At 48.0% G+C, this 208,077-nt stretch overlaps 2 protein-coding genes across 2 annotated transcripts; both read left to right on the forward strand.

Moving 5' to 3' along the window:
* Window positions 1–23,743: 23,743 nt before the first annotated feature.
* On the forward strand, window positions 23,744–140,326 carry LOC129712471 (suppressor of tumorigenicity 14 protein homolog). The gene is made up of 19 exons (XM_055660940.1): window positions 23,744–23,875; window positions 73,358–73,517; window positions 75,025–75,155; window positions 84,917–84,987; window positions 88,885–89,042; window positions 101,692–101,727; window positions 101,952–102,186; window positions 102,951–103,090; window positions 106,050–106,144; window positions 109,218–109,321; window positions 113,963–114,093; window positions 119,374–119,478; window positions 120,429–120,536; window positions 121,026–121,139; window positions 121,654–121,779; window positions 122,272–122,455; window positions 123,693–123,961; window positions 129,012–129,148; window positions 138,162–140,326. The coding sequence occupies exons 1-19, from the start codon at window positions 23,834–23,836 to the stop codon at window positions 138,321–138,323; spliced, it is 2,508 nt and encodes an 835-aa protein (XP_055516915.1). The 5' UTR covers window positions 23,744–23,833; the 3' UTR covers window positions 138,324–140,326.
* Window positions 140,327–149,298: 8,972 nt separating this feature from the next.
* On the forward strand, window positions 149,299–194,565 carry panx3 (pannexin 3). The gene is made up of 5 exons (XM_055660942.1): window positions 149,299–149,788; window positions 155,978–156,117; window positions 172,640–172,857; window positions 180,060–180,730; window positions 194,143–194,565. Exons 1-5 carry the CDS (start codon window positions 149,608–149,610, stop codon window positions 194,202–194,204), a joined length of 1,272 nt encoding a protein of 423 aa, XP_055516917.1. The 5' UTR covers window positions 149,299–149,607; the 3' UTR covers window positions 194,205–194,565.
* The last annotated feature ends 13,512 nt before the right edge of the window (window positions 194,566–208,077 follow it).

Genomic DNA, 208,077 nt, shown 5'->3' on the forward strand with positions numbered 1-208,077 from the left:
GGGTGCTGAGGAAGAGGATTTCTTGGAATGTATTCGGGATAGTTATCTAAATCAACATGTAGAGGAACCAACGAGAGAGCAGGCTATTTTAGACTGGGTATTGAGTAATGAGGAAGGGTTAGTTAGCAGTCTTGTTGTACGTGCCCCCTTGGGCAAGAGTGACCATAATATGGTTGAGTTCTTCATTAGGATGGAGAGTGACATTGTTAATTCAGAAACAATGGTTCTGAACTTAAAGAAAGGTAACTTTGAGGGTATGAGACGTGAATTGGCCAAGATTGACTGGCAATTAATTCTAAAAGGGTTGACGGTGGATATGCAATGGAAGACATTTAAAGACTGCATGGATGAACTACAAAAATTGTTCATCCCATTTTTGGCAAAAGAATAAATCAGGGAAGGTAGTGCATCCGTGGATAACAAGGGAAATCAGGGATAGTATCAAATCGAAGGATGATGCGTACAAATTAGCCAGAAAAAGCAGCATACCGGAGGACTGGGAGAAATTCAGAGACCAGCAGAGGTGGACAAAGGGCTTAATTAGGAAAGGAAAATAGATTATGAAAGAAAACTGGCAGGGAACATAAAAACTGACTGCAAAAGTTTTTATAGATATGTGAAAAGAAAGAGATTAGTTAAAACAAATGTAGGTCCCTTGCAGTCAGAAACAGGTGAGTTGATCATGGGGAACAAGGATATGGCGGACCAATTGAATAACTACTTTGGTTCCGTCTTCACTAAGGAAGACATAAATAATCTGCCGGAAATAGCAGGGGACCGCGGGTCAAAGGAGTTGGAGGAATTGAGTGAAATCCAGGTTAGTCGGGAAGTGGTGTTGGGTAAATTGAATGGATTAAAGGCCGATAAATCCCCAGGGCCAGATAGGCTGCATCCCAGAGTACTTAAGGAAGTAGCTCCAGAAATAGTGGGTGCATTAGTAATAATCTTTCAAAACTCTTTAGATTCTGGAGTAGTTCCTGAGGATTGGCGGGTAGAAAACGTAACCCCACTTTTTAAGAAGGGAGGGAGAGAGAAAACGGGGAATTACAGACCAGTTAGTCTAACATCGGTAGTGGGGAAACTGCTAGAGTCGGTTATTAAAGATGGGATAGCAGCACATTTGGAAAGTGGTGAAATCATTGGACAAAGTCAGCATGGATTTACGAAAGATAAATCATGTCTGACAAATCTTATAGAATTTTTCGAGGATGTAACTGGTAGCGTGGATAGGGGAGAACCAGTGGATGTGGTGTATCTGGACTTCCAGAAGGCTTTCGACAAGGTCCCACATAAGAGATTAGTATACAAACTTAAAGCACACGGCATTGGGGGTTCAGTATTGATGTGGATAGAGAACTGGCTGGCAAACAGGAAGCAAAGAGTAGGAGTAAGCGGGTCCTTTTCACAATGGCAGGCTGTGACTAGTGGGGTACCGCAAGGCTCAGTGCTGGGACCCCAGCTATTTACAATATATATTAATGATCTGGATGAGGGAATTGAAGGCAATATCTCCAAGTTTGCGGATGACACTAAGCTGGGGGGCAGTGTTAGCTGTGAGGAGGATGCTAGGAGACTGCAAGGTGACTTGGATAGGCTGGGTGAGTGGGCAAATGTTTGGCGGATGCAGTATAATGTGGACAAATGTGAGGTTATCCATTTTGGTGGCAAAAACAGGAAAGCAGACTATTATCTAAATGGTGGCGGACTAGGAAAAGGGGAGATGCAGCGAGACCTGGGTGTCATGGTACACCAGTCATTGAAAGTAGGCATGCAGGTGTAGCAGGCAGTGAAGAAAGCGAATGGCATGTTAGCTTTCATAGCAAAGATATTTGAGTATAGGAGCAGGGAGTCTTCTACTGCAGTTGTACAGGGTCTTGGTGAGACCACACCTGGAGTATTGCGTACAGTTTTGGTCTCCAAATCTGAGGAAGGACATTATTGCCATAGAGGGAGTGCAGAGAAGGTTCACCAGACTGATTCCTGGGATGTCAGGACTGTCTTATGAAGAAAGACTGGATAGACTTGGGTTTATACTCTCTAGAATTTAGGAGATGGTGAGGGGATCTTATAGAAACTTGCAAGATTTTTAAAGTGTGGGACAGGCTAGAGGCAGGAAGAATGCTCCCGATGTTGGGGAAGACCAGGACAAGGGGTCACAGAAGGGTAAGGGGGAAATCCTTTAAAACCGAGATGAGAAGAACTTTTTTCACACAGACAGTGGTGAATCTCTGGAACTCTTTGCCACAGAGGGTAGTCGAGGCCAGTTCATTGGCTATATTTAAGAGGGAGTTAGATGTGGCCCTTGTAGCTGATAATTGGAATTTTGTAGATAGTATATTATTAGTTAATATTCTAACCGTAGGTTTGTTATATAATAATTTTATCCATGCGATGAAAGAACAAACTTTCTTCACGCAGAGAGTTGTGAATCTGTGGAATTCTCTGCCACAGAATGCAGTGCAGGCCAATTCACTGGATGTTTTCAAGAGAGAGTTACTTTTAGTTCTTGGGGCTAACGACATCAAGGGATATGGGGAAAAAACAGGAAAGAGGTACTGATTTTAGATGAATAGCCATGATGATTTTGAATGGCAGTGCTGGCTCGAAAGGCCGATGGCCTACTCCTGCACCTATTTTCTATGTTTCTATGCTTGAGTATATGGCAATAAAACTTGATCACTTGATTTTGAAGCATTCATGCATGGTGGAGGTATAATGTAGTCATAGAGTGATAAAGTGTGAAAACAGGCCCTTCGGCGTAACTTGCCCACACCAGCCAACATGTCCCAGCTACACTACCTGCTTTTGGTCCATACCTCCAAACCTGTCCTATCCATGTATCAGTCTCACTTTTTCTAAAATGTTGGGATGGTCCCTGCCTCAGCTACCTCCTCTGGCAGCTTGTTCCATACACCCATCACTCTTTGTGTGGATAAAGTTACCCCTTAAAAAGTTACCTCTTAAAAATACTTCATACAAAAAACATTGAAATCATACTTCTACATTGCACTAAAACATGATTTTAATACATCAAATTTCAAAAAGTTCCTACCCTGGGACGGGGGACATCCTTCTTCCACACCCTCTACCCACTCGGTTGCTCCACTCCCTCACCGGGTACCCCCAAGGCCAGTGATCAGTGATCGCACAACCTCCCCCCTTTCAAAAATGCTCCAAATCAATTTAAAGCATATATATTGCATTTAAGTGTAAGTTAAAAGACTCGCTACAGTATGCACCATATTGCACAATTTCTGGCTGTCCTTGTACATCAGTCATTGAAAGTAAGCATTCAGGCGCAGCAGGCAGTGAAGAAAGCTAATGGCATTTTGGCCTTCATAATGAGAGGAGTTGAGTATGGGAGGAAAGAGGCCCTTTCCTCTGCAGTTGTACAGGGTTCTGGTGAGACCACACCTGGAGTATTGTGTGCAGTTTTGTTTTCCTAATTTGAGGAAGGACATTCTTACTATTGAGGGAATGCTGCGGAGGTTCATGAGGTTATTTCCCAGGATGGCAGGACTGTCATATGATTGAAAGAATAAAGCCACTGGACTTATATTCACTGGAATTTAGAAGGATGAGAGGGTATCTTATAGAAACAAATAAAATTATTAAGGGATCGGACACGCTAGCTGCAGGAAACATTTTCCCGATGTTGTGGGAGTCCAGAACCCGGGGCCACAGTTTAAGAATAAGGGATGGACAATAGACAATAGGTGCAGGAGTAGGCCATTCGGCCCTTCAAGCCAGCACAGCCATTCATTGTGATCATGGCTGATCATCCATAATCAGTACCCCGTTCCTGCCTACTCTCCATATCCGCTATCTTTAAGAGCTCTATCTAACTCTCTCTAGAAAGCATCCAGAGAATAGACCTCCACTGCCTTCCGAGGCAGAGAATTCCACAGATTCACAACTCTCTGTGTGAAAAAGGTTCAAGAGGTATGCGGAGAAGTCAGGAACCATATAACCATATAACAATTACAGCACGGAAACAGGCCATCTCGGCCCTACAAATCCGTGCTGAACACTTATGTTCCTCTAGTCCCATCTACCTGCACTCAGACCATAACCCTCCATTCCTTTCCCGTCCATATACCTATCCAATTTATTTTTAAATGATAAAATCGAACCTGCCTTCACCACTTCCACTGGAAGCTCATTCCACACCGCTACCACTCTCTGAGTAAAGAAGTTCCCCCTCATGTTACCCCTAAACTTCTGTTCCTTAATTCTCAATCCATGTCCTCTTGTTTGAATCTTCCCTATTCTCAATGGGAAAAGCTTATCCACGTCAACTCTGTCTATCCCTCTCATCATTTTAAAGATCTCTATCAAGTCCCCCCTTAACCTTTGCGCTCCAAAGAATAAAGACCTAACTTGTTCAACCTTTCTCTGTAACTTAGTTGCTGAAACCCAGGCAACATTCTAATAAATCTCCTCTGTACTCTCTCTATTTTGTTGACATCCTTCCTATAATTAGGCGACCAAAATTGTACACCATACTCCAGAATTGGCCTCACCAATGCCTTGTACAATTTTAACATTACATGGGGTACTGATTTGTGGATGATCAGCCATGATCACATTGAATGGCGGTACTAGCTTGAAAGCCGAATGGCCTACTCCTGCACCTATTGTCTATGTATCTATGTATATTCTGACTGAAGGCCAATGTGCTGAAAGCCTTTTTGACCACTCTATCTACCTGTGATTCCACTGCATCACTATCGATAATACCACTCACTTTTGCATCATAGTCATATAGTGTGGAAACAGGCCCTTCGACCCAACGCCCACACCGGCCAACAATGTCCCAGCTACACTAGTCCCACCTGCCTGCATTTGATCCATATCCCTCCAACCCTGTCTTATTCATATAACTGCCTAACTGTTTCTTAAATGTTGGGATCGTCCCAGCCTCAACTACCTCCTCTGCAGCTTGTTCCATACAACCTATTAAATCTTTACACCTTAAACCTATGTTCTCTGGTCTTCGATTCACCTACTCTGGGCAAGAGAGTCTGTGCATCTACCCAATCTATTCCTCTCATGATTCTGTAAGATCACCCCTCATTCTCTTGTGCTCCAGGTAATAGAGTCCCAGCCTACTCAACCTCTCCCTATAGCTCAGACTCTCTAGTCCTGGCAACATCCTTGTAAATTTTCTCTGTATCCTTTCAAACTTGACATCGTTTTTCCTATAACACGGTGCCCAGAAGTGAACACAATACTCTAAATGCGGCCTCACCAACGTCTTATACAACTGAAACATAACCTTCTATACTCAATACTCTGATGAAGGCCAATGTGCCAAAAGCCTTTTTGACCACCATATCTACCTGTGACTTGACCTTCAAGGAACCATGCACCTGCACTCCTAGATTCCTCTGCTCTACAAACACTCCACAGAGGTCTACCATTCACTGTGTAGGTCCTGCCCTTGTTGGACTTCCCAAAATGCAACATATCACAATTCTCTATATTAAATTCCATCAACCATTCCTCTGCCCACCTGGCCAATCGATCCAGATCCTGCTGCAATCTTTCACAACCATCTTCACTATCTGCAAAACCATCCACTTTTGTGTCATCTGCAAACTTGTTAATCTCTCCCTGAATGTTCTCATCCAAATCATTGATGTAGAAGACAAACAGTAACAGGCCCAGCACCAAACCCTGAGGCAAACCACTAGTCACAGACCTCCAGTCTGAGAAGCAACCTTCCACCATCACCCTCTGCTTCCTTCCAAGGAGACAACTTTCTATCCATTCAGCTATCTTTCCTTGGAGAGTAAAGGGCACTGCACTGTGCTAGTGAAGTTAGTTGGGGGAGTTGAGGGTGCTGCAGATGTGAGTTACTTCAGCATTTTGTGTCTATCTCTGGTAGTGGAGTTAGTTTGTAGAGATGTCCAGGTGAGGGCAGCTGCAGTGGCACAGAGCGCCCAGCAGGTGGCAGAAGGCGCTGCAGTTATCAATGAGCCCGGCGAGCCCATACAGCGACACCTGGAGGTGGCTGGCTGGAACTGCACCCCTACTGCCCACAAATGGGTGGGTGCAGGGCCGGATTTAAGCAGATTGCATCGAAGCTCCCAATCTGGCCCCGCGCCTAAGGGGGGCCCCGCACTAATGTTCCATATTTCTTACGGAAATACAAATTTGCTTTGTTAAATAAAGATTTTTTTTAAAAACATTCGCCATCCGGATTTTTTTTAAAAACGAACATGGATAACAACCGCTGCACGGCCATCAGACACAAACGATTTGTTAACTACTACTGTTAGCACTTGTTAACAGCCAGTTAACAAGTTAAGAAGTGAAAAAAAAGCGTAGATACCCTTCCCTACGCTCGCTTACCCGACCCTAGCGTCGGTTTTGAATTTGTGTTCAACCGTTCTGTTGTGAAGAAATTCAATGAAAGGAGACCATATTTTGGAAAATTGATCTGATTTGTCAGACAAAACAAGCCTTATTTTTTCTAAATGTAGTGTCTCGGTCATTTCTGTAATCCACTGTGGGGACTATTATCTTTTTCCAGAATTTAAGTATAAGTTTTTTCGCAGTTATTAAACCGTAGTCAAGGAAACGTCTTTGGAATATCGTTAACTTAGGGCAGCCCGCTGACTCCAATTGAATTTTGAGTGTTTTAGAAATGGTATTGAATATTCCCATCCAGAAGTTTTTTTTGTTTTTACAGGATACAAAAGAATGGTTTAGGGTAGCTTCTTGGAGGTGACATTTATCACAGAGAGGGGAGACAGTTGGGGAACCAGTAATTAACAAGTTGTTATACAATGTGTCATCAATGCATCGATCTACATTCCTCAGTAAATGTAATTGTGTTTTGAACAAGTATTAATGACGCCGTGTTCCTTTGAATAAAATTCATGTGGCATCATTAATACTTGTTCAAAACACAATTACATTTACTGAGGAATGTAGATCGATGCATTGATGACACATTGAGAATTTCTTAAAACTCTCCATCATGATTGAGGGCTCCGGATCATGAGAAGGAGCTTCTTCTTGGTGTGCAGGTTAGGCATTTATCCTACCAACCCACGTTGTGTCTCTCTGTCTTTCACTCTCTCCCTCCCTCTCTCTCTCTCTCGCGCTCTCTCTCTCCCACTCCCCATCTCGTCTCTCTAGCTCTCTCACTTCCTCTCTCTCACCCTGTCGCCTCGGCATTCCCGGAATCATTGACGTTTTGCGGTAGACAAAAATGCTGGAGAAATTCAGTGGGTGAGGCAGCATCTATGGAGCGAAGGAAATAGGCAACGTTTCAGGCCAAAACCCTTCTTCAGACCCGGCCCGAAATATTGGCTATTTCCTTTGCTCCATAGATGCTGCCTCACCCGCTGAAATTCTCCAGCATTTTTGTCTACCTTCGATTTTCCAGCATCTTCTTAGACATTTTGCGGTGACAGCTTCATCTGCGGTTCCTTTCTGTTGGTGGGTGGGGGAGGGGGTTGAGAGAGAGTTCTGGCCCATGGCGGCTCCTGGTCCATTCCCTCCGCGGGTGCCGCCTTGTCCGCTGAATTCCTCCAGCACTCTGTGTTTTTTGTTTGACTCTGAAGTTGAAGGTGGCTCAGCAGGACGGGTATGGGCTCTGGGGAGAGGGTTACATTTCTGGTCGAGACCCTTCTTCAGACAATCACAAGTGCTGGGGGAGGTGGGACCAGTACAAACAGGACGGTCTGCACCTGGGCTGGAATGGAACCAATGTCCTTGGGGGAGTGTTTGTTAGTGCTGTCGGGGAGGATTTAAACTAATGTGGCAGGGGGATGGGTGCAAGAGCAGAGAGACAGAGGGGTGTAAAATGAGGGTAGAAGCAATAGGTAGCAAGGTGAAAAGTAAAAGTGGCAGGCAGATAAATCCAGGGCAAAAATCAAAAAGGGCCACTTTTCAACATAATTGTATAAGGGGTAAGAGCGTTGTAAAAACAAGCCTGAAGGCTTTGTGTCTCAATGCAAGGAGTATTCGTAATAAGGTGGATGAGTTGAATGTGCAGATAGTTATTAATGAATATGATATAGTTGGGATCACGGAGACATGGCTCCAGGGTGACCAAGGCTGGGAGCTGAACATCCAGGGATATTCAATATTCAGGAGGGATAAACAGAAAGGAAAAGGGGGTGGGGTAGCGTTGCTGGTTAGAGAGGAGATTAACGCAATAGAAAGGAAGGACTAACTTGGAGGATGTTCAATTCAATTCAATTCAACTTTAATGTCATTGCACAAATACGAGTATGGGTACAACGAAATGCAGTTTAGCGTCAGTCCATAGTATAGTGCAATATAGAAATAAAAATAAAAATACAGAATAATCAAACAATAATCGAACAATGTGGACGGAGAGACTGGAGCAGTCTATCGGCGGGACTCCGAGTTCAGCAATGTGATGGTATTATTGTAGAAGCTGTTCCTCATCCTACTAGTACGTGACCTGAGGCTCCTGTGCCGCCTCCCTGATGGGAGGAGGGCAAACAGTCCATGGTTGGGGTGTGAGGGGTCTTTGATGATCTTCCCGGCCCGTCTCAGACACCGTTTTCAGTGGAGGGCATCCATGGCAGGGAGCGGGGCACCGATGATGTACTGCGCGGTTTTCACCACCCGTTGTAGTGCCTTCCTGTCAGCTGCGGTACAGCTGCTGTACCATACCGTGAAGCAGGTGGTCAGGATGCTTTCGATGGTACAGCGGTAAAAGTTGGTCAGGATCTGGGGGCACAGGTGAGCTTTCTTGAGCCTCTTCAGGAAGTAAAGGCGCTGCTGTGCCTTTTTGATCAGCTTGGAGGTGTTGAGGGACCAGGACAGATCCTCCGAGATGTGTACCCCGAGGAATTTGTAGTTGGAGACGCGCTCCACCTCAGTCCCGTTTATATGGATGGGGGTATGTCTGCCCCCTCTGATCTTCCTGAAGTCAACAATAATTTCCTTCGTCTTCTTGGAGTTGAGGACGAGGTTATTGTTGGCACACCAGGTTGTCAGGTGCTGGACCTCATCCCTGTAGGCTGATTCGTCGTTGTCACTGATCAGTCCTACCACCGTGGTGTCGTCGGCAAACTTAATGATGGCGTTGGAGCCATTCTTAGGGATGCAGTCATGGGTGAAGAGGGAGTAGAGGAGAGGGCTGAGCACACAGCCCTGAGGCACGCCGGTGTTCAGTGTTATAGTGGAGGAGGTGAGGTTGTTGACCCTAACAGACTGCGGTCTGTTGGTGAGGAAATCCAGTGTCCAATTGCAGAGGGAGGTGGAGATGCCAAGTCCACTGAGTTTGGTGATCAAGCTGGCAGGGATGACAGTGTTAAAGGCAGAGCTGAAGTCAATGAACAGCAGCCTGATGTAGGAGTTGTTGTTTTCCAGGTGGGTAAGGGCAGAGTGTAGGGCCGCCGATATGGCGTCCTCTGTAGACCTGTTGGTCCGGTAGGCAAACTGATGGGGGTCCAGTGTGGGGGGGAGGCTGGCTTTGAGGTGAGCCAAGATCAGCCGCTCAAAGCACTTAGCAATGACAGGGGTGAGTGCCACTGGGCGGAAATCGTTGAGACTCCCTGTGGCTGATTGTTTGGGCACTGGCACGATGGTTGGTGTCTTGAGGCAAGTAGGGACAACACCCTGGGCCAGTGAGAGATTGAAAATGTCAGTGAAAACCAGGGATAGTTGTCCAGCACATGCCCTGAGCACCCGCCCAGGGATGCCATCGGGGCCGGCAGCTTTGTGCTCATTCACCTTGCTCAGTGCGTCTTGTACAGCAGAGGTGGAGAGACTGAGGGGTTGTTCATTCGGGGGTGGAGCAACTTTGGTGGTGGAATCGATATGGGTAGAGCTGCAAAACACTAAGGCGCATAAAACGCTAGTGGGAGTTGTGTACAGGCCACCTAACAGTAGTAGGGGATGGCATCAAACAGGAAATTAGAAATGCGTGCAACAAAGGTAAAACAGTTATAATGGGTGAATTCAATCTACATATAGATTGGGTGAATCAAATTGGCAGGGGTGCTGAGGAAGAGGATTTCTTGGAATGTATGCGGGATAGTTTTCTAAACCAATATGTAGAGGAATCAACGAGAAAGCAGGCTATTCTAGACTGGGTATTGAGTAATGTGGAACGGTTAGTTAGCAGTTTTGTTGTGTGTGGCCCCTTGGGCAAGAGTGACCATAATATAGTTGAGTTCTTCATTAGGATGGAGAGTGACATTGTTAAATCAGAAACAAGGGTCCTGAACTTAAAGAAAGGTGACTTTGAGGGTATGAGACGTGAATTGGCCAAGATAGATTGACAATTGATTCTTAAAGGGTTGACGGTGGATATGCAATGGAAGGCATTTAAAGACTGCATGGACGAACTACAACAATTGTTCATCCCAGTTTTGCAAAAGAATAAATCAGGGAAGGTAGTGCATCCGTGGATAACAAGGAAAATCAGGGATAGTATCAAAACAAAAGATGAAGCATACAAATTAGCCAGAAAAAGTAGCCTACCAGGGGACTGGGAGAAATTCAGAGTCCAGCAGAGGAGAAAGGGCTTAATTAGGAAAGGGAAAATAGATTATGAAAGAAAACTGGCAGGGAGCAGAAAAACTGACTGCAAACGTATTTATAAATGTGTGAAGAGGAAAAGATTAGTTAAAACAAAAGGTCCCTTGCAGTCAGAAACAGGCGAATGGATCATGGGGAACAAGGACATGGAAGACCAATTGAATAACTACTTTGGTTCCGTCTTCACTAAGGAAGACATAAATAATCTGCTGGAAATAGCAAGGGACCAGGGGTTAAATGAGATGGAGGAACTGAGTGAAAACTAGGTTAGCCGGGAAGTGGTGTTAGATAAATTGAATGGATTAAAGGCCGATAAATCCCCAGGGCCAGATAAGTTGCACCCCAGAGTACTCAAGGAAGTAGCTGTAGAAACAGTGGATGCATTAGTGATAATTTTTCAAAACTCTTTAGATTCTGGAGTAGTTCCTGAGGATTGGAGGGTAGCTAATGTAGCCGCACTTTTTAAAAAGGGAGGGAGAGAGACAATGGGGAATTACAGACCAGTTAGTCTAACATCGGTAGTGGGGAAAATGCTGGAGTCAGTTATTAAAGATGGGATAGCAGCACATTTGGAAAGTGGTGAAATCATTGGACAAAGTCAGCATGGATTTACGAAAGGCAAATCATGTCTGACGAATCTTATAGAATTTTTTGAGGATGTAACTACTAGAGTGGATAAGGGAGAACCAGTGGATGTGTTAAATCTGGACTTTCAGAAGGCTTTCGACAAGGTCCCACATAAGAGATTAGTATACAAACTTAAAGCACACGGTATTGGGGGTTCAGTATTGATGTGGATAGAGAACTGTCTGGCAAACAGGAAGCAAAGAGTAGGAGTAAACGGGTCCTTTTCACAATGGCAGGCAGTGACTAGTGGGGTACCGCACGGTTCAGTTCTGGGACCCCAGCTATTTACAATATATATTAATGATTGGATGAGGGAATTGAAGGCAATATCTCCAAGTTTGCGGATGACACTAAGCTGGGGGGCAGTGTTAGCTGTGAGGATGATGCTAGGAGGCTGCAAGGTGACTTGGATAGGTTGGGTGAGTGGGAAAATGCATGGCAGATGCAGTATAATGTGGATAAATGTGAGGTTATCCACTTTGGTGGCAAAAACTGGAAAGTAGACTATTATCTGAATGGTGGCCGATTAGGAAAAGGGGAGATGCAGCGAGACCTGGATGTCATGGTACACCAGTCATTGAAGGTAGGCATGCAGGTGCAGCAGGCAGTAAAGAAAGTGAATGGTATGTTAGCATTCATAGCAAAAGGGATGTCAGGACTTTCATATGAAGAAAGACTGGATAGACTCGGCTTGTACTCGCTAGAATTTAGAAGATTGAGGGGGGATCTTATAGAAACTTTCAAAATTCTTAAGGGGTTGGACAGGCTAGATGCAGGAAGATTGTTCCCGATGTTGGGGAAGTCCAGAACAAGGGGTCACAGTTTAAGGATAAGGGGGAAGTCCTTGATGACCGAGATAAGAAAAACATTTTTCACATAGAGAGTGGTGAATCTCTGGAACTCTCTGCCACAGAAGGTAGTTGAGGTCAATCTATGACTATATTTAAGAGGGAGTTAGATGTGGCCCTTGTGGTTAAAGGGATGGAGAATAGGGGGGTATGGAGAGAAGAAGGTACTGAGTTGAATGATCAGCCATGATCATATTGAATGGCGGTGCAGGCTCGAAGGGCAGAATGGCCTACTCCTGCACATATTTTCTATGTTTCTATGTTACTCTCACCTCGACGAGAGTTCAGTTCAGTCTGAAGAAGGGTCTTCCCTCCAGAGTCACTGCACTGCCTGTCCTGCTGAGTTACTCCAGCTTTAAGTCTATCTTCAATTTCAGAGAAATAAAATGTTGCACCTCTCACTCAAACCCCCCCCCCCCCCTTCCCAACCTCAGCCTCACGGACCTTAGCGTACCCCTAGTTCCTAAAACCCATTTCCATCGCTGTTCATGTTGCACTTATAATGCAGAGACCGGGCTTGAAGTGATTCTGTGAAACAAAAAGATAAAGAGCTGGTTCCAGTCCAACAGCAGCCTGAAGCATTCCAGCCTCTTAGCCCTGTGACCAGCTGTTTCAAGTTTTATACTGCTGTCCGACTGAAACCAGCTCTTTATCTTTTTGTTTCATCCCCTGTCCATCCACATTCATCTCCCTCTCCGCCACCTTCCTCCCACGGTGCCCGCTGTTTTGGTGGCAGGCACACCATCACGTTTACATTGCCAGTTAACCACTGATTATTTTCAAGTGGTCAGTGCAAAGTCTGCCTTCTTTAAAAACTGGTTTCGTTGCCAAAAGTGGCTTGCTTCGTGAAAATGGGCATTTGTTAGTGTTCAGTGTCCTCTGAACCAAAGATCTTATAGCGAAGATGTTGACATATATGAAAATATGCTCTCAATTGTAAAGAAGTTAATCTTAATGTTGTATTGTTACTCAGACAATCTTGGTGCAGGTAGTGAATGACTGACAATGATAGCAGCCAATAGTAACTGACAATGATAACAGCCAAAGAGGTGCTGTTATTGACAGCCAATGAGAGGTACTGTAATTGATGTGTGAGCAAGTGTGAAAATAAAGTTTCTCTTCCAGTTTGAACAAGATGGATGCCCCACTGTGTTTTTTACTGCTCTGAATTATCTTTGGTCTAGCACTGGGTAGGCTGCAAGAATCGCTGCACAATGCACCTCTGCCAACAGAAGATTATAAACATTTTATTCTTTAACAAGAATTAACAGAATTATGAACTAACAGAATTATGAATCTAACCCTATATCACACACAAAAAGTTCCCCCGCAATGTCAATTACCCTGCGAGTCGGGTCGGTTCCGGTTACTACAAAATCCTCAAACACTGCTTGTGAGCCATTTAAAAAGAAATGATTTAAAAAACATTAAAAAAGACAATTACCAGAGTCAAATTTTATTCTTGACAAGAAGTATGAACTGACAGATTTATGAATCTAACCCACACAAACTGTTGCCCCGCAACATTGATTACACTGCGAGTCGGGTCGGGTCAGGTAGGCTCAGGTTACTAAAATGGGCGGGGAAAAATGCCCAGGATCCCCTCCATAGCGTACTACACGTCAGCCCGTTGCATTTAGCAGGAGTAGCCTATCTTGCTCCGCTATAAGATCTTTGCTCTGAACTATGTGTTACTGTATTGTTCAATATTCTTGCTAATTGTCGTATTAGCATTTCAATGCTGCGTGTGCTTCAACATGGGCCATCCATTTGTTAGATCGCAGCGGAACATAGAATTAAATTGCAAGCGACTGCAGATGCTGCAGATCTTGAGCAAAAAAAACAAACTGCTGGAGGAATATTGAGTCACAACATTTAGTGAAGCCAACTAACAAAGGGTTGCTCTTTGGAGTCACTTTCTGACTAACTGCTGACTCTTTTTAACTTGGTACAATGATTACCCGTTTTCTATTGCACAAACGCATGAGTGAAGAGTCGAGTCAAGAATGTATAATTGTCATGTGTACCCACAACAGAACAATGACATTCTTATTTGCAGCTGTATAACAGGCGTGTAAACATGATACTCATAGATTGTATGAGAACGTATGAGAAACGACTAAATTCAATAACTTAACCCTAATACTAGTGCAAAAAAGCTCAGGGTGCCCCATCAAATCTTATCAATCGCTAGCTAATCGCATGACTGTGTCCAACTGCTGTCTGGTTCATTGATCGTATTGCTATAGATATGAACTGTTTTGGGAGAAAAAAATGCTCAAGGCAGACCAAACGTGTTAAACAGAAATTGATCAGATACTGAGCTTTACACAGTGAGAAATCATGTGAAATAATCACTGAATTTTATTTTAAATGAATGTACCTGCTTGTTATACTGTTTAGTTTGGAGATACAGCCAGATAGTCCACTGAGTTCACACCGACTGGCGATTCTTGTTTTCCTATTTGTCAATTTTTTTGTGCCTGATTATTTGGCGGCCAATCAGTCACTGTTTCTAAGGGGGTTGCGTCCAATCACAAACCAGCTTGCCTTAAGATTCCAGTCCAATCAACAAATAGGTCTCCTCCTGTCCAATCAGCCGCTGTCTCCAAGGGCATTGTGTCCAATCACATAATGCAGTTGAATGGTAATTAGCTGCTACTGTAAAGGTTGGAAGCCAGTGGAGCTACTGACAGTCAAATGGGAGCAGGAAAGATTCACACAGTGTATAATCCATAGCACCTTAGTGTACAATTTCATAATATATACTAAATAACTGGGCTGACAGACCTTGGCTGGGAACCTGGGGCTCAACAAATTTGTTCCCAATTGGACCCCGCAACCCCTTAGGCCGGCCCTGGGTGGGTGGAAAGGGATGAGTTAACCAGGGAGTCGCGGAGGGAACGTGATCTGCAGAAGGTGGAAGGGGTGGGGATGGGAAAATACGGCTAGGGGTGGAATCCTGTTGGAGGTGGGGAAATTTCAATAAACAATCGACAATAGGTGCAGGAGTCGGCCATTCGGCCCTTCGAGCCAGCACCGCCATTCAATATGATCATGGCTAATCATCCCTAATCAGTACCCCATTCCTGCCTTCTCCCCATATCCCCTGACACCGCTATCTTTAAGAGACCTATCTAACTCTCTCTTGAAAGTATTCAGAGGACCAGCCTCCACCGCCCTGAGGCAGAGAATTCCACAGATTCACAACTCTATGTGAAAAAATGTTTTCTCGTCTCCGTTCTAAATGGCTTACTCCTTATTCTTAAGCTGTTTTTTGCCCCTGACTCACCTTCCTTCCCACTGGTTTGGGCCAATAAGCTCTTCGCCCTGCTTCTCCGAGCTCCAAGTAAGATGATGTGTTGTATAATCGTCAGGAATAGAACCATTCGTAAAAGAAAATGTAAAAGAAAGTGTAGATTGGCTATAGCATGTTAGCCAATTAGAATGCTTAGTAATTATAACCCGACTAGTTATAACATTCATAGTGTAAGATCCTACCCACTGTCTAGTGTTTGATTCTGATATCGCCAAGCGATGGCGAATGTTTGAGAAGGACTGCTCTCATTATATCCGCATCGTTCACTGAAACGATCCCGATGATTTGAAGGGTTCGCTGCTGTTGAATTTAGCGGGTCCGGAGGCTATGATCTGCGCTGAAACACATCAGCTCTCGATGCAGATTTGGTGAGTTAACAAATGAGTTAGTTTGCGATAAAATTGTGGGAGGAATGAGCGACCGCAAGCTGCGAGCCAAACTGCTGCGGAATGCAGAACTGACTTTAGAGCAAGCAATTCATGCTTGTAGGATGGCTGAGACTGTGGCACCACTGGCTGATTTTGATAGCACGAATGCTAATCAACAGTTGAATGTGAATTTGGCTAGTTACCCTCCGCAAAGAGTTCTCAATGCGTCCAGCAAAGCTCAGAACATGCCTAACACGAGATGCACAAACTGTAACTATTTCCACTTCAGGAGGCGGCAATTTTGCGTAGCCCATGGGAAAGTATGTCATAATTGCAAAAATCTCAACCACTTTGCTGATTGTTGTCGATCCAGTGGGAGTACAGCTCCAAGGACAAAGCTGCACCTGATTCAACAAGACCCGTCCGATTCTGATTCCCATGAACAAGACGAATCTTCTCACGGGAACGACTCTGATACCATAGACACTGAGTCGTCCGTACTTTCCCTAAACCTGCGTACCCCATGCAAAGTAACTGATCCTGCTGTGACCATGATGGTCAACAACAAACCCCTGATCACCAAAGTCGATACTGGCGCCCGTGTGAACGTCATGTCACTCAAAGTGTTCAACAAGATAAGAACCACTGAGCTCATGAAAAAAGACTCCTCCACTCTACATGCTTATGGAGGAGAAATTCTTCACCCGCTGGGTAAAGCTGACTTTAAATGTACCATCAATGAACAGACCAAGGACTTACTATTTTACATCATTCAGCCAAGTTCTGAAACCCTGCTAGGCATTGATGTGTGCCATGACCTGGGTCTGGTCTATTTTGGGCATGATGTTCACAAACTCTGTTTGACAGAGGAACCAACCAGACAGATGTTATCCAACTACAAAGATTTGTTTGACAACAAACTCGGCAAACTACCCACAACATACAAGATCATTGTTGAACATACAGTCACCCCAATCGTGCGTGCCCCTCACTGCGTCCCGCACGGTATGTGTGAGCAAATACACGATGGTTGTCACCACAAAGAAAGACAAGAAGGAGTTACGCATCTACATCAATCCTAAAGATTTGAACACAGCAATCAAACGGCAACTCTCTGAAGTGCAAGTTCAGGGTTCCCGGTCACTTATGTAGGCCACGTGTTCACCAGCAATGGGCTAAAACCTAATCCGCTGAAGACTGCTGAAATCAACGAGCTGCCGGTTACTGACGTCACCAGCCGACAATGATTTCTAGGCATGGTCAACTACATGGGAAAATTTATTCCCAATCTCAGCGAATTGTCAGCCCCCCTGCATTAACTAACCCTCAAGGACAACACCTGGTCTTGGTACCCAAACCACCAGCGAGCTTTCGAAACTTTAAAGCTACAGCTCGCCAGTGCTCCCACTCTGTCCTACTTCAATATCAACCTGTCAGTTACAATTACCTGTGATGCATCCCAGTATGGACTAGGTGCAGCATGTCTGCAGACCTCTTTCAACGGCGATGTCATGCCGGTATCCTACGCTTCCCAAACCCTGACGGACACCAAACAGCGCTACGCACAGATAGAGAAAGAACTGCTCGCCGTAGTTTTTGCCTGCTTCAAATATAAAGACTTTACTTTCGGCAAAACTTTCATGGTAGAAACCAGCTTTTGGTTACCATCCTGAGCAATCCGATCCACGCTGCTCCAGCCAGGCTTCAACGCATGATGATGCAGCTACAACGGTTTGATTTTTGAATCGTCTACAAAAAAGGTAACGACGTGTACATCGCAGACACTCTAACTCGAGCACCACGCACCACCAGCGAACAACACCCATTCGAACATGAAGAATTCTCTGTTCTAAAAGTTTCCTTCGTTGCAACTGACCGCCTGTACCGCCTTGCCGAACACACTGCCGCAGAAAAAACCTCCCAGCTGCGAACCTCCATCATTAAAGGCGGCTGGCTAAACAAGTAGTCCAACACTCCCACTGAACTACGACCTTACTTTTTGGTCCGTGACGAACTGGTGCTACAGGACGGTCATCCCCCCCCTCTCTGTGGAACAAATATCACGAGGAGGTCCACGGTGGCCACCCTACATCACGCTAAATAAATGATCTATTGGCCTGGAATGACCAAGTACATTCGGGAGAAAACAGAAAGCAAAAACAACCGCTGCTGTCCCAACAGGCACCCTTCTTACCTTGGTCATCCGTGGCTGCCGATATCTTCGACAGGCACGGGAAGCACTATCTCGTGTTAGTGGACTTGTACTCAAGTTGGTTCAAGATTGATTTTCTGCCAACCATCTCCTCATAAATAGTGGTCCAGAAACTCTGACAACACTTCTCCGTACATGGCATTCCAGCCCGCCTTCAGACTGACAACGAACGGGACACAATTCAACAGCCACAAGTTCAGAGACTTTGCCAAACGGTGGAACTTTCAACATGTTACCAGCAGCCCAGAATACCCACAGTCCAATGGACTTGTTGAACGCGCTGTTCGTAGTGCTAAACAACTCATGGAACGCTGCTATCTGGCTAAATCTGACATCTACCTGGACATGTTGAACTTGAGAAATGTCGCCAGAGACAATGTTCTAGGCTCTCCAGCCCAGCGACTGATGTCCCGCCAGACAAGACCTCCACTGCCAGTGACACAGGATCACTTAAAGCTGAAAGTTTTCAGCCCTGCTGTAGTTCAAAAACGTGTGCAATCCAACCGAGCCGCACAGAAACGTGCCGACGACAAATCCAGTAAGCCTCTAATCCAAGGCCAAGTGGTCCGTCTACAGACAGACAAAGGACATACCCTGTAATAAACTGGGGTTCATCCATGGCCCCGCAAAGGAGCCACGCTCCTACCTTGTCGATGTCAACACCTCCTTCCAGTGAAGCAACGACGTCTGGCCCTCTAGGGTCCTGACGCGCCTCCACTGATCTTTAAAGCGATCGCTGTTCCATCCGTTCCTGTACCTCCTGCTGCTGCTCCCCATCACTCCCCACGTCGGTCTGCTTCCCCCTTCCCCTTTTGTAACCGGTTGACCGGTACTCCCGCGTCCGTCTTCCCCTGCGGTTTCACCACAGAGCCCCTCGGCCTCACCCAAACGCGCCCTAAAGTTTGCGGAAGAAAAGGTTAATGAGGCAACTCCTTACCGTACAGGGACCGGGCGGGTTAGCAAGCTGCCTCTTAGATATGGCGACTATGTTTAATCAATGTTTAACCGATTATGTTTAGCCGATATTATTAGATATGGTATCTTGTATTTAACAATTTATTTACTCATTGTAGCGATAACGCTCCGTCTACTTGTCATTTATAGAAGAGATGTAGATTGGCTATAGCATGTTAGCCAATTAGAATGCTTAGTAATTATAACCCCGCCTAGTTATAACATTCATAGTGTGAGATCCCACCCACTGTCTACCAGTCACAGTAGCAGTGTGAATGTGTGATGACCTGCATAGTAGTTAATGACCTGGACAATCAAGATGCTTGTGCTTCAACCTGTGTGAGTTTGGACTCTTTACAGAAAGTAAAGGAAATGGACAGAGCTACCTGTTGCTGGACGCTTCAACTGGAACATAACATTTGACTAGTTGAAGCGTTGCTTCGTGCTGAGGTAGAAGGGGAAGTGTTTGCGGTTGGCTGGGTATGAGCGGCAGTGTGGGCCATACTTACCTGGCAGGGGCGGGTCAGTGATCAGAGACCACTTACCCAGGGTGAGGCTCCCCATTAGACTGCAAAGCTGCTGACGCCTGCCATGTCCCCAAATGTGGGATCCTCCACTGCACAGTTTGTGGTGGTGGCGACTGCATTCACACTCTCCCCTCACTTTCAATTTAAAGACAGAACTGTTCATTAAACTTCTGGTGTTTATTTGCTTGTTATTGTTTCAACTAACGAACGACACCCAGCGTGGAACAGGCTTTTGGCCCAATTAGTCGACATAGTGGGGACTGCCGACCAATGCTCACCCTGTACACTAGTTCTACCCAACACACTGGGGACAATTTACAGAAGCCAATTCATCTACAAACCTGTATGTCTTTGGAATGTGGGAAGAAACCGGAGCACCCAGAAAAATCCCAGGTGATTACTGGGAGAAAGTACAAACTCCATACAGACAGCGCTCGGAGTTAGTACACTGCACAATTCATATCTGTCAATAACACACACTCTCTCTCTCTCGCTCTCTTTCTCACTGGCACTCAACTGCACCTCTGTGAGCTATATGGAGAGGTTAGACACAAAATGCTGGAGTAACTCAGCGAGACAGGCAGCATCTCTGGAGAGAAGGAATGTGTGACTTTTCAGGTCGAGACCCTTCTTCTGACTGGTTAGGGATAAGGGAAAGGAGAGATATAGACGATAATGTAGAGAGATAAAGAACAATGAATGAAAGATATGCAAAACAGTAGCGATGATAACGGATGGGATCATAGTGCCAGGCTGTAGTCGATGACCAGCAAGCAGCCTGATCTATGTGTCCCTGTTATCCTATGGTGCAGGGCAGCGTGGAGAGTCAGTGTATGTACCACTGACCTGTTGTGACCATAGGCAGTCTGAATTGGATCCAGGTCGTTTCTGAAGCATTATCGTCCTCTGGAAGCTCTTGATTACAGTGGAGGTGCTCCCAGATGCTCCCAGTCATTGAGGCAGCTCCCCATGTCCAAGGGTAGATGGGAACCTTCCACCATGTAAACGAGAGCTTGAAGATGCCCTGGAATACATCAGCTGTTGGTCTGCACAGGTATCCATCCCGCAGCCAAGTGACCGGTCTGGCCAGGTAGTCCGTCTGGCCCGGTACACTGTCCGTCCTGGTACACCGTCTGGGACGGGTACACTGTCTGGCCCGGTACACTGTCCGTCCTGGTACACCGTCTGGGACGGGTACACTGTCTGGGACGGGTACACCATCTGGGATGGGTACACTGTCTGGCCCATTGTGGTCTCACCGTGTGGGAGGTGTACACCCTACCACAGCAATCAGAGCCTCTCTGGCACTCCAGCACAGTCAGCAATCATCTCAAGTGGCAAGTGATTTATTGTCATACTGGACTAAGTGGGACTGGTGGAGGGGAGAAATGTCCTGCAGCTGGGGACAGGGGCGGCTTCAGACGGGGCCTGTCGGTGACCGGATGTGGGGTTAGGGGGGTGGGGGAAGGATGGGGGGGTTGGGGCGAGGGTGTTACGGGAGAGGGGTTGTGGGGGGAGGGGGTTGTGGGGGAAGGGGGTGTGGGGGAGGGCCGGTTGGGGTGGGGGTTGGGGAGGGGGTACGGGGGGAGAGCGTGGGGGGGGCATGGGGGGAGGCCCGCATCTGCAGCCGACAGCCCCTGCCTGAAGCCATCCCCTTCCCCCGGCTACAGGATGCTCCACTGAACCCCCCCCCCCCCCCCCCCCCAAGTTACTGTGAGGATGGGTGAGAGGAGTTTGTGAGTGAGGCGGGACGGGCTGCAACAGCGCAGGATGAGGTGTCGCCATCTCGGCCGTGGCATTGACGGACAGGAGAAGAGACCAATCTGCCTGGCGCTGACTGCGTGTGGCACACACGTTTTTTAAGATTTTTAAACCTCGATAACTTCTACAATATACCACTGATCGGAATGAAACTTATTGCACTAGCAGCACAGAAGAATGGCGAGTAACCTGGTGAAAAAAATCGTAACGCTATCGCATACCGTTTTTGCGCAAATAGAAAAAATCCGCAAACCGGAAGAGCACAAGATCAGAGTTTTAGTTATGTATAGATATAGATAGATTCACATGTTAAGCTTTAATAAATCTCTTTTCCACTAGCCTTGCCTGTCAGCTGTGCCTGCGCAGTAATATCTGCAAGTTCTACGTCTCAATGGAAACCTGTCAGCCGTGCCTGCACAGTTGGGGGCTGTGCGTGAGTGGTGGAATATTGCGTTGGGGGACCAGGCCTCCCATGTGAGAATGAGACCCAACGGGTCCTACTTAGTCTAGTCATATTTTATTCGCCAAGTATGGTTTGCAACATACGAGGAATTTGATTTGCCATCCAGTCATACCAATAAAAAGCAACAGAACACATACAATCCATTTTAGCATAAACATCCACCACAGTGACTCCTCCACATTCCTCACTGTGATGGAAGGCGAAAAAAAAATCAATCTCTTCCCTTCTTTATTCTCCCGCAGTCGGAAGCCTCCAGCCTTCCGTTGACGGGATGATCATAGCTCCCGTAGCTGGCGACGTTTGGGCCCTCACGTCGGGGCAATCAAGCTCTTGCATCACGGGGGAATCTCAGCTCCCCCGCACTGGGCGATCTGACCCCAGGTCGGGGCTGGTCGAACCTTCTGCGTCGTTTGGAGCTTCCCGACATCGGTCTCTACCCAAGACTGCGAACTCCTCAATGGTGAAATCTGCAGGCATCGATCCCAGGCAAGGGATCGCAGGCTCCGATGGTAATTCCACGTCCCGCGATGTGGCTCAAAGTCAGTCCCGAGCATGGCCTCCAGCTCCACAATGTTAGTCCGCAGAGCGACTGGAGATACGATCTGGAAAACAATCCCATCTCCGGCAAGGTAAGAGATTGAAAACAAGTTTTCCCCCTGACCCCCTCCCCCACATTCAACAGAACATTCACACACACTTTTAAAATACACTGAAAATAACAAAAAAAAGACAAAAAGACAGATAGACTGTTGGTGAGGCTGCCATCGTGTGGCACCCCCTGGTGTACTCTATAGGGAGAGCATCCAGAAATCGGAGGTTCAAAGGGACTTGGGAGTGCTGGTGCAGGATTCCCAAAAAGTTAATCTGCACGTCGAATCAGTAGTAAAGAAAGCAAACAAAATACTAACATTTATTTCAAGAGGGCTTGTACACAAAAACAGGGATGTAATGCTGAGGCTCTCTAAGGTGCTGGTCAGGCCGTATTTGGAATATTGTGGACAATTTGGGGCACCATAACTGAGGAAGGATGTGATGGCTCTGGAGAGGTTTACAAGAATAATACCAGGAATAAGTAGGTTAACCTATAATGAGCGTTTGTCGGCACTGGGCCTGTACCCGCTTAAGTTTAGAAGAATGAGGGGATCTCATTGAAACATACAGAACAGCGAAAGGCTTGGATAGAGTGGATGTGGAGAGGATGTTTCCATTAGTGGGAGAGTCAAGGAGTAAAGGTCATAGTCTCAGAATTAAAGGACGTTCTTTTAGGAAGGAGATGAGGAGAAATTTCTTTAGTCAGAGAGCGGTGAAAAGTAAAGGAATTATTTGCCACAGAAGGCTTTCGAGGCCGTCAGTGGATATTTTTAAGGCACAGATAGATAGATTTTTGATTAGTTTGGGTGCAGGAGTTATGGGGAGAAGGCAGAATGGGTTTAGAAGGGATAGATAGATCAGCCATGAGTGAATGGCAGAGTTGGCTTGATGGGCCGAATGTCCTTATTCTACTCCTATCACTTATGACCTTCTGTGTTTGCAAATCTGTTATGCTGCTGCAAATAAGAATTTCATTATTGTGTTTTGGTACAGATGACAATTAAACATTTGACTCTCCGAAATCTCGAACCGATTCATCTCTCTTTCCCCACTCCATGTCTTACCATCCTACCCCCTCTTCCTCCAACTTACTCCACACCCTCTCCATCTCCCAGACATCTCCTGTATCTGTCCCTCTCTCACCAACCCACGTTCCACCCACCCTCCTAGTTTCCTTCCACTGACCACCACCCTGTCTTCCCTCTCTCTCCTTTATCCGCGCAGTTTCATCCTCTCTCCCCTGTGCTTGTTCTCTCACTCCCCTCTCCTAGTCTCACGAACACTATCCCCACCCCATTTCTCCCTCTCCTCCACCCTCTCTCCTCCCACCTCACCCTCCTCCCTCTCTATACCTCTTTTCCCTTCCCCACACCTGTCCCGTCTTCCCTCCCCTCATTCTTCTCTCGTCTCCTCTCTGCCCCTCGCCCACTCTGCCCTCCCCTCCTGCTTCCCTCCCCCTATCGCTCCTCCCTCTCTCTCTCTCTCCGCCCTCCCTCTTTCTCTCTCCGCCCTCTTTCTCTCCACACTGCCTCCTCTATTCCTACCTGTCCACTACCTGTCTGCAGGTGAGGCGGGGCAGTTCTTCCTGTCAGGTGACGCGGTCCTGGCCGGGAGCAGTGGAGTCGCCATGAAGAGGGAGTCCGGCTTGTCCTTCGACCCCAAGAAGGACGTGAGTACCCCCCCCCCCCCCCCCCGTCCCCTCTCCCCTCCTTTCCCCTCTCCCCCCCCCCCCTGTCCCCACTCCCCCCCCTCCCCCTCCCCCTCTCCCCCTCTCCCCTCCATTCCTTCCCCCGCCCCCACCGTCAGTGATTTCCTGGTTTGCATTGTTTCGGGTCAATCATCCACTAACTTTAATTCCCCCTGAGAGCGGCGCCGGGAGGGGAGGGGTGCGGGGTTGCGGCGCCTCCAGGTGTCCCACCCAACACACGGCAATGTCCCTGATCTGTCACCCCTCCTCCTCCTTGTCTCTGATCTCAGTTACCTTGTGGGGTGCGGTGACAACTCAGTCCCAAACACTTGCTCATGTGGTGAAAGAGAGATTTACCCAGGAGAGGTTGACCATCTTGGCAGTGGGTGAGAGAGGGGCAGGGTGGGGGTGGGGAGGTCAGGGGTACCAGGGGTGAGAGAGGGGTGGAGGGCCAGGGAGTGGGTGACAGATCAACAGTACCAGGTGGATGTAGGGTGGGAGGCTGGTACTTGGAGCAGGTCTGGCAGCAGATAGAGACACATCCAAGAAGGGTCGTGAGCAGAACCATGTTCTCCACAGATGCTACCTCACCGACTCTCTCCACAACTTTGTATCTATTTTTATAAACCAGCGTCTGCAGTTGCTGGTATTTCCAGCTATGGAGGAGGTTGTTTTTGGCAGCTTCCCAACTCAGCCCAGGGATTCGATAACAGGAAGTTGTTAGTGTCTGAGGTCAGAGAAGCTGCTGCCACAGGGATTTGAGTCGTTAGTGCCTGGGTATAGTTGGAGGCATAGCTGGTTGGAGAGGCCTGTCTGGCATTTAGAGATGGTAGAGGCAGCTGTCTCATCCAGAGGGGGCAGTGGGGAGATGCAGGGGGAGACGGGGGGGGGGGGGAGACGGGGCGGGGGGGAGACGGTGCGGGGGGAGACAGGGTGCGGGGGGGGAGACGATTTGGGGGGGGGGGGCGAGACCGTGCGGGGGAGACGGTGCGGGGTAGACTGGGTGGGGGGGGAGACGATGCGGGGGAGACGGTGCGGGGTAGACTGGGTGGGGGGGAGACGATGCGGGGGAGACGGTGCGGGGTAGACTGGGTGTGGGGGGAGACGAGGCGGAGCAGAAGGGGTGGGGGGACACAAGGTGGGGGAGATTGGTTGGGGAAAGACGGTGGGGGAGAGACTGGGTGAAGAGATGGGGTGTGATGACGATGAAGAGATTGATGGAGATAGTGGAGGCAGCCGCTCACATCTAGATGACCACTGGAATTGTCACAGTATATTGCTATGGACCACACGTGGGTGCTTGGGACACATAGCTAGATATGTTGGTGGGTTGCAGGACCTGTCACTGTGTTTTATGACCCGACTGGATTATTCAGTGTGTATTGAGTCTCATAAGATCATAAAGTAATACGTGGCCTGGCTAAACTTTGTTGCCTTCCATCACAGTGAAGAATACTGTGGTGGATGTTTGTGTTAAATTCTATTGTGTATTGTGTGTTCTTTTTTTAAAGTATATCACTGCTGGCAAATTCATTTCACTGCACCTTCCGGTCGGTGCATGTGACGAATAACTTTGACTTTGACTGTGATAGGAGCAGAATTAAACCATTCGGCCCATCAAGTCTCTCTGCCATTCAATCATGGCTGATCTATCTCTCCCTCTTCACCCTATTTTCCTGACCTCTCCCCATAACCCCTGACACCCACTAATCAAGATGAGAGTGTTTCCCAATGAGGGCCCAGAAGCCACGCACCCTGGGATTAAGAGTGTGGTGCTGTACTGACTGAGTTAGCCAGGCTGTTCTGTGCTCAGGAAGGGAGGGTCACTCATCAGACGGTGCAGCAGAGATTGCATTATTTGATTGTTGGGGTGCAGAGGAAAAGAAAACACAGGCTATATTGGGCTGTACAAAACAAGGCAGTGTGCATGCTAGTGTACAATAAGGGACACATAGTGCTGGAGTAACTCAGCGGGTCAGGCAGCATACCTGGAGAACATGGATAGGCAACGCTTTGGGTAGTGACCAGACTAATTGTAGTGTGGGGGACTGGTCACCCACTGCAGAAAAGCAGTAGGCAATGATGAAGGGTTTTGACCTGAAACGTCACCTGTAGTGGTGGCTGTAGGACACCAGTGTCCCTGGAGACATAGCAGTCATGCCTACTATGTTCTGTTGTGCTGAAGCAAAGCAGAACATTTCATTGTCCTATCAGGGACACATGACAATAAACTCTCTTGAATCTTGAATCTTGAACAGGTGACGTTTCAGGCTGAGACGCTTCATTTGCCTACTCCATTTCTGCAGAGATGCTGCCTGACCTGCTGAGTTACTCCAGCATTCTGTGTTTATCTTCAGTTCTGTGTTTATCTTCATCTGCAGTTCCTTAAGTTGTCTCTGCCATGATGTCAGGATGGAATTATGATCCAACTTGACACACCAGTCTTGGACTAACTCACGCTGCACAACAATGATGAAATTCCATCAAAGTAATTAGCAAATTATCCGGCTTCCCTTGTTGTTCTGTGGAGTGATTGCCAAATACCGGGCGGCCTCTGAATGTGGAAACATCTCCTGACATAGCATGTGTGGCACGGGTGTTGTGAGGGCTGGAGAGAGAGAGAGAGAGAGAGAGAGGGAGAGAGAGAGAGAGAGAGAGAGGGAGGGTGGGAGGCAGCAGAGATGTGAAGGACCAAAATCAGCTCGGTGGCTTTTTGAAGCAGAAAAACAGTGGTGCAATGGGTAGAGGCGCTGCCTCACAGCACCAGAGACCCAGGTTGGATCCTGATGTCAGGTGCTGTCTGTGTGGAGATTGTCCGTTCTCTCTGCGATTGTGTGGGTTTCCTCCGGGTGCTCCGGTTTCCTCCCACATCACAAAGTTGTGCGGGTTTGTTGGTTAATTAGTCTCTGCAAATTTCCCCATGTGTGTCGGGAGTGGATGAGAGACTGGGATAACATGGAACTAGTGGGAACGGGCGATCATTTGTCGGGATAGACTTGGTGGGCCGAAGGGCCTGTTTCCACGCTGTATCTCTGAAACTGCAAGGAATGTTTTATTTGAATTGTGATGTTGCTTACAATAAAGAAATTAAACAAACGTGGATAAAATATAAGATAACATATTTGTATTTAGGAAGCAAACATATTTATGAACTAGAACAAAAGAACTGCAGACGCTGGTAAATACATAAAAGGACACAGAGTGACCTAAAATGTCACCCACTGATGTTCTCCAGAGATGCTGTCTGACTCGCTGAGTTACTCCAGCACGTATATTGAAGAATTATTTGGATGAACACCTGAATCAAGGCATTGGAGGGAGTGGACTAGCAGCCAGTAAATGTGCCAGCACTTGCCCCTCTCTGTACTGCTTTTCTCCACTCATTATGTCCAGAGGAAGGGTCTTGCCCGAGGAGTCACCTGTCCATTCCCTCCACAGATGCCGCTTGACTCACTGAGTTCCTCCAGCACTTTGTTTTTTGCTTCAGATTCCACCATCTGCAGTTCCTTGTGTCTCAAGATAGTTTCATAAAGGTCAGCATGGACATGGTGGGCTGAAGGGCCTGTTTCTATGCTGTACATTTGGATTCTGATATTCTGTTTCTTTGGGACTCTATTGGGATACTTCCTGAATCCTACAGTGACAGGAATTTTGTTGCTGTTTTCGAAATATTCACCTTTTTCATTGACATCTGTGGGGATCCACGATCTATGTTGTTTCGAGGCAGGATGGATTGTTAGCTGAGGGCCGCAGTATCTGAATGTCGTCATGAACAAAGATCCGTACTTCACACATTTACTCAGATTGACTCATTCTGATTTTGGGTGATCCCTACAATGTTCTGTAGTTGATAGAACAGCCTGTTTCTTCAGACTTCAGAGTCCAGAACTCTGGCTGAGAAGAGAGTGTTTACTGTTTGGGTCAGAGACGTGTTCCCTTACTTTGATGGTTGGGAATCTGTTCCACCAAGAATGAAGTGTAACCTGGCAGGGAGTGTGGTGAGGGGAGGGGAGGGGGGGGTTGCTCATGCCACATGCGGTGACAGGTTGTAGATAGGAGTGTTCGGTAAACTTTTGTAACTGTGTTGGTGCCAAATACATGACGACACTTGTGAACTGCTAAGGTGAGGTCTGCTACATGATTTTACTGTGTTGTATACAAATCAAAGCATAGGTACATGTGACAATGAAGTATTATAATATCATTGACCACCAGACATGGCTAATTACCCAATACTTGTGTATGTTCCAAAATGACCGACAGATTTCTGAACATTAGGGGAATCGAAAGGAAATGGTAATTGGGTGACAGCCTAGACTTGAGTTAGACAAGCATTTGTAATCTTATGGAATGGCAGAACATATATGAATAAGGAACTGAATGTTCTGTAGTTAAAGAACTATCAATGTTTATCAGTGCTTTGGGATGGCAGCCAACATAATCAAGGATCACTCACACCCTGGCTGTTCCTTCTCCCCTCTCCTGTCGGGCAAAAGGTGCAAAAGCATGAAGTTGCCACCAGATTCGAGAGAAGTTTCTTCCCCACTGTGATCAGACTCGTGAATGGACCTCTCATGTGGCAGCATGTATCTTAATCTCCCAATCTACCTCATTGCATCCTTGTGCTTCTTTCATCTCTCTGCAGCCGTGACATAACATTCTGCACCCTATTCCACTTTCTCTCTGCACTATGTTGTCTTGTGTGTGGTTTGATTTATCAGGATAACGTAAAACAATGTTTTTCAGTTCATGTGAGAATAATAAAGCAACAAATGGCTCGCACCTACTACATGTTCATGTTGTATGTTTTGATGCTTGGAGCCCAGTGCCAGGTCGTGAAGTTGCTGAGGCCCAGGGCACTGTAGGTGCTGGAGTCCGGAACAAAACACAAAGTGCTGGAGGAACTCAGCGGGTCAGTGTAGCGGGAAATGGACAGACGATGATTCGGATCGGGACCCATCATCTGTTGCCTGTTCATTCCCTCCACAGATGCTGCCTGGCCTGCTGAGTTCCTCCAGCACTTTGTATTTTGCTCCATGCTCCTGATAGTTGTCTTGTCCAAATAACAAGCTCCTGTACTTCAGAAGAGCACAATTAATTTTGGGGATTATGTTCTAGGTTAGACCTATTGTATAACTGGTTTATTGACATGAAATTCAAAGACAGGATTTGCCATCTGTCCTGGGTTGAGCTTGTGGACATGCTGGTGAAGTTGAACCAGGGGCATTGCTGAGGTGTTGGTGTAAAGTGTTAACCCAGTGGGAATGGACGGATGGGCTATGTGTCCACATCAGGAGAGTGTGTAAATGTGTAGGTGGTGGCAGCTACTGGTGGAGGAAGTGGAAGCTCGCTGATGTGTAATTTAGCCGTTACAATGCTGGAAATGTGCTGCAGGTCAGGCCACAGCTGTGGAGGAGGAACAGAAGTAGCGTTTCATGTGCAAAAGACTTGTGGTCAGAACCTGACTTCTGTATCTCGTGCTTGATGGGAGTGTGGTGAGAGTTGATTATGCTGCTGCCTTGGTGAAACTGCGAGAGGTGTAGATGGAGTCTATGGAACCAATGGTTGGTTTGTGTGATGGTCTGGGCTGTGTCCACAACTCTTTACAATTTCTTGTGGTCTTGGATGGAGCTGTTCCCAAACCAAGCGGTGATACATCCTGACAAATCTGTAGGAGTTAGTGAGGGTTGTTGTGGACATAGATGTACGTAATGGCAGAGGAGTGTTGTTGTTGACCAGCAGGCAGAGCTACAGCGAGTACAACCCTCACCGCCAGGCCTTCCTGTGACCACAGCGATTCACAATGCCCCCGTTACCTCCCACATCCCAAAGATGGGCCAACTGGGCACTATAAAGTGCCCCTGGGATTGAGGAATGACTGGGGAGGGGGTGTTTAGTGGGCATGTGATCATGACATTAGAGGGAGAGTGGCACTGGTGGGTAACTTGCATTTTGTAATTTGGACAAATCAAATGAATTAATAATCATGAACTGTGCGCATATGTAGAGCAGGTCCCAGAACCTGCAATGTTCAGATTGGGTATTGTGGAATACGGTTTGCTATCTGCGATGAAGGGTCATTGGTGAAGAGTGATCATCAGTTGCTCGATTAGCATATCAGGATAAAAATAAGACTGTGTGCACTCGGAAAGCAGCTCTACCAGCTGTGAAGGACAATGTCCCAGTGACTCCACCATCTCCCTCGAGCTTTTGTTTAGCCAATTGTCGAGTGTGGAAATGTCATCCCGGTCATGCAGTGGAGATTAGTTTAACTTGGCATCCTGTCAGGTACGGACATTGTGGGCTGAAGGGCCTGTTCCTGTGCTGTTCTGTGTTCTGAGTGTAGACAGTGTTGAGGCCCAGGTGTTAGTTCCCAGTCGGTTACTCCTGGTTTTGCTCATCTTCTCCTCCAGCAGTGAGTGTGGATGGGCTGGAATGAGACTGGGACTGGGACCGTGACTCACGGCTGATGCCGCTAGATTTGGGCACAGCGGGGGTGGATCAGTTTCCATGAAATTAACCATCCATGTCTTCGAAACTAAATGAGATGAGTAATAGTGAACCGTGATGCAAGGATAAACGGCTTTCTGCAGGAGTGCTGAGTCACCTGAAGTTTACAACCTGGCAAGTTTCTTTACGTAATTAAAAACAAAATGCTGGAAATACTCAGCGAATCAACTGAGCATTGTGGAGAGAAGTTTCACTTCTGGTTGATAACCTTTGTAACGAAAGTTGAAATATGAAACCATGGCCCTTCCTGCTCAAGCGCTTGCTGACTATCTCCAGCACTTTGTCTTCTTTGTTAGTTTAGATTAGTTTAGAGATACAGCGCGGAAACAGGCCCTTCGGCCCACCGAGTCCGGACTGACCAGCAATCCCTGCACACTGACAGTATCCCACACACAAGCGACAATTTACATTTATACCAAGCCAATTAACGAACAAACCTGCACGTCTGTGGAGTGTGGGAGGAAACAGGAGCACGGGGCAAAAACCCACGCGGTCACAGGGAGAACATACAAACTCTTTACAGCCGTAGTCAGGATCAAACCCGGGTCTCTGCCGCTGCACCACCGTTCCACCCTTTAGGCAGCTGCAGTTGTTTGCTTCTCTCTCGTCACTCGAGTCGGGTGGGTTGGGGGTCCACTGTTTGTGCTGTGGTCATTCCAGGACCAATGAAGGGATGAGTAGAGACCCCCGCATGTAATCCCTACCCCACACGGCTGCTGCCACAGGGACAGAGCTGACAAACTAATTTAGAAACAAGGAATTGCAGGTGCTGGTTAATACATAAGAAGGCACAAAGTGCTGGAGTAACTCAGCGGGTCAGACAGCATCGCTGGGAACATGGATGAGTGACTTTTTGGATCGAGACAATACAATCAGTCTGGAGAAGGATCCCGACCCAAAACGTCACTTATCCGTGTTCTCAGAGATGCTGCCGGACCCACTGAATTACTCCAGCACTATGTCACTTTCTGACAGATGAATGCCAGGGTGAAACATGTAGATGTCCAGATCCCAGGAGTATGTAGCATAACCATGGTACTGTTTCCAGCCAGTGTTCGTTCAGCTGTCTGCCAGTGCTGGTGAAATAGATTCTCTGGCAAGTTCAGAAGTTACAGGAGTAGAGTTAGGCCATTTGGCCCATCAAGTCTACTCTGCCATTCAATCACGGCTGATAGAAACATAGAAAATAGGTGCAGGAGTAGGCCATTCGGCCCTTCGAACCTGCAGAGCCATTCAATATGATCATGACTGATCATCCAACTCAGTATCCCGTACCTGCCTTCTCTCCATACCCCCTGATCCCTTTAGCCACAAGGGCCACATCTAACTCCTTCAGCCAATGAACTGGCCTCAACTACCTTATGCGGCAGAGAATTCCAGAGATTCACCACTCTGTGTGAAAAAAGTTTTCCTCATCTCAGTCCTAAAAGATTGTCCCCTTACCGTTAAACTGTGACCCCTTGTCCTGGACTTCCCCAACATCGGGAACAATCTTCCTGCATCTAGCCTGTCCAACCCCTTAAGAATTTTGTAAGTTTCTACAAGATCCCCCCTCAATCTTCTAAATTCTAGTGAGTACAAACCGAGTCTATCTCTGTCCGAAAAGACTGCCCCCTTATCCTTAAACTGTGACCCCTTGTCCAGTCTTTCTTCATATGAAAGTCCTGACATCCCAGGAATCAGTCTGGTGAACCTTCTCTGTACTCCCTCTATGGCAAGAATGTCTTTCCTCAGATTAGGAGACCAAAACTGTACGCAATACTCCAGGTGTGATCTCACCAAGACCCTGTACAACTGCAGTAGAACTTCCCTGCTCCTATACTCAAATCCTTTTGCTATGAATGCTAACATACCATTCGCCTTCTTCACTGCCTGCTGCACCTGCATGCCTACTTTTAATGACTGGTGTACCATGACACCCAGGTCTCGTTGCATCTCCCCCTTCCCTAATCGGCCACCATTCAGATAATAATCTACTTTCCTGTTTCTGCCACCAAAGTGGATAACCTCACATTTATCCACATTATACTGCATCTGCCATGCATTTGCCCACTCACCCAGCCTATCCAAGTCACCTTGCAGCCTCCTAGCATCCTCCTCACAGCTAACACTGCCCCCCAGCTTCGTGTCATCCGCAAACTTGGAGATGTTGCATTCAATTCCCTTGTCCAAATCATTAATATATATCGTAAATAGCTGGGGTCCCAGAACTGAGCCTTGCGGTACCCCACTGCCTGCCATTGTGAAAAGGACCCGTTTACTCCTATTCTTTGCTTCCTGTCTGCCAGCCAGTTCTCTATCCACATCAATACTGAACCCCCAATACCATGTGCTTTAAGTTTGTATACTAATCTCTTATGTGGGACCTTGTCGAAAGCCCAGATATAATACATCCACTGGTTCTCCCTTATCCACTCTACTAGTTACATCCACAAAAAATTCTATAAGATTCGTCAGACATGATTTACCCTTCATAAATCCATGCTGACTTTGTCCAATGATTTCACTACTTTCCAAATGTGCTGCTATCCCATCTTTAATAACTGATTCTAGCAGTTTCCCCGCTACCGACGTTAGACTAACTGGTCTGTAATTCCCCATTTTCTCTCTCCCTCCCTTTTTAAAAAGTGGTGTTACATTAGCTACCCTCCAAACCTCAGGAACTACTCCAGAATCTAAAGAGTTTTGAAAAATTATCACTAATGCATCAACTATTTCAGGGACTACTTCCTTAAGTACTCTGGGATGTAGCCTATCTGGCCCTGGAGATTTATCGGCCTTTAATCCATTCAATTTACCGAACACCACTTCCCGGCTAACCTGGATTTCACTCAGTTCCTCCATCTCATTTGACCCCCGATCCCCTGCTATTTTCGGCAGATTATTTATGTCTTCCTTAGTGAAGACAGAACCAAAGTAGTTATTCAATTGGTCTGCCATGTCCATGTTCCCCATGATCAATTCACCCGTTTCTGACTGCAAGGGACCTACATTTGTTTTAACTAATCTTTTTCTCTTCACATATCTATAAAAGCTTTTGCAGTCAGTCTTTATGTTCCCTGCCAGTTTACTTTCATAATCTATGTTTCCTTTCCTAATTAAGCCCTTTGTCCTCCTCTGCTGGTCTCTGAATTTCTCCCAGTCCACTGGTAGGCTGCTTTTTCTGGCTAATTTGTACGCTTCATCTTTTGTTATGATACTATCCCTGATTTCCCTTGTTATCCACGGAGGCACTACCCTCCCTGATTTATTTTTTTGCAAAACTGGGATGAACAATTGTTGTAGTTCATCCATGCAGTCTTTAAATGCCTTCCATTGCATATCCACCGTCAACCCATTAATAATCAATCGCCAGTCTATCTTGGCCAATTCATGTCTCATACCCTCAAAGTTACCTTTCTTTAAGTTCAGGACCCTTGTTTCTGAATTAACGATGTTACTCTCCATCCTAATGAAGAACTCAACCATATTATGGTCACTCTTGCCCAAGGGGCCACGTACAACAAGACTGCTAACTAACCCTTCCTCATTACTCAATACCCAGTCTACAATAGCCTGCTCTCTCGTTGGACCCTCTACATATTGGTTTAGAAAACTATCCCGCATACATTCCAAGAAATCCTCTTCCTCAGCACCCTTGCCAATTTGATTCACCCAATCTATATGTAGATTGAAGTCACCCATTATAACTGTTTTACCTTTGTTGCATGCATTTCTAATTTCCTGTTTGATACCATCCCCAACTCCACTACTACTATTAGGTGGCCTGTACACAACTCCCACTAGCGGTTTCTGCCCCTTAGTGTTTCGCAGCTCTACCCATATCGATTCCACATCCTCAAAGCTAATGTCCTTCCTTTCTATTGTGTTAATCTGCTCTCTAACCAGCAACGCTACCCCACCTCCTTTCCCTTTCTGTCTATCCCTCCTGAATATTGAATATCCCTGGATGTTCAGCTCCCAGCCTTGATCACCCTGGAGCCATGTCTCCGTGATCCCAACTATATCATAGTCATTAATAGCTATCTGCACATTCAACTCATCCACCTTATTACGAATGCTCCTTGCATTGAGACACAAAGCCTTCAGGCTTGTTTTTACATCACTCTTACCCCTTATACTATTATGCTGAAAAGTGGCCCTTTTTGATTTTTGCCCAAGATTTGCCAGCCTGCCACTTTTACTTTTCACCTTGCTACCTATTGCTTCTCCCCTTATTTTACACCCCTCTGTCTCTACGCTCACACATTTAAGAAACCCTTTCCCTTTAACTCCATCCTCCACTATCCCATTCGACACCACAACCACCTTATTCATTTTAAAACCACCCGTGTAGCAGTGGCAAACCTGCCTGCCAGAATGCTGGTCCCACACCTGTTAAGATGCAATCCGTCCCTTTTGTACAGTTCCCCCTTACCCCAAAACAGATCCCAGTGATCTAAGAATCTAAATCCCTGCCCCTTGCACCAGTTCCTCACCCACATGTTCAGGTCCCGTATCTCCCTGTTCCTGCTCTCGCCAGCACGAGGAACTGGAAGCAAACCGGAGATAACAACCCTGGAGGTCCTGCTTTTCAGCATTTTTCCGAGCTCTCTAAAGTCACGCTGCAGAATATTCATCCCCTTTTTTCCCAACATCGTTTGTGCCGACATGCACTACCACTTCCGGATGTTCACCTTCGCCCTCGAGGATTTTCTGCACTGTGTCCGTGACATCCTGGATCCTGGCACCGGGAAGGCAGCACACCATCCTCGCATCCCGTCTGTTGCCGCAGAAACCCCTGTCCGTACCTCTCACATTGGAGTCTCCCACTACAATGGCGTTGCCTGCCTTAGGCCTTTTTGGTCTATCTCTCCCTCCTCTGACATCTGTACTAATCAAGAATCTATCTATCTATGCCTTATCCATTGATGACCTCCACAGTCTTTTGTGGCAATGAATTCCACAGATTCACAATGGGCTCACTTGGTGGTGATGCATCGATGCGTAGCTGTGGCTGGGGTTCAGAGTCTAGGGAAGTCCTGATGCTGCCGCACTAGTCATTCTCTCAGCTCCACTGCCCCCTCACTCATCTTCAGTCTGAAGAAAGGTCCCGGTCTGAAACGTCATCTGTCCATTCCCTCCACGGATGCTGCCTGACCCGCTGAATTCCTCCAGCACTTCGTGCTTTGTTCAGGATTCCAGCATCTGCAGTTCCTTGTGCTCAGTCTTTAAGGTGACTAGAGGTTTGACAAGTTTCCCTGTTGAACTTGTTCTCCAGCTTTGCCAGTGTTGTTTTGACACCACGTTTCCAGGGCAGATGAAGTGACTGTTGTGAAATGTTACAGTGCGTTTGTTTTATTGCAGACCGTTCCCCTGGCGTTTCCCCATTGACAGCGGAACGTTCCTGCACTAGCAACCCTCGCCCAAGGTCCATCAACCCAGAGACCAGAATTTACAGCATTCGCAAACACACCTGACCCAGTCAGTCTCACAAAGTCCTCATGGGCACCTGGGGACTAGGGTCAGAGTAGCGGGAGCTGTTGGCGGACTCTGTGGGAAGGTCCTGGCCTGTGGTGGGCTGTGCCCATGCCCTCGTGTACCGGTCAGTGTTGGCACTGCTGAACATTGAGTGCCAACAGCCTCGGGTCACGTGTGGGCAATAATCCTCCTCATTGCCATCTGGAGTCACAAGTTCAGGTGATAAAAGCAGAATTAGGCCATTCAGCCCATAAAGCCCATTCAATCATGGCTGATCCATCTCTCCCTCCTAACCCCATTCTCCTGCTTTCTCCCAATAACCTCTGACACCATCACTAATCAAGAATCTATCTATCTCTGCCTTAAAAATATCCATTGACTTGGCCTCCACATCCTTCTGTGGCAAAGAATTCCACAGATTCACCACCATCTGAAGAAAGAAATTCCACATCATCTCCTTGCTAAAACAACATCCTTTTATTCTGAGGCTGACCTCTATCCCTAGGCACTCCCACTAGTGGAAACATCCTCTCCACATCCACTCTATCCAAGCCTCTCACTATTCGGTAATGGTGGGTTGTCCCTCAATATTCAGACCTCCCTCAGCTGATGAATCCGTGTCCAGCAAGTTCACGATGTGATCTAGATGGGGCTTGTGGTGGCCACTGCACCACCATTGACCCAAGCCATGAAGGACAAGGCTGCTAAACTGGGTCCCCACCAAGAGATAAACCCCTTGACCCGACCACAGCAGGATTGCTAAATGTGATCAGTACACAGTCGCAAGGCAGCAACACCCTCTTCCCCAGCAGACTGACCACACCCTCCATGCAGTGTTGTCTACACGTACACAAAACACACTCTGAATGGGTGTAGGTGCTCAGAGCTGGCCACTGAAGAGCTGCTGTAGACCATCAGAAGCAGCTGGAATGTCCACCTCCACTGTGTCGCTGGTGACCCAGCGTCCACTTGCCATTATCTGGGTATAGGTGGAATTAGCTGCAATCATTGTTTGAGGCTTTGAGATAGGCACAAACAAGCAAGGCATGGGAGGATATTGTCCTAACGCAGGCAAATGGTGTTGGTGTAGATGGGTAAACATTGGCATGGACATGGTGGGCCGAAGGGCCTGTTTCTGTGCTGTATGGCACTATGATTGGTTAAAGGCAGAAGGAAGAATGACTCAATGCTGGAAAGCATTAATGCAGATCCAGAGATGTTTGAGATTAAAGATCCTTTACTTTTCAAGGGGATTTGTTGGAAATGTTGGGGAATAGTTTGTTGAATGTGAAGGCTGGTGGAGTGGAAGACAAGAACCAGGGGCCTCGAGTTCTGTGTCGGGGGAAGGAGATTGAGAGAAAATGGATGAAATGCAGTCAAGGGCTCTGTTATCAGTGATGTCAGGGCAGGAGCAAGGAACCTGTACTGAAAGTCTCACCATTGCAGTTCAGACACAGCCAGCTGATGGTCCCAACATGCTCATCATTGCCAATGGTTACACAACCTGTGTCCCTCACTGGGCTGGTCCAGAGCTTCTTCCTTCAGCAGAGGCACAGCCTCTCCTCCCTCGCACGTTCAACGATACATTATTGTCACATGTACCTGGTACAGTGAATGTGTTTCTTTTTGCCTACAATCTGGTGCATCCTCCAGCAGGCCTGACCTCACCTCGACAGTACACAAACAGTCACCATGTTTCTGGCACCGACAAAGCTACAAAAGGTTTATTGAATGGATGTATCTTCTGGCAGCGGTGGAGCAGGCCTGACTCCGCATGAGGCAGCTGGCAGCCCCCCCTCACCGCCGGCGGGTTTGACAGGGGGCTTCAGAAGACACACGAGACAGGTGTGGATTGATCAATGGGGAAAGGGAAGAAATGGAGGAGGGAAATCTACGTTCTGTGGGACGGGAACAAGGGAAGTGCCAGGGCAGTCGTGCTGGGGATTGTGGGCAGGTGATGGGTGGCCTGTGGGCATCGGGGGCAGTTGTAGAGAAAGGTCCCGAGGTTGAGGGCCATGGTTGTGTGGGTGGTCAGGCCTGATGCTGGATGTTCTCTGAAAACATGGGGAGCTGTTGATCTGTCTGGTGTATTCTCACAAAGTCATACAGTGGCAGCCCCAGCCAGCATGTTGGACGGGATGTGTGAGGAGACAAGCAGGTAATGGTGAAGGCTGATCCTTCATCAGAATACAGATGCTGGAAGGAGCGTCTCCACGGACACTGCCTGGCCTGTTGAGTGTTTCCAGCACTTTCTGTTTTTGTTTCAGATTTCCAGCGATTGAGGTTTAGATTTACATTCATGATGTTTTGCAATTGTGATTACACCAGTCCACATTAACAACTACACCTTCTTGTGACATATAAATACCAACACACCTTGCCCTCAGGCAGGTCAACAGCAGCATCTGCACTGTGCAAACATAGCAGGAAGCGCAACATAAAATCAGGTTAGAAACTTGAAGAAGGATCCCGACCCGAAACATCATCCATCCTTTTTCTCCAGAGATGGTACTGACCCGCTGAGTTACTCTAGCCCTGTGTTCCTATCTTTGTTATAAAGCAGCATCTGCAGTTCTTGGTTTCTATGCCACAAACCCTTTTCCAGAGCTTGTTTGAATCTAAATTTGTGTTGACATGGAGTTCAGTTTAGAGATACAGTGTGGAAACAGGCCCTTTGGCCCACTGAGTCCATACCGACCAGTGATCCCCACACACTAACACTATCCTACACACACTAGGGACTATTTACAATTATACCGAGCTAATGAATGTACAAACCTGAACGTCTTTGGGATATGGGAGGAAACCGGAGCACCTGGACAAAACCCACGCGGTCACGGGGAGAGAATACAAACTCCGTACAGACAGCGCCCATAGTCAGGATCGAACACGGGACTCTGGTGCAGTGAGGCAGCAACTCTACCGCTGGACCACTGTGCCACCCAAGTTATTGTAGGGCAGCACAATGGCACAGCTGTAAAAACGCACCAGAGATCCCCGTTCAATTCTGACCTCGGAGACGGTCTGTGTGGAGTTTGCACGTTCTCCTTCTGACTGTGGATTTCCTCCGGGTGCTCCGTTTCCTCCCACAAGCCATGTTAGACAGACACAAAATCTTCAGTAACCCAATGGGTCAGGCAACATCTCTGGAGAAAAGGAATAGGTGAAGTTTTGGGTCGAGACCCTACGTGATAGGTTGCTACGTCAGTGGGAGAATCTGAAGGGCCGTCCCACTTGGTCATCATTCGCGCGCCATTTACGTGACCTGCTAGCGTGTGGGTAGCTCGTGACAGGCGCATGGAGTGGTGTGGAGGAGCGTGGAGTGGCGTGGAGGAGTGCGGACTTTGTCCTGTACGAACTCTTCGCGCGCTACTGGCCTGTCGTGTAACTGATGGCCAAAGTGGGACAGGCCCAAGACCCTAGCGTGGCGCAACGTCTCGCCTCCAACAGCAGCACAAGCAGGCAAACGATCGCCGAGCTCGGCCTGGGGCTCATGGCCATTGCGGATCCGGATCCACCCCCACTCCTACTCCAAGAGCGGGGTCAAGACGATTGGAAATACACACAAAATGCTGGAGTAACTCAGCGGACGCATCTCTGGAGAGAAGCAATGGGTGACTGAAGAAGAGTCTTGACCTGAAACATCACCTATTCCTTCTTTCCAGAGATGCTGCCGGTCCTGCTGAGTTACTCCTGCATTTTGTGTCGATCTTCAAATGACGTCACACGCTCCAGACCAACGGTTGTGCGGACGCATGATGACGTGCACTACCCGTCACGTGTCAGTCACTACCAGTCTGTCGAGTAATTGACGGTCAAGTGGGACAGGCCCTTTAAGGTAGTTGATGAGAACGTGGGAGAGCAAAATATGGGATAAATGGATAGTTAATGGTCAGCACAAACGCGGAGGGCTGAAGGGCCTGTTGACCTGGTGGATTTCTCTAAGCCTATCAGATCCAGTCAAATCCTATATTTTTGCATGTTCCTTTCTTACATTTGTTTGATTCACTGTAACAGCTGTTGACAATAATAATAATAATACATTTTGATGGTGGAGGGCTTTGTAGGGGAGGACCAGGATTTTGTAGGTGATCCGGTGGGAGATGGGAAGCCAGTGAAGTTGTTCGAGGACTGGAGTGATGTGATGCCAGGATTTGGTATGGTTGATGAGTCGGGCAGCTGCGTTCTGGACCAGTTGGAGTCGGTTGATGTAGGTGGAGCTGATGCCAAGGAGAAGTGAGTTGCAGTAGTCCAGTCTGGCAGTCTGGCTCACTTACTGCTTCCTCAGTCCAGTACTGGCTTGTGACAGAAACAAAGAACTGCAGATGCTGCTTTATACCAAAGGTAGACTGGTAAAGTGCCTGAGTAACTCAGCGGGTCTGCACCATCTCCGGAGAAAAAGGATGGATGATGTTTGGGTCAGAAAATAGAATTTAATAGACTTGTTATCAATGTAATGTTGGCAGAGTACTTAATGAAGATATGAGATTCAGATTAGTGTATTGTAGTACACACCAGGGTTCAATGAAATTCCTTATCTGCTCATAGAGTAAACACTACACGTAGTAATGATAAGTACAAAGATAAGTAAAAAACAGAGGAAAGGTGCAAAGATTGTCGTGCAATGTGAGGTAGTGCTAAAGATTACTAAAGTGTAATGATGGAATAACTGAAAGAGGTAAGAGTTCAGATAACAGAGCAGTACTTCTGGGAAGGGGGTTATGAAAGAGGCGACTGGTTCAGGAGACTGATAGCAGTGCCCAAGGCCTCAAGATATTGCAGAGAGTTGTGGATGTAGCCCAGTCCATCACACAGACCAGCCTCCCCTCCGTTGGCTCTATCTACACTACATGCTGCCTCAGAAAATCAACCAACATCACCAAAGACACCCCATCCTGTCATTCCTCCTTCTCCCCAATCTGTCCGGCAGAAGGTACAGAAACTTGAAAGCACAACCACACTCAGGAACAGCTTCTTCAACTGTCGTTGGGCTTCTGAACAGCCCATCCATAAACCAGGGTACTGTCCCGTTCACCACTACCCCATGGCGGACATTGGACTTTGTGTTGGCAAATGGAACCATGTGGAACCATTTGCCCAAGTTCCACATGGTAGGCTGCTCTGGAAAGTTGGATCAATGGGATTCTGGGAGAGATAGCCGACTGGATAGAAAATTGGCTTCATGCAAGGGAGCAGAGGGTGATGGTGGGTTGCTTTTCAGACTGGAGGCCCGTGACCAGTGATGTGCCCGTGCATTGGTGTTTGTGGTTACTATCAATGATGTGGACGAAGATGTACAAGGCATGATTAGTAAGTTTGCAGATGACACTAAAGTGGGTAGTATAGTAGACAGAGAAGATGGTTATCAAAAATTACAACAGGATCTTGATCAGTTGAGCAAGTGGACTGAGGAATAGTCCATTAAGCCGAGTTAGAGCGCAGAGAAGATTTACAAGGATATTGCCAGGACTTGATGGCCTGAGCTATAGGCAGACATTGAACAGGCTAAGACTTTATTCCTTGGAACACAGGAGGCTGAGGGGTGATCTTATAGAGGTGTATAAGAAAGATCATGAGAGGAATAGATTGGGTAAATTCATAGTCTTTTACCCAGAGTAAGGGAATCAAGAATCAGAGCTCATAGGTTCAAGGTGAGAGGGGAAAGCTTTAATAGGAACCCGAGGGGGCAATATTTTCACACTGGTGGGTATATGGAACCAACAGCCAGAGCAGGTAGTTGAGGCAGATACTACATTTAGAAGACATTCTAAAGACGTGCAGGTTAATTGGCTTGTGTAAATTGTCCCTTGTGGGAGGGGGAGGGGGCAGGATGGCATGCATCTTTGATGATTCCTCCACCCTTCTTGATGCAAGCACCATGAAGATGGACTGGATGGGAGGATGTGCTGAGCCTATGATGGACTGGGCATGTTCACCACACTCTACAGGTTGAGGCGGTGAAGAGTGGAGCAGCCACCAGAGATGCTGCCTGTCCCACTGAGTTACTCCAGCATTTGGTGTCTTTGGTGTAAACCAGTATCTGCAGTTCCTTCCTGCGCAGAGCAGCCACATCAGGCTGAGATGCATCCCGTCAGTATACATTTCAGAGCGTGTCTGCAGATGTTTCAGAGAATCTCGTGGGCATACCCCATCTCAGATGCCTAATAAGCTCGGAAATAAAGAGAGAAATAGATTGGGTAATCGCAAAGAGTCTCTCGCCCAGAGTAGGGGAATCAAGAACCAGAGGACATGGGTTTAAGGTGAGGGGGGGGGGGAAAGATTGAATAAGAAAATGAGGAGTAACCTTTTCACACAAAGGGTGGTGGATGTATGGAACAAACTGCTGGAGGAGGTAGGGACTATTACAATGTTTATGAAACATTTGGACAGGTACATGGATACGATAGGTTTAGAGGGATATGGGCCAAATGCAGGCAGGTTGGTCTGGTGTAGATGAGACATGTTGATGATGGAGGTTTGCGAGAAGCTGATGGAGATGTAGACTATGGAAGTGAGAGGATGGAGAAGTGGACTGTGGGTGGGATGTTGGTGATGACTGTGGCCATTTGATTTGTGCACAGTTTTGGAACCCAGGGACTGCATCTGTGCCAGTCACTTGCTGAGAGCTTGCCCTGATGAAAGTAGATCCAACTTGTGCCACTGAGATGGCTGGGTCAGTGGGGGACAGGGAGGGAGTGTGTCTGGAACTCAGTCTGTTCAAAATAGTGTAAAAGGAATTGAGATTGTCTGGTAGAGATGCGTTTGTCAGTCACCCCTGACTTCAGCTTGTAGCCCGTGATGGTATTCGGGACCCACCATGTCACTCAGCAACTGTTGGACTGAATTGCCTCAAGCTTGTTTAGCCATTGTCTCTCGGCATCTCGGGCGGCTTGTGGAGATCACACTTGTTCAGTGTGAATTCATCCACCATGAACACCTTGGATCTGGACTTTAGCAGAGAGTGAATCTCCCTGCTCAGCCCTAGTTTCTGGTGAGGATAGACCCTCATTGATTTCATCGGAATACAGTCATCAATGCATCTCTTGATGAAACCAGTGATGACTGACGTCTAGTCAATGGGCTGGAACATGCCCCAGTCCATTGATTTTAGGCAGTGCTGAGCTAGACTCAAAGATTCCCGAGACCATTCGTTTCCTTGGTGCCGTGTGCTGCAGTCTCTGTCCAACTTGGCCAACATGTCCCAGCTACACTAGTCCCACCTGCCCACATTTGGATCATATCCCTCCAAACCTGTCCTATCTAACCGTTTCTTAAACGTCGGGATAGTCCCAGCCTCAACTACCTACTCTGGCTGCTTGTTCCATACACCCACCACCATTGTGTGAAAAAGTTACCTCTCGGATTCCTATGAAATCTTTTCCCCTTCACCTTAAACCTATGTTCTCTGGCCCTCGATTCACCTGCTCTGGGCAACAGACTGTGCATCTACCTGATCTATTTCTCCCACGATTTTATATGCCTCAATAAGATCAGCCCTCATCATCCTGCGCTACAAGGAATAAGGTCCCAGCATGCTCACCCTCTCCCTTTAGCTCAGACCCTCAAGTCCTGGCAACATCCTCGTAAAGATGACATTTACGAGGTGTTGTCAGGAGCAACACTTTGCAGGAGTTAGGAAAATGGTCAAGGAAGAGCCAGTGGATGTAGTGTACCTGAACTTTCAGAAAGCATAGAAACATAGATAATAGGTGCAGGAGGAGGCCATTCGGCCCTTCGAGCCAGCACCGCCATTCATTGTAATCATGGCTGATCGTCCCCTATCAATAACCCGTACCTGCCTTCTCCCCATATCCCTCGACTCCACTACCCCCTAGACCTCTATCTAACTCTCTCTTAAATCCATCCAGTGACTTGGCCTCCACTGCCCTCTGTGGCAGGGAATTCCATAAATTCACAACTCTCTGGGTGAAAAAGTTTTTTCTCACCTCAGTCTTAAATGACCTCCCCTTTATTCTAAGACTGTGCCCCCCTGGTTCTGGACTCCCCCAACATTGGGAACATTTTTCCTGCATACAGCTTGTCCAGTCCTTTTATAATTTTATATGTTTCTATAAGATCCCTCCTCATCCTTCTAAACTCCAGTGAGGACAAGCCTAGTCTTTTCAATCTTTCCTCATATGACAGTCCCACTATCCCAGGGATCAATCTTGTGAACCTACGCTGCATTGCCTCAATCACAAGGATGTCCTTCCTCAAATTAGGAGACCAAAACTGTACACAATACTCCAGATGTGGTCTTACCAGAGCCCTATACAACTGCAGAAGAACCTCTTTACTTCTATACTGAAATCCTCTTGTTATGAAGGCCAACATACCATTAGCTTTCTTCACTGCCTGCTGTACCTGCACGCCAACTTTCAGTGACCAGTGTACAAGGACGCCCAGGTCTCGCTGCACCTCCCCCTTACCTAACCTAACCCCATTGAGATAATAATCTGCCCCCTTGTTTTTGCCACCAAAGTGGATAACCTCACATTTATCTATATTATACTGCATCTGCCACGCATCTGCCCACTCACTCAACCTGTCCAGGTCACCCTGCAACCTCCTAACATCCTCTTCACAGTTCACACTGCCACACAGCTTTGTTTCATCCATAAACTTGCTAGTGTTGCTCCTAATTCCCTCTTCAAAATCATTAATATATATGGTAAACAGTTGCGGCTCCAACACCGAGCCTTGCGGCATTCCATTCCCCACTGCCTGCCATTCTGAAAAGGACCCGTTCACTCCTACTCTTTGCTTCTGGTCTGCCAACCAATTTTCTATCCATGTCAACGCCCTACCCCCAATGCCATGTGCTCTAATTTTAGTCACCAGTCTCCCATGCGGGACCTTATCAAAGGCTTCTTGAAAGTCCAGATACACTACATCCCCTTCATCCATTTTACTTGTCACATCCTCAAAAAATTCCAGAAGATTAGTCAAGCATGATTTTCCTTTCATAAATCCATGCTGACTTGGACTAATCCTTTTACTGCTATCCAAATGCCCCATTATTACCTCGTTAATAATTGACTCCAGTATCTTTCCCACCACCAAAGTCAGGCTAACTGGTCTGTAATTCCCCGCAGGGCCGGATTTACATATAAACTAGACAAGCTTAAGTTTAGGGCCTCGAGATCTAGGGAGGGGCCTCGGCCCACTCCACCAAGGTGTATAATGTAGTTTGACAAGGTGTTTGACATAGTGGCGTTGTTACAAACCTTACCATCGGTGGCGCTGTTTCCACGCTGCAGACTCCAACTCCCCCGAGTTCGACTGCGCTGGGTCCTAGTGCTAGCCCCCCCCCCCCCCCCCCCCCCCCCCCCCCCCCCCCCCCCCCCCCTACCCTGGTAACGTCAGTGGCTGTTCCACTGGGTCTTCCCCATTCCCTCAAACCATGTGAACCCAGCTCTTCCCCACCCACACTACAGTCCTCATACCCCCTGACCACCCACTACCTGCACCAGCCATATTGAAGCAATGGTGAAGAAAGCAGCCCAACACTGCTACTTCCTTAGAAGGCTTAGGAAGTTCAGCATAACCCCAACAACTCTCACCAACTTCTACAGATGTGCCGTAGAAAGTATCTTATCGGGATACATTACAATATGGTTTGGGAACAGCTCCATCCAAGATCGCAAGAAATTACAGAGTGGACGTAGCCCAGACCATCAATCTCCCTTCCATTGCTGCCTCAGTAAGGCCAGCAGCATAATCAAGGACCAGCCAGTCACTCCACCTCTCCCATCAGGCAGGAGGTACAGAAGTGTGAAAACACACACCTCATCCACAGTTCCTTCCTACACATTTCATCTCCTCCAAATTCAGGGACAGTTTCTTCCCAGCTGTTATCAGGCAGTTGAACCATCCTATCACCAGCTAGAGAGCAGTCCTGACCTACCATCTACCTCATTGGAGACCCCCAGACTATCTTTAATCGGATTTTATCATACACTAAACATTATTCTCTTTATCCTGTAACTGTACACTGCGAACGGCTCGATTGTAATCATGTATAGTCTTTGTGATGACTGGATAGCACGCAACAAAAACACTTTTCACTGTCCCTCGGTACACATGACAATAAACTAAACGTGGGAAAATGGAACGTGACCAGTGTGCCAACTTGGGCCAGTTGCCCTGCTTTGTGACCATGACTTCCTCAGCTCGATGCCTGGACAGAGGGCATTGAGGGGGTGAATGACTGCCCCAGGGAGGGGGTCTGGCAGCAGTGTAGGGGTGCCCATCGATGTCCTCCCCCCCCCACCCACCACCACCACACATAGTGCACACGTACACACAGGCAAGGTTTCCCCTTTATTGTGGTGACAGGGCGCGGCCAGCCCTACTTGGCGCTGGTATACTTGGTGACGGCTTTGGTGCCCTCAGACACAGCGTGTTTGGCCAGCTCCCCGGGCAGCAGCAGGCGCACGGCCGTCTGTACCTCACGGGACGTGATTGTGGAGCGGTGGTTATACTGCGTCAGGCGCGATGCCTCTCCTGCTATCCGGTCAAACACATCGTTCACAAACGAGTTCATGATGCTCATGGCCTTGCTGGAGATGCCAGTGTCAGGGTGAACCTGGGTGGAGAGGGGAGGGAGGGGGATCATCAGAGCACAGGTCTCCTCCCCCACCCCACACCATCCCACCACCATAGACAAACGCCCCCTCCAGCCATCACCCAGAGCCCATGTCTGGGTGAACCTGGGATACAGAAGAGGCAGGGGGGCAGGAACCTTCAGATCACAGACCCTCCTCACCCAGTCCCCCCGCCCCCCTCCCAGCCATGCCATCTCCCACCAACCCCTCCCTGTCCAACCACCTAGCCCTCAATACCCGTGTCAGGGTGTATCTGGGGCAAGAGAGGGGTCAGAGCACTAATCTCCTCCCCACATCATCCCACCACCCCAGATGGCGGTGTCAGGGTGGACCAGGGGGGGGGGGGGGGGGGGGGGGGGGGGGGGTGACCCTGTGCCTAGACATTCCTCCCCTACCCCCACTCAGGCATGTCCCAACCCATCTCCCCACATGGGGGGGGGGGACTGCCTCTCCCTACCCCATCAATCCACAGATACCTCCCCAGGTAGACACAACCAGCCCACACCCCATGGTCCCATGGGTGGGGGCAGCATCAGACCACCAGGCTCCTCCCCCACCCTTCAAAGTCCCTGATACTCCGGGAGACCCCTGGTTCCAACCTCAACCATCAGAAGATGCAGCGACTCACACCAGCCTTGACAATGGTCTCAACTTTGATCTGTCAGGGGTTATGCAGAGCAGGCAGAAAAGGGGTTGAGAGGGAGATAGATCAGCCCTGATCAGCAGCATAGACACCATGTGTCAAATAGCCTAATTCTGCTCCTATGACTTATGAACTTATGGGTGATCCAGGTCAAATCTCTGAAGGATTCCAACCTGAAAGATCACATGCCCATTCCTTCCACAGATGCTGCCTGACCCACAGAGTTCCTGCAACACTGTTTTGCTTAGGTTAAACCTCTCTGTCCTGGGATGGGGTAGCGAGGAGGCAAATGTTACCCCGTTACCTGTTTGAGGACCTTGTAGATGTAGATAGAGTAGCTCTCCTTCCTCCTGGGCTTGCGTTTGGTCACCTTCTTGTCTCCTTTGGGAGCACCTGCCTTCTTCTGTTGCTGCTTCTCGGGTTCATCGACCATGATGTTCAGCCCCAGAGCAGTGAATAACCAAGAACTTCTCACTCCAACAACAACAACAAACACACTGCCCAACCCACACCTTTAAATACATCCACTCCTCTCCCTGCTTGTTTAGCTAATTGCCTCCATCTCCATCCAATCACACACCCAACAGGGCCCAACTGATTGCTTATCAATTGTAATTGGTCAATCACTAATCTGGCCCATGGAGTTCTTTGAGCTAGATAGAGATTAGATGTGGACACACTGGTTGGAACAGTACACTTTTTATAATAGGCAAGCATAATACAGGCAGATGTGAATACTGTGGGCAAGAAGAGACAATAGAGCATGTCATTGTACATTGTGAGAGGTATGAGGAGGAGAGAGGACGGATGAGTGAGCAGTTCAGAAAAGAAAGAGTACAATTTGATTTGATAGATACTTTGCAAGGGAGTTCATATAAGTGCTGTCAAATCCTGTTGCTTTTTCTTAGGGTAGCCAATTTGTTCAGAAGGATATAGCTTATTAGTATATGTAATGGTGTTGTGTGATCCACACTCCATGCCAGTTGCTGGCGGTAATGCACCAAAAAAGTTGTTTGCAAACCGCCAAAAAACACTACATAGAAGAAGAAGAAGGAGAAGAGCTAGATAGAGTTGGTCAGGGCAGGAGCCTCGTGGAGAGCAGAGTTGGTGAAGCAAGAAACATAACTCAGGTGACTGCATGAGGAATGGGTCCCTCCACACGTGATGTGACCTGGCATGAGTCGTGTCGGCATGATCAATATCGCGTGTACTGAGGTATGGTTCAATGGTCCTTTATTGTCACGTGTACTGATGTACAGTGAAATTTGATTCACCATACAGTCACATCAATAAAGCACCAAGACACAAAACTACATAAAGATTAAACATAAACAGCTACTACAGCGGCGTGTGAGAATCCCCAGGGCACACAGCATAAGCAGAGACCCACAGCCATCAGTTGAATGTCCGGGCCACACACACACGCTCCTTCACTGTGATGTGACCACAGTTGTACCGACCCCTGTCACTCTCTCTGCAGTCCCTGTCTGCCCGAACATGCAGAAAGACGTCCACACTCGCACCAGATACCAGGATGTCCTCATGGAGCCATGTCCCCGCAAACACTGAGATCACTGCACTCGCGGCACTCCCTCCGAGTCCTCACCAGTGCAGGCAGCACGTCCATCTTGTTTTTCGGCAACCTCACATTCCCCACTGTGATGGAAGGCGAATAACTTTCACCTTCTTTCCTCCTTTTCTCCCACGGTCAGGGCAATCAAACCTCCTGCAGTTGGAGCTCCAGAAGTCAACCCCTAACAAAGGGACTGCCAGCTCCACGATGTTAAGGCCGCAGTGCGGACAGAGATACGATACAGAAAAAGTCACATCTCTGTCGATCGAGGGAAGAGATGAAACATGTTTCCCCCCAACCCCCACCCCCCACATAAAACAAAAACTAAAGATACATTAAAACATACAAATAAAACTGACTAAAACCAAGAAAAGAAGAAAGGGACGAGACAGGCTGTTGGTGAGGCTGCCACTTACGGCACCAGCTGGCAGTGAAAAGCAGGGCCGGATTTACGTATAAGCTTCGTGTCTCGAGATCAAGGGGGGCCTTGCAGAGCTGGATTTACCATTAGGCTTCATAGGCTGAAGCCGAGGGCCTCGAAATCTAGGGGGCCTCCGGCCAAGGCAGGGCACCTGCCATTCAACTCTGGGCGGGCCCCCCTCTCTATCTCTCTCCGTCAATCTCCATCTCCGCCTGCCTCGCCACGACCGCTGAAAACCAATGCAGAATCACTGCCTGACCCTGGATCTGGAGTAACTCCCTGGAGTAACTCTTGATTCTGGTTTCCTGGTCCTCCATAAATATTCTAAACGGAATTTAAACGGAAGGTGGCGGAGGGCTGAACAATAACAACCTATTGCATTTTATCTGTTTATTTATTGTGTGTATATTGTGGCGTCAGCTGATACACAGACCACTTATGGTCGAACCCTCGTCAGTAGCTACGAGGGCTGGAATGTGACGTCATGGGCTAGGGGGACGTCTGGCCTTTTCCCGACCACGTTTGGTGCCGCTACAATATATGGTCCATGGTATATAGACACACTGAACTTTTTATCTCCTGTTCTGTATTATGTTTACATATTCTGTTGTGCTGCAGCAAGCAAGAATTTCATTGTCCTATCTGGGACATGACAATAAACCTCTCTTGAATCTTGACTTGGACTGAAGCAAAAAAGGGTTCTTGGGGGAAAAAAGAGGTACCTTAAATTTAGTTGCATCTGGTTGGGTAACTATGGTAGGGTAAATACTATTCCATGCTTTAATTGTGCGGGGGAACTACATGGAGCAGCCAGCAACTCTGGATAGAAGAAATTGGGTGACGTTTCGGGTAGAGACCCTTCTTTAGACTCCCTCTGGTTTTAGTGTTTTTAGTTTAATTTAAAGATACAGCGTGGAAACAGGCCCTTCGGCCCACCGATTCCACGCCGACCACAGATCACCCGTACACTAGTTCTATTCCACACATTAGCGACGTAAGTCAAGAGTCAAGAGTGTTTTATTCTCTCACGTCCCAGTTAGAACAATGAAATCCTTACTTGCAGCAGCACAACAGAATATGTAAACGTAGTACTCTGCAAACAATGTTATAAACAAGAAAGCAAAACGGTGTATGTTTATATATGAATATATAGAAGTGTGTGTGTGTGTGTGTGTGTGTGTGTGTGTGTGTGTGTGTGTGTGTGTGTGTGTGTGTGTGTGTGTGTGTGTGTGTGTGTGTGTGTGTGTGTGTGTGTGTGTGTGTGTGTGTATAATATATATAACCACACACACAATTTCCCTCCTGGTATTAATAAAATTCTATCGTATAGTATCGTGTGTGTAGGAAGGAAGTGCAGATGCTGGTTTAAACTGAAGATAGACACAAAAAGCTGGAGTAACTCAACAGGTCAGACAGAATCTCTGGACAAAAGGAAAATGTTATGTTTTGGGTTGGCTCTGAAATAGGTTCCTGCACACCTTTGGAATGTGGAAGGAAACAAGAGCACCCGGAGAAAACCCAGGCGATCAATGGGAAAAGTAGCAAACTCCATATAGACAGCACCCATATTCAGGATCAATTCCTGGCACTTTTAGGCGGCAACTTTATGGCAATGTACTGCCCAATAGTCTTGAACAGAATTAAAACATACAGTAGCTGTAAAGGGGGACATTGGACTTATATGACTGAAATGGATATTTTCATTTTTTTAGTAACCAAAGTTATCAACGTATAATTTTTTGTGTGTTGGAAAACAAAATATAGTGGCACAGCTGGTAGACTTGCTGCCTCAAACACCAGAGATCTGAGTTGGATCCTGTCCTCGGGCACAGTCTGTGTTGAATTTGCACATTCTCCCTGCAAGTGTGTGGGTTTCCTCCCACATCCCAAAGACGCATTGGCTTTGTAGGTTAACTTGTCTCTGTAAAATTGCCCCTAATGTGTAGGGAGTGGGTGAGGAAAGTGGGATAACAGAACTTGTGTGAATGGGCAGACAAAAAATGCTGGAGAAACTTAGCGGGTGAGGCAGCATCTATGGAGCAAAGGAAATAGGCGATGTTTTGGGTCGAGACCCTTCTTCAGACTGATGTGAGGGTGGGGGGGCCGGGAAGAAGCAAGAAAGAGGCAGAGACAGTGAGCTGAGGGAGAGATGGGAAGGGGAGGAGAAAGCAGGGACTACCTGAAATTGAAGAAGTGAGTGTTCATAACGCTGGCGTGTAAACTGCCCAAGCGAAATATGTTAATGCTCCTCTAATTTACGGTGGGCCTCACTTTGGCCATGGAGGAGGCCCAGGACAGAAAGGTCGGATTCGGAATGTGAGGGGGAGTTGAAGTGCTGAGCCACCAGGAGATCAGCTTGGTTATTGCGGACCGAGCGGAGGTGTTCGGCGAAGCGATCGCCAAGCCTATGCTTGGTCTCACCGATGTAGAGCAGCTGACACCTAGAGCAGCGGATGCAATAGATGAGGTTGGAGGAGGTGCAGGTGAACCTCTGCTGCACCTGGAAAGACTGCTTAGGCCCTTGGATGGAATCAAGGGGGGAGGTAAAGCGACAAGTGTAGCATTTTCTGCGGTTGTAAGGGAAAGTGCCAGGAGAGGGGGTGGTTTGGGTGAGAAGGGCCAAATTGACCAGGGAGTTACGGAGGGAGCGGTCTCTGCGGAAAGCCAACAGGGGAGGAGATGGGAAGATGTGGCCAGTGATAGGATCCCATTGGTAGACAAAAAAGCTGGAGAAAATCAGCGGGTAAGGCAGCATCTATGGAGCGAAGGAATAGACGACGTTTTCGGTCGAGACCCTTCTTCAGATTGATTTCGGTAGGGATCACGAAAAAGAAAGGAAGAGGCGGAGACAGTAGGCTATGGGAGAGCTGGGAATGGGAGGGGAAGGAAGGAGAAAGCAAGGACTACCTGAAATTAGAGAAGCCAATGTTCATACCACTGGGGTACCCAAGCAAATATGAGGTGCTGTTCCTCCAATATGCGTTGGGCCTCACTCTGGCCATGGAGGAGCCCAGGGCAGAAAGGTCGGATTCGGAATGGGAGGGGGAGTTGAAGTGCTGATCCACCGGGAGATCAGGTTGGTTATTGCGAACCGAGCGGAGGTGTTGGGCGAAGCGATCGCCAAGCCTGCACTTGGTCTCACCGAGGTTGATCGTACGCTGAATAATCCAACCACATTTTTGTTTGGAAGTGGAAAGAAATAATAGAAATTGCATTCATTACAACGTGTAAAAAGAGTTGAGATACTGTATTATAATTTTGCTGCATGTCATTGTGGTATATATCATGTTTGATTGGTGAATATGTTTAGTTTGTGATTTTATTTGAAGCAGATATAACATGTGAATACTTCATTGAGCATAATTCCGACTGGTAACTACGCACTTCGTCCGAGTACATTATCCCACGCGTCATGCAAGCTGCCTTAAATGACCAACTAAACTGTCATTTGGCAACTTAAAAAGCTGCCAAGGTTGCCCGGCTGACAACAGAGAAAAAAACTTATGTGAGAGCCCTGCAAGGTGTATAATATTGCTGACACTGTCATAGGCCTTTCTTACATATGCTGTCACAATGCACTGTAGTCTCTAAACAACCCTTCAGTAATTTTCCTTACCCTTCATTCAGAATAATAGTGTTTTAAGCCAACAACTCAACACTAGCATTGGCAATAAATAAATAAAAAGCGTGGCTTTCCAGCTCCTTATCTCATTGGCCACGCTCAGCTGCAAATCGGTGTCAATCTGGTGGACCATCTTCCTCTAGGCGTGGGGGTGGGGGATTGGGAGGGAGCCTCACAAGTGGAACAGCTTAGGGCCTCTCTTCATCTAAATCTGGCCCTGATTCCCCGTTTTCTCTCTCGCTCCTTTCTTGAAAAGTGGGATAACATTAGCTATCCACCAATCCACAGTTGGTACTTCCAAGGCAAGTCATTTCAAAGGCATCGGTCATTGTCTCAATATACATTAACCTGAGACAAGCCTGGGCTTGTCTCTCTCTCTCTTGGAATACAAGCTACAACCTACTATGTATCATTTATATATTTAAAAGCATTTCAACCGCCCTGATGCGGGAATTTTCGATCATCCCGACGGGGGCTTCGATCATCGGCTGCGGGGCTTTGATTGCCCCGAATGCAGATGGTTTGACCGCCCCGACCACGGGAGAACAAAGAGGAAGAAGATTGAACTCTATCGCCTTCCATCACAATGAGGAATGTGGAATCCACTGTGGTGGATGTTTATGTTAACGTGTGTATGGTGTGTGTCTTGTTGCTTTCCTTGAGTTATGGCTGTACAATAACTCATATACCACACAGTACCGTACATTTGACAATAAATTGACCTTGAAACCTTGAACTTGGATTGTGTAGGGAGGAACTGCAGATGCCAAAGATAGACATAATACTGGAGTAACTCAGCAGGACAGGCAGCATCTATGGAGAGAAGGAATGGGTGACATTTTGGGTCGAGACACTTCTGAAGAGGAGTCAGCCATTCCTTCTCTCTATGTGAAACTTGGATTGTTCACCTTGAAGCAGAATGGGTTATAGAGCAATTTAATAAAGATGATTAAAACGAAAGCTTATTGATAGGAGGCAGGGGAGTGGAACAGGACACTGGAGGAGGTACCTGCAAGGCGATTGACACCAGTGCCAGAGGAAGATGTGACCTGGGACAGAGGGACCGAGAACCATGTGTAGCCCACCACACAAGGAGCATTCACAGGAGCATTCATACTTACTGGGAATATTGCAGGTCTGTAGTGATAGACATGGGGAACGCCACCAATTGGAGGGAGAGCTGGCAGCAAATGAGTCAGACTGGGGACTCCTGCAAAATATCGTCTTCTGTCCAGCATATTCCCATCATACCATCATCCATCATACCAAATACCATCAGCAGGGGGCCTGTTCAATAAGATCCCATCCCATCCTCCTAAATTCCAGAGTGTACAAGCCCAGCCGCTCCATTCTCTCAGCATATGTCAGTCCCGCCATCCCGGGAATTAACCTTGTGAACCTATTCTGCGCTCCCTCAATAGCACGAATGTCCCTCAAATTTGGAAACCAAAACTGCACACAATACTCCAGGTATAGTCTCACTGGGGCCCTGTACAACTGCAGAAGGACCTCTTTGCTCCTGTACTCAACTCCTCTTGTTATGAAGGCCAACATGCCATTCGCTTTCTTCACTGCCTGCTGTACCTGCATGCTTACTTTCATTGACTGATGAACAAGGACCACAGATCCCATTGTACTTCCCCTCTTCCCAACTTGACACCATTTAGATAATAATAATCTTTCTTCCTCTTTTTCCTACCAAAGTGGATAACCTCACATTTATCCACATTAAACTGCATCTGCCATGCATCTGCCCACTCACCCAACCTGTCCAAGTTACCCTACATTCTCATAGCATCCTCCTCACAGTTCACACTGCCACCCAGCTTTGTTTCATCTGCAAATTTGCTAATGTTACTTGTAATCCCTTCATCTAAATCATTTATATTGTAAATAATTGCAGTCCCAGCACCGAGCCTTGCGGAACCTCACTAGTTACCAAAGATCATAGAGCGGAGCAAGGTAGACCACTCCTGCAAAATCCAATGGACTGATGTGTAGTACACAACGGGGCGGAACCTCCAACGTTTTGGGAAACTCGACTCGACTTCTGTTATGCCTCTCGCAGTGTAATCAGCGTTGCGGGGGAACAGTGTGTGTGTGTGATATAGCTCATCTACCAAATACATAAGTTTGTTAATTTTCTTTTTAAATGTTTTCCTCCCTGCTTAATCTATCTGTTCCTGTTCATTTCCCTCCCATCCTTCCTCCTCATCCCCCTCTTTTTCTGTTTCCCTTGTATTGCTCTAACACACTATGCACAAATATAACTTATTATATACATATATAGTATGTGTGTATATAATATAATATATATGAGAGAGAGAGAGAGAGACAGACACCCAGGCTTGTCTCAGGTTGATGTATATTGAGACAATGACCGATGCCTTGGAAATGTCTTGTCCTGGAAGTACCAACTGATAAGATGCCTTTCAAATTGATATCTAATTGATAATAGACAAACTCAGGATGGTCCTGTGGTGATGGATACATCTTGTGACCATGACGAACATCTTTGGTATGTGACACAGTATAAAACACTGGGAAAATCTTTGTTCATTGTGGGGAAGTAAAGTGGTGTATCCCCGTCACTTCTGCCGGCTGATGATCAGTAAAGCTTGAGTTGGCTTACCTAACATTTTTGAGAGTTGTCTGTTTTTAAAGTAGTGAACCGTATTACGGTTGAAACTCTCGAGTTCCGAGTCGGCCTCTTCTTACCAGAGTCCGCGGGCTTTACAATGTTAAAGTCCACAGGCTCTGCGGTTAGAGCTTCGATCCCCGGCAAAGGGTCTGCAAGCTCAGCGATGTTAAAACCCCGCAGACTCCTGCGGCTTGGAGTGCCAGGTCGGTCTCCACGAAAGGCCGGCAACTCCACGAACACGGAAACATCCTTGTTACCACATACTAATAATAACAGAAAGAAGAAAGGACAGACAGACTGTTGGCAAGGCAGCCACTTTCTCCTGAGAACTGAAGTCTTCAGGACCTGGCGATTCGCCTGCCCGCCTTTCTGATGTGTGGCACTAACCCTTCACCTCCGCACTTTGGTAGGAGAGGAACCTTCCTGCTGTGTTTCGGCCTCAGTGGATGAGCTCTCCAGTCTCTGCATTGTTTTCTGACTCATTTCATTCTCCATTCATGTAGGCCTCGTGTCATTCACCACCCCACTCCCGCACCACTCCCACCGCTCTCTCGCCCCCTCTCGCCAACCTCTCTCCCCCTCCCACCCCTCAACCCCCCCTCAACCCCCCCTCTACCAGGTGTATAAAATCATGAGAGGAATAGATCGGGTAGATGCACAGAATCTTGCCCAGAGTAGGGGAATCGAGGACCAGAGGGCATATGTTTAAGCTGAAGGGGAAAGATTTAATGGGAATCTGAGGGGTTACAAGGTATGGTGGGTGTATGGAACAAGCTGCCAGAGGAGGTAATTGAGGCAGGGACTATCCTAACATTTGAGAATGTTGGACAGGTACAGAGACAGGACAGGTTTGGAGGGATATGGATCAAATGCAGGCAGGTGGGACTAGTGCAGCTGGGACATGTTGGCCGGTGTGGGCACGTTGGGTCAAAGGGCCTGTCCCCTTTATGACTCTATGACTCTAGTTACACTAGTCCCAGCTGGCTACATTTGACTCATATCCCTCTAAACATGTCCTATCCATGTACCTGTCCAAATGTTTCTTAAACCTTGGCCCTTATCTATTCTGTTGGCCATAAACTCAGGTTGTGATCTGTTTATTAATGTTGGTGTATATCGACCTGGCCCATCACTGTTTCCAATTTCCCTGATACTACATCATTAATGATGGATTCCAGCACTGTCTGTTCCAATGATGGCACATTAACTCATCTGTAGATCGATATTTTGCTTTATTTCCCTCGTTCTGAAATGATGGACGTACATTTCTAACTTCCACTCTGTCTGCCCCTTCACTCTGCTCCATAAGTTGCTGGGAGCTGTGGTCATGTTCTGCTGGGCACCATCTCTCCTGCTCTCCATCGTAAGATCTGGCTGGTGCTCAAAGATCATCCAGAACCGCAAAGACAAGTCCTCCCCCTCCATCAGAGCCCCCTGTGTCCCCACAACAAATGTGTGCAGCTGATGGACCTTGTTGGACGTGACCGGCCTGTCTATACAGCTGGGCAAGTGGGACTGGTGTAGCTGGTGTCTGCTAACTAGTATTTGCTGCCCATCTCCATCCATCCACTTCCCCACTGCCTCTGGGCTGAACTTCATCCCCACAAGATTAGACAAGTTGGGAGGTCATGCTGCAGATGTGCAAGGCATTGGTCAGGCCTCATTTAGAGTATTGCATTCAGTTTTGCACATCATGTTATAGGAAAGATGTTTTCAAACTGAAAAGGGTGCAGAGAAGATTTACAAGGTTTTGACAGGACTCAAGGGCCTGAACTATAGGGAGAGGTTGGGCAGGCTGGGACTCTATTCCTTGGAGCGCAGGAGGATGAGGGGTGATCTTACAGAGGTGATCACGCTTTAGGGCGGCACAGTGGTGCAGCAGTAGAGTTGCTGCCTTGCGAGGCTTACAGCGCTAGAGACCCAGGTTCGATCCTGGCTACAGGTGCTTGTTGTACGGAGTTTGTACATTCTCTCCGCGACCTGTGTGGGTTTTCCCGGAGTAGTACGGCTTCCTCCCACACTCCAAAGATGTACAGGTATTATACCAATTATACCATTAATTGGTATAAATGTAAAAAATTCTCCTTGGTGTGTGTAGGATAGTGTTAATGAGCGGGGATCACTGGTCGGTGGGCCGAGGAGCCTGTTCCCGTGCTGTACCTCCAAAACAAACCAGAGCAAAGGTGTGCAAAATCATGAGAGCTATAGATCGGGTAGACACACAGAGTCTCTTGCCCAGTGTGGGGGAATTGAGAACAAGAGGACATAAATTGAAGGAGAGGGGGAAAAGATTTAATAGCAGTAACATTTTCACGCCAAGGGTGGTGTGTGTATTAATGAGCTGCTGGAGGAGGTAGTTGAGGCAAGGTCTATAGCAATGTTCATGAAACAATGGATAGGACAGATTTAGAGGGATTTGAACCAAATGCAGGCAGGTGGGATTAGTGTAGATGGGACATGTTGGCCGGTGTTAGCAAGCTGGGCTGAAGGGCCTGTTGCCATTCCTCATGCTCACCATGAAACTCACGTCCTCTTCCCACAATGCTATTTTGCCCAAACCATGGACTGTTTTAATTTCTGGGTGGAAGGTTAGCTGATGATGTTCACTACTCCTCTCCTCAGATATTTTTCCCCTCCACCCAGAAGGAAGTGTAACTTGCATTTCCCACCTGAAGGTTGTATGAATTACTTAACACAAATTAAACCTTGTTCGCCTTATTGCTTGGTCCCTGCTGACCAAGATATCTAACCAGGCGCCAGTCTCCGTGTGTGTACATACTACCTAGCAATTGCTCTTCCTGCTGCCCACACCATTGTGCTGGGAATTCCCCTCAGCCACAAGAAGTGATCATTCATCCAGTCCCACCTCTGTCTCTAGTCTCCCAGGCAGCCAACTCTGGTTTATTTGTGGTTGCTGATCCCAGCCTCTGTTGCGAGGAATCCACCCTCGACTCCTCTCCCCGCAAGGTCCAGTCTGATCTCCAGTCGCCCTCTCCTATCCAAAGCTTTGTTGCCATTTTTCTCATTGGTCTATAGTTCTTACACATTACTAAAGCATACCTTGTCATGCCTTATCGTGACATGCCCCAGAGTACATTCCTGTTGATGTAGACTAGAGATGATTATACTCAACCTGCCTGCAGTTTTGTTTAGACAGGCACGTGGATATTCAGCGAATAGACGGATATGGATGACGTGCAGGCAGTGGAGATTTGTGTAATGTGGCTTCATGTTCAGCATGGACATTGTGGGACCAAGAGCCAGTTTAGTTTGGTTTAGATTGGAGACACAGCATGGAAACTTGGCGCTGTAAGGCAGCAACTCTACCACTGCGCCACTGTGCCGCCCCATAGTTTTAGCCGCCGGTTGATACTGTCCCGGTTGCACCTGTACCCTTGCATCAGATCCTTCATCACGGCCGCAGACACCTGCATTGCCCGATGTTGGTCACATGGTAGATGTAGACACAAGGAACTGCAGATGCCGGTCTATAAAGTAAGATACAAACTGCTGGAGTGCCTCAGCAGGTCAAGCAGTACTCTGGAAAGCATGGACAGGTGATGTTTTGGGTCGGGACCCTTCATCAGACTGAATGGGATTTGTTGCGTTTTGTCCTATATTGGATGAACCACGACCTCCTGCAACAGAGTAAGTGCTATCTCTGCTCTGATTCTTGTCAAAACAACTCTCACACCCCCATTCACATTCCTGGAAACTGTGGTGAAATTAGTGAGAAAGGGGTCACATTCGTCACAGAGCTGTGATTGGGACAGATATCTTGTGTTACCAAAGGAATTTATTTCTGCAGCTGTAACTTGACCCAACCCTTTGATACGTAGATTTACCATACCTGTGCTATCTCCCCTACCCCTATCTCCCCTACCCCACTCTGCTACCAATATTTCAACATTGTTTTTAATGCCTCACTGAAATCAGAGCTCTTCTAATTCTGGCATCAGAGTGTCGACACCTTGCCTCCGGTGGTGCAGCGGTAGAGTTGCTGCCTTACAGCGCCAGACACCCGGGTTCGATCCTGAAGGCAGGTGCTGTCTGTACGAAGTTTATATGTTCTTCCTGTGACCGCATGGGTTTTCTCTGAATGCTCAGGTTTCTTATTCCACTCCAATGACGTACAGGTTTGTAAGTTCATTTGATTTTGATAAAAATTGAACCTGGTGTCCCTAGTGTGTTGGATAGTGCTAGTGTACGGGGTGATTGCTGGTCACCCTGGGCTTGGTGGGCTGAAGGGCCTGTTTCCGCGCTGTATCTCTAATCTAAACTAAACTAAATTGTAAACAATTCTTCACCACAAGTTGCACCTGTACCTACCTTGATTCCAAGCTGTGGTCTTCCCCCTACAAAGATTTGCGCTTCCAACTCATGTACAATAGATAAAGCAAAGAGGAAGATACAGAGTGTATGATATAGTTCTCAGCATTGCAGCGCACCAGATTGATGGATATCATTATGTAGCGGTGATTGATCATACCTAAGCTTGGAGAACAACCGGGGCGAATGTTTTGTGAAACATGACCTCATGGCAAACTTCCAGTAACTGGTCCATGCTATCCACGATGGCCATTTATTCTCGACCCTGACCGTAAAACCTGGCCCCAACACCCCCCTGCCCCCCGGCATGGCACGGCAATGTCAAACAGCCCCGGCCTCCCTGCCCCCAGGCATGTCCTGACCTCAGCTTGTACATATAACATATAACCATATAACAATTACAGCACGGAAACAGGCCATCTCGGCCCTACAAGTCCGTGCCGACACAACTTTTTTTCCCTTAGTCCCACCTGCCTGCACTCATACCATAACCCTCCATTCCCTTCTCATCCATATGCCTATCCAATTTATTTTTAAATGATACCAACGAACCTGCCTCCACCACTTCCACTGGAAGCTCATTCCACACCGCTACCACTCTCTGAGTAAAGAAGTTCCCCCTCATATTACCCCTAAACTTCTGTCCCTTAATTCTGAAGTCATGTCCTCTTGTTTGAATCTTCCCTATTCTCAAAGGGAAAAGCTGATCCACATCAACTCTGTCTATCCCTCTCATCATTTTAAAGACCTCTATCAAGTCCCCCCTTAACCTTCTGCGCTCCAGAGAATAAAGACCTAACTTATTCAACCTTTCTCTGTAACTTAGTTGTTGAAACCCAGGCAACATTCTAGTAAATCTCCTCTGTACTCTCTCTATTTTGTTGACATCCTTCCTATAATTGGGCGACCAAAATTGTACACCATACTCCAGATTTGGTCTCACCAATGCCTTGTACAATTTTAACATTACATCCCAGCTTCTATACTCAATGCTCTGATTTATAAAGGCTAGCATACCAAAAGCTTTCTTTACCACCCTATCTACATGAGATTCCACTTTCAGGGAACTGTGCACGGTTATTCCCAGATCCCTCTGTTCAACTGTATTCTTCAATTCCCTACCATTTACCATGTACGTCCTATTTTGATTTGTCCTGCCAAGGTGTAGCACCTCACATTTATCAGCATTAAACTCCATCTGCCATCTTTCAGCCCATTTTTCCAAATGACCTAAATCACTCTGTAGACTTTGGAAATCCTCTTCATTACCACAACACCCCCTATCTTGGTATCATCTGCATACTTACTAATCCAATTTACCACCCCTTCATCCAGATCATTGATGTACATGACAAACAACAGTGGACCCAACACAGATCCCTGAGGCTTCTATTTTGTCACTTGTGACCACTACCCTGCTTCTCTCACCAACCGCCTCCAGACGGACCACTGCCCCCTTGGCTGCCCTCCCTCACACATTTTATCATTTACCTTCCACAGCAGCACAAGCCGTCCTTCCATCCATGCCTCTTCCTCTGCAAATTGGTTTATCTATAACTTTTCCTAAAGATCATTAACCAGAATAACAATGCCTTCTCTCTCCATGGCAACTTCAGTTTTATTTCTTGTTTTAATTGTACAAGTTGCGGCTGCCACCAGCAGGCCTGTGGCAAGCTCTGGCACTGGGCCCCTCCAGCTCACTCCCACAAGACTCCATCTTCACCTGACCTCCACCTCCTGGCCCCTGTGTTGGTGCCTCATCATGGTGGGAGCTCTTTACTAACACACGGGGAGCGACTCAACTCCACACAGCCCCTCTGGCTTCCCCCCCCCCCCCCCCCCCCCCCCCCCAATGTCCATCATCTCTCCCCAGACTCCATCAGCCATTGATATGCTCGGGATAATTTACAGCCACCAATTAACCAATCTGCAGGTCTGTGGAGTGTGAGAGGAAACGAGAGCAACTGGAGGAAACTCTCAGTTACAGGGAGAACGTGCAAACAACGGATCAAACCCGGGTCGCTGGAGCAGTGAGGCAGCAGCTCTACAGAAGCCTGGCAATGGTACGGGTAGTGATTAGCATGGGTGTCGGATTATGGGGAGAATGCAGGAGAAAGGGGTTGAGAGGGAAAGATAGATCAGCCATGATTGAATGGTGGAGTAGACTTGATGGGCCGAATGTGATACACAAACATGAATGATATCAGCTCAGGGAATTGAGATTTTGTGATTTAGCTCTTATGCCAGACACTATTACTTGTTGCCTTGGTTTAGCAGATCACCAGAACAACTTGGTCATTGTGTCGTCAAGTCAAGTCAAGTCATGTTTATTTGTCACATACACATACGAGATGTGCAGTGAAATGAAAGTGGCAATGCTCGCGGACTTTTGTGCAAAAAGACAAACAACCAAACAACCAAACAAACTATAAACACAATCATAACACACATATACTTTTACATAATAAATAATGGAAGGAAAAACGTTCAGTAGAGTTAGTCCCTGGTGAGATAGGCATTTACAGTCCGAATGGCCTCTGGGGAGAAACTCCTTCTCATCCTCTCCGTTCTCACCGCATGGCAACGGAGGCGTTTGCCTGACCGTAGCAGCTGGAACAGTCCGTTGCAGGGGTGGAAGGGGTCTCTCATGATATTGTTGGCTCTAGAGTTGCATCTCCTGATGTATAGTTCCTGCAGGGGGGCGAGTGAAGTTCCCATAGTGCGTTCGGCCGAACGCACTACTCTCTGCAGAGCCTTCTTGTCCTTGGCAGAGCAATTCCCAAACCAGATGGTAATGTTCCTGGACAAGATGCTTTCCACCGCCGCTGCGTAGAAGTACTGGAGGATCCTCAGAGACACTCTGAATTTCCTCAACTGCCTGAGGTGATAAAGGCGCTGCCTTGCCGTACTCACCAGTGCCATAGCTTCTCCACAGCTATGATTAGACAACTCAGGGCGGCAACTCGGAACATGAACTTACGAAACTCTGATTTTACAAGTGTTTGATTTAGTATTGTTAATTTCTGAGTATTCGTTGTGTGACATTAGTGACACAGTATCTACGAGCTGTGTACTTGTCTCAGCAGGTCTGCGTGTCTGTGTGTGTGTAGTGATGTGGGTGCGGACACACCACGGGACACGACTTCTGTCTGACCTGTTGATGCAAAGCATTGAGCACAGTTTCATTGGCCTCACTACGTATTGCTTTCATATTAATTTAGGGAAATATTTAATCATCAGAAAGGATTGAGATGGGAATAATGTGAATGGAAGAGAGTTGGTGAAAAAACTCAACAGGGCCAGTGTGCACTGTGGGAAGAGAAACAGTCGAGTTTAATTTATTGGCACATATACAGTCAAAAGATAGTGAAAAGCTTTTGTTGCATGCTAGTCAGCGGAAAGACAAGACATGAGTACAATCGAGCCATCCACAGTGTACAGATACATTATATAGGGAATAACGTTTAGTGCAAGATAAAGCCAGTAAAGTCTGATCAAAGTTGGCACGTTTCCCGTTTCCGACACTTCCCCACCATTTCTTGACCTCACTATCTCCATCACAGGTGATAGACTTCTGATCGACATCCACTATAAACCCACTGACTCCCATGGCTATCTAGACTACACTTCTTCATAGAATCATAGATCATAGAATCATAGAAAGTAGGTGCGAGAGTAGACCACCAGGTCCATCGAGCCCGCACCGCCATTCGCTCATGGCTGAACACTAAACAGACACACTTACCCACAAACAGTAGACACAAGACACAGAACACAAGACACTACCCTCCCCTTTATACCGCTATCACCCCTCTCCACCCCAAGAACCTCGTGATCTCCTGGGGGAGGCAAAAAAATGGATAAAAACCCAGGTTCAATTCGGGAAAAAAAATCCGGGAAATTCCTCTCCGACCCCAATCCAGGCGATCGACACTTGTCCAGGAGATCACTCAGGTCTTACTATACTAACCATACCTAGGTCCATATCCCTGCCCTCTCCCCGTAGCCCCTTATCCCCTTGGTAGCTAAAAAGCCATCTATTTTAGTCTTAAATATATTTAAAGTTTCTGCTTCCACTGCTCCCTGGGGCAGTGAATTCCATAAATTAACCACCCTCTGGGTGAAGAAGTTCTTCCTCATCTCAGTTTTAAAAGAGCCCCCCCTTATTCTGCAACTATGTCCCCTAGTTCTAGTTTCCCCGATCATTGGGAACATCCTCGGTGCATCCACCCGATCAAGGCCCCTCACGATCTTATATGTTTCAATGAGATCGCCTCTCATTCTTCTAAACTCCAAAGAGTAGAGTTCCAGCCTACCTTTCCTCATATGTCAATCCCCTCATTGCAGGAATTAATCTTGTAAACCTTCGCTGCACTGCCTCCAGGGCTAGTACATCCTTTCTTAAGTATGGACCCCAGAACTGTACACAGTATTCCAAATGTGGTCTCACTAATACTGTGTACAGCTGCAGCAAGACCTCCGTGTTTTTATACTCAATCCCCCTAGCAATAAAGGCCAAAACTCCATTGGCCTTCCTGATTGCTTGCTGCACCTGCATACTAACTTTCAGTGATTCATGTACTAATACCCCTAGATCCCTTTGCGTTGCATTACAACGCAGCTCCTCCTCATTTAGAAAATAACTTGCCCTATCATTTTTTTCCCCAAAGTGAATGACTTCACATTTATTAGTATTAAATTTCATCTGCCAAGTTGTTGCCCACTCACCTAGCTTATCTATATCCTTTTGCAGACTCTTCCTATCCTCCTCATCCCCTACTTTTCCTCCCATTTTTGTATCGTCCGCAAATTTTGATATATTACACTTGGTTCCCTCCTCCAAATCATTTATATAAATTGTGAACAACTGGGGTCCCAGCACCGACCCTTGCGGAACCCCGCTAGTTACCGGTTGCCATCCCGAGTATGAACCATTTATCCCCACTCTCTGCTTCCTATTTGTTAGCCAATCCTCTACCCATGCTAATATATTACCCCCAATCCCATAATTTTTTATTTTTAGCAATAGTCTCTTATGTGGCACCTTGTCAAAAGCCTTTTGGAAGTCCAAGTATACCACATCCACCGGTTCCCCTTTATCCACCCGGGTTGTTACTTCCTCAAAGAATTCGAGCAGATTCGTTAAACAGGACTTCCCCTTCACAAAACCATGCTGGTTCTGTCCGATGAAGTCATGTTTATCCAAGTGCCCCGTTAGTGTTTCTTTAATAATTGTCTCTAACATTTTACCCACCACCGATGTTAGACTAACCGGTCTATAGTTACCCGCCTTCTGTTTACTTCTTCCCACCCTGCTTCCTGTAAGGACTCAATCCCCTACTCCCAATTCCTCCATCTACATCGCATCTGCTCCCAGGATGAGGTGTTCCACACCAGGGCATCGCAAATGTCCTCATTCTTCAGGGAACGGGGATTCCCCTCCCATACTATAGATGAGGCTCTCACCAGGGTCTCTTCAATACCCTGTGACTCTGCTCTCACTCCCCATCCCCCCCACTCGTAACAAGGGCAGAGTCCCCCTCGTCCTCACCTTTCACCCCACTAGCCGTCACATACAACACATAGTCCTCCGTCATGTTCGCCATCTCCAACGTGACCCCACCACTCGCCACATCTTCCCATCTCCCCATCTCCACCCGTCTGCTTTCCGCAAAGACCGCTCCCTCCGTAACTCCCTGGTCAATTCTTCGCTTCCCTCCCGCACCACCCCCGCCGCGGGCACTTACCCTTGCAACAGCAAGAGATGTTACATTTGTCGCTTTACCTCCCCCCTCGACTCCATTCAAGGACCCAAGCAGTCGTTCCAGGTGTGACAGAGGTTCACCTGCATCTCCTCCAACCTCATCTATTGCATCCACTGCTCTAGATGTCAGCTGATCTACATCGGTGAGACGAAATAGAGGCTTGGTGATTGTTTCGCCGAACATCTCTGCTCGGTCCGCAATAACCAATCTGATCTCCCGGTGGCTCAGCACTTCAACTCCCCCTCCCATTCCGAATCCGACCTTTCTGTCCTGGGCCTCCTCCATGGCCAGAGTGAACAACACCGGAAATTGGAGGAGCAGCACCTCATTTCCGCTTGGGCAGTTTACACCCAGCGGCATAAACATTGACTTCTCCAATTTCCGGTAGCCCTTATTGTCTTCTCCCTTTCTCAGCTCTCCCTCTACCCTCTGGCTCCTCCTCTACCTTCATTCTTTCCCCCCCCCCCCCCCCCCCCCCCCCCCCTACATCAGTCTGAAGAAGGGTTTCGGCCCGAAACATTGCCTATTTCCTTTGCTCCATAGATGCTGCCGCACCCGCTGAGTTTCTCCAGCACTCTTGTCTACCAAAGTCCAATCAAAGATAGTCTGAGGGTCTCCAATGAAGTTGACAGTCGTTCACGGCTGCTCTCTAGTTGTGGCAAGATGGTTCAGTTGCCTGATAACAGATATGAAGAAACTGTCGCTGAATCTGGAGGTGTACCTTTTCTATACCTTTTGCCAGATGTGAAGAGCCAATGTTAAACAGAGCCAAGGAGCATACATCAGAACTTCTGCAGACCTGCCCTGCTGTTCCATTGAAACCTCTCTAACTGGAAACATTCGCTCAGTTTCCCTTCCCACAGATGCAGCCTGTTTGAAGAATAATCTTGTCTCAAGAAGGGTCTCCACCCAAAACATTGCCTATTCCTTTTCTCCAGCATTTTGTGTCTGTCATGAGTGTTTCCAGTCTCAGCACTTTGTTGGATCATCAGGTGAGAGTTGGTGTTGGTCTGGGTGATCACACACAGGAGAGAGGCTGGTCAAATTGTGGCATGCAATAAGCTAAGCATGGACATGGAGAGAAGGTAGGCACAAAAAGCTGGAGTAACTCAGCAGGTCAGACAGCATCTCTGGGGAAAAGGAATAGGTGACGTTTCAGGTTAAAACCCTTCTTCAGACTCACTAGCTCAACCTGCTAGCTCAGTCCCATAGAGCAAGAGACTCCCGTTCCTTTTTTCCAGAGATGCTGCCTGTCCTGCTGAGTTACTTCAGCTTTTTGTGTCTATCTTTGGTTTAAACCAGCATCTGCAGTTCCTTCACACACAGGGACATAGTGAGATTTCTGGAGATGTTGAAAAATCAAGGTTATCCAAGTTGTTCCTTTAGAAAACAATTAATACCAGAATATAAGTAGATATCAGTTGATTTGAGCAGGTATTTTGCCTTGGACTTCACTGTAGATGCTCCAGAACTTTCTGGAAATTAGAAATGGGAAGGGACAGAGGTACTGGGGTGCGTTGGGGGGGTTTGGACTCACTAGGACTGGGGTATGGAGCTAATTGTTGGAGTTTCAGGCTGACACTCTCTGGGTCTTGATGAAATTCAAACCATAGTTTTAGAATTCATAGTGAGATTGGGGATGTGTTGGTTTACCTCGTCAAAATGGCTCCACATAAATTTGAAAATAGCAAATGTAACTCCTTTCTCCAAAAATGGAGGGAGGCAGGAACTAGGAGAGTTGCTCGACCAATTTACCGTAGTCCATTGAAGAAGCAACATTTCAGGTGGAGACACATGAGACTGCAGCTGTTGCGAGCTTGAGTGATAAACAAGGAGCTGGAGGAACTCAGCGGGTCAGGCAGCATCTGGGGAGTTCCTTTACGGAGCAATGTGTCCTGGGACTCCTCCATTGCCAGATCGAGTCATCACACTGTCTCGGGAGAACAGCCAGCATAATCAAGGATTGCTCACTCTCCCGATCACTCTCGACTCCACTCTCCATCGGCAGCAGATGCAACAGCCTGTAAGCATGTGCCACCAGTTCCAGTGATAACTTTTCCCCCACTGTCGTCAGACTAAGAACGGACCTCCTATATGGGAAGGAGGAATTCCAGATCTTCCAGTCTACCTTGTTGTGGCCTTTCCACTTAAAACAAAATCTGCACTTTCTCTGTAGCTCTAATATTATTTTGCTTGTGCGTTACCTGGTGTGTTCATGATTTAACTGGATAATATACAGAACAGTACTTTGCTGTATCTCTGTACACGTTACAATAATAAACCAACCACGGTGGCGCAACGGTCGAGTTGCTGCCTCACAGCGCTTGCAGCGCCAGAGACCCGGGTTCAATCCCGACTATGGCTGCTGTCTGTATGGAGTTTATGTGTTCTTCCCGTGACTGTGTGGGTTTTCTCCGAGATCTTTGGTTTCCTCCCACACTCCAAAGACGTGCAGGTTTGTAGGTTAATTGGCTTGGTATAAATGTAAAATGTCACTTGTGTGTGTAGGATAGTGTTAATGTGCGGGGATCAGTGGGCCAAAGGGCCTGTTTCCGTGCTGTATCTCTAAGCTGTTTCTGCACGTTACAAGCCTGCCCTATCTGAATCACAGCCGTCACCTCACTTGTCAGTAATGGTGCAGTGAGCATGAACTCTCCAAAGTTCAAGAGAATCTTTCCATATAACCATATAACCATATAACAAATACAGCACGGAAACAGGCCATCTCGGTCCTACAAGTCCGTGCCAAACAACTTTTGTCCCTTAGTCCCACCTGCCTGCACTCATACCATAACCCTCCATTCCCTTCTCATCCATATGCCTATCCAATTTATTTTTAAATGATACCAATGAACCTGCCTCCACCACTTCCACTGGAAGCTCATTCCACACCGCTACCACTCTCTGAGTAAAGACGTTCCCCCTCATGTTACCCCTAAACTTCTGTCCCTTCATTCTGAAGTCATGTCCTCTTGTTTGAATCTTCCCTATTCTCAAAGGGAAAAGCTGATCCACATCAACTCTGTCTATCCCTCTCATCATTTTAAAGACCTCTATCAAGTCCCCCCTTAACCTTCTGCGCTCCAGAGAATAAAGATCTAACTTATTCAACCTTTCTCTGTAACTTAGTTGTTGAAACCCAGGCAACGTTCTAGTAAATCTCCTCTGTACTCTCTCTATTTTGTTGACATCCTTCCTATAATTGGGCGACCAAAATTGTACACCATACTCCAGATTTGGTCTCACCAATGCCTTGTACAATTTTAACATTACATCCCAGCTTCTATACTCAATGCTCTGATTTATAAAGGCTAGCATACCAAAAGCTTTCTTTACCACCCTATCTATATGAGATTCCACCTTCAAGGAACTATGCACGGTTATTCCCAGATCCCTCTGTGCAACTGTATTCTTCAATTCCCTACCATTTACCATGTACGTCCTATTTTGATTTGTCCTGCCAAGGTGCAGCACCTCACATTTATCAGCATTAAACTCCATCTGCCATCTTTCAGCCCATTTTTCCAAATGGCCCAAATCACTCTGTAGACTTTGGAAATCCTCTTCATTATCCACAACACCCCCTATCTTGGTATCATCTGCATACTTACTAATCCAATTTACCACCCCTTCATCCAGATCATTGATGTACATGACAAACAACAAAGGACCCAACACAGATCCCTGAGGCACCTCACTAGTCACCTGCCTCCAACCCGACAAACAGCCATCCACCATTACCCTCTGGCTTCTCCCATTCAGCCACTGTTGAATCCATCTTGCTATTCCTGCATTTATACCCAACAGTTTAACCTTCTTAACCAACCTTCCATGAGGAACCTTGTCAAAGGCCTTACTAAAGTCCATATAGACAAGATCCACTACTTTACCCTCGTCAATTTCCCTAGTAACCTCTTCAAAAAATTCAAGAAGATTAGTCAAACATGACCTTCCAGGCACAAATCCACGTTGACTGTTCCTAATCAGACCATGTTTATCCAGATGCTTATATATATTATCTCTAATTATCTTTTCCATTAATTTGCCCACCACTGAAGTCAAACTAACAGGTCTGTAATTGCTTGGTTTACTCTTAGAACCCTTTCCTCAGGGACTATTCCCGTTTCTAATGACATTTGAAATATGTCTGTCATAGCCCCGGCTATTTCTACACTAACTTCCCTCAATGTCCTAGGGAATATCCTGTCAGGACCTGGAGACTTATCCACTTTTATATTTTTCAAAAGTGTCAGTACTTCTTTTACTTTGAACCTCATAGTATCCCTATCTACTCTACTAGTTTCCCTTACCTCACATAATTCAATATCCTTCTCCTTGTTGAATACTGAAGAAAAAATATTGTTCAATATCTCCCCCATCTCTTTTGGCTCTGCAGATAGCTGTCCACTCTCTCTCTCTCCAATGGACCAATTTTATCCCTCGTTATCCTTTTGCTATTAATATAGCTTAAGAAACCCTTTGGATTTACTTTCACCTTACTTGCCAAAGCAACCTCATATCTTCTTTTAGCTTTTCTAATTTCTTTCTTAAGATTCTTTTTACATTCCTTATACTCCTCAAGCACCTCACTTCATGCTGCCTATAATTATTGTAGATCTCCCTCTTTTTCCGAACAAGATGTCCAATTTCCCTTGAAAACCAGGGCTCTTTCCAATTTTTACTGTTTCCTTTCAACCGAACAGGAACATAAAGATTCTGTACTCTTAAAATTTCCCCTTTAAATGTCCTCCATTTCTCTTCTACATCCTTCCCATAAAACAAAATGTCCCAGTTCACTCCTTTTAAATCAACTCGCATCGCATCAAAGTTAGCCTTTCTTCAATCAAAAATCTCAACCCTTGGTCCAGTTCTGACCTTCTACATAATTATATTGAAACTAATGGTATTGTGATCACTGGACCCGAAGTGCTCCCCAACGCATACCTCTGCCACCTGACCCAACTAATTTCCTAACAGGAGGTCCAGCACTGCCCCTCCTCTAGTAGGTACCTCTATGTATTGCTGCAAAAAACTATCCTGCACACATTTTACAAACTCCAACCCATCCAACCCATTTACCGAATGTGTTTCCCAGTCTTTGTGTGGAAAGTTAAAATCTCCCACAATCACTACCTTGTGCTTACTACTAATATCTGCTATCTCCTTACATATTTGCTCTTCCAATTCTCGATCCCCATTTGGTGGTCTATAATACACCCCTATAAGTGTTGCTACACCTTTCCCACTTCTCAGTTCCACCCAAATAGCCTCCCTAGATGAGCCCTCCAATCTATCCTGCCAAAGCACTGCTGTAATATCTTCCCTGACTAGCAATGCAACACCTCCACCTCTTGCCCCTCCAATTCTATCACACCTGAAGCAACGAAATCCTGGAATATTTAGTTTCCAATCACAGCCCTCCTGCAACCATGTTTCACTGATCCCCACAACATCATACTTCCAGGTGTCTATCCAGACTCTAAGCTCATTCACCTTTCTTACAATGCTCCTAGCATTAAAATATGCACATTTAAGAAACTTCTTCTTCTCTGTTTATTTCCTTTTTTTTCTTTCTCCTCTTGTGTCCGAGTGCTTCCCTTTTCTGCTTCCTGCCTCCCATTCTGTCTACTAGCTTTCTCTATTTGAGTCCCTCGCCCCAACCATTCTAGTTTAAAGTCTCCCCAGTTGCCTTTGCAAATTTCCCCGCCAGGATATTGGTCCCCCTCGGGTTCAAGTGCAACCCATCCTTTCTGTACAGGTCCCACCTTCCCCAAAAGAAGTCCCAATGATCCAGAAATTTGAATCCCTGCCCTCTGCACCAGTCTTTCAGCCACGCATTTATCCTCCACCTCGCTCCATTCCTACTCTCACTGTCGCGTGGCACAGGCAGTAATCCTGAGATTGTTACCTTTTTGGTCCTTTTCCTTAACTCTCCTCCCAACTCCCTAAGTCCTCCCTTCAGGACCTCTTCCCTTTTTTTACCTATGTCATTGGTACCTATATGTACCACAACCTCCGGCTCCTCTCCCTCTGATTTCAGGATATCTTGGATGTGTTGAGACACGTCTGAGACCTTGGCACCAGGGAGGCAGACCACCATCCTGGTCTCCCGACTGCGTCCACAGAATCGCCTATCTGACCCCCTAACAATATGGTCCCCAATTACTATTGCCCTCTTCTTTTTTCCCTACCTTTCGGAGCAACAGGGCCGGTCTCTGTGCTGGAGGCCCGTCCGCTGTCGCTACCCCCGGGTAGGCTGTCACCCCCATCCGTACTCAAACAGGAGTACTTATTTGCGAGGTGTACCGACATTGGAGTACTCACTCGTTCCTGCCTCTGCCCCTTGCCCTTCCTTAGCGTGACCCACATGTCTCTCTCCCGTGGTTTTGGAGTGACCACCTCCCTATAACTCCCCTCTATGACCTCCTCACTCTCCCTGATCAGAGCGAGGTCATCGAGCTGCTGCTCCAGGATCCTAATACGGTCCCTTAGGAGCCCCATCTCGCTGCACCTGGTGCAGATGTGGACGTCTGGAGGGCCATCCGACACCATGACCTCCCACATCTGACATCCAGAACAGTACACTGCTCTGACTGTCATTCTCCCGCCTTACCCTGGATCTGATACCAGTATAATACACTAGAAACTGCTGGGAGAAATCAGCAGGTATCTGACTCACAACAGCTGCTCCCTCGTGACCTTTAAACTGCACCTTTATTATATAAACAAAAAGCACTGTACCTTTAGCCCACTGTACCTTTAACCCACTGTACCTTTACTATAGCACTGTACCTTTAACCAGAAAGCACAAATGCTAACCTGAGGTTGCACCCAATCAGCTGCTTCCTCTAGTCTGCTTCCACCAATCAGCGGCTTCCACCAGAACCCTCCCTATGGCGTGTGGAACGTTACGGATTTCTCTCCAACGGTCCCGGGCCTCTGTGAAAGCCAGCCCCGCATCCATAATTTCTGTTTTTAATTATTTTCTACAGAGGCTAGCCAGAGTACTCTCGGGTTTTGTACAACCTTATTAATTAAATCTCTGATGTGTTTGAGATTTATCTCAGTATTCCCAGATCCCTCCGTTCCTTTAGATCCCACTTTCTTAGCAAGACATAGTTATAGAGTCTTTCAGCCTGGAAACAGGCCCTTCAGTCCAACTTGCCCACACTGACCAACATGTCCCATTTACATTAGTCTCAACTTCCCATGTTTGGTCCATATCTCTCTTAACCAGTCGTTTCCATGTACCTGTCTATTTGTTTCTTCAACATTGCAATAGTACCTGCCTCCTCTAGCACTTCGTTCCAGATACCCACCACCCTTTGTGTGAAAAATATACCCCTCACGTTCCTATTAAATCTTTTAATCTTCACCTTAAATCTATGCCCTCTGGTCCTCGATTCCCCTACTCTGGACAAGACATTCTTTGCATCTACCCGATCTATTGCTCTCATGATTTAACACACCTCCATAAGATCATCCCTCATCCTCCTGTGCTCCAAGGCAGAGTCACAGTCTGCTCAACCTCTCCCTGTAGCTCTGACCCTCGCGTCTTGGCAACATCCTCGTAAATGTTTTCAATACTCTTTCCAATTTTCTTATTCTTTTCATTAAGATCTACCAAATGTATTTATTGACAATATAATATCTTTAATTAGAGTCTCATTCTGCAAGTTTGTTAATCTTGCAACTTTTCCCGCCTTGCTCCAAACCAACCACTTCCCACCATTGGGTCTCCATGGACACTTGTCTTCATGCTGTCTCTGCCTCGTTAATCCCATATTAGTCTTGGTGGTGGAAACTCCACATTGATGCAGTGGAAGGCGGGGGGGGAATGAGAGTTTGATTGGGGGTAAAACAATGATATCAGCATCTTCTGGCTTTCTGCAGGAAATAAATGGCATTCCTGAGGAGATGGAGTTTCTGCCGGCAAGTGACCAGAAGAAGCTGGAGAAACGCAGCCCGAAGGAGACAGCTTTATTGGTGGGGCTCATTCTTGGAGCGGCATTATTGTCCCTGATGATTGGGCTGCTGGTTTGGCATTTTCATTGTGAGTATAAGATCACGGCAGTGGGTGAAGAGGGAGGATCATCACCAGCTGGGAACACAAGCTGTCCCACCGAGGCCGCTATTGCCTGGGTGACCAAGATGCACCAGGAGAATTCAAAAACTCAAAGTGTTTTGAGCATAATTCACCCACCTAAGCATTAAATATCTTAAATACAGGGTGCTTATCAGCTGTGCTTAAAATACACAGCGTACAATGTGTGCAGAAGAGATAAATATTCAAAGTATCTCACAGAGTCAGGGCTAGTACGTGCATGGCATTGTTACATCTAACCATATAACCATATAACCATATAACAATTACAGCACGGAAACAGGCCATCTCGACCCTTCTAGTCCGTGCCGAACACATAATCTCCCCTAGTCCCATATACCTGCACTCAGACCATAACCCTCCATTCCCTTCCCATCCATATAACTATCCAATTTATTTTTAAATGATAAAAACGAACCTGCCTCCACCACCTTCACTGGAAGGTCATTCCACACAGCTACCACTCTCTGAGTAAAGAAGTTCCCCCTCATGTTACCCCTAAACTTCAGTCCCTTAATTCTCAAGTCATGTCCCCTTGTTTGAATCTTCCCTACTCAGTGGGAAAAGCTTTTCCACGTCAACTCTGTTGAATCTATGAAGACCATTCAGCCCATGAAGGCTGTGCTTGTTTCTGTAGAGCAATCTTCCCATTGCCCTACTCCACATCCCAGGGATATGATGGTTTGTAGACCTCTGCAAATTGCCCTAGTGTGTAGGGAGTGGATGAGAAAGTGAGATAACATAGAACTAGTATGAACGGGTGAATGGTTAGTGTGGGCTAAAGGAGTTGTTTCAATGGTGTATCTCTAAACTAAGTACAGAGATTCTCTGTTTTACAGGTTTATCTCGCTATATTTCAATGGTACTTTGTTTGTAAAAGGAATTCATTTTTCTATACAGTTCAGTACAAGTATCACTACACATAAGCAGTTAGATACATCTTAGATAAGTGCCTCAGATACAATACAAGTGTAGCGCAGTGGAACACTGAGACAGTGTCCAGAGTCACCCATCATTGGCACTGTTTCCCAGGTGTTATAGATGTAGAGTGTTTAACCTGCAGGGTCAGCCTGGTCCTCTATCCACAGCACCTCAAGGCAAAATGTTTGAGACTAACTTTTGTCTACTCAGAGCAGTTTCTCCTTGCGTCTTCCTGGGCCTTTAGTTGTTTATTTTGTGTGTTCCATCTGATTGTTGGCCCCAAAGCTGAATGGGAATAATCTTGAGCACGATGCAATTACACACTGGGCTGAGTGGGCTGAGTATCCACAGTTCCACATCCAGACTGCAGAGTGCCTCCATTCAGAGCACAGTGATCCAGGGCAGAGATTAATATCCAGATGGCCGTGTGAATGCAGGGATTGTTGGTAGTATTGTAGGTGGAAGTTTGTTGGTGCAGAAATCTCCAATGAGAATAGTTCCCATTTGCTGACTCCCACCTTCCCACCTCCATCAGTTCGACCGGATAATACCATCAAGAAGATGTACAATGGTTATCTCACCATCACCAACAAGCAGTTCACCGAGGATCTGGAGGATTTTGATTCGGAGGCGTTTAAGCAGCTGGCAACGACGGTGGAGCAAACGGTGAGTGTTTGCTGAAGCGATACCTGCAGGGCAGGTGTGTTGCAGGTTCAATACCTGGTATAGTGTGAAGTATGGTCTTTATTCCCAAGGGAACAATATTACCAAGGGAATGTAGGACATACCTGTCCTCATTATTGCTACGCAAGGAATTGCTAGAGTCTTAATCCTGACCAAAGGCAAAGTGCTGGAGTAACGCAGCGGAACAGGCCACACCCATTGTGGAGGGAATGGACAGACAATGTTTCAGGTCAGTCCCAGCCTGAAACGTCTCCAGTCCAGTGCCTCCACAGATGCTGCCTGACCTGGTTACTCCGCACTCTGTGTCTTGCTCATTTTATTGAGACTCTGCCTCAGTTTCAAAGGGACTGTTTAGTATTGAAAACCTCATCTTGCAATCTCCAGAAGGTTTGCAATTTCTTTATATATTCCTAGCTATTTTGATCTATTTTGTCCTTTACTGATTATTGTCATCATCTTTGTTTTCTATCGTTTCCCAGTTTTGAAATTTACCATCATTATTGGTATTGTTATAAATGTTCTCATTCAAACTAATCCCAGCTGCAGTCTCTTGAGTTGGCGACAGACTAGACCGCTTCTTAAAAGAATCTTAAAATGTCAATGTGATTAAACACACTTAACACTCGACAAATCAACGCTCCGTAACCCCCTGGTCAATTCGTCCCTTCCCACCCAAACCACCCCCTCTCCTGGCACTATCTCTTGCAACGCAGGAAATGCTACACTTGTCGCTTTACCTCCCCCCTTGACTCCATCCAAGGACCCAAGCAGTCTTTCCAGGTGCGGCAGAGGTTCACCTGCACCTCCTCCAATCTGTTGCATCCGTTGCTCTAGGTGTCAGCTGCTGTACATCGGTGAGACCAAGCGTAGGCTTGGCGATCGCTTCGCCCAATACCTCCACTCAGTTTGCAATAACCAACCTGATCTCCTGGTGGCAACTCCCCCTCCCATTCCAAATCTGACCTTTCTGTCCTGGGCCTCCTCCATGGCCAGAGGGAGACCCACCATAAATTGGAGGAGCAGCACCTCATATTTTGCTTGGGTAGTTTACACCCCAGCGGTATGAACATTGACCTCTAATTTCAGGAAGTCCATGCTTTCTCCTTCTTTCCCCTCCCTTCCCAGCTCTCCCACAGCCCACTATCTCCACCTCTTCTTTTCTTCTTCCCACCCACCCACCCCCACATTAGTCTGAAGAAGGGTCTCGACCCGAAACGTCGCCTATTTCCTTTGTTCCATAGATGCTGCCTCACCCGCTGAGATTCTCCAGCATTTTTGTCTACCTGGGATGTAAGTGTTAGACTCAACAAGGTTGGACCAATGAAAGTGATGGATGTGGACTTCAGGAGATCAGTAATAAAGTCCCACATACACGGTAGTCTGCAAAATTTAAATACCTGGGATTGGGAGTAACATACAGGCATAGAATGTTAGTTGACAGATAGGAAAGAGAAGGAATAAATACAGAAGAGATACACTAAACAGGTGATTATCTCTGGATTGCTTCCAGTACCTCGTGCTAGTGAGGGCAGGAACAGGGAGATAGGGGATCTGAATGTGTGGCTGAGGGGGCTGGTGCAGGGAGCAAGGATTTAGCTTTATCTGGGATCTATTCTGGGGTAGGGGTGACCTGTACAAAAGAGACGGGTTACACCTTAACTGGAGGGGACCAACGTTCTGGCAGGCAGGTTTGCTAGGGCTACACGTGTGGGTTTAAACTAAATAGTGGTGGGAGGGGATTGACAAATTCTGAGTATAAAGATGGAGTTAAAGGATAAGTTAGTGCAGGAAAAGTTACAGAAGACTTCCGAATTAATGGGAAGGAAAGTTCTAGAAGGGATAAAAGAGTAAAGTCAGGGCCAATTGTGAGCGGTGTGAGAGGGGAGGTGAATACCAAAGTCAAAGTGTTGTATATGAATGCGCAAAGTAAAGTGGACGAGCTTGAGGCTCAGTTAGAAATTGGCAAGTATGATGTTGTGAGACTTACAGAGACATCAAGTCAAGTCAAGTTTATTTGTCACATACACATACGAGATGTGCAGTGAAATGAAAGTGGCAATGCTCACGGATTTCTCTGCAAATGACAAACAACCAAACAAACTATAAACACAATCATAACACACATATACTTTTACATAATAAATAATGGAAGGAAAAACGCCCAGTAGAGTTAGTCCCTGGTCAGATAGGCGTTTACAGTCCGAATTGCCTCTGGGAAGAAACTCCTTCTCAACCTCTCCGTTCTCACCGTATGGCAACGGAGGCGTTTGCCTGACCGTAGCAGCTGGAACAGTCCGTTGCAGGGGTGGAAGGGGTCTCTCATGATATTGTTGGCTCTGGAGTTGCACCTCCTGATGTATAGTTCCTGCAGGGGGGCGAGTGAATTTCCCATAGTGCGTTCGGACGAACGCACTACTCTCTGCAGAGCCTTCTTGTCCTGGGCAGAGCAATTCCCGAACCAGATGGTAATGTTCCTGGACAAGATGCTTTCCACCGCCGCTGCGTAGAAGCACTGGAGGATCCTCGGAGACACTCTGAATTTCCTCAATTGCCTGAGGTGGTAAAGGCGCTGCCTTGCCTTACTCACGAGTGCTGAGGCGTGTGATGCCCATGTCATATCCTCGGAGATGTGGACTCCCAGATATTTAAAACAGTTCACCCTATCCACAGGATCCCCATTTATCCTCAATGGAGTGTACGTCCTCGGATGATGTGCCCTCCTAAAGTCCATGATCAGCTCCTTCGTTTTTTTGATGTTCAAGAGGAGGCTGTTGTCCTGGCACCAGAGTGCTAGACCAGCCACCTCCTCCCGGTAGGCCTTCTCATCGTTGTCTGAGATCAGGCCCACCACCACAGTGTCATCAGCAAACTTAATTATTGAGTTGGAGCTGAACCTAGCCACAACATTGCTGCAAGAGGACCAGGGCTGGGAACTGAATTTTCAAGGGTATCGAAAAGACAGGTCGGCAGAGTTAGCTCTGTTGGTGAGGAATGAAATTCAGTCCCTTGCAAGGGGTGACATAGAATCGGGAGATGTGGAGTCAGTATGGATAGAACTGAGGAATCGTAAGGGTAAAAAGATCCTAATGGGACTTATCTACAGGCCCCCAAACAGTAGCCTGGATATAGGGTGCAAGTTGAATCAAGAGTTAAAATTGGCATGTAGCAAAGGTAATGCTACGGTTATTATGGGAGATTTCAACATGCAGGTAAACTGGGAAAATCAGGTTGGTACTGGACTCCAAGAAAGGGAGTTTGTGGAGTGCCGCTGTGATGGATTCTTAGAGCAACTTGTACTGGAGCCGACCAGGGAGAAGGCAATTTTGGATTTAGTGTTGTGTAATGAACCGGATTTGATAAGGAACTCGAGGTAAAGGTGCCATTAGGATAGGGGTCGGCAACTTACTGCCCCTGGGCCGAATGCGGCCCATAGCATGAAATCATACGAGGGACGCCATGTTGGTGAGCACCCGTTACTAGGGACGCCATGTTGGTGAGCACCCGTTACTAGGGGCGCCATGTTGGTGAGCACCCGTTACTAGGGGCGCCATGTTGGTGAGCACCCGTTACTAGGGACGCCATGTTGGTGAGCACCCGTTACTAGGGGTGCCATGTTGGTGAGCACCCGTTACTAGGGGCGCCGCACCCGTTACTAGGGGCGCCATGTTGGTGAGCACCCGTTACTAGGGGCGCCATGTTGGTGAGCACCCGTTACTAGGGGCGCCATGTTGGTGAGCACCCGTTACTAGGGGGCATGTTGTTGAGCACCCGTTACTAGGGGCGCCATGTTGGTGAGCACCCGTTACTAGGGGCGCCATGTTGGTGAGCACCCGTTACTAGGGGCGCCATGTTGGTGAGCACCCATTACTAGGGGCGCCATGTTGGTGAGCACCCGTTACTAGGGGCCAGTGCTCCGGGTGGCTTCCTCGAAGGGGCGGGATTTATGTGAACACATGATTTGATGCCTGACATTCGGGGCGGGATGGAGGGGGGATCCATGTGTACACGTGATAGATGTGGCCAGCCATCTGCTCACAGACCTGCATCCTGGACCCTATGCAGAACAAGGTTGCCCACCCCTGCATTACAAGGCAGTGACCATAATATGATATGGTTTAATCTACAATTTGAGAGGGAGAAGGGTAAATCGGAGGTGTCAGCATTACAGTTGACCAAAGGACACTATGGAGCCCTGAAGGAGCGGCTGGCCAAAGTTTAGTGGAAAGATACCCAAGCAGGGATGACAATGGCAGGTATTTCTGGGATAATACAGAAGGTGCAGGATCAGTTCATTCCAAAGAGGAAGAAAGATTCCAAAGGGAGAAGGGGCGACCGTGACTGACAAGGGACGTCAGGGACAGTATAAAAATAAAAGAGTGCAAATAAAAGTACAACATAGCATGAGCAGGAAGCCAGAGGATTGGGTAACTTTTAAAGAGCAACAGAAGATAACTAAAGAGGCAATATGGGGAGAAAAGATGAGGTACGAGGGTAAGCTAGCCCAGAATATAAAGGAGGATAGTAAAAGTTTATTTTGGTATTTGAAGAGGAAAACATTAGTTAAGACCAAAGTTGGACCCTTGAAGACTGAAAAGGGTGAATTTATTATGGGGAACAAGGAAATGGCAGATGAGTTGAACAGGTACTTTGGATCCGTCTTCACTAAGGAGGACACAAACAATCTTCCAGATGTACCAGTGGCCAGAGGATCTAGGGTGATGGAGGAACTGAAGGGAATCCACATTAGGCAGGAAATGGTGTTGGGTAGACTGATGGGACTGAAGGCTGATAAATCCCCAGGGCCTGATGGTCTGCATCCCAGGGTATTTAAGGAAGTGGCTCTAGAAATCTTGGATGCATTTGGTGATCATTTTCCAATGTTGTATAGATTCAGGATCAGTTCCTGTGGATTGGAGGGTAGCTAATGTTATCCCACTTTTTAAGAAAGGCGGGTGAAATTCAACAGGGAATTATAGACTAGTTAGCCTGACATCGGTGGTGGGGAAGATGCTGGAGTCAATTATAAAAGATGAAATAGCGTCACATTTGGATACCAGCAGCAGGATCGGTCCGAGTCAGCATGGATTTACGAAGGGGAAATCAGGCTTGACTAATCTTCTGGAATTTTTTGAGGATGTAACTAGGAAAATGGACAAGGGAGAGCCAATGGATGTAGTGTACCTGGACTTTTAGAAAGCATTTGATAAGGTCCCACATAGGAAATTAGTGGGAAAAATTAGGGCACATGGTATTGGGGGTAGAGTGCTGACATGGATAGAGAATTGGTTGGCAGACAGGAAACAAAGAGTCGGGATTAACTGGTATGGCAGGCAGTGTCTAGTTTCAGAATGGCAGGCAGTGACTAGTTGGGTACTGCAAGGTTCGGTGCTGGGACCGCAGCTATTTACAATATACATCAATGATTTAGATGAAGGGTTTAAAAGTAACATTTAGCAAATTTGCACAAAGCTGGGTGGCAGTGTGAACTGTGAGGAGGATGCTATGAGGATGCAGGGTGACTTGGACAGGTTGGGTGAATGGGCAGATGCATGGCAGATGCAGTTTAATGTGGATAAATGTGATGTTATCCACTTTGGTGGCAAAAACAAGAAGGCAGATTATTATCTAAATGGTGTTAAATTGGGAAAAGGGGAAGTACAACGGGATCTGGGGGTCCTTGTTAATCAGTCACTGAAAGTAAGCATGCAGGTACAGCAGGCAGTGAAGAAAGCTAATGGCATGTTGGCGGTCATAACAAGAGGAGTTGAGTCTAGGAGCAAAGAGGTCCTTCTGTAGTTGTATAGGGCCCTAGTGAGACCACACCTGGAGTATTGTGTGTAGTTTTGGTCTCCAAATTTGAGGAAGGACATTCTTGTATTGAGGGAATGCAGCATAGGTTCACAAGGTTAATTCCCGGGATGGCGGGACTGTCATTTGTTGATAGAATGGAGCGGCTGGGCTTGTATTCTCTGGAATTTAGAAGGAAGAGAGGGGATCTTATTGAAACATATAAGTTTATTAAGGGATTGGACACACTAGAGATAGGAAACATGTTCCCGATGTTGTGGGAGTCCAGAACCAGGGGGCTACAGTTTAAGAATAAAGAGTAAGTCATTTTGAACGGAGATGAGGAAAAACTTTTTCACACAGAGAGTTGTAAATCGGTGGAATTCTTTGCCTCAGAAGACAGTGGAGGCCAATTCTCTGGAGGCTTTCAAGAGAGAGTTAAATAGGGCTCTTGAAGATAGCGAAGTCATGGGATAGAATAGAATAGTTAGAATAGTTTCTTTATTGTCATTGTAACATGGGCCATGTACAACGAAATTTAAAATGTCAGCCAGTCAGTGCAGCATTCAAACATTTCTAAAGCTAACGAAACATCCACGGTAAAATAATAAAGATAAGCAAATAAATAAATATCACAGACAAAGCACGCATACACACCCAACCCTCCATCCTTCTGTCGATTTCACCGTTACCACAGTCCCTTAGTCTGTATCGCCCCTGCGTTCCTTGGCGGCTACATTTAGTGCTTTTATAGCAGTGGGGTAAAAACAGTTTTTTAGTCTATTTGTCCTTGTCCTTGTGGATCTGTACCGTCTGCCTGACGGCAACAGTTCAAACAGGGAGTGTCCGGGGTGGGAGATGTCCTTTATTATATTCTGGGGTTTTTTGGTGCAGCGGGAACTGTGTAGGTCCTCCAAGGTAAGGAGAGGGCAGCCGACAATCCTCTGGGCGTTGTCAATGGCCCTCTGGAGCGCTTTCCTCTGAGCCGCTGTGCAGCTGGTGTACCACACGCATACACAGTATGTTAGTATGCTCTCAATGGAGCACCGATAAAAGGACAGCAGCAGCCTGAGTGATGTTGTTCTTCCTGAGCACCCTCAGGAAGTGCAGTCTCTGCTGGACCTTTTTCAGCAGCGCAGTGGTGTTCACGCTCCACGTCAGGTCCTCCTCAATGTGGATTCCCAGGAAGCGGAAATCCGCCACCCTCTCTACACAGTCCCCTCTGATGGTCAGTGGTACCATGTCCGTTTTGTTTTTCCTGAAGTCTATTATTACCTCCTTCGTCTTTGAGGTGTTGAGGAGCAGGTTATTTTCTTCGCACACACTGTCAGCTGCTCCACCTCATCCCGGTAGGCGTACTCGTCCCCCCCGGAGATGAGTCCCACCACTGTAGTGTCATCCGCAAATTTGACAATGGTGTTGCTGTGGTGGGTGGTGGTGCAGTCATGTGTGTAGATGGTGTAGAGCAGGGGGCTCAGTACGCAGCCCTGTGGAGAGCCGGTACTGAGGCTGAGGGCCGTGGATGTGTGATGGCCCACTCTGATTCTCTGGCTGCGACCTGACAGGAAGCTATTTATCCACGTACAGGTGGAGTGTGGAAGTCCCAAGTCCCCCAGTTTGTCCACCAGTTTGTGGGGAAGGATGGTATTAAAAGCAGAGCTGTAGTCCACAAAGAGCATCCGCACGTAGCTCCCCTGCTGCTCCAGGTGAGACAGTGCAGCATGGAGAGCTGTGGCTACAGCGTCCTCTGTGGATCTATTTGCTCTGTACGCAAACTGGTGGGGGTCAAAGCTTCGGGGCAGAAGTGATGTGATATGACCCCGGACCAGTTTTTCAAAACACTTCATCACCACTGGTGTGAGTGCGACTGGCCGGTAGTCGTTGAGGCTGGAGATGTTGGTTTTTTTGGGCAAGGGGACTATGGTGGAGGACTTCAGACAGGGTGGGACAGTGGACTGGGCCAGAGACTGGTTAAAAATCCTTGTAAAGACTCCAGCCAGCTGGTCTGCGCAGTCCTTCAACACGCGTCCAGATACGCCGTCCGGACCAGTGGCCTTCCTTGGATTGATGGCCCGCAGAGTGCGCCTCACCTCATGCTCCTCTATCTTGATATGGATATGGGGAGAAGGCAGAAACAGGGTACTGATTGTGGATGATCAGCCATGATCACATTGAATGTAGGCCAAAAGGCCTACTCCTGTACCTGTCTATTGTCTATTACCCAATGTTATGAACATTGAATTCTCCATTTTAAAGTATTACAACCCCACCCTGGTTTAAACACACCTTACTTTCCCCTTGTCCATATGTTCTTCTCCCCCTCCCCAAGTCCTATATCTCCCTTCTTTCCCTTTCCCCATATAGTATGTGCGTGTTACATCCCTCCCTCCCTCCGGCTTTACATTTCATCTCCACTCTCTGAATCTGACCATCTTTTGTCTCCTTTTCACTTTTAGCCGTTGTCACTTACTCCACCCAGCAACTAATTAATTTCCCCTGATCGATTACTTGCAAAGCTGTGCCCCAACCCTATCTCTTTTCCAGCTTCCCCCGACCCCTTCTCCATCAGTCTGAATAAGGGTCCCAACCCATTCCCTCCACAGCTGCTGCCTGACCCGCTGAGTTCTTCCAGCTCTTTGTTTTGCTCATGATTACAGCATCTGGAGTTTGTTATGTTACAATACAATTCAATATTTATTCCATGTCATTTGAACCTCAGTGAAGCTCAAACGAAACTCCCACAACCATACAAACAAAACAATTCCTACAAGACACACAAACAATTCAATTCACACAAACATCCACCACGGTGAATCTCCTCCTCACTGTGATGGAAGGTAAAGTATTTTCTCTCCCCTGCACCATTTTTCTCCCGACGTTGAAGCCCCAGGCGGGCGATGATAAGTCCCACGGCCATTAAAGCCGCGCCGGGCGATGTATGGCCCTGCTCTGGGTTGTTCCAACTCCGCGACACAGACTGGAGAAGTTGCGTTGCTGGAGCTCCGAAAAGCGGTCTCCCGCGAGCTCCTGATATCACAGTCCACCGGCCTGCAGCTGGAGCCTCCGAGCTCCGATGTCGGGCTGCAGCAACGAGCCACCACCTCCCCACACGCTCCAAGGCCGGCCAGCCTTGGTGAGTCCGCAGGCTCCGTGACTGGAGCCCCCAGGTCGTTCCGGTTGGAGGCCGCCGGCTCCACGGTGCTAGGCCCCAATGACAACGTAGACCCGACAGGGAAAAGGTCGGATCTCCCTTGACGGGAAGAGATTTTAAAAGTTTCCTCCCCGCCCCCCCCACATATACACAGCCAAAAACAGTATAAAAGAACACAACAACTACATCTAACTTGACAGAAAAATAAAAAAAGACAGACAGGCTGCAGGGGCCGCTGCAACGTGAGTCATGCCGCCAACTGGAACTTTAATTGTTTACAATATTTTATAATATTAATAACTTCTATCTGCCATACTTCAGCCCATTTGCCCTGTGATCAAGGTCTCATTGCAACCTGACATAACCTTCACTGTCCACTATACAGCTGATTGTTGTGTCACCCACAAGCCTATTCAACATGCTATCAGGAGCGTTGTGCTCAGCACCAGCCCTTGCGACACATCCCGTCTGGTGATTGACTTCATTCCTTCATTGGTGCCAATGCCTTGCGCACTTTATTTGAGTTTGCACGTTGCAACAGTGCACTGTCCTCCTGTACTTTCTGTGCAGGTTTGTATATCGCCCTGACCAGCCCACGCCTCTCCCCTCCACCCCTCCTCTCAGCAGCTGAGACACAGACTGCAAGGAGGGTGAGTGGTGCTCCACACTTGGGGCATCATGTGCAAGTCTGCCCCCCACAGCGCAGGCACTCGTGATGTACACACACACACACCGTAAGGTGAGAATGTGGAGGGAGAGGTTGTGTGGCCATTGTTATGTGATCATTTCCTCTTTAATCTGACAGCTTCTGGAAACTTACATGGGGATGGACTCGGTGGCTCCGCATTATGTCCGCTCCACTGTTACTGCATTCAGGTAGGTCCCTGATCCACACAGGAGGGGGTGGGAGTGGGGACAGGTGGGTTACAGAGACTATTCACATCCCTGGTATGTGATTGTAGTTTTGGGAGGGGTGGGCATGTGAGGCATTAGGGTGGGGTGGGGGTTGGGGCAGTGGAGAGGTGGGGTGGGGAGAGTGGATGAGGTTTTCGAATATCTTTAGACCCCAGTTTGTTGATTGTTGACTTGGGCGGGTGGAGGGGGTGGGCAGTGGGGTGTTAGTGTGGGGTGGGGGATGGGGAGGTGTGTGATGGTTTGGGGAGGGGTTGAGGAGGAATGGGAAGTGACGCAGTTGGGAGGGGTGCGGAGGGTGGATTTTCAGATATCTTGTGACCCCAGGGTGGTGATTAGTGGTTTTGGGGCGAGGTCCTTCCTTGCTGATTCTCACGGTGACAGCTGTGGGTGGGGACATTGATTTGGGCCGTGGTCCATGCGGTGAGGGCTGGTGGTGTGGAGATTGGTGCTGTGGTTTTGGACACCGGCTGCCCGCTCAACCACTGGTGCCGTCCCAGCTGCTGCTACTGTCATCTTGCTGGCTCTTCATGTGAGTCTCTCTCTCTGTCTGTCTGTCTGTCTGTCTGCATGTCTCTCTCGCTCTCTCTCTCTGTCTGTCTCTCTTTCTCTGTCTCTCTGTCTGTCCACCTGTCTGTCTCTCTCTCTCTCTCTCTCACTGTCTCTCTCTCTCTCTCTCTCTCTCTCTCTCTCTCTCTCCCTCTCTCTCCTCTCTGTCTCTCTCTCTCTCTCTCTCTCTCTCTCTCTCTCTCTGTCTCTCTCTCTCTCTCTCTCTCTCTCTCTCTCTCTCTCTCTCTCTCTCTCTCTGTCTCTCTCTCTCTCTCTCTCTCTCTCTCTCTCTCTCTCTGTCTCTCTCTCTCTCTCTCTCTCTCTCTCTCTCTCTCTCTCTCTCTCTCTCTCTCTCTCTCTCTCTCTCTCTCTCTCTGTCTCTCTGTCTCTGTCTCTGTCTCTGTCTCTCTCTCTCTCTCTCTCTCTCTCTCTCTCTCTCTCTCTCTCTCTCTCTCTCTCTCTCTCTCTCTCTCTCTCTCTCTCTCTCTCTCTCTCTCTCTCTCTCTCTCTCTCTGTCTCTGTCTCTGTCTCTGTCTCTGTCTCTGTCTCTCTCTCTCTCTGTCTCTCTCGGCCCCCTCAGTGGGTCAAGCAGCATCTCTGGAGAACATGGGCAGGTGATGTTTTAGGTCCTCAATACACCCCCCCCCCCCCCCCCCCCCCCCCCCCCCACCCTGACACTGTCTCCAGGATCGGCAGCGACTCTTGCCGTGAACCCTCATCACACGCCTGTCCCAGGGCTGTGCTCCATCACTGCACCCTAGTCTCTGGCCTGTACCGGCCAGCTGCTGCCACGCGATAAGCTGGAGAACTCTCAAGCCCTATAATGCTCGGGCTGTACCACGAGGCCTGTGACTGTCCACAGATCAATCTCTCCAGCTCCAGGACTAGGAGTGGGACCAGGCTCTGTGATCCTCTCAACATGTCCAGCCTTCAACAAGATTGTGATTGGGTTCCATTTTCCACCGTTATCCCTATATCCCTCCATCCCTCATTAGTTCTAACGTTCTTGGAGCAGGATTAGGCCATTCAACCCATCAAGTCTACTCTGCCATTCAATCATGGCTAATCTACCTTTCCCTCTCAACTCCATTCTCCTGCCTTCGCCCCATGACCCCTGACACCCTCCTTAAAAACACCCCATTGACGACCTCCATAGCCGTCTGTGGCAATGAATTCCACAGATTCACCACCCACCAACTAAAAAAATTCCTCCTCATCTCCTTTCTAAAGGCACATCCTTTCATTCTGATGCTACAGCCTCTGCTCTTAGACTCACCAACTTCTGGAAACATCCTCTCCACATCCACTTCATCCAGACCTCTGTTAGAATCCCTTCAATCTTGTTTTGAATGAATTCATACGAGTCTCCACAGCCCTGTGGGGTAGAGAGACACAAAGATTCATCACTTTCTGCTGAAGTGTCTCCTTGTCGTTCCGTAAATGGCTCATTGCTTATGTTGACGAGGCCATGTTGCTGTGAGTATATTGTACCTCTGCAATGGGATGTAGATACAGAGAGTGACTCAGCAATATCAAGGCAGGTTGTGAGGAAGTCTGAGGTCTTGCACTTTATTAAGAAAAACCCAAAGGTGAATTATTATGGTAATGGAGAGAGAATGCAAATGAATGGAGAGGGAAGGACGAGCTTTGGTGATGAATCACTGACCGTTCACGGGTGAATGGGTGAGAAAGTGAACAGTGTTTTGTGATTTATTGCAAGGAGGTTGGTGTTTAAACACAGAGGCTTTGTTCCCAGTGTACATGTGAGGCCACACCTGTGTACTGTGGAGACAAGAAACTGCAGATGCAGCAACCTTGACCAAAACACAAAGTGCTGGAGGAACTCAACGGGTCAGGATGCTGTCTGATCCACAGAATTCCTCCAGCACTTTGTGCTTGGCCCTGGAATACAATGCATGGTTTAGGACTCCTCACCTGAGACGGTTCAAGTGTGTTGAGAGAGTTGCCCTATCAGGAGTGGCTCAGCACACATTGGATCAGATCTAGAAGCATGAAGGGTGACTTTACTGACACACATGAGACGCTGAGATGGCCGCGACAGAATAGATGTTGAGATTTGTCACCAGAATGTCAATGAGGCAACATGGTTACAAGATAAGGGGCCAGTCATTAAGATGTGTAGATATTTCTTGAAAAGAGTGGACAACCTGTAGAATCCTCTCCCCAGGGATTTGTGAATCTGGGTTGTTGGAAATACTGGATATGATCGAAGTAGATGGGTTTTTGAAGGACCAGAGTGTCGAGGCCTGTGGAGAATTGGCATGGAAGAGGATTATCACACGGAAACAGGTCAATGATGCTGCCACTGCCCACACTGACCAGTGGCCTCTCATCCGTACTAACCCCATCTTGCATCACGGCCTTTTGGGAAGAAAGCCTCAGTGTTTAAACACCAACCGCTCCTGGCAGTGTCAGCCAGGGTCACTCCGTACAGCCACACACTCCGCTGCCACCACTCCCTATGGCAGTCTGTTCCACCCACTCACCACTCATGGGTGAATGAACCCTCCCAGCCCTCTGATCCTCTCCCCTTTTACCTTAAATCTGCCCTAAATCTAATTTTATTGACCTGTAGGAGGGAAAGATTCCTGTAGTTTATGCCATTGTATCCCTCATAATGTTTTATTTCTCAATCATTCCCCTTTTAACGTCCTGTGCTGCAGGGGAGATTAGTCTGGCTGTCAGAGGTTGTGGGGTGAAGGCAGGAGAATGGGGTTCAGAGAGAGAGATAGATCAGCCATGATTGAATGACAGAGTTGACTTGATGGGCCGAATGGCCTATTTCTGCTCCTATCACTTACGATCATGACTCTCAGTGTAGAATCAATCCTGTACGCAGAGGAAGAGGCCAGACCCAGCCTTTCCATTCGCTTGTAACTAAACCCTCCATCCCAGACAACATCCTGGTGAATCTCCGCACAGCCTCCAGCACTGTCTCATCCCACTACAGTGAACACATTGGTCACACCACTCTGGCTGATGTTTGCCAGTGTTTTGTAAAGCACCACCTCCCTGCTCTTGTCCCCTCGTCTCCAGTGAGTGGAGGCCAGTGTGGATCATGTGGATTGATGAGTGACAGAGGTGACTAGAGGTCACATGAGTTGTTCGTGTCTTCATGTCTGATCCCTGGTTCCCAGCTGGTGTGGCGTTGGTAAACAGGCCCCCTGAGTCTAGCGTGTGGAGCAGCCGGAGAACGTGTGTTGATCACGTCTCGTGTCCCGGGCCACGTGTGTGTAGCCGTGTGTTTCTGCCTGTGTCCTTCCTCTCTGAGACCCGTCTCCTCTCCCACAGTGAAGGCTCGGTGATCGCATATTACTGGCTTGAGTGCCGGGTGCCGCCGGAGGGAGCAGCAGAGCTTGATGAAGCCATCCGAGCGGTGTCCCCCTTCTCCGGCAAGTCCAGATCTGGCGGCACAAAGTCCCTGAGGATCTCTGACCTGGTCGTTGATAGTAAGTACTGTCTGTCCATCCACGCAGAACCGGCAGGTGATTCTGTTTCATTTACGTGTGCAGTATGGGCGGTCACAGTCTGATCGGACAATTAGATTACATGGCAGGGCCCCAAGGTGTGTGATGTACAAGCAAACGTTGGGTACAAGTCCATAACTCACTGAAAGTGGCAATATAGGGCGGCACAGCGGTAGAGTTGCTGTCTCATAACGCCACAGACCCACGTTTGATTCTGTGAGGAGTTTGTACGTTCTCCCCGTGACCTGCATTGGTTTTCTGCGGGTTCTCTGGTTTCCTCCCACACTCTAAAAGCGTATCGGTTTCTAGGTTAAATGGCTTTGATAAAAAATAGTAAATTGTCCCTAGTGTGTGCAGGATTGTGTTAGTGTGCGGGGACTGTGGGTTGGTGCAGACTGAGTGGGCCAAAGCACCTGTTTCCACACTAAATCTCTGAACTAAACTAAAGTAAAATAAGTTTGGAGGGTAGTGACAAAGACTTTTGGTAGGAAGACACGTGGCACAGCGAAGTCTGGAATCCGGAGGAAAACAAACTACTGGAAGACACAGCAGGTTGAGCAGCATCTGTGAAGGCAAAGAGATTTTGGTTGACACCCTGTATCAGGATTGAGAGTTTAGAAAGTATATGACCAGAAACAGAGGGGCTGGTACTGGAGCATAAAACGGTGCTGGAGGAATTCAGTGGGTCAGGCAGCATCTGGGGAGGGAAACTTGGGTCAGGATCCCTCTTCAGGCTGTTCCTCCTGCAGTTTGCAGTCTCTTGTGTCTCCAGGTGATGGGTAGAACCAGGTTGGATGTGGGGGTGTGGTGGATATGGTGACCAGATGGAGTTAGGTGGGGGAGGGAGGGGGAGGACTATCAAGACAGATTGGTCGGAGATAGTCTTAGAGTCACAGAAACAGGTATTTTGCCCCCCCTGCATCTGAACTGAGCATCACACCTGTCAGTAATGCCACTTGCATATTGGAATGCCACATCAGCCACCCTCCAATCTACCAGGCCTCCACTAATGGCTAAAGATGATGCAAGTATCTCTGCAAGGAACTCCATAGTTTCCCTCGGGATCTGAGGATGTCCTTGGTCAGCCCTTGGCAATTAACCTGTTCACTGCCATGATGTTTTTTCACTATTGGCCTTGACCTGAGGATACTCGGGGGTAGCACTGACCAACTTAAGCACCTTGTGCTTTAAATGGCAATCCCTCCTGTTTGAATATCCGTGTACAATCTAATACATCATGTATGCTTCCACTCTTAAGCATCCATGATCATCTGCTCATTCAATTAACATCTCCCCATTTCCTCTGGCTGTACACAAAGGCTCGCTCTCTCGCGCTCTCTTAAGAGTGTAGGAACTAGCGTGGTTGGGACGTTTTATCCGCTGTGGGCAAGTAGGGCCAACGCGCCTGTTTACTCAATGTATCACTATCACTTTCTGACTATAAAGGGACAGGTGTTGCAATTCCTGCGGTTGTTGGGGAAAGTCCCTGGGGAGGGGGTGGTTTGGGTGGGAAAGGACAGGTTGACCAGGTCTCTGGAAAGCTGAAAGGGGTGGAGGTGGGAAGATGTGGCCAGTGGTGGGATCCCGTTGGAGGTGGCGATAATGTTGGAGGAATATGTGCTGTATGCGACGTCTGATGGGGTGGAAGGTGAGGACAAGGGGGACTCTGTCCTTGTTAGGAATGGCGGCAGCAAGAATGGAGCTGTGGGATATCGAGGAGACCCTATAATGAATGAATGAATGTTTATTAACATACAAGGAATTTGCCTAGGCGATCTGCCCACAAGTCACAGCATGACACACAGTTAAGAATGACACATAAAACATTAAATATTAATAATAAAACATTATTGATTAAACATGTGAATTAAATAAAATACCAGAGCAAAGGGAGGCTCCAGATTTTTGGTTATTGAGTAGAGCAACTGCTCGTGGAAAAAAGCTGTTTTTATGTCTGGCTGTGGCAGCTTTGACAGTCCGGAGTGGCCTTCCAGAGGGAAGTGATTCAAAGAGTTTGTGGCCAGGGTGAGAGGGGTCAGAGATGATCTTGCCCGCTCGCTTCCTGGCCCTTGCATTGTATAGTTCATCAATGGAGGGAAGGTTGCAGCCAATAACCTTCTCTGCTGATCGGACGATTCGCTGCAGCCTCCAGGTGTCATGCTTGGTGGCTGAGCCAAACCAGACCATGATGAAGAAGGTGAGAACAGACTCTACGATGGCCGTGTAAAATTGGACCAGCATTGCCTGTGGCAGATTGTGCTTCCTCAGCTGCCGTTGGAAGTACATCCTCTGTTATGCCTTTTTGATTGTGGAGTCGATGGTAGCCCCCCAATTAAGGTCCTTGGAGATGATGGACCCAGGAAGTTAAAATGCGGATCACCACACACAGAAGGATCGCCGACTGCAACGCCATGGTCTTCACTGAGACATGGCTCAAGGACAACATCCCAGACAACGCCTTTGAGCTGGAGGGACGCACTGTCTTCAGGGCCGACAGATCAGTGGAGGACTCCGGTAAGACCAAGGGCGGCGGACTATGCATTTATGTGAATAACACATGGTGCACGGACGTTGTTAAGATTGGTAGTCACTGCTCTGCTGACCTGGAATACCTGATGTTAAAGTGCAGGCCGTTCTATTTGCCCAGGGAATTCACATCAACTGTTATCACTGCAGTCTATGTTCCCCCGGACGCTAATGCCAGGCTAGCAATGGAAGAGCTGCAAGCTGCTATCAGCAAACATCTATCTGCCCACCCAGAGGGGGCATTTATTGTTGCGGGTGATTTCAACCACTCCGACCTTAAAACTGTACTCCCCAGGTTCCATCAGCATGTTTTCTGCCCAACCAGAGGAAACAATGTTCTGGACTTAGTTTACACTAATATCACTGAAGCCTACAAAGCCCTCCCCCTCCCCCACCTTGGACAGTCTGACCACCTTTCCCTGTTCCTGCTCCCCAAATACACACCTCTGATCAGACGTGTGAAACCTACCATGAGGACAGTGAAGGTCTGGCCTGAGGGGGCTGTCTCTGACTTACAGGAGCAGTTTCAGCAGACAGACTGGAGTCTCTTTGCTACTCAGTCCACCTCCAATTCACAAGTGGACATCAACTCGTACACCTCAACAGTTCTGGACTATATAAAATTCTGTACTGATAATGTCACTACCCACAAGGAGATAAAGACTTTCCCTAACCAGAAGCCGTGGATGAGCAGGGAGGTCAGACTCCTACTGAAGGCTCACGATGCCGCTTTCAGATCTGGCGACGCTGAGGGATACAGCTCATCCAGGGCCAATCTGAAAATGGGAATTAGGACTGCTAAACTAAATCATAAACGGCGGATTGAGGAGCATTTCCACAACAACTCTGACCCCAGGCGCATGTGGCAAGGAATCAAATCCCTTGCCGATTATCAGAAAGTTAACACCCCTCCCCCAGACAACGACACCCTGCCTGATGAGCTAAACCACTTCTATGCTCGCTTTGACCGAGACAACAAAACCCCAGCCATTAAAGTTGCTCCACCCCCGAATGAACAACCTCTCAGCCTCTCCACCTCTGCTGTACAAGATGCACTGAGCAAGGTGAATGAGCGCAAAGCTGCCGGCCCCGATGGCATCCCTGGCCGGGTGCTTAGGGCATGTGCTGGACAACTATCCCCAGTCCTCGCCGACATTTTCAATCTCTCACTGGCCCAGGGTGTTGTCCCCACTTGCCTCAAGACATCAACCATCGTGCCAGTGCCCAAACAGTATATGACATGATATGACATGGTCATCACACGCCTCAGCACTGGTGAGTAAGGCAAGGCAGCGCCTTTACCACCTCAGGCAATTGAGGAAATTCAGAGTGTCTCCGAGGATCCTCCAGTGCTTCTACGCAGCGGCGGTGGAAAGCATCTTGTCCGGGAACATTACCATCTGGTTCGGGAATTGCTCTGCCAAGGACAAGAAGGCTCTGCAGAGAGTAGTGCGCTCGGCCGAACGCACTATGGGAACTTCACTCACCCCCCTGCAGGAACTATACAACAGGAGGTGCAACTCCAGAGCAAACAAAATCATGAGAGACCTCTTCCACCCCTGCAACAGACTGTTCCAGCCGCTACGGTCAGGCAAACGCCTCCGTTGCCATGCAGTGAGAACGGAGAGGTTGAGAAGGAGTTTCTTCCCAGAGGCAATTCGGACTGTAAATGCCTTTCTCACCAGGGACTAACTGTGCAGAACGTTTTTCCTTCTATTATTTATTATGTAAAATAATATGTGTGTTATGATTGTGTTTATAATTTGTTTGGTTGTTTTGTTGTTCCGCGAGCATTGCCACTTTCATTTCACTGCGCATCTCGTATGTGTATGTGACAAATAAACTTGACTTGACTTGACAGTCAGCTACAGGGAGTCTCAACGATTTCCGCCCAGTGGCACTCACCCCTGTCATTGCAAAGTGCTTTGAGCGGCTGATCTTGGCTCACCTCAAAGCCTGCCTCCCCCCCACACTGGACCCCCATCAGTTTGCCTACCGGACCAACAGGTCTACAGAGGACGCCATATCGGCGGCCCTACACTCTGCCCTGACCCACCTGGACTACAACAACTCCTACATCAGGCTGCTGTTCATTGATTTCAGCTCTGCCTTTAACACCGTCATCCCCGCCAGCTTGATCACCAAACTCAGTGGACTTGGCATCTCCACCTCCCTCTGCAACTGGACACTGGACTTCCTCACTAACAGACCACAGTCTGTTAGGGTCAATAACCTCACCTCCTCCACTATAACACTGAACACCGGAGTGCCACAGGGCTGTGTGCTCAGCCCTCTCCTCTACTCCCTCTTCACCCACGACTGCATCCCAAAGTACGGATCCAACGCCATTATTAAGTTTGCTGACGATACCACGGTAGTAGGACTGATCAGCGACAACGATGAGTCAGCCTACAGGGATGAGATCCAGCACCTGACCACCTGGTGTGCCGACAATAACCTCGTCCTCAACTCCAAAAAGACGAAGGAGATTATTGTCGACTTCAGGCAGACCAGAGGAGGCAGTCATACCGCCATCCATATCAACGGGACTGAGGTGGAGCGCGTCTCCAGCTATAAATTCCTCGGAGTGCATATCTCGGAGGACTTGTCCTGGTCCCTCAACACCTCCAAGCTGATCAAAAAGGCACAGCAGCGCCTTTACTTCCTTAGGAGGCTCAAGAAAGCCCACCTGTCCCCCCAGATCCTGACCAACTTTTACCGCTGTACCATAGAGAGTATCCTGACCACCTGCTTCACGGTATGGTACAGCAGCTGCACTGCTGCGGACAGGAAAGCACTACAACGGGTGGTGAAAACCGCGCAGCACATCATCGGTGCCCCGCTACCTGCCATGGATGCCCTCCACCGAAAACGGTGTCTGAGACGGGCTGGGAAGATCATCAAAGACCCCTCACACCCCAACCATGGACTGTTTGCCCTCCTCCCATCAGGGAGGCGGTACAGGAGCCTCAGGTCACGTACCAGCAGGATGAGGAAAAGCTTCTATAACAACACAATCACACTGCTGAACTCGGAGTCCCGACGATAGATTTCTCTGGTCCCTCCGTCCCCCTTTGTTTAATCATTCTGTATTTCCTGATTATTCTGTATCTTCTCTCTTTCTATTTTTTTCTTGTTTTTTCTCTTTATGTACAACTACTACGGACTGACGCAAAACTGCATTTCGTTGTACTGATACTTGTATTTGTGCGATGACATTAAAGTTGAATTGAATTGAATTGAATTGAATTGAATTAAAAGACTCCACAGAATGTGACTGTGGTGTTGTTGATGGTGAGTGGGGTGAGGGGAGTGGGAGCTCTCCTAAAGTCTACAATCAATTCCACTGTCTTAAGAGCATTGAGCTCTAGGTTGTTGCGACAGCACCAGGACGCCAGCTGTGACACTTCCTGTCTGTAGGCAGATTCCTCCCCATCCTGGATCAGTCCAATCAGGGTTGTGTCGTCTGCAAACTTGAGAAGCTTGACAGAGGTGTCTGTGGAGGTGCAGTCGTTGGTGGAGAGAGAGTAGAGGAGAGTACGCAGCCTTGTGGTGCTCATATGCTGAGTGTGGATTTGTGATGTGCTTTCCCTGCCTCACATGCTGCTTCCTATCTGTCAGGACAGATAGAGAGAGGCAGAGGGTTCAGGCACAATCAACTCGGAAAGGTTGGAGTGCAGTAGCTCTGGCACAAAGGTGTTGAATGCAGAGCTAAACTCAACAAACAAAATCCTTGTATAGTTACCCTGGCGGTCTTGGTGCTGAAGGATGAATAATAATAATAATAATAATACATTTTATTTATGGGCGCCTTTCAAGAGTCTCAAGGACACCTTACAAAAATTTAGCAGGTAGAGGAAAAACATGTAAGGGGAATGAAATAAATAGTAGAGACATGACTAGTACACAAAGTAAAGACATAATTCAATACAAAACACAATATGAGGCAATTAATGCACAGATGAAAAGGGAGGGGGACGTGGGGCTAAGGATAGGCAGAGGTGAAGAGATGGGTCTTGAGGCGGGACTGGAAGATGGTGAGGGACACATAATTGCGGATCAGTTGGGGGAGGGAGTTCCAGAGCCTGGGAGCTGCCCTGGAGAAGGCTCTGTCCCCAAAACTGCGGAGGTTGGACTTGTGGATGGAGAGGAGACTGGCTGATGTGGATCTGAGGGACCATGAGGGTTGGTAGGGGGAGAGGAGGTCAGTGAGATATGGGGGGGGGGCAGATGGTGGAGGGCTTTGTAGGTGAGGATCAGGATTTTGTAGGTGATCCGGTGGGAGATGGGAAACCAGTGAAGTTGTTTGAGGACTGGAGTGATGTGATGCCAGGATTTGGTGTGGGTGATGAGTCGGGCGGCTGCGTTCTGGACCAGTTGGAGTCGGTTGATGTAGGTGGAGCTGATGCCAAGGAGAAGTGAGTTGCAGTAGTCCAGTCGGGAGGAGATGAAGGCATGGATGAGTCTTTCAAGCGGGAGGTGTGAGAGAGGGTCTGAGTTTGGCGATGTTGTGGAGATGAAAGAAGGAGGTTTTAATGACATGGCGGATGTGAGGCTCAAGGGAGAGGGTGGAATCAAAAATCACGCCAAGGTTGCGGGCCTGGGGAGATGGGGAGACAGTGGGGCTGTCGATGGTGAGAGTGGGGTTATTGATTCTGCTGAGTGTGGCTTTGGAGCCTATGAGGAGGAATTCTGTCTTATCGCTGTTGAGTTTGAGGAAGTTATGTTGCATCCAGGTTTTTACAGCTGACAAACAGGAGTTGATATGGGAGAGGTGGGGGGGGGGGGTTGTGGGGGGATTTGGTGCCGAGGTAGATCTGGGTGTCGCCAGCGTAACAGTGGAAGTCCAGGTTGAAGTGGCGGAGTATCTGACCAAGGGGGAGGTTGTAGATGATGAAGAGGAGGGGGCCGAGTACGGAGTCTTGGGGAACGCCTTGAGTGACTGGGGCTGTAGCAGAGGTGTGGTTGTGGAGAGAGATGAAGTGGGATCTGTTGGAAAGGTAGGAATGGAGCCAGCTGAATGCAGAGCCTTCAATGCCGAGGTCTTTGAGTCTGGTGAGCAGGATGTTGTGGTTCACTGTATCGAAGGCTGCGCTGGAGGATGAAGTGCATAATGGAAGAGGGGAACCCCCGTTTCCTCAAGAATGAGGACATCTCCGATGATCCAGAATGGAAAACCTCATCCTGGGCGCAGATGCAGCGTAGATGGACGCAATTGGGAGTAGGGGATAGAGTCTTTACAGGAAGCAGGGTGGGAAGAAGTGTAGTCTAGATAGCTGTGGGAGATAGTTAAGGGGATGTGTTCTTGCTCCAGTTACCCATTCGCTCTCTTTATTCTGTAGAATCTTTAGACCTGCTGATTTTACTTCGGAGTCACGTGAGTGACTACGTGAAGAACCCCGCCAGGACGCATGCGTGTCATATCGCTTTCACGCTTGCGAAACGACAGGCGGGGTGGAGCGTTCCCCCGCAGCGGTAAGTTTGAAACCGCGACCTGCAGGTAAGTGATTTACTCTGCGGTAGTTTTGTCCCCGCGCTGTTTTTACACAGGGGGGGGGGGGGGGGGGGGGGAGGAGCTGGACAAAATAGTGTCCACAAGTGCTGCGAGTGAAGCTGGCTGGGGAGGACCGCAAAGTTGCGGGAGCCAACAGCAGCTGAAGGCACAAGCCCCGTAAGTGGGATCAGCGGTGCCGACTTTTGGTCCCGCGCCGGCCAGAACACCACGGCCGGGCGGGAGACTATTCAGATGAGGCCGTCGACTTTTGACAAGTCGAAAACGGCAGGAGGCGCGGTGGAACGACGTTTCCCCGTAGCGACAATTTAAACCAGGACCTGCAGGTAAGAGCTGCGGTCTTTTTTTGTTTTCCCATGCCGATTACAGGTGGAGAAACCAACGGGCTGCGACAAAGCTGGTGGGGTAGCAGCGGCCAGCGGCACTTGAATCACCTGTAATGGGATCAGCTGTGTCCGATGTCGTCTCCGCACCGGCCATATCCACTCCGCGGCCAGGCGGTAAGGCAAGACAAAAAACCATGAAAGCCGTGGACTCAGAGGAGTCCGACTTTGAGCAGCCGCGGGCGGCCAGCGACCGTGAGCGCTGGAGCCGGATGGAGCGGTGTGTGGAGCATTTGCTCCAACGTGACAGGCTCCGGGAGATGGAGTCGAGTCACTGTGGGCTCTATGTAAAACCCACAGCAGCATCTCTTGTAGGGCTGCACAGTGCTTCTCCCTCGTCAGAGAGGAGTACTGAGGGTCAGTTCTGGGCTGATCCTGAAGATGGGTTTGTAGAACAGAAATCAAGTGTGCAGGGGGTGCAGGAACGTGAAAATCTACTGGACATGGTGTCCAACTTTATACAGCCAGACCAGACTGGCCAAAACCTGGAGGACACCTGACTGTATATCCCTGAATGTTCCTGTAGTAAATAATTGTATATGGAAACTCCTAAACACCGGGGATAACAGCTTTCACCCGCACAGTGGATGAGAAGGACATGTCGCAGGACCAACAGGATGTACTGGCACTGCTTTGCAACACACGGCCATAGACAAGCACCCTTACGCACCCACCAGTAGAACAAGACCGACTGGTGCAAGCTCGAAGGTCCGGTACACCGAACATGAGTCTTTCTTAGGCCATGGCCCATGCCATCTTCTTGGAAGATACGCAAACCTCCAACATCAATCAAACCACAAACCCAGACACCGACGCCTCAACATCAACGAAGGATTTACAAAAAGAAGTAAACCTGTCACTGGTAACTATGGAGGTAGGTGGGTCTGGTTCCCTACAAATTGCAGGGAGCATGGAGGTTGGGGGGAGATTACTCTCCTTTCTGGATGCATGGAGTATGTTAACTACCGATACTTATATTTTAAGCAGTATCCAGGGATAAACAATAGAATTATACACAAGTACAGCCCTCCAGTTCAATATATACCGAACTGAATGTTCGTACTTGCCACTAAAGAAAAATCAGAAGCGCATGCTGAACTGGAGCGGCTTTACGCAAAAGGGATAATTGAAAAATCCCAACACGAACCGCTAGAATTCATGTCCAATATCTTTACCAAAAACAAAAAAGATGGTGGTTGTCGCATCATCATAGATCTGACCAAATTGAATACATTTGTACAATAAATTCATTTTAAAATGGAAACCTTTGTTACTGCTAAACAATTGATTTCCAAAGGTTACTTCATGGCTAGCATCGATTAAAAAATGCTTACTATTCAGTGCCCATACGAGGTGACCACAGAGGTTACTTAAAATTCAACTGGATGGGACAGCCCAGGCAGTATAGAGCGCTGCCAAATGGGTTAACATCAGCCCCCAGGCTGTTCACTAAAATTTTGAAACCAGTCCTAGCGTTTCTACGGAAACGAAAACACATGGTCATGGCATATCTAGATGACATACTTATTGTGGGCAAAACTTTGGAATTGGCCAAACAAACTGTAACAGCCACAAAACAGTTATTTGAAAAACTGGGGCTTATTATCCATCCAGTTAAATCTAAATTAACGCCTTCCACTACTATGGACTATTTGGGGTTCACCATTGACTCAGTTCACATGTCGGTGACTTTGCCAAAGGGAAAGGCTATAGACTTAATAGAGGCTTGCAATAACCTCATTGACATCAGTAACCGTCCATCAGATTGGTAGCAAAAGTAATTGGCAAAATGGTGGCTGCTTTTCCAGCCACACAATTTGGACCTTTACATTACCAAAATTTACAGATATATTGGATGTGAGTATTGTCCTGAAGATGCTCAGGAATTGGTCTCCAACAACAGCTCTGTCCCTACATAGACTGACATTAAAAACTTGTCATGCTAATGGCATTGGTCACGGCACAAAGGGTACAGTCATTACATAAATTAAGACTGGACACATGACTTCTTCATCTGAAAATATTACGTTTCATATTTATGAATTAGTAAAGCAGAGCAGACAGGGATCAGCAGGCCTCAATATAGAATTTAGGTCTTACCCAACAGATGATCGTCTCTGTATAGTAAGACATTTGTCGTTATACATGGAGAACACGAAAATCATCAGAGACAATGAGAAGGCACTTTTAGTCAGCCATAAGCAACCACACAAAAGAGTGACGGTCCAGACCATCTCAAGATGGCTGAAACAGGTTCTAATACAGGCTGGGATGGATACTAATATATTTAAATCTCATTCCACCAGGGCTGCAGCTACATCGGCAGCTATGCAGTTGGATGTACCAATGGACCAAATCCTCAAGGCAGCAGGATGGTCAGGGGAAAAACATTCCAACTATTTTATCATAAACCAGTCATTAAACGTGGAACATTTGCAGAAACAATTTAAGTTCTGTAATTTAATTATCCCATAAATAGGGGCTATAATTTGTGTTAATCAATTCATGGATTTCAATTGCAGATTCATGTCTAAAATATGTTGACACAATTCCTCCTACAGTCATTAAGGCAGATGTGATGCATGGACTCGTTTCCATGGCATGAAATCACAGAGCTTTGAAATCTTCACATAGTCACTCACGTGACTCCGAAGTAAAATAGTAAGATTAAACGAGAACTTACCAGTTCGAAGTTTGATCGTTATTTTATGAGGAGTACGTTGAGGGAATACGTGCCCTCCGCTCCCACCCATGATCATATACTCAACTGGTATTTCTTCTCTAATCTTACTATGTTTAAGTCATTACAGTTATCTGTGATTTCACACCGCTGCTTTGAAGAATGACACACATGCGTCCTGGCGGGGTTCTTCACGTATTTCCTCAACGTACTCCTCATAAAATAACGATCAAACTTCGAACTGGTAAGTTCTCGTTTAATCTTACTATTTCCCACTCGTGTGTCCTCTCACATCAATTACACTCCTCTGGGGATTGTGTTGGTCCCATTTGGCCGCACATGACATACATCAGCCAGGTTTGGATAATCCTACCAGCCTTACCCTGCACTCTAAATGCTGCTCACTTTAGAAAGCCTCCCAATTTTGAGATGTCCCTTCCATCTGCAAACAGCCTCTGCCAACCAACCATGATAGTTCCTGTCCAATGCCATCACAATTGGCCTTGGCCTGATTTAGAACTTGAGGAACAGTCCTGTAATTTTCTATAACTATTTTAAAACCAATGGAATTATTGTCACTGTTTCTAGAGTGTTCCACCACTGACACTTCAGGCACTTGCCCTGGAAGTTACAGAGTGCTGGAGTAGCTCAGTGTGTCAGGCAGCATCTCAGGAGGACGTGGATAGGTGATGTTCTGAATCGGGTCCCTTCTTCACAAGTCACCTTCGCTGCTTCAGTTCGTAGGAAGAGGTCACGTGCCGCCCCCTTTGTCGTTGAGCCACGTTCATATTGTTTGAGCTGACCAGCGATCCCCGCACACTAAAGGGCCTGTCCCACTTGACAACTGCCGGCAACATTGACTGACGTATCAGGTCACCGCAAAATTCACGGCGTGATGCGGCGGTGACGCGGGGTGATGATGTATGGTAGACAAAAGTGCTGGAGAAACTCAGCGGGTGCAGCCGCATCTATGGAGCGAAGGAAATAGGCAACGTTTCGGGCCGAAACCCTTCTTCAGACGTTATGACGTATGGCGGGTGGTGTTTTGTCAAGTGTCGCTACATTTCTTGGTCGCCGCTGGATTTTGAAATGTTCTAAATCTTTAGCCGGCAGTCGCTGAAAAAAATCGCCAAGTGGGACAGGCCTTTAACACTCCTACACACACCAGGGACAATCTACAATTTTACAGAAGCCAATTAACCACCAAACTTGTATGTCTTTGGAGTGTGCGAGGAAACTGAGCAACCAGAGAAAACCCACACGGTCACAGTAGAACGTCCAAACTCTGCACATACATACATGGTGTGGGGGGGGATGGGGACAGAGAGACAAGGGATGTGGGCAGGGGGGATTGAGGAGTAGCAGTACTGGTGAGGAAGAGAGCTGGTAAGGGAGTGAGGAGGGAGGGAGGGAGGGAGGGAGGGAGGGAGGGAGGGAGGGAGGGAGGGAGGAAGGGAAGGAATGGTGGGTGGGATGGTTGGATGGGAGTGTTTGTGCCACCTTCAAGTTGAATGCTCCCTGTGTTTCCAGGTGCTGATCCACGGAGGGTGAAACCACCAAAGGACCGTAAGTGCAGGGGCTGGTGCGGGCAGTGGCTAATGTGCAAGTGTGTGAGGGGAGCAGGACGTCCCTGTGGATGGGAGGCTGCAGTGCTGAGCGGATATGCTGTAACATGAGGATGGGAGGTTGTGGTGCGGGGGAGGGGCCATACTGTAATGCATTGTAATGTACTGTAACCAGATGTAACCTACTGTAATGTATTGTACCGTGCTGTGACGTACTGTCCACAGACACCTGCGCCTTCGATCTGCACGCCGTGGGTGGGGAGATGAACACCTTCTCCTCTCCAGGGTTTCCCAACGAACCGTACCCCGCCAACGTCTGGTGCCAGTGGGTGCTGCGTGCGGACCCCCACCACGTCATCGAACTCAACTTCGTCACCTTTGACCTGGAGAGTGTTTGCCACAATGACTTTGTGGTTGTCTACGACTCTCTCAGTCCCATCGAGAAGCGGGAGATCACACAGTAAGTGGCAACCTGTAGTGGAGCAGAGAATTCCCAATCCCAGCCCCCCCCCGTCCCCCCCCCGCCCCTGTCACCCCTCTCCCCCCCCCCATGTCACCTCTCTCTCCCCCTCCCCGTCACCCTCCCCCCCCCCCCCCCCCTCCCTGTCACCCCTCCCCCCTCCCCCCTCCCTGCACCCTCTCTCCTCCCCCCCTCCCTGTCACCCTCCCCTCTGTCACCCTGTCCCCATAGGGTGGTGAGGAAGGCTTTGGGCCCACCACCTTCACCGTTGAGGGTGTTGAGTACTGGAGTTGGAACATGACCGTACAACTGTGCCAGACGTTGGTGAGACCACAATTGTGCGCAGTTCTGGTCACCTGGCTATAGGCAACAATGTTGTGGCAATATAATGGCATTAAGCTAAAGAGGGTGTAGAGAGATTCACCAAGATGTTGCTGGGCTAGAGGGTTGGGTTATAAGGAGAGACCCAGATAGGATAGGGTGACCTTACAGACACAGACAAGGTGAATGGTCACAGTCATATCTCCAGACTCCACTGACTCACACTCACTGGCCCCTGTCACACACTCCCCACCACCCCAAGGGGAGTCTCAGGAGGGAGAGATAGATTAGCCATGATTGAATGGTAGAAATGATAGATGGGCCGAATGGCCTAATTCTGCTTCTATCACTTGAACATCAACAGTGGGTGTATAGAAGGGGGTTATTTGGTGGTGAGAGGTGGTGGTGTGTGAACCTTGTGCCTCCCTCTGCCCTGTGTACAGACGCTGTGGATTGTACCCCCCGACTAATGCCTTCAAGCTGATGTCCTCACGCAATGTGATGCTGGTCACACTGATGACCGACGACGATGAGAACTACCCCGGATTCAAGGCTGAGTTCCGGCAGGTTCCCAAACAAAGACGTAAGTCTCTCCTCACGTGGACAGGGCTACACACTGGGTCACAGGTTGTTGCTGGGCAAAGCAGGCAATGCACGGAGTCGACGCAGCAAGGAGGGTGCCTGGTGCCTGGAGATGCTCCACCCGGTACAGGTCATCATCCACATTCAGTCCCCAGCTCCTGTTTTATTCCCAGTCAGGTAGTCAGCATGGAAGCAGTGCTGTCCACAACACTTCCGGCTACATTCTGGGCAGGGCCTGTTTACCTGCATTTTCTGCTTGTCTTCATCGTTAGAGGCATTGAATACATAGAAACATAGAAAATAGGTGCAAGAGTAGGCCATTCAGCCCTTCGAGCCTGCACCGCCATTCAACATGATTATGGCTGATCATCCAACTCAGTATCCCGTACCTGCCTTCTCTCCATACCCCTGATCCCCTTAGCCACAAGGGTCACATCTAACTCCCTCTTAAATATAGCCAATGAACTGGCCTCAACTACCCTCTGTGGCAGAGAGTTTCCAGAGATTCACCACTCTCTGTGTGAAAAATGTTTCTCTCATCTCGGTCCTAAAAGATTTCCCCCTTATCCTTAAACTGTGACCCCTTGTTCTGGACTTCCCCAACATCGGGAACAACCTTCCTGCATCAAGCCTGTCCAACCTCTTAAGAATTTTGTAAGTTTCTATAAGATCCTCCCTCAATCTTCTAAATTCTACCGAATACAAGCCGAGTCTATCCAGTCTTTCTTCATATGAAAGTCCTGACATCCCAGGAATCAGTCTGGTGAACCTTCTCTGTACTCCCTCTATGGCAAGAATGTCTTTCCTCAGAAGAGTAAGGAAGTCATGATGCAGCTCTCTAGGGCGTTGCAATATTGTGCACCATTCTGATCGCCCCCATTACTGGATGTGGAGGCTTTGGAGCAGCTTGACCAGAATGCTACCTGGATAATAGGGTTTCAGCTACAGGGATAGACTTTCAATGTTTTCTCTAGAACATCAGAGGTTTTCTCTAGAACTTGATGGGAATAATAAAAACTAGGAGAGGCATAGAGGATAGACAGTGATAACCTTTTGCCCAGGGTTCAAATGTCCAACTAGAGGGAAGGACTATAAGGTATTCGCTGGAATTTAGAAGATTGAGGGGGGATCTTATAGAAACGTACAAAATTCTTAAAGGGTTGGACAGGCTTGATGCAGGAAGATTGTTCCCGATGTTGGGGAAGTCCAGAACAAGGGGTCACAGTTTAAGGATAAGGGGGAAGTCTTTTAGGACCGAGATGAGAAAAACATTTTTCACACAGAGAGTGGTGAATCTGTGGAATTCTCTTCCACAGAATGTAGTTGAGGCCAGTTCATTGGCTATATTTAAGAGGGAGTTAGATGTGGCCCTTGTGGCTAAAGGGATCAGGGGGTATGGAGAGAAGGCAGGTACAGGATACTGAGTTGGATGATCAGCCATGATCATATTGAATGGCGGTGCAGGCTCGAAGGGCGAAATGGCCTACTCCTGCACCTATGTTTCTATGTGAGTGAGGTAAGTTTAATGGCGGTATACAGGGCAATTTGTTCTTCACACAGAGATGGTGGGGGCCTGGAATGTATTTTTGCGAGGGGGGCGGTGGAGGCTGATATGATTGTTGGGGTTTAAGTGGCTTTTGGATAGGCACATGGAAGTGTGGGGCGTACAGGGGTGTGGATCACGTGTACACAGATGTGATCAGATTCACCAGGCATCATGTTCAGCAAAAACATTGTGGGCCGAATGGCCCGTTCCTGTGCTCTACTGTTTTATGTTCTAAGTTCTACAATGACTATCTTCTAAATGAAAACATTGCCCAGAAGCTCATCCTCTCACCTTAAGCCTTTGGTCTCTCCCCTGTGGGAAAGACTGTGAGTGTTCACTTTATCCAAGCCCGTCGTGATCTTGTACATTTCAACCTACACGCCCCTCAGCCTCCGATGCTTCAAAGAAAAAGGTCCCAGCCTATAAAACCTTCTCCTTTCTATTCTCTCTGCAGCCACTCTTTCACTTAATAAAACTGTAGAATCTCTCAGGATTTTCCTTTAGGCCAGTCCTCTCCATTTCATTTCCTCTTGTGTGTGTCGCCCCCCCCTCGGGAGGCTGCTGCTGGGAGGCTGCTGCTGGGATGCTGCTGCTGGGAGGCTGCTGCTGGGATGCTGCTGCTGGGATGCTGCTGCTGGGAGGCTGCTGCTGGGATGTTGCTGCTGGGATGCTGCTGCTGGGAGGCTGCTGCTGGGAGGCTGCTGCTGGGAGGCTGCTGCTGGGATGTTGCTGCTGGGATGCTGCTGCTGGGGGGCTGCTGCTGGGAGGCTGCTGCTGGGATGTTGCTGCTGGGATGTTGCTGCTGGGATGCTGCTGCTGGGATGCTGCTGCTGGGAGGCTGCTGCTGGGAGGCTGCTGCTGGGAGGCTGCTGCTGCTGAGGCTGCTGCTGGGAGGCTGCTGCTGCTGCTGGGCTGCTGCTGCTGCTGGGAGGCTGCTGCTGGGAGGCTGCTGCTGGGAGGCTGCTGCTGGGAGGCTGCTGCTGGGATGTTGCTGCTGGGATGCTGCTGCTGGGGGGCTGCTGCTGAGAGGCTGCTGCTGGGAGGCTGCTGCTGGGATGTTGCTGCTGGGATGCTGCTGCTGGGGCTGCTGCTGGGGGCTGCTGCTGGGAGGCTGCTGCTGGGATGCTGCTGCTGCTGGGATGCTGCTGCTGGGATGTTGCTGCTGGGATGCTGCTGCTGGGAGGCTGCTGCTGAGAGGCTGCTGCTGGGAGGCTGCTGCTGGGATGTTGCTGCTGGGATGCTGCTGCTGGGAGGCTGCTGCTGGGAGGCTGCTGCTGCTGGGAGGCTGCTGCTGCTGGGATGCTGCTGCTGCTGGGAGGCTGCTGCTGCTGGGAGGCTGCTGCTGGGAGGCTGCCTCTGTGCTGTTGGTGTGGGAACAGCCCTCACTAACCGTAAGGGCCATTTGTTTCCACAGAGTGCAGCAAGATTCTGCAAGGATCTGGGAGCTTCTCCTCCCCATATTATCCAGCGTACTACCCACCCCGTGCGGACTGCACCTGGGTGCTGAAGGTAAGTTGTCGCATCTGGTGCATGGTCGCATGGGTCAGTGAGCCCTGCACTCCTGCAACTGAAATACAAAGTGTTGGAAATACTCAGCAGATGAAGGGACATCATTGGTGAGAGAAACTGTGCTTCAAGTTGATGCCATTTCACCAAAGGAACTTTCAGGAGGTTGTAGGAATGTGTGGAGATGGGGTGTTGGGGGCAGGGAGCAAAGTCATATGAGGTGGTGATGCTGTGTGTGTGAGAGAGAGGAACGTTTGTGGATAAACTCCCTGATGGTGACACAGGTTGGTAGAGTGGTGAAGCAGGCATACGGGATGCTTGCCTTCACCAGCTGAGGCAGAGAATATGAGCAGGGAAGTTACAAAACTGGACCTGGTTCTCTGCTGATCTTGTAACTGTCCCACTCCCACACCCTCACTCCGTATCACCCTGTCCTGTACATCCACTGCCTTTCCTCAGCACCAAGGGAGCAGCAGTACGGGCTCAGGGTCCCTGCAGTCACAGGAGGCCATTCCACCCATCAGCTCCGTGCTACAGAAGCGTCAGTGATGTGGGCTGCTGCCGGCTGTGGGGAGGGTCTCTGCCTCTGGCAGAGCTGGTGCAGACATTGGGGAGATGAGACAACCACCGGCCTGGCTCTGCCCTGTATCTCTACGTCTCCATGAATGTGTTGGATGGTGACTGTGGGACAAAGCACCAAGTATCAGGACTTCAGTGTCAGGGGTTATGGGGAGAGATAGATCAGCCACCATTGAATGGAGGAGTGGACTTGATGGGCCGAATGGCCTGATTCTGCTCCTATCACATATGACCTTGTGAGCTATTGTTAGCCGGACTGTGGAGCTGTCATCATTGTGACTCCCACCCTGTCACCTCCTGCTGAGTGACCCCCAGTGTCTGGGGGGGGGGGGGGGGGGGGGGGGGGGGGGGGGGGTTGACTTTGGCCATCTTCTTGACCATTGTGGCGCCATGTTTTGCTGTGACTGCTTTCCCAAGCTGCGGTGGGCATGCTCTAGAATGTTCTGTCATTGGGCACCCAGTTTAATGTGGGACTGACACATTCCCCACTGCCGTGTTGTGTGTGAGCTGTGGCTGTGGAGATTGTTCACGTGCCCCATCTTTCCCGTACCTGGTCTCAGACCCTCAACTGATTAGTACAGAAGCACAGGTGTCGGGGGTTATGGGGAGAAGGCAGGAGAATGTGGTTAGGAGGGAGAGATGGATCAGCCATGATTGAATGGCGGAGTAGACTTGTTGGGCTGAATGGCCTAATTCTGGAATCACATGTGCCAGTGCTGCATGACCCACAGAGGGAACGGGCCTCACCGTTCATGTGCTTTAGCCGGGGGTTTAGTACAGTATCCAGACTTATTTTTCAACTATCTGTGCAATTCACATCCCTTTAACGTCGATCGCCTCCGTCCGCTTGGTGAGTTTTCATTGCATCCCCGTATTTTCATGAAGCCAGTGATTAAAGTCTCTGCTTTTTACATCAGCATGTTATTATTGGCTCTCGACTGATGGAACCTCCTATGTGCCACTCTAGCAGGGTTCACTGTCGCTCAGCACCCAACTATGTTTGGACAGTTGCTGCAGTATAACGACCACGGTTTGGGGTGTGCTCACTGTTAATTAGCAAAAACAATGACTTAAAGCCCTGTCCCACGGTACGAGTTCATTCCAAGAGCCCTCCCTAGTTTAAAAAAAATCAAACTCGTGGAAAGCACGGAGAATGAACATAGCGGGTACGTTGGAGCTCGGGGACGTCTCTTAGCGGCTCGTAACGCTAACGGCAGGTACTCGGGAAGACTCGCTAACGGCAGGTAACCACGGGAAGACTAGTGAAGATTTTTCAACATGTTGAAAAATGTCCACGAGAGCCCCGAGTACCGACGAGTGGCCATTACCGTAAATCTCCGAGTTCGAATCAGGGCACACTCCGGAGAGCTCTTGGAATGAACTCGTACCATGGGACAGGGCTTTTAAGGTTTAAAACATAGAATAGTACAGCATAGCAACTGGCCCTCAGCCCGCAATGTCTGTGTCAAACATGGCCAAATTCATCTTATCCCAGTTGCCAGCACATGATCCACCTCCCTCATCTCCATGTCTCTATCTAAAAGCCTCTCAAACACCATGATTGTATCTTTCTCCATCATCACCCCCTGGCAGCATGTTCCTGGCACCCACCAGAAACTTGCCCACACATCTCCTTTAAACTTTGCCCCTCTTATCTTAAACATGTGAACTCTAGTCTTTGATAATTTGATCCTGAGGATAAAGGTTCTGATTGACTTCCCGATCAATGCCTCTCAACATTTTGTAAACTCCTGTCAGGTCTCCCGTCTACCGTTGTCTTTCCAGAGACATCAATCCAACTTTGTTCAGCCTCTCCTTGTCACTGGTGCCCTCTAATCCAGGTGCCGTTCTGGAAAACATCTTCCCTACCCTCTCCAAAGTGTAAATGTAACAGGGCCTCGACACGAAACGTCACCTATTCCTTGGCTAGATCCATAGATGCTGCCTCACCTGCTGAGTTTCGCCAGCATTTATGTCTACCTACGATGAATTTGAATTTCACTTTGACAACGGCAAACTTTCTCCACAATTGATCAGTGAATTATGAAATATGCCAAATGCAGGCAAATGGGACATCCAGAATGGCAATTTGTTGGCATGGGCGCTGGGCTGAAGGGGCTGTTTCCGTGCTACACAGCTCTATGACTGAGTTTACAAACACATAGAGGCTGTGGACTTAATGCTGGGTATTAGCTGGGTGTAAATTGGGTCCCTGATAGTTGGCATGGGAGCATTGGGTTGAGATGGCAGTGTGTGTGCGGTGTTTAGGTATGGTCAAGAAGCAAGGTTTGGGTCTAGCCTTGCTCAGGATACCATTGGAGGGGTGTGGGTGGGACTGGTTTGGGTGCCTGGTTTACGCTGGGTCTGTGGAGGACCTGGTTTGGTTTCCATCTGGTGGGGGGGTTTCTGCGAGTGGTGCCCGCGATGCCCCTCTGGTTCGGGTTGTCCGCTCCTGCTCTCTGACCCCAGGCTCACCATGGATCCATTCTCTCCTCAGGTGGACCCGCCCAACCACATAAAGGTGATGTTCAACGTGTTCCTTTTGCAAAATCCAGACGAGAACAATGTCTGCAAAGACTATGTGGAGATAAATAACCGGAGGTGAGTCATTCTGCAAAGGCAATGAAGGTCCCTGGGCTGTGGTCTGGGATGGGGGGTAGCAGTGTGGGATGGGGCCGTGGTCTGGGATGGGGAGCTGTGATCAGTTTGGGATGGGGGCAGTGGGTGGTCTGGGACGGTGCCATGGTCTGGGATGGGGGTCACTCAAGGATGACAGCGAGGCTTTGGGAAGGATTTGAGGAGAAATGCCATTATTCAGTGGGTGGTGAATCTGTGGAATTCTTTGCCGCGGATAGATGTGGAGTCCAAGTCAGTGGATATTTTTAAGGTGGTGATTGACAGATTGATTAGTCAGGGGTTATGGGGAGAAGGCAGGAGAATGGGATTGAGAGGGAGAGGTAGATCAGCCATGATTGAATGAAGGGGTAGACAATGGGTGGAATGGCCTCATTCTGCCTCTGAGGCAATGAGGCAACACTTGATAAGGACCATGTCTGTTGTCACCAGCGTCTCGAAACGAGCGCAGAGGCAGAGAAATTCCGCATGGTTTTTGAGTCTGGACTGTTGCACCAACATTGGAGATTAGGGGGAACGGCTGTGGGTTTGCTCTGGGGAGCGGGCAGCTGATGCACCCCAGGGTATCGCTGGTCAGTGGGCTTCCTGGACCAGGGCAGAACATTAGCCACTGGCTGGGGCAGTGAGGGGCACTGGCTGGAACACTGAGGGGCACTGGCTGGAACAGTGAGGGGCACTGGCTGGAACAGTGAGGGGCACTGGCTGGAACAGTGAGGGGCACTGGCTGGGGTGAGGGGCACTGGCTGGGGCAGTGAGGGGCACATTGGGGTGTGGGCACATCTGCCCAATGTGGCTGTCCTCACTCCAGCCGCTGGGTCCAGCTTGTTCAGGGTTTATGGTGTGGTGCTAGGGAGAGATCACTGTACTCTTTAGTCACTATCAACAAAGTGCAAGAGGATTGTTTCAAACGTAACTGGCATGCAATGACCAAATGACCAATGCGTGTGTAGTGGTGGGTGCAGTGAGCAGTTCCCTCCACCCACCTACACATGAACACTGCCACGGACAAATAACCCAGGACAGAAGCTGCATGGAGACATTGTCTGCAGGTCTACTCAACTGCGATATCTCCTCAAGGTATGCCTACTTTGAAGAAGTTCTCCTCCTCCCACCGACTGCCCCCCTCTGTGATTCCCCCTTCCCTCCAACTCTCCCCCAGCCCTCTGGCTCCTCCCCTTCCTTTCTCCTTTCTTCTCCCCTTCCCCCCCCCCCCCCCCCCCCCCCCCCACACCCTACATCAGTCTGAAGAAGGGTTTCAGCCTGAAACGTTGCCTATTTCCTTCGCTCCATAGATGCTGCTGCACCCGCTGAGTTTCTCCAGCACTTTTGTACCTGCATGGAGACATTTCCTTCCAACACTCGTAGACACTCCAGCTCCATCAGTAATGACAGAGTGAAGGTGTTGTGTCTGAGGAGTCCCAATGCCTACGTCTACTCCCATCAGCACACACTCGCAAGCCCACCCCACCAGTGGTCATATACTGTAGATGCAGCTTCCACTGAGGCAAGATGCTCAAATGCACTTCCTGAGATGGACACAGTGCTGGAGTAACTCAGCGGGTCAGGCAGCAACTCTGGAGAACATGGATAGGCAACGTTTTGAGTCAGGACCCTTCTTTAGACTGAAGTGTGCTCTCCAGAGATACTGCCTGATACGCTGAGTTACTCGTTCATTAGGTTTCTATCTTTGGTATAAAGGAGCATCTGCAGCTGCTTGTTTCTACATGTTCCTGACCTCAACATGTGCAGAGACCACAAGGACATGTGGCAAGAGAGAGAACCGCTGCTCCACCCAAGAGAAGTTACTCAAACTTAAAACCACCCCGTTAACATTGGTAGGGAGCATTATCATGCTGCACATCTATCAGTTTGAAACAGTTTTTGCTCTGTCAGAGGGCAGCACTGGACCAAATACCACGCACTGGAGGTGATGACTTGTCATAGTGAGTGTAAGACAACTGATAGATGTGCAGCATGATAATGCTCCCTACCAATGTTAACGGGGTGGTTTTAAGTTTGAGTAACTTCTCTTGGGTGGAGCAGCGGTAGAGTTGCTGACAGAGCGACAAAGACCCTGGTTTGATCCTGACTATGGGTGCTGTCTGTACGAGGTTTGTACGTTCTCCCCGTGACCTGGGTGGGTTTTCTCCGGGTGCTCCAGTTTCCTCACAAATTCCAAAGGCGTACAGGTTTGCACGTTAATTGGCTTGGTAAAATTGTTTGGGGAGTTCAGAACCAGGGGTCACACAGTTTAAGAATAAGGGGTAGGCCATTTAGGACTGAGATGAGGACAAACTTTCTTCACCCGGTGAGTTGTAAATCTGTGGAATTCTCTGCCACAGAAGGCAGTGGAGGCCAATTCACTGGATGTTTTCAAGAGAGAGTTACATTTCGCTTTTAGGGCTAGTGAAATCAAGGGATATGGGGAAAAACAGGAAAGAGGTACTGATTTTAGATGAACAGCCATGATCATATTGAATGTCAGTGTTGGCTCGAAGGGCCAAATGGCCTATTCCTGCACCTGCTTTCTATGTTTCTATGCTTGAGAATATGGCAATAAAACTCGACCACTTGCTTTTGATGCATTCATGCATGGTGGAGGTATAATGTAGTCATAGAGTGATACAGTGTGAAAACAGGCCCTTCGGCCCAACTTGCCCACACCCGCTACACTACCTGCTTTTGGTCCATATCCCTCCAAACCTGTCCTATCTATGTATCAGCCTAACTGTTTCTTAAATGTTGGGATAGTCCCTGCCTCAACTAACTCCTCTGGCAGCTGGTTCCATACACCCACCACCCTTTGTGTGGAAACGGTTACCCCTTAAAAAGTTACCTCTTAAAAATTCTTCAACCAAAAAACATTGAAATCATACTTCTACAATGCACTAAAACATGATTTTAATACATCAAATTAAAAAAAGTCCCTACCGTGGACTCCAACCAGCCACGTAATGTATATCATCCATTCCGGAGGTTTTATCTTTTTGATGCCATTTAAACGTCACTTGGATTTCAATCACTTCAATGCAAAAGTAATTGGGAATGGGGAGCATTGGAACAAAAAATTGCCCTCGGTATATATTAACTATAATATAACAATGTATGCATGTTGGTAGGTGCAATCAAAACAAAGATCGTTTTATCATCCTTGTGTTACGAATACCACAGAAAACATTATGCACTCTCAAGATCACATTTAATAGAATAATATTGCTTAAATATATAGTTATTGGACTTTGCATTTCGGAAAAGTCCCAGCTGAGAGGAAGACAGCAAAATACTGAAAATATTGGGGGATGAAAATGACTAGGACAGTTTGTTAGGAAAATGAAGGAAATGGTAACAGAATTCTTATTCAGCTGAGTGAGTATAAGTGTATGGGCGAGATCACATAGCATGGAGGGTTATAGGAGATGGCAGATGGGATCAAAACAAGGGGCACCTACCTCCAACGATTCTGATTATTATGCTGATCTCTATCCCACACTTTAGAAAATTGCCCAAGAAATTCTTGCCCACAAAAAGCAAGAGGATGAAGGAATGTTCTTTGGTTTTCCAGATAAGTGAAGCACCAAGGTCTCTCGAGAAGCTTGTAAGCATCCGGGACAAAGCAGGCACTTGTTGCTCACCCAATCAACCACCAGTAACATGGTTTCCCTCCAGCACCTGCAGAGGGCAGCAGAGTGTACCATCTTCCCATATATTGCCACTACTTGTGCAAGCTGTGCTATAGCACCTCACAAACCTGTGTTTACTGCCATTATTTCAGACTTCCACCATTCGCAGTTTCTCATCTTCATTCATTTCAGCCGTGCCAGCTCTTTGTGTATTGGGTGATTTTGATTTCTGAGAGTCAGTTTAGTTTAGTTTAAAGTGCAGAAACTGGCCCTTCGGCCCACCAAGTCCGTGCACAGTAACGCTATCCTACACACACTAGGGACAATTTACAATTATACCAAGCCTATTAACCTGCAAACCTGTATGTCTTTGGAGTGTGGGAGGAAACTGGAGATCCCAGAGAAAACCCATGCAGGTCACGGGGAGAACGTACAAACTCCATACAGTCAGCACCCGTAGTTGGGTACGAACCCTGGTCTTTGCCGCTGTAGGGAAGCAGCTCTACCACTGTGTCACCATGCCACCAGTTGGCCATCCATGGTCTCCAGTGCTCTCCCTGTGTTTCTTCAGTAACGGGGAGTGGTGGATGATTCATGGTGTCTTGGACCAAGGAAGGTGGGACACACTAAACAGTGCATGTATTAACTGTTCACCTCACACACGCACACATTCCACAATTGTTTTCCAAATCATAGGACATGTCTGAGGAAGGGTCCCGAACTGAAATATCGCCTATCGATTCCCTCCACAGATGCCGCCTGACCTGCTGAATTCCTCCAGCACTATATGTATTGCTGAAGTCTGCAACATATGCAGTTCTTTGCGTGTTAATTCATGTTTCTACGTTGTGTGAAGACCTCTCTGTCACTGGACATTCAGCGGCACATGTGAAACTTCTGAACGAACAGCAGCACATTTGAGGGAGGTCAAAGTGTGACATCAATGTCATTCTTTTGATTTACCAACCACTCCATGCTTGTGTTTCAGGATCTGTGGTGAGCAGCCGCCAATGGTGGAACTGTCAAACGGCAGCGAGATGACCATCAAGTTCCGCTCCGACGCGGCAGAGTCCTGCCGAGGATTTTCTGCCACGTTTGAACCTTACGATGCAAGTAAACGTAAGTAGCAGCGGAGCATCTGGAGGAGGGGTAGGTGGTGGGGGGAAGGGACTAAGTGATGGAGGGAAATCAGAGAGTGAAAGGGAGTGGTGGATGCACCAATAGAATGCAACTGGTGCTCACTCCCCCAGTGATGGAGTTCCTCAGACTCTCGTTGTACCTCACTACCTCTCCTCACTGCCTCTGCCCATCTCACTGGCTGACATACCTATGGTGCATGCTTGCCCTCAGCCTGCCTCTCCACCTCTGCCACACTCCATCCATCACATGCTCACCCCCCCCCCCCCCCGAACCCCACACCCCCCGGTACTGCCCCATTTGGGCGGCAGAGTTGGTGCAGCGGCAGCAGCGTTGTTTTCTCATGGCCCCAGACACCCGGGCTCGGAGTTTGTACATTCTCCCTGTGACCGCGTGGGTTTTCTCCAGGTGCCCCGGTTCCTCCCACCCTCCAAAGATGTATAGGTTTGTAGGTTTGACCTGAAACATTCTCTTCCCGCAGATCTGTGTGGCTGCTCAACGATGCAGCGTTCTCCAGCTTGACGTGACAAGGTGTAAAGTCAACAGAATAAAGCAAATTGTTGGTTAATTGTCCAGTAAAAATTGTCCCGAACCTGTGGGATAGGGTTAGTGTGCAGGGATAGTGTCACTGGGATAGTGCTAGTGTGCAGGGGTAGTGTCACTGGGATAGTGCTAGTGTGCAGGGGTAGTGTCACTGGGATAGTGCTAGTGTGTGGGGATAGTGCTAGTGTGCAGGGATAGTGCTAGTGTGTGGGGATAGTGCTAGTGTGTGGGGATAGTGCTAGTGTGTGGGGATAGTGTCACTGGGATAGTGCTAGTGTGCGGGGATAGTGCTAGTGTGTGGGGATAGTGCTAGTGTGTGGGGATAGTGCTAGTGTGGGGGGATAGTGCTAGTGTGCGGGGATAGTGCTAGTGTGCGGGGATAGTGCTAGTGTGCGGGGATAGTGCTAGTGTGTGGGGATAGTGCTAGTGTGTGGGGATAGTGCTAGTGTGTGGGGATAGTGCTAGTGTGTGGGGATAGTGCTAGTGTGTGGGGATAGTGCTAGTGTGCGGGGATAGTGCTAGTGTGTGGGGATAGTGCTAGTGTGTGGGGATAGTGCTAGTGTGTGGGGATAGTGCTAGTGTGTGGGGATAGTGCTAGTGTGGGGATAGTGCTAGTGTGTGGGGATAGTGCTAGTGTGCAGGGATAGTGCTAGTGTGTGGGGATAGTGCTAGTGTGCAGGGATAGTGCTAGTGTGTAGGGATAGTGCTAGTGTGTGGGGATAGTGCTAGTGTGTGGGGATAGTGCTAGTGTGTGGGGATAGTTATAGTGTGCGGATATAGGGATAGTGTGTGGAGATAGTTGTAGTGTGTGGGTATAGTGCTATTGTGTGGGGATAGTGCTAGTGTGTGGGGATAGTGCTAGTGTGTGGGGATAGTGCTAGTGTGTGGGGATAGTGCTAGTGTGTGGGGATAGTGCTAGTGTGTGGGGATAGTGCTAGTGTGTGGGGATAGTGCTAGTGTGTGGGGATAGTGCTAGTGTGTGGGGATAGTGCTAGTGTGCAGGGATAGTGCTAGTGTGTGGGGATAGTGCTAGTGTGGGGATAGTGCTAGTGTGTGGGGATAGTGCTAGTGTGTAGGGATAGTGCTAGTGTGTGGGGATAGTGCTAGTGTGTGGGGATAGTGCTAGTGTGTAGGGATAGTGCTAGTGTGCAGGGATAGTGCTAGTGTGTGGGGATAGTGCTAGTGTGTGGGGATAGTGCTAGTGTGTGCAGGGATAGTGCTAGTGTGTGTGGGGATAGTGCTAGTGTGTGGGGATAGTGTCACTGGGATAGTGCTAGTGTGTGGGAATAGTGCTAGTGTGTGGGGATAGTGTCACTGGGATAGTGCTAGTGTGTGGGGATAGTGCTAGTGTGTGGGGATAGTGTCACTGGGATAGTGCTAGTGTGTGGGGATAGTGCTAGTGTGTGGGGATAGTGCTAGTGTGTGGGGATAGTGCTAGTGTGTGGGGATTGGGCTGGGGTGTGGGGATAGTGCTAGTGTGTGGGGATAGTGCTATTGTGTGGGGATAGTGCTAGTGTGTGGGGATAGTGCTAGTGTGTGGGGATAGTGTCACTGTGATTGTACTAGTGTATGGTGTTAGTGCTAGTGTGTGGGGAGAGTGCTATTGTACGGGGAGAGTGTTAGTGTGTGGGGATAGTGCTAGTGTGCAGGGATAGTGCTATTGTGTGGGGATAGTGCTAGTGTGTGGGGGGATAGTGCTAGTGTGTGGGGATAGTGTCACTGGGATAGTGCTAGTGTGTGGGGATAGTGCTAGTGTGTGGGGATAGTGCTAGTGTGCGGGGATAGTGCTAGTGTGTGGGGATAGTGCTAGTGTGGGGGGATAGTGCTAGTGTGTGGGGATAGTGCTAGTGTGCGGGGATATAGTGCTAGTGCTAGTGTGTGGGGATAGTGCTAGTGTGTGGGGATAGTGCTAGTGTGTGGGGATAGTGCTAGTGTGTGGGGATAGGGCTAGTGTGTGGGGATAGTGTTAGTGTGTGGGGATAGTGGTGGTGTGTGGGGATAGTGCGAGTGTGGGGGGATAGTGCTAGTGTGTGGGGATAGTGCTAGTGTGTGGGGATAGTGCTAGAGTGTGGGGATAGTGCTATAGTGTGGGGATAGTGCTAGTGTGTGGGGATAGTGCTAGTGTGCGGGGATAGTGCTAGCGTGTGGGGATAGTGCTAGTGTGTGGGGATAGTGCTAGTGTGTGGGGATAGTGCTAGTGTGTGGGGATAGTGCTAGTGTGCAGGGATAGTGCTAGTGTGTGGGGATAGTGCTAGTGTGTGGGGATAGTGCTAGTGTGTGGGGATAGTGCTAGTGTGTGGGGATAGTGCTAGTGTGTGGGGATAGTGCTAGTGTGTGGGGATAGTGCTAGTGTGTGGGGATAGTGCTAGTGTGTGGGGATAGTGCTAGTGTGTGGGGATAGTGCTAGTGTGTGGGGATAGTGCTAGTGTGGGGGGATAGTGCTAGTGTGTGGGGATAGTGCTAGTGTGTGGGGATAGTGCTAGTGTGTGGGGATAGTGGTAGGGGGTGGGGATAGTGCGAGTGTGTGGGGATAGTGCTAGTGTGTGGGGATAGTGCTAGTGTGTGTGGGGATAGTGCTAGTGTGTGGGGATAGTGCTAGTGTGTGGGGATGGTGCTAGTGTGTGGGGATAGTGCTAGTGTGTAGGGATAGTGCTAGTGTGTGGGGATAGTGCTAGTGTGTGGGGATAGTGCTAGTGTGCAGGGATAGTGCTAGTGTGTGGGGATAGTGCTAGTGTGTGGGGATAGTGCTAGTGTGCAGGGATAGTGCTAGTGTGTGGGGATAGTGTCACTGGGATAGTGCTAGTGTGTGGGAATAGTGCTAGTGTGTGGGGATAGTGTCACTGGGATAGTGCTAGTGTGTGGGGATAGTGCTAGTGTGTGGGGATAGTGTCACTGGGATAGTGCTAGTGTGTGGGGATAGTGCTAGTGTGTGGGGATAGTGTCACTGGGATAGTGCTAGTGTGTGGGGATAGTGCTAGTGTGTGGGGATAGTGCTAGTGTGTGGGGATAGTGCTAGTGTGTGGGGATAGTGCTAGTGTGTGGGGATAGTGCTATTGTGTGGGGATAGTGCTAGTGTGTGGGGATAGTGCTAGTGTGTGGGGATAGTGCTAGTGTGTGGGGATAGTGCTAGTGTGCGGGGATAGTGCGGGGATAGTGCTAGTGTGTGGGGATAGTGCTAGTGTGCGGGGATAGTGCTAGTGTGTGGGGATAGTGCTAGTGTGTGGGGATAGTGCTAGTGTGTGGGGATAGTGCTAGTGTGTGGGGATAGTGCTAGTGTGGGGGGATAGTGCTAGTGTGGGGGGATAGTGCTAGTGTGCGGGGATAGTGCTAGTGTGTGGGGATAGTGCTAGTGTGTGGGGATAGTGCTAGTGTGTGGGGATAGTGCTAGTGTGTGGGGATAGTGCTAGTGTGTGGGGATAGTGCTAGTGTGTGGGGATAGTGCTAGTGTGCAGGGATAGTGCTAGTGTGTGGGGATAGTGCTAGTGTGTGGGGATAGTGCTAGTGTGTGGGGATAGTGCTAGTGTGTGGGGATGGGTGGGGATAGTGCTAGTGTGGGGATAGTGCTAGTGTGTGGGGATAGTGCTAGTGTGTGGGGATAGTGCTAGTGTGTGGGGATAGTGCTAGTGTGTGGGGATAGTGCTAGTGTGTGGGGATAGTGCTAGAGTGCGGGGATAGTGCTAGTGTGTGGGGATAGTGCTAGTGTGCCGGGATAGTGTCACTGGCATAGTGCTAGTGTGCAGGGATCATTGGACAGTGTGAACCCGGGGGCCCAAGTGCCTGTTTCCACATATCTCTAAACTAAACAACTCGTCGCCCCACATTTCCATGAACTCTACAACTGTTGACTTTGCATCTTGATGGTCAATAATCACGCGTTGTCGGAGAACGCTGCATCATTAAACCGCTACACAGATCTGTACAAAGAGAATGTTGCACCAGACTGATTCCTGGGATGTCAGGACTTTCATATGAAGAAAGACTGGATAGACTCGGTTTGCACTCGCTAGAATTTAGAAGATCGAGGGGGGGTCTTATAGAAACTTACAAAATTCTTAAGCGGTTGGACAGGCTAGATGCAGGAAGATTGTTCCCGATGTTGGGAACGTCCAGAACAAGGGGTCATAGTTTAAGGATAAGGGGGAAATCTTTTAGGACCGAGATGAGGAAAACTTTTTTCACACAGAGAGTGGTGAATCTCTGGAATTCCCTGCCGCAGAAGGTAGTTGAGGCCAGTTCATTGGCTATATTTAAGAGGGAGTTAGATGTGGCCCTTGTGGCTAAAGGGATCAGGGGATATGGAGAGAAGGCAGGAACAGGATACTGAGTTGGATGATCAGCCATGATCATATTGAATGGCGGTGCAGGCTCGAAGGGCCGAATGGCCTACTCCTGCACCTATTTTCTATGTTTCAGGTCAAAGATACTCCATTGCCTTTGATTGGAGGCTTTGACTGTTTCTCTCCCCACATTCGCTGCCTGACCCTGTGAAAGTTCCCAGCATTACATGCTTTTGTTTCAGCTTTCCAGCAGCCAGATTTCCAGTTTAATTGAATATGTTGCATGTCTGCTGGTTGAGTCTCGCCCTGCAAGAGTGTACAATCTCCATGTCTGTATTTTTCCTTCCTCTTCATATATGCTTGGTGATAGCCTCGAGTGTTTCATTTTGTTCACAAACATTGCTGCTAATGGCCGTAATTTCTCTCTTGTCTTCTCTTGCAGCATGCCCGGAGGAGTTTGCCTGCAGGAATGGTCGCTGTATTGCACTTGACCTGAAGTGTGACGCGTGGAATGACTGTGGAGACAGCAGCGATGAGATTAACTGTAGTAGGTGTCTGTAGTACTGGATCAGGGGGGGGGGGGGGGGGGGGGGGGGGGGGGGGGGGGGTGGTTGGGGGGGGGGGGGGTTCACATCACAGTAATCCATCAAGGATTACGTCGACACAAGGAACTGCAGATGTGGAATCTTGGGAAGTGCTGGAGGACTTGTTCACCCCTATGGCCAAGAAAGTACACCAACACCTCGACTTCCTTAGAAGGCTTAGGAAGTCCCGCATGTCCCCAACAACTCTCACCAACTTCTACAGATGCGCCATAGAAGGTATTTTATCAGGATGCATCACAGCTTGGTTGGGATCAGCCAATACCTCAAGAAATTGCAGAGAATTGTGGACGCAGCCCAGACCATTGCACAAACCAACCTCCCTTCCATTGACTACATTTATACCTCGCAAGGTATATACCCTCGGCAAGGCCAGCAGCATCATCAAGGATATATTACCCTGGCCACTTCTTCACTCTCCCAGCAGACAAAAGGTACACGTGACAATTATAAACGGAATTGCTGCTTCTCACAGTTAAAGCAGCAGAGAATTGACTGCTTCCTGTTGTAAGTTGAGATGTTTGGAGTTGGTGCAGTCAGCGACTAACCTCATGATGCATGTAGTTTGTAGACAGCTCGGTGGGACTGAGAGCTGCATGGACCGGTTTTGGGCTTTGTTTCCACCCTCATCAATGGTCCATCACTGACAACCTTACTGTACTAGCAGGGAACGAGAGACACAGCTAACCCGCCCGGAATGTGACTGAACATGCTGAATGGGCCGAATGGCCTGTCCTTTCCCCTCTGTAGTTCCGGGATTTATGGCCGGAGGGCAGGAGTGTGCGTGTAATAGAGGGGAGCGGGGTGGATGTGAAGGGAGGGGGGGGGGGAGGGAGGAGGAGGCAGGATGTAGGGATTCTTGGTACCAAGCTGATGAATCTTCGCTCCCCTGCAGAATGCACCAGTAACCAGTTCCGCTGCGGCACAGGGTTGTGCACGTCCAACCAGTGGTTGTGTGATGGGGTCAGTGACTGTGGAGATAAGAGTGACGAGGCTAATTGTGGTATGTACCCACCGCACTCTCAGTGCTATCACTGTCTCCACACCTCTCTCCACATCCCATTGAGGCAGAGGGCGGGCGGGTGGAGGGGGTGAGTGAGGGAAGGGTGCGGGGACTGAGGGAGGGAGGGGTGAGGGAGGCGTGGAGGGACTGAGGTGGGTGTAAGGGAGGTGGGGGTGTGAGGGAGCGATGGAGGGTGAGTGAGGGTGGAGGGGTGAGTGAGGGAGGGAGGGACTGAGGGAGGGAGTGAGGGAGGGACTGGGGGGAGTGAGGGTGGGGGAGGGGAGGGAGTGAGGGAGGGAGTGAGGGTGGAGGGGGAGGGAGGGACTGAGGGAGGGAGTGAGGGTGGAGGGAGGGAGTGAGGTGAGGGGAGGGGGGAGTGAGGGAGGGACAGAGGGGGGGATTGAGAGAGTGGGAGGTGAGTGGAGGGAGGGAGTGAGTGAGGGAGGACTGAGGGGGGGTAGTGTCAGTAAGATGTGCTGTGGTTTTCAGAATGTGAAGCTGGTGAGATGAGGTGTGCGAACGGCAAGTGTATCCCGGAGGTGCAGCGATGTAACCTGGTCAACGAGTGTGGGGACAACAGTGACGAAGAGGGCTGCAGTAACAGTGAGCTCCGCACCTCCCCCCAACACCGCCTCCTCCTCCCCCCCCCTCGTGTCTACTCTCCCCCACCCCGGGTTTGCTGCTGGGGTTGGGTCTCGGCCACTGGAGGGTGTTTGTCCCATTGGGGGGAGGTTCCTGGGGGGATTAACCCATTACAGCCCATGCTACAGTGTGGCTGGGCCACTGGGCAACACTGGGACTGGGTGGGTCGTTGTTTAGTTTAGTTTAGAGATACAGCATGGAAACCAGCCAGCGATCTCCGCATATTAACACTCTCCCACGCACTAGGGATAATTTACCAAGGCCAATTAATCTAAAACCTGAAGGTCCTTGGAACGTGGGTGGTAACGGAGCACCCGGAGAAAACACACGCAGGTGACAGGGAGAACGTACAAACTCTGTACACATAGCGCCCGTAGTCAGGATCAAACCCGTATCTCTGGCGCTGTGAGGCAGCAGCTCTACCCGCTGGGCCACCGTGCCGCCCAATGCCTAACCCATGTGTTTGTTGTCACAGCTGACATGACGGTGCCCTGCAGCGAGCACACCTACACGTGCAAGGATGGCACCTGCATCCGCAAGAAGAATGCCATGTGTGACGGCACCCACCAATGTCCCGACGGCTCAGACGAGCACGACTGCAGTAAGTGTTCATTGTGGCTGTGTGGTGATTTGGGCATCATGGTGGGCACAGGCCATGTGGGCTGAAGGGCCTGTGCTGCAATGCCCTATGTACATGTTCATGGCAGAATTAGGCCATTCGGCCCATCAAGCCTACTACTTCAATCATGGCTGATCTATCTCTCCCTCTCAACTCCATTCTCCTGCCTTCTCTGGGGGTTTAATGTGCTGGGGAGGGGTAAATGGTGGTCCCAACCACAGAGAGGGTTACAGAGTGAGGAGCGGTGTGGGGCTGGGAGCGCGGGTCCCTTTGCGAGTGTGTGTCCTCGCGGGAGAGCAGGAGTGTGGGGGATTGGGGGGGTTGAGATGTTGGGGGGTGGAGGATTGGGGTTGGTGTTTGTGGGGGTTGATGTGGAGGGAGGGGGGCGTTGGAGGTATTGCCGTTAGGGGTTGAGGGGTTGGGATGTAGCATGTTTGCGGTGGGAGCCCGGTGTAATGTCTGGGTTTTCCACAGACTGCGGCATCCGACCCTACAAGCACTCGCGCATTGTGGGTGGCATGGATGCAGAGGTGGGCGAGTGGCCATGGCAGGTCAGTCTACACTTCCAGGACAAGGGCAGCATATGCGGGGCATCCGTCATCTCCACCCGCTGGCTCGTGTCCGCCGCGCACTGCTTCCAGGACGAACGCACCATCAGGTAGGGTGGTCACGGCCGTCTGTTAGAGACTCCCCTCTTTCACAGGATTGGAGGGTAGGGTCAATATCAATCTCGTTCTGTCACCGTCTCCCCTCCCCCCACCCTCTCACCCTCCCCCCCCCCCCCCCACCGCCCCCCCTCCCCCCCCCCCCCCCGCCCATCCCCCCCCACCGCCCATCCCCCCCCCCCACCCCCCATCCCCCCCCCCATCCCCCCCCCCCCCCCACCGCCCACCCCCCATCCCCCATCCCCCCCCACCGCCCATCCTGCCCCCCCCCCTGCCCTCTCCATAGCCAGCACATCCTTCCTCAGATACGGTGCCCAAAGTTGCTCACAATACTACAAATGTGGTTTTACAGGTGCCTTATAGAGCCTCAGCATTATATCCCTGTTTATGGATGCAAGCCCTCTTGAAATAAATTATGTTTGCTTTCTTTACTACATATTCGACTTGCAAGTTAACTTTTTGGGAATCCTCCCAAGTCCCTTTGCGGGATTAAAATCCACGCCTTTAATCCTACTACCAAAATACATGATTCCACGCTTTGCTACATCATATTCCATCTGCCACATCTCCCAACTGTCCATGTCTTTCTGCAGAGTTCCTGCTTTCTCAACACTACCTGCCCTTCCTATTTTCATATCATCCGCAAACTTGGCCACAAAGCCTTTAATCCCCTCAACTGCCCCATCACCAACCCCTGTGGAACTCCGCTAGTCACTGGCAGCCAACCAAAAAACGCCCCCTTTATTGCCACTCTTTGCCTTCTGCCATCCAGCCAACCTGCTATCCATGCTATTATTTTCCCTTTTATACCATGGGCTCTCATCTTCCTTATCAGCCTCTCGTGTGGCTTTCTGAAAATGCCCCACCACCGGCTCGCCCTGACTGCCTCTCCTCCAGTGCTCGCTCACCCATCCCCAACTTTTCACTGCCCCTCCCCCCCCCATCGTTGCCACTGGCCCCCCCTACCTATCGCTCCTCCCTGCCATCCCCAACCCGCCCACCCCCTCCTTGCCCACCGCTCCTTGCCCACCCAGCCCCACCCCTCCTTGCCCACCCAGCCCCACCCCCTCCTTGCCCACCGCTCCTTGCCCACCCAGCCCCACCCCCTCCTTGCCCACCCCTCCCTGCCCACCCCCACCCCCACCCCCTCCCTGCCTGCTCCATCACGATCCCCATTCCCGTGCGGTCACTGCCGGCTCCGGCTGGCACTGATCCATGTGTGTGTTGCAGATTCTCCGACCACACCACGTGGACAGCCTACATGGGCTTGCACGACCAACACAAGCTGGATGGTGCGCAGAAGAGGCGTTTGAAGCGGATCATCCGTCACGAGAACTACAACCCACAGATGTTTGACAATGACATAGCACTGCTGGAGCTGGATCGGCCCCTGTCCTTCACCAGTGTAGTGCAGCCCATCTGCCTGCCCGAGGCAGCTCACGACTTCCCCATCGGCAAAAACACCTGGATCACCGGCTGGGGCATGGTGCACGAGGATGGTGAGTGGGGCTGCTTGTAGCATGTGAGAGTTGGATATAGCTGTTTGGGCTAACGGAATCAAGGGATATGGGGGGAAAGCAGGAATGGGGTACTGCTTTCGGATGATCAGCCATGATCATATTGAATGTCTCGAAGGGCCAAATGGCCTATTTTCAATGTTTCTACATAAGGAAAAGCAGCTGCTGCTTCACAAGAAACGACAAAGTGCTGGAGGAACCCAGCAGATGGGTGGCACGGTGGCGCAGCATTTGCGTTGCTGCCTTATAGCGCCCGGGTTTGATCCCGACCACGGGTGCTCTCTTTACGGAGTTTCTGGTTGGGTTTTCCCCAGGTGCTCCGGTTTCCTCCCACATTCCAAAGATTCGTAGATTCATTTGGCTTCCGTAAAAATTGTCAAGTGTCCCTGGTGTGTAGGATAGTGTTAGTGTGCAAGGATCGCTGGTCAGCGCAGACTCGACTGTATCTATAAACTAAACTAAACGGGTCAGTGAGTGAGTCTGAAGAAGGGTCCTAACCTGAAATGTCACCAATCCATGCTCTCCACAGATGCTGCCGGTGCCGCTGAGTTACTCCAGCACTCTGTCTTGTTTTGTATTGTGTGGATCTGTGAGCTGTTTGTTGTTCTTGGTGTTGATCCAGACTGGAAAAAATCCTATGCTCAGATGAAGGGCCCGTCATTGAAACGCTAATGGGCCTATTTTTCAGGCAACTGCCAGTGACTGTCAAATTGCCTGCAGTCGCCTGAAAAACCGAGCAACTGGAACGGCAGCTGTCAGAGTGTAACACGCACAAACACACACGCACACACACCCACACACACGCGCGCACACACACACACACACACACACATTGCTTCCTTCACCAGCTCGTTATGCATGCAGGGGGCAGGGCAAGCGTGGGGAGCGCTGTCTGAGTGAAATTCACACGGTGCAAAGCCAATGTGATGAACAGGAAGCTGTATTGAAGACGGTGAAAGCACAATGTATGGTGAATTCCATTGCGGAGTGGGCAATACCTTACCGGGATCGCAGTTTTGGAGCTCCAGAGGGCCTGCTGACATTAACACCGTGGAGCTGTGGTCTGCGGAGCTTCTGCGGCGCTGACTTTAACATCGCGGAGGCCTGGGATCTTTCGCCGAGGATCGCCAGCGTTGGCGCTCCGCCCAGCTCGGTCTGTGGACTTCGGAAGCCACGGTCTCTGGTAGGAAGCGGCCGATTCGGAAAATCCAAGCCGCTGAGAGTATTCTTCCATTCTGACTCCTCCGGAGTTCCATCATCCCGGCAAGGGGGCCTGAAACATCGCGTCACCATTGATTCTGCTGTGGGGATGTTTTATGTTAAATACTATAGTGTTGTGTTTATCTTATTTGTGTGCTGCATGGTAACTCAAGTTTCACTGCACCAGTAGGTACATATATAAATAGGTGTAATAAATGCAACTTAAACTAGAAGATTACTGGTTAGTTATCCTTGGTTCTGAAAACTACTGCTTACGTTTTTTTATCCAATGAGCCAATGAAATTCACCCGTCAGCACCGGCTACAACCTTCGACCTCCTGGCGACCCACCTACAGCTCGAGAATTCTCGCTACTCTCCATGGCGGCTTCATTCTAGTCCCCGCTAACTTTTCAACAAGTTGAAAAATTCACGACGACCATAATGAGGCAGCGACTAGTTTCCAAAATGCGGGAACTGCTCACGCCCATGAAGGCGACTCCCTGGCAACCACCCTGGCAACATGTGGTGATCGTGTGGCGACTGCAGTCGCCTAAAAAGTCGCCTTAGTGAGACAGGCCCATAACTCTCTTTCCACAGATGCTGCCTGACCAGTTGAGTGGCACCAGCAGTTTCTGTTATTAGTTCAGATTTCTAGACAGATTTTTAACTGTGTATATGTGGGGGGCAGGGGGGGGAGGGGGAAACGTTTTAAAATCTCTTCCCTGCACGGGAGACCCGACCTTTTCTCTGTCGGGTGTCCGTTGTCGTTGGGGCCTAGCACTTTGTAGCGGCCTCCAACCGGAACGACCTGGGGGTTCCAGTCGCGGAGCTGCGGAGTTACCATCGTGGGGCTGGTCGGCCTCGGAGCTTGGGGAGCGGTGGTGGCTCGTTGCTGCAGCCCGACTCGGAGCTCGGAGGCTCCAGCTGCAGGCCTGTGGACTGTGATATCGGGAGCTCGCGGGACCGGGTGGGAGACCGCTTTTCGGAGCTCCCGCAACGCAACTTTTCCAGCCCGCGGGTCGCGGGGTTGGAACGGCCTGGAGCGGGGCCGTACAACGCCCGGCGCGGCTTTAATGGCCGCGGGACATTCCAACGCCCACCGGGGCTCCAACTTTGTGATATTTAGACCTGGAGCGGGGTCGTACATCGCCCGGCGCAGCCTTAATGGCCGTGGGACTTACCATCGCCCGCCTGGGGCTTCAACATCGGGAGAAAAATGGTGCAGGGGAGAGAAAAGACTTTACCTTCCATCACAGTGAAGAGGAGATTCACTGTGATGGATGTTTGTGTGAATTGAATTGTTTGTTACTTGTAGGAATTGTCTTTGTTTGTATGGCTGTAGAAACGGAGTTTTGTTTGAGCTTCACTGAGGTTCAAATGACATGGAATAAATATTGAATATTGAATTGAATAGTCTTGTTTTTACTGATTTTCCTGCCATAAAACAAGCCCTCATTGGATCAGCTGGCCCACAGCGAGCTAGACCTTGGATACCGTATGGAGACCAGGCTTGTAACACTGTATGTCTAGCTCAGTCCGCACAGACCACACCTACAAAACCCAGATACTAAATACTGCAGTTGCTGGCAATCTGGAGCAAAACACAAAATGCTGGAGGAACTCAGTGGGTCAGGCTGCATCTGTGCCGCCAGGGTTTTGGGTCCAGACTCTTCTTCAGTCTGATGGAGTAGGACTCATGGCAAGCAAATGAGAGGGCCATTCAAGTGTGGACGTCAGGGGAAGTGCTGCAGCTTGCAGAATTTTGTATTGTCTGCCCCCTGGCAGATGGGGAAGGAGGTAGAATAGAATAGTATAGAATAGTTTCTTTATTGTCATTGTAACATGGACCATGTACAACGAAATTTAAAATGTCAGCCAGTCAGTGCAGCATTCAAACATGGGGGATGGGGGATATATAACCATATAACAATGACAGCACGGAAAACAGGCCATCTCGGCCCTTCTAGTCCATGCCGAACACTTATTCTCCCCTAGTCCCATCTACCTGCGCTCAGACCATAACCCTCCATTCCTTTCCCATCCATATACCTATCCAATTTATATTTAAATGATAAAATCGAACCTGCCTTCACCACTTCCACTGGAAGCTCATTCCACACCGCCACCACTATCTGAGTAAAGAAGTTTCCCCTCATGTTTCCCCTAAACTTCTGTCCCTTAATTCTCAAATCATGTCCTCTTGTTTGAATCTTCCCTACTCTCAATGGGAAAAGCTTATCCACGTCAACTCTGTCTATCCCTCTCATCATTTTAAAGATGCTGGATTCTATCGGATACGTTCCCAAGGCAATGTGATGATGCGGATCTGGTCTGTGTGATGGACTGTGATACATCTTCCTCTTAACACCTCGCCTCCTCTCGACACCTCTCTGCCCCTCCCGTTCACTTCCCACCCGTCACGACCCCTCCCGTTCACTTCCCACCCCTCCTCGTTCCCTGTTCACCTCTCTCTCTGTCCATTTACTTCCACAGATGCTACCTGAACCACTAAGGTCCTCTAGCCGTTTGTGTGTTTTATTCTTCAGAAATATTGAAATCTGGGTGGTCCTGATTTCCATCCTTCTGAAGCTGCCCACCTTCTCTGGGTGCAGGGGGAAGTGGGTGCAGGGGGTGGGTGGGTGCAGGGGGGTGGGTGGGGGGAGTGGGTGCAGGGGGGTGCAGGGGGTGCAGGGGGGGGTGGGTGCAGGGAGGGGGGGGGTGGGTGCAGGGGAGGGGGGGGGCAGGGGGGGTGGGTGCAGGGGGGGATGGGTGCAGGGGGATGGGTGCAGGAGGGGATGGGTGCAGGAGGGGATGGGTGCAGGGGGGGGGGGGGGGAAGGGGAGTGGGTGCAGGGGAGTGGGGTGGGTGCAGGGGGGGATGGGTGCAGGGGGGGGGGGTGCAGGAGGGGGGGGGGGATGGGTGCAGGGGGGAGTGGGGGAAGGGGAGGGGGAAAGGGGGGGGGGGGTGCAGGGGGGGATGGGTGCAGGGGGGGGGGTGGGTGGATGGGTGGGGGGGGTGGGTGCAGGGGGTGGGTGCAGGGGTGGGTGCAGGGGGATGGGGGGTGGGTGCAGGGGGGGGGGGAAGGGGCAGGGGGGGGGGGTGGGTGCAGGGGGGGGTGGGTGCAGGGGGGGGATGGGTGCACGGGGGGGTGGGTGCAGGGGGGGGGGTGCAGGGGGGGTGGGGTGTGGGGGGGGGTGGGTGAGGGGGGGGGGTGGGGGGGGGGGATGGGTGCAGGGGGGGTGGGTGCAGGGGGGGGGGTGGGTGCAGGGGGGGATGGGTGCAGGGGGGGGGGGGTGCAGGGGGGGGGGGCAGGGGGGGGTGGGTGCAGGGGGGGGGGGCAGGGGGGGATGGGGTGGGGGGGGGTGGGTGCAGGGGGGGGTGGGTGCAGGGGGGGGGGGTGCAGGGGGGGGTGGGTGCAGGGGGGGGGTGGGTGCAGGGGGGGTGGGTGCATGGGGGGGGGTGGGTGCAGGGGGGGGTGGGTGCAGGGGGGGGGTGGGTGCAGGGGGGGGGGGGGGGTGCAGGGGGGGGTAGGTGCAGGGGGGGGGTGGGGTGGGGGGGGGGGGGGGGGAGGGGAGGGGGGGGGGGGCAGGGGGGGAGGGGGGGGGGGGAAGGGGGAGCAGGGGGGAGTGGGGGAGGGGGGGGGTGCAGGGGGGGATGGGGGCAGGGGGTGGGTGCAGGGGGGGGTGGGTGCAGGGGGGGGTGGGTGCCCCGCTGCCTGTGGGCACGGCTGTGGCAGATGCCCCGTGTGTGGTGCAGTGGCGGTCAGTAGGGGTGTGGAAGGGGAGTGTTGATGCCACAGCTGTATCTCTCTCTCTCTCTCTCTCGCTGCAGGTGGGTTGGCCACAGTCTTGCAGAAAGCTGAAGTCCGCATCATCCGCAGGAGGAACTGCAACGATCTGCTGAGTGGCACTGTCACCACCCGCATGCTGTGTGCCGGCTACCTGAGTGGTGGTATTGATGCCTGCCAGGTACGTACGGCAGGGACTGGGGACCCACTCGCTCGCTCCATCTGCCCACCCCTGGCCAAATCCCCCCATATGTACTGTGGCCCGCACGCACCCTTACTGTGAAGGAGGGAGTGCCAGGTAAGGCCCTGCCCCCAGCTCCTCACACAAGGTACACTCACTCCACCAGCACTCTCCTGCTCAATCCCCTGTGTCCCCCACCCTCGCTGTGGTGTGGGTGGTCCTGGTGGAAGTGGGGCATCAATGAACTAGATAGGCCGAGGCACACAACTCCTCACCTGGCCAATGGAACCCCAGGGGCCTGCTGGTTACCTGGCACCTTTGGCCACTCAGTCCCCCATTTGCTGCAAGGTATGAATGGGGGCAGGGAGAGCGGGAGCAGAACTACGGGACACAGAGGAGACGTGGGTGGGGGGAGCAGGGGGGAACCATGCTTACTAAAGATGGACACAAAATGCTGGAGAAACTCAGTGGGAAAGGCAGCATCTCTGGAGAGAAGGAATGGGTGACGTTTCGGGTCGACACTCTTATTCAGACTGAAGTAGTGACTCGACCCAAAACATCACCCATTCCTTCTCTCCAGAGATGCTGCCTGTCCTGCTGAGTTTCTCCAGCATTTTGTGTCTATCTTTGATTTAGACCAGAATCTGCAGGTCTTTTCTACAAATGCTTACTAAAGAACGGGGACATCATCCAGGGGGCAGATGAGGAGAAATTGAGTCAGACAACCCCGCCTGAGTGTCTCACCGAGTCCTCACCCACCTCCTCACACCCCTTGCCCATGCATGTCCCACTCACCTGCCCCCTGCTGCCCCTTCCACTGTCCCAGACCCCTCACATGCCCCCTGTAGACTAGCTGACTGCCTGCGATCTGCCTCAGTTGCACAGCGGGTTGTATGTGGGCCTACTGTGGCTCTGTAGCGAGTAGAGACTGCCCATCTACCTTCAGTGACTGACTGTCCGCACTCCCTGTCCCTATAAACGGGGTCATTTCCTGCACTTTGATTTTAACCATATAACCATATAACAATTACAGCACGGAAACAGGCCATCTCGGCCCTACAAGTCCGTGCCGAACAACTTTTTTTCCTTTAGTCCCACCTGCCTGCACTCATACCATAACCCTCCATTCCCTTCTCATCCATATGCCTATCCAATTTATTTTTAAATGATACCAATGAACCTGCCTCCACCATTTCCACTGGAAGCTCATTCCACACCGCTACCACTCTCTGAGTAAAGAAATTCCCCCTCGTATTACCCCTAAACTTCTGTCCCTTAATTCTGAAGTCATGTCCTCTTGTTTGAATCTTCCCTATTCTCAAAGGGAAAAGCTTGTCCACATCAACTCTGTCTACCCCTCTCATCATTTTAAAGACCTCTATCGTCCCCCCTTAACCTTCTGCGCTCCAGAGAATAAAGACCTAACTTATTCAACCTATCTTTGTAACTTAGTTATTGAAACCCAGGCAACATTCTAGTAAATCTCCTCTGTACTCTCTCTATTTTGGTCAGTTACTGCCTTCCTCTCATTCAGTTAAACTTAATAAAGCACAACACTTTAAACCTGGAATCAAGCATGCGGTATTTGTAGCTGGAATTCTTGCTGACTTCCTGGTGAAGTCATACAAGACAGAAACAGGCTCTTCGGCCCCTCAGGCCTGTGCCAACTATTGAGCCCCATTCACCAGTTTTTGGTCTATTGCCTATAATGCCTTTGTGAATTAACTGCGGATGGGATGAGAGTGCTGGCGAGAGCAGGAACAGGGAGATACGGGACCTGAATGTGGCTGAGAAACTGGTGCACGGGGCAGGGATTTAGATTCTTAGATCACTGGGATCTGTTTTGGAGTAAAGGGGAACTGTACAGAAGGGACGGATTGCATCTTAACAGGTGTGGGACCAGCATTCTGGCAGGCAGGTTTGCCACTGTTACACGGGTGGTTTTAAACTGAATAAGGGGGGTGGGGTGTCAAATGGGATAGTCGAGGATGGAGTTAAAGGGAAAGGGTTTCTTAAATGTGTGAGCGGAGAGACAGAGGGGTGTAAAATGAGGGTAGAAGCAAGGTGAAAAGTAAAAGTGGCAGGCAGACAAATCCAGGGCAAAAATCAAAAAGGGCCACTTTTCAACATAATTGTATAAGGGGTAAGAGTGTTGTAAAAACAAGCCTGAAGGCTTTATGTCTCAATGCAAGGAGCATTCGTAATAAGGTGGATGGTGAATGTGCAGATAGTTATTAATGATTATGCTATAGTTGGGATCACGGAGACATGGCTCCAGGGTGACCAAGGCTGGGAGCTGAACATCCAGGGATATTTAATATTCAGGAGGGATAGACAGAAAGGAAAAGGAGGTGGGGTAGCGTTGCTGGTTAGAGAGGAGATTAACGCAATAGAAAGGAAGGACATTAGCTTGGAGGATGTGGAATCGATATGGGTAGAGCTGCGAAACACTAAGGGACAGAAAACGCTGGATTTATGAAAGGTAAATCGTGTCTGACGAATCTTATAGAATTTTTCGAGGATGTAACTAGTAGAGTGGATAGTGGAGAACCAGTGGATGTGTTATGTCTGGACTTTCAGAAGGCTTTCGACAAGGTCCCACATAAGAGATTAGTATACAAACTTAAAGCACACGGTATTGGGGGTTCAGTATTGATGTGGATAGAGAACTGGCTGGCAGACAGGAAGCAAAGAGTAGGAGTAAACGGGTCCTTTTCACAATGGCAGGCAATGACTAGTGGGGTACCACAAGGCTCAGCGCTGGGACCCCACCTATTTACAATATATATTAATGATTTGGACGAGGGAATTGAATGCAACATCTCCCAGTTTGCAGATGACACGAAGCTGGGGGGCAGTGTTAGCTGTGAGGAGGATGTTAGGAGGCTGCAAGGTGACTTGGATAGGCTGGGTGAGTGGGCAAATGCACGGCAGATGCAGTATAATGTGGATAAATGTGAGGTTATCCACTTTGGTGGCAAAAACAGGAAAGTAGACTATTATCTGAATGGTGGCCGATTAGGAAAAGGGGAGATGCAACGAGAGCTGGGTGTCATGGTACACCAGTCATTGAAAGTAGGAATGCAGGTGCAGCAGGCAGTGAAGAAAGCAAATGGTATGTTAGCATTCATAGCAAAAGGATTTGAGTATAAGAGCAGGGATGTTCTACTGCAGTTGTGCAGGTGTGCTCTTGGTGAGACCACACCTGGAGTATTGCGTACAGTTTTGGTCTCCTAATCTGAGGAAAGACATTATTGCCATAGAGGGAGTACAGAGAAGGTTCACCAGACTGATTCCTGGGATGGCAGGACTTTCATATGAAGAAAGACTGGATAGACTCGGCTTGTCCTTACCAGAATTTAGAAGATTGAGGAGGGATCTTATAGAAACTTACAAAATTCTTAAGGGGTTGGACAGGCTAGAATGCAGGAAGATTGTTCCCGATGTTGGGGAAGTCCAGAACAAGGGGTCACAGTTTAAGGATAAGGGGGAAATCTTTTAGGACCGAGATGAGAAAAACAATTTTCACAGAGAGTGTTGAATCTCTGGAATTCTCTGCCACAGAAGGTAGTTGAAGCCAGTTCATTGGCTATATTTAAGAGGGAGTTACATGTGGCCCTTGTGGCTAAAGGGATCAGGGGGTATGGAGAGAAGGCAGGTACAGGATACTGAGTTGGATGATCAGCTATGATCATATTGAATGGCGTTGCAGGCTCGAAGGGCCGAATGGCCTACTCCTGCACCTAGTTTCTATGTTTCTATGAGTGCTGTGTTGTGCGGGATTCGTCTCCATCCCCTACAGGGTGCTTAAGTCGGAGGTATGCAACACACACAGGGTTCCAGCCTCTTGTCTGCGTATGGCCATCAGCATTCAATCACAAAGAAAGTCCATTTGGGATTTAATTTGCCATGAATTCCATGGGCTCCTTTTGGACCAAGTCCACATAAACCACACAACTGCATCGGCCTCACCAATACATTGATTACCTCATCAAGGAGCTAATTACATTTGTCGGACAGTGTCTTCCTAATCAATATCTGCCTTTACAAGTATAGATGCATCCTGTTCATGAGAATCTCTTCCAGTAGTTCACCAACCACTGACATGGCCTGTGTGTGCTCTCTAGACAACCGGAGTTTCTCTGCTGTTGATGAATAAGCTAGTGCATTGAGGGAGGGACAGGGCGCAGTGATTCAGCATGGAATCTAGCTCGTTACTGCAGTGGGTGGAGTTGTTCATGGCAGGCTGGGCAGCGGAGGAGGGGAGGGTGGGGAGGGGTTAACAGTATGGTTGAGGTTCATGAGGAATGGGGTGACTGGAACTGTGGGGAGGTGTGACAAGGTCAGGTATCTGCAGCTTTGGGGTTTGATGCTTAGCTTCTTCTGCCAGCTGTTGCCTCTGGGGAATTGTTTGATGCAACAAGTGGGGTTACAGGCAAATGTAGACTCGGACGTTTCACCCTTGGTTTGGCCAAGAACCATGGAAGAGGAGACTCAGGGAGTGGCAGTGGAGCCACCCTGAGGGTGGGGGAATAGAGCATGGAGTAGCAGGGAGGGGGACAATAGACAATAGACACTAAATGCAGGAGTAGGCCATTCGGCCCTTCGAGCCAGCACCGCCGTTCAATGTGATCATGGCTGATCATCCACAATCAGTAGCCCATTCCTGCCTTCTCCCCATATCCCCGGAATCCGCTATCTTCAAGAGCCCTATCCAGCTGTCTATTTAAAGTATCCAGAGAACCAGCTTCCACCACCCTTTGAGGCAGAGAATTCCATAGACTCACAACTCTCTGTGTGAAAAAGTGTTTCCTTGTCTCCGTACTAAATGACTTATCCCTTATTCCTAAACTGTGGCCCCTGGTTCTGGACTCCCCCAACATTGCGAACATGTTTCCTGCCTCTAGCATGTCCAAACCCTTAATAATCTTATATTTCATTAAGATATCCTCTCATCCTTCTAAACTCCAGTGTATACAAGCCCAGCCGCTCCATTCTCGCAGCATATGACTGTCCCGCCATCCCAGGAATTAACCTTGTGATCCTACGCTGCACTCCCTCAATAGCAGGAATGTCCTTCCGCAAATTTGGAGACCAAAACTGCACACAATACTCCAGGTGCGGTCTCACTAAGGCCCTGTACAACTACGGAAGGACCTCTTTGCTCCTATAATCAACTCTTGTTATGAAGGCTAACATGCCATTCGCTTTCTTCACTGCCTGCTGTACCTGCATGCTTACTTTCATTGACTGATGAACAAGGACCCCCAGATCCCATTGTACGTCTCCTTTTCCCAACTTGACACCATTCAGATAATAATCCTCCTTCCTGTTTTTGCTACCAAAGTGGATAACCTCACATTTATCCACATTAAACTGCATCAGCCATGCATCTGCCCACTCCCCCAACCTGTCCAAGTCACCCTGCATTCTCATAGCATCCTCCTCACTGTTCACACTGCCACCCAGCTTTGTGTCATCTGCAAATTGCCTAAGTTACTTGTAATCCCTTCATCTAAATTATTTTTTTTTAAATTTATTTTTATTTTTTTTAATTTTTTATTAGAAGTACGGTAAATTACAATCCTACACAACACATATATCTTAATACATTTTTTGTACCGCTTCATTTTTTTTGAGCTTTAAGAAAAAGGTAGAAGTAAGGAAAGTAAAGAAAGTGCAAGAGAGTCGTGCAGTGCAAGAGTGTTGGGAAAAGAAAGCCCCTTAGGAAAGAAGTTAGAGAAGGAAGTAAAGTGAGAAAATAGACCCTAGAAAAGAAAGAAAGAGAAAATAGAAACAATCGCTCTATTATAACATTAAACTCCGCAGAAAGGGGACTACCAACCAAGTCTGTTTTTGTTGTTTTACCTCCCATTACCAGGTCCTGATACCACTTATTTATATATTTGTTTTTTTTTAAATTACTATTGCACCTCATACTTGTAATAGGTCCAGAAACATAGACCACGTCTTTTGGAATTGGTCTGCTTTACCTGCTAGGAGGAATCTCATCTCTTCCAGATGTAATGTTTCAAACATATTTGATATCCACATTTTTATTGTTGGTGTCGGCGCATTTTTCCAGAATTTAAGTATAAGCTTTTTTCCCATTATTAGCCCGTAATTAAATAAATTCTTCTGAAACACGTTTAATTCAGGGTTACCTTCCGATATTCCGAAGATAATCCATTCTGGTTTTGGTACCAGTTTTATTTTGATCAATTTTGAAAAAATATCAAATATTTCATACCAGAATTTTTGGATTTTTGTACAAAAAACAAAAGAGTGCGCTATGGTAGCTTCTTGACACAGGCATTTATCACAGATTGGTGAAACATTAGGGAAGATTTTATTTAATTTAGTTTTTGAATAATATAATCTATGTAATGTTTTAAATTGGATGAGCGTATGTCGTACGTTGATCGAACATTTATGCACCTGTAGTAAATGATTATCCCAGGTCTCTTTTGAGATTTTTATAGCTAATTCTTGTTCCCAATCTTTTCTAATTCCATCTGTTGTGGGTATTTCTATGTTTAAAATGATATTATATAGGTACGATATTAAATTAGCTGATTCCGCCTTGGTCTTGATTGCTTCATCCAATAAGTCGGAAGGCATATTATGATAGTCTTTTGTGTGTTTTTTCAGATAATCACAAATTTGAAGATATTTAAAATATTGGTTATTTTTCAAATTATATTTCAGTTGTAGTTGTTGAAAAGATAGTAAATTCCCCAATTCATACAGATCTTCGAGCGTTTTAATTCCCATTCTTTCCCATTGTATAAATGATTTGTCTATGATTGATGGGTTTAAACGATGGATTATTGACTATTGGTATTAAAAGAGATAGGTTTCTTAATTTTAAATTCTGTTTTATTTGTTTCCATGTTCTTATTGTGTTATGTATAATTGGATTTTTATTATAATTTTTATTATTCAAATTTATTGGTGAGAGGATGGTCGCTCCTATATTACTCGGGGAGCAGTCCCCTTTTTCCATTACCATCCAGTCCGCCTGCTGTGCAGAATTGTCCAGCAGGTGAATCATATTTTTAATATTTACTGCCCAATTATAATACATAAAATTAGGGAGCGCTAGACCCCCCAGCCCTTTTCGTTTATTAAGGTGTGCTATTTGTATTCTATGGGATTTATAATCCCATATAAAATTTGTAATGTCTGAGTCCAATTTTTTGAAAAACTTTTTTGGGAGATATATAGGTATTGATTGAAATAGGTATAGAATTTGTGGTAAGAAAACCATTTTAATAGCATTTATTCTGCCTATTAAGGACATCGGAAGTGTTTTCCAGAATTTAATCAGATTATTCAATTTCTTGAGTAAGGGATTATAATTGGCTTTAAACATATCCTGGTAATTTCTAGTAATTTCAATTCCCAAATATTTGAATTTTTCTGTAGCTATTTTAAAGGGAAATTTCCGAAGATGTGTTGAGTCTTTTGGTTTTATCGACATAATTTCACTTTTGTTCCAATTTATTCTATATCCCGAAAAGGATCCAAAGTCCTCAATTAAATTTAATATGTTTGGTATACTAATTTGTGGTTTTGTGATGTACAGTAGTACATCATCGGCATATAGGGATATTTTATTCTTTGAGTATTTTGTATTATAACCATAAATATCCGGATGTGTTCTTATTTTTTCAGCAAGGGGTTCAATTAAATCTAAATTATTAATATATATTGTAATTAGCTGTGGTCCCAGCACCGAGCCTTGCGGTACCCCACCAGTCATTGCCTGCCATTCTGAAAGGGACCCGTTAATCCCTGCTCTTTGTTTCCTGTCTGCCAACCAATTTTCTATCCATGACAGCACTCTACCCCCAATACCATGTGCTCTAATTTTGCCCACTAATCTCCTATGTGGGACCTTATCAAATGCTTTCTGAAAATCCAGGTACACTACACCCACTGGCTCTCCCTTGTCCATTTTCCTAGTTAAATCCTCAAAAAATTAGTCAAGCATGATTTCCCCTTCGTAAATCCATGTTGACTCTGACCGACCTTGTTACTGCTATCCAAATGTGCTGCTATTTCACCTTTTATGATTATCTCCAGCATCTTCCCCACCACTGATGTCAGGCTAACTGGTCTATAATTCCCTGTTTTCTTTCTCCCGCCTTTCTTAAAAAGTGGGATAACATTAGCTGCCCTCCAATCCATAGGAGCTGACCCTGAGTCTATAGAACATTGGAAAATGATCATCAATGCGTCCACCATTTCTAGAGCCACTTCCATAAGTACCCTGGGATGCAGACCATGAGAGATTTATCAGCTTTCAGTCCCATCAGTCTACCCAACACCATTTCCTGCCTAATGTGGATTTCCTTCAGTTCCTCCGACACCCCAGATCCTCTGGCCACTAGTACATCAGGAAGATTGTTTGTGTCACCCAGCTTTGTGTCGTCTGCAAGTTGTGAAGACGGATCCAAAGAACCTGTTCAACTCACCTGCCATTTCCTTGTTCCCCATGAACTGATCCTGTACCTTCTGTATTATTCCCAGAAATACCTGCCATTGCTGTTCCACTGTCATCCCTGCTAGGGTATCTTTGGCCAGCTCCTCCCTCATGGCTCCATAGTCCACTTTGTTTAACTGTAATGGTGACATCTCCGTCTCCAATCGTAGAGAGTGACCCAGAGTGGCAGTAAAGGGTGGAGTGACACAGAGTGTCAGGTAAGGGGGGAGTGACCCAGAGTGGCAGTGAAGGGTGGAGTGACACAGAGCGGCAGTGAGGGGTGGAGTGACACAGAGCGGCAGTGAGGGGGGGAGTGACACAGAGTGGCAGTGAAGGGTGGAGTGACCCAGAGTGGCAGTGAAGGGTGGAGTGACACAGAGTGGCAGTGAGGGGGGGGAGTGACACAGAGTGGCAGGGAGGGGAAGAGGGGCAGGGTGTGTGGGCTTGTGCTGACAGCCGTGTTCAGTGTTGTCCCGTGCTACTGTCCGCTGGTCCTGGCACTGACCGTTCGCTGTGTGGTTTCAGGGGGACTCTGGCGGCCCGATGTCCAGCGTGGAGGAAAATGGCAAGGTGTTCCTGGCCGGCATTGTCAGCTGGGGGGACGGCTGTGCCAGGAAGAACAAGCCCGGCGTCTACACCAAGGTCTCCAAGTTCCGGGAGTGGATCAAGGGACACACTGGATTGTAGATGTGGACTCACTCCAGCCTGGGTACCCAAACATCATCCCATCACGGAGTAGTGGTGTGGAGCTCACACTGGCACTGGATCTGCTCCACACTCGCCCAACTTGTAGATAATGTACAGTCTCGTCTAATCAATGCCGTCTGTGAAGATTGTGTGGGGTGATTGGTTATTTAGTGTTCTGAATAAATGCTGATGGTGGGGTGGGAGGGTCTGTGAATGAGGGGATTTGTACAGTGAGCTGGAATTCTGCAGTGGCCCTCCTCCTCCTCCCCCTCCCTCCTCCTCCACTCATTACCCACCCTCCCCTCATCTCCCCCCTGGGCTGGGCTTGGTCAGACTGCGCTGCTCACAAGCTGCAGTTTAGTTTCCTCAGCTCACTTGTTGAAACTCTGTGAAGGGAAGTCCGTGCGTCATTTGCTGGATGATCTGCTGGACTACATGTCTGTTAGTATCACTGTGACGTTCCAGACCCATCCCGACCACCAGGGACCTGTCTGTGTGCGCTCCCATTCCGTCAGGTACATAATGTGGCACTGGGGTTAAACCCTTTTCTAGTCTGTGTGAGGATGGTACACGGCAGACCTCGCTAAGTCTCCCTCACCCCCTCTCCCTTCACTCCCAGCACACTTCAGCTTGAGGAGGTGCTTGGTGCAGTGAGGGGTCTGCTCACATGCTGCAGGATCTTTCTGCCCCCTTACCCTCTGCCCTCTGGTCTCGTCGAGAGTGTTGCCGTGCCGTGGTGTTGCCGTGCCGTGCCGTGCCGTGGTGTTGCCGTGGTGCTGCCGTGCCGTGGTGTTGCCGTGCCGTGGTGGTGTTGCCGTGGTGTTGCCGTGCCGTGGTGTTGCCGTGCCGTGGTGTGCCGTGCCGTGCCGTGGTGTTGCCGTGCCGTGGTGTTGCCGTGGCCGTGCCGTGGTGTTGCCGTGCCGTGCCGTGCCGTGGTGTTGCCGTGCCGTGGTGTTGCCGTGCCGTGCCGTGGTGTTGCCGTGCCGTGGTGTTGCCGTGCCGTGGTGTTGCCGTGCCGTGGTGTTGCCGTGGTGTTGCAGTGCCGTGGTGTTGCCGTGCCGTGGTGTTGCCGTGCCGTGCCGTGCCGTGGTGTTGCCGTGCCGTGGTGTTGCCGTGCCGTGGTGTTGCCGTGCCGTGGTGTTGCCGTGCCGTGGTGTTGCCGTGGTGTTGCCGTGCCGTGGTGTTGCCGTGCCGGTTCACGTTGCCCCTCTGCCCCCTAAGTTTTAAATGTGAAGCATGAAGGAAGTTAGAGTGAGTCCATGTTGACAGCCTGGTGCAGAGGACCAGTTGGCGATGATGTGGACATGGTGAGGGGTTTGTTGTTGTCCCTGTGCCACTATGGGGGGGGGGGGGGGGGGGGGGAATCCGCATACCCACACCACACTGACCCCTCTCCCTAAAGAACAACCGGTCAATCAGCTGCGGGGGCTCCACATGTCGAGCGGCATCTGCGGAGGAGAGACATTGATGATGGTTTGGGTAGAAACCCCCGGACACAGGGTTTGACAATTTCTCCCTCCTCCACAGAGGCTGCTCGACACGCTGAGTTCCCACAGCAGATGGATCATTGGTCCCATCTCTACCGTCTGTAGGTCGGGCAGCATCTCTGGAGAAAAGGAATGGCGTTTCAGGTCAAGACTCTTATTTAGACGACCTGAAATGTCACCTATTCCTTCTTTCCAGAGATCCTGCCTGACCCACTGAGTTACTCCAGCACTTGGTGTCTGTCTTTGGTGTAAACCAGCATCTGCAGTTGTTCCTCCCATCTATAGCCCCTGTGCCTCAATGTCCTGAACAGTGTTCCTTTGGCTGAGCTGATCGGCCAGTGGTTGCCAGTGCTGATGTCTGTGTAGCCCTGTGGACAGACGGATGCAAAGTGCCTTTCACACACGTGCCACCATCTTCCATTGTACTGTCTGCTTTCACACTGGTGGTCAGTTTCATGCTCACCAGTGGTTTTATATTCAAATTTTTCTACTAAAAATAAACTGGAAATGAGTGTGTGTTGCCTCGTCTGAGATTCATTCCATTTATCGTGTGTCTTGTTGCCCTGTTGGCCATAGTGACGGGTCATATTGTTCCTTGACAGAGTATGTGGACCTAACAACTAAGATGCAAACACTGCGATTTAACCAAATCCAACCCACATACATAAACATCCTCTTAAAAAACAAATAGTCTTTCCCTCAAGCTGCAGGTTGCAAGCTGCCAACTGTGGGATTGGCAGAGATGGCATTGGGTCCAAGGTTGGCATCGAATGCCCGAGGTGAATGATGGACTGTCCACATTTTCCCCATCTTAGTGCTTTGCAGACTGAACATTTTGGAGGCTCTTATAGGGCCAGAGACCTGGATTTGATCCTGACCATGGATGCTCTCTGTACGGAGTTTGCATGCTCTCCCTGTGATCACGTGGGTTTTCTCCGGGTGCTCCGGTTTCCTCCCATGCTCCAAAGATGTGCAGATTTGTAGGTTAATTGGCATCTGTAAATTTTAAATTGTCCCTAGTGTGTAGGATGGTGCTAGCGCATGGGGTGAACATTGGTCGGCGCGGACTCGGTGGGCTGAAGGGCCTGTTCCACGCTGTATCTCTAAAGTTTAATGACCAATGTTTTGGGAAGGTTCTGACTCCCCTGACATTTATTTTCTATTTATTATTTTTTTTTTTGTTTATTTTATTAGAAGTTAATACAGCATAAAACAGTACAGTGGCGCCTAATTTTAGGTGCCAACTATGTAATACCGTAATCCATTCCATGTACAACCTCTAGTTTTATGTTATAAGAAAAAAGTAAGCAGATCAAGAAAAAGAAAGCAATAGAAAGGGAAAAAAAGTGGCTAGTGTGTATATAAAAAATAAAAAAAGGAAGAGAGAAAGAGGAGAGTAGCAATAGAAGAGAAGGCCCCTTAAAAGAGAATTTTTCAAATCTGTATTCGGAGATGTAGATCTATCCGCGTCATGAACTGAAATCGGCAATCCTTACGGCACCGCTGCATCACATGATTGCACGATGTATCTCTAAGAATTGTCATATTTATTAATGACCAAGGCGTGCTATATGTCCATCATATTCCTAATTTGGGAAGTTGGTGTGTTGTACTTTTTCCAAAATTAAGTATCAATTTCTTTCCACATTTATTTTCAAGATGCAGCACTAATCAGCTGCTGCATGGTGGATGGAATGTTCCAACTGCACACTGTAAGCTCCTCAACTCACCTCATTGCACAGTTGCAGCTGCTCACACCAAGAGGCTCCTGCCCACATTACCAGTGGGGCACGGCTTCAGGCGGGACTGGTGGGGGAGGGGGGAGCGTCCTTCTGCCGGGGGAGCTTTGTAAACAATATAATTAAAGAGAAAAGAAAAGTTCAGTTTATACATATATATATATACTAGACTAAGTGGGACCCGTCGGGTCCCATCTTCACACAGGAGGGCTGGTCCCCCGACGCAATATTCCACCTCTCCACCAATTCCAATATTGGTGGCTAGTGGGGGAGGCTTTCTGGAGCGCTGGTATGGGCTCTTGGGGTGGCAGCTCAGTCCCTCAAGCCTGATCTGCTGGCAGCTCACTCACGGCTGGTGGGCTGGCAGTTGACTCATGACTATTCCTTGAAATTCCATTTCAAGCAGCGTGCAAGGCCACCAAATTCAAATGCAGCTTCATACCATTTCATGCAGGGTGAAACCACCATAAAACCACACACAAAACACCAAACTCACAGTTCAGTAGACATTCAGTGTGTTCAGCTGATTCACAGCTCAGACCGAGTCATGACCTCTCCCTCGCCCATCATGCAGAGACTGAGCCACACCCACACTTCCGGGTTTTATAACCCCTCCCCCTCCCACCGGAAAAGGTGTGGCTTTCAGGGCGTGATTGACAGGAGAGAGATTCTCAACATTTTCTAAACACTAATAACACTTTTATTTTTAATTGATGGGAAGAATTCTCTGCGCCTGCTCAGCGGAGGGGGACTAAGTAAGATGGCCAAAAATCACAGCCGTAAGCAGTAGCGTTTTATCTAAAATCAATATACAGTGCAAACAGGAAGTAAGTGCATTTGCAGTAGTGCCTTTTAACTTCCAGCCAAAGCACCCAAGCCGCCATTTGCAGTAAGTAGTGCCTTTCAACTTCAAGCCAAAGCACCCAAACCACCATTTGCAGTAAGTAGTGCCTTTCAACTTCATGCCACCATTTGCGGTAAGTAGTGCCTTTCAACTTCATGCCACCATTTGCAGTAAGCCAAAGCTCCCAAGCCACCATTTGCAGTAAGTAGTGCCTTTCAACTTCAGGTCAAAGCACCCAAGCCATCATTTGCAGTAAGTAGTGCCTTTCAACTTCAAGCCAAAGAACCCAAGCCACCATTTGCAGTAAGTAGTGCCTTTCAACTTCAAGCCAAAGAACCCAAGCCACCATTTGCAGTACGTAGTGCCTTTCAATTTCAGGTCAAAGCACCCAAGCCATCATTTGCAGTAAGTAGTGCCTTTCAACTTCAAGCCAAAGCACCCAAACAACCATTTGCAGGCAGTGCCGTTTTACTTCAAACAAACCATATTTTCATTTTCAAACCACATTAAGGGTACTCACAGTTGTGTAGACATTTGTTCAGTGTTATTCAGAGCTCAGAGAGATGTGACGCTGGGCTTCATCCATATTGCAGAGACTGAGTGATGCACACCACTTCCTGGTTTTATAGTTCCTCCCCCCTCTCTCCAGCAGGGGCAACAGAGAGAATGGTGAATCTTTTTTATAACATTAATATCTCTCTGATTTGTCATCGATGGGAAAAATCCTCCGCACCCGTAAGGCGGAGGGGGGCTCTGAGCGAGGTGGCCAAAAATGACGGCTGTAGGCGGCGGCGTTCTGTCGGAAATCACAGCACAGTGGGCCAAAAGCGGTCAAGATCAGAGATTTAGTAATATAGATATATATATGTTGGGTCCCAGCATCACACGGGAGGGCTTGAAGGGCCGTGTGATGCTGGTCCAAACTCGTGCAGTTTCATACCATTTCAAGCAGGACACAAGGCCACTAAAGACAGCATAGAAACATAAAAACATAGAAAATAGATGCAGGAGTAGGCCATTCTGCCCTTCAGGCCTGCACCACCATTCAATATGATCATGGCTGATCATCCAACTCAGTATCCCGTACCTGCCTTCTCTCCATACCCCCTGATCCCTTTAGCCACAAGGGCCACATCTAACTCCCTCTTAAATATAGCCAATGAACTGGCCTCAACTACCTTCTGTGGCAGAGAATTCCAGAGATTCACCACTCTCTGTGTGAAAAATGTTTTTCTCATCTCTGTCCGAAAAGACTGCCCCCTTATCCTTAAACTGTGACCCCTTGTCCAGTCTTTCTTCATATGAAAGTCCTGACATCCCAGGAATCAGTCTGGTGAACCTTCTCTGTACTCCCTCTATGGCAAGAATGTCTTTCCTCAGATTAGGAGACCAAAACTGTACATAATACTCCAGGTGTGGTTTCACCAAGACCCTGTACAACTGCAGTAGAACATAAAGGGGAAGTGAGTACAGGAAAAGTTACGAAAGACTCCCGAATTAATGGGAAAGAAAGTTCGAGAAGGGATAAGAGAGTAAGGTCAGGGCCAATAGTGACTGGTGTGAGAAAGGAAGTGAATGCCGAAGTTAAAATGTTGTACCCTGTACAACTGCAGTAGAACCTCCCTGCTCCTATACTCAAATCCTTTTGCTATGAATGCGAAGATACCATTCGCCTTCTTCACTGCCTGCTGCACCTGCACGCCTACTTTTAATGACTGGTGTACCATGACACCCAGGTCTCGATGCATCTCCCCTTTTCCTAATCGGCCGCCTAATAGTCTACTTTCCTGTTTTTTCAACCAAAGTGGATAACCTCGCATTTATCCACATTATACTGCATCTGCCATGCATTTGCCCACTCACCCAGCCTATCCAGGTCACCTTGCAGCCTCCTAGCATCATCCTCACAGCTAACACTGCCCCCCAGCTTTGTGTCATCCGCAAACTTGGAGATGTTGCATTCAATTCCCTTGTCCAAATCATTAATATATATTGTAAATAGCTGGGGTCCCAGCACTGAGCCTTGCGGTACCCCACTAGTCACTGCCTGCCATTGTGAAAAGGACTCGTTTACTTCTACTCTTTGCTTCCTTTCTGCCAGCCAGTTCTCTATCCACATCAATACTGAACCCCCAATACCGTGTGCTTTAAGTTTGCATACTAATCTCTTATGTGGGACCTTGTCGAAAGCCGTCTGAAAGTCCAGATATAACACATCCACTGGTTCTCCCTTATCCACTCTACTAGTTACATCCTCAAAAAATTCTATAAGATTCATCAGACATGATTTACCTTTCGTAAATCCATGCTGACTTTGTCCAATGATTTCACCATTTTCCAAATGTGCTGCTATTCCATCTTTAATAACTTACTCTAGCAGTTTCCCCACTACCGATGTTAGACGAACTGGTCTGTAATTCCCCATTTTCTCTCTCCCTCCCTTTTTAAAAAGTGGGGTTACATTAGCTACCCTCCAATCCTCAATAACTATTCCACAATCTAAAGAGTTTTGAAAAATTATCCCTAATGCATCCACTATTTCTGGGGCTACTTCCTTAAGTACTCTGGGATGCAGCCTATCTGGCCATGGGGATTTATCGGACTTTAATCCATTCAATTTACCTAACCCCACTTCCCAACTACCCTGGATTTCACTCAGTTCCATCTCATTTGACCCCCGGTCCCCTGCTATTTCCGGCTGATTATTTATGTCTTCCTTTGTGAAGACAGAACCAAAGTAGTTATTCAATTGGTCTGCCATGTCCTTGTTCCCCATGATCAATTTGTCTGTTTCTGACTGCAAGGACCTACATTTGTTTTAACTAATCTTTTTCTCTGCACATATCTATAAAAAACTTTTGCAGTCAGTTTTTATGTTCCCTGCCAGTTTTCTTTCATAATCTATTTTCCCTTTCCTAATTAATCCCTTTGTCCTCCTCTGCTGGAATTTCTCCCAGTGCTCTGGTAGGCTGCTTTTTCTGGCTAATTTGTACGCTTCATCTTTTGTTTTGATACTATCCCTGATTTCCCTTGTTAACCATGGATGCACTACCTTCCCTTATTAATTATTTTGCCAAACTGCGATGAACGATTTTTGTAGTTCATCCATGCAGTCTTTAAATGCCTTCCATTGCATATCCACCGTCAACCCTTTAAGAATCTTGGCCAATTCACGTCTCATACCCTCAAAGTTACCTTTCTTTAAATTCAGAAACCTTGTTTCTGAATTAATTAAGTCACTCTCCATCCTAATGAAGAACTCAACCATATTATGGTCACTCTTGCCCAAGGGGCCACGCACAACAAGACTGTTAACTAACCATTCCTCATTACTCAATACCCAGTCTAGAATAGCCTGCTCTCTCGTTGGTTCCTCTACATGTTGGTTTAGAAAACTATCCCGCATACATTCCAAGAAATCCTCTTCCTCAGCACCCCTGCCAATTTCCACTAGCGTTTTCTGCCCCTTAGTTTTTCGCAGCTCTACCCATATCGATTCCACATCCTCCAAGTTAATGTCCTTCCTTTCTATTGCGTTAATCTCCTCTCTAACCAGCAACACCACCCCACCTCCTTTTCCTTTCTCTCTATCCCTCCTGAATATTGAATATCCCTGGACGTTCAGCTCCCAGCCTTAGTCACCCTGGAGCCATGTCTCCGTGATCCCAACTATATCATATTCATTAATAACTATCTGCACATTCAACTCATCCACCTTATTACGAATGCTTCTTGCATTGAGACACAAAGCCTTCAGGCTTGTTTTTACACTCTAACCCCATATACAATTATGTTGAAAAGTGGCCCTTTTTGATTTTTGCCCTGGATTTGTCTGCCTGCCACTTTTACTTTTCACCTTGCTACCTATTGCTTCTACCCTCATTTTAAACCCCTCTGTCTCACTGCTCATGCTCCCATCCCCCTGCCACATTAGTTTAAATCCTCCCCGACAGCACTAACAAACTCCCCCAAGGACATTGGTTCCATTCCAGCCCAGGTGCAGACCGTCCTGTTTGTACTGGTCCCATCTCCCCAGAACCGGTTCCAATGCCCTAGAAATTTGAATCCCTCCCCCTTGCACCATTTTTCAAGCCACATATTCATCTGCAATATCCTCCTATTTCTACTCTGACTGGCCCGTGTCACTGGTAGTAATCCAGAGATTATTACCTTTGAGGTCCTACTTTTAAGTTTATTTCCTAGCTCCCTAAATTCACCTTGTAGGACCTCATCCCGTTTTTTACCGATAACATTGGTGCCAATGTGCACCACGACAACTGGCTGTTCACCCTCCCCCTCAATAATGTTCTGCAGCCGCTCAGTGACATAGAAACATAGAAAATATCCTGACCCATGCACCAGGGAGGCAACATATCATCCTGGAGTCTCGTTTGCGGCCGCAGAAACGCCTATCTATTCCCCTTACAATTGAATTATAAAGGATGAGGTTACGGAGTAATTAGAAGTTCATGATAAAATAGGCTGGTCAGCATGAGTTTGTGAGGGGGAGGTCTTGCCTGACAAAATTGCTGGAATTCTTTAAAGAAGTAAATAGCAGGACAGACAAAGGAGTTAATGGATGTTGTTTACCAAGGTTTTCAGAAAGCCTTTGGTAAGGTGCCACTAGGGAGGTTGCAAACGAAGATGAGAGCCCATGGTATCAAAGGGCAGTTACTAGCATTGATAGCAATTTAGCTGTATGGCAAAGGCAAAGAGAGGCAATAAAGGAGGCTTTTTCTGGTTGGCTGCCAGTGACTAGCAGAAGTGCTGGTGCAGGATTTCCATAAAGTTAATCTACAAGTCAAATCACTAGTAAAGAAAATATACGCATTGTTAGCATTTATTTAGAGGGCTTATTTACAAAACCAGGGATGTAATGCTGAGGCTTCTACAAGGCGCTGGTCAGGCCGCATTTGGAATATTGTGAGCAATTTTGGTCACCATATCTGAGGAAGGATGTACTGGCTCTGGAGAGGGTCCAGAGGAGATTTACAAGAATGATCCCAGGAATGAGTGGGTTAACATATGATGAGCGTTTGTCGGCACTGGGCCTGCACTTGCTGGAGTTTAGAAGAATGAGGAGGGACCTCATTGAAACGTACATAATAGTGAAAGGCTTGGATAGAGTGGATGTGCAGAGGATGTTTCCACAAGTGGAAGAGTCTAGGACTAGACGTCATAGCCTCAGAATTAAGGGACTTCTTTTAGGATGGAGATGAGGAAGAATTTCTTTAGATTGGAGGGTGGAGAATCTGTGGAATTCTTTGCCTCAGAAGGCTGTGGTGGCAAAGTCAGTGAATATATTTAAGGCAGAGACAGATAGATTCTTGATCAGTATGGGTGTCAGTGGATCTGGGGCGATGGCAGGAGAATGGAGTTAGGAGGGAGAGATAGATCAGCCATGATTGAATAATGGGGTAGACTTGATGGGCCGAATGGCCTAATTCTTCTATCTCATGATCTATGATCTTATGATCATTCCCCTAAACTCCTCCAGATATTCACTAATCCTATCTGCCTTTACCTGGCCCATGTCTCCTTCTTTCTCCTGACCAGAGCAGCTTCCCATCACCCAGGGTTCCTTACTCCCTGCACTCCAACCCTGCCTTCCCCTCCACTCTACCCCCCCCCCCCCTCCGCCTTGTCCTCCACTCTACTCACCACCTTGTCCTCCACTCCACTCTACCCCCCCCCCCCCTTGTCCTCCACTCTCCCCCCCGCCTTGTCCTCCACTCTATCCCCCCCCCCCCCCTTGTCCTCCACTCTGCCCCGCCTTGTCCTCCACTCTACCCCGCCTTGTCCTCCACACTACCCCCGCCTTGTCCTCCACCCTACCTCCGCCTTGTCCTCCACTCTACCCCACCTTGTCCTCCACTCTACCCCCCCCCCCCTTGTCCTCCACTCTGCCCCGCCTTGTTGTCCTCCACTCTACCACCACCTTGTCCTCCACTCTACCCCCGCCTTGTCCTCCACTCTACCACCACCTTGTCCTCCACTCTACCCCCGCCTTGTACCCTCCACTCTACCCCCGCCTTGTCCTCCACTCTACCCCCCGCCTTGTCCTCCACTCTATCCCCTTCCCCTCCACACTACCCCCACCTTCCCCTCCACCCCCCCTTGTCCTCCACTATATCCACCCCGCCTTGTCCACTCTCCACTCTACCCCCGCCTTGTCCTCCACTATACCCCCCCCCTTGCCCTGTCCTCCACTCTACCCCCGCCTTGTCCTCCACCCCCTTGTCCTCCACTATATCCCCGCCTTGTCCTACCCCCACACTCTACCCCCACCTCGTCCTCGACTATATCCCCGCCTTGTCCTCCACTCTACCCCCACCCCCTTGTCCTCCACTCTACCCCGCCTTGTCCTCCACACTACCCCCACCTTGTCCTCCACTATATCCCCGCCTTGTCCTCCACTCTACCCCCACCTTGTCCTCCACTCTACCCCCACCTTGTCCTCCACTCTACTCCCGCCTTGTCCTCCACTCCTACTCTACCCCCGCCTTGTCCTCCACTCTACCCCGCCTTGTCCTCCACTCCTCCCGCCTTGTCTCCACACTACCCCCCCTTGTCCTCCACACTCCCCCCACCCCCTTGTCCTCCACTCTACCCCCGTGCCTTGTCCTCCACTCTACCCCGCCTTGTCCTCCACTTGTCCTCCACTCTAGCTTTAATGTTATTGCTAGTTCCAGCGCTTCCCGCTTGGCTGGTGTTGCAACGTGCTCGGTACAAGACGTGGTGAACCAAGAACCACTTGTGTTTGATGTGGTGAAACGTGCAGCCAATGGGCAGGGCAACTTGGCGCAGTTGTGTGCAAAGTGCATTTATCCTGGGCTATGTGTGCGAGGTGGCTCCATAAATAGCTGTCTCGCTCCAGATGGTCTCAGCGGTCTGGTACTGTACTCTCTAATCTGCCTCCGCTCCTCTGTGTTTAGGCTCGGGCTGGTCTGCTTCAGATGACATATTCTGTGAGTGGGAAGGAATGTAGCATCGGCCTCTCCTTCTGTACTCGGTCCCAACAAACTTGGCGCCACCAGCCTGTAATTACCTCTCGCCCAGCCCTTCTTCCTCTATAATCCCCAGGTCAGACCGCTCCTATATGTTGCTCCCTGTTGCTGGGAATCGTTTATGTTGCGCCTTCTTTAAACAGAGCGGGATAAAGGCGCTGGTCTGTCTGTCTGGTGGAGCTTTCAGCCCCCGAGCCTCCCCGCACCATGTCCATCGCCGGTATCGCCACCGAGTTCATCCTCTCAGACTCACTGATCAGGGAAGAGCACGACTCACGGGCCAAGGGACTGCGCCTCGAACTGCCCACCGACCGAATGATCAAGTTTATCTCCGTGGGACTTCCGCTGCTCCTCGTCTCAGCGGCGTTGGCCAAGGAAATCTCTCTGCGTGAGTCTCAATCTGCCCGGGGCCACACGGAGTGGATCATTGATCCATTATTAACTCACGGTCCATGGCTCGCTAATGGTCAGCTGGAGGTTAACAGTTCACGTCTAGTAAATAGTGTTTAATTAAGGATTAAATTATGTAATGCTATGTATTGCTGCTAAATGTATATAATAGTCTACCAAGACACAATGAACTGCCGCTGGAGTACCTCAGCGGCTCAGGCAGCGGCTCTGGAGAGAAGGGATAACGTTTCGGGTCGAGACGCTTCTTCAGATAAGTCAGGGAAGAGGGAAACGAGAGATAAAGAACAATGAATTAATGATATGCAACAAAGTAAAGACGATAAAGGCCATTGTTAGCTGTTGGGTGAAAACCTCCAATTTGCGTTTAGCCTCTGTGTGGGATTGGGAAGGAGAATTAAAGTGTTTAGCAACAGGAAGATCAGGTTGGTCCAAGAGGGCTGAGTGAAGGTGTTCAGCGAAACGATTGCCCAGTCTGTGTTTGGTCTCCCCTATGTATAGTTCATATCTTGAACAACGGATACAATAGATGAGGTTGGAGGAGGTGCGTGAACCTCTGTCTAAACAGAAAGGACTGTCGGGGTCCCTGGACAGAGTCGAGGGAGAAGGTATAGTGACAGGTGTTGCATCTTCTGCAGGGGAAGGTACCGGGGAGAGGGTGGTTTGGGTGGGAAGGGAGTTGCGGAGGGAACGGTCTCTGCGGAAAGGGGTGGAGATGGGAAAATGTGGCCAGTGGTGTGATCCCTTTGGAGGTGGTGAAAATGTCGGAGGATTATGTGCTGTATGCGACGGCTGATGAGGTGAAAGATAAGGACTAGGGGTACTCTGTCTCTGTTGCAACTACAGGGAGGGGGAGCAAGGGAGGAGCTGCGAGATGCCGAGGATTCACGAGTGAGGGCCTCATCTATGATGGGTGAGGGGCACCCCCAGTCCCTAAAGGAGGAGGACATCTCGGATGTCCTGGTATGGAACACCTCATCTTTGGCGCAGATGCAGCAGGGACGAAATAATTTGGAGTCGGGGACAGAGTCTTTGCAGGAAAGCAGGGAGGGAAAAAGTGTAGTCTAGATAGCGGTGGGAGTCGGTGGGTCAATAGATGTCAGTCAGTCTATTTCCTGTGATTGAGATGTGATCACAAGGAAGGGGAGGGAAGTGTCGGAAATGGTCCAAGTGTATTTGAGTGCACGAGAGAAATTGGTGGAGAAGTTAATGATGTCCAGGAGTTGTGCATGGGTGCAGGAGCATCTTCTTTAACCACTGTTCCAGGTGTGGGCTATATATCGGTGAGACCAAGCGCAGGCTCGGCGATCGTTTCGCTGAACACCTCCGCTCAGTCCGCCTTAACCTACCTGATCTCCCGTTTGTTTGGCACTTTTACTCTGGCTTTCGCCCCCTCCATAGCACAGAAACGGCTCTCCTCAAAGTCCTCAACGACCTCCTCACCTCTGCTGACACTGGTGCCCTCAACATCCTCATTCTCCTCGACCTGAGCGCAGCCTTCGATACAGTGAACCATAACATCCGGCTCACCAGACTCAAAGACCTCGGCATTGAAGGCTCTGCACTGAGCTGGCTCCGTTCCTACCTTTCCTACAGATCCCACTTGATCTCTCTCCACAACCACACCTCTGCTACAGCCACAGTCGCCCAAGGCGTTCCCCAAGACTCCGTACTCGGCCCCCTCCTCTTCATCATCTACATCCTCCCCCTTGGTCAGATATTCCGCCACTTCAACCTGGACATCCACTGTTACGCCGATGACACCCAGATCTACCTCGGCACCAAATCCCCCCACAATCCCACTCCCCTCTCTCCCATATCAACTCCTGTTTGTCAGCTGTAAAAATCTGGATGCAACATAACTTCCTCAAACTCAACAGCGATAAGACAGAATTCCTCCTCATAGGCTCCAAAGCCACACTCAGCAAAATCAATAACCCCACTCTCACCATCGACGGCACCACTGTCTCCCCATCTCCCCAGGCCCGCAACCTTGGCGTGATCTTTGATCCCACCCTCTCCCTAGAGCCTCACATCCGCCATGTCATTAAAACCTCCTTCTTTCATCTCCGCAACATCGCCAAACTCAGACCCTCTCTCACACCTCCCACTGCTGAAAGACTCATCCATGCCTTCATCTCCTCCCGACTGGACTATTGCAACTCACTTCTCCTTGGCATCAGCTCCACCTACATCAACCGACTCCAACTGGTCCAGAACGCAGCCGCCCGACTCATCACCCACACCAAATCCTGGCACCACATCACTCCAGTCCTCAAACAACTTCACTGGCTTCCCATCTCCCACCGGATCACCTACAAAATCCTGATCCTCACCTACAAAGCCCTCCACCATCTGGCCCCCCCATATCTCACTGACCTCCTCTCCCCCTACCAACCCTCACGGTCCCTCAGATCCACATCAGCTGGTCTCCTCTCCATCCACAAGTCCAACCTTAGCAGTTTTGGGGACAGAGCCTTCTCCAGGGCAGCTCCCAGGCTCTGGAACTCCCTCCCCCAACTGATCTGCAATTCCGTGTCCCTCACCATCTTCCAGTCCGGCCTCAAGACCCATCTCTTCATCTCTGCCTATCCTTAGCCCCACGTCCCCCTCCCTTTTCATCTGTGCATTAATTGCCTCATATTGTGTTTTGAATTGAATTCTGTCTTTACTTTGTGTACTAGTCATGTCTCTACTATTTATTTCATTCCCCTTACATGTTTTTCATCTACCTGCTAAATTTTTGTAAGGTGTCCTTGAGACTCTTGAAAGGCGCCCATAAATAAAATGTATTATTATTATTAACTCCCCCTCCCATCCCCACACCGACCTCTCTGTCCTGGGCCAACATCATTGTCAGAATGAGGCCCAGTGTAAATTGACGGAACAGCACCTCATATTTAGCTTGGGCAGCTTACACCCCAGCGGTATGAACATTGACATCTGTAACTTTGCAAATTGCCCAACGCATCACCGGTTCCTCGCTCCCCTCCATTGAGTCTGTCCAAAGCAAGCGCTGTCTGCGGAGGGCGCTCAGCATCGCCAAGGACTGCTCTCACCCCAACCATGGACTGTTTACCCTCCTACCATCCGGGAGGCGCTACAGGTCTCTCCGTTGCCGAACCAGCAGGTCGAGGAACAGCTTCTTTCCGGCGGCTGTCACTCTACTCAACAAGGTACCTCGGTGACTGCCAATCACCACCCCCCGGACACTTATTATTATTTATTCAAATCGTTTGCTATGTCGCTCTTCCAGGGAGATGCTAAATGCATTTCGTTGTCTCTGTACTGTACACTGACAATGACAATTAAAATTGAATCTGAATCTGAATCTGAAGCTTTCGCTCTCTCCTCCCTCTTCCCACTTCTCTGGCCAGTCTGACTGTCGCTGATTACATTCTATCTCTGTTTGCTTTGATGTCACCATCTCATAGCTACCAATGATCTTTTTCCTTGATCTCGTGTGTTTTGATCTCTTACACTTCTTGACCTCCGTGTCTCCCTCTCCCCTGATGCTCAGTTTGAAGAAGGGTCTCGACCCAAAACCTCACCCATTCCTTTTGTCCAGGGATGCTGCCTGACCTACTGAGTTACTCCAGCATTTTGTGTCATATCTTCGGTGTAAACCAGCATCTGCAATCCCTTACTGTATGTAACTCAGCGGGACAGGCAGCATTTCTGGAGAGAAGCTGTGACGTTTTGGATCGAGCTGCGTTGTCATAGTTTATGCTTTGGTAAATGCTGATTATCTGTTCTGATGCTTCATGTATGTTTAATCAATACTTCATTATCAGCTAATATGGTTTGATGGTTACTTGCAAAAGCTAATTAATAAGATAGATGAATAGGAATTTCAGTGCCGGGGAAGCTGACTCGTGGTGTTTGTTTAGTTTGCTGAGCGGTTATTGTGGTTATTCTAGCTGCTCAAACAATGTTTACTAATTAGTTTATTGCCAGAGATTTTCATGTGATTTATCCCAGCCCCAAGTTTACATTAGACACCCTGTGATCTGTGAATCTGATGATAACATTTTCACCCCGAACCTGATGGCCAATGTTCAAATCCCGCTCTCATGGACTGGCTGTTAAGATTTGACTCGCTATTGATGGGGCTGGAGTGCTCTTTACTGATGAGAAATTAAACTCGGGCCTTATTCACTGGCCGTGAGAGATTACGTGGCACAGACTCGACAACCAAAGGAGTTTCCCTTATAAATCGTCAGTCTATTCCAAGCCCTTCACCACTCTGCTTTGATGGGGCATGTTATTGAATGATTCCCACATTCCCTCCGCTGGGACATGGTGAGCTTATGAAGGAGCCCACATGAAAACAGTTATGAAGGAGCCCTTATGTAAAAAACTCGAGGCTTTTCCCTGCCTCAAACCTGCTCGGAAATTTAATTGGATAAGTGTAGGAAGGAACTGCAGATGCTGGTCTAAACCGAAGATAGGCACAACATGCTGGAGTAACTCAGCAGACCAAGCAGCATTTGTAGAGAGAAAGAATGGGTGACGTTTCGGGTTGAGATCCTTCTTCAGGCTGAGAGTTGGGTAAACGGAAACGGGAGATGTAGACAGTGATAGAGAGAGAGAGAGGGGGAGAGGGAGGGGGAGAGGGAGAGGGAGAGAGGGAGAGAACAAAATGAGCGGAATGAAAGATTTTCAAAAAAGTAATGATGATGAGGGAAACGGGCCATTGTTAGCTTTTTGCTAGGTTCGAACAGGAACCTGGTGCGACTTGGGTGGGAGACGGTCAGAGAAAGAGGGAGCTACTTGAAGTTGGATAAATCAATATTCATACCACTGGGTTGTAAACTGGCCAAGCAACAAATGAGATGCTGTTCCTCCAATTTGCAATTAGCCTCACTCTTGGATATCTGGCCATATCACAATTGGATCTGGCCAGATCTGTATCTCATCATCACCATTTCCCTGAATGTATCTGCCAATATCCCTATCTATGATCTCAGCTTCCATGCTGCTTTTGGGAAGAGAATTCCAGACTTTTATACATTGATATGAAAATAAACATATTTTCTTTCCTTGCGTGTGGTGACCATACCCCAGCAGTGGGCTTCCTACATTTGGGCTTGAGTGACAAATGATGTCCATCCACAAATACCAACAGCGCTGGAGGAACTCAGTGGATTGCTGACTGACGTGCTGAGTTCCTCCAGTTGTATTGTTTGCACGGTATTGATGGAGTAAGTGTGGTATAAAATGGACTGTGTAACTAGGTGACCGTCTGGCCAAACACCTGCCTGGCAGCCCAGTTGGATCTCGTGGTTACTAATCACTTTAACTGACCTTTGTGTCCTGGGCCTCCTCCACTGTCAGAGTGAGATCACACGCACACTGGAGGAAGAACACCTCATATTCCATTTGGGCATCTTACAACCCAGTGGCATGAACATTGAATTTATGGTCATTTCAGGTAACAATTTGAGGAAACCGCCTCGCCCCCATCCTCCCACTCTACCCTGCGTACACACATCTTTAGTTTGGAGATACAGTGCGGAAACAGGTCCTTCGGCCCACCGAGTCGGTGCCGACCGGCGATCCCTGCACATTAACACCATCCTACACACACTAGGGACAATTTACAATTATACCAAGGCAATTAACCTACAAACCTCGACATCTTTGGAGTGTGGGTGGAAACCGGAGATCTCGGAGAAAACCCAAGCAGGTCACGGGGTGAAGGTACAAACTCTGTACAGACAGCACCCGTAGTCAAGAACGGGCCCCGGGTCTGTGGTGCTGTAGGGCAGTAACTCTACTGCTTGATTATTTTACTCTCCTCCATCGGCTCTTCTCCCACTCCTCCTAACCCCAGGCCACACATTTGTCTTTGCTCACCCTGTTCCCTTCTTCCCCCTGTCACTATATCTGAGTGGACATTAAACTCCACACCTTCATTCCTTATCAGATTCCACCATCCTCATTCATCTGTCTTCTCCAGCTCCAGCCCTGTTACTATCTCTCCCCATCTGACATCCTCGCCTGGATCCACCTATCACTTGCCAGCTCCTGCCCCTCACCTCTCTCCACCCTGCTCCATCAGCCTGAAGATGGGTCACGACCCAACCATCACCTGGCCATTTTCCTTCACCGTTGATGAGTTTCTGCAGCAGTCTGTTTTTTGATATTATCACTGTCTGTGTTTCAGGATCACAAATAACGTGTTTCCCGCCCAGAAACTTCTCGCTGAAGCAGGCCAACTATGTAGACTTGTACTGTTGGGAGACCCTGCTCCATTATCAGCTTCACCCCCACAACAACATGCAGACGTCACTCTGGATTCACAAGGTATGGACACACGGGCACCAGGGTACATGGCACTGTGAGGCCTGCATCTCCTCCTGGTGCTCAGGAAAGGCCAGGACTCCCTATTTAACTATAAGGGACGAGGGGAAGGTTTGTGAGAGAGCAGTGGAATGCTGCGGTGGTCCAGACTAGATCAGACATGGTCTTACTCATTGTCAAACCAGGGTTAAGAAGCATCCTTGCTTCTTCTTGATCTTGTGTCTCCCCAGCAAGAAAAGTGGGCAAGGTGTTGGAGGGTCTGGCTTGATACTGGCTGGCACTGAGGTTACAATCCTGGTGTGTGTAGCGTTATTAAGCTAATTTAATATGCAGACAAAATAATAGTGGACTCTTGTACATGCACATGGTTTGGTGAAACCACAATGTGGTGTTAATACAATCAATGCAGCACATGAGGTGCAGTCAGCTGTCCCTCCTAGTCATTTGTGGGGTCTCCATCTTGCCAGCAATGCCAGCATCTACCGCTCGGCCCTCTGTGGCCATCGTAGGATTAGGGCTGAGCCGGTCGCTCCAAGATGGTAGCAGGAAAGTATCTGTTCCTGAACCTTGTCGTGTGGGACTTCAGGTTTCTGTACCTACTGCCCGATGGAGGCAGTGAGAAGGGCATGGGCCCTATGGTGGGGATCATTGATGCTAGATGCCAGCTTCCTGAGGCAGCACCTGGTGTGGATGCTTTAGAGGGTGGAAAGGGCTGTGGCCATGATGGACCAGGCTGAGTCCACCATTCTTTGTAGCCTGGTGATTTTTGCATAGGAATTGACGTACCATGATACTTTCTTCGAAAAGCCCGGGCATTTTAGCCGCTTGCCCAGATGTATCCTCAGTGTTGTGAGTCTCTGCCTCCAACGCCATCACAGGCATGGTTGACACGGTGGCACAATGCTGCCTCACAGACCGGGAGACCAGGGTTTGATCCCGACTACGGGTGCTGTCTGTATGGAGTTTGTACGTCTCCCCGTGATATGTGTGGGTTTTCCCCGGGATCTCCAGTTTCCTCCCACACTCCAAAGATGTACATGTTTGTAAGTTAATTGGCTTGGTAAAAATGTAAATTGTCCTGAGTGTGTGTAGAATAGTGTTAATGTGCAGGGATCGCTGGTTGGCGTGGACACGATGGGCCGAAGGGCCTGTGCCGTGCTGTATCTCTAAATTAAATGTATTGCGCTCCAAATTGCAACCACCTCATGGTGGAAATAACCCTTTCTCAGACACTTGGGCAGATACAGGGACAGGAACAGGATAGGTTGAGAGGTCTGAAGAAGGATCTCGACCTGAAACGTCACCTATTCCTTCTCCCCAGAGATGCTGCCTGTCCCACTGAGTTACTCCAACTTTTAGTGTCTATCTAAGGTTGAGAGGGATGTGGGCTAAATGCAGGTAAATAAGAGTAGCTTAGATGGGACACCTTGGTCGGCATGGACATCGAAGGGCTTGTGTTGGTGCCGTATGACTCCATGACACTACCTTGGCCAGTGTAACCACATTGTTTCCATCAGTGCAGTGACCAGAACCATGCACAATACTCCAACTGTGGCCTAACATGATGTTCCAGCTAATGGTGCACCCAACCCCTTTGCCCTCTTCACCTGTGCTGCCATCTGTGGATGTATGCAGGGTCCCTTTGCTTTCAATCCTCCCTACAGCCCTACTGTGTAAGGTATGTTTCCTATCCCAAACTATGTGAGATTGGACATCAGTGGCGGGAGGGTTTTCCCTTTGTTGCCCGCTGACCTCAGTTCTACTGGGTGTTTGATGCCGCACGGCCAAATGGTGCCGTGGTGTCTCTGGAATTCAGCTCTTGAATCCATGTTTGAACCAAGACTGTGATGAAACCTGGCACCAAGCGGTTGTGGCAGTGAGTGAGTGTGACCCTTTCCAGCATCTTGAGTCCCATTCAGAGCTCTACGCCATCTGCAAACAGGCCCTTCAGCCAAACTCATCCAAGTTGTCAACCAAGCATGTCCACCTGACCAATATTCTTCTAAACCTTTCCTATCTGTGTACCTGTCCAAATGCTATAATTCAGTTTAGTTTAGTTTATTGGGTGGCACAGCGGTAGAGTTGCTGCCTTACAGCGCCAGAGACCCAGGTTTGATCCTGACCATGGGCGCTGTCTGTACTGAGTTTGTACGTTCTCCCTCCGTGTGGATTTTCTCCAGGTGCTCCGGTTTCCTCCCACACTCCAAACACGTACAGGTTTGCAGGTTATCCCAAGTGTGTAGGATAGTGCTAATGTACGGGATCGCTGGTTGGCATGGATTCAATGGGACGAAGGGCCTGTTTCGCATTGTAACTCTAAACTAGACTATTATTAGTGTCATGTGTGCCTAGGTACAATGAAAAGGTTTTATGTTGCGTGATATCCAGTCAGCAAAAATACTACATTTGAGCCACCTACAGTGTACAGATACAGGATAAAGGATATAATGTTTAGTGCAAGATAAGGTCCAGTAAAGTCCAATTAAAAATAGTTTGGTCTCCAATGAGGTAGATGGGAGGTTAGGACCGCTATCTAGTTGGTGAGAGAATGGTTCAGTTGACTGATAACAGCTGAGAAGAATCTATTCCTGAATTTGGAAATATGCATTTTCACACTTCTGTACCTCTTGCCTGATGGTAGAGGAGAAGAGGGAGTTACGGGGTGGGTGAGACTACTGTTAGTCTTGCCGAGGCAGCCTGAAGTGTAACTGGAATCAATGTGAGGGACAGAATGTGTAGGATGGAATTGCAGATTCCGGTTTACACCAAAGATAGACACAAAATGCTGGAGTAACTCAGCGGGTCAGGCAGCATCTCTGGAGAGAAGGAATTGGTGATGTTTCGGGTAGATTGGTTAAACACTGTTCCAGGCATACACTGGCTCTATCCTTGAACTTTATCTCCGCTACATCGGTGCTACCTTCTGCACCCATACAGAACCCACAGACTTAATTAACTTCACTACTAATTTCCATTCAACCTTCCGTTTCTTGATCTCACCGTCGTCATCACAGGACATGGACTATCGATGGACATCTATACATAACTGATACTCTGATCTTGTTATCTTCCGGTTTGGCGGTCTTTCTATTTGCGCGAAAATGGTTCGCGACAGCGCTATGATTTTTCGCCAGTTCACTCACCGTTCTCCTGTGCTGTGAGTCCACCAAGTTTCGTTCCGATCGGTTGAATGTCGTAAAAGTTAGCGAGGTTTAAAAATCTTAAAAACCGCGCGTGTGCAGATCGATCTCTTCTGCCAGTTGGCGCCGTGTGGATTGGTCTTTTCTCATGTCACTCCCTGGGACGGACCGCCGCTTCCTGTGCCATCGCATCTTTACTGGAGCTGAGGATGGCCGGCGGAGGTTTTCGGACCCGAAGTGACCCAGCCCTAAGCAGCCCAGCCCTGGAGACCCGACCCAGCTGAGCGTGGGGGACCCAGCCCAGCCCGGAGTCGAAGATGTCGTTAAACGGAAAGCGGAGACTCTGATCCTGGCAGAAGAGAACGACCAGCACCCGCTGTGAGTCCCCATCGTGCCTCCAATTCCAGCCACTACCCCTCTGGTCCCCTTCGCTGGCTCCTCCACACTCCCCCATGATGCCCCCCTCTCCCCATGGCTCTTACCCATCGTATGAGCTCACTACCCCCCGCCCATACACCCCCTCTCTCCCCCCTCTCCCCCACAGCTCTCCGCTGCCCCACACAAACCGACCCCCGGCCCCAAAACCCCCCCCCCCCATAACCCCCCCATAACCCCTTCCGGCCCTACAAACCCCGCCCCCACACCCCCCCCCCCCTCCCCCCATCCCCATAAACCCCCACCCCTTGCTTTGGGGGACCAGGCATCCCGTGTGACTGGGACCCAACGGATCCCACTTAGTCTAGTCTATTATAAACCCTCTGACTCCCATAGCTATCTACACTTCTTCCCACCCTGCTTCCCGTAAAGACTATATCCCCTACTCCCAATTCCTCCATCTATGCCACATCAGCGCCCAAGATGAGGTGTTCCACACTCCCATCATAGATGAGGCCGTCGCATGTGTCTCCCTACAGCTCCGCTCTGGCTCCCCCTCCCCCTGCACAATTCTCTGCAAGTTGTTGCAGTCTCGGATGGAGCTGTTGCCAAACCATGATGTGATGCATCCCGATAAAATGCTTTGTAAGGGACATTTGTTAGAGGTTGGGGAGGGTTGTTGGGGAGGGTTGTTGGGCACTTGCTGAACTTCCCAAGACTTCTAAGGAAGTTGAGACGTTGGTGTGCTTCCTTGGCCATTGCTACCCACCACCCCACCCTCCACTATTTGCTCTGACAGATCGTTCAACGTCGGCACCACCCTCTGTGTGAAAGTAAGTTGCCCCTCGGTTGTCTTAAATCTTTCCCCTCTCTCTTCAAACCTATGTCCTCTAGCTTTAGGCTCCCCTCCCCTGAGGAAAGGACTTTAGGTATTTATTATTTAGTCCACGCATCATTTTATGAACATCTAGAAGACTGTATGGGTGGAGCTGAGAAACCCTAGTTGGGGAGTTCTACAGACTCCCAAATAGTCAACGGGAATTAGAAGGGCAATAATGCCAGGAGATTGCAGGCAGCTGCGAGACTCATAAGATTGCCATAGTTAGGGATTTTCACTTTCCCAATATAGATGGAGTATCATAGTGCCAGGGGTGGGATGGAATTTGTCATATGTGCTCAGATTCAGATTCAGATTCAGATTCAATTTTAATTGTCATTGTCAGTGTACAGTACAGAGACAACGAAATGCATCAGGAAAGTTTTCTCATGCAAACTTTGAGGAATTTGTAGAGGACCCAACACAGGAGAGGGCCAAGCTTGACCTAGTCTTGGGAAATTGACAATGGCAAGTAAGTGACGTGTCAGTGCATGAGTCTTTAGGAGCAGTGACCACTGTTCCATTAGCGTTAAATTAGTTACGGATAAAGACAGGGCAGGCTCACAAGTTAAAATTCTGATTTTCAGTAAGGCCAAGTTTAATGGTATTATACAGAAACTTGCTAAAGTTGGATGGAGTAGGTTATTTGTAGGCAAAGGAACACCCGGAAAGTGGAATGCTTTTAAATGTGATGACAAGAGTTGAGGCATACATGATTTTGTTAGAGTGAAGGGCAAGGCTGGTAGGAGTATAAAAGTTTGGATGATGAGAGAAATTGTGAATCAGGTCAGGCAAAAGAGGAGGTGTAGGGTCATGTCTCTCCCTGGAGGAGATAACATTAAGGAAAATCCATCGAGAATTTGCAATGAGTTTAATGTAGATGTGTGAGTAGTTACATTTTGGGAAGTCAGACCAGGATAGGACATTCACAGTGAATGGCAGGGCCTGGGGAGTGTTGTAGAGCAGAGGGATCTAAGATGCAGGTATATAGTTCCAGGTAGAGAAGTAGATAAGCTCAAGAAGTTTTTTTGTCACATTTGGGCTTCTTCAGTCAGGATATTGAGTATAGAAGTTGGGATAGACACAAAAAGCTGGAGTAACTCAAAAAATAATTCCTTTTCTCCAAAGATGCCGCCTGACCTGCTGAGTTACTTCTGCTTTTTGAGTCTATCTTTGGTTTAAACCAGCATCTGTAGTGCCTTATTATACAAAGAAGTTGGATATTATGTTACAATTGCACAATATGTTGTGGAGAAGAGTTATATGGATGTTGCCACAGCTTGAGGGCCTGAGCTATAGGGAGAGGTTGGGCAGGCTAGGACTTTATTCTTTGGAGTGCAGGAGAATGAGGGTTGATCTTATAGAGGTGTAGAAATCATGAGGGGAATAGCTAGGGTAAATTCCAGTCTTTTGTACAGAATTTGGGAATGGAGAATCAACGGACATAGGTTTAAGGTCAGAAGGGAAAGATTTATTCGGAACATGAGGGGCAACTTTTTCACACAGAGTGATGGGTATATGGATCGAGCTGCCAGAGGTGGTAGTTGAGGCAGGTACCATAACAACATTTAAAGGAATTTGGATAAGAAAAGCTTTGAAATAAATGGACAAACATTCACAGGTGGGACTGAGTGTAGATGGGCAAGTTTGGCCGAAGGGCCTGTTTCCGTGTTGTATGACTCTTCTGTCTCTTACATTCCAGGGAAAACAGACACGGCTTGTCCAGCCTCTCCTTATAACTCAAACCCTCCAGACTTGATACCATCCTCGTAAATCTTATTTGTATCCTTTCCAATTTAACGACATCCTCAATTTAGCAGGACAAATAGAACTGTACACAATCCTCCAAATGTGGCCTTACCAATGTCTTGTACTGCTGTAAAATGACAACCCAACCTGTTCTCATTACCCTGTCTGATGAAGGCAAATGTGTCAAAGGCCATGTTCATTACGCTGCCTACCTGCACTTTCACCTGCATAGAGGTGTACAGCTGCACCCTCGGTCTCGCCATTCTAAAACGTTCCCAGGGCTCTGCCATTTACTGCCTAAATCCTGCTCTGGGTTTTCCTACCAAAATGTAACACTTCATATGTATCTGAATTAAACGCTGTCTATTCTATCGTCCTAATTGATCAAGATTCTGGTGTAATCTTACTAGTCTAATTCACTGTCCACCCACAGACTCACTAACCTCAACACCTACATTCACACTTACATGGTTAATATAAATACCACACACTAGTACACCCAGCTTGATCCCTGTGATACACCACTGGATACATTTATCTCCAAAGGCCGTCAACTCCTCAATGTTAGGCTGTAGTGCGGATGGAGATACGATACGTAAATCAATCGCATCTCCGTCCAGGTAATAGATTAAAAAAAAGTTTCCGCCCTCCCCCCCTCATCCTCCACATAAAACAAGCTAAAGAACATGAAGAACACTAAACAAACAAACAAGGAAGGAAGGGACAGACAGACAGACAGACTGTTGGCGAGGCGGCCATGACCGATCATCTAAAATCAGTAGCCCGTTACTGCTTTTTCCTTTGATTCCTTTAGCCCTAAGAGCTAAATCTATCTCTCTCTTGAAAATATCCAGTGAATTGGCCTCCACTGCCTCTGTGGCAGATAATTCCACAGATTCACAACTCTCTGGGTCAAAAAGCTTTTCCTCATCTCAGTCCTACCCCTTATTCTTAACCTGTGACCCCTGGTTCTGGACTCCCCCAACATCGGGAACATTTTTTCTGTATCTAGCCTGTCCAGTCCTTTGAGAATTTAATGTTTCTACTAGACTAAGTGGGACCCGTTGGGTCCCATTCTCACAAGGGAGGCCTGGTCCCCGAACACAATATTCCACCACTCGCGCATAGTCCCCAACTGCGCAGGCGCAGCTGACGGGTTCCCGTTGTGACGCCCCCTGATCCCCCCTCCTCCGCTCACTCCCCCACTCCGCCCCTTGCCCTTCCGCCCCCCCCCTCAAACTCCCCCGTCACCTCCTAGCGGCTCTTCGGTGGCACAGCCATTCCCTCCCATTGGGTTCTCATTGGGATGTGGAGCACGCAGGTATTACTGCGCAGGTACAGCTGACTGGCACAGCAAGTGGAAAAGTGATTTATTTTAGCTTAAAATGTGACAACAATTTAAACGTTAAAGATGAGATTTATTCAGTCCATTCTTTCTTGTTATGTCTCTAATTATGTCCTGCAGCCAGGGGAGAGGGACGGCTTCAGGCAGTGGCCAGCGGAGTGGGGTGGGGGCTTTCTGGAGGGGTAGTATGGGTGTTGTGGGCTGAACGGACTGGTTTTCAGAGGGCTAGTACAGACATTGTGAGCCGAATGGACTCCTGGGCTGGTCCTGCAGCTGGGAACGGTGAGGCTTCAAGTGGGGGCTGGCAGGAAAGTTCTGTAGCCGGGATAGGGGACGGCTTCAGCCAGGGGCCAGCGGGGGGAGCGCTGCTGTGGCCTACTGTTGCCGTGGCCTGCCGCTGCTGTGGCGTGCCGGGGGGGGGGGGGGGGGGGTGTGCGAGGGGAGGGTGATGGGGGTGGTGAGCCCTGCCAGCACCCGGCTCCGCCAGCACTCAGCCCCGGTAGCGCTCAGCTCCTTCAATGCCCCCACTCTCACTCCTCCCTTCCCCAGGATCTAGAGATTGCAGCAGTCAAGCAGGCTCCGTGCTCCAGGCCGCCTCCGTGCACCGGGCAGCTTCTTGACTCGCCGTTCACTGACTCGTGGTTTCTGGGCTCGCAGTTCACTGACCCATGGCTTCTGGACTCAGTTCTCACATTTCCATATAACTATATAACCATATAACAATTACAGCAGGGAAACAGGCCATCTCGGCCCTACAAGTCCGTGCCGAACAATTATTTTCCCCTAGTCCCATCTATCCGCACTCAGACCATAACCCTCCATTCCCTTCCCATCCATATACCAATCATGTACATGACAACCAACAGTGGACCCAACACAGATCCCTGAGGCACCCCATTAGTCGCCTGCCTCCAACCTGACAAACAGCCATCCACCATTACCCTCTGGCGTCCCCCATTCAGCCACTGTTGAATCCATCTTGCTCCTCCTGCATTTATACCCAACAATTGAACCTTCTTAACCAACCTTCCATGAGGAACCTTGTCAAAGGCCTTACTAAAGTCCATATAGACAACATCCACTGCTTTACCCTCATCAATTTCCCTAGTAACCTCTTCAAAAAATTCAAGAAGATTAGTCAAACATGACCTTCCAGGCACAAATCCATGGTGACTGTTCCTAATCAGAGTGTTCAAGAAGGAACTGCAGATGCTGGAAGATCGAAGGTACACAAAATTGCTGGAGAAACTCAGCGGGTGCAGCAGCATCTATGGAGCGAAGGAAATAGGTGACCTTTCGGGCCAAAACCCTTCTTCAGACTGATGGGGGGTGGGGGGTAGAAGGAAGGAAAAAGGGAGGAGGAGGAGCCCGAGGGCAGGGGGATGGTAGGAGACAGCTCGAGGGTTAAGGAAGGGGAGGAGACAGTAAGGGCTACAAAACTGGGAGAATTCAACGTTCATGCCATAAGGACGCAAGCTACCCAGGCGGAATATGAGGTGCTGTTCCTCCAATTTCCGGTGTTGCTCACTCTGGCAATGGAGGAGACCCAGGACAGAGAGGTCGGATTGGGAATGGGAGGGGGAGTTCAAGTGCTGAGCCACCGGGAGTTCAGGTAGGTTATTGCGGACTGAGCAGAGGTGTTCGGCGAAACGATCGCCCAACCTCCGCTTAGTCTCCCCGATGTAAATCAGCTGACATCTAGAGCAGCGGATGCAGTAGATGAGGTTGGAGGAGATACAGGTGAACCTTTGTCGCACCTGGAACGACTGCTTGGGTCCTTGAATGGAGTCGAGGGGGGGAGGTGAAGGGACAGGTGTTGCATTTCTTGCGGTTGCAACGGAAAGTGCCCGGGGAGGGGGTGGTACGGGAGGGAAGGGAAGAATTGACAAAGGAGTTGCGGAGGGAGCGGTCTTTGCGGAAGGCAGATATGGGGGGAGATGGGAAGATGTGGCGAGTGGTGGGGTCACGTTGGAGGTGGCGGAAATGGCGGAGGATTATGTGTTGTATTTGCCGGCTGGTGGGGTGAAAGGTGAGGACCAGGGGGACTCTGCCCTTGTTGCGAGTGCGGGGATGGGGAGAGAAAGCAGTGTTGCGGGGTATGGTGAGACCCTGGTGCGAGCCTCATCTATGGTGGCGGTGGGGAATCCCCGTTCCCTGAAGAACGAGAACATTTCCGATGCCCTGGTATGGAATGTCTCATCCTGGGAACAGATGCGACGTAGGTGGAGGAATTGGGAGTAAGGAATGGAGTCTTTACAGGGGGCAGGGTGGGAAGACGTGTAGTCCAGATAGCCATGTGAGTCAGTTGGTTTGTATATGTCGGTCAGAAGTCTGTCCCCTGCGATGGAGATGGTAAGGTCAAGGAATGGTAGGGAAGTGTCGGAAATGGTCCAGGTGTATTGGAGTGCCGGATGAAAGTTGGTGGTGAAGTGGATGAAGTCAGTCAGTTGTGTGTAGGTGCAGGAGGTGGCCCCAAAGCAGTCGTCGATGTAAAGGAGGTAGAGGTCAGGGATGGGGCCCTGGTACGTATTGAACAAGGATTGTTCAACGTACCCGACAAAGAGGCAGGCATAGCTGGGGCCCATGCGTGTGCCCATAGCTACGCCTTGTGTTTGGAGGAAATGGGAGCAGTCAAACATAAAGTTGTTGAGGGTGAGGACCAACTCTGCTAGGCGGAGGAGGGTGTCAGTGGCTGGGTATAGGTTGCTCCTCTGGTTGAGGAAGAACCGGAGGGCTTTGAGGCCATCCTGGAGGGGATGGAGGTGTAGAGTGATTGGACATCCATGGTGAAGATGAGGGGGTGAGGGCCTAGAGAGTGGAATGCGTGGAGGCGGCGGAGAGTGTCTGAGGTGTCTAGAACATAGGTGGGAAGGGATTTGACCAAGGGGGATAGTATGGAGTCAAGGTATGTGGAGATGAGTTCGGTGGGGCACGAACAAGCAGAGACAATGGGTCTGCCGGGAGAGCCGGGTTTGAACTCTGAACTTCCGGTGGCTCAGCACTTCAACTTCCCCTCCCATTCCCAATCCGACCTCTCTGTCCTGGGTCTCCTCCATTGCCAGAGTGAGCAACACCGGAAATTGGAGGAACAGCATCTCATATTCCGCCTGGGTAGCTTGCGTCCTTATGGCATGAACATTGAATTCTCCCAATTTTGCTAGCCTTTACTGTCTCCTCCCACCCCCCTGCCCTCGGGCTCCTCCCCCTCCCTTTTTCCTTCCTTCTCCCCCCCCCATCAGTCTGAAGAAGGGGTTTTGGCCCGAAACGTCGCCTATTTCCTTCGCTCTACAGATGCTGCTGCACCCGCTGAGTTTCTCCAGCAATTTTGTGTACCTTTGTTCCTAATCAGACCCTGTTTATCCAGATGCTTATATATATATATTATCTCTAAGTATCTTTTCCATTAATTTGCCCACCACTGAAGTCAAACTAACAGGTCTATAATTGCTAGGTTTACTCTTAGAAACCTTTTTAAACAAATGAACAACATGCGCAGTACGCCAATCCTCGGGGACTATTCCCGTTTCTAATGACATTTCAAATATTTCTGTCATAGCCCCTGCTATTTCTACACTAACTTCCCTCAATGTCCTAGGGAATATTCAGTCAGGACCTGGAGATTTATCCACTTTTATATTTTTCAAAAGTGTCAGTACTTTTTTATTGAATCTCATAGTTTCCATAGCTACTCTACTTGTTTCCCTTACCTCACATAATTCAATATCCTTCTCCTTGGTGAATACAGAAGAAAATAAATTGTTCAATATCTCCCCCATCTCTTTTGGCTCTGCAGATAGCTGTCCACTCTGTCTCTCTAATGGACCAATTGTATCCCTCGTTATCCTTTTGCTATTAATATAGCTGTAGAAACCCTTTGGATTTACTTTCACCTTACTTGCCAAAGCAACCTCATATCTTCTTTTAGCTTTTCTAATTTCTTGCTTAAGATTCTTTATACTCCTCAAGCACCTCATTCACTCCATGCTGCCTATAATTATTGTAGATCTCTCTCTTTTTCCAAACCGTCCAATTTCCCTTGAAAACCATGGCTCTTTCCAATTTTTACTATTTCCTTTCAGCCGAACAGGGACATAAAGATTCTGTACTCTTAAAATTTCCCCTTTAAATGTCCTCCATTTCTCTTCTACATCCTTTCCATAAAACAAAATGTCCCAATTCACTCCTTTTAAATCCTTTCGCATCTCCTCAAAGTTAGCCTTTCTCCAATCAAAAATCTCAACCCTAGGTCCAGTTCTGACCCTCTCCATAATTATATTGAAACTAATGGTATTGTGATCACTGGACCAGAAGTGCTCCCCAACGCATACCTCCGCCACCTGACCTGTCTCATTTCCTAACAGGAGGTCCAGCATTGCCCCTTCTCTAGTAGGTACCTCAATGTATTGCTGCAAAAAACTATCCTGCACACATTTTACAAACTCCAAACCATCCAACCCTTTTACAGAATGTGTTTCCCAGTTTATGTGTGGACAGTTGAAATCTCCCACTATCACTACCTTGTGCTTACTACTAATCTCTGCTATCTCCTTACATATTTGCTCTTCCAATTCTCGCTCCCCATTTGGCGGTCTATAATACACCCCTATAAGTGTTGCTACACCTTTCCCACTTCTCAGTTCCACCCAAATAGCCTCCCTCGACGATCCCCTCCAATCTATCCTGCCAAAGCACTCACTCGCGGCTTCTGGACTCACAATTCACTCACTCACGGCTTCTGGACTACCAGTTCCCTCACTTACAGCTTCTGAACTCACAGTTCACTCACGGCTTCTGGACTCCCAGTTCACTAATTCGCAGCCTTTGGACTCACAGTTTACTCACTCACGGCTTCAGAGCGGATGACTGGCGGACGGTTGGCGAACGGCTTTTGGAAGGCTCATGGACAGCCCGGCCTCCGGGGCATTATTCTCCTCGCCCCGGTGATTGACAGCGGGTGCCAGAAGGGGCATTACCTTCATGGTGATTGACTGGCGAGAAGACCAATTTGCTGATCTCACGATTATTAAACTTTCATAACTTTTGTAATATTCCACCGATCGGAACAAACCTTGGTGCACTTGGAGCAGAGGAGAATGGTGAATAAGGTGGCGAAAAATCCCTAGCGATATAGTGTACCGTGTTTGCGCAAATTTAAAAACAACGCAAACCAGAAGAGGACAAGTTGAGAATTTTAGTAATAGTATTGATAGAGAGAAGATAGATAGATAGATAGATAGATAGATAGATAAGATCCCCTCTTATCCTATATTCCAGTGAATACAAGCCCAGTCGACCCATTTTACATCATATGTCAGTCCCGTCATCCTGGGAATTAACCTGCTCTCGCTCAATAGCAATAATGTCCTTTCTCAAATTAGGAGACCAAATTGCACACAATAATCCAGGTGCAGTCTCACCAGGGCTCAACTGCAGTAGGTCCTCCATGTTCCTAAACTCAAATCCTCTCACAATGAAGGCCATTAGCTTTCTTCACTGCCTGCTGTACCTGCATGCTTACTTTCAGTGATTGATCTACAAGCAGTCCCATGTCTCGTTGCTCCTCCCCTTTTCCTAATCTGACACCTTTCTGATAATAATCTGTCTTCCAGTTATTGCCACCAAAGTGGATATCCTCACATTTATCCACATTATACTGCATCTGCCATGCATCTCCCCACTCACCCAACCTTCCAAGTCACCCTGCAGCCTCATAACATCTTCCTCGCAGCACACACTGCCACCCAGCTTTGTGTCATCCACAAACTTGGAGATGTTACATTTAATTCCATCTTCTAAAATGTTAATATATATTGCAAATAACTGGGGTCCCAGCACCGAGCCTTGTGGCACCCCACTAGTCACTGCCTACCATTCTGAAAAGGACCCGTTAATTCCTACTCTTTGCTTTATGTCTGCCAACCAGTTCTCTATCCATGTCAATACGGATAAGCTTTTCCCACTGAGAGGAGGGAAGATGCAAACAAGGGGACATGACGAGAATTAAGGGACAGAAGTTTAGGGGTAACATGAGGGGGAACTTCTTTACTCAGAGAGTGGTGGCTGTGTGGAATGAGCTTCCAGTGAAGGTGGTGGAGGCAGGTTCGTTTTTATCATTTAAAAATAAATTGGATAATTATATGGACGAGAAAGGAATGGAGGGTTATGGTCTGAGCGCAGGTATATGGGACTAGGGGAGAATACGTGTTCGGCACGGAATAGAAGGGTCGAGATGGCCTGTTTCCGTGCTGTAATTGTTATATGGTTATATTAATACCCGACCTCCAATACCATGTGCTCTAATTTTACACACTAATCTTTTCTGTGGGACAAAGGTACGACTCTTTGGGCGTCTACTCACAACCTTACAGGCGACATGTCGTGGAGTGTATGATCGTGAATAGTCGTCCAAAGATTCGTACCTTTTTCTGGTCACCGCTGGATTTTCAACGTGTTTGGCGACCTGCTGCGACTATGACGGGTGCCGGCATTCATCGAAAAAAATCGCATAAGTGGGACAGGCCCTTAAAAAATGCAGTTGCAAAAGTGGAGACCATAGCAACTGATCCAGAATCGATAGAACATAGGAAAATGATCACCAATGGATCCACGATTTCCAGAGCCACATCATTGAGTACTCTGGGATGCAGACCATCAGGCCCTGGGGATTTATCTGCCTTCAATTATCTTTCACCACTTCCTGACTAATGTGGATTCCCTTCGGTTCCTCCCTCCCACTAGGTCCTCGGTCCCCTAGTATTTCTGGGAGATTGTCTGTGCCTTCCTTAGTGAAAACAGAAACAAAGTATTCGTTTAACTGGTCTGTTTCCTTGTTTCCCATTATAAATGTACATGTCTCTGACTGTAAGTGACCTACATTAATCTTCACTAATCTTTTCATTTTTACAAATATAAAGAAGCTTTTACAGTCAGTTTGTATATTCCCCGCAAGCTTTCTTTCATGCTCTTTTATCTCCTTAATTAACCCCTCTGACTTCCTCTGTTGAGTTCTAAATTTCCCCCAGTTTGTTGCTTCCTCTGGCCAATTTATATACCTCTTCCTTGGATTTTACTCTATTCTTGATTTCCCTCGTTAGGCACGGTTGAGTCGCCTTCCCCATTTTATTTTATCGCCAGACAGGGATGAACGGGGATAACCTTGTCTAAGTTTTAAACATGCATTGTAATCTTGCTCCGCTGAGGTGCAATTGAGCCCAGTCTTCACACAGTCCAATCCCTGCCTGGCTGCCCACAATGTGATCATCAACCTTTCATTCAAACCCCTAGAACCATCACAGGCATCTTACTACTTCTTCTAAACCAATGTCTTGCCCGCTCTCACGGTTCGACTGAAACAACCTCAGGCATCCTCAACACCCCACCCCCCCAATCCTCCTGGTCTCCTGACAATCTCAGCCCCACTTCACCCCTCCACCCCACCCCTCCCAGCCCCACCCCCAGACTCCTGACACAATCACAGCCACACTCCCCCCCCCCCCCCCTCCCCCCCCCCCACCCCCTGCCCCCAACCCTTCCCCCCCGCCCTCACCATGGTCACAGCCCAACCCCCAGACTCCTGACACAATGACGGCAATTCATTGACCGACTCGGCCGTGGCTGGGTGAATGATGAGTTGGCCCGGGTGCTGGACTGCACACAAAGTCCAGCCGGCGGGTCAGCAGAGGAGTTTTGGCCCACCCGCGACATGGTGCACAACGTCCGACACCCCATCCAACTTGTGAACCGATGATTGGCCATGAGACGGAGGGGTGGTGGTGTTGGCAGTAAACGAAGGTCCGAAGTTCGGACAGCTGGCCGGGCTGCCGACCGAGGGGGCCACGGGCGAGGCACTGCTGCTCCACTCCATGGGCTGCACTACGTCAGGACGGGCGCTCCAACCCGACAGTCCCCTCGACCTGAGTAGTAGCAGTCAAATACGGGACAAGGGTGGTCCCGTATGGGACAAACCAGTTTAGCCCAAAATACGAGCTAATATGGGACAGTTAAGGGCTAGTGGAGTCAGGTGATATGGGGAGAAGGCAGGCACAGGTTATTGATAAGGGACGATCAGCCATGATCACAATGAATGGCGGTGCTAGCTTGAAGGGCCGAATGACCTCCTCCTGCACCTATTTTCGATGTTTCTAGTTGTCAACCCTACTCCCCGTCCCCACCCCTCCCCACCCGTACCCCAGTCACAGCCCCACCCCGAGACTCCTGACACAATCACAGATCCACTCTCGTGGTTCTATTGGAAGAATCACCTCTCAAAGTTCTCTCATCTTTGATTTGTTTTCCCTGCTTCTCAACAGAGTATCTCAGGCCCACTCCCAAGGCTCTTCCAGAATGTTCCCAGTCCCATTCCCTTGGTCCTTTGGTAACAGTTTCACCATTTCACGGCTTCTCCGGAACATTCTCTGACCTGCTCGCACAACTTTCCCAGTCCTGCTCCTGTGTTTCTCCCAGGCTAATCCCACATCTCATCCACAGTTCTCCCAACAGAATTTCAGGCCTGTTATCAACTCTTCCCTGGTATATCAGTCCCTGTGCAGAAGATTCACTGCTCGGTTTGAGAGAAGCTCTGCCCAAGACCATAAGAAATTACAGAGAGTTGTGGACGTAACCCAGTCCATTACACTGACCAACCTCTCCACCATCGACTCCATCTGCACCTTACACTGCCTCGGGAAAGCAACCAACATAAGCAAGGACAACTCACATCCCTGTCATTCACTCTTTCTCCTAGCCCATCAGCAGAAGATACAAAAACCTGAAAGCACGTACCACCAGTTTCATCGTTAATGATATCAGACGTCTGTTAGGACCGAGCATGCTATGTCATTCCGATCTCCCAATCTACCTTAGCCCTTACACTTTTTTACGTGCACTTTCCCAGTAACTGTAACATGATATTCTGCCTTCTGTTTATTTTCTCTCTGCACTACCTGTTGTACTTGTGTCTGCTTTGACTGTCAGTCAATACTCAGAGGTGATCCAATCCCACACTGAGAGTGTCTAACTGTGGCTCCTTGCCTTGTGCAGGTATTCCCCTACTCACTGCTGGCTATTGGGATGACCATGTACCTACCCAGCTTAATCTGGAAAGTCTTTGTTACTCCACTTCTCACTGCCGACCTACTTTTTATCATCGACGAGTTGGATAAAGCTTACAATCGGTCCATTAAAGTGGCTCAACTGATCCTGAAGAAATACGAGAACAACCCCAATGCCAAGGCACTGATCCAGGAGGAACTAGACAGGTACACAAGATAAATCTCATTTACCTCTCATACCGTTCAGCTTACTGACGGAAAACCCAGGTGATGTGTCTGTAAATGTGGGCACAGTGCGTGGCACATTGGCCCATCACAGCCCTGGAGACCAGGGGGCAATCCTGTTGTTTGTGTCTGCCTCTGCGGAGTTTGCACGTCCTCCCTGTGACTGCATGGGTTTCCAGGTACTCTGGTTCCCTCGCACCTTCCAAACGTGTGGGTTAATTGGTCGCTTTAATTACACCTTGTGTGTGGGTTAGTGTGAGATCAGGTGAGATCAAATGGGATTATGGGGAGAGTAGGTTATTGGGAACATTTAAGGGATATGGGATTGCTCTGTGAGCCAGTTTAGACCCAATGGGCTGAATGGCCTATTTTATGTCATTGGGAAATGTGGACAATGAATGGAAAAGGATGATCGATGATAGAATGAGAAAAGGAAACAATGGGTCTTTGCTGCAGAGACTGAGGGGAGGGGAACACTGATCACTGCACAGGGAGAGAAGGCAGCAATGTCAGTGCAACCTGTGAGAAAGAAGGGAATCATGCAGCACTGATCAAAGGAGAGATTGGAACCGTCTCAGAACTTAGAAAGAGGTTTCATTTCCACTGTGTGCTTACTCCCACACTGTCTCCCTCTCAACTAAACCTATGCCCTCTAGTTCTTTATTCTCCTGCCTTGGGCAAAAAAAAATGGGTAAAAGTTGTCCTTCAGCTTCCGATTAAACCTTTCCCCTCTCATCTTAAACCTGGCCCTTGAATGTTTGGGCAAAACTATCTATTTTATCTATTAAAGCCTCATGGATTGCAGGGTGACCAAAATTGGACGTAATATTCCAAGTGCAGCCTCACAAACATCTTGTACAACTGTACATACTGTTCCAACTTCTGCACTCGATTTCATGACTGATGAAGGACAATATGCCCAAAGCTTTCTTCAGACCTTGTGCCACTATGTACCGGTACTCCCAGATCTCTCTGATCATGACACTTCACAGAGCCTGGCCATTCACTGTGGAAATCCTGCCCTGGTTTAACTTCCCAAATTGTAACACCTCATTCTTATCTGAATGAAAAACTCCATTGCCATTCCTCAGCCCACTTACCCAGCTGATCAAAATCCACTGTATTTCTTGATAATTATCATCTACAATACCACCTATTTTATCATCTGCAAACTTGCTAATCATGCCTTGTATGTTTTCATTCAAATTGGTGATAGAGATGACAAACAGCAATGGGCCAGCACTGATCCCTGAGGCACACCACTAGTTACAGGCCTCCAGTATGAAAAACAATCTTGCACCACAATCTTCCTTCCATGAAGCTAATTCTCAAGAAGGGCCTCAACCCAAAACGTTGCCTGTTCCTTCTCTCCAGAGATGCTACCTGACCCGCTGTTGCTCCAGCATTTTGAGTCTACCTTCGATTTAAACTAGCATCTGCAGTTCTTTCCAACACAATTCTCCATCCAGACAGCTAACTCTCTCTGGATCCCATGCAAACTAACTTCCAGTGCAGCCTACCATGCAGACCTTTATCAAAGGCCTTGCTGAAGACTATTAGACTTGGTTTATGGCCGTCCCCTTATTACCCTTGTTGGTTACTTCTTCAAAAACTCAATCAAATTCCTGAGACAGGATCTCCACACACACAAAGCCGTGCTGACTATCCCTACTCAACCCATCTTTCCCAATGCACGCATATCTTGTCCCTCAGAATCCACTCGGGTCACAATCATAGAACTGTACAGCACGGAAACAGACCTAAACGCTGGAATAACTCAGCTGGACAGGCAACATCTCTGGAGAGAAGGAATGGGTGACATTTTGGGACGAGACCCTTCTTCAGACTGGTTAGGGATAAGGGAAACGATAGATATAGGTGATGATGTTGAGAGACAAAGAACAATTCATGAAATATTCTTCCCACCCTGGTCCTGCACAGACTCTGTCCCCTACTCCCATTTCCTCCGTCTTCGCTGCATCTGCGCCCAGGATGAGGTGTTCCATACCGGGACATCCGAGATGTCCTCATTCTTTAGGGAACGGAGGTTCCCCTCTCCCATCATAGATGGGGCCCTCGCTCGTGTCTCCTTGGTATATCACAGCTCCGCCCCATGCTCCCCCTCCCCCTAGCCGTAACAGAGTCCCCCTAGTCCTTACGTTCCACCCCATCAGCCATCGCACACAACACACAATCCTCCGAAATTTCCGCCACCTCCAACGGGATCCAACCACTAGCCACATTTTCCCATCTCCACCTTCCGCAACTCCCTGGTTAAGTCATCCCTTCCCACCTAAACCACCCCCTCCACAGGTACATTCCCCTGCAACTGCAGAAGATGCAACACCAAATTGGTAGTTGTATCCACTTCCTCTCACAGCCCTTTCCAGATACAGACTACCTACCCTTTTAGCCCCCGAGGACCCTCTGAAATCTCTCCCTTCTCACTTCAAGCCGATGGCCTCTAATGAAGAGCTGATCGTTGATATGTAGGTAAAAGGGATCAGTGGTGAAGCAGTGGGCGGATGAGATATGAGATTATGGACAGAGATTGAAAGGAACAGCTTCAATGATGCAATTACTGAAGTGATTGGCGGTGTATCCGAAGGGAATGAATATGACAATTAAGCACAGGTATAGTTTGGGGAACAGCTGTATTTCACATTGAGAATATAAAGCACATTTGGGCTTCATGGTGGCGCAGCGGTAGAGTTACTGCCCTACAGCACCAGACATCCAGGTTGGATCTTGACTACAGATGCTCTCTGTACGGAGTTTGTACGTTCTCCCCGTGACAGCGGGAGATTTCTCCGCGTGTTTCGAATTTCTCCCATTTTCCAAAAAAATACAGGTTTGTAAGTTAATTAGCATCGGCAAAATTGTAAATTGTCCCTAGCGTGTAGGAGAGTGCTAGAATCCAGGAATCGGCGTGGACTCGGTGGGCCGAAGGGCCTGTTTCCATGACGTATCACAAACTAAACTAAATTAAACATTTGATCATTGGGACAGAGAATATAACAGCAAATTAATGATACAGAGAGTGTATAAAATACAGAATCATTGATAAAGGGAGTGAATGGAAAACTTGTTACTGATGGAGGATAAATGCAAGAGTTGTTGATTGAAAGTTACGGAGCAGCAGATCATGGATACAGTCGAGTGGTTAATGATCATATGTATCGTCAACAGAACAATGACATTCTTACTGGCAGCAGCATTACAGGCCTGTAAACACAGTACTCATAGATAACACATAATAAAAAAATATTTCTATAATTGAATAACCCAATGCCAGTGCAAAAACATCCTGTCCTTAGTACAACCAAAGACAGTCTATACTTCATAGTTTATTTAGTTTGTACCGTTCAAGGGCCTGATTGAAGAATTCTTTAGAAAGACACTATCTGTTTCAGACTCCTCTACCTTCTTCCTGATGGCAGGAGTGAAATGCGAGTGTGATCAGGGTAGTGTGGGTCTCTGATGATGCCGGCTGCCTTTTTGAGGCAGAGCCTCCTGTAGGTCATTTCGATGGTCAGTACCTGTGATGGACCACACTTGTAATCTCCTTTATTCTTGGCTGTTCGAGTTACCAAACCAGGCCATGATGCAACCAGTCTGTATGCCCTCTACTGTGCACCTGTAGAAGATCAAGAAAGTATTCATTGACACACCAAATCTCCCCAGGAAGTAGAGGTGTTGATGGGCCTTGTTTATGATTGCATCAAAGTGCTCGGTCCAGGGCAGATCTTCAAAGATAGGCACACCCAGGATCTAGTTGATTCTCTCCACCGCCGACCTTGTGGGGAAGAAATGTTTGCGGATCCTCAGCTTCCCTCTTCTAAAGTCGGGAATCAGTATCATCATCTTGCTGACATTGAGAGCAAGGGTATTGTTCTGGCACCATTAAATCAGACCTCTCTCCTGCACTCTGACTGATCAACACCCATAATTTGTCCAACAACAGTGGTGTTGTCAGCAAATTTGAAGGTGGAGTTGAAGCTGTGTCCAGCTACACAGTCATGGGTAGAGCAGGGGGTGAACACACAGCGTTGAGGTGCTGATGGTTATCAAAGAGGAAGTGTTGCTGTCAATTGGTAGTACTCTGTTGGACATCCAGTTGCAAAAGGATGCACAGTTCTGTGAGGTTGGTAACTAGCTTTTTTTGTTTTTTAATCAAAAATATTTGAACACCGAGAGAAACAGGTTGCATCGACTGCACTGTTACGTTTTCCTAGCTAACAATGATCTATTCTACATTTTCTTTGATCTCCATCCCCTTTGTCTCGTTTTCACACCTTACATTTCCTTATCTCTGTATCTCCCTCTTCCCTGATTCAGTCTGAAGAAGGGTCTCGACCTGAAACGTCACCCATTCCTTCTATCCGGAGATGCTGCCTGTCTTGCTGAGTTACTCCAGCATTTTGTGTCTATCTTGGGTTTAAACCAGCATCTGCAGTTCCTTCCTACAACAGCCTGCAACCTGTACGTCTTTGGAGTGTGGGAGGAAAATGGAGATCCTGGAGAAAACCCATGCGGTCACAGGGAGAACATTCATACTCTGTACAGACAGCACCTGTAGTCGGGATCGAACCCGTGTCTCTAACGCTGTACGGCAGCAACTCTACTGCTGCGCAGCGGTAGTTGCCGCCTTACAGCGCTGGCAGTGCCAGAGACCAGATTCCGACTACAGGTGCTGCTATACGGAGTTTGTACGTTCTCCCCGTGACTGTGTGTGTCCGAGTTGTTCGGTTTCCTCCCACACTCCAAAGGCGTACAGGTGTGTAGGTTAATTGGCTTGGTTAAAGTGTAAATTGTTCCTTGTGTGTATCCCGAGTTTTAATGTGCGGGAATCACTGGTCCGCGTGGATAGAGAACCAAAATGGTTCTATCAAGGTATGCAGGACCTCACGGTACCTCTACCATTCTCTCTGTGCCTCCTCAGTGGAGACAGATCATTTACTTTTTCAATGTTTTTCATGGACAGACTGGAGCGCTAGAATATCGAGATGATTCATGTAATTATAGAGAAGCGGTGGCTTTTCCCAGATATACCAATGATTTTTCGCTTTCCAACACAAATCCCCAAAACTCCACACAGTCTGCGTGACCCAGGCTTGTAACCAGCTGAAGTGGAACTGCACAGTGGAGTTTTGTACCCAAAGCCCGACCATTCAGTGTGTAGGTCCTGCCCATGTTAGACTTCACAAAATACAATGCCTCACATTTCTCTCTATTAAATTCCATCAACCATTCCTCAGCCCACCTGGCCAATCGATCAAGACCCTGCTGTAAATGTTTCTTCACTATCTGCAAAACCACTTACTTTTGTATCATCTGCAAATTTGCAGATCTTGCCGTGTACAAAATGAGATGCCAAACAATAACGGGCCCAGCATCGAACCCTGAGGCACGCCACTAGTCACAGGCCTCCAGTCCGACAAGCAACCTTCCACCATCATGAACCTTCCTTTCATGAAGCCAATTTTCTATCTATTCAGCTATCTCTCCTTGGATCCCATGTGATCTAACCTTCCAGAGCAACCTACCATGCAGAACCTTGTCTAATGCTTTGCTGAAGTCCATGTACACAACATCTACAGCTCTGTCTTCATGGGGAACCTTTTTGGTCAAGTCTTCAAAAAACTCAATCAGATTTGTGAGACACGACCTCCCACGTACAAAGTCATGCTGGCTGTTATCAGGCAACTGAACCATCCTACCACAACCAGAGAGCAGTGCTGAACTACTATCTACCTCTTTGGTGACTCTTGGACTATCCTTGATCGGACTTTGCTGACTTTACCTTGCACTAAACATTATTCCCTAATACAAATGGCTCGATTGTAATCATGTATTGTCTTTCTTCTAACTGGATTGTGTAAAGACTTGTCAAACACACGATGTCTTCACTACTAGTTTATTTCAAACATTGTTATAATACACACACTGTGCCCTAGCTGTCCGTGGTCTGTCACTGGAGCTAGAGAGAGAGATAGAGGCGGGGAGGTTACAATTATACTGAAGATAATGGGGAGTGGTTAGTAGTGGTGAGGTCACTATGTTAAAGGAGCATGCACTGATCTACAGGTTGCACGCAACAAAAGATTTTCACTGTACCTTGGTACACCTGACAATAAACTAAACTAAACTAATCAGCCCTAGTCTGTCTAAATGCCTGTATAACCTATCCCTCAGAACACTCTCAAATAACTTTCCAACTACAGATGTTAAGCTCACTGGCTTATACAGTAGTTCCCAGCATTTTCCTTGCAGCCGTTCTTGAATAAAGGTACATTTGCCACCCTGCAGTCTTCTGGCACCTCTCCTGTAGTTAAAGATGTTTCGTAAATTTTAACCAGGGCTCCCACAATTTACTCCCTGGTTTCCCGCAATGTCCTCGGATATATCTGACCAGGCCCTTGAGATTTGTCTAGCTTCGTACATGATAGTACCTTCAGCACCTCTTTGATGGTAACACTGACTGCTCCCAAGACACTTCCATTGACTGCCCCATGTTCCTCCATCCTTCTGTCTTTCTCCTCGGTAAATACAGAGGACCTTGACCTGTGGCTCCACACAGAGGCGACCACTTTGGTTCCTAAAGGGTCCCACTCTCTCTCTAGTTACCCTTTCCGCCCTTATGTATTTATAAAAACTCTTGGGATTATCCTTAATGCAACCCGCCAGAGCTATCCCCTGGCCCCTTTTTGCCCTTCTGATCTCCTTTTTCAGTTTACTCCTTAGCTCCCGAAACTCTGCCAGGGATGCACTTGAACCCAGCTGTCTATACCTGTCCCATGCATCCTTCTTGTTTTTGACCAATGCCTCAATTTCCCTCGTCAGCCAAGCCTCCTTACGTTTACCTGCTTTGCCCTTCACTCTAACGGGGACGTACATACCCTGAGCTTTTGTCAGCACACTTTTTAAAACATCCCACTTGGCTGATGTTCCTTTCTCCTCAAATAACCTGTTCCAGTCATCTTGAGTGAGACCTTCTCTCATACCCTCAAAGTTGGACTTGCCTCAATTGAGCATTTTAACACGTTGGCCCTCTCTGCCCCTATCCATAACTATATAAACCTAATCGATCTGTGGTCACTGGTCTCCTCCACCAACACTTCATTCACTTGCTCTTCCCAGTTTCATGCGGACCGTGTCTTACTTGGTTCATTTTGTGTTGGAAGGGCTCGCAGGGAGAAGTTGCTACAGTTCCCGCTGCTCCAGCGTTACCTCGCCTGCAAGAATGGGTCGTATTACTACGTGTGCATGTACTACATGCGGCAGCTGCTCCTGCTGCTGTTCATTGCGGCCGCATGCCTCTACCTCATCTACTGCCACCTGCCCGTGTTTTTCCAGGACCAGTTCAGTTGCTCCATTAAATCGGGACTGCTGACCAGTGACCCTGATGTTCCCGCTGTGATTCAGTGCAAACTGACCTCGCTGACTATATTCAAGATGATCAGTGTGGTCAACGGCACTGTTTACGTCCTCTTGGTGCCCATGATCATTCACAGCCTTCTGCAGCTCTGTTCCTGGGACAAGCAGTTTCTGGCCGTGTACCAGATGTTGCCAGCCTTTGACCTGGTCAGTAAGAAGATGCTGGGCTGCGCCCTGAACGACCTCAACGTCATCCTCCATTTCCTGCGTGCAAACATCGGGCAGCTGCAGTCCTTCAGTCGCCTGTCAGTGCTGTGTGTTGGCAAGGACGTGAGGGCAGGAGGCAAGGGCCAGACGCTGGTCGACATGATGGCCCTCCTTGTGGGTCTGGAAACCACTGAGGATGGCGGCTGCACCCAGGCTGCTGGGCCAGGTGGGTCCACGGCAGCCCAGCAACACAAGTACTTAGATACTCAGGGTAAGTGTTACCATCCCACCTGTCTCCCACACTAAAATACCGCTACCAAAACTAACCTGCTACACTCAGCTAATAGCAATTGTATTAGTCATCTGCCAATAATACTTGTACATTTAGTTTAGTTTAATGTAGTTTAGAGATACAGCATGAAAACAGGCCCTTAGGCCCACCGAGTCCGCGCCGACCAGCGATCCCAGCATATTAACACTATTCTACACACACTGGGGACAATTTACAATTATACCAAGCCGATTAACCTGCAAACCCGTACATCTTTGGAGTGTGAGAGGAAACCAAAGTTCTCGGAGAAAACCCGCGCAGGTTCACGGGGAGAACGTATAAACTCCGTACAGACCGTACCCGTAGTCGGGATTAAACCCGGGTCACCGGCACTGCATTCACGGTAAGGCAGCAACTCTACTGCTGTGCCACCCATGTTACACTACCAGAATATTTACATGTGAACTGCACTCTACATTACAACGTGCACACATTTGGGAGTTTTGAATCGGACCAGTTAGCCCTGTTGTGCACACAATGTTAACATTTCTTCCACAATCCGTCCCCTCCCCCTTTTCCACCGATATCCCTTCCTCGGGCTTCACCTTTCACGACTCTTCTCTTTATCTCACAGCCTTTCGTCTCTTTATCATCTCCGGCCTTTGTCCACGAATCTGCCAATCAAACCCCTCTCACCTGTATCCACCTATCACTTACCAGGCTTTGTCCTGCCCCCACCTCTCTTCCAGCTTCCTCTCCCCTATTACAATCAATTAAAAGAAAGGTTGAACCAAAACATATTAGCCATATTCTCCAGAGATGCTGCCTGACTCGCTGAGTTACTCCAGCATGTTGTGTCTACCCTCAGCTCCAATGACCAGGACCTTGGCAACCGCCACCCACCAGAGCACCTTTCTCCTGAATTTCCTTGGCCAGTAAACGTTCCTTGCCTGATGCCACTGGAACCCAGTCTGTGTGTATAAATGTTTCCTGACTCCTCTGTTGAACGATCTGGCACTAAATGTCAGGCTTGGAATCTACAATTAGTGAAAATAACTTCTTTCTTCCCAATCATTTCCTCTATAAAGCCTTTAATTATCTCACCTCGTGACCTTCTAATTTCTAAAGCGTACAACCCTATTTTTTGCAATGGCTCCTCTTAATTTATCCACATTATACTGCATCTGGCATGCATTTGCCCACTTACCCAAGATACAAGATACAAGATACAAGATACAAGATACAATTTAATTGTCATTTGGACCCCTTGAGGTCCAAACGAAATGCCGTTTCTGCAGCCATACATTACAAACAAATAGACCCAAGACACAACATAATTTACATAAACATCCATCACATTGCTGTGATGGAAGGCCAAAAACACTTATCTCTCCACCCCCCCGATGCCAGAGTCAAAGTCAAAGCCCCCGGCTGGCGATGGCAATTGTCCCGCGGCCATTAAAGCCACGCCGGGTGGTGCGAGGTCGCACACCGGGTCTTGATGTTAGAGCCCCCGGCGTGCGCTCGCAGAGTCCCGCGGCCATTCCAAGCCGCGCGGAGCGGTGATGTTAGGCCCCGCTCCAGGAGCTCTTCAGCCTATCCAAGTCACCTTGCAGCCTCCTAGCATCCTCCTCACAGCTAACAGTGCCCCCCAGCTTCGTGTCATCTGCAAACCTGGAGATGTTGCATTCAATTCCCTCGTCTACATCAATAATATATATTGTAAATAGCTGGGGTCCCAGCGCTGAGCCTTGCGATACCCCATTAGTCACTGCCTGCCATTGTGAAAAGGATCTGTTTACTTCTACTCTTTGCTTCCTGTCTGCCAGCCAGTTCTCTATTCACATCAATACTGAACCCCCAATACTGTGTGCTTTAAGTTTGTATATTAATCTCTTATGTGGGACCTTGTCGAAAGCCTTCTGAAAGTGCAGATATAACACATCCACTGGTTCTCCCTTATCCACTCTACTAGTTACATCCTCGAAAAATTCTATAAGATTCGTCAGACATGATTTCCCTTTCATAAATCCATGCTGACTTTGTCCAATGATTTCACTACTTTCCAAATGTGCTGCTATCCCATTTTTAATAACTGACTAGCAGTTTCCCCACTACCGATGATAGACTAACTGGTCTGTAATTCCCCGTTTTCTCTCTCCCTCCCTTTTTAAAAAGTGGGTTTACGTTAGGTCCCTCCAATCCTCAGGAACTACTCCAGAATCTAAAGAGTTTTGAAAAATTATCACTAATGCATCCACTATTTCTGGGGCTACTTCCTTAGGTACTCCTTAGATGCAGCATATCTGGCCCTGAGGATTTAACGGCCTTTAATCCATTCAATTTACTTAACACCACTTCCCGGCTAACCTGGATTTCACTCAGTTCCTCCATCTCATTTGACCCCGGTCCCCTGCCATTTCCGGAAGATTATTTAAGTCTTCCTTGGTGAAGACAGAACCATATAACTATATAACAATTACAGCATGGAAACAGGCCATCTTGACCCTTCTAGTCCGTGCCGAACACGTATTCTCCCCTAGTCCCATATACCTGCGCTCAGACCATAACGCTCCATTCCTTTCCCGTCCATATAACTATCCAATTTATTTTTAAATGATAAAAACGAACCTGCCTCCACCACCTTCACTGGAAGTTCATTCCACACAGCCACCACTCTCTGAGTAAAGAAGTTCCCCCTCATGTTACCCCTAAACTTCTGTCCCTTAATTCTCAAATCATGTCCTCTTGTTTGAATCTTCCCTACTCTCAGTGGGAAAAGCTTATCCACGTCTATCCCTCTCATCATTTTAAAGACCTCTATCAAGTCCCCCCCTTAACCTTCTGCGCTCCAAACAATAAAGTCCTAACTTGTTCAACCTTTCTCTGTAACTTAGTTGCTGAAACCCAGGCAACATTCTAGTAAATCTCCTCTGTACTCTATTTTGTTGACATCCTTCCTATAATTAGGCGACCAAAATTGTACACCATACTCCAGAATTGGCCTCACCAATGCTATGTACAATTTTAACATTACATCCCAACTTCTATACTCAATGCTCTGATTTATAAAGGCCAGAACACCAAAAGCTTTCTTTACCACCCTATCTACATGAGATTCCACTTTCAGGGAACTGTGCACCGTTATTCCCAGATCCCTCTGTTCACCTGCATTCTTCAATTCCCTACCATTTACCACGTACGTCCTATTTTGATTTGTCCTGCCAAGATGTAGCACTTCACACTTATCAGCATTAAACTCCATCTGCCATCTTTCAGCCCAGTCTTCCAACTCGCATAAATCTCTCTGTAGACTTTGAAAATCGACTTCATTATCTACAACCCCACCTATCTCAGTATCATCTGCATACTTACTAATCCAATTTACCACACCATCATCCAGATCATTGATGTACATGACAAACAACAGTGGACCCAACACAGATCCCTGTGGCACCCCACTAGTCACTGGCCTCCAACCTGACAAACAACCATCCACCATTACTCTCTGGCATCTCCCATTCAGCCACTGTTGAATCCATCTTGCTACTCCACCATTAATACCCAACAATTGAACCTTCTTAACCAACCTTCCGTAAGGAACCAGCTTTTTTGTGTATGTCAAAGGCCTTACTGAAGTCCATATATACAACATCCACTGCTTTACCCTCATCAATTTCCCGAGTAACCTCTTAAAAAAAATTCAAGAAGATTAGTCAAACATGACCTTCCAGGCACAAATCCATGTTGACTGTTCCTAATCAGACCCTATTTATCCAGATGCTTATATATATTATCTCTAAGTATCCTTTCCATTAATTTGCCCACCACTGACGTCAAACTAACAGGTCTATAATTGCTAGGTTTACTCTTAGACCCCTTTTTAAACAATGGAACAACATGCGTAGTATGCCAATCCTCCGGCACTATTCCCGTTTCTAATGACATTTGAAATATTTCTGTCATAGCCCCTGCTATTTCTACACTAACTTCCCTCAATGTCCTAGGGAATATCATGTCCAGACCTGGAGACTTATCCACTTTTATATTTCTCAAAAGTGTCAGTACTTCCTCTTCTTTGAATCTCATAGTTTCCATAGCTACTCTACTTGTTTCCCTTACCTCACATAATTCAATATCCTTCTCCTTGGTGAATACCAAAGAAAAGAAATTGTTCAATATCTTCCCCCATCTCTTTTGGCTCTGCAGATAGCTGTCCACTCTGACTCTCTAATGGACCAATTTTATCCCGCGTTATCCTTTTGCTATTAATATAGCTGTAGAAACCCTTTAGATTTACTTTCACCTTACTTGCCAAAGCAACCTCATATCTTTTAGCTTTTCTAATTTCTTTCTTAAGATTCTTTTTACATTCTTTATACTCCTCAAGCACCTCATTTACTCCATGCTGCCTGTAATTATTGTAGATTTCTCTCTTTTTCCGAACCGTGTCCAATTTCCCTTGAAAACCATGGCTCTTTCCAATTTTTGCTATTTCCTTTCAACCGAACAGGGACATAAAGATTCTGTACTCTTAAAATTCCACCTTTAAATGTCCTCCATTTCTCTTCCACATCTTTCCCATAAAACAAACTGTCCCAATTTACTCCTTTTAAATCCTTTCGCATCTCCTCAAAGTTAGCCTTTCTCCAATCAAAAATCTCAACCCTAGGTCCAGTTCTGACCCTCTCCATAATTATATTGAAACTAATGGTATTGTGATCACTGGTCCCGAACTGTTCCCCAACGCATACCTCTGCCACCTGACCCGTCTCATTTCCTAACAGGAGGTCCAGCACCGCCCCTTCTCTAGTAGGTACTTTTATGTATTGCTGCAAAAAACTATCCTGCACACATTTTACAAACTCCAACCCATCCTGCCCATTTACAGAATGTGTTTCCCAGTCTATGTGTGGAAAATTGTAATCTCCCACAATCACTACCTTGTGCTTACTACTAATATCTGCAATCTCCTTACATATTTGCTCTTCCAATTCTCGCTCCCCATTTGGCGGTCTAAAGTGTTGCTACCCCTTTCCCATTTCTCAGTTCCACCCAAATAGTCTCCCTTGACGAGCCCTCTAATCTATCCTGCCAAAGCACTGCTGTGATATCTTCCCTGATAAGCAATGCAACACCTCCACCTCTTGCCCCTCCAATTCTATCACACCTGAAGCAACAAAATCCTGGTAGTTATTCAATTGGTCTGCCATGTCCTTGTTCCCCATGATCAATTCACTTGTTTCTGACTGCAATGGACCTACATTTGTTTTAACTAATCCTTTTTTCTTCGCATATCTATAAAAACTTTGCAGTCAGTTTTTATGTTCCCTGCCAGTTTTCTTTCATAATCTATTTTCCCTTTCCTAATTAAGCCCTTTATCCTCCTCTGCCATTGGACTGTGAATTTCTCCCAGTCCTATGGTAGGCTGCTTTTTCTGGCTAATTTGTATGCTTCATCTTTTGTTTTGATACTATCCCGGTTTTCCTTGTTATCCATGGATGCACTACCTTCCCTGATTTATTATTTTGCCAAACTGGGATGAACAATTGTTGTAGTTCATCCATGCAGCCTTTAAATGCCTTCCATTGCATATCCACCGTCAACCCTTTAAGAATCTATTGCCAGTCTATCTTGGCCAATTCACGTCTCATACCCTCAAAGTTACCTTTCTTTAAGTTCAGAACCCTTGTTTCTGAATTAATTATGTCACTCTCCATCCTAATGAAGAACTCAACCATATTATGGTCACTCTTGCCCAAGGGGCCACGCACAACAAGACTGCTAACTAACCCTTCCTCATTACTCAATACCCAGTCTAGAATAGCCTGCTCTCTCGTTGGTTCCTCTACATGTTGGTTTAGAAAACTATCCCGCATACATTCCAAGAAATCCTCTTCCTCAGCACCCCTGCCAATTTGATTCACCCAATCTATATGTAGATTGAATTCACCCATTATAACTGTTTTACCTTTGTTGCACGCATTTCTAATTTCCTGTTTGATGCCATCCCCAACTCCACTACTATGTTAGGTGGCCTGTACACAACTCCCACTAGCGTTTTCTGCCCCTTAGTGTTTTGCAGCTCTACCCATATCGATTCCACATCCTCCAAGCTAATGTCCTTCCTTTCTATTGCATTAATCTCCTCTCTAACCAGTAACGCCACCCCACCTCCTTTTCCTTTCTGTCTATCCCTCCTGAATATTGAATATCCCTGGATGTTGAGCTCCCAGCCTTGGTCACTCAGGAGCCATGTCTCCGTGATCCCAACTACATCATAGTCATTAATAGCTATCTGCACATTCAACTCATCCACGTTATTGCGAATGCTCCTTGCATTGAGACATAAAGCCTTCAGGCTTGTTTTTACAACACTCTTACCCCTTATACAATTATGTTGAAAAATGGCCCTTTTTGATTTTTGCCCTGGTTTTGTCTGCCTGCCACTTCTCCTTTTCACCTTGCTACCTATTGCTTCTACCCTCATTTTACACCCCTCTGTCTCTACGCTCACACATTTAAGAAACCGACCACCTCTTATTCTATGTTTATTATCTTTTTCTTCTTTCCCTCCTACGTGTTGGGTCTGGGTGCTTCCTTTCTCTGACTCCTGCCTCACACACTGTCTACTAGCTTTCTCTATTTGAGCCCCTCCCCCCAACCGTTCTAGTTTAAAGTCTCCCCAGTAGCCTTTGCAAATCTCCCTGCCAGGATATTGGTCCCCCTCGGGTTCAAGTGCAACCCGTCCTTTTTGTACAGGTCGCACCTTCCCCAAAAGAGGTTCCAATGATCCAGAAACTTGAATCCCTTTTATTTTTTAGTATGTTAAAAGTTCGTTTGGAGGTCTAATCTTTTTTATGTGGGGGGGGAACGATTTTTCTCAGTCCCTACCTGGTTGGAGGTGCGGATTTTCTCTGGGCCTTATCTTCGCCCCTTCCTCGCGGCCTACCACCGGGACTGGAGCGGCGTTTCCTGCCAGGACCGGCCAGAACTTCGGCTTCGGCGGAGTGCTGGGCCGCCATTTTGGGGCGGGCGATGCCTTGCCCGGGTCGTTGTGCGGTGGGCTCCGGTGTGCTGAGACCGCCGATTCCCAACATCGCGGAGCTGTGGTTGCAGAACTTCCAGCCACGGCGGAGCTGACTCTGAACACCACGGAGCCTGGGATCTCTCGCCGAGAATGCCAGAGACGGAGCACCAACCTGTGAGGCCTGTGCACTTCGAGAGCCGCAGTCTCTGGCAGCAAGCGTCCGTTCCAGACGCTCCTAGTCACTGAAGAGTGTTCTCCTGACGCCGAAGCCCCAACATCCGGCAAGAGGGCCCGTACATCGGGCCACCGTTGCGGCGACTGCAGAGGCCTCAATAGACCCGACCATGGGTGAACAAGGGGAAGAGGATTGGACTTTGTGCCTTCCCTCACAGTGGTAACCATTGTGGGGGGATGTTTTTGTTTTATGTTCAATTCTTTTATTGGTGTGCTGCAAGTAATCTGAATTTCCCTGAGGGGATTAATAAAGTATCTATCTATCTATCTATCTATCTATCTATCTATCTATCTATCTATCTAATTTATTGTTTGACGTTTAGGGAGCAGTCGTTAATCTACACTGCACTCTCTCCAAGGTTAGTATTTGCTGCCAATGGTGCAGAGGCCAGAACAGCTGCCAGTGCCCTTGGTGACTGTAAACCGCTCTTTGTGGAGATGCAGCACCATTACTACAACCTTGTATTCCAAGTCTCCCAACATAAAGACAGTGTTCTGCCAGTCTTCTTGGTTATTTTTAGTGCCTGTACCTACAGCCCTTTTGAACTTTGGAGGGGGAAACATTCATAGTCATAGTATGAAACTGGCCCTTCAGCTAAACTCGTCCATGCAGACCAAAATGCCCCACCTACGTTAATCCCATTTCCCCATGAAGCCTTTCCTATTCATGCACATGTCCAAGTGTCTTCAGAATGCTGCTATTGGCTCATTTGCCGTCTTGTACAGCTTGTTCCATATATCCACCTGTGCAGGAAAAGTTGACCTCAGGATCCAAATAAATTAGTTCAGTTTAGTTTATTGTCACATGCCACTAGGAACAGTGAAAAGCTTTTGTGTACGCTAACCAGTCAGCGGAAAGACAATCAAACCATTTACAGTGTATAGATACATGATAAGGGAATAACGTTTAGCGCAAGGTAAAGTCAGTAAAGTCCAATCAACGATAGACCGAGGGTCACCAATGAGATAAATAGTAGTTCAGCACTGCTCTCTGGTTGTGGTAGGATGGTTCAGTTGTCTGATAACAGCTGGGAAGAAACTGTCTCTGAATCTTCCCCAAAATTATTCCTGAATCCCCAAATCTTCCTCCTTTCACTTTAAATCTACGCCCTCTGGTTTTTGATTCCCCTACCCTGAGAAAACAACTCTGTACATTAATTCTATCTATTCCCCACATAATTTTATACATCTTTATAATATCACCCCTTAGCCTCCTATGCTCTGGAACAAAATCCTAGCCTGCCTAACCTCTTTCAAAGGCTCAGGTCCTCAAGTCCTGTCAAACTCCTTGTAAATCTTCTCTGCACCCTGTCCAGCTCCACTCTCTCCATTGTACAGTTTGGATTGAAACCTTTCATCTGAAATTCTCCTAAGTAGGAGATTCTCATCCACCACCCACAAATGCCCTCAGTTTGTTACACACATCACCCCTACACCAGCAACATTACACACACCCTGGTCAATGTCTGAAAGAAAATCATCATATTTGCAACGTTGGTGTCATATCTGACCCATTGATAACCGTTGAACCACATGACTGAAGACGCTTCAACCTCCATAACATTGTCTATGATTCTGCCTCAGCTCAGCAGCTGCTACATCCCTCATTCATGCTGCTGTTCTGATTAGATGATAATTACATGTATGTCCCATTTATCTATTCAGGCTGATCTTTGTTATCTCCCTTCAATGCTTCTGCTTTAAAATTCCCATCAATATTATCTAATCCATTGAAACTTCCAACCCCTTTTTTTCCTTCAATGCAGTCATCTGAACTCTTCTAAACTTGGCAATTTAAAAAAGTAGGGACAAAGGACATTTATTGTCACGTACACCAAATGGTGTAGTGAAATTTGTCTTGCCATGCACCACACAGATAAAGATTAGACATAACATTAAAGAGATTTAACAATAAACATAAAAACATCCCCCCACAATGATTCCCACTGTGGGGGGAGGCACAAAGTCCAGTCCCCATCCCCAGTTCACCCATAGTCGGGCCTATTGAGGCCTTTGCAGTCGCCTCTACGGAAGCCCGATGTTCCAGGCCGTTCCCGCCGGGTGATGGAGCTCCGGCGTCGGGAGAATCCTCACAGCAGCTTGGGCCACCTGGAACAGCCGCTTCCGTACTGGAAGCCGCGGAGCTCCACAACTGGCGATTTCGGCGAGAGATCCCAGGCTCCCCGATGTTTAAGTTTAGCGCCGCCACCCGCAGCTGGCTGCTCCACAGACCCGCAACTCCGCGATGTTTTTCTCGCCGGTCTTCAGCTCATCGGAGCTCCAGCGCGGCGGTCTTCAGCTCCGCGATAGCGCTCCAGCGCTGTGCCACCGCCGAAGCCGAGGTTCTGGGTGGTCCCCTAAGGAAACGCCGCTCATGGCCCGCTGGTAGGCCACTGGTCGACGGTGCAGCCCAGAGAAAAGCTGCCTCTCCGACCAAGTAGGGACCCTGAAAAGTAGTCCCCCCCCCCCCCCCCCACATAAAAAAGGCTAGAACTCCTAAAAACAAAACACTCAACTAACTAGTTCATGGCTGATCCACTCCTGACTCTTCCCCCTTATCCCGTGCTTTAAATGTTGGCCACTTTCTGCTTTGAATATCTTCAACTCCTGTTCCACAGTTCTCTGGTGGAACAGTGCCTCAGCGATAAAGTTGCTGCCTTACAGTGCCAGACACCCGGGTTGGATCATATCTACGGGTGCTCTCTGTACGGAGTTTCCACATTCTCTCCGTGACCGCGTGGGTTTTCTCTGGGTGCTCTGGTTTCCTCCCACATTCCAAAGATGTGCAGGTCTGTAGTTTAACTGGCTTCTGTAAATTGCCCCCTAGTGTGTAGGATAATGCTAGTGTACGGGCGATCACTGATCGGTGCAGAATCGGTGGGCCGAAGGGCTTCTTTCCATGTTGTATTTCGAAACTAAGCTTAACTAAAAATTCCATCAGAGAATAAATTCCTCCTCATCTCTGTCAACCATGGTGAAACCATAATCTGTGGAACTATGCCTACAGTTTTAGGTAACCACATCAATCCTTTGCAGATCATCTTTCATTCCTCTGTTTTCCAATGACTACAGGGACAACCTTGCTTCATACAGTGGCTTGCAAAAGTATTCATACCCCTTGAACTTTTCCACATTTTGTCACGTTACAACCACAAACGTAAATGTATTTTATTGGGATTTTATGTGATAGACCAACACAAAGTGCCGCATAATTGTGAAGTGGAAGGAAAATGATACATGGTTTTCAAATTTTTTTACAAATAAAAAACTGAAAAGTGTGGCGTGCAAAAGTCTTCAGCCCCCTTTACTCTGATACCCCTAAATAAAATCCAGTGCAACCAATTGCCTTCAGAAGTCACCTAATTAGTAAATAGAGTCCACTTGTGTAATCTCAGTATAAATACAGGTTCTGTGAAGGCCTCAGAGGTTTGTTAGAGAACATTAGTGAACAACCAGCATCGTGAAGCCCAAGGTACACAGCAGACAGGTTAGGGATAAAGTTGTGGAGAGGTTTAAACTAGGGTTAGGTTATAAAAAAAATCCCAAGTTTTGAACATCTCATGGAGCACTGTTCAATCCATCATCCGAAAATGGAAAGAGTATGGCACAACTGCAAACCTACCAAGACATGGCCGTCCACCTAAACTGACAGGCCGGGCAAGGAGAGCATTAATCAGAGAAGCAGCCAAGGTAACTCTGGAGGAGCTGCAGAGATCCACAACTCAGGTGGGAGAATCTGTCCACAGGCCAAATATTAGTCGTGCACTCCACAAATCGGGCCTTTATGGAAGAATGGCAAGAAGAAAGCCATAGTTGAAAAAAAGCCATAAGAAGTCCCGTTTGCAGTTTGCCACAAGCCATGTGGGGGACACAGCAAAGATGTGGAGGAAGGTGCTCTGGTCAGACGAGACCAAAATTGAAGTTTTTAGCCTAAATGCAAAACGCTATGTGTGGCGGAAAACTAACACTGCACATGACCTTGAACACACCATCCCCACTGTGAAACATGGTGGTGGCAGCATCATGCTGTGGGGATGCTTTTCTTCAGCAGGGACAGGGAAGCTGGTCAGAGTTGATGGGAAGATGGATGGAGCCAAATACAGGGCAATCTTGGAAGAAAACCTGTTAGAGTCTGCAAAAGACTTGAGACTGGGGCGGAGGTTCACCTTCCAGCAGGACAACGACCCTAAACATACATCCAGAGCTACAATGGAATGGTTTAGATCAAAGCATATTCATGTGTTAGAATGGCCCTGTCAATGTCCAGACCTAAATCCAATTGAGAATCTCTGGCAAGACTTGAAAATTGCTGTTCAGTGACGGTCTCCATCCAATCTGACTGAGCTTGAGCTATTTTGCAAAGAAGAATGTGCAAAAATGTCAGTCTCTAGATGTGCAAAGCTGGTAGAGACATACCCCAAAAGACTTGCAGCTGTAATTGCAGCGAAAGGTGGTTCTACAAAGTATTGACTCAGGGGGGCTGAATACTTTTGCACGCCACACTTTTCAGTTTTTGATTGGTAAGAAAATTTGAAAACCATGTATCATTTTCCTTCCACTTCACAATTATGCGGCACTTTGTGTTGGTCTATCACATAAAATCCCAATAAAACACATTTACGTTTGTGGTTGTAACGTGACAAATGTGGAAAAGTTCAAGGTGTGTGAATACTTTTGCAAGCCACTGTATATCAACCCCTTTGATTCAATAATAAATCTATCCTTGTGTTGCCCACAATGTGTGTATAATTCTTTAAATGTGTAGACCAACACCATACACAGTACACTAGGTTTAATCTCAGCGTAGGTACACATAGGTATAAGCTCCCTATAAAGATTCATCAAAATGTCCCTACATTTATACTCCTGACAATAAAGGTAAATAGATCAGTACCCTTCACAATTACTTGTACCTGTCTGCCCACCAATATCCTTTTGTAGGCTTTTTAGATTCTGCTCACAACTTGAGAAAACCCATCACCTTTGTAACAGCAAACCTGGCTACATTACATTAGGTCCCTTCAAACAGGTCATTAATATAGATACTGTGATCCTACAATTGATTCCTATGGCACTCAACTAAAGTTACTGATTGCCAATCTGAAAACAAGACATTGAACTCAGCTGTTTTGTGTATACTGATCAATCCCCCATCCACGTTCATGTCCCCATTCCCCATGTGGGCCTATTTTGTGCCTAGGGTTTTTTAGTGACATCTACTCATTCATTCCCCCTTTGTCCACCGTGTTCGTTATGCTTCCAAACCACTTCAATAAATTCTTCAAACATCATTCCCCTTTTGTAAAACTATGTTGCCTCTGGTTGAATGTCTCGTGAAAAGGTAGACAGTCAGAATCACTTTTCCCAGGTAGAAATGTCAAAGACTAGAGGGGACAGCTTTATGGGGAGAGGGGTAAAACTTAAAGAGGCAAGTCTGGGGCAAGTTTTTTTACAGAGGATGGTGGGGGCTTGAACACGCGGCCAGGGGTGGTGATGGAGGCAGATACAATAATGGCTTTAAATGGGCTTTCACATAGACACAAGGATATGCTGGGAATGGAATGACATGGATCACCTGCAGGCAGAGGAGATCAGTTTGGCATCATGTTTGGCATGGACATTGTGGGCCAAAGCGCCTGTTTCTGTGCTGTGCATTGTTCTATGTTCTATAATTTTCGTAAGGCCCTTACATGAAGGATTACCTTCAACATAATGGACTCCATCATTTCACAATGACAGATGAGAGGCCTGTTGTCTTCTGCATTCCATTTGTCTCCTTTCTTGAACTATGTCTCCTCATCAACTGAAAAGTCATGAGACTAAAGCATCAATTCTGCTTCTCTCAGCACAGCCTGACCTATTTCGATCACGTCGTGTTTTTTATTTCAAATTACCAGTATATGTGACTTTTTGGATTTCTTGGTCTAACATGTAACCCAACTAAACCACTCACACCTGACACACTGGCTACCCAATAGAGTACTACCTGCCCCTCTCTATCCAGCCCCTTTCACCCCTCTCCTGCCCCTCTCCTGTCTCTGTCCTGGACACTGAGAGCCTGGCTCACTTTAATGGCACACGTAAGAGGTGTCGGATGAATTGTATTTAAACATTATTTTTTAACCCGTGTCTCTCATTCTCCTCCAGGCCACTTTCACACAAGAGAAGACTGGAGCTGCACTGGGCCACAGGGCTCCTCAAGTTGCTGAGGGAACAACAGCGACAACCAGGGATCAGACACAACAATCTATAGCATTACTTCTCAAAAATTGATTTGTAATAAAACTATTAAAGCCAGTCCACATAACATGTATTTAAAGAATTATTCTAATATAAGAAATAATACAAGATGGTTATACTTATTAACTTTATTTAGCTACCTCTGTCTCACGGTGCGAGTTGAACCACGAGGTACCCCGAGTTTAAAACAAATTTAACTCGTGGTAATAACGTACGATTATCGTAGCTGTAACGTCGGAACTCGTGGACGCAACTTAGCGACTCGTGGCGCTAAAGGCAGGTTCCCGTGAAACTTGGTAACTCTTGGAAAAATTCAAACATGTTTTAAAGTTTTCCACAAGTAAAATGTACAGCTGAAGTTAAAAATTGAAACATTTAAACTTGTTTTAAGAACATAGTGGCCCGTGCGTTTACCTTAGTGTCTCGTGAGTCTACCGTGGGAACTCTAACTCAGCGGGCAGGCAGCATTAGCGTTCACAGAGCGGAATCTTTTGAAGAATATCTGGGTGCGAGGATTGACCGGATCGGAAAATTTAGCGAGAGCCCAGTGCAATTAGCCATCTGGTTAGACAAGACCAGCCTTAAACAAGAGGACATAACTTCAGAATTAAGGGACAGAAGTTTAGGGGTAATATGAGGGGGAACTTCTTTACTCAGAGAGTAGTAGCGGTGTGGAATGAGCTTCCAGTGGAAGTGGTGGAGGCAGGTTCATTGGTATCATTTAAAAATAAATTGGATAGGCATATGGATGAGAAGGGAATGGAGGGTTATGGTATGAGTGCAGGCAGGTGGGACTAAGGGGAAAAATATTTGTTCGGCACGGACTTGTAGGGCCGAGATGGCCTGTTTCCGTGCTGTAATTGTTATATGGTTATATGGTTATAAACCTAATGAGAAAGCTAAGCTTGCTAAAGAGTTTGTGATATATCTATTTTATCCTTTAATCTTGGACGAGGTTTAGCAAAACACGTCGCCAAGTTTGGATGACATTTCCAGAAAGTTTGTCAAAGATATATTACATCTTCCAATTAGTGTTGGTGATGGTTTATTGCCCTGCACAGTTCGTAATTGGGCTTTGATATCCCTAAATTGTTCATTGTTACGATTATTAGAAAGTACTCCAGCACTAATAGTGTGGCTTCCATGTTTCACGCTTGCAATATGATCCGCCGTTTTAAGTTGCGATCGGAATCAGAGGTAAAATGTAATAAAAAACTTCCTGCTCTTAGTATAAAGTTCAAATTGAACCAAATGTTTCTCCCTCATACGTTAGGGTGAGTTTGACGAGTATTATCCGTTACAATGTCATTCTTCAACCCAATTTACAGCCTTTATTTATGTACGACGATTCCCTGTGGGTAAGTTGAAACTTTGTTTTTGTTTATTAATCTGCAGAGTACCAAGTCGCAGATAGACAACATAAGATGGAGTAACTCAGCGGGCCGGGCCAGGCAGCAGCTCTGGAGAGAAGGAATAGGTGATGTTTTGGATCGAGACCCTTCTTGTCCTTTTCTCGTCCTTGTCCCACTGAGTTACTCCGGCTTTTTCTCTCTCCTCGTGGGTTTAAACCAGCATCTGCAGTTCCTTCCCACACGCTTCAACGCTACAGGAGAGCCTGGTGTGGGGACTCGACCCAGTGGAGGGACGGCCGCTTCTTACTCAGGCTTCAGGAAGCCAGTACAATGGAGAGGTACGAGGCTGCCATGGTGCTTGGAGCACTCGGGAATGCCATGGGCTATTATAACGTTACGGGTTACGGGTGAAACAAAGCTGGATTCAAGCTGACGGAGTCTGAGCAGAGATAGACATAATGGTTTTAAAACCATTTCAGTGGAGGGCTCCATTCGATACATTCATGCACATGGTGACCCCCGAAGCTTTGGTTTGTGGTGAGTTTTCTATTCTCGAGTCCTATTCTTTATTGTTTGTGTATGACTCCAGTTTGTCCCATGGTATTGTTATCCATCTTGCTTGCTTTACACACTGCCCGCCCGCCAACACGCTTCATTCACACGAATACATGACACACATAATCCTCATGTGTTGTAAACTATGCTGGCACTAAAGTAGAAATAAACGCTTCGGGTATCACTGCTCCAGTGCTGCCCACCTCTTGCTTCGGGCGACTCTCTAACAACTTGTTTTTCAGACCGGATGCTTGTAATGAATGGTGTGTCACAGGGAATGGTGCTGGGTTCACTGTTCCTCGTCAAATATATTAATAATTTGGATGCATTTGGTGTGGCTAGTAGGTTTTTTGGATGACACTCAAATTGCTGATATAGTGGACAGTGAAGAACGTTATCTAAGATTGCTACGGGACTTTGATCAATTGGCCTAGAAATACCCGAAGGAAAGTGCTGCATTTTGGCAAGACAACCAGTGCAGGACCTACACATGGTAGGGCCCAGGAGGCAGTAGCAGAACAGAGATGCACGTACATAGTTCCATGATGTGGCAACACAGGTAGACAGAGTGGTGAAGGTGTTAAGCACATTTGCCTTTGTGGTCAGGGTTTTGAGTACAGGAGTAGGGACATCATGTTGCAGTTTACAGGGCAACAGGGAGCTTGAGTGGTGTCTGGCTGTGTCTCCATGATTAACATATAACCATATAACAATTACAGCACGGAAACAGGCCATCTCGGCCCTACAAGTCCGTGCCAAACAACTTTTTTTCCTTAGTCCCACCTGCCTGCACTCATACCATAACCCTCCATTCCCTTCTCATCCATATGCCTATCCAATTTATTTTTAAATGATACCAATGAACCTGCCTCCACCACTTCCACTGGAAGCTCATTCCACACCGCTACCACTCTCTGAGTAAAGAAGTTCCCCCTCATATTACCCCTAAACTTCTGTCCCTTAATTCTGAAGTCATGTCCTCTTGTTTGAATCTTCCCTATTCTCAAAGGGAAAAGCTTGTCCACATCAACTCTGTCTATCCCTCTCATCATTTTAAAGACCTCTATCAAGTTAACCTTAACCTTCTGCGCTCCAGAGAATAAAGACCTAACTTATTCAACCTATCTCTGTAACTTAGTTGTTGAAACCCAGGCAACATTCTAGTAAACCTCCTCTGTACTCTCTCTATTTTGTTGACATCCTTCCTATAATTGGGCGACCAAAATTGTACACCATACTCCAGATTTGGTCTCACCAATGCCTTGTACTATATGAGATTCCACCTTAAAGGAACTATGCACAGTTGCTGGGATCTTCTCCTGCAGGGTGCTACTGGGACTGCTGGGATCTTCTCCTGGGACTGCTGCCTCTGCCTCCTGGTCATTTGTTCTATATGTCAAGCAGCAAATGTCCACGTTTATGAGGATGTTGCCAGGACTCAAAGGCCTGAGCTATAGGGAGAGGTTGGGCACTGTGACTTTATTCCTTGCAGCGCAGGAACCTGAGGGGCGGTCGTGCAGAGGTGTATAAAATCATTTGGGGAATAGATGGGATAAATGCAGAGTATTTTCCCAGCGTAGTGGAATCAAGTGGATGATAGGTTTAAGGTGAGGGGGAAAGATTAATAGGAACCTGTGGGGCAACCATTTACACAGAGGGTGGTGGGCCTCTGGAACACACTGCCCAAGGTAGTAGTTGAGGCAGATATTATAACAACAATTAAAAGACATTAGGCCAGGTATATAGATTGGAAAGGTTGAGAGGGTTATGGGCCAAATGTTTTTACCTTAGATTTATGAACATGTTGGGCTGATGAGTCTTGTCCCTGTTTCTGGCAGCATGAAATTCAAGTTGAGTACCAGAACATAAGGATATAGGAGCAGGACAAGGCCACTTGGCCCCTCGAACCTGAGCTGTTATTCAATATTATCACAGCTTAGCTGACCCAGGCCTTGTTTCCTCTTCTACACCATTTCCCCCTGACCCTCAATTCCCACATATTTCAAGAAGGTACCCACATCCACTTTAAATAGCCCGCTGACCTGGTCTCCACAACGCCTTGGAACAGAGCATTCCAGACATTCACCACTCTGTGAGTCGTTCCTACAGGCCTCAATTTTAAATAACTATTACCTAACATACCTGTGGCTCCTTGTTTAAGAAACCCAATGATGGAAACATCTCATTGCCCACCTAGTGGCCCTCTGTGGATCCTATGTTTCAGCAAGATATCCCCTCATTTTTCTAAGCCCCAAAGAATATATATTTAATTCTTAAGTTGCTCACAATAGCATACGCATCTAGTCCCAGAAACTACCAGTGAACCACTTCTGGACTGCCTCAAATGCCAGTAGTTCCTTCCTTAAATAAGGGGACAACCTTGCCCAACCAACACTGGTCATGGTGCATCAGTAACCTGTACAATGTTAACAATATTGCCAACTCCAACCCTCTGGCAGTGAAGGGGGATGTGTAGTTCGCTTCCTGGCCATTTGCTGCTCCTGCCTTTGACCGTTTGCATTCCTCAGACATGGAAAAGTACTTTGTGCTGCTGCATCAGGATCACACACCCAGGGCAGAGTGCCGTCACTGCCTGTGGCTGAAACGCATTTGTTATCCACAAAGTGTGAATACGTTTCACCTGTGATTATGTTGAATTTCCGTAGCCTTCCCAGGAAGTGTGCTCTCTTGGCTGAGGCATCAATGTGGTTGGAGCAGGACAAGTTGGTGCCGATATTTACTTGTAGAAAGGTGAAACTCATTGACCACCTCCACCTCTGCCCCATTGATGCTGATTGAGGTGTGTACACCAGTTCACTTTGCAAAGTCAACCACCACCTTCATTTTGCTGACACTGAGGAAGAGGTTGTTGTTTTGACACCGTGCTACTAACATCTCCATCAGAAGGGAGGTTCCCACGGGGCACCACTGACCCATGCAGGCCGCCGAGAACTAAGACGCGGTGGGCCACCAGCGGCCATGTGTGCGCAGGCCTGGTCCACGATTGCCCGGAGGAAGCTTGGAAGTCCCAAAGACCAGAGAGTCTAGGAGAGAGCTGCTGGCAGTGACAGACGGAGGAGTGAGCGGTAGGAGAGGGACCGGGTTATTGCCTCCAGCACTCCGGGACACAGAGGCGGTCGGGCGAGGAGAGGGACATCGGGTCGCGAGCCTGCAACAACCTGGGGCATACCTGGTTCAGGCGCACTCCAGTACTTCCAGCATGTGGACTGGACTTTTTCTTTGTAAGTGGCGCCAAAATATGGAGAGGTGCAGGAGGCTAAGGTGCATTCTTTCTGTCTCTAGGCATAACAAATTCCTTTAGACTTTAGAGATAGTGCTGAAACAGACTTCAGCCCACCAAGTCTGCGCTGACCAATGATCACCCCCTACAATAGCACTATCCTACCCACAAGGTAGAATTTACAAATTTACCAATGCCAATTAACCTACAAACCCCTATGTCTTGGGAGTGTGGAAGGAAACCGGAGAAAACGCACATGGTCACAGGGAGAAGGTGCAAAATTCTGTAGACAGCACCCGTCGTCAGGATCGAACCTGGGTCCCCGGCACTAAGGCAGCAACTGTACCACTGCACGACCGTGCCCCTTCTTCTAGAATCACCAGGACAGGGCTGAAAAATGAACTTGCACCAGTCACCTTGAAACCTCCTGTTGCATGCCTGCCAGATCTTCAAAAGCGTGCAGCCCAGATGTTCCATGCTTACCGTGAAAATGTACAGTTGTCTGCATCAGAGAATTTCAAGGTTTCAAGGTCAGTTTATGTACCAATTAAGATACCTGTACAGTGAAATTCGAATTACCATACAGCCATACTAAAAAAAAGCAACAAGACACACAACTAAATAAAAGTTAACATAAACATCCACCACAGCAGATTCCTCCCATTCCTCACTGTGATGGAAGGCAATAAAGTCCAATCTTCCTCATTTTTTTCCCATGGTCGGGGCAGTGGAACCATCCGCAGTCGGGGCGATTGCAACTCATGCAGCCAGTGGTCGAAGCTCCCACGGCTTGGAGTTCCTGAAGTTGGTCTCTGACCAGAGACCGCAAGCTCCACGATGTTAAAGTCCGCAGGCACCCACGGTTGGAGCCCAGAGGTCGATCCCTGGCAAAGGGATTGCGAGCTCCGTGATGGTAAGTCCACAGGCTTCCGCGGTGGAACTCTCAAAATCAGTCTTCAGCAAAGGCTGCCAACTCTTCGGTTAGGATGCAGTGCGGACGGAGATACAATACGGAAAAAAATCACATCTCCGTCGAGATAAGAGAATAGAAAAAGTTTCCCCAAAACTCCCAACCCCCCCAAAACTCCCAACCCCCCCCCCCCCCCCCCCCACCTGTTTTATGTTAAAGGTACATTTATGATCTTGTTAGCTTTATTGCAATAATAATATCTATCTATATTACTAAAAGTTTGATCTTGACCAATTACTGTTGTTCTGTATGTTGATTTTAGAAAAAACGCTGACACTTACGGCTGTGATTTTTGGCCATCTTACTCAGAGTCCTCCTCCGCTGCGCAGGCCAAGAGGATTTTTCCCATCGATGAAAAATAAAAGAGTTATTAGTGTTTAAAAAATGTTGATGATTCTCTCTCCTGATGGTCATGCTCCTTCCGGAGGGACTATAAAACCCGGAGGTGTTGAGTGCCTCAGTCAATCTCTGCAAGATGGGGGAGAGAGAGGGTCACGTCTCTCAGTCTGAGCTGTGAATAACACTGAACACATGTCTACTAAACTGAGTGGTTTTACTGACCTGTCAGTGACCTTAACGTGGTTTGAAAACATAATTTGTAAATGCTAAAGTTGTGTTGCCTTTGGTTTGGAAATGTTAAAGCTGTGTTGCCTTTGGTTTGGAAATGCTAAAGCTGTACGGCTGTGATTTTTGGCCATCTTACTCAGTCCCACACCGCTCACCAGGTGCCGAGGATTGTTCCCATCGATGAAAAGTGAAAAAGTTATTAGTGTTTAAAAAATGTTGTGATTCTCTGTCGATCACGCCATGAAGGCCACGCCCCTTCTGGTGGGAGGGGGAGGGGCTAGAAAACCCAGAAGTGTGGGCGGGGCTCAGTCTCCGCAAGATAGAGGAGGGAGAGGTCACGACTCGCTGTCTTTAGTGGCCTTGCACCCTGCTTGAAATGGTATGAAACTGCACTTGAATTTGGTCGCCTTGCACCCTGCTTGAAATGCAATTTCAAGGATCAGCCGTGAGTCAACTGCCAGCCCACCAGCCATGAGTGAGTGAGCTGCCAGCACAAAAGGCTTGAGTGACTGAGCCGCCAGCCCAAGAATCCATTCGGCCCACAATGTCCATACTAGCCCTCTGAAAACCAGCCCCTTCAGCCCACAACGCCCATATTAGCACTCCAGAAATTCAGATTTATGTTATATTTCACAAGTTATTCACATTTTTTTAATTTACAAAACCCTATTTAAGAAAAAAATGTGTTCCCCCTGCACTTGCACTTAGTTATGATGCGATTGTAGCCCTGCTCGCTACAATGTTGCTATCCCAGGACACTGAGTCCTGCCAGCCCTAGCAAGTGCAATTGCAAGCTACAATGTTGCAATCCCATTTTTTTTAATATTCCTGGCAGCAAGGATTTTTTTTAAAGTTTAATGAGGGTGAAGAAGGGGAAATGATCTGCCCCAGCGCAGTTAGGGGCTATGGGTGAGTGCTGAAATATTGCGTTAGGGAACGGCTTGCATTGGGGGAAGGGAGAGTGGTGAAATATTGCGTTGGGGAGCGGGTTGCGTTGGGGGACCAGGCCTCCTGTGGGAGCTATGGGTGAGTGGTGGAATTTTGCCTTTGGTTCGTTACTCTGCGAAAACCAGACGCAAAAATGCCGAGATTTTTACCATTTTGCTAGCGATTTTACTTTTACATTCGCAAATCCACTCATTAAATGTAGTCATTTTTCTGTACATATTTTTAATAAAATCCTTCACCCCCCACCCCCACCCAGTCATTTTTTCGCCTCCAGATGGCCACACAGTCATTTTTTCGCCTCCAGATGGCCACCTTCTCGCTGCGTGCCCCGCGCGACGATAACGGCTGCTGCCGCACGGCTCTCCTCCACTCCCTCCCTCCCCCCCCCCCCCCCCGGCTCTGTCAGGCTGGAGGAAGCCACAGATCGGCCAGTCCCCCCCCGCTGCTTTTTGCAGTCCTCACTGGCGGCCCGCAGGCTCACTCGGGATCATGCCCACCCGCCCCATTCCACCCCCCACCACCACCCCCTCCCCGTACTCAGGGTCTGAAGCGCCGAGGATGCGACGCCATGGAGCTGAGGCTCACTCTGAGGCCGACAGTTGCTGGGCGGCCCTACCTCTCTGCTCCCTCCCTTCTTAATATAATATCAATGGGGGTGGTTAGTGTGTGTGTGTGTGTGGGGGGGGGGGTGGTTAGTGTGTGTGTGTGTGAGAGGTTGGTTAGTGTGTGTGTGCCGCCTCAGGCTGCCCCCTCCCCTCAACAACCGCGCGTTGCAGGAACAGACCCAACGGGTCTGCACTTGGTCTAGTGTTTGTTGTTTGTTTGGATGTCTGTCTGTGAGGAGCGAGTGAGTGAGCGAGATCCTGAAATGACACCAAAACGGCACAAGATAGCGCTACAATTTTTGCACCACCTTACTCACAATTGTCCTATGGTGTGTTTTCAACAAGTTTCGTTCAGATGTTATATTTTGCAAGTTATTCACATTTTCAACTTTACAAAATCAAGTTTGGGAAAGAATGATTCGAACACTGCAGTGGCAGTTGCTGGCAATTACAGCTATGTCGTCACAATGGGATCTCATTTACATAAACTGCTCGTGAACAGTGCTCCATCCGACAATGACATCAAAATGGATCGCATTTGCATAAACTTCCCATCAACAGTGTTCCACCCAGTGCAATGAGAGATTTGTTACATTGTTGGAAGGAGAGGGAGTGGGGGAAGGGAGGAGGAGAAATGGTATTTAAACATTGTGTTTAGTGGGGGAGTGCGATAGGGGAGAGGTGGGAGAGGAGAGAGGAGAGAGAAGAGTGAGGGTGAAGAGGAGGGGAGGGAATGTTGAGGATGAGGACAAATGAGCCATGCCTGGACAGTTGGGAGCTATGGGTGAGTGGTGAAATATTGCGTTGGGGGATCAATTTGCATTGGGGGAACAGGTGAGTGGTGGAAATGGGTTGCGTGGGAGGACAGGTGAGTGGTGGAATATTGCGTCAGGGGAATGGGGCCCAACGGGTCCCACTAGGTCTAGTAGTAACTAAAATCTTACATGAGTAAAACACAAAGTGCTGGAAGAACTCAGCGGGCCAAACAGCATCTGTAGAGGGAAAGTTCAAACGAGGTTTCATGTCTGGGATTTTTCTTCAGACATGCATCCCACATGAGGTAACTTGGATTCGAGCCAGACTGGCATTCACGGTATCACCAATGCACCACAGCCCGTAAAAATGCCACGGCATCTAAATAGAACAAGAGACTTTGCAGTCAAGCTGATAGTTTCATGATTAGTTTCCCAAAAGCATGGTTTTCATTGAATTTACACAATAGCACACTTACGTAAACTCGCACCTACTGTACGTACACAATTCTGTATTCGGTGCCTAGTGCAACCAAGGCAGTTTGTAATTTCCACAACACTATACATTCACTCAAGTTTACATCGGAAACAAGGCAGCATTGGTGGCGGTGCTTACGCAGAGGGCCGCACAGCGCAGAAAGTGCCCCAACAGCGAGAGTTGCTGATCCTGACTTGGGTAAATATAGTGGTTCACTGAATGCAACCCTTACGTGGGTTGGGGAATGCCTGTATATATAAACATTGTAATAGGTACACATAAAGTCAGGAATTTCACCTCCTTTTACCTCTCCATTAGTTATTAAGGTTATAGCTAATCTGTTGACCGAGTGCTAATCTCCTGCATTAACCCCTTTATCTAAAAAATCTATTGATCTCTGAATGCTCTGTACCACCTCTCAGAGGTCCACCTCAGAGGTGCACCACTCAGAGGTCCACATGTCAGAAGTCCACATCTCAGAGGACTACCTCTCAGAGGTCCATATCTCAGTGGTCCTTTGTTGCACAGGTAGAGCTGAGCATGGACTACAAAGCCATATAACCACCCTGAGTTAGAAGACACAAAGTGCTGGAGTAACTCAGCGGGTCAGGCAGCATCTCTGGAGAAAATGGATAGGTTATGTTTCAGGTCAAGACCCTTCTTCAGACAGACAGACTCACCCTCAATTACATTGGCTGCAGGTACAATGATGTCCCCAACCTGCGGCCAGGGATGTGAATTCCACAGATTCACAACTCTCTGTGTGGAAACGTTTTTCCTCATCTGCGTTCTAAATGGTTTACCCCTTATTCTTGTATTGTATTGTATTGTATTGTATTCAATTTATTGTCATTGTCTCAATTTGAGACAACGAAATGAATTTTCCTTACAGGCAGTATCGTTAAAAAAAAAATCACAAGAAAAATAATAAAAATAAATAATAAATAATAAATAAATAATAAAACATATTAAAAATAAAATTGAAATTGAATTAAAAATTTAAAATTTAAAAAAGCACAAACACATAAAGTCCACAACATAACATAAATGGCACCCAGGTGAGGAAGGCACCATAGTCCAGCCAGCCTCCCCTCCGTGTTCATCCGTGGTCGGGGCCTTCCGAGCACCCGCAGTCGCCGCCCGGGGTGGCCCGATGTTCAGGCCCTCACGCCGGGCTGGTGGAACGTCGACGCCGAACCCCGACGGTGAGCAGCCTCCTCCTCAGCGGCTCTTAAACTGTGGCCCCTGGTTCTGGACTTCCTCAACATTGGGAACATGTTTCTTGCCTCTAGCGTGTCCAATCCCTTAATAATATTATATGTTTCAATAAGATTCCCTCTCATCCTTCTATATTCCAGTGGATACAAGCCCAGTAGCTCCATTCTATCAACATATGACAGTCCTGCCATCCCGGGAATCAACCTTGTGAACCAACGCTGCATTCCTCAATAACAAGAATGTCCTTCCTTAAATATGGAGACTAAAACTGCACACAATACTCCAGGTATGGTCTCACAACCACAGAGACATGGGGAGAACATTCCCACTGCACACAGACAGACCCCATGGCCAGCATCTAAACTCCCTGAGCATTTAGCACTGCCACTTCATCTCTCTTATTAATTTAGATTTAGGGTTAAAGGAATCAAGGGATATGGGGAAAAAGCCAGAACGGGGTACTGATTTTGGACGATCAGCTGGATGGAAGGGCCGAATGACCTACTCCTGCACCTATTTTCTATGTTTCTCTCACAGATCCGTCAAATCACCTTCAGCTCTTTAAAAGAGGAAGTTTAAATCCCATCAGTGTATCTGCAGAATTTAAACTCAAGCAATTAAATAAACCTGGAATTTAAAAGAAAAGTCAGTAGTGGCAACCATGAAAACCATTAGATTATGTCCGCGGCAGGGACAAATTTTTTTTGAGGAGGTGTCAAAGGTGGAGGGTGGAGCAGTGGACGTTGTCTACAAGGGTAAGGTATTTGATAAAGTTCCTCATGGTGGGCTGAGCCAGAAGATTGAGATGCATGGGATCCTGGGTGATGGTAATTTGGATTCAGAAGTGGGTTATCATAGAAGACAGTGGGGGAGAAGTGGAAGGGCGTTATTCATATGGAGGTCTATGGGGAACCAGTGGTGTTTCACAGCAATCTGTGCTGGGACCACTGTTGTTTATGATATATATAAATTACTTTACATTAAAATAGATGGAAAACAACACAATGTGATAAGAGTAACTCAGTGGGTCAGGCAGAATGAATAGGCAATGTTTCACCTAGGGATCCTTCTTAAACTAAAGAAGGGTCCTGACCCAAAACATTGCTCCCTGACCAACTGAGTTACTCCAACACTTTGTATTTATATTTTATAAACAGCATTTGCAGTTCCTTGTGTCTCCATAAATATATATGGGTTGGTTAATAACTTTGTAGATATCATCAAACTTGGAGAAGTTGCAGACTGTGAGGTCGGCTGTTAAAGGATGCAGTGGGATTGTGATCACAAATATGGGATGAGGTTTCATCTGAGCAAGTGTGAGGCACAGCACTCTGGGAGATCAAAGTAAGGGGGGAATATACAGTTAATTGCAGGATCCTTATCAGCATTGATGTGCAGAGGAATTTTATGGTCCAAGTCCGTAGCTCTCTGTGGAGAAAGGCAAGTGGGCAGAGTGGTAAAGAAGGTATATGATATGCTTGCCGTCATCAGTTGGCATTGAATATGAGTGAAAATATTATGTTGCAGCTTTATAGGAAATTGGTTAGGCTGCATTTGGAGTACTGTGTACAGTTGTGGTCACCCCATTACAGGAGGAATGTGGGAGCTTTGGAAAAGGTGCAAAAGGAGGTTTATCATAATGCTGCCTAGATTATAGGGTATTAGTTATAGGCAGAGGCTGGGCAAACATGGATTATTTTCTCTGGAGTGAGTATGATTGTGGCATTTGAGGCGTTTAGACTGGAACATGGATATGCAGGGAGTGGAAGGGTTTTGATGATGGGCAGGCAGAAGGGCCCGGTCTTGTGCTATCCAGCTCTAATATAATTCAATCCAATTTGGTTCACTAATGTCCTCATCTGCCATTTTGACTTTTGTGCAGCAACATTATCACCAATGGTGCTCTAGTACCTCAGTGTTAAGTGGAATTACAGTAGTTACTATTAACAAAGTAGTTAGTAGTAATGCGGCCATATATTAACAACTGTAATTCCACTTTTCATCTTGCTTGATAATGTTTGCTTGTATGAGTTAGGTAAAACTAATAGAGAGTACATCTGCCACATATTTGATGCATGAGATTATGTATTTTGATACATCACAAATCTCATCTCTGTTGACTAAAGACAGAAGCTTTCATAAACTTCAGAACTGAGCTTTGTGCTTTGCCTTGCTGGTTTGCATTAACTGTACTCACGCTGCCACTTGTACTGTCTGCTTCATTCTCTGCTACTCTCTGCTTGCTGTGAGAAAGGGCCATGGCACTAATCCAGTTCCTGGCTGCACTCAGATCTGACGCACAATGGATTTTCTGAACTGCCTGAGGAAGGATAAATGATGAACATTGATACTTTCAATATCACAAAAATGATATTTTGTCGATCTCAGCTACAATATATAATTCAATTAAATTAACTGGATAAACTAAGCTTTTAAGTCCTGGAATGAAAAATAAAACACATTGCAGTTGCTGGGAATCAGAATTAAATCATAAAGTTCTGGATTCAGTCAGCAGGTCAGGCCGCATCAGTGGATAGGGAAATAGACTTAACTCTTCTGATGAAAGGTCTTTGGCCTAAAACTGTTGACCTTCCAGAGACGCAGCCTGATGGTGTATTTCCAGTATTTTTGTCCTTTAAATGGTCATCTATTTTGTTTGGCATATCTTAAAAACAAACTAAATGGATATATTTCATTCAGATGGTCGAGACATCCAGTAATGAATAATCATGCCACATGAATCTGAGACCATTTCACCACGTCAGTAAAATAACTGCATCTCACACAAAATCAGGGCCGTGCATCAGTTCAGTTTGGCTGGACAATAGCTTCATTTTATTTATTGCCCCAACACCAGGTGGCAGCAACTGGTTTGTAAAAGCACAGCAGAGTGTTTGGTATGCCAGAGTGTGGGGGAACGGTCGGTCCTGGTGTCAGACTCTTTCCTCTGTGAAACTCAGGACAGCCGCCACAGCTTGTGCCCTCTTCTGCATTACACCTGAACATGCCTATCATACCAATTCCGTATCCTCTTCCAGTTTTATCCCCCATATCCTTGGGTCCCTTTTAGTTATTGGAACTATATTTAACTCCTTGCATTTATTTAATGACTTGGCCTCAACAGTTGTCTGTGGTGGAGAACTCTGAAGGTTCACC

The sequence above is a fragment of the Leucoraja erinacea genome, chromosome 32 (assembly GCF_028641065.1).
Source record: "Leucoraja erinacea ecotype New England chromosome 32, Leri_hhj_1, whole genome shotgun sequence".
Classification (NCBI taxonomy): Eukaryota; Metazoa; Chordata; class Chondrichthyes; order Rajiformes; family Rajidae; genus Leucoraja; species Leucoraja erinaceus.

Excerpts from the sequence above, each read along its gene's own strand:
- panx3 (XM_055660942.1), top strand. The coding sequence starts at position 149,608 with ATGTCCATCGCCGGTATCGCCACCGAGTTCATCCTCTCAGACTCACTG. Across the intron at positions 172,858-180,059 it reads ATCCAGGAGGAACTAGACAG|GGCTCGCAGGGAGAAGTTGC; the intron begins GTACACAAGATA and ends TTGTGTTGGAAG. Across the intron at positions 180,731-194,142 it reads CAAGTACTTAGATACTCAGG|GCCACTTTCACACAAGAGAA; the intron begins GTAAGTGTTACC and ends ATTCTCCTCCAG.
- LOC129712471 (XM_055660940.1), top strand. The coding sequence starts at position 23,834 with ATGAAGAGGGAGTCCGGCTTGTCCTTCGACCCCAAGAAGGAC. Across the intron at positions 89,043-101,691 it reads CTCTGACCTGGTCGTTGATA|GTGCTGATCCACGGAGGGTG; the intron begins GTAAGTACTGTC and ends CTGTGTTTCCAG. Across the intron at positions 106,145-109,217 it reads ACTGCACCTGGGTGCTGAAG|GTGGACCCGCCCAACCACAT; the intron begins GTAAGTTGTCGC and ends TTCTCTCCTCAG.